Genomic DNA, 218,912 nt, shown 5'->3' with positions numbered 1-218,912 from the left:
GGGGCATTGCTTCAATCCAGTGACATCAGGACTTGCTGGGGCTGATCTGTGTGAGCCAAACAGCCCTCTGCAAGGTAAGGCCTTTCCCTGCTCTGGCTTTGCACTGGGCTTGTTTAAACTGGAGTGAACTCTTAAAGGAGCACTTTCTGCTTTGGCTTTTGGGGACTGGGTCCTCTGCTGGCCTTGGCTCGTTTCCTTAGCCTGCCTCATCCCTGAGATAATTCAGGAGCTTTCTCCAGCAATTCAGAAGCTCTTCTGCCTGTGTGAGCACCCAGCATTGCACCCTACAGTCCAAACCAGCATCCAGCCAGGGGACAGAGCTGACCTTGCTACTTTGAGTAGACATGGAAAAGAAATGCCTGATTGCTTTCAGTCTGGGGACTCTTTGCTGGTCATCCAGGGACCTTGACGATGGATGGCCGAGTGCAGGTGAGAAAATTCACCTGCGCAGAGCTGGCATCACAAATGCTACAGTGATTTGTTCTATGCTGGTTTTCTACTAGGAAGGAGACCTCATCTATGAGTACCAATCATCCCTACAGCAGCAACCAAGAATTTATCTTCCACAGGAAATACTAGCCATGAAAGTAATAGTTCTAGCTTAACTGAAAATGGGAGCGAGGCATGGCTTTGGTGCCTCCTTTGCAAGGCCTTTGAAAGAAGGCTGCTTTAGAGTTTGGGGAAGGCAGCCTACCATGAAAATTGGAACACCATGGCCCGCACTAAATTTGTAGCTGATGCGGATTTTCAGAAATGCCTTGATTTTAAAGAGGTTAAAGTAGCAGAAGAAACTGGCAGTGAAAGAAGAAAAACAAGGAAGCTCTTCGCCAAGAATCTAACCTGCATGCCTCTTTCTTTCCAAACAGGCAATTTCACTTGCCAGAACTATTGATCCAGGGCACTTGTTTGCAGCATCAAGCATGGATAGCATTTTTAGAGGAAAATCGTTAGACTGTGACTGATTGGGAAAGTTGCCCTCAGCTTAGTTTTAGCTGAGCTCAGTTCCTCCAAGCAAACAAAACACAGACCGGTGATTAGCCATCAGTTAAGAATCTCCTCGGATCTCCGTGTGACCCTTAAAGCATCACACAGCAGGTGATGCTGCAGGCAGGGAGTCTGTGATTAAAAAAGAAACCCACACACAATGGGGAAATGCTGTGTGATGAGCTGTCAGCCTCCCTACCTATCAGCCTCTGGGACATGCTGTTCTTGGAAAAGCATCTTACTGTTTGAATTCAAGGCTGGATTTTGATACTCCTTTCTCAGGCTGATTCCTGTTGCAGGTCAGGAGGAAGGATATCCAAATGCAGATTGTGATGCTTCTCATTGGCATGTTTGGGTAGAAAGTGTTCTCCTTGTGCTGTTAGCTATTGTTTGTACCTATTTTACAACAGCACAGACTTCACCCCCCTTGAAGGTATTTCATGGAAGATTCATTCCTGATGCTCCCTTTCTTGATTTGTTTGCTTTAAGATTTTTTTAGAAACATGGGCCTCATGCTTGTGGCATGCTGGTGAATTTGTCTTGCCCTATTTATTCCATGCTTCAGATTCCTGGTCGGCAAAGCCAGTGGTGGTTTCCTCCTCTCTGCAAATCACACTGAGATTAAGCAAAGCAAGGTGATCCAAAGGAGATAGCAATTTGAAACAAAAACATATTTCCTTTCTAATGAATACTAATGCTTGGGTGTCCCTCCAGTTTGTGCCTCAAAAGTTGAAGTGCTTTATTTGATTTCTCGTTTTCTTGCTGTTGCCTCCTTGTGGGCTTCAAATGGTCCCTAGGAATGATTTCTTTAAGTTTTCATTGTTGAATTAATCTTACGCTGTATTTGCATGAATTCTATTACACTGCTATAAAATTACTATTTTGTGTGTCTCTAGTAAGGAGGAAATTACAAATTCTGGCCCATACTTTTGCTGTGGGACAGCTGAGGGAAAATAACCACTGTAGAGTAAGCTCATGACTGTTGGGTTGTCTCAGTTTCCCTGTCTAAAGAAATGCTTAGGTTCTGGTTAGCCCTCTTTTTTAAGCCCCTTTGGTAAAAACCTGTGTTTGATCTGCTCCGCTGAGGTGGGGCCCTCCTCGCTGAGCCTCAACATCCCTCAGTTTCTCAATGGATGAGCAGTGCTCTACTAGACCTTCAAATGTTGACCAAAAGGGAATGTTTTTGTGGGTGGATCCAATCTGTCAACATTGGATCTGGAAAGGGAAGCCGGCCACCTTATGTCACATTTAAAAAAAAGATTTACAATTGAAGGAGATGCAAATACAGGCATACACATGTCTATGTGTGTAAATATATTTTTATATGTTTTGTTTGTTTTTCCTGAAAGTTGAATGTTGGGGGTTGACCTGGGGATGAATTTTGCATGAACTTAGGGAATATGGAACATTTAAAGTAGACTGACTTCTCACTGGCTAGCCTGGCACACTGAACAAGTAAGGTTGCCTCACCCTTTTCTTCCCAATCCCCTTTTTCATATATCCATCTCTTTTCTATTAAAAAAAGAATTTTCAGTCCTTCCCGCTCTGAATAAAAACTTACTGCAGTGCGCACAGTCTGTGCACACTGGAGTGTTCAAAATGGGATTTAACAGGCATGTGAGTAATGGAATAAACCTTCCCTTGGCTTTACTCCAAAAGGCTGAAATCCCTCCTTTCGCTGCATTTCCTCCTTCATTCCCACCATCCACCCTGCTATTCATGGCATGCAGTATGGTGAGAAGTTTCCACCCAGGAAAAAGAGCTCCCCACCTGCTGAACCTTGTCAGCTCTCCCAGATAAGCAGGGGGGGGCACACGGAGTGATGCAAGGTGCTCCATTTAACCTGACAGCGCTTAAGAGATGAGAACCCAGATCTGGGAATTCAGATCTTTGTTAGCATGATTATCCCGGATAGTGGCAAAACCTGCTAAAAATCTATTTTTGTGCTCATCCTTTCCCTCCTGGCCCAGTGGTATGTCTGCAGCCACACCTTGGAGCAAATGTGATGCTCCTACAAAGTTTCTGCTGTTGCTGCCTTGCTGTATGCACAGGGATTGACAGCTACACCACAGGTGTAATTGTGTGAGCAGGGCTTTCCTTCACGAACCTCAGACTCATAATTGCTCATATTCAGAAAAAGGCAAAGGAAGTCAATTTAGCTCTTCATGTTGCAAATGAGTCATTCAAATTGCAGCAGTGAGAGGAAAAATAGGTAATCCCGGAGCAGAGTGTAAATTTGGTCATGTGGATAAAAGGGTTATTGACAAGCAGGAGCTTCAGGAGGGCTCATGCTGGAGGAGGAGGTAGCTCAGTTGCATGGATGTCCACTGGAGAGGGGGTAGGAAATCCTGATTAGTTGTTAGGCTTTGCTCCAGATGCTCTGGGGGAGGTGGAGCCATTAGCTGGGGCACAGGCCACAGAGCTGTTCTCATGTGGTCCAAAGTCTGAGAGAATAAAGCTGTGAGATGATGCAGAGTGTTCTGCTCTCCGAGTGCAAAATTAATTTGCAGTTACAGGTTTTTTAGCACATGTCATTGGCATCTCCTCATAGCAACAGGCCACACGGTTTTCACCAATGACAGAACCTCAAAAATAGCACTGATAAGAGAGGGACTTACAGTGCCACTCCCCATCCTTGAAGCTGGCTTTTGGGCTGCCTCTGAACTGTTTTTTGACAGGTCCACCCCAAGATGGTTTAGTTTGGTTCTGCTAAAAATATTTGTCACATGCTTTTAAACTAAATTCTTCCACAAGCAACACTGGGTGCTGATTTCCCTGGAAGTTCAACCGGAGACTTCCCAGCTGAGGTCCCAGCTCTCAATGGAAAAGGCACTAATGGTTCCTGTAGAGCTCCATGCTGGTTTGTAGAACTCTCTGCACACAGCTTAGAGGAGGATCTGGACCTTCCTTTTACAGTTCTGCATAAGAACTTTAGTTTTGCTTCTAATAAGCAAGGGTTCTACGTTGCTTAATTATGCTTTATTCTGTGTGCTTCACTCGTAATTAAAAGTACTCTGAGGCTTGGGGGAGAAAAAATATATTGGGCTAAGCACATGTGCATGCAGGGAAGGTATGTGTTGGTTATGCATAGGGGTAGGACATTCCTTTGAAGGTCGGTTCAGCTTTTAAATACTCATGCTCTAGTGAAAAGACCCACTTTTCATCACCCAACACGCTGCTGGTGGCTACTGCCAGCAAGGGGCGGGAAGATGTTAATTGGCTGGCTTGGAGGGCCTGTCAGTGCTGAAGTTGAGGTGAAAGATGTGTACACAATACGTGCTACACGTGGAGAAGCTGAATCTGTAAATGGGATTGGGAAGGAGTGAGGGTCAGGTGTCAGGGGTCTGTTGACTGTCATAAACCTGATTGGTGCTCAAGATGTTGCAGCATTTTCATGCTGGTGCACATGGGCAGCAGGGCAATGCTGTTACATGTTTGATTTCCAATCAGCCACTGGCTGTGCTGTGGCACAAAGTTCACAAAGAAGAGGCGAGGCTGCGTGGGGAAGTTATCTGTGGAGCACGGGAGGTTGTGAAATCTGTTCCTGTAGGGTTTGCCTTCTCTGTAGAGCACCATTGTTCATGCTTCTCTTTTTTTTTTTTTTTTTTTTTTTTTTTTTAATGTCTTTCTATTTTGGATCGCATTACCTTGGAGAACTTTTGGATTCAGAAAACAAAGCTCTGGCTGTGTGTAATTCCTGCAATAATTTCTGTATAGCCACAGACCTCGACCTTTTCTGTACTTTTTAATCTTATTGTCACTGCCAGCTGAAACATGCTGATGCTTTCCTCTGAACTTTTCCGTAGTGTCCCCTAGTGAAGAAAATGGAGAAGCAGGAAACAAGGTGGGAGTACAATTAACTTTACGAAGGGGCACCGTGATGCTGTATCAGAAGATGTCTCTGCTATTGGGTGCTTTGCTTCTGAGTGCACCAAATTGAGCTCACCTGGGGAACAACCTGGACTCAATCGGTAGACGAGCAAGCGCAGGTGTAGGAAGACGAGGGCGCCGCTGGGTGCTCCGGGGCACCTGGGCTCACCCTCGAAGGTGTTCGCAGTGCGAAGCCGGGCGGGAGCGGGGCGCGGCTGAGGCCGGGGGCGGCCGCGGAGCGCCGGGGCGGGGCCGCGGGGCGGGGCGCGGCCGGGCGTGGCCGCGGGGGCGCGGCGGGGGCGCGGCGCGGCCATTGGCCGGCGGCCGGAGGGGCGTGGCGGCGGGCGTGGCCGGCCAGGAGTTTCCCACAATGCCCCGCTGCAGTGCGGCCGCCGATGGATGCTGCGCGGTCGCGCTGCCATTTGCAGCCGCCGCGGCTCGCAGCGCGCCCCGCGGCCCCGGGAGCTGCGGTCCCCCGGCCGCCGCCGCCCCCCAGCGCCTGCAGCCGCCGGCCGGCCCTCCCCTGCCCCCGCCTCCTCCTCCTTCTCGGCCCCACTGCCCCGCCGCAATGAACCCCCCCGCCGCGGCCGGCGGGGAGGAGACGGGGGCGGCGGGCGGCGGCGGCTGCCGGGGGGCCGAGGGTGGCGGGGAGGCGGCGGGCGCCGCCGGGGTCCCGGAGGAGCCGGGGCTGTCAGCGGCGGACGAGTCGCTGGAGGAGAAGCTGCGGAGCCTCACCTTCAGGAAGCAGGTGTCCTACAGGTGGGTGCCGGCCGGGCGGGCGCCTCTCGCTGGGTGGGGAGGCGGCAGGTGGGTCCGGCGGCGGCGCGGCCGGCAGCGGTGTGAGGGCAGCACCCTGGAGCCTGAGGGGCTTTTCCTTCATCCCGAAGCCTGAAAGAGCTCTCCCAGATCGGCTTTCCCTTAAGCCAGCGAGCGACCTGCTCTCAGCCCCGCTGCTGCTGTCAGGTTTAGGGTGCTCCTCCGGCGCGGCAGCGCCAGGGGAGATGGGGGAGCGTGACGGGGAATGTGGGTGAACTTCAGAGTTACTCCGAGCCAGAGTCGGAGATCTTGCCCGGGGAATAGGGCTGCCTGTACGCTTTGCCCTTTTCAGTAAAAGCACAGCCGCCCGTGACCCCGGCGCCTCCGAACGCTCGTTAAGGGGATCGGAAAAACCTTTCTGGCGGCCCCGCTGCTCCCGGGAGGGGTTTCTCTGCGGGAATTCTCCAGGAGTGCGGTGTCCCTCTCCCTGCCTGCTCCCCACCCGCTCCGGCCGCCGTTGCATAAGCCCCAGCGGCTGATAAGATAGGGGGGCTGCTGTGCCCAGCACCCCACGCGTGGCTGCGGGCCACCAGCGGGCAGCTGCCCGGTGCCACATGACCTGCTATGGCCAGAGCAGGACGTTGCTTTCATAATCAGGGTCTTCCGTTTTTATGGCCGTGCATTTACCTCACTGGTCTGATGTCAAATAAATGGGTTTGTTCCTCCTGTAAATACACCTGCGTGAAGGACCCGTCGGTGGGGCTTGTCTGCTCTTCTGTTACCAGCTAGGAGCTGTTAATTACCAGCATCTGCTGAAACGAATTGCTGTCTGAGATGCTTCATGCCAAAAAGTTTTTGAGCCTTACCTAATTCTAGTTGTAGAGCCCCTGTGGAGGCAGCACACCATCAGTAACTAGTGTTCTAGTGTGCTTAGGGATGAGCCCTCTGAGCTGGGAGGACAGAAAACACAGAGCTGTTACTTGTCTCTGCAGGAAAAGGGTGTCTCTAGCCCCAGATAAATTAGCTGAAGAATTTCCCCTGCCATGAGGATACTTAACGTGCTGTCAATTTACAGCTGGGATAACTTAGGAGCCAGTCTGAGTCTAAGCTCTGCAGGTGGCAGGGCTTAAAAATGATGTAATTAAACACTCTTCGTAGCTGAAGTTTTATATAATACTTGATGTGTGCAGAGAGACTTTCCCCAGCAGTGAGTGTGAAGTTTGGGATGATTCATTCTAGACTAAGTAAGGTGAGCGACAGGAAAATGAAAACTTACTGGACACCTCTGAAACAAACATTACATCAGTCAGCTCTTGGTACTTTTGCCCCTCTACCCTGACAATTTCTTTAGCTTCTACCATTTAGGGGTAACTCCACTGCAGATAATGGCAGAGTCTGAAGTGAGCTTTTGAGATAAAGTGGCTGCTAACGAGACAGATTTGCTCATGTGTCTGTTCTTGGGACAGTAGGTAAGGGTTTGCAATAAGTCTTCTACTTTTTTTTTTTTTTTTTTTTTTTTTTTTTTTTTTGAGGGGAAAAGGAAGAGGAGATACTAAAATCTGTTTTTAATGTTCTGCTCTCTAGATTGTCTTAGAAGTGTGTTAAAGGTGTTGGTATTCTTGAAGTTTTCTGCATGGTCATTATTTGTAAGGGCTTCATAATAAATGCTTTTAGGAGGAAATGTGGGTTTTTTTTTCCTCTTCTTTCTCCTCTCCTTCATCTATGCAAGTCCTGAACCTTCAGATACAAAAGCCTTTTCTTAAGCATCTCTTGATGCATATCACTCGTTCTACTTGACTTAAGATATGTGCAAGAAAGTACATTTTCTTTGTATCCTTGGATTTCCACACCTTTTCCTCATTCAGAGCTGGTTTCCTACAGATAATATGCACTTTATCATTTATCCATAATGAGAACAATCTGGATAGACACTAGAGTAAATAACTTCCACAGAGGACCTCCACTGAGTTCTCCACACCCTGCAACCCCAAGCTTTTTAAATTGCTACCATTTCTCTCAGGAAATTAAGGTTGCTGAAATACACTTGCAAATGTAAATGGCTATATCGGGTCCAGAAAAACCTATTTACATTGGCACTTGGACTCCCTTATCCACTGGTACAATAGAAATTATTCAAGGCTTCATACAGCCTTTTAAAGAGCTCATTTAGGGCTCTTTATGCAGGTGCATTACATTGCTGTACACAGCCACAGAGCTGTATTTACACATTCAGGAAAAAAACCCCAATAGTTGGAACTTGCTTAAAATAATAAAGATGCATGAAAATTCATGTAAAAAGATAACTCTATTGGTGGCAGTTGAAGGAATGAAATGGGAGGTCAGGGTATTGTTACAAGGGAAAAGAAAGGAAGGAAAAACTTCTGCTGTACCAACGTTATTAAACTGTAGTTTGCCTGAGACTGGGCCTAATATACTACCTTCCTCTCTCTCCTTTTTTTTTTGTTTTGTTGTTAAACAGCAAATGTCTTCAATGTAACACATGTCTAATTAGCTGACATTGTTGTTGCATGCAAATAATCTGTTTGTTTCTCTAGAATTGTACCAAAACTATGAGTAACATATTTAGAAATTAATGTTTTGTACCGGTGGGGCCAGTAGCTTGAAAAGCAGAAACTGCTGTATTAAATATGCCACGATTTTGTGTAGCAAATACCAACGTAGGCGTGTTTGTCCCCCAGTCAAACCGGTAGGAGGAAAAACTTGCTTTGAATAACACAGATATGCCTCGTGGAGAGCTTGAAAATTCCCGTGCCCTTGCCATGTTGCCAGCCTTATCCCCCCGTGCCCCTGGCGCTCCCCAAAGCTCGGTGTCCGCACCCGAAGCTCTGTTAAGAGCGGAGCTGTGCTCGCTGTGCTCTCCCCGGCACTCTGCTCTAATCACGGCTACATGCGCTGGGGATGTGCCGCTTTCCCGTGCCGCTTGTGCGGGAGCTGCCGGCTGCCGCTGCGCCTGTCCGTGCGCTGCCAACACGCGGCCTTCGGGCGCATCTCCCTGGCAGCGGAGCGCCGGCCCTGCCCGCTGGGACCGGGGCGCTGCCGCCGGCATCGCTCAGGGGAGCCGCCGGGGCACAGGGAGGGGACAGGAGGCTGCCAGCAGGACCCTCCATCCCTTACCGAGGGGTCTCCTGCAGAGCCTGTCCCTGTGCGGAGCGAGTGACAGCCAGAGAAATCATCTCCCTTCTCAGCCTCACGCTGCTGAACGAGGCCAGCCGACCCAGGGGCTGGGTGCTGACATCAGAATGCCAACAGCCAAGCAGCGATTCTTGCCCCTTCATTATTTTACCCCCAAGCAGCGATTCTTGCCCCTTCATTATTTTACCCCCAAGCAGCGATTCTTACCCCTTCATTATTTTACCCCCAAGCAGCGATTCTTACCCCTTCATTATTTTACCCCCAAGCAGCGATTCTTACCCCTTCATTATTTTACCCCCAAGCAGCGATTCTTACCCCTTCATTATTTTACCCCCAAGCAGCGATTCTTACCCCTTCATTATTTTACCCTCAAGCAGCGATTCTTACCCCTTAATTATTTCACCCTTCAAATATGGGGTTAAGTGTCTCCTTCTGAAAATCTGAAATATTGGCTCACGAAATGAAAACTTTTTTTTTTTTTTTTTTTTTAATAAACTGATAGAACCAAAAGTTCAGTTTCCCGCCCCACTGTGAAAAGATTGGCAGATGAAAACAGAAAAGTGAATTAAATATGTACATCTGCCAGAGAGAAATGCTTTCTACATTTGGTTCTTGGAGTAGTATTTGCCCCATACGTTTCTAGACCCAGCAGAATATTTACAAGATACTGGAACAGAAAGCAGTGAGGTATTTTTTTTCCCCCTTAATTTGTATTATTTTGTCATTGCAGAGTTTGTGAGGAACCTCATGGTGTCTTTTAGATTAAGCAGAGATTAAAGTTGCTTTCCTGAAGTAATTCTTGATATAAAGAGAAATTCAGATTATAGCAAAGATGGATGCTCTGTAAGAATATTTCCACAATAAAAAGCTAAGGTAAGAGGAAACCTTGGAAATAAAGCATTATGTGGTAGTTTCCTGCAGGTATTTGCAGGTCTAAAATCTAATCTGAAATGCAGTCTTGTAATTTAATTGTTTATGCTTACAGAAATAGTAAAAGTAACAAATAAATGAATAAAAACTCCAACCAAACAAGAAATCATCCTTTAAAAATCAAAACAAACAACACAATCTAAAAGGAAGAAATCAATAAGGCAAATGGTTTTTAATTTCTTAACTAAATGTTATTTAGAAATCCAGGGAATCTTGATTAGTGGCATTGGAAATAAAAATAAAGTTGTAATTTTTAATGGCCCTCTTGTGAGAGCTCAAGTGGTGTTTGGCATACACTTGTCACTAGAGAACAGTTTTTCTAGAGAATGTAATTTCATTTTGACCAACCAGAAATCCTGACTGAGGCAGTGGGTGGCAGGCTTTAGAAGTGTTGCTCGTACGTGAGTCAGGAATTTCCAGATGCGGGGCCATAATGAGCCATCTCGGCGTCCTGTGCCGCTAATTGGCAGCGTCTTGGCAGCTCAGTGGCCGTGCCTTGTCTTTGGCAGAGGTGTCTTGCTCCAGCAGGGAACCATGCACTGCCCTTTTGGTAATGGAAGAGGCTGGAGGCACTGGTTTCCTTAGCTCACTGTGCTCCTGGCCACCCAGTTCCACTTGTGGTGGAATGAGTCACCGTGAACGGTCACCATCTCAAATAGGTGGCTTGAGGTTCCTTGGCTGAATTTTCTCCCCCAGTTGCCAAATGAATCTGTTTGGGATGTGCCCTGTGTGCTTTCCCACCCCTTCCTCTGCAAGCAGAAGCCAAGAATCGAGCTGGCCTCTCCCCCTGCGCCATCAGCAAGAACTACTCCTCTGCCGTGGCAATAAGTAACAGGAGTTATAATTAGAGTTGGTTTTGTCACTGCATTTGAAGGGGAAAAAGTTATGGCAAGGAAATTCTGGGAAATCCTTATTACACAAGCCCTGTCACTGTTGATGAGCATATAAGTACCTGAGACTACAGATGGGGACCAAAATAGAAATGTAAACAAAGGTAACATCCTTATTTTTTTGGTTCTTTTATTTTCAGACATGATAGCGATCATAAAACGCACATCACTTCTCAGTAAATATTAGACAGGATAGTAGAGGTGCCTCCTATTACTAAGACTTAATTGTTTTATGAAATGTGACAACATTTACTAGTGTACTGTGAAGTATTATAAATAATTAAAGCTGAATGACATTTGTAAAAATGAAAACACCCAACACAAGTTTTTGATCTTTTGATTGTGTTGTTTTATTTTACTTAAGTTTCCTTAAATCTTAACACATTCTAATGCTGTAAATGTGTGTGGTTGTTCTGCATGAAAATGATGGATAGATTTTTATCTTCTACCAAATGTCAAGGAAATAATTCTCACTCTCTGGCCTAATCTCAGAGGATCTGTGTGCAACTGTCTTTGTTAGAAGTGGTGGGTAGGTACTGTGCAGTCCTGTTACCACCCACTCGTGTAACAGGAACTCGATTTACTTTGTCACCTAAGGCTTTCATCACCATTTTGTTTCCTCCCAAAGCAGATTACTGGATGTTTTTGGTACATGAGGGGGCTTTCATGAAGCTATTTGATTTATAAAGCTTTGAGGTGGAAACTCTGTGCTGCAGCAAAATGCAGAAAAATGCTAGGATAGTCAGAAAGAAGAATTCTGCCATGGGAAAATCAAGTTGACATTTAAGGGTCCCTCCTGACATTGAGATGTGGCTGCCAGTGTGGCCATCAATGTCTCTATGTAGCACAAAGTAAAGGGGACAATCTTTGAATTTAGAGTGTGTCTCACATTCTCCCTTCTGTATCTGGGCTTAGCAGCACCTCACAAAAGAGGTGTTGTGAGTGGTAACTCTGACTAAAATTACACATGAGCTGCAATGGAATTATGCACATAGTCAGAAAGAGATAAGTGCATCACTGATCTGAATGGGTGAGCCTCTGTGAGCACATAATGAAGCTGTTGTGTAGCACAGGCACGGACCTGTACACTCAGATTGCCCTGCAGGTGGAAAATTTCATCGTGTAAAAAGTGCTGAATCAGGTGCCACATAACTTTGATGAAGTGGAAAATCACTTTTGTTCTTTCTAGTCCTTTAGAATAAATGAGCAGGTAATCAGTTCTGCTCTCCCGGGTCACTCATGGGGCTGATGAAATTATTTTCTTGAAGCCTCACCAGACTTTTGACAGATTTGTTTGTTTGAGTTGTTTTGTTTTGTTTTTTAATTTAAAATAATATTTTTTATTTGGCAACTTGGCTGAGTTTTTGGGAAGGAGATGTGTATAGGCAACAATCTTCTGTGCTCTTCCTGTTCCTTTACTGGAACGTGCAGCAGAGCCTGGGCATGAGATACACACGTGACAGTCAGACAAAGGATTTCACTGATGTTAAGGAAAAAGAGGAACAGGGGAAAGAATAATAATAAAAAAATGTTCAGGAATGGCAGCCTCACATCTTTGTATCCCCTTCTAGTTACAGAACCATCAGTGAAAAACTTTGCCTTGGAAAAGAAAGGATGTAGAATGTTGGAGCTCTTTTTTTATCTCACTTTACAAAGTTGTTGTTTTGCTTTTTTAAAAGCTCCTTTTAAGTGGAAGTGATGCATGATCTCAAGTGTATTTGACATGTTCACCCACATGTCCCAGTGTTGGTTTGGGGAGGGTTTATTTTCACCTTCCTTCTTTTAGTGTTTGGATGATTCTATGGTTTGTTGCTCTCAGCAGAGAAAAGCCATGTGGGACTGGGTATATTTGGAAAAAAAGTGTTGAGTACCTCTAGAGAGAGCCTCTGTGTGTGTGTGTGTGTAGGGAGACTGTAGAGGCCTCCATATGGGTTAGTGCTGGGTATTTGGTGTCTGTGTGGTTAAGGTGATGGCCTTTCAGGGTGGAGAAGGTGTATGGTGGGACATGGGCACGAAGGACTTTGCTGTGTGTTTTGAAAGGTGCAGCCTTGTGGGAAAACCATCTGTGCTTTCATCAAATAACTGCTGGGCCTTCTGTGGGCTGAGAAATGTATACCAGGGTGTGTTGTGTGTTTGTGGGCCTTGGTGCATGCTCTGTGTAAACATCCAGGGACAAAGAGGAAGGGATGTCATTATGTTGCTAATTCCAGTGTATGGTGTGTGGGTTTTCAGCACTTTTCTGTCCTTTCCTCTGAGGTAGTACATGTTTATGCATATAAAACCTTAATGTGCTTGCTCATGGCGGAGGCGATAGGTCCGATGCAAAGTGCAGGGCCCAGAGCCGTGTCCCAGGCTTCCAGGCACGTTTCTCTCTCTTTCAAAGCCCCCAGGTCTCTCTGGTTTCACTTCTAATTTCTGTCTGTACTGTGTTTTTCCCTTCTGTTTTCCTGTATCTCTTGGTGTGGATGTGCTGGGTACCGTTGCTTCCCTGGTGCCATGTTGTGCCAGCCCCTGGATCCTCCCGTTACCCTTTCTCTTGGGATGTTAAGCTCCTGGTGTGGCTGTTTCTGATGCACGTGCAGCTCACTTCATGCTGCCAGCAGGGAAATTGGTTGCCTTTCAGCCAGCTCATAAAGGCTTATTTTTTTTTCCTACCTAGAAACTTGTCTTTTGTGTTTTGCCCATAAAGGAATTCCAGGAGGATTTTGTTGGTGAAGATTAAGAGGTGTGCAGTCCTCACACCAGCACCACCTTGTCTAATGTGTTGGCTGCTGTGGGCCACAGATTGGCACAGACTGTCCAGTCTGTGCTCAAATCTGTCTCTGAGTAAAACATTAAGCTTGGGATGACTGTGGTTAGGAAAAAAAAAGGTTTTTCTGCCTTAAATTTCACTAGAAATTTTTTGATTATAAAAGACCACAGTCACCTATCTTAGTCTGCAGAAGAGATCCACAAATGAAGTAGGAGACTGTGTAGTGTCAAGGAAGAGGCTGTTTGCTTTTTGACTCCAAAAAAATCGATTGTGCTGGTTAGAGCAGGACAATAGAGCGTTAGGAAAAGAGCACTTTTCCTAATGGGAAAGTGCTACTTCATAATTTGGTTCATCCAACTTTCTTTTTTTTTTATGAGAGGTCGTAGCATTAAATTCTACCTACAAAGTTTTCCAGCTCACCCTACCTCAAACTACAAAGTGTAATTCTTGCCCATTGTCTCAGCTTTTTCCACCTGTAGGGCTGCAATCTGTGACAATACAGAACACAGGCAGTGTAGGGGCTGAGCCTTTGTAGATAGGCTCTGAGAAACAGAGGAAAAGGAACATAAAGTGACTTATTTTAGAGTGCAGATGGAGTCCGTGGGAAAAAGTGGGAACAGATCTTCAACTCTAGCACTTAGAGTAAGACCTCTCATCCAGGCCAAAACGAGACTGGAAGAGAAATCGATTGAAACCACAACTTTTGGTAAAAACCTGAAAGTTGGGGGAGAGGCAGAGGACAACTGTGCATGAATATTATAATTTGATCTTGCTTAGAGTATAATATACCCAAATATACCTAAAGGGGGCCTACAGGAAATCTGGAGAGGAGCTCCTTGAAAGGGTGGGTAGTGACAGGACCAGGGATAATGGCTTTAAAATGAAAAAGGATGGGATTAGATTAGATTCCTATTAGGAAGAAATTCTTTCCTGTGAGGGTGGGGAGGCCCTGGAACAGGTTGCCCAGAGAAGCTGTGGATGCCCCATCTCTGTAAGTGTTCAAGGCCAGGTCGGGTGGGGTTATGAGCAACCTGGGATAGTGGAAGTTGTCTCAGCCTGAGGAAGGGGTGTTGGATCAAGATGATCCACAAGGTCCTTTTCAAACCAAAGCATTCTTTGAGTCTAGGAAGTTTTGCTTCTGACTTCTTTCACTGAGCATGTGGGAGGGTTCATTTTTAAAGAGCTTCAGTAGCCTGAGGCTGCCACAGGGCACTAAGTGGTTCTTCTGAATGTCTCAACACCTTCAGCTAACTTAGTGAAATGGCTCAGCATAAAGGTGGGGAAGAGGCTGAGGGAAAAGGGAAAGATTTGTTAGGTGGTTCTGAGGAATGAATGATCACTAACTGCTATGCTTGTGACAAAGGAAGCTGGTGCAGGGCTGACCTTGTCTATGCTCTGGGATTGAGCATGATATTCCCCAGTACCTGTTTATGCTGCATTTTTGAGGAAGTTTAGTGGTTTGGAGTGCTTGTGCTAGAAAAACGTTGGTAATCAGGTCCCAAACCTTTCAGTCCTGGATTTCCATTCCACTGCAGCTCTGAATGGCACTGCCAGAATCCCTTTCCATTTAACAGCTGTTTGAAAGCTTAGCTAGATTCAAAACTTACAGTTCCTAATGGGAAAGTGCTATTTCATAATTTGATTCATCCAATTTTTTTTTTTTTTGAGGGGTTATAGCATTAAATTCTACCTACCAAGCTTTCCAGCTCACCGGCCCTACAGACTACTTAACACTAATCCCTGCTGTTGTAGACAAATGGCCATGCAGTCAGAGAGAAGGGAGGTGTGTAATTGTGCTTGGGATTGAGGCATAATTGAACATATCGTTGCTCCTCCTGTGGCTAAGCATGAGAGATGAGAAGATGTAGAATTCTCTTCCCCCAGGCTGCCAATAAGGTGTGTACCATCAGCAATGAGGTCACTCACTGGCAGTGGGGAATGGTGCTGCAGGCAGCCCTATAACCTCAGCTGGGCTATAGATGCATTGCAGAGATAAATGATATTGATGCTTTTGGTTGTCTGACTCTGTGCAAGAGCTCTTGGAGGAGAGATGTGGGCTCCTTTTCAATGTCCAGGGACTTGGAGGAAGGTGCTTAGTGGTCAGAGGTGTGGGTAGTGGGAATGTGGTGGGTGAATACTTTGTCTTGCTTTTTAATATCCTTTTCAGATTTATTCAAAATTATCCATTCCTCCCTCGCTGTTACTAAGGAGCTTGTGTTTAATATGTACATCTAAAGTATGTATATATTAAGGCTATATGATACAGAAGTGTTTGGGGGTATGAGCTGGTGCTTTTTAGAGAAGGAGAAGAAAATTATCATGTTTAATAGAGACATAATTGTTAGAACAACTATGGTTATGTGAAACTCGCTTCAATATTTGTAATTTCACCAACTTCAAAGTATTTCAAAATTGTAAAATTTGTTTCAATATTTCTAATTTCTTTCAAATGTTCATGAGTTTTGCTTGTCATAAAAACAAACAGCAAAGTTCTTAGTAGTCAGGTTGTATTTCTTCTAAATTGTGTGACTCATCAGGAAGCTTGACCCACTGGGGAGCATTTTCCAAGTGGGGCAGGGATTAAGCTTCAATTGCACAGATTCATCAAAGATGATGAGTCGAACACCTTAGAATCCCTCTGTGCTCTGAAACTGCTCCCTGATGTGTAATATGCAGGAGGGAGGACTGCCTGTGATGCTCTGAGAGGTGCCATGGGGTTTCTGGGCACCGTAGGAGAGGGTGAGGAAGCAAAATAGCTTTAAAGCCTGTTAGCATTAAAAGATGATGAGAAAATACCTTCCTGTCATCACTTTATTTCATTAGGTTGCTAACGAGTTTCCTCTAGGGATGGTAATGGGGTAGTTCTGATGCTTTTATCCAATTAGTGAGTGATCCCAGGAGTAGATCCTTTTGTTGTGAAAACGCATCGAGGTTCATTCCTCCTGGAGCATTGCATCCTGCAGGTGCTCTGAAGGCAATGAAATGCCATGTGAAGGTGCATGCTAGGCCAGGTCCTTTGTTATTAATTGCTGATATTAGCCTGATCCATGGTTTTGAGATGGAGCCCTAGAGGGCAATGGACTCTCCTGTGAAAGTAAGTGAAATGGCAAAGATGTGAATAAAGTTTCACTCTCGGTATTGAGGTTATTTGTAAGTTGAGACACTGAGAGAATTCACATTTTAAAAACCCTCATGTAGATAGGAAACAGAAGATAAGTGCCTTTGATGCTACTGCCTTTAGGGATATCCAGCACCAGTGCCTTGCCAGCTGCTTGTGCTCGTAGGAGCCTTTGCTTCTGGCACTACGGCCACCTCCAGGTTTTAGCTTGATTTGAAATGACATTGAAGAAGGAATTAGCAACAGTACTGATGCAGCTGACATGTTTGATTGTGGGTGGCCTTCCATTAGTGAAAAGAACTTGAGCTATTCCTTGGTTTTAATTTTTGTCTCTGCAGGTAGCCAGCAGTTGAAACTTCTCTTGTAGGGTGGTATATCTGGCTTTGTGGCAGGTAGTTTTGTCCCTGGCCAGTGTCTACCATGAGAGAATTTATGTCTTTCTATATCTTTTGGTTGCTCTCTGCCCTTTTAATTCTGTAATTTTCCTCTGTTGCCCTGCCTTCACTGAGACACCAGTGCTCTGTGTTATTTATGTACCTGGGGCTGTGCAGTGCATGGTACAATGGACGAAGAACACAGAATTATAGGAACACTGGGATTCACATTCTACACGGTTAGATTTAAGTTACTGACGTTGCTCAAACAGTTTTTTCCTGCCTCCAAGGTTAGTGTGAGCTTTTTAGTGCAGAGTTTTATCTCTGATTCTTTACCATCAAGATGCCCATAAGCTGCCTCCCTTCCCCTTTAGAGTTGCAATATAGGGAGTTTCCATGCCCTGCAGTGGTAGGCTGTGTTGCAGAGGGGTTACATGCTCTTACAAAGTGTAATTGGATTAGAGACTGTTTTTTGACTCCTTCCTGTCTGTACAATGCAAACTTATGGCAAAAAGAAAGAGGCACTACTCACCCTCTCTAGCTTTTCAGCTTTTATTTTTTTTCCAGCTTTTTCAGGTATTAAAGGAATGCTGAGAGGTGTCTGCCAAACCCCACTGATGCATAATGAACAGTGCTGGAGCAGGCTCACAGTGGGTTGGGTACAAGGTAGTGCTGTGATGCTTGCCTGGGCTCTCTTTAGGCTTTGTGAATCTTGATTCAGCCTGGACAGCAAACAGCAAAACAGTGCTTTTCATTTCCTTGAGTGTGATATGGACCATATCATCGTTTGATAAATGTGCTGTGTTCCAGAGTGAACAGCAAAATTACCGAGTGTCAGGTTGTTTGGCCTCTGTCTTGGCAGCATTTTGCTTCTCTTTTTTCAGCAGAGAGGAGAAGGATGAGTAATGTTGGCTGTGATGCTGGGGCAGCTACAAGTTGGATTGAGACCAATGAAGCAGTTAAGATGCTCCCTCACAGATTTTACATATGGTGTTTAGAAACTGCTGCCCTGATGGTCGTCAGTCTAGTGGCCTAGGATTGGCAGCTCTTTCCCCAAAAATTCCCTTACCAATCAAACCTTAATCCATTTGAGAGGGAGAAAAACCATAACCTTCAGCAGGGATGGCTGCTGGCAGCCTGGCTGGCTCTGGTGCCCTCCAAAGGGAGGGCTGGCAGAAACACAGCTTTTCTGCTTTCCAGAGGAGATACTACATGTCATTTCCTCTGGGAATAGCCTGGGCTTTCCCAGTGCACAGCAAACTGCTGTCCAGACCCCAGACTCTTGGGGATGTGATGGACATGAACAACGTAAGCCAAGCATTATGTAGGCTTATCCAAGCCCGTGGGCAGTCTCAAGCCAGAAGCACTCTAAGAAATGCTGTCCAGGGCAGGACAAACCCAGAGAAAGTGTTGTGTGACCTCCCCTCTTAAAGAATGTGTTTAGACAAACCTCATCTATGATAATCTTTTTGGTGGTTTTTTTTTTTTTTTTTTTTTTTTTTTTTTGAGTGGAATAAATTCAGCTAATTTTAATTTTTTTTTTTAATGAAGGGCACAGGGCTGAGCTATCTCTGGCTGCAACTGGAAGAGGTGTTTAATATGTCACACAAGTAAATTTATTTCCTCATATGTAATCTTCTAGAGTCACCTATTCAAGAGGAAGGAATGTATTCTTTACAATTTTTGCCTCATGTCTGGTGAAAATGTGAGGGATCAGATAGCAGGGAATTTAAAAGAAAAACCTAACCTAATCCCTTGGTTGGGCAATATGATATTTTGTCCCTAATCCCTGGATTGCTCAGTACACTCTTCTCTCCTTACCCCCACCTCCTTTGTACAGAAAGGAAAGCACGGAAATGTAATTCTGCCCTCAGCAGATGATGAGTTGAGGCTGTCTTTTTCCTGCCCTACAATAGCTGCTTACATTTCCCATTTCCCTTCTTTCTGAAGAAAGGCTTTGCTTTTGGTGTTTATATTAGTACCTGGTCCAGTAAGCCACAGCTGCTGAACCCGAGTGCAGGGGCTCCTCTCCTTTCACAGCTCATGCTATTTTTCTGTGGGAAGAGGAGATAAGATGACTAATTTGGGGAGAGAGATAGAAGGAAGAAGGGAGCTGACCTGTGGCTTTGAAAGTGCTGGGTTCATTCCTCCTCATTTCCTAATTGTTAGGGGCTGTTGTCTGCTCAGGGAGAGGTGCAGTGCAGATAGAGGCAGTGAGAGCTTCCATCACACGCTGATTATACCCCTCTTCTGACTTAGCAGAAAAAGAAGGTAATTCACTTTCTTTTCAGCCTTTGGCCCTAGTCCTAGGATTGCTCAAGTCTTTTGCTTCACAAAAACTGGAGATCATCCCATTCTACATGTGAAGTGCCAAGATACCAAATGGCCTTGCCTTTCTGCCACCAGTGATGTTATTTTGCTATCCTTTGCAGCTGTGCATCTTATCAGTTATAAAGCTGAACGTTACTGTCCCCTGAAGGGTATGGATGTGGGCCTGCTCCATGTGTCTGCTTCTCCCATCTGCTTGTGCTGGGAGCTGTAGGTGACAAAAAAGAGATTTGATCATTTCAGCCCAGTCAGAGTTTTGGACTCTTCAGCTGACCAAAGATTGGCTTCTCCAGTGGGTCACCAGCAATTATGAGGCAAGGAGAGGAAGGAAGGGTGGTGCATGCTTAAAGTGCACTAGGTAATGCTTTGTAACAGTAATTTTTCCAAGCTTGAAAGAAGCCATTAGGTATGTGAAATACAGAGAGGAAAAAAAAGGGGGAGGAAATAAGCTGGGAGAGCAAAATCCACACTCAACTTCACCTGATTCGATGCAATGGCTGAAAAAGAGAAAGATGTGGATTTCTCTCCTGTAGGAGATGCAGCTTGCTGTCTCATGAGGCTGTTCCCTGGCAAGCCAGCTCTCCTGCCCACTTTGCATCATGAGGATCATGTGCAGAAAACATGGTGTTCTCCTGGGTTTTGCTGTGTCTGAGCTGTGCCTGCACAGCAGCCCCTGATTCTGCATGGTAGCCCCTTTCCCAGCCATCCCTACCCAAACATAGAGTGGGAGCTTTTTGTTTCTGATTCAGTCACTTTGCAAACAGTGTCACAATTTGTCAGGTGCTGAGCATGATATTTGCTTGATGGAAATGTTGGCCCTATTGTGAATCAACCCTAACAGCTTCTCGCAGCGAGGTTGTAAGACAATGAGACAAATTTACTACAGAGGCAGACAAAGCAGCTTCTATTATGTGTGGAACCACAAATAATAGGAGCAGAAATGAAAACCAGTGAGAATATCTTTGTGTTGGGTGGTTGCAGGCACAACAGTGCGTGTCAGCGGCTGACTCGAGTGACGAAGGTGTTGGGGACAGCCAGGTGAGCCCGGAGGGCTCATGCCTGGTGTGGCTGAGCTGGGGGTGTGTGCTGAAACACAAGGAAGATTTCAAAGCCATTCTGTGAAGAGTCTGCTCAAACAGGGAGGCAGTGGGAAAACACGTTTGTTTCTTAGAACAGTGACCTTTCACTCATCCTAAGAAAGCTGGGTGTGAGGTAATACTTGTGAAGGTACCACAATACATGCATTTGCTTGTAATTCCAGTCTTCTCTAGTGGAGAAGGGTAACTTAAAATCTCCCAGGGGAATAGTCTCATTTTAACATTTTAATTTTGACATAATATTTTCCAACTGAAGTCTTCTGGGGAAGATGTTGATTTGTTTAAAAAAGCCTCCCAACATGACCAATACATTTATATCTTCATCTTGTAAGTGAAATATAGAATGGTTGATGTTATGGCTCCTTTTCTTCATGCTGAGTTCTTTTTTTCACTCTGATTCAGAAGAGAAAAGTGATTTTGTTTTGATTTGAAACATGAGAATTTTCCAATGAATGCGAGTGCTGCATTCTGGCAAGCCAAAGTTGTTATTTGGAGTGTTTGTGAAACTGTCTTGGTCACGATTCATTTTTTCATGATAGAAATGTGTTGTAATAACCACATCTAGTGCTGGTCAGCCCTACCACACTTAGCCTCTTCTGAGCTACCAGAGACTGAGCGAACATGGAAGATGAATTGGCCTCTGATTGCTAGCAGGAGCTTCTTGATGTCATGATTAAAATATGTTATCAGAGTAATATTGAGTGGTGGATGGCCATCTGAATTTTTACAGCTAAAGAGGGAGGTCGTTCTCCAGGGATGTCTGAAAGCTGAATGTACATCAGGTGTACGGTTAATGGCTTTTTCCTTCTCTTTCTGAGAACGTTCTGTATCTGGGAGTCTTTCTCTGCAGCTGCTCATGGAATGTAACTGGTTAGTAGAAAGCCAAGTAGTCACTTACTGGCAACAACTCCTGTCTTACAGAGAGAATGAAAGTGATGTCTGGTGTCAGAGCTGAAAAGTCTTCTTCCCTCAGGAAGTGCTGACCTGCTTTTTAGCCATTTCTGCTGCTCCTTTCTGAGCAGGGAGCAGTTGGACCAGCATTTACCCTGTCTCAGGGAGGGGGTACTAGGGTGCTGGATCTTGGCAGGATGATGGTCTCTCCCACTATGCTCTGGTTGCTGAGCACCACAGTGTGCTTTCCTCAACAGGGCAAGAATTTTGTACAAGTCAAATTTCCGTGAGATTTGGCTCTCTGGACTGAGGAGCCCCTATCCAACTGGTCTGGGCAGCAGAAAAGGAGGGAACATTCTGAATGACTGCATGGGGAGGGTTAATGACAATCTTCTGTTCAAGACCGAAGGGTTTTGGTAACTGCAGCCTGGCAACAAATATAAGAGATAGGCAAAATAGCAAGGCAGGGTTTGTGATAGTAAATTATGTCTGGCCAAGGGATTGCTGAATTGTCAGCCACAGAACAGTGTCTACTTGTACTGCTTTTGCTGTTCCAGACATATATCTCCCACAGGATTTAAGAACTTTCTTGGGAAGAGACCATGTGAATGTGCAGTTCTTGCCATTAAGACTAATGCATTTCCTTCTAATGGCTCTGCTGTGATGAATCAGTCCCCACATGCATGCCTTGGTGGTTGGTGTCACGCCCTGCTGGCTCTGGAAAAATTGTGAGCACTGGTATGTGTGAAGAAGTCAGTATGAGGAGAGGAGGAATTATTCCAGAAGGATAATTTCAGGCTGGGGAGACTACCTACCCCTACTCAATGGTCGTTAGCACGTGAGAGAGTCTTCTCCAGAGGACCATTTTGCCAACATAATTCTGGCTCCAAATTGTCCTCTGGAAGAGCCCATTTCTATTGACTGCAGGCAGTCCATGGAAAGCAGTCTCACAAAGCTAAAATTAGTTTTTATGTGGACCTTTCCTAGAAACACAATGAATAGATGTATATGCTTGTTAGTGTTCCACAAATGTTTCCAAACAAACAAACAAAAAAAGGCAATATAGAGAATTTTTCTTGCAAAAAGTTTTTCTTTAAGTGGTTTTTTTTTGGTGCTGTTGTTGGGTTTTTTGGGTTTTTTTGGCAAGATATAAATCTGCCTTGAAGTGGAAGTGGTGACTTCTTTTAGTGGATGCTGGCAAGTATGTCAATTTTATAAAGTGCTGCAATATCTCTACAGCCAAATAGAGACGTTGCCATTTTGCCTGCTGTGAACTGCATCTTGAAAATGAACTGCTTTGCCAGCTGCAAGGGCAGCTGGGAGCCACTTGTTCTGTGATTTGGTCCTAGTGCAGGACATGAAAGTAAATCTCTTCCCTCTCTGGGGTGTATATATATCTAGGGGTGCACATTTGTTGTGTTTTTTTGTGAGCTACAATAGATTGCCTGGAAAGTAAAATGCATGGATTGCCCATGACTGCTGGTCTCTCAGGATTGTTCTTTAATGGTTCAAAGACAGCCCTGGCTGCTGAAAGAAGCATGTGTTAGAGGTGGGTTGGGCAGGTGCCTCTGTGCAAGTCCTGATGTTATTCTGTGGGACAGCCCCTTTTTTGGTGAGCTTTGCTCTTAGCGTAACATTTGCTGTTACTCTAATTCATTTACCTTGCCAGAATGGCACAAACAAAACCTGCAGTGGGGAAGGAATGGGGACAAATCATCTTTATTGTGAATATGTGACACCTCCAGCTGTTGATGATGTGCTGAATGGTACCTGGGTGGCTGATATTTGACCTCTTTATTCGTTCTACATTTTTCTTTCTTTGGTTTGTTGGGAGCCTGAAAAGCTATAGATGAAATGAAAAAGGACTAAAGAAGGGTAAATCACTTCAGGCATTCAAGTGTGTTTGTGATTATTCTGCAGGAAGAGAGATGACAGACTGTGGTTATTTGGCTTATAAGTAGAAGAAAATATGATGAAATAAGTGAGCTCAGGGGCTTTTTCTTTACTTGCCATACATGATTGTTTTGTGTGTGTTTAATAGGGACTTCAGTGCTGCAGCAAATCATTGAAGGGAAGTATTCAGTAGAATCCAAAGAAGGATTAGGTTTTTATAGGAAAATGAATTGCATTTGTAGCAAGTCTGACTACTGAGTACCCACAATGTCACTGGAGCTGCCAATGGTTTCTTGCTTCAGGAGGTGAGAACATGACCTGGAGGGGCAGGAAAGGGAGTGTCTGTGCACTGCAACTTTCCATCCTTCACTGAGTACATGCCACTGCCTCTGTTTCTGTCTGCCTTGTCCTAAAATACCAGGATTTGGTGGGATATTGAGCAGAGTTCTTGAACTCATGGGGCAGTGATTTGATCGGGTGTGACAGCCGCTAAGGACCTAAACAAACAGCAAAGAAGCTGATTCTGTTCCCCTATCTAAAATTCTAATCTTGTTTGTGACATCATAATTGGTTGCCATAGGGACAATTATGGTGTCATAAAAAAAGGATTAATGAGGAGTTTAAGTGAGGATTAAGCAGCTGGAACAGATGAACTTTTTAATAACTCCTGCCTTCTCTGAAAGCTACTGTTTTGTGCATAAAAATATAGCTCCAAATAAAGAATGATGGGCTGGATGAAAGTAAACATGCACTGAAGGAGCTGTTATGCATCTGAAAGAATATTGCTCTAAGCTTCTGGGGTCTATCAGGATGCTGCACTGTCAAGGAAGTCTCATCCATGTAGAGAAATGCTAGAATGAGCAACAGATCTCCTGTCTCATGTGGACTTTTCCAGGTGTGAAGCTCCACAGTTTTTCATTCCTGTCCATCTTTTTTTCATGTATTTAAACATTAAAAGCTATGTGTACTTGGGGTTAATGTTCCACTGTAGTTTGTTTAGAAAATAAATATGAGGGAAGTGATAGGTAAAAGATAAATGAATTTTGATGCAACTTAATTTATTCATTTGTGAGGGTGCGTCAAATTTAGTAGCTTGTCTGTTTGGAATTGGTTTTGTCAAGAAAATCAGGATTCCTGGAGCTAGCATACTTCAGTATAGATCATCTGATGCTTTAGTTTTGCCTGTGCTATAAAAGCTAGGAGGGCTACTTAACGGAGAGCTAATTAGGCAAACAGGATTCTTGTGCCCAAGCTGACAGGATCTGAGCTATTTTATTAAATGACTGGCTCACACAAATTTTCCATGCTGCTGATTGAATGCGATTTGTAAAACAAAGTTTTGAAAAAATGTGAATTGTTTCTGCAGCATGAATGTCTGTGCTGGCTGCTTTGTCCTCTCGAGGGCTCTTGCATGTTCCCTCAAAGCCAGGCAGGCTCTGCGTGGCTCTGCAGCTCTCGCTGCTGTTTGCGCTCTGACCTGACCCGCTCTGGCGGCAGTGTTTTAGCAGAAGGGCCATCAACAAGGATTATTAATATATGACAGGGGGTGGAAAAGTCGTGTGAACGGCACTGGGGATGGACTCCGTGGCAAGAAACAACCTGAGGGCTCGTGTGTGGGTGTCAGTGCTTTGTTTTTTCTCTTGCTCTTGTGACATTTGCTTATCTCTTTCTGTCTCCCTTCTCCTGGTTCTTCTTGGTGCCTCTGTTATAAGCTGGAGAGGAATGGCTGTTTCTGCCTGCATGGGAGGGGAAGCACAGGGCTCCTGTGAAGGGAATCACAGTTTTCTGGGCATCCAGCTCTCTTTCTTATTGCCATGATGGTGGTCTTTGTTGTGGCTGTGGAGGGAGAACAGCTCTGTTTGGTTGTTGGTGCTGAGCGTTGGAGCAGAGCTGCTCTTGCATCCATTACTGAAGTGCATGGGAATCCTTACCAGAATGCACAGGCTGGCAGGCACTGACTTGTGCTCCTGTGATGTACTCCTGCTGGGATTGCCTTCTGCCTTGGGATGGCAGATGAGGTGGGGCCTCTGTGGCCCTGGCTCTGCTCTTGGCTGCTGCATGCTGAGAACAAGCCTCTCTCTGAAGCATTTTCGGGGAACAATGACAAACTCTGGGGACTTGTAAAGTGGTTTTCAAAACCCTGTACATACATTAATCTCTGCAGCATCACTGGGATGGCAGAGGACAGGCTGTTCTCTTACTGCAGGAGATGAAATTCAAGAGTAAAGGTTAAACTATGAATTTTCCAGATGTTTGTAGAGGTGGAACAGTCCTTTCAGAGTACCTGCTCAGGGGCACATGAGCTTGGGGGTACCTAAGAGGCTTTCTCTGATTTTTTTAGGCAGGCTGAAGGTTTTACCACCATTACAAGGATTTCTGTGGGTATAATGCCAATAGGTTTGGATGCTCTTTCATTGACTGCTGCCTCCTTAATACAGTCTTTCAGTTATCTCTTCTCTCCCAAAGTCTTTGACCTTCATTCCTCCTGGATGAAGCAGCCCAGTGTACAGCATTTCACCTCAATCTGCCCTTGTGCCCCCAGGCAAAGGATTTGCTGGCCAAGGATACAACCCTGCTGTTTTGTAATACTTTGGGAAGAGGAGTTTATAACTGGCATGAGCTGTGCTCTGGCTAGTCCTGCCCTCTAAGGCAGTGATACTGAAATCAGCTAGAGAACAAGATTTTTAACAAAAATGGAAGTATTAGAAAGCAGGCATTTTTTATTACAGCACTGGACACATCCAGGGGATTTTTCCTCTAACTGAGTATGTGTTGTGAAATTTTACAAGAGGGTATTTATTCCATCATGATTAAACATATTCATTATAACATATTTGCTAGCTAATACACAAGCACCACTTTTCCTATAATTAATTTATTACATGCCTCTGCCTCTTACTGGAAGTCCTCTTATGGTCCTAGAGGGTCATCTAAAGGGGTCTCTGGTGGTCATATTCATTGAGAGCCCCCAATACTGTGATGACCTTGTCTCATACTTCTCTTAGGGCATGTGCTGTTAGTTCTTGGTGCACAACTTTGCCACAAAAGCCACTATGTTCTCCATTGTCTATTGATCCACAGGTTCCAGCTACACTTATCATCCAGTGTGCCTACTTGTACATGCTTTTATTTAGTTTGCTAGTTGGTTTTTAAGCTCTATTTTGCAACTTCATGGGAACTGAAAATTTCTATTGTGTTGTCTGTCAGTAGGAATATTACAGAGTAGGCATGCTGCTGCTCTGAGCTGTGCAGGCAGGTTGGGGAGTTCTGTGCTGCCAAGTCCTGGAGCAATAACTGCAGGGCAGAGTGGCATGATGAGCCCAGAGCAGGGCAGATGGCTTGTGCCAACACAGACCTCTACAACTGGGGTTGTCAGGGAGAGCTAAAACCTACTGCTGTCTAGACCTTGGTGGTTCTCTTCTGAAATAGATTATTTAGTTGAGTCTCTTAGTAGATCACAACAGTAAGTCCTTGAGGAATGGCTCAGAGGGCACAAACAATTGTATCATCTGCTCCAGACTGAGAAGGTGTGCCCAACATTGGGTGTGCAGCTCCAGGCAATTGAAGAATGTAATGCCCAAGGAACTACTTTGTTATTTTTTTCCATCTATGCTTATCCAGTGGTCTGCAAGCTCCTCCCTTCCCATATAGAGATGTGGGGCTCTGCCCTGGGAACACCTCATCTCAGTGCCAGGCTTCCTCAAGGTTTTTCCAGGGACCTGGTGCCACCAGTGTAGCGATGGGGACCTACTGGTAGCTCAGAGGGGTGAACCTGGGAGAAGGCACTGCCCCAGCTTCCTCTCAGATGTGGTTTTCCCCCTTAAATCCTAAGCACTCCTTTGTAAAATCAGGGGCATTGTTTGTTTTCAACAGGCTGCACCAGATTCCTTCCTTCTCAGTAACAGCAAAGGCAAGGTGTACAGCTGGAAGGAAGAGTGTTCTGTTCTAACTCCTGTGCTATAAAGTGCTGGAATAAGCATATCTCAGTCATGTCTTGGACTGTCTGTGTATGACATGTGGTCAGCGAGAAGGCACGACTATGTGCCTCTGAGCTGAGCAGGAGAACATTATTCATGGGTGATCACATGCAGCTGACAAATGGTGGAGGCATATGATAAACTGGACCTTTGGCTGCCTCATACTTGAGAAAAAACTGAGCCTGGCTCTCCACTGAGTGCCTGCTGCGCTGCTGGGGCTGGTGATGGAGGTGTCCCTTGTGACAGGAGAGCTTATGATCTGCCTCTCTGTGGGTGAGGAACAGGATAGGGCTGTCCCCCCTTTCAAACAGGGTGTGAAGTACATCTCTGGACTAGCACAACTGTTCTCAAAGTCACCTTGCCCTTGCAGAGTTCAGATGCTGCAGGGATGGACACCAGCAGCACTTTCTGCCCCCAGGCTGAGTGTTTTCTAGAGACTGGTCCTGCCTGCCTGGCCTGCAAAAGTGTTCCCTGAAAGTGCAGGTCTTGTTCTCTCAGGAGGCATTAAACACAGACTGAACCAAAAAGCGTGTGGGAGCAGTGGGTCTGGGTGCTAACACCTGCCAGAGCACAGAGGAAGTATGTGAAGCAAGGGGAATTTCTCTGTCTGTTGATACCTAGGTAAGAATCGTGGGCCAGGATGCTTCAATTATGTGTTTATATAGATGTCTCGAGTTCCCTGCTGCTTTCCAAAATGCAGCCGTAAACCAAGCCTGCTTCACCTTCTGACATTTAAAACCTATTTCCATTTGCTGTGTCAAAATCTCTCCCCTCTTCTCCCTCAGTATTTTATCTTCATCCTATTTAATCAGAAGATTATTAAAAGCCCCTACCCAAACCTCGTAAACAACTTCTTAAATTCTAGACTGTGAGTTTATTTCACTTTAGCTGGGATTGAAGGCTTCTACCACTTGCAAGTTACTGAAAAGCCTTTGCATAGGATATATTAGTTTGCTCCCAAATGGGTAAAGACACTGTTTTGGTTTTATTAGTGATCTCCATATGAAAGAGAAGACCAGGTTCTGAGGCTGACCTGGAGATCTTTGGAAGAAAGCTAGAGGCAACCAGATCCCATTAATTTCCATAAGATCTGCTCCCCAGCTTCTTAGATTCCTCTGGAAAATTGCTGCAGGTGGTTTAACTGAATCCACCTCACAGGAGCATTCTCTGGATCAGGGTTTTGTGGCTCTAACCAGGATATTGATGCTGTCCTTGTTGTTTGAAATGGGGACTTCCCATGGGTGAAGGAGTAACACCTAAACTTAGGCCTCACTTTTTAGGGCTCCCCTTTTAAGACATTTTAGAAGTATTAAGTAATAAATTTCACTGCAAGATATGTGTAAATGGGAAATTATTTCTGTGTTGTTATTTCCTTTCTGAAGAGGTGCTGTTCAGTCTTATGAGGTTTTTGATGATGCTAAATGAGAAAAAGAAAACCCTCTAGCCAAATATATCTTGAACAGAGCCCCCTTTTAATCTGACTCTGGGAACATGAAAGTAAAAATCTGTCTCTTGCTGAAAAATTTCATTTCTGTTCTAATTTGTAATAAGTCTCTAGGTGCTCAAACAATTTTCCTTTCTCTGCAGATTTATCTTGAGCATTTGTCAATGGTTTGGAACTGAATGGATGTTTAAAGTACATTATTCTCTTTTCTTTCCCCTTACATGTAGTATAAGGAAAAGTCTAAGCCAGTTGCTGACCAAAACAAGCCATGGAGACAAAAGTGTTAAATATGAGTCAGACTATCTTGCTTAAGAGGATGAGTCAGCTTCGGTTTTAAGAAAAACATTTAAAAGTTGATCGGAAAAAATGCTGAATGGAAATATTTCAGAAGAGTCTCTCTCTGTCCCTGAGAGAGCAGATGGGGGATTTACTTATCTCCCTGCAGAAATGATAGCAAGTGTTAAAGTAGAAGTGATAAGATCATACTAAATTGAAGGTGCTTCTTTGGGAGTATCGGGCCCAGTGTCCTGAGCTGGCCACTTACAGCAGAGGAAACAGCTATTCAAGGTGAAGATCAGGGATGCAAACCCAGTTCAGTCAGTCCCTTGATTCACTAGGCACACAGGAACATGTGGGTGATGGGATTCCCAGGAAGGAGAGAGACTCAGCTGCTGGCTGTCTGAGCTGGCTTGGAGGCCTTTGGAGCTGGACTTGAGCTGGGGCATTGGAGGATTTTATTGCCCTTGGCTGGTGAAGCCAGGGGAGCTGCAGAAGGTGGGATGCTGTGACCACTTTTTGGGGAGGAGACTTGTTAGTGTGGGCACTGAAGCTCAGCCATTTTGGTAGGAGGGTAGCAGGTGTTAATGGGAAGGGAGCTTCTAGAGAATGGAAGGATTGAAGAGATGGCAGACATCTATGGAAGGTTTTTCCTCTCCAGACTTGTTATACCTGCTTCCTCTATTTCACAGGATTACCTTTTTGAAAAAAAGGATGATCAGCCCAAAGGGATAATCTTCAGCTGTAAAGCTGGAAAACACCAGCAGAGAAGAGCAGGTGATGTGTGACACAAAATAGCAAATGAACCAGCTAAAAAGCCATCCAAAATCCCAATAAAAAGAACATATTGAAAAAGAGCATGAGAGTTGCTATTAGCATGGAAGGACTATTGCCATGCACCGTAAATGAAGTAAATTTATTCTGGAATCCACTCTGACTTGAGGAGCTTTCCTTATAGCCAGACAAAATGTTTCTACAAAGAGCACAGTAGCTTCTTCTCACTCATGTATAAAGATGTACTGGCAAACTGTGGTAATGTGTTATTATTATACTGCATCACAAGGTAAGGGTTATTATGTGCTCTGCCTGGCTTTGTTACTTGTTATGAAAGGCTACAGCACTCAGAGCTTTTAGCAAGCCTGAGTACTTGAAGCAAAAGCAAGGGATTCTTTATTTACTGCTCTAACTCTTGATGCTCATCCTTGGATTTGAAGTAAAATTTCAGGAGGATCTGGAAATTGCATGGGTTTTGCTTACTCTGCTTTTACTTGCTGTCCTGATGTTCAAACATTGTCAGGTCCTCCATGGAAAAATATAAGCAAAGGAGGTTGTTTTTTTTTTTTTTTTTTTCTCCCTGGTTTATAAGTAACTACTCATGTTTTCACCTAAATATAAAAAATGGGAAGGGAACTGAAGCCTACTCATATGACAATTGTTCCAGTGGTCTCTCAGGAACCACCTCTTCCCTCCTTCTCCCCCTCATCTTTTTTTCACTTGGCTACCCTGGGGCAGTCACAGGGTACTCCTCAAGCCTCCCTGGATCTACAGCTTTCTTGTCTTCATGCTGGGCAGCTCCTGAAGTTGACAAGAAAGTCAGACACTGGGTGCTGGTTGCAGGAGCCAGCAGAAATTTTCGGGAATGTGGGACCGGTGGAAAGACAAGCATCCTTGGAATACACGAAGGTTGGAAGTTTATATGTGCTGGTGCATACAGATCTATGTGGTCTGGGTTGTCATGTGTGTATGTATGTCTGTGTGGGCCACCTACACGATCCAAGTTAGCTGCAATGTGTGGGTCAGCATGTTTGTGTGTGTACAATAACCAGCTCATGTAGTAGAGAGACAAAGGTGCTCTTTAAAGGGCTCACCCTTTTTGCTTTCTGTCGTGGCAATTTGAGTGGAGAGCTAAAGAGGAATTTTCTCCTTAAATGTCACCAAGAACTAAGTGGCTTTAGATGTATGGTGTGGAACACTTGAAGTACTGGGGTGTGACAGAGGACTTTGCAGACTCTAAATGATGTTATGCTTTTAATAACTTCTTGTGAATTCAGGCCTGGAAGTGCAAGAATTTTAGAGGGGTTTTGTGAAGGGTAAGAGGACTGAAATTTGACCTGCCCTCAGAACAAAGTTTGCTTAATGCTTCTGATCTGTGCAGTTTTTATTCCTTCTGCAGGCAGGGTGTGATGTTCTGGATGTGGCAGGCACTCCCTGCTGCCAACCCACTGGCAGCAGGCACAGAAAGCTGGGCCACCTTCAGGATGCCAGGGCACTCAAGCAACCTTTCCTTTATGCCTGCCCCTTTGGTTACCTGGGTGGATCGACTGAGAACTCAACTCTACTGGTTATTTCCCCCATGGTTTCCAGTGAGTGGAATTCTTATGGGATCCCCAAGAGTTGGCTTTCCTATTATCTGCTTTCTTTTGTTGAAATTAACCTGGTTTTGAGAGCTGTAAAATTACTAGTTTCAGAACCCCTCAATTGTATTTGTAACTCTTGGTGGTCAAGATGTTTCTCAGTGTGAATGCACACAAATCACAGTGATTTGGAAGACAGGATGATGTGTTTGCAACAGCCTCTGTACAGAGTGTATTAAATACAGAATAATTTGGGACGAGGGAACCTCAATTATTAGTTCCTAGATTTCACTAATGAATCATAATATTGTGTGTAGCTCTTAATAAATCTTACTTAGTTTATAGCTTCATCATCTTCTCTCACTTGCTCCTTTGAAAGATGCAGCCCTACAGAAGGCACTGAACATTGCAAACCCCTCTGCACTGTTTTCTCAGCTGTTGAGCCCTCATGTTGTGCAGTGGTTTTCTAACCCATCAGCTCTCTAGTTTCTACTTCTCTTATTCTAACTCTTAGACTTCATTCAACAGGCCTTTATCAGAGTATTTTCCTGACTCTGTCTCAGCAGCATCCCTCACTGAAAACAAAGATGGACTCAGTATTAAAGCCTGTAGGATTAATTTGTTCAGTTTTCTGCTCATCTCATGTCTAATTTGGTATCCATTGGATCAGACAGAATGACTCCCTGTGATTCTTCTCTGGCTGCACTGGACTTCACTATCCAAATGTGGTTTTGAAGCATATTTTCTTGATTATTGAATAGGTGTAGATGACTGTATGAGTTGTTGCAGCTGTGGTCCAAGACTCTGCACTTTAATTTTGTGTCTCTTGTACCTATTTCTCAAGTTTCACTGATTTTTTTTTTTTTTGGTCTTTTTTGTCATTTTTGGCAAGAGATGGCATTGGAGAACCTAAAGAGGTACTATGTTTTATTTCAGTTTAATTGAATGTAATACAATTTCTCTTAGTCATAGTGATTTGCCCAGATAAGTATGTAAGCATTCAGTGTTTACATTTTGGAAGTTGGGGAGGGTCTAATACTATCTAGCAGGATATCAGATTTTATATAACTGAATATAATACAGCAAAAGTAGTCTGGTTTTCTTTTACAATATTAAAAATTCTCTTATTTCATGGTTATGAATTTGAGCCCTAAAATTTAGCCTTCTGATGGTATTCACTGTGAATATATTTTTAAAATTTAATGGCTATCTAGCAGTGAAATTTTTGGTAAATCTTTGCTGTTTATGGGTGCTTTCCTCCCAGTTGTTTACAGTGCTATAAAGTGAGTGCATCTAATGTTCAGATTTCTTGTTGTTGTACAAAATGAGGAACATTTTGGTGGCTAGGCTTATATGCTTTTCTTTAAGTGTGCCAGAAATAGAAAACCTGTTTTCCTTCATCCCTGAAAGGATGTATGACAGAAATACTAATTTGCCCTCTTCCTGTGAGTTGGGTTATGGCAGGGCTGCTGCTGGAAGTACTGGGTGTTTCAGATGCAGTGTGGTCCAGAGCAAGATCAGCAAGATGTTTTTGTTTTGTTTTCTCCTTTGGCATCTATTCACATTACCTCAGCTCTCTGAGGAGCTGCAGTAGGGGGGGGACTGATGGAGTGACAGAGTCCCAGGAAGTGAAAATTGATGAATTTGTGTTTCGAAGGAGGGGAAGAGGAAAGGTGTGTTCTCTGGCTGCATTAATTGTTTCAGAAGAGGATGTTTGTGTCTTCAGGCTTTTGTGTCTCAGACTCTTCTCTACAGCTGAACCAGAAGAACTGGGGCAAGGAAATGGATGTGTCACCTACTCTGACTCTAAATACTGGTGATGATGATAACAGCTTTCTTGGAAATTATACATATAGGGATGGAAGGTTGAAACGCTGCTGAAGACATCAACCAGCTGATTTTGAAATTGTGGTGTACTTAACCCTCCTGACCCCAAACATAGAACTCCTCCCCCTTCTCTGAATCCCAGATCTCCAGCTCTATTTCAGGACTTGATTGATCACAAACTTCCTGAAATAAGGGAGAAGGCTCAAGGAGGATGTTAAATTTGGATATTCAAAGATGTTAATTGCAATAGAACCAATTTCCTGATGAGAGCTCTTCTCCACAGAGAAGTCATCTCATCATTGTAGAAACACCACCATAATTATCAGGAGCTGGAGCACTTATTGGCAGCTCATCCCAGAGGCCTAGGTTAGTATGTGTCCAGATATTATATCTCCTTCTCTCACAGGAGTGGTACCTTCAGGCTCAAAGATGAGGAATCTTGGATCATATGCTACTTCTCTGTTACTGCTGATGTCTCAACTGTTCTCTGAATAGCTAATGTGTGGTTCTTCTCTCCAGTTATCCAGACTCAGAATTATGGTGACTAAATATCTCTTTGGGTAAAATAATCCAGCAGCTTTCCAAAGTGTGTAAAATTCCAGCCAATAAAAAACCCCTGGAAAAGTGAAGAGGGCAACCTTTCTCTTATGTCTCTTCTCCCTAGCTCTGTTTCCCTCTGGTGTTTTTTGTGTGAGGCTTATGCTGCAAATTTGGACACTGAGAAGATAAATGCTGTGTGCCTGCCTCTGAGTGAAAAACAAAATGAATCCAACTCCTGTTATCCAGAAAGCAAATCAGAAACCTGTTCTCTGGGAGGAGGTGTTTGGAAGGGTTGCAGTGAAATTACAGAAGGGTATTTTACCTGAGATGAGGCACAGTTTAATTTTTCTCCTAGGTCTCCAGCAGGGTCACTTGGTTAACTACATCCCAAACAGGTTAGACTTGGAAGTCTTTTGTCAGGGAAGACTGTAATGTTTGAGTAGAAGTAGTGCACATGAACTACAGTTGTATGGATCAGGGCAACAGCAAAAGACTGCTGCAGAGAAAGCAAAGCCATTTGCCTAGCCCCAGGGGTTTCCAGCATTTTGCCAGGGGATATGAAATGAAGACACACAGAAGTATGCTTCAGAAATGGGCACTGTTTCTTAATCAGTACACAAGTGTGACAGAAGACTATTTTAAGAGCATCTACATTTGGTACAAAGGACGCAGATTCCCTCATTTAATCTGATCTGTGCACTCCTTCTGCTTCAGCCTTCTCCTCAGCCATTTTCCTTACTCCCACCTGATGCTGCCAGAATTAGAAGTCTGTCCCTGTTCCTACCTTAGCGACCCACAGCTCAGCAGGCCCCTTGCCTTTCCCAGTCCCTTTCTGATCGAGGCAGACAGCTTTCCCTACACATATCCTTGAATGTCAGGAACATGTTCTCTGCTCCCACCACGCATCCTCCTTCTGCATGTACATCCCACTCCTCCCCACCTGTTGCTGGTTATGAAAAGGGAACAAAAGCGAGCACGAGTGAATGTGCAGAGCTCTGTACAGCAGCAGAGGTGTCAGTCTGACCACATCCCCAGCTTTAGCAAAAGCCTTCTTTCCCCTGCAGCGCCAGTGGTGCTTTGCAGCTCATGGTCCTTCCTCTGCTGGCACAGGCACTAGGACCTGGGGGCTGGAAGGGCTCTTTCTTGTCCTGCCTCAGCCTCCTGCTTTGTGCCCAGTGGCCACTCAAGCACCACATCCATAGGCTGGTGGGATATTAGGGTACCTGCTGGTCCTAAAACCTGATGAGAAGCTTTTGTTGCCCCAAACCTCTTAAAGCAGGGGTAAATAGTGATCTACAAATCCCTCTTCTTGCATGGGACAAAACTTCACCATTCAAAGGAGCCAGTAGGTTCCTAAACCAGCCCATGGCACACCATGGCTGTGGTCTGCACGCAGCATATGGCTCAGAGCCAGACCCCTGTGCAGCAAATGCACTGAGCTGCAGTGCAGCACTAAGGCCTCTCCCCACCACATGTCTGGTCATGGCTGATCTTCTGTACATGGCAAACCTTGCCTTTGCCAAAGGCTGCGCTGCAGGAAGAAGAGAGCTACTTTAGACCTTCTTGTCCTGGTGTCTTCAAGCACCAGCTCAAAATAAGCTTGAGAGAAGCCACAAGTGTAAGTAAAAGTTGAACTCATTTGGGTGGGTTTTGACTGGCTCTGTCATCCCAGGATGGGGGAGTGCAAGAACTGTAGGAGGAAAGTTGGATGAAAGAGGGTGGTTGGGTGAGGATTTCAAATATGTGCAGGAGTATGTGCCTTAATGCACTGAGTGTGTTGGAGGTGAGGAACTAGAAAAAGAGAAGTTATCTTAATAAGTCTGAGTCACTGAGTGAGTGGGGGTGGTGGCAGGGATTCATAAACTGAGGAGGACACTGGAAATTTTGCATGGGCTGAACTGTGGAGGGGAAAGGAATGAAAACTGCTGTGCCAAGTTCTTGTGAAGAAGCCTTTGAGCTCTTTGTAGTGCCCTCCTATTCCTTTACAGTGTTTACCTTGTGAAGTTTGTGAAAATAGAGCATGCAAACCTTCTGAGTGACTGGCAGTCTAATCTCATGTAAATAGCAAATGGTTAACACTTAGTGAATAAATCTTAGACAGTTTTCTCCTTGGCCCCTAGACTACCTCTTCCTAGTTCAGGTACCAACTCAGAGGAGGCTTCAGCCGAAATAGTTTCAACTGAATTTCATTCTAAGTTTGTTCAGCTGTGAATCTCTGAGCAAAACTGGAGGTAGGAGACTCATGGGGATTGAAGAAGAAGAAATAACCCCCACAATGCTCTACTGCTGATCTGTGCACTCTGACAGCCTGGAATATACTTTACATATGATGGGGCGGGGTAGCAAAGCCGCTTGGGATTCCCATGTGCACCTCTTCAAAAAAAGCAGCCCCCGCAGAGAAATGAAAAAAGCAAAGTAGAGGGAGAGAGGAAACTTAGGTTGAATTTAAAAATGGCTTTCCTGAAGAACAAGGACCACGTTTATCACAGAAAAGAGACTTCTAACAGGGGGCAGATTCATTTAAAGTAGGAATTTGCAACACCTTCATCCAGAACATGAACGAAACTTAGCTTAACTCAATGTTATTTTATTCACTTGTCTCTTCTTTCTAGTTGTGGGCCTGACCACACATGGATAAATATTCCCAGAGATGGCTGCTTGAGTGCTGTTTCCAACACTCCTGTAAAGAGTAAGAAGTAGTGGGAATGTCAGAGGGATCCAAATCATAAGAGATTATAGTTTGGCAGAGTATAGACTAGTGGGGGTAAAGTTAGCCAAGTTGCATATTTGAAGCTTCATCTGAATTATGCCTGAACTCTGCACTTAAAATTTAGGGCTGCTAATTTAAGAAGGGATATTTCTGAAAGAGTCTGGGGGGAAGCCTAGCTACATTCCTGAGAAATAGAGGTGTAAGAGCATCCATGTGTGTGGGCAAGTAGGGGACCTCTGTCCAAAGCACAGCTATAGGACAGCTAATTGTAAACCACACTTTAAGAGCAGCTGTTTCTCTGGCAGTTATTTACCATAGCTGTTGGATCTTTCAGCTAAACTCAGACCAGCCCAAGCCTTGAATTAGCTAGAAATCAGCATTCCAACTGCTTTCAGAATTGTGCTTTTATTCACTGGAGGCAGGCTGAGCAATGAAAAGTCTTCCATGGGGACCATGATTCATATGCCAGTGAGCAGCTGTTGCACATCCCTGGGTATGTCCAAATGATCCTGAAACTGATGCTTCTGCTATGGTGTGAGGTTATTTTGTTGTAGTGTGGATGAAGGATTAACTAGTTATTAATTTCAGGTAGATAGGATCCTTGTTTGCTAACCTGCTTTGGTGTTGCATGCAGTGGGAATTCAGCCTCTTGAAAATCCCCTTCTGCCTGTTCTTTTCCATCTTGACGCTATTAATTTTCTAGGTATATACTTCCATGCAAATGAGTGACATAGCATTGCTCTTTCTCTGAATATTTGTTTGTACTAAAAATTATGAGGGGAAAACCAACTTTGGAATCTCTGCATTTAGTCCATATATATATATATATATATATATATATATATTCCTCTGGAGATGGAAAGCACAGTTAGACAGTTACACATGCACACAAAGCCATGTGGCTTTATTCCTTCACCCAGCATCTCTTGCCACTTCAGTTTTTGTCTCTCTTTCAAGAAAATACATGAAGAAAAAAAATGGTGTCTCTGAGTGGGAGTTATCACCTTCTGAGTATTGGCTTAAGACCAGCTGAAACAAGGTTTGCTTGTGACCTACATAATTCTGGCCTAGATCTCTGGTCCATAGAAAGAAAAAAACTTACTTCATGTTAAAAAGCTCTAGGCCACTGCAAACGTTTTGTCTTCTTGGTGTTTCTTGTATGTTTAGTCTCCTTTGCTTTCTGTTTTCAGTTTTCATCTCTGAAACATCTTTTCGGGGCTGTCCCCTCACTAATGGCATTAAAATTGCATTGCTGATGTATAGTGAGGTAGGACAAGGCTGGTAATGGGGACTGTAGGAAAAGGGAGTTGTCATGGGAAGTGTTGGAAAGCTTCATCTAAAGTAGCTGGGATTAGGTGTCTCTGTTACTGTGGCGTTTGGGTCTCAAGCTGCATTATCCGACCTGGTGCTCTCTGCTGTGCCTCTAATTCCTCTCTTGACAAAGCCAGGGAACACTCAGACCTAAGGCACCCCTCTGCATTACAGTGGCTATTTCTGCCAAATTATGGATATTGGACTTGGAAAGCTCATAGGAGCTGTGGAGAAAGGAAGAGAGGAGAAAAGGATGATTATCAGATCTATTATCTTTTTGATCTCTTCTTCAGAGAGGGAGGGAGTTGTAAAGGGAGGAGAAGGACAGAGCAGCCCATAAAGGAGAGTTCTGATGCTAGTTTATTTAACAAGCAAAACACATAAAGATTAAGGTTCCTATGGCAACTAGCTAGTAGCAGAAGCACCTCAAGGATTTGGGGAGGAGTTGGGGGAATGATGGAATGGTTAAGCATGAGGTTCTAACATTTTGGATTAAAAGATCTTTACCCAGCTGCAGCAGCGTTCTCAGCTTATTTGCTGAAGAACAACTTTTATGTGTGAAAATGTCCTCAGCACCAGAGGCAGAGGACATGTTCTCCATGTTAGTTGAGTGAGGCCCTAAAGTCAACAGGAATTGTTTTATTGACAGTCCTGTCATGTTCCTTCTCTGAGGAGTCTGAAGGAGAAGAGTGGGAGATGGCAGATGATGAGGGGAAGATGGAGGGACCTTAGAAACTGAGTGGCAAGGGCAGAAGGGACACAAGTTAAGGTTTGTGGATATGATATCTTGTTCTCTCCCCTGTTCTGCAAGGCCGTAGGCACCACATCCCTTCTCCTAGATGTGGGAAAGGTTGCAGAGCAACTTTCTTCTCTGGCCTTCAGACAATGCCATCTCAACAAAACCAGAGGGGATAAGTGTATGTACAAGCAGCAGAAATCTTTAAAATGTCAGTTTTGTTTGGCTTTTTAGAAAAAGTAGTATTTTCCCCAGTGTTGTAGTAGCTCCAAGAGCCTGGGTGCTTGTATTTGTTCTCTGCTTGATGCCAGACCTCCTGCTGAGAACAACGTCTCTCAGCAGGTAGTGGGGTTTTTTCATTTGGATTTAAAATGCCAAATCATGTAGTCATTTGAATCTGGGAGTAAGAGGACGATGAAGGAGGTTAAGTAGAGATTCTGTTTTACTTTGGCACAGCATGGAAAAGAAATGTCTTTATATGACCTCAGTTCTTTGTATTGAAGGTCCTACTGACTGGTTCCTGGATCAAACCCGATCCTGGGAGGTTGATTGAGTGATTTTCTTAATTGAGTTTTGTCTGTTGATCTCACTTTCTTGATTTTTTTTTTTTTTTTTTAAATAACTTATTATAATCATACCTTTCTGTCTAAAAAAAAATCCCCTACATCTCACATTGAGAAAGAATTGTACTTGTCCTTTGGCATCTGGTGGTTGGCATAGTTTCCATTAGAGCTTGTGTTACTGCCGAGCAGTGGACACGGGGAAGTGCTCCCTGCTCATCCTGGGCTGTGCACACACAGACATGCACAAGCACAGCTTGTGCTGGCAAGGGTGAGAGAGAGTCTGTCAATCAATCTGCAGGTGAAATCAGAAATCAGGCTAATTTTGGTGTTCATGGAGTAAATAGCAGGTTGTGAACTTGTCCCACCAGAAAGAGCTGCTATTTGAGTGGTGTGATACAGTTCCATGAACACTGGATATCCTAGGTTAAATCATTCCATGTTAGGAGAGAATTTGCCCTACTTGTGACAGAGGACTGCATATAGCAGGAAAGACACGTGTGTGGGGCTTATAGACAGATAAATAGCACAGGAGGATGAAGGGGCTTTAGTTCTGATCAGAAAAACTTATGTCCAAAATTTCATTAGGTCATAGCTGTTAATAAGAGGACCAATCCCATGACTGTTGTGGATGAGGAAGGAGAAAGTTTAGGACATGGGAAATATGCAGTGACAAGATGAGGGGAGATAAGCTGATGTAAGAACCTGAGTAGAATTCAGGAAAATGAAATATAATGAGGAGGTTTGAAACTGGGGCGGGAGGAGAAAGGCACAATGGATGCTGTGTGGGTAGGAATGAAGTGGGGGAGTAGGAACTGAGTAGGATAAAAGGGGAAGGAAGGAATGGTTAGTGGAGATAATGAACGGGGCAAGGAAGGTAGAGATTTGTAAGTCAATGGGAGGGAGGAGATTTAATGGAGAAGGTGGAAGAAGGAAGGTAAGCAAAGAGCATAAGTGCAATGAGGCTCTGAATTAGAGAGGTGTGGGGGAAGGATACTAAAAGGTGAGAGCAGAGAAAGGAGGAGAAAATGTTCTTTTACCTAGGGAAAGCAAAGGGTTTGAGAGAGAGAGAGCATTAATTTTAAAGGGGAGGGGTGCAGGGAATGGAGAGAGCAGTAGACACTAAAAACCTCAGGAAAAAACCCCATAGAGCTATAAAACAAAAAAAGGAAAAGGTGAGAAAATAAAAGGAGAAAGGCAAAAAAGAAAGAACCCCCAAGGGTGACAGTGTGTTACTTTGCAGACACGGCACCTTCAGCAGCCCCTCAGACACACAGGTTCCTGTGAGCTCCCATATAAGCTTATCTTTGTGTTTCCCCTGATCTCCCACTGATGGAAGTGGGCAGCCAGGGCACAAATGCCTTTGCCAAAGGAAATGAAATCTCCACAGCTACAGGGTATGACTGTCTAGATGAGCTAACAAAAATGCCCTCCACACTGCCTCTGCCTGTATATTTGCTACATAAATTTAGAGTGAGGATGCACTTTAATTCCAGTTTCTAATACCTTCCTGCTGTTCAGAGAATGCCCTTAATGTATGTAGCACTGGGTAGCATGCCTGTTTTTGAGTAACTTGTATAATAAAGATTTTATTTTAGTGGTAGGAGCAAATGCTGTCCTCAAGAAGCAGATGTGTATCTTGAGTGTCTGACAGACGAAACTGTTCAGTGCAAATAATGCTCAAAACTGTCCTGTGATCAATGCCTGAACTGTCTTTAAAAGGAGTCTCCTGTCATTCTCTTGCATATCTGCCCTGTCCTGGAACAGCCACAACCAGTTGTGACAGGCAGAGCTATAGGGAAATTCCTGTTAGCTTGAGCTGCCCAGCCAGGAATGGCAAAAACCAGGAAGGATGCATGGGATTTTCCTGCAAATCCACAAGATTTGTTCTTGCAGCAAGAGATGTGCCTAGAATGCTACCTCTTCTAAGCCAGATTTCCAAGTATCTTGTGCTCTGAATGAATTCATGAGCACAGCCTGCGGCACACTATTTCTCCCTTGTTCTGGTCTGCCTGCAAAACAGCATTTTAAGGGAAGCTGGGATGCCTACCCCAGGCACTCATTTGTGGCTGAACTCTGTCAGAGAGAGGGAAGTGCCAAACACATGCTCTGATTTGTAAGCACCGCGAAGGAATTCTTCTAGAGGGGATTGCAGCCATTCAACCACTCTCCCTACCAGGCCTTTTATACATTTTTCATTTACAGTAATAGATTGAATCAACAGAGAAAGTTGTGGATGGAGTGAGGCCTCAGGGATCTTCAGTAAGACGGAGTCTGTCAGGCTGAGCCCTTTGTGTGGAGTTTAATACTGGCATGATGATGTTTCTAAGCAAGGCTTCACTTTCCCAGGCTTAGTTTCAGCCTACCTGATAGCTCACCTTGCCTCTCTTGATCTCCAATTAGATTTCCTTCTGCAGTTGTCACCCTTATAAGCATCACTCCTTTGACTTAGGTTTTCATTGGGAAATTACTTTTTCATTTCATGTGGGGACTTTCCACTCCTGTTTCCTCTGTATACACTACTCTAGAATTCTCCATTAGTAGGAACTTCTGGGTGTTAAGCCCAATTTGAAGTAAAATAGGTTGTTATATTAAAGTTGCATCTGAAATGCAGAATTTCAGTGGTGGGCTGAACATAGGTGGAAATCAATCACATCTTTGGTTAATCTACAGAAAAATGCTTTTCTGCCTGTGTGAAGGGGTGCAGGCTCGCGTGCCTGTCAAAGAAACCCAACTCTTATATAATTTTTGAAAGCATAGGGGGAAAAACATTAGATATGTAAAACCAAAAATAAGTGGGGTTCAATAAAGAATTGGATGGGACTGTGCTGATCACTGGGTCTTGTTCCTGTAATTGCAGGTAACCATAACTGGAAAGTCTGGCTTTTTGGGGAACAAAAAAGTCTGAATTTTCTTGTATCTAAATTTTTAAGGAACTCTCATATCCCTGTAATAAAATCAAGCCCTCTAGCAAAGTGCTTGAAAAACTTTCCTGTGCTGCAAGGAACCATCAAGTGAGATGTCAGACATCGCCAAGTTCCTGGGTCCCTGCTGGAGTGGGAATTTGGTAGTGAAAATGTCCAGGTGATCTTGGGGAAATACACAGGGCCATCTGCTAAAAGGAAAGGTGGGAAAATCTCCAAGGTTTCTGCTAATCTGAGCTTGTAGGAAAGGCACTGCTGATCTCAGGGTGGTGCTTGCTTTAGTCACAAGTGTGTGAGCAAGACACCAGTCATGTAGCTGAGGGTTTGACCGTGTGCTTTAATAGTGCCAGTACTCAAATAGTGGATATTCATTGTAAGGAGGTCAATCAGCAGAGAAATTAAAGGAATGCAAGAGATGTTATTTCTAGTCTGACATCCACTAAATCTATTAAAGTAAGCCAAGATTTATAAAGAAGGTTAATTTGTTCTCTTACACAATCTCAAAATAACAGCATAATCTATTGAGACTAAGACTGATCCCTGCTAAACTATCTCCCACTGTCTTTGGTGATGTTAACTGCTTTGTGCACGTGTAACAAAGATGGGGAAGGTCAGCTGTTCTCCATCTGATCCATGTCTTTCTGCTACCATAAAGGGAACCTGCATCTTTTCTTCTGTGAGTGGGTTTTATTTGTCCCCAACTGGTATTAATGCAGCTACATGTAAAACCTCTATCATCTTTATTGTGAGTGCTTCTGGTTGAACCAGCAGTCTTGTTTTGGGTAAATTCTCTTGTTTGTTTTGGACATTAAATATTTAAAGCTTCCATTTTAGTGGGTACTCTTTTGGCTGGTGAAAGGAAAAACTGTTTGAATGCTTTTATTCTTTGTTTCAACCATAGAGTGTTTGCCCTCCTGCACTGAGTAGGTAAGCAATTTTATAAAAGGGAGGTTTTTTCCCTTTGCTCCTGATGCAACTTTTCTTGGTAGCTCGAAGCTACAAGTTTCTTAAAACGAGGCCTCTACCTTGTGCAGATCTCTGGAGCTTTTTTAAGAAAAAATCCTCCTCCCACTCCTCAAAGTTGTGTGGCATTGTACCACTGTTCTTGCTGTGTGCCTCCTGTCTGTCACAGAGCTGTGTGGAGGCTTGGCTTAGGTTCTCTCCTTTTTCCCTTCCTGAGGTCTGAGATACTGCTCTTGCATTGTGACTGGACACTGTCTGTGGGTGAGAACACACGGTGCCAGATTTTCTGTTTTTCGGTGTTTGATTGAGGATTAGGACAAACAGTTGTTTATTTTCATGCTGCTGTACTCCTGCAGTCTTGAATGGCTTTCAGAAAGAAAATGAGAAAGTCCTGAGGGCATCTATGAGATCATCAGCTCTGAAATGGGAGGTGGCTACTGCAAGGACAAAATCTGTGCAGATACCTTGGCATATTCTGGGGCAAATACTTTCCTGCAGCTGCTTTCCTCAGCAGGAGAAATTTTAAACTGCTCCTTGTCTTATTTGTACTGATGAAGCTTAGTCGTCTCTCAGTGAGTGAGAACTGAGCCTATATTAGTGTTTGTAGATGGAAGGCACTAAGAATTTTCTGAAATAAAAATGTTATGTTAGGAGGAAAAAAATATTGACTTGATCTGCAAAGTCCACCTGAATACAATGACTAAGACAAAAAGAGATAAACATCTGCTCCAATTTGGGAGCAGGTGATTTTGGAGCCTACACCATGTTGGGGTAGCTTTTTGTCACAGGAGGACAAAATGCACTGAGAGGCAGGGTCAGGAAGTGGGGTAAGATGGGCAGGGGGGTGAATCTGCTGGGAGTCTGGGTGAATTATGCAAAGGTAATTTCTGTACTGCAGCACTGGAAAGGATTCTGGGGAGGGTCAACAGCAAGCAGGTGTTGACCAAAGGGGAACTGCATGGAGTATCATACCTCCTTTGGTGATGGGTCAAGCTAGACTAAGGGTTTTCCAGCTGGAAGCCTACCTCTGGCATGTTTGGTGAAGGATAGGTCAGCAGGTTGCCCTAGAAGTGTCCAGAACCAACCAGAGATGAGGCTTGAGGCTTTGCTGCTGAGTCAGTGCCTGAGGCAACCTGAGCCTCCTGCCAGCCATGCAGAGGCAGCTGTGATTCCCCTGCACTCAGGACTGACAGCCTTCACCCTCGGAGCTCGCAGCATGAGCACTTGGGATTTGCAGAGCTACCTGGGGCTTAGTGCAGCTGGGAGGTTTGTGTTATCCTGCCTTGCTCCCACATGCTGTGCTCAGCAGAGATCTTCTGACTCTTTTCAGTCCTATTGACCAAGACCCCACCACCAGCTAAATATTTAGAGCTTCATAAAAATATGGGAAAAGGCTTTTAAACTCCAGTTTGCAAACTATGCAGAAGGTTTCATAAAGTGGGTATTTTTAGCATGTCATAAAAATATAAAGCCCCACTCTTATTTTTATCCCTTCAATCTCTGCAAAATTAATTGAAGGCATTTTACCTTGCTTTCTTTTGCTTCCCTGACTTTGAGAAACTAGCTAACTTTAGGACCCAGGAGGGAAGGCATCCTCAGATGTTGGCAAACGCTGGCCATGTTGTGTGTCTATTTATAGTAAGTGTGTGTTGAACCACCTTGTCGTTCTTTTCTTAGCATCAGCTGGGCGAGCACAGCTATCAATTATCCATGAAGCTAATGATAATACAAGGAAAGCTATGTAAAGCAGGTGCTCAGAGGCAAGAGGAAAAGGGGGAGGTAGGTGACAGGACAGGGAGAATGAGGTTTTAGGAACTGAAAAAAACCCCTTTGCTCAGCCTGAAAACCCTTATTATCTGTAATAATTAGTAGTAACAGGGGTGCCTGCACAAAGTCATTATGACTGCTGGTATGCCCCTCCCAAGCATTATTTCCCTCATTTATTATCATTGTGTTGGCAATCAAGGGCAGTGGGTTTTTTCTTCCTTATTTTTTTGTTTTCTTTTTTTCTTTTTCTTTCTCCCCTACTCACTTTGCTTTTAATAGATCTTAAGCTGAGCATTCTGCTTCCCCTGACTCTGTCCTGGGTTCTGATAATTGAGTTGGTAATAGCAGGTTCTAGTTTCCCTGTGAAAAAACTGAGCCTCTGGTATTTCTCACACTGGGAGATTGCACACACACGTTTTTTTCCTCTTTTGTCTCCATTTCAGAGAGAATTTTGCCTGTAAGGGCTCTGGAGGGAGAAGGGAGGAAGTGAAGGGATGTCGTTCCACTCGCTGCCAATGACAAAGCTGATTGTCAGCTATTTATCAGCCTTTTTTAAAATGGCTTGTCTTTGCTGCTTTCATCTCTAAGCACAGGAGAGCAGGACAGTGTGAACTCTGCTCTTGACAGCAGCTCAGGTTCTGACACCATCTGCCACCTAATCCACTTCCAAGGAAGGGGCTGACGTTTGTGTGCATGTGTGTGCACACATGCCCTCCCCACCTAGCCATACATCATTTCAGCAGACTCACACTGATCAGCTCACGAGCAACATTTCTCTTCTAGGAGTTGGCCTTTGGTGATATTACCTCTTTTCTTCCTCCTGCTTTAGATTTCCCTGATTCAGTTTGACACACTGGTGGGAGGCACTTCTTTCTTTTCTACCCAGCCTGGTTATCTGGGGTGCCGGACTTGGAGATTTTTTTTGACTTCTCCTGGAAGTTATGAGTGTGAGATACATGGATTTCTTTTGCAAAAGCAGCAGGAAACAGAACAGGTGTAAAATGTCTGTGTCAGGCTCCTTGGATAGCTGGTAAGTGCTTCTTGCAGGAACTGTTGAATTTTAAGCTTGAAAACCTTCATGACATAATGCTTAGTGACATAATGGCCAATCTTGTCCACAAGCACTGAAGGTGTTTCAAGATTTCTGGACTGCTTTCTCTAACCCATGAGGAATGACAGTTCTCACGACACGTGATGCTGTGGTGTATCTGCTGGTGTTTTTAGATGAACTGTACTCAGCACAGTTCACTGACTGTACTGGATCACGTTTGCTCGTGGCGTTCAGTACTGTGCACATTCATTTCTGTGGAAAACTGCTTGAGAACTGAGATGGGAAGAGGGGCTTTGGGAATGATGGTGAGGGAGGGAGAAGTATGCATTCAGAAAAGCCAGTTGTTTTACTTGAAATGATCTGTTATGCCATTTTTCTGGACTATGGTAATGGGTGTGCCTGAATTAACTTCTGGCAAACTGTCTCTCTTTCTACTGCTGAGTGGTTATTCCACCTGAGTGTTGGGACTTCTACCTCCTGAGTGCTCATGCATAACCCTTTCCTCCCCCTTTGAAAGAGTCTCCATTGTCTCCATTTATCATGGCTGAGGAGGAAGGAATAGTGCTGCCTTCAAAAGTTAACACAGTCTTGGGAAAGGGGTCTCTACCTCTGCCAAACAAGGGATGAGGAATTCAGCTTCCCTGCAAAGCTGAGCAGAGCTCTCCCATGTAATGCAGAGGCTTTGATGCAGGGCTGCCATCATCTGTAGGGGACTTTAGATGAGGCTCAAAGCTCTAACTGATTCCAGTGAAGATCTGCTTTACTTTGTGGTTGTATTTTTTTTCGCCCCTCCACTTGCCTTTGTAGACCCTCTGCCTCATTTTCCAGGCACACACTAATTGCAGGATGTTATCTCCCCCTGTGAGCATCACACTGAGTTTGGACCAGAGGAATCCTCCTGTTCAGTTTTCCTTCATTTCATCAAACATACTCAAAGCAAAATTAAAAAAAAAAAGGAAAAACAGTTTTATACTGAATAAAGATAATCAATTAAGAAAGCAAAATAACTTTATTCAATTAATTTGAGGTAGATTTTGATGCAAATCTAGTTTATCAGCAATCTTTACTAAGTGCATTTTATTTTTCTAACAGAAAAAAAGATGTTTTTGATTGTGAGATTACTTGTGGAGGTATTCAAAGAAAGGGTTAAACTGAGACTGTAGTGATGTCTATTGATGAAGCCTGAAAACTTCTCTCCCTTTCTCATTGACAAATTAAAGCAATTTTCTGCACTTCCAAAAGAGGTAATGGAATAATTCTCTACCTCTAACTAGCAATTTAATATTGATCTGACTAAGACAGAATACTTCAAGCAATTGATTAAAGAACTTATCTTCTAACCCAAGTTTCAGCTTTTGTGTGGGATCATTTCCTGTTCACAAGACAGTTGCAAGCTTTTGGTTAATTTTGAAAGTGGGTTCTCCAGAACAAACTAATAGTGGAACTGGCAGAGGTGTGATGCTCTGGTTTCGTTTAGAGGATGTTGTTCTTCACATTTTGCACTTGTCTGTGTAGTGAAAATAGCAGTGTGCCCATGGAGGAACTGGGCTTCTGAAGTCACACTCTTTTGTTAGAACATTGTAATTTTTCAGTGAAATATGTATCTCCAAGGCAATGGAAAAAAATAGTAATGAGAGTTGTGTGTGTGAGAATTGTGCTTAATCTTGAATTCAAAGAATTCAGAAGGTCCTATTTTTCCTAGTTGGTTTATTTTTCATTGGAAAATATCTTCTGATGACTGCTAATTAATCCTGATGTGTATTGGTCATCTAAGATAGAAACAAAAGCTCTTTTCACTGCTGAAACATCTCTAAGGAATTAGAAAACTCTCGCTCCCTTCAGTACTAGAAAGTTTAGTGATTTGTTGTTTTTCAGCTCTATTTCTCTGCTTCTGTGCCTCTACCATTCTGTCTCAGTATGGCAACTGTGTCTCATAAGCATAGACCTTTTCCAGCCTTCCCTTGAGGTTTTGACAGACCTACTGCAGGGAGGGATGGGGAATTCCCTTGGGCATGGGTACTCCCCTTGTGCCTCCAGCCAAGCTGCAAGGAGCCCAGCTGGTCCTCATGGGAGGTGCAGACTGATCTTGCAGTTGAAAGCTTGGAAAATTCCAAATGAATCCCTGGAAAAACATGAATGTTTGAACTAAATCCAGACATTTTGGAGTTCAGTTTCCAGAAAAATTAATGCATGTAAGAAGAGCAGTGGTGTTCAGAAGAGTCTTTAGTCAGCTCCTTGCAGTCAAGCTTATCCAGCACTATTGATGAATTGAAACCCTAAAAAAAAAAGTGCAAACAAATAAAAAAGGAGCCAAGATCCTGTCTCCTCTAATAACACTGGGACTAAGTGTTGAAAAAAATGGATGAAGGAGGATGCTGAATGTGCTCCTGGATCTGGCAGTTCGGAATATTTTTGATTGTGTTACCTGTATCACCTGTTTGGAAGACTCTAGCTAGATGTGTTATTCTCTGTGGAGAGAAATGCCTTTCTACATTTATTAACTTTGTTATTGGAAAAATAATGTAATTTATGAATGTGCAGAAAACTTAAAATGTGGTAGATTGCTTTTTTCCTTTACTTAAAAAAAAAAAAAATAGAATCACGTTGGATGCCCATGCTGAGACCAATAAACTAATTTGCTGAGCCTGGGTGCAAGGCCATTTTTGAAAATATCATTTTCATGTTTGTTTATTTTTTCAACTATTTACTTCAAATTAACTTTGAAAATGTAAATAATAGGGAGTTACATTTTCATTCCCCTTACTTTGGAAATGGCAGACATAATGTATGCTTGCTTGTTTCCTCATCTCTAATATGCATATATATATGTTAAATCTGCCCAATATTTCATGAACTGTTTTTAGGCTGAATAGCTTTGACAAGTTTAGTCTCCTCTGATCAAAGGTAAAATCACAGGTCAAATTATTAACTGCACCTATATAGGCAATTGATAGGCATTTTTCTCCACTTGGTCCATAACTGAATGTCTAATCTGCCACAGCTCCTTGAATGTAAGAGCAGCAATTGCTGAGATAGTATTTGGTTGCCTAAAATGTGGATTTGTGCCACTGTTTGTAGTGATCAGAAATACCAGTGAAGAAGCTGGAAGACTGATGTGAATCTTTAATCTCTGAAAATGGCAGTTTAACTCTCTTTCAGAATTTTCAGACAGCAGTAAGCTATGGTCAGATTCAGGGTGGCAAGCTCCCATTTGTGTGTTTGTGGTGATCTAGAGGCAAACATCTGTTTGGCAATGTGATTAAACTTAAAATCAAGTTAACCTCATATGGAAATATTTATTGCAAGCGAATTTGAGATTTTTACATCAGGAACAAAAGATTATTCCATACTGCTTACCCTCAGTACTCTGGATTTCTGGTCTGCTAGTGTCTATTTTATATAAAGCAAGAGAAGAATGAGAGGTTAGATCACCTAGACCGGATGACACTCATCTTGGATTACTGCAGGGAATAAAGTGTGAAATAACAGTGGTACTGATGAGGACACGTGATATATCCTGAAAAATCAACAGCTGTTTGTGACAATTGACAAAGTACCAGTGTGGGATCTGCCTCCAGACTGGAGCAGCACGGTCCCGGAAATCAGGGAATGGGCAAGCTGCCTGCTCACTGCAGGGGAACTGAATGAGAATCTCGGGATAGCGCAGGGCAGCGCGTGAGTCTGGGGTCAAATAACCATTTCACTCCTCTGGTGGAATCTTACATCTGTTAGACTTTGCAGATATGAAGTTGCACAGATGTAGGACTACATGTGAACACAGAATAGGGGCAGTCCAGCTTAGTTGACCTGAGTAACTTGTTTTTTCAGAAGACTTTTTAACTAAGTTCTGTCAGAATTTGGAATATGTATCATGAAATGCTGACAATAATAATTAAGAAGTGAGTCTAGCTTCTGCCAGCTCTCATCTCTGTTCTATAATTTTAGTCAGTGGGTTCTTAAATTCCTGTTTGTTTTGGTCTGAAGCAGTTCATATATTTTATATCTCACCCTGGAGGTGGATAAACACAGCTCATCAGTGTATCTTTATTCTTTCCTTTCTGGGATATCTGCATGCAGTAGGCTGCTTCATCAAATATTCCTAATACTTCAATAGCCTTGAAAAACCCCTGATGCAACCAAATCTTCAAAGACAAATACAGCTAGGATATGTTCTCTTAAAACTCCAGTTGAGTATTGGTGCCTATTCTGAATGTTGCAAACACTTGTAGGCATATATGTGTGTTTGGAAGCATCTCTGTAGTTCACAGCTGCAACCTCCTGCTCTCATCACTGATGTTAAATGGCAATTCAAGGGGCATCTGAACAAGGGAGATTAAGAACTCGGAGATTAAGAACTCCGTGTGCTTTAGACCCTAAGCATCCACTAACTTTAGGGTGGGTGATCCCTTTATATGATGGTATCGACACATTGAAATAAAGCTGAATGTATAAATTTCCATCTGATGGTGAACCTATATGCTCTTTGGAGAGGCAAAGTATTTCACAGGCCTGTCAACAGTCAAATTTTCATTTGCAGAAAATTCATGTTCGGAAAAAAAGGAGAGGAGAAAACGTTTGGTAGAGACTGTAAAGGACGACAAAAATCTCCAAGTAGATTTTGGTGTGCCAGGAGCTTTGTATCATGGTGACACTTTAAATGTCAAGTAATGCATGCTGGCAAAAATGGCCTAAATTCACAGAGAGTGATGTGCTCTGGAGCCGTGGAGTTCTCTAAGGAGTAAAAGTCACTGTGGATATTTCAGTGAGCATGTCTAAACAGAACATTATTGCGTCTGGAAAAGAAAGAGGGGAAAAAAAGAAGAGGGGTCTTCTGAGAAATACAGTGGAGGCTAAGTAGAAATTTAAGTGGGTAACTGGGTTCATCCATGTCTTCTGTATTTTCTCAGGGATCAGTCTCTCCTGTAATAACCTTATTCTGCTTTCAGTAGTTGATAAAAGAGTGCAATTTCACTGTAATTAATCAAAAGCAGCACTGAGGTAAGAAATCTTTGCCCAACTCCTACTCTTGCCTTGCCTGCACAGATCTTAAATGAAACTCACCAGGTGTTTCCATATTTACTGAAATTCCCTTAATTCAAGGTTTTCCCTCAGCTTCAAGGTAGAAAATGTTGGTATAATCATTGTGAATTGTGAAGGAATCACTGGAGTCCGTTGGTTGGAGAGGAGCTCCTACGAGGAGCAAAGTGCTCTTACTGCCGAAGGTCTTTATTTGTTATGTTGTTCTAAAGAAAGTATTTGAATTGCCATATATTGTTACTTCTCTCTTTTCTGGTGAGCATGTGGGCAATTGTGAGGAACAGAGAGCAGCTCACACAGCTCTGTGTTCAAGTGGGAAACTGCTGTTTTAGATCAGGTTTGAAAAGATTATTTTGAAACTGAAGACTGCCCTTAGAAAAAACATCAGAGGTGTGGGGACTTGGAAAGACTTCAGGGACTGGTAAATTTAACCCTTTAAAGAGTTTTAGGTTGGGATTTATGCCCCTTCATGGGAAGGAAATAGCCAGTCACCTGGATGTTTTGGAAAAACTGGGATGCAGAGTTAGAGCTGTTATTCTCCATCAAGGTCTGAGATTTTGCTTTCAACAGGGACCCATCTCACATCATTGTATTCAGCAAGTGGTGTTGGAATGAGTGTGGCTACTACAAATTAGAGCTAAAAGCACTCAGCAGTTCCTGATGGCAAAAATCTCTGCCCAAAGAGAAAATGGTTATGGAACTGTTCTATCTCTCTTGCCTTCCCTGAAATGAGGCTGGGAATTAACTCCCATGGGCCGAGCTGGAATGAGTTAAGGCAGGGAGATGAGCAACATGAGGAGCTGTGGAAGCTCTTGATATTCAAAAGGATGGGTTTGGTGTCTCACTAGAAACATTGGCAATTCACTCCTCTGTCTCAGGGAGCCTGTTGGACCCAGGCATGTAACTGCAGCCCCCTGAGGTTCCTCTTCTCTTGACAGACAAGGAGGCTGACTCAGACCAGTATATAAGGGCTTCCTGATGGTTCCCTTTGCTGTACGTGCCTGTGTATGTTTTCAGGTGAATCTTATTTCCTTCAAAGCAAAATAAGCAGATGACCTTTCTTCACAGTTGCTTTAGCTAATATGGACATCTCTGCAGGATGTTTTAAGTGAGAAAATTGCCATGTAAAAAGTTTAGCATAGTGGTATTATTCAAGAGTTGCTTTTTTTTTTCCTCTTCAGGTCTTCATTTAAATTACCCCGTGCCAACAGACTTTTTGCTGGGATGCCTCTTCCATGAAAGAGGTCTACTATTAGTAAGAAACAAATTGATCCTTTCCTAATTCCTGTTTAGGTGGTCATCTATGTTAGGGGTCAGTTCCTATTTTGGTGAACCTGTAAAAACATGGCTTTATCCTGTACAGTGTATAAAGAGCATTACACAAACAGTTGGAAGCTTGAGCAGTTTATGGGAAAAGACGTCCTATGGGAAAAGACAAAACTGCTGTCATTATAAGGTCAATAAACCCTTGAATTGATCTATACTGACATTTTTCTGGGTTGCATCCTCTTCTGCCATTCCTTATGTGGGAAGGAAATGGTTTTCTGAAAATGTTTCTGCTGATGTCAGCACTGGTATTCCTGAACACAAAACAAATTCAAATGGTCTGGGCTTCAGTGACAGCTCAGCACTTCTTGGTCCTGGTCAATATGAGGCTTAGTTCTCCTATAATTTATTTGGCATGTATTTGGACCTCTTTCTGAATTTTACTTGTTTAATGTCTGTGTTGCTTGCACTAGAAAAACATGTGCTAACAAAGATTTTTGCCTTTGATCCATAGGAGAGGCACCTCTTCCTTTGTTTTCTAGCTATTTGGCATTGCTGTTTAAGTATTTTTCTATGAAAAACAAATTTAAGTCTGCGTTGTCCATTCTATTAACAAAATTATTGACACACAACCGTAATTATACTCTTCCTCTTAGGTCAGGGTTCTTGATACTTTTAAGGGGAAAGTGTAAGAAAGGCTTCAGAAGGGCACTTTAATTTAGAGATGCATGTGAATTTGAAGAGATTTACAATGCTTCTCTTAAAACAATGCAGAGCTGAAGTCTACAGGGCTTGAAATTGGAAGAAGTCTGAGAAAACAAATGGAGCTATTGGACTGTATAGAAAATGATTGTCTGCATAGCCCAGTGAACTGAAGGGAATTGCAGGAATAAAAAAATACATGCAGCTGAATTCCCAGATTTTTTTCTCCATTGTGAGTGCTTCTCATGGAAGATCAGTAATGGCAAAAAAAATTTAAGTCTCTACAGTGTGTCTATCCACCTTAGCAACCCAGTCTTATGCTGTAGAGGCTCTAAGCACCTTCACTTCTCATTTGTGATGCTATTCACAGTTTCCTGGGGACACCTGGGGCATGTTGGCCTTACTGGGGAAGAGTAAGGGGGAGTAAGAGTACTGGGGAAGTACTGGTGTGGAATAGTTATTGTGCAGAGTTATCTGACAGCTGAAAGACAACCCAAGTGTTTTACCAGTCTGGTGGAAGCAACTATTGAGGCACACTTTGATTGCATTTAATCTAAAAATACTTCAATCTGTTTAACCTAAATAGACACAGCAAAAAATTTGGGCAGTGCCTGGTACTTCCATGTTTTATACAGAATTTGAGCTGTATCAGTAAGAAAGGAAGGTATTTACTTTTTATATGGTGAAGGCATGTCATTCCCACCCACCTTGACCTCCAGAAAGGCTCAGGGAGTGATCAAACTACTGCCCTTTAACAGTTGCTTTCTTAGCACCATCAATAACCATCCAGTGAGCGTGAGCTGTGGGATGTTCCGGCTTTAGGGATGAGTGGCTAGTGCTTTATTTCCCATACATGTGAGCTTTGAGATAACTGTGAATCCTTGAGGGATTTGGATTTAGTATTGATATGCAGACAAATCCCTAAGCCTGACTGGGATTTGCTTGCATTGAGTTTGGATTGCTCAAGGCTGAAGATGGGCTGAAGTGGCAGTATTTAGTCACACTGCTTCTGGTTCCTCTGCCAAAGCTGTGTTTGTTTTATGATCTAATTGACACAATGTCTCTGTATTTGCTACTTTCTTATTTTTCTGAACAGCATTTTTCTTAGTCTAGAAGAAACAGAACTGCATTCTGTGAAGATTCTTGGTCTAAAAACTGATTAAAAAGGACTGGACACAAGTGGTTTTTAGTCTAGAGGGGTGTTATCAGAGATTTATGCAGAGCTAGAACAGTTGTTGCTAAATACGCTCCTGGAAATTGTTTGGAAAGAGAAAATAAACTATGGGGTGCTGAGACTTGTCTCTAAGCTATTTAAAATGAGAATTAACTGTGGAGTAGAAGGAGGATCAATTGTAGTGAATGAATGGACTATAAAATGGGGGCTGCAATTCTGTGTTGATAGGGCTACTTTTCTCCATCTGCACTACAATGCAGTTAACTCAGGCAAGGATGGACTGTGCATTAGTTATTACCCATTTGAAGAGAGATTTAGTAGTCACTGTAGATAAGTCTGTGAATATTTCTGCTTACTGCTCAAATAGAGCAATAGTAATTCGATCAGTGAAATAGAACAGTTTATGGCTGGGAAAAGACTGAGTAGAAAAAGTTTTACCAGCTTGAATGGCTTGGACAGCAAACAGAAAGCAGGTAGGGAACACTAAGTTAGTCTTTCCTGTGATGTAAGAGCCAAGGAGCACCAAATAAATTTGTCAAACAGGTTTAAAAGGAGAGGAATAATTGCTTCCAATTCAATATTATGTGGTGGTTTCCATTGCCAAGCAATGTCATGGAGACAAACATACCTGTGTTAACTGTCCAAATAAATGAACACTGAGAATCCGCTGGTGAACAGGAAGTGGGAGGATTGGATGCAGCCCATTCCAAGGAGACCAAAGCTTTGCTTTGCTGAAGGTAAGATGGATATGTGGAAGGCAACATACCTTTGGACATTCTCAAGCTCTCTCTATTAACACCCATCACTAATTTGCTGTGAGCAAAAGCTGCTGGCTTAGGTAAACATTTGGTCTGTCTCAATAAGGTTGTTCTCTTAGTCTTCGTGCCTGTCTACAGTAGACAGAGGGGAGATTATACTGCCTTTTGTGTAGTGCAGGCTGGGAGATTGAGTCTGAAGAACAGCTCATCTTGTTGATGTGATACTGAGACTGATCCAAAAACCCCTACTAGCAGGATGGCTGGATCCTGCTGTCTTCGAGTGGCTCCATGTGAGATCCATTCACACAAGGTGGTACAGACATGGAGGCACTTACTGTCACTGAGGTGTCAGGACTGCATGTGAATTTTAAGCAGATATAGAGACCACCCGTGCTGCACTCTCCTAGCACCTCTCTACTAGCCAACTTAGTTGCTATGTTACTTGGAAGAACCTAATTCCTTTCCTCTCAATAAATTATTATGTAGGGAGCCTACATTTCTTTGTGGGGCCAGTTATCTAAAAATGTATCTACAAGACTCCACATTAAAATACATGAATCTGCTTCTGCCTCAAGCTGTTGTTCTGGAGCCTATTTTTTTACAGATGGTTCCTGTTATGTTTAATTGTTTTAATTTGTGCTGAAAGCTGAAATTGTAGCTGTCCTCATGTGTGTTTTAATGGTCTAAAACCAGTTAGGAACTGGTGAGAAAGTCCACTAAGATTGAAATAATCCATGTTACCCACATGCTTCTAGTTTTGCTGTTGGAGGCTTGTAAAATCCTTCAAACTTCATAAAGCTCAGTCTGAAATAAGCAATTTTGCTGAGCTGCCAGACAGGGAAATTGTTGCATTTGTCAGACCTCTGATGTGTATGCAAGGTCAAAAGAACAGGAATGGAAGCTGGGTTTGCTGTCTTTTTTTTTCCACTTCCTTGATGCTCTAGTCTCATTGCAGAGTTGCACAGAATGGTGCTACCCACTGCACACTGATGTGGCTCTGTTGTGCCATTGCAGTTTTATACTGGATAAAAGCTGATTTGTGACACATTCAGCACTCGCTTTTTTTTTTTTGGCCAAAACTGCAAGGCAGTATCATTGATTTTAGCAAGCTCAGTATATATCCACTTGTCCTTCAGCATGTGGCATCATAGAGATCCATGCCAAAAAGAGATTCTCTACAGAAGCTGGTGCATAGTTTCCAGGAAAAACAATTAAGAATACTTTCTAGTTCTTATATATGTGTACACAGTGCCCTCCATGAGTCCTCTGAGGTTTGCCTTTTACATTAAGGAAGAGTAACGTGGTTTAAAGAAAAAAAAAACCAAAAAACTTCTTGTAAGACCTCACCTCTTTGCTGGAGTTTCCAGTTCAAAAGTATTTTTGTTTTTTCCTTCCTTTTAAAATTATTTTTCTGTTTGAGCATCTTCTCTGACTGGCTGGAGCAGGGGTTAAAGTAGAAGTCAAGCTGGTGCCCTCAGTGCTAGCACAAGATGTATAGAGCTTCCCTGAAGAAAACAAAAATGTTGAGCCAAATGATTTTTTTTTCAGGTAGCTTAGCCTACCTTTGATCTCAAAGATCTCACTGTCTTGCAAATTAGAAAGAAAAAAAGCTTTGTTTTCCTCATGAAAAAACCAACCAACAAAGCCCCCAAACCCCTCCAGAAAAAAAACCCCTCCAACCCAAAAATGTAGGCAAAACAGACCTTACGAGAAGAAATGTGGGAGAGAGAAGAAAACAAGATATCAGAAGAACAGCATTAATTCTTAGCTGTGTATTAAGCACCAACATTAAGGTGCATAGGATCAGACTGTATTGTCTCTGTTTTTTTGCTGATTTAATTAGGTCTTCTGCACCCTTGGGCTGATCTTTTGAGAATTGTCTTTGGTCATAGAAAACATAATTTTCTGGGACTAGTGTGTTGAGGGAAAAGTGCTGTCTCCACTCTCTGTGAGATCCAAGGCTGACCTTTCTACAGTGGAACAAGTGGTTTCCCACCATCTGTGCAGACCAGGATTGTTGGACTTGGAACATCCCCCCTTCACTTAGTGACCCCTGCCTAATATAGACCTCCAGGGGTATGAGTAACGTGGTATGAAGTCAGGAGTGTTGGGTCACTGGAGGCTGGTGCTACACGAGCTGTCTCCATCCTCTTCTGCGAGCAGCTGAGGATTGGTGTGGGTGGCACCCACTTAGGAGAACACGTTTGACACATTCTTGGGTGCAAATATCAGCCAAAGGAGCATCCAGTGTCCTTTGTCTTCTCTCTTGTATCTTGTACACGTTTGGCACCTCTCACCTTTCTACTCCAGCAGCAAGGGCTTGGAGAATGGAGGTCTTATTGCTTTAGAAGTGTCTGGAGAGATGTTTTCCTGCCAGCTACCTTAGCTTAGATAAAGAAAAAGCTGTAGGTCTTGTTAAATATCACTCTCTTTTAAGATATAGAAAAATAAACTTTTGGGGGAGTTTACTGCTTTTCTTCACAGTGGGAGTGCCAGATGAGTGGGATTTGTTAGTCATTAGCACAAGTAACAAGGATATTCAGATTTCCCTGAAATGAACAACCTGGGAAAATCACATGACAGATTGATTACATGGAGTGCCCTGTTTTCTTTGTTTAAAGTCTGTAAGTTCACACAAGGACCTGCCCTTCTGCCTGCTCATTTCCAGAACACTTCTGAGGTGTACCCAGTGCATAGAGCTGCCTCCAAGCACATTATGTATCATAAGGTAATGCGTCAAACTGAGAGAAAATAGATGCTTTGACAGAGAGTTCTGCACTTAAAAAAGCAACATTCCTCCTAGCTTCCAATCTTTTTATTTAGCTATTTTTAAAAAGTATTTTCCCACAAAAGCAATTTATTGCCAAGTCTATACCAGCAAAAGTTGAAAGTGCAATCACTGTTTCGAATTTGAAAGGTCTGGGGAGGGACGATAGGTGGTACAAGCAGTGTGGTTTGTTAGCAATGACTGCAAGTGATTGCATTGTTTGATTTATTTTTGTTAAAGTTCTCAGTTCTGCTTCTTCAAACACTTCTTCAGCTCTGTCTTTTCCCTGTTTTGACTCTTGAAAATTAGGGAAAAAGAAGAAAAGCTATGCTTACCTACCTCTTTTTTTTTTTTTTTTTTTTTTTTTTTTTTTTTTTTTTTTAATAAGTAATGCAGCAGAAGTAGGCTTTCACAGAGGATTTGAAAGGGAAGAAGATAATGGTTTAAACTGGTGCAGGAAGTAAACTTAAGAGGATACAGAATCTAATCTGTGTTGGCTAACAAGGAGAGTAAAGTAACAAAAGTAAGAATAATATTTCAGTTGCTTATGATTTTGGAGGGAGAAATGATCAAGAGGCCTATGAGGAAACTAAATCATGCTTTGGAATGCATCACTCTAGAATCATGGAAGATTGCATCACATACTAGAAAGACTCTATTGTTGATAAAGCATTTAATTTTAATTTGAAGGAACAGGAAAGACTGTATTTTCTGTATGTGTCTCTATTAAAAATGAGAAGCCTATCTTTGGGGAGGAAAAGACACTTTGTACCTTTTATGTGATATCTGTATTTGGTACTGTTTAGTATATTTAAAAAATCATTAGAGCCCCAAGTGGAAAATCAAGACTTTTCATCCCAAGCCTCTTCAATGAGAATATCCTTCCCCCTCTCCAACCAAACCTGTATGGAATTAACTTCTTTTGTCTGAAATGACCCAAGGGAACCATTTAGGACTCCAACAGATGTTATATATTTTAAAGGCATTAGGTATTTTTGAAAACTGTAGTGTACACCTCTTTTCAAATAGTACCTTTTATTTTAAAATGAACCAAATGGTTCACCAGTGCTCTGCTTTGGTAGAACCACACTTTCCTCACCAAAACCAACTGATAACAGATTATGTATTGCTGAAAGGGATTTTTTAACAGTGACTGCCAGGTTCACTTGTATGTTGAGTCCAACTCTTAGCATGAGCTGTTAGTGCCAGGCAGTGGCTGTATAAATAAATACAACTGAGGACATTGCTCAAAAGCACTTAACTGCAGCAGGTTGAATTAATGCTGAAGGAATGGAAATCTCAGCAATATTAGCTAGGGGATGGAACTGGGGTGGGAATTTTCTCATTGTGCTGGGATTTTTCTATAGCTGTAACTGCAGTCCCAGAGAATCAGATCCACTATTGCTGCTCATTTGTGTTTGCTCTGAAGTAGTCTACATGGACCAACAACAGACAGGGAGACTCAGCCAAACTGCAGCTTTGCAACCGATGTCCCGATGTGAATTGATAGCTCCTGTGGCAAAGGAAAAAATACATACTCCTTAAGATAATCTCAGACAAAATTGTCTTTCAGCATGGAGACATTCTTGCTGAAAGTATTTTGTCATTTCTTAATCTGTTGCTCATTGTATTTGTTATTATTCTGTGGAGGCTTGATTAGCTTCTGCAACAAGAGAGATGGGGATCAGACATGCTACCTGAGTAAGACTGGTCAGAGAGATGAGAAGATGTGGAGTGAGAGCAGAAATACCTATCAGCTATTCCTAAGGATGGTGTTCCATTTATTGATATCTCCTTTCTATTCTCCCTGGTTTTCTTGCACACGTTTGCTGCATAGGCAGAGGAGGTGAAAGCAGTGAAACTTGCTACATAGTAAGTTAATTGTTCACTTGTTATTAAATAATGCTTAATATAATATCAAATTACTGGAAGAATTGCAAGGTTTTATATAGGTAATCCAACTGTAAAATGTGACCTTCCTTCTTTCTTTCTTTTGGAAGTGAATATAATAGAGTCAGTCCCTGGAATCCTTAAGTTGTTGGCTTTGAGGCAGAATAATTTAACCCAAAAGCTTATCTCTGCAAGAGGAGGAAACAACACACATCAGCAGCTTCTGAACTACTCATGTAGTGCTTCAAATGGCAAAGCCCAGACTACTGGAGTCCAATTATTCATTGTCACATGTTTTATTGGCAGGCAGGAGTTATGAAGAGAAGGTGGAGAACTTGCCTGAACTGGATGGAGTGTAGCTTGTGAACAGAGTTAGTTGATGCAGCCAGTTTAAGTCCTTTGAAAAGAGGTCCTGTTCAGATTTTTCCTTTATTCTTCCTCCTCCCCTGCACTGATGCTGCAACAAGCCTTGGCAGCTTGTTGTTGAAATACATTCCCTTAGTGGTGGATTTCTCCTCTGGATTCCCTTCTTCTGAGTTACCGCAAGTTGCTCATGAGTGCTAGTCTTAGTGTGTTAGCTGCATTTTTCTTTCAAATGCTCTTTTTGCTCTATCTACAGTTTTGATGGTGTTTATGACCTGTCTTGTTAGTCCTTCACTTGTAGAAATGGACCTGAATTCAATTTCAGGATATTTTTATAAAACGAGAATAACACTGGTTTGGGTTTGGGCACCCTCCCCAGTCGCAGTACTGCAAGGTGAGTCCAAACCTTGCTTTGATGTGGGGCACCAGCTGGTGGCTGTGCCTTCAATGAAGTGGTTGAGTGCAGCCCTTCAGTTTGGAGAGCACAGTGCTGAATTACAGCCTGGAGTGCTTGTTTATATACTGGGCATGTGTTCATGGCATATGGAAAAGGAGTGCTCATGTGACTGCAAAATCAAACATGCAAAAGTTAGGAAATGCCAGGATGTGAATTTTCCCACCCGCTTGCACATATGCCTTATGACTCACTCTTTAATTACACAGTTGCACACTGCTTTTTCCACAGAATTCCTGCATCCCTCTGTGCATGGGATGCCCGCTGCTGTGAAGCCATTCAATGTTTTGTTTTCTCCTCATTGCTCCTCATGGCATTATTCAGGCTGCACAGTGAAGGAGGGATTATGAATGCCCTTATGGTTTAGTTTTGGTTTTTTGCTCATCTTCACCACAGCATAAGGGCCCAGGGTTTCATGAGCACCCTTTGCAGTGGTCCTGTCTGATGCTGGATGCTGTCCTGACCCCATTCACAAACCATGGGAATGCAAGAACATTGAGGATGTGCTTTGAACAAACAGCCTCACCAAGTGTTTCTGATTTTGTTATCTCTATTATTCTCCTCATTTCCAGTGTCCCATTTCAAATCCTAGTCCAAATTTTTTCCTCCTCTTACCTGGCTTTAAAAAATAAATTGATATCGTAATTTTTTTGTTACCTATGTGTGATTTTACAATCCTTTTTAGAGATATCCTGTACCAGAATAGGACACCAAGCCTTTTGTAAATATAATGCTTAGAGAACCACAGGGGAGAGAAAAAACTAAAGAATAGGGAAGGTAACGTTGTTTTTACACCCACACTCCATCTTTTTTCATATTACTCTTGGTCTTGTCTGTTTCAGTGAAATTTCTCTTTTTTTTCCCTTTAAGCAGTGCTTTGAGAAGATGCAAACATCACCCATCAGCTTTCTTTTAGTTGGTAGGTTCGCACAGCATTCTGTTACCAATAAGCATTAGTAGATGTAGAAAAGAATGTGTGGGGCTGCTGGCTTCAGGTAAGGATCTGAAAGCCTAGCTTTGATATCCTTCAGTGCTCTTGAGTTTTTGTAGGAAGCTGAGCAAGCCACCAGTGCAATCTTGTTTCCTTTTTAATTTCTAATAGCCAAAATATTGTTTCTCTACCTTGGTGGTACCATTAGAAAAATCAATGAATGTCAGAGGATGCTGGAATATTTGTTGTGGCAAAAGCCAAATAAGCTGATTGTTTTTAACTCAGCTGGTTATATTTGAATTGATTTACCAGTATATTAGCTTCAAAAGCAATCCCAGTATAAAATACATTGACATGTAGCTGCCTCACAATGATTCATACATTTGCTGTAGTCAATATCACAGATTGTGTTTAGTGTTTACATTTTGTACGTTCACTGAGTTTACCCAAAACATGGAGTTATTTCTAGTCCTGGTCTTTATGTAAAGCTGAGTTTTGGAGTCCGAGCTGGCAAAGCACTGCTGTATTTGATTAGTAAAACCTAAACCAAAACAAAGCAACTGACTGTTCTTTTCATCTGCATTAGGCACTCCAGTTCAGCAAAGTTTCTTGAGAGTCTCATTTCAATGCCATATAATTAATTTACTGTCATTATGACTGGGCTTCAGGCTGACCCACTTCCGTGGTGGTCAATCCTCAATCAGAGGGGTGAGTAGACCTCTTTTGACTTGACCCTATTTAAACTAAAAAGAAGGGAAACACCAAAGCTGTAAACAAGTCACTCAAATTTCAGTTTTTCACTAGAACCTCTGTTTCAGGTAGTATCGTATGCATATATAATATATATTACTCTGAAAGTTGTTCTTTGAATTCCATCTCTTTATACAAGATACTGTCAATATGTGGTTTTGAAAAATGATAATTGTTTCTGGATTAATGTGTAGGATCACTGCAGCACTGGGGAAATTCTGGGTTTTTTTGTGTGTGTTTCTTTTAAAAAATATTTTCTCTGTTTCTGATCCACACTTAAATCTACTGAGAATTTCATGATCAAATAAACCTAAAACTCTTGAATGTTTGCTCATCTGTTATTCTAATTTGCACAAAAGGATCACCTTTGTCATTCCTTCTACCTTCTGGTGCCCTGAGCTCATGTGAGGTAGGGCATGCACCTTTGTACAGAATATATGGGGAAAAAAAATTCCACATAGATCTATTGCCCCCTACCTTCAGCATGTGGCTTTGGGGTTGTCATTGCGAAAAGGACCACAGGCTGCTCTGCTTTCTAGACTAAGAGCCACTTTCTTTTATGGATCTAAATTTGGGATAAAGAAGGGAATATATTTTTTTTCCTGTATGCAGTCTTTTTAAGGCTTTGCATGCCTAGAAGAGCATATTAATAAATCAGGCCTGATTTTTATTTCCACAGTGTGACTCTGTTTGGCAAGCCTACTTACAGATCCAATCTTAATTTCACTTTATTAGTATTAATTCTGTGTTAAAAATCAAAGTTCAGCAGCAGCTCCCAATGGGTTGGTCCCAGTGCCACTTCAGGAGATTCATGTTCTGAGCAGCATTGAACAGCAGAATCCAAAGTGGAAACAATTATGTAGTAGTAGTCAGAAAATATTGGGGTTTGGCACCCTTTTTTGGTGTCCCAAAAACTAGTAATTTATCTGATATTTTGTCTGCCAAATGTACATTTTTGTTTGTGATCTGTAGGCTTTTTTTGTTCTGTGTATGGATCTCAAGGTGGACTGGAATTTCTCTGGTCAAAGCATGGGGGAAAGTTCCTTGACACTTCAGCACGTGTGTAGTGAATGATGTCTCTTTGCCCACGTCCTCTCCTTTGGGTGGGCACTGTGGAAACTGATCTGGCACATTCTTCACTGAATCCTTTTCAAGGCTCTAGCTCTGCTCAGTGAAAATATGATGGTATTGCAGTTAGGACAAATGGAGAGTCAGGACACTTCGGCACAAATGGATGAAGAAACAGATATGGCTTAAGTCATTTGTGGCTCCGATATGCCAGGTTGAAAGTCTCCTCAGCACAGTACAGAGTTAGTGCTATCCAGTCACTACTGGATGCAATGAGTATCTTGAGGAAACCTGACTACTCTTGTCTTGGCCATTGAAAAGATGGAACCTGGATGAGTCATTTCACACCTCTGCTTCCTTTCCACTCACCATTAGAGCAGTAGCTCATAACAGCATGGTCTGTCGCTCATGGCATACATTCCTAGCTCAGGAAAGCTTTGGTGTTTGCTGTCAGCTCATGCTGTAATGGTGATAGTCTCCAACACAGCAATCCAGAGTGATCCTTTCCAGTCCTCAGCATATAGCCATGGGTGGCAGGGCTAGATAAAACTGAGATACAGACACATTGCGAGGGGGCTGGAGCATGACAACACATTTAGAGTGTTACTTTTGTTAAAGCAGCCCTTTCTTTCTCCTACTCCTCCTCTTCTTCCCTCAGATGATGATGACATTGATTTATTTGTTTTACTTCTATAGTTAGCAAACATGGTTACTGAGCGAAATTAAAAATAAAGCAGCAACCCTTCTCTGTTTTAACACTGTGAGAGCTGCTTCTCTTGAAGCTTTGCATTGCAGAAAGGGCATCAAGTCCTACCCCCAACTGGGGAGGCTGTGCTCCAGATCGACACACTGGAGTAGCTGGCAATTTCTGTCCTCTTTCTCTCTTTTGTGTGACTTCAGGCATATGAGCATTAAAGTCATCTTGGTTAAAGAGTGAGGTCCCATTTCCATGGTAACATGGGGAAATGTCTTTGGAGTTTTAAAGGTCCTATATTTATTGTGTAGGATTTTCATCTCCTGTTTAAGCATTTAAAATAAAGAAGTCTGCAGTGCTGGAATCTTTTAAGAGAGATTGAGTTAAATGAGGGGGGCAATTATAAAAATGACATTTAACTTTGTTCTGCTCTGTACTCCTGTAAAAATACATCAGCTGGTGAAAAAGCAACCTAGTAAGCCTGAAGCCAATGGAATGAGACTATTTTACTATAGCCAGGACTTTGTCCCAGAGGTCTGGCAGCTTGTGGATTTGATTCCTAAAGGAAGCTATGGGATTTTCATCATCTGAAATTAATATCTAGAAAATATAAACAATATAAACTACTGAACAGGTATGGGGAATTTTAGTTCTTCCTCAGCCCTAGATGAACAAAGCAATTGAAAAATTTCTTTAGAATTTATTATTATGCTCATGGATTTCCTGATGCAAGGTTTATTTATGTCTAAATGACTTAATATTTTTTCATTGTTTAGTGTCAAAGGAAGCCAGTAACTGTGCAGACATTTTTTGTTTTAATGTGGGTACATATTGTTTCCTATTTAGTATGAGATGCATGATATTGAAATGACTATTTAAACAGAATTCAAATACTGTGAATTCTCCACCTTCATCTTTGTTTTATTATAAGTTATTTGCAGTATATTACTATAAAGACTAATAAAATACTTTAGAAGGTACTTGGTGCCATGAAGAGTGCATGGAAAGATGGAATGTGCAAAAGGCAAAGTAAAGAATATGTTTAAAAAGGCTCAACTAGTGGCATGGGAAATTACAGTCTTTAACACAGTTACTGAAGCTGAGGGATAAAATACTGGTCCAGTCAATGTTGATGTTAGGGTTATTGTATTAGATGAAAACCTGGTTCAACTGAAGATTTTTAACCTTACACATCCCTTTGTTTCACCTTACAAATCACCAATTTTTTTTCCCACATATGAATCAAGTCCCTGTTCTGATTTAAAAAAGTTTTCTTTCTTTCACCAGTTGAATAGGAGCTGTTCCTGTTTATTCTGCATCTGAACTTTGTTCTTTTCTGATAACCTTCAGAAAATTCTGCAATTGCAAATGTTAAAACCTGCTTGGAATAACAACTACTACATACATGTGTCTTTTGACAGAGTACCAAAGGAGCAGTGCAGATAATCAAACTTAAAATGTGACAAGACCCCTGGATGATATATTATCTATAAGTAGTAAAATGAGAACATAGGGGGGCTTTGGATTCAGCAATGGCCCTAATTTTTGTTGCCATCTGATTCCTTCTCTTTTGCTGCAACCCTGGAAGAGTTATGCTTTTCCTTTCTGAACCTTGCTGGTGAAGGGAGGTAACTTAATTTCACTTTGAGCTTCCTGAATGTAGGACATCACATATGGAGCTGAACCAGAGATGTCAAGTGTATTTGCATTTACTTCAGCATCAGGCAGCTCTTAAGAATTATGAGGAGATATAGGGGTGTGTAGGTGTCTGGGGGGACTATTCCATCCGGGGGGACTAGCACCAGACTTGTTGCTTGGTCTTCAGTGCAACAGAGGAAATTCCTAAATGTGGGGATTTCAGGGAGAGGCTCAGGGCACCTGAAATTGATTTCTTACTTCTGGGCAACCTACTTTTTCTGCAAGTTTCTAGTTCTCTGGTTCCTTCTGTATAGACTCTGGCCTCATTTTCTTTAGTGTGTTTCCCTGTCAGATGAAATTAAGGGGAAAGATGAGGTTGGTGAGCTGTACAATTAGGCATGATAAATTCAACAGTAAGTTAATTTTCAGGGGGCTTTTTGAAGACTGGAATATTAGTGAGACAGATTATGTGCACGAGTGTTGAATAAGTCTCCTCCCTTCTCCAAAGAAGTTTTTTCTCAGTAAACAATTGTTAGTGCTTTCCCTTCTGATCTGAATTTCAAACCAGTGACGATGTACACACTAAAGTGAACATGATCTCAGAACAAGGTCTTGTACAGATTAGAAGATTAAAATACTGCTCTAAATTTAGGATGCAGTCATTTGGGTGAGATATGATGGCAAATGCCTTTTATTTGTTTTAAAAGAAGAAAATCCTATCCTCAGCATCTGTTAAAAATATTAGCTGCTCTGATCAAAGCTGAGATCCAGAGGTCTGTGGGAAAAAATTGTGTCTGAGGAAGATGTATCTTTTGTTTTATATCTACATGATTCTGGCTTGCTCCCTGTTTTATAATGCATTTCAAAATCTGCAGCATGAACAACTCTACAGAAATGAAATAACACAATTTATAGTGCTGCAAAGATTTTTTTTTTTTTTTTTTTTTACTTATGAGCTTAAAATGAAGTTACAAATAAACTGTTATTTTAGTCAATGGTATATTTTGGCATTACAAATTAACTCATAAAATAGAACAAATAGCTTCTCTCAAGTTTCAATTGCTCTTTGTTTTTCTGCTGCTGCTTCTGTAAAAGCTCCTGAAACATTTTATTGATGAGGTAATGCACTCTTGTCTGCATGTAGTACTTCTGTAACTCCAGCAAAGGTTTCTGGTGACATGCTAGACCACAAGAACAAAGCTCAAATTTATTGTGTTCCCCCAGATGGAATTACAGTCTTCATCAGTTAATGCAGCATCTCTCAAGTTTGGAAAGCTGAATCCTGAGTTGTCAAGAAAATTGAGCTTACACTATTGCTGCTACCAGCAGTGTTGTTTTAAAAGGCTGCCCAAAATGAGCAGTCACTCAAATCGACTGTGTAGGTATTCATCCTCATCTCTTGTACACTTTGATTAGCTGTGCATTGTCAACAGTGTTGAAGTAATGTCATTGGCATTTGAATCATGACCCTTTTATAACCAAAATTACTGCATCAGTTTCTCTGCAAATTCAGACAGGCTTTTCTGCATTATGGATGGGCTGTGGTTTCAGTATTGCCTTTTGCAATCAGCTGTCTTAAAAAAAAAAAAAAAAAGCAATCACAATAACAAAATAAGTGGAGCTTCTGGAGAACCTGTAAGAGTCTGAGTTAGTATTCGTTGCCCTGTAGATTTTGCAATTTTTGTTATTGTACACAATTTACTGTTACTTAGTTTTTCTTAGAACGCTGCTAAGTGGAAAGTTTGCACTTGATTTATGTACCAGTGTGAATGAGTGGCTTCAGAGCACTGTGTCTCCTGTAGACACTCCCTTAGCAGTTTTTTCAGTTTATTATAGTCTGAGGGGCACAAACTTGGCCTCAATTGCAGTAAGATGTTATTAAGTGAAAGTAATTTTCGCACTCTTATTTGGACTAGTAAGAATCGAGTAGTTTAAAAATTTAAGTTGAAGTATTGCAATTTTCTTAGGTAAACAGTGTTTGTGTTCTGCTTTTTGGTGTGGGTTGTAATGTTTTATTAGCCCCCACCATACACAGAAATTATCTGCTTCTGTGCCTCCTGACAGCAATGGGAATTGGAGTGTTTTTCTCATTCTTTTTAATTTTTCCTGACAATGCCTAATTTAGTTTTTTTTTCACTTAGTTCTTACTTGGTGCTACTTATAAATAATTGATTTAATATAATACTGCTAGTCTGTTAAGAACAAATTTGTGGATAATGGATCCAAAGTGGTATTACTTCACTGGAGTCGGAGTTGCACCATGTTTGCCAATTGCAGATCAGGACTCTTGATCCCAGCATGGCAGCTACTGGTCTCTCTCCATGTTCAGAAGTGGCCATCCTTATTCAGTTCAAGGAACAGACAATATATTGAAGAAAATCTGGGGCAAAAGAATGGCAAGAGTACTTCACTTAATTTTTTTATTTCTGTCTGTTTTGCTTTTCCACAGAAGAGATTTATTTTTCTTTCTTTTTTGTTGCCTAGAACTTTATCTGTGCAAGAGTTTTAGTGCACTATTTGCTTTAAGAGAAGTTACCTGCCTGTATCTGGAAGGATCTTACTGGGTAGCTGCAACTGCCTCCCTGGTGGATCTTTCTCAGTAGGAAGTTTTCATAACCTTTCAGTATCACTTCATGGCTTGAAAGCCTGAATGTGCCTGTGGGGAAGAAGGATCACCTGTGGAGTCGTCAAGATAATCTGCTGCAAGGGCAGCCAGCAAGGATGGGTTTTGTGGTCATATTAACTTCACCAGTTAGGTGGGTTTTGTGGTCATAGTAACTTCACCAGTTAGGTACTTTTTGCAAGATTTGGAAGCAGTGCATTACCCCTCTCTTCCCTGTTGCTCATGTAGATGTGCCAGGATGTCAGCTCTGTCCTACCACCAGCATGGGCTGATTACACTCGCTTTTAGAGCAGCAAAAATCAATGCTAAAAAGTACATTTTAATCCTAGGTTGAACAGATATTGGTCATGCTCCCCTCAATATTTCAAGATTTCTCTATCTTTTGCCCATGTGCCTTTTATTCCTGCTCTCTCTCCTTCTTAACCATGTTCTTCTTAACTGTGTTTTGTCCTTTTGCCCTGGTAAAGGTAGCTGGAAGAATGAAGCTGGAACAGGTTGATGCAGTAGCATGCAGGGGTGGTGGGGCTGTGTAGCTTCCCTCATGTCCTTCTCCTCAGTGACTGGTATGCTGTGGGCAAGGCCCCAAGCAAGCTGGTTGGTTTGGTCAAGCTGTGCTGTCACTCCCACTAAGGAATACCACTAGAAAGAGGGCAATGATACTATTTCAGTGGCACCCTATGCAAAATATTTATTCTCTCCCTTCACTGCCCATTAGTATTTTGTTGAAGCCTTTGTTGAAGGGATATACAGGATGGAGTTTCAGGGGAGAATTTATTTCTCCCTCTAAAGTGGATGTAGTGCCAAAATCAGCACAACACCCAGTGATTCGGTCCTTTTTTGAGTGCTGGGAAAGTGACATAGTGACACCAGTAACCTAGTCCTGTCCTTGGGTGTTTTTTACATCTATGTTGTGATCCCATCAGATCAGATGATCCAAGGTAGTTTGGATTCCATGCTAAGAAAAGGTCAGGTTTCATCTCATATGTGTGCAATGAGTTTCCAAAGGGTATCCTGGCCTGGCTGCTTCTGTATTTGCCAATATGTTGGCAAATACAGAAGCAAAAGGCAGCTGGGATATTTTTGCTCCTGTTTGATAGAACAGTAGTCATTTTGTGGTCAAGGTGTGATTTCATCCAACAGATGGTTGCTATCTAAAGAAATGGTTTCTGTGTGCATGTCTTTTTGAATAGGTGCAGTAAAATATGTGGGGAGAAAAATAAATTACTGCATTTCTGTACCTTACTGTGCTTGGTGGGGCTGATGTAATGGAACAAGGAAAGTGCTACTTAATTTTAATTCACAGGAGTTGGATTTTCTTTCTTTTAATAATGCTGTATTTGGAGACAGTGCCAGTTCAAGGCACGATGACCAGTTCACTTTAGCTGATTTTTAATCCAGATTTAACTCTACCTGAAATCAGCATGATTTAATGACTATTTAGTCATGTGCCAATGTAAAATGATTCAGCATTCCCACACGGGTCAAATTTTAGGAGACATGTAGTTTTATCCTGTGCAAGAGGAATAAGACACTTGGATCCATTGCTCCCTTCTTGAAAAATCCCAAGAAAATATGATGTAAAAGTTGGATTGAATCTGGTGATTGATCTGCCTTCTCAGTGCTACAAGTGTTATTCCAGGGTAAAAGTGGGTGGGATGGATGTAGAGTTGATACCTTTTGCTCTGGTAATTTTGTGATAAAGGATTTTAATCTCCCATGCTGTCAGCTATCTTCACATGTTAATGCTCAATGATAGAAAAAGGCCTCAAATACTGGTCTTAGTCTTTAATGATAAAACCAGTGCCTAAACAGGTAATATTTTCTTTCTATTGTGGTCTTATCAGTGACTTAATTTCAAATCAGTATTTTGACCCCAGTGACTAAATAATACACCAACACAAGAGTTAAGAGTGTGGCATTACAAATCTGTTTTACACTCAAAATCTCTTTCAGATTAAAATAGTGTCCAAGTAATAGGGCATGTCCTGTCATAAGGTTAATATCCAGATCTCTTGCAGTTCAAGGTGGGCTTTCAGGTCATTCTGTCTGAGCATTTATCCAACCCTGAAGGAGCACCAGCAATTTACTGTGCTTTTCTGAAGCTGTATAGGCACAAGAGAAGCAGCACAACCAGTATTACTGTAGCCAAAAAGAAATTAGAAAAAAAATAAGTCTCCTTCCTCCCTGCTGTTTGCTTGTTGTATGCATTTGACAGTGCTTTGTATTGTGGAGGTTATTTTAGCCTGCTTGTATACAACTGGTGAGTCAACAGGGAGGAAGCAAAACCACATATGTATAATTTAACAGAATTTAGATGAAAAAAAGAAAAGGGCAGATTATGAGAAAAATGAGCATTTCTTAAATTGGTTCTAAATGAAAAAAAAAAACATAACCCAAACTCCAGTTATACCATTTGTTTACCTAGATCAACACAGCTGCTAATGAAAGCAAAAGATCTCCACTTTAATCTCAGCCATGAAGATCACTGCTCTAGTTGATACTGCCTGCACTTTTCTGCCTCAATGGCTCCCTGAAAGTTTCCCTATTTCAAGGCTGAGACCTAGGCTCAAGCCTGTGACAGCTGTCCCTTGGGGTCAGGTGAGAATGCAGTAATCTCTCTCTTGTCTGAGAGTGCCTTGGCGTCTCCCTGCAGCACAATTCAGTGTCTGCTGCAAGGTGAAGGCAGCAGGCCCTCACTGTGATTCTGGTGAGATTTGTAATGTTGCATGACATAGGTGATGTCATCTTAATCTGATGTGAAACCTGGTGTGATTTCTCCTCCAGACAGAAATGTTAAAGTTTGCTACAGAAAGTCTGATTTTTTTTTAAAAAATGTGTATGTGTAACTCCCAACATTTATTACCAAGAATAAGCTTCAATCATAAGTATTTTTGGTAGGTAATTAATGTTTTATTCAGTGCTAAACAGCTGGAAAAATACATCATGCAGTGGGTGATAACTGGCTCACAAGTTGAACACAAAGGGTTGCTGTGAATGGGGTGACATCAGACTGGGGACCTGTCACCAGTGGGGCTCTGCAGGGCTCTGTCTTAGGCCCTGTGCTCTTCAACATCTTCATTAATGGCTTGGATGCAGGACTGGAAGGCATCTAAGCAAGTCTGCAGACAATACAAAACTGGGAGGGGCTGTTGACTCTCTTAAAGACAGGAAGGCCCTGCAGAGAGACCTTGACAAATTTGGGGGCTCGGCGATCGCCCCAGTGGGTGATCATGTGAAGTTCAACAAGGGAAAGTGCTGGATTCTGCACCTGGGACAGGGCAACCCTGGATGTACAGACAGACTGGGGAAGGAGGTTCTGGAAAGCAGTGCCACAGAAAGGGACCTGTGGGTCCTGGTCAGTGGCAAGTTGAACATGAGTCAGCAGTGCCCTGGTAGCCAGGAGGGCCAACCCTGTCCTGGGGGGGCATCAGGCACAGCATCACCAGCTGGGCAAGGGAGGGGATTGTCCCCTCTGCTCTGCACTAGGGCGGCCTCACCTCCACTGCTGGGGGCAGTTTTGGGTGCCACAATATGGAAAAGACAATAAACTATGAGAGAATGTCCAAAGGAAGGCAATGAAAATGGTGAAAGGGCCTCGAGGGGAAGCCGTATGAGGAGCAGCTGAGGGCACTTGGTCTGTTCAGCCTGGAGTAGAGTGAGGGGAGACCTCACTGCAGTTACAACTTCCTTGTGAGGGGAAGAGGAGAGGCAGACACTGTGGTCACCAGGGACAGGACACAAGGGAATGCCCTGAAGTTGCATCAGGGGACGTGCAGGTTAGATAGGAGGAAAAAGTTCTTCACCCAGAGGGTGGTTGGGCACTGGAACAGGGTCCCCAGAGCAGTGGTCACAGCACCAAGCCTGACAGAGTTCAAGAAGCATTTGGACAGTGCTCTCAGGCACATGGGGTGATTCTCAGGGTGTCCTGTGCAGGGCCAGGAGCTGGACTTGATCCTGATGGGTCCCTTCCAACTCAGCATATTCTGTGATTCTGTGAGTGGGAATTCATTTTTTATAAACACGCTGGGTATTCTGAGGCTAACACCTCAGAGCAGGGCTTGAGTCAGATTCTCTTCCAGTTTTGGAAGTTAGTTTTAAGGCTGTTTCTTAAGTTTTCTGCTTTCTGTGGATTGAAGGGAGAGGGGGAATCTTGTCATGAAGTGCACTTTCCCTCATTTCTGTATTTCCATATAGTTGTTGCTGATGAGGAAAGGGGAAGGTGCTGATTTATTATATTTTATACACACATCCTTCATTCCTGGTTTAATTCTTTTGGATGAAATGTTATCCCTAAGCCTCTGTTCTTTGATCCTAAATCTTGTTAAAAGTAATCAAACCCTTTTGATTAGCATCTGAGCTTTGGATGGGGTCCTGCACGAGTAGGTTGCTACACAGACTTGCTGGGGAACTGACACTTGCTCTCTGTTTTCATCTGCCATTCACTTACTGCAGTAAATCCTCTTTCTCCACCCTCTGCTGAGCTCTTTTGGTTTGTCTCAGAGGGAATTGAAAGCAGTGGACATGCATCTGCTCCCTTGGGATGGGTGCATAAAAACCATGCCAGAGGGAAAAGAAGAAATTTGGGAATAGTATGGAGAGGATGAAGGTACAGGTGCTTGGGGCATGGTGGTGCTTGTCTCACCTGGCAGCTACCAGCCCCCTGAGGCATTAGGGCTTCTTGTCCCAGGTGCTCAAAACAAGATTTTTTAAGCACAGCAGTAGATACCATCTAATGGTGTAGTCTTTGTGGTGAGGAATGAAAAGAAAAAGACACTTGTTGAATTTTTTTTTCATCAGTGTTTCTATCTCATAGGATCCTGGGGAGGGAAGGTGGGGGACAAAACCTTTGTTTTATCTCCGTTACTGGACTTCCTTCCTTAGAGAGAAAATAGAATTTATTTGGTTAGTGAATGGTAGTTTTATAATTTTATCTGTCTTTCTCGAGTGTCACTCTAATGAAAAGTAAATGTAGGCTTTTTTCTTCTCGCACTCTTTTTTTTTTTTCTTCCCCATGACCTGTGTAGGCCATGCCTGAACTCCCTTCCCTGCTCTGCTCTCTAGACTGTGGTTGGAATTTGAACGTCTAACTTGTTTTTCAGAAGAGAGGGTATTTCTCTGTCCTGCGTACTTTCAAAATCTTTTGTTAGAAAAAAAAGGGTTTTTTAGATTATTTTAAAGCTTGCTGTTGTTCTGGGTCTTCCTTGAGTCCTATGTATTTATATATCTGGAAAGAAGAAAATTTGATTCTTATATCAATACTTGGTAATAAACTTATTCTGGCATCCCCTATAGTATTTCATTTTTTTTCTTTAATCCACAGTCTAAAAACTGTGGAATTATTTTTCTTTTGTCTAGTAAGTATGAATCTCCATTACATTTTCAATTTTTGTTTGCATACTCAGAAATGGAAGATTTTTATTTTTAGCCCCTCTGAGACCCTTGCATGCTAAATGAAAGCTTATCATGGGGAAAAATGTGGAAATGGACAATCACAATTTTTGATGTTTTCCACTGTCAAGGAGAAGATACTACACAAAGAAAGTAAAGGACACTTAGGGATTCAGGGGCATGGAAAGGTTCCCAAAAATCCAGATTTGAAACAACTGTCTGAAGCTTACAGTGCAAAACTGCAAGGCACACATTGGATTTGTAGAAAAGAAGAAAAACATAGTAGTTTTATTATATAGTTTGTGTGAGGCTATACTGTTCTTGAGTCATAATGGCATTTCAGCATGTGTAAATAGCTTATGCCAATGGAGGATCCTGGTCTGATATAGAAATTACCTTAAATTAAGTTATTTTAGAAAGCATGTGCTAGCATCTGAGTGGCAAGAAAACATTTCCAAGACTAATGTTAAAATGCTGCTCTAAATTCCTCCTTTCCTCCCTGTCTTGTTTTATTTTCCTTCTCTTTATCTTCCCGATCAAATGAAGATTAATTGATGCCACCAAGAAGTACCCTGAAAGAAAAGCTTAATATTTTTTTTTATCTGTTTGGCAGAGTGATAACAAAGAATATCTGCACTCTTTTTTTATTTTGGAATATTATATAAAAAAAAAAAGTCACAATGATACCACAGTCATGTCAATCCAATTTGCTGTCACCACTGTTTGTCTATGCTTGAACTACAGAACACAGGTCCTGCAATATCCCATGATTTTTGTCTGGATGAAATGCATGAATATATGTAATGAAAATGATTCCCATTCAGACTTCCTTTGCTTTCTGAAATAGTAAAAACACATCAATCTTCTGTAATACTGATGTCCAGTCTGTGATGCAGCTGGAAATCATTTATGCTCAGAGTTCCCTAGAGCATTTCTTGTTGTTTGCTTGGAAAGACAGTGATTAAATTTTATCATCTTGGTTACTCGATTGATTCCAGAATCTTTGAAATGTGAGCTTCTAACTCCCTATGCACATCTCTGCCCTACATAAACTCACTCAAAGGATTTTGATCCAAAGATTTAAAGATTTCTGGATCAAAACCTTCAGATACCTTATATTCTGTAGAAGGATCATATAAAATCATTGGTTGTCAGTTCAACTTTAACTCTTTGGATGAAATGTGAAAATCCTAATAATAGGAATTTAAAGATGATGGTGCAGAGGCATGCATATTGAATGCAAATTACAAAAAAAAGGATTTTAATGATGGAAAGAGTGGAGATCTAGCATTGCTTCTCAGTAGGAACAAGAGAGAAGGAACAACTGGGCTAGATTTGAAATGGGTCTTTAACTTTGTGAATTCAAACATATGATAAGTTTGTCTGAAACAGAGTTGACTGGATTTCATGACCTAAAAGGTCTTTCCCAGATCTGATATTCATGGCTTTAAAAGCTAAAGGCTACCAAAAAAAAAAAAAAAAAATTGAAACCCTTTTCTGAAACAAATTGGTTTTGACTGCAGCAAAAATAAAAATAAATCAGTTTGAGAAAGCTTTTGTATCTTTTTTTATCCCCAACTTTCCTAGACTCCTTTGTTAGTCCCTTTCTTTGTAAATTACAAGGGATAGAGGACACTCTTCATCTTTATTGCATCACAACTGTATCACTTTTTTTCTTTCCTCCTCATGAAAATTAACACCGACATTTCTGTTACTGCAAGGAGTCCTCCAAGGTCTGTCACTTTTTGTGGCAAGAGTAATCACCACATTTGTCCATATCTTTTCAGAATTTTTAAGTGAAATATTGGGAGGAATCCCATTGGTCCTAAAATTTAGCTGCCTTGTATCATAAGTCCCCTTCATGTTTTATCCTATTTGCTAAGAAATCTAGAGGATGAATGAAGAGTAAAGGCAAAAAATCCCTATGGTGAGCAGAAGGAAGAAATGGGTGCTACCCACTGATATATGGAAATCCGAGCTCTGATAGGAGCTCAGAGAGAATTCCACATGACTTTGACTTTTTCTTATAATTATCTGATTAATTATCCAAGTCTTGGATCGAAGCCATTTTCAGTTCCCACATTGCAGATGAGGATTGTTACAGAGTTTCCAGGGGAATAAGCTGGATCCAGGGCCTGGCCAATGAAAGCATGCAGGAACAAAGTCACCCTGATTTTAATGCAATAGAGACTCTGAAGTGACTTATAGATCTGGGACAAGATATATTGGTCACCTTGATAGGAGCTGACACAAAACTGTGTACTTTCTCTGGCTTCTGAGAAGATGAACTCTTGATGGAAGATAAGAATTAAGGGACTGAATAATTTAGCACAGTTCAGGATCAAATTGAAGCCATAAATTACTTTCCAAAAGGTAAAATTTGGTGCTTAATGTATGCCTACTGGTCAAGTGAAGGAGAGCAGAGAAAAAAATATGTAGTAGAGATCTTTGGCATTTGGGCTTGCACTGTTTTGACACTAAATCAAGCTCCAAGTATAACCATAGAGCAGTGAGAATTTGCATGTCTACATTAAAGAAACTGCAAACATACTCATGCCACAACTTGTGAATGCCTCCTGTAACACACAACCTGTTTCATGAATCTATTTTATTCTTTTGGGATAGGAGAAGTAACCTGCCATTCTTGTACCCAGAATTTGAAGGGCAAAAATACCAAAATGTTTCCTTTTAAAGAATATCCCTTCATGTGCATAACACAAAAATGTCTGTGAACTGCAGCATTGACGCAGAAAAGACAACATCATGTGGTAGAGGTACTTCCTCTGTTAACCTGATCCAGCTTTCTGCAGTTCTTTTCTGCTCCTTTTGCTTTGCCTCGTAATTCCTTTTGTAGGAGGGCTTGTTGGCTCTGTTTGGTCTTGCACCTGCTCAATACAAGCTGAATAAAGTGTTTGATGTGATAGATCCAAATGTTGTTACCAGGACTTACTAGGGAGTCGATGGGTATGTTACAGCTCTGCAGTTGCTGTTTGAGGTACTTGGGAAGATTGTCATAGCAGGAATTTGTTTCGCTCTCTTCAGGTCAGTCTCTAGTGGACATGAGCTTGCTCCAGGTACAGGTGGGCTGGGCTTGAGGCTGAAAGTAAAGCTGCCCAGAGCTGCATGAAGCTGCAGTGTTTCATGGAGATGCACCAGTTTCCATGCACTTTTTATCAAATAGCTCTGTGTGGTGAGGGGTGGAGAGAGAGGCAGGAAAGGTTTCTTTGAGGTACTGGTGATGTGGATGTTGACTGGCTGGGAAATTACCCAAATCTTTGCTTTTCCATACGCTGGTTCCCTGGGCAGCAGGGAGTGACAGATGCTTAGGAAAGCATTTCATGAGGAGTTTTGAAAGGTCTGTTTCTTTTAGTGCTGATTGAATTTCTTGCATCACTGTTCCCTGCTGAGGGTGCTTGAGAGTGTCCTAGGCTGAGCTGCTACTTGTGTGGATGATCCTGAGGAAAATGAGAAGGTTAATATAGGAGGCTAAAGACCATATTGAGAAAAGGGCCATTAACTAATCACTAAGATTTGATTTTGCTAAGTATTCTGGTGGAATTCAAATAAGAAACTGCTGAGAGGGCTTTATAAATCCTCTGTTAAGTGAGCTCTACTCTTAAAGGAGTGGGTTGGTCACATGGGTTCACAGAGTGCTGATGGGGTAACCCAGAAGCAAGTTTTAATCTGAGAAACTGGTAAAGCTGCTGATAAAGGTGCAGGATTAGTAAATGCATGGCTGAACGTGATGTGCTGGAGGAGAGCCAGCACAGCTTTCTCGATACCAGGACTGGTGAATCTTGCAGAGGTTGCTGACAGAGGCATGAGGCCTGTGAACTGGGGTGCTCTGGCCAAGAGGGGCCCATGTGGGCTTCCAGAAAGCTTCGATGGGGTAAGAAAAAAAGCTTTTGGTACCGAAACCAGGGGTGATAGGCATGGTGTCCTCATGGTTAAACAACTGTTTAAGTGTAGCAAGCAATGGGGTTGGTGTTCAGAGTTTACCTAGGTGTTTACTGTTGAAGACCACTGGGGATCTGTGATGGGAGCAGGGCTGCTCACTGGAAGCAAAATGAAAGGGGGTAAAATTTGCTGTTGCTTTGCACAATTAGAGTGGGCATGGTCGGATTGCAGAAAATTTTCAGAAGGCTCTCATGATGCTGAGTGACTCTGCAGCAGATTGCAGCTGAAATGTGAGATCGGTGAAGGCAAAATAATGCACGTGCAGGACTAAAAAGCTATCAGGTTTGGACTTCATATTAACATTTAACACTCAGGAAAGAGATCTTTGGATAATTAAAGAGAACAGTGCAAAAAGTGTGATGTCACCACTGATAAACCTCTGGTGCTGGCAGATGTTGAATATTTTTTCTAGTTCTGGCAATTGTACCTCAAAAAAGACATACTTGAGCTAGAGAACATTGATAGAGCCGATTCAGGATTAGCAGAAGTCAAAGTAGTCTAGGATGCTTCCACTTGGGGTTGTGTGTGATTTAAGGGGTATAACAACAGATTCATAAAATCACAGAAGGTGTAGAGAGGCAAGTGATTACTCGCTGTTACTTACAGTATGATACAGAAATTGAATTATCCAGCAGAATTTTAAAACCAGACAGAAGGAAGTACTTTACATTACTCATAATTAAATATTGGAGCTTATTACACAGCCTGCTGTGGAGACCAAGACTATAAATGGGTTCAAGGAAGGACCAACACATTCCTAGAGTAAAGAGCCATTACAGGCTATTAAGCGCAAAGGTCTGGAAGCAGCCGCCAGCTCAGGAAGTCCTTAAACTACTGATTACTGGAAATTGGGACTGGAGTATGTCAGGGAAAGGATCACCCAATTTGTGCCAGTGCTTCTCTAAACACCTGCTACTGGCTCCTGTCAGGAATGGGTTGGTGCACCAGACAGATTATTTAATTTGGCTGAAGTTGGCTCCTTTCATAGCAAATGCAAAAAATCTGGGAGTTGATGTGGCAGTGAAATAATCACTGCCCAGTGGTCAGCTAAAAAGGAGAGCAATATATGCCCAGGAGTCAAGCTGGGAACAGTGGGTTTCAGGGTCATGATGCAGTCAGCAGAGATGCATGGGGAAAACTTAAATAATGCCAGATTAGCCAGTACATTTTCTTCATTACATTCATAAGCACCAAACTGCAAGAATGAAAACTGCCTCCAAACAAACTCAGGCACATATAATTTGTTCATACAGCATACAGGTGCTGTCTGGCCTTGTACAGGGCTTTTCAAGCTCTGGTTGGGAAAGCTGAGGGCTGGCAGGCGTAGTCTTTGAATATTCAAAGAAATTCAGAGCTACTGTAACTTAAACATCATTATACAAACGACTGTCCCTTTCTCTGTAAATATCTAGGTTAACTTTGAGAAAAGACTCCCAAAAACGTCTCTCCTGGCAGATGTCGTAGCCATGGGATCTGTGAAAGCCAGTCTCTCTGCATTTTTATATTCTCTCAACCTTGCAGCTGAGAGACTACCCCAGTGGTAATGCTCATATGCAAAGGAGGATAATAACCCCAGCCATGGAAAGGCAGCAACTCCAACACCAGTGGCAACTAAATTGACAGTCAAAGCTGTTAAGCACATGCAACAGTAATTTACTCTTTCTATTCCAAATAGATTTTTTTTCTAGAGCTTAAATGTATTGCATACTATTGACTAATTGTTGTGGTCTTTGAGGGTTCAGGTAAAACTATTCAGTCTCAAGAACTCATTGGAGGATATTTTTATGCCTTCAGTGGAGGAAAAGGCTCAATAAAGCCAAAGGCTGGGATATAAGCTCAAATCTCCCTGATCAAATATGTATCCTTTGATCTAATAAGTAGGTTGAGTCTCGCCTGACTTTTTTGCAAAATGCAAATTTAATGCTTTAAAAAAGTAAAAAAAAATCAGTTAGTGTACTTGAACAGCTTGAATGTCTGATTGCTTTTGATTTTCAAAATAGTTGACTGCTCTGTTAGAAAATTTTCCTAGTGGTATCAACTACGGAATTAGTATCAGATATTTTTGATAGTTGTATATTTTTATGTGTACCCATGTATGTTCACAATGGTGATGTGTTAGCTAAGTCAATAATAACATCTACTACAAATGACTGATTACTGGATATGAAAAAGTAATTATCAAAATACAGTTTATTATTTATGATGAAATATTTCCTAGCTGTCGGTTACTACATCAGCAAGCTGGGCTGGCTGTGCCCATTTTAACAAAGTTGTTCTCTTCATAGTCTGAAGAATGGAATATATGAAGAAACCACAGATTCATTTTTTCTGTCTGTCTCTTATCAGGGGAACAGTGATTACTTCTCTGGGAAAGGCTGACTGTCAAGCCTGTGTTTTCATTCATGCACTCAGCACAGTGGAGATGAAATTTCTGGGAAAGATAACTAAAAGCCAATCGTGTTACCTTGCTGTTGGAAAAGTGCCAGGTGGTGTAATTTGTCAAAGTAATATGAGATATGATCACCTGGATACTCAGCATCTGCTCTGTTACCAGATCTGCGCTACCTTCCCTTTCCCCCCATTTTCCCCTCTCTTGTCTGTCTTACATTTATTAGAAGGCCATGTGTTTGCTCTTTAGCTTGGCCTTCTTTTTTAATGGGAAAGGCTTCTGCAGTGCATAGGGTCTGTTTTGACACTTTGTGTCCCTCTTTGCTCTGACACAAAATTCTGATAAGAAGCTGTGCAAAAGTAGACTTTTTAAAGCTTGTTCCTGGACCTAAGGGTCACTTCTGACTGGCTCATGCAAATGTGCAATCCCTGAGATCATTTTAAGTCTTTTATATTAAAACAGACCAGAAAAAAAAGGCATTATTGTCATGCCTGTGTTTTGTGTACTCTCCAGACAAAGCCATAAATCCAGCTTGGCACGCAGAGGAAGGGCAGGCTTTTGGCACAAAACTGTGCCAGGTCTCCCCCAAAAAGGATCATCAGCCTCGGCTCACTCTTAAGGAAATGTGGGCCAAGTCTCAGGTTCTCCTGTGGGAGGCTTGCACATCTTTAATTCTGACTTGAAATAGTATCTGAGGCTTGATGCTGAGATGTCTGTAACCACTCATTACACATATTTACCTTCCTCTGTTGTGAGGACAGCCTAAGTAGGTTTGCTTTACCCCATCAGTGATGCAGAGTGGAAAAAGTGATAGTGCCCTGTTTCCACCCAAATAAACTAACACATTATAAACCACAAATAGATACAAGAATATGCTCTGGTGTTTAGGAAGCCCGAATAACTACATTGATACTGAAAACAGCATAAAAGTAGACTGCCAAATATTGGGAAGTTTTCTTGAAAAATACATTTAAAAACATTTTTGTAGTTTCTTGTAGCTTATTTCTCTAAGGCTTTAATACAGTCATTGAGATGTGTAGCTTATGTTGTACTTATATATTTGGCATAAAATCTTTCTTGCTAAATTGTTCCCTCCTGATACATTGCCAGATGGTAAGAGTATTTTCCTTGGGCTTCTTCCCTTTTTTTGTCAAATGCAAAATATTTTGGAAAAAAACGCCTTAATGTCAAAGTCTTGCCCACATTAAGTAGAAAGAGGGTATTGGAAGATCAGAGGCTGATGTTAATGTTCTGAATTGTTCATGCTGACCACAAGTGAGGGGATTTAAGACATTCTAGTTCAGTTCACTCTATTTTTCCAGACATGCACTGTGAGCAGCGAGGCTTCCAAGCTCCTTTACTGCAGATATATATTGAACTGTATATTTTCAGGACAATGAAAAGATTTATTTAGCATATGGCTGACCTGGATTGTCTCTACTGGCTCAATTGACCTTTATTGCCTTGGGACAGTGGTAAGATTAAGAGATGCTATAAATAGCTGTAGCACTGTGGGAGCAGTATCACAAAAATGCACTTTACACAAACAGTCTGTCATTTTACTTTGTGGGGGATGTGTGTATTTGGCTTACAAAGGGAGCTATCTCTCTGAGATGATTTTTGTCCTCTTTTGAATCACTGCAGCTGAAGCTGTGAGATTATTTTGGCCAGTACCATTAGGTTCTAATATATACAATGCAATAATGTTGGGAAGCTCTAGGAACAGACTGTTCAGGTGCAGCTGAGCTTCGAATTGGCAGTGTACTGTGCTTCCACCTGAGGGCTCTCTGGTGGAGGCAGCTCTGTCAGGGCTGGATGTCTCTGGAGAGACAGACAGTGGGGATATCCCCTCAGCACTGTGGAGACAGCTTCAGGAGGGTTTCTGGCTACCACCTATGACTTTTGAAGAAGGCCACATCTGTGCCTCAAGAGCTGTAAATACGATTTTGGGCCAGAAAGATGGAAATGAAATATAAGTGGAAAGAAGCTGTAATTCCTTGAGGGATTCTTATAGGATCAAAGAAGGTGGTGGTTTATGACTTTCCTTCCCAATGGCATCCCCATGCCTTGTTTTATGTAGTTGTATGCTGAATGGATGACTTTTTCCAGCCTATTAACTAAGAAAAAGCAACAGGTGTTTGATTCTTTGTATAAACTCATATTTTGTCTCTCCTATAAATAGTATTTTGAATTATGCATAAATTGATTTAACAGGCCTAGTTGGTGTGTAAGGAATAAGTGTAATGCATGAGGACTCCACTGGCAAACATAACCACAGATAGTACACTGGATTTGATATTTCAGCTTAGTGCCAGATGAGTAACTGATCTCCATTAAACAGTAATTTCCAGTGATCAGGTTGCTTTATTCTTTCCCTAAACTGCTTTAACAGGAGATGGCATTCAAGCACCATTTCACTGAAGCTGAAATGAGATGCAGTGCTGCCTCTTCTGATTTCTGGAGAAGGCTGGGGAGGTTATTGGGTAATTATGTTTGAGATACATATTTGTTATATATACACTCTGTATATACACTCCATTTATTTGTGTTTTTCTTCTTCTTTTCAATTTGCAGGAAAGCAATCTCCAGGTCAGGCCTCCAGCACTTGGCTCCTGTGCATTCCCTCAACATTGCAGTCACCAATGGACCTGTGAAGGAACCAAGAGCGGCCTTAGAGTGGACTGTAGGTGTTTGGTTTTTTGGCAGTTAATTTGAGCAGTATCTCTAGTTAGTGCTCTCTCCATCCTTAAGTCAACATAAGACATTGTGTTTCTATCAGAATTAGTGCTAGTCATTAGGAACATGTTTCTATTATGAAGCATAAGGCAGAGACTTGAAAACTTGGTGGGAACTTGAGCAAAACATGACAGATTTTCCAGCTTGGAAGCTGTCTGGCTACATTTGCCATCCTCCTTCTTGACAAAGTCTGCCAACAAAGGTTGATCTAATTTTAGCACAGCAGGGTTTTGTGCCTCTGCTCGATGGGCGAAATTTAAGGCTGAAGACACGTCAAGTTGTCTGGGTCTGTAGAGTAGTAATTGCAATCTTTGGTCACAATTCTTTGCAGGTGTGATTAGATTTCTTCTGGGCCCAAGCTGGCATATAGACATGGATAATATGTTTCTGCCTCTCCTATCTTGCTTCTTTTAGGTTTCTGGGCTGGACCACATCAGGGCTGGCCAAAAGTTAAAGCTGATTGTTAAGGGCATTGTCCAAATGTCTTTTAAACACTGGCAAGAATGGGGCACCAACCACCTCTCTAGGAAGACTGTTCCAGGGTTTGGCCACCCTCTCTGTGTGTAATAATAGCAAGTCTATACCTCCTCATAACCATCCCTACACACCTCCCATGTGCTTATGCACAGGTACGAGCTAAGATGAGCCATAAGCCAGCAGGTCATACAAATGTCTCAATTAAAGCAAAGCATGCAGTAAATTTTACACTTGGCTGTTGGTAAAGAGCTTGATACATTACAGTATCAAGGCACCAGCCACCCAAGCAGGTTTTAGTTGGAGATCACTTCTGTTTTGATGAATATGGCTTATATTTATCTTTGTTCTTTATATCAAAACAGAATTGCTTTTTAGATTGCCTGCTCTTCTTGAACCCCAGCTGTTGCACTCAAAGTTTAAGAGGATGAAAATTTGCAGGCTGTGTAGCATGAAGTTGGATTAGATTCACTATGAAGGTCTGCAGTTTGAAAGCTTGCATAGAATCCTCTTGGAAGTGCTTTGGAGAATAGCTTGTTCTTTCATTCCAGCAAACCCAGGTACTGATTCAACAAGGTAGTAAAGATGCCTGTTTTGAGCCAGCACTGCTGTTCAGTAGAAATCTGAAGGATCAGTCACATAAGTGAAGGGTTAAGCACATTAGCTAAATTTAACACCTTTGAAAACGGTATTTAGGAAAAACCAACGGCAACAATTCCTGCAAAAAAACCCCAAAAACAACCCTGAACCCCAAGACGACAACCACAGCTTGCCCTTACTCAGTCAATTGTCTGCTACTCCTTTACCAGGATGATCCATGATCCTGTGATCATTCCTCCTTTTACCTCATATGATTCATATACAGCAGGACTCGCTATAGGTTGGTAAATATTGATTAAATATTGCGAGTTTTAATTGTGTGTGGTGTTTTTGCAGTTTACTTCCTTGCTTATGGTTTAGATTTTTGATCAGTTCAATTTCTTAGCTGTTTACAGTCTCTCAGACTGATGTTGCTGCTTTACTTCACACTTTGATTGGAAAAGGGGGGCAGCCTGTGTCATGTGGGGAGAGGGACAGGATAGTGAGTGGAAGATATCTGTGGGTGGGAGGAGAACTGACCAGCTGTAGTAACAGGTAAAAAGGAGAAAGGTATTTCTCAAATCTGAGGTATGATGGAAGTAAGGTTTGGAGACTTGGAGAGGTTGAAATGGACCAAAGTTTTTTAAAATGTAGTAAACTTCAAAAAAGAAAAAACCCTAAATTTTAAATTAAGTCCAGAGGTATTACCGCAGGCCTGGGCCCTAGGGTATATCACCGTGTCCCGCAGCCATAGGGAGGAGGAGGAGAGAAGATCCAGCAGGCAGGAATTGTGCAGCAAGATTGATTTATTTAATTATTTTACAAACTCTTTTATAGACTTTTTTCTTCATAGTCTAATTGGACAAAGGATCAGCCACCCCTTGGGGTGATTGGCTAAAATCCTAAAACATCCATTGTCAAAATATTTTTCTACTGTACCATAAACAAGACTTTTCAAGGCTGCAGGTATTTGGTTGTTTACAGAACTCTGCTACCTCTTCTGTGAGAGAGAAAAGTCTCTCACGGACTTAGAAAATAGCAAGAAAATCCTTGCTAGCAGCATTTTTGTATCTACACAGAGGTGTATTTGGTAGAGTGAAAAGATATTTCAATTGATGTGTCGGAGCCAGGGAAGAAGGTTTTGTATGTAATCACTGGAAGGCAGCATTGATCGGTGTGTGTTGCATCCCCATATACATCATCCTGCTCTTCAGTAGTTCTGAGGATGATTCTCCAAGGACCCATGATAGGAGATCTTTTCAAAGTCTAAGTGACACAAACATAAATTGTCGCTTGACTTAGCAGGAAGGAAATGTTTTCTACCACAGTCTTCACAGTAATAACTGGAAAGAATTCCCTGGCCATCGCCTCCATTTTTGAGAACTCCTTGCAGGTGATTTGCCATTATCAGATGGTCTTGTGAACAGGGCACTGAGTCAGAGAGTGGGATTCCATTCTCTGCTCTGTCACTTACCTTGTGAGTGAGCTCAGATGAGCTGTTTTGCCTCTCAGTACATCAGCCTTTCTAGCTGTAAAACAGAGGTGACGATTCTCATGACCCCCAAGACATTTTACAGAAAAAAACAGAATTCATTATTATTGTTGTTGCTACTGCCTCTCTTCCCTGAGGTTTCTTTTCCCTAACATACTTACAAGTGTCCAGTTTCATCACATTTGTTACACCTAATTCAAGTTAACTTGTAGCGTTACTGTATAATTTAAGGTTTTCTTTTCACACCAGGGCCATACAGAATACAGTGTCTGGAGTAAGTGTTATAATAACCAGAGGGGAGTGCTGAGGATGCCTTACCAAAAAGGAATTGACCTAGATGGCTGCCCCTGTGATATGTTTATGCATATCCCTTTCTCCCACACTCCTCCATTTTAGACATCACTTCTAAGTGTTAAATAATAAAGTAAGTAAGTAATTCTAGCCCAGATTCTCAAGTAAGTACAGAGTGAGCCACCCAATACACTGCCTGTGTGCCTCTGAGGATCTAGGTCTTTGTGTATTTTTCTACTGCCATTTGTTACCAAGGATTATAACCACAAGCTTGTACACAAAGTCCTCCTGTAATTTTAAGTACTGCCTTCTAGCTCTTTTTTCTATGGTGCCTACAAAAATATTGACAGCCACTAGAATAGTAGAGAATAGTAGAGTGTTGAACATCCCCAAATATGTCATTTTTTTTTTTCATAGTGCATTTTTTCTGTTGATGCCCATTTCTTTCCTTCTCCCATGACAAAGAGATTTAGAATCTTTCCCCCATATCTTAAGAAGCATTTGAAGATACTCAGTTTCCATTTTTGGAGGTCAATGAAAAAACTTGACTGATCCGTGCTTTGTGTTCTGTGAATGAATAGCTGGAGTTCTCTGGGTACACATTGAATGTATTTTAGAAGAGAAATATTATGACTTATACCATAAATTATGTGTGTAAAGGACAAAGCCAGAAATCTTACAGACTTAACAAGAACAGAAAATTATGTGTCAGAATAGAAGTTGAAAAGTGGTATTTGGCAATATGTGGAAGCAGGCTTAGGTCAGGAGCATTGTACAAGGCATTACCTGATTTCACACAGATGGAGTAAGGAAAGCCAGACCTCATCTAGAGTAGGATCTAACAGGAACAGGAAGGGTTACAAGGATGGTTTCTGTAGGCAAATCAACAGTGATAGGAACAGCAGGAAAAAGGTTGGGTTGCCACTGAATAGGTCAGAGAACATGGTGATAAAGGACATGGAAAACCTGAATTGCTCAGTTCCCCCCCCCCCCCCCCTTTTTTTTTTTTACCTCAATTTTTTGCTGGTAAGAGCTGCCTTCAGGAATCCCAGGTCACTGATGCCAGTGTCTGAAAGAAGGAAAACTTACTTCTGTGGATAATGATCAAGTTAGGGAATACTTAGACTGAACACACAGAAGTCCATGGGACCTGATGACATGCACAGAAAAGTGCTGAGGGCTGATACCACTGCTAGGACAGTCTGTTGTCTTTGAGTGGTCATGATGGTCAGAGGATGATCCTGAGGACTGCAACAAAACAAATGTCAATTCTGTCTTCAAGAACGATAAGGAGGATCCAGGGAAGACCAGGCTGATCAGCCTTACCCTGATTCCTGGAAAGGTTATGGAGCAAATCCTTCTGGAAGTAATTTCCAAAAATATTAGGAATAAGAAATAATTGAGAATATTCAGCATTGATTTATGGAGGCGACATGATCCCTGACCAGTCTTACAGACATCTGTAATTAAATGACTGGCTGGGAGATGAGGGGAGAGCAACGGCTGTTGTGTTGACTTTTGCAAGGTTTTTGACACCATCTTCCATAATATCCATGCAGATAAAAAGCCCATCTGGGGGGATGGGCTAGACAAATAAGACAGTGAGGAGACCTATACCAGTGAGGTATTCATAATTAGTGAGTGTGACTTTGAAATGAGTCTGTTGCATCATATTCTGTGCCTTTTTGGCAACAGTCAGTACTTCTGTCTGCTTACTCTCATGGACAGTAAGTGCTTGGAAGTGCCTAATGCTATGCTAAAGCTTGGCTAATTAGCATATGTGTTAATACAGTAGTACAAGTTTTACATATGATGAAACATTTCCCTCAATATAGATAACTTTATTTCTTTTCCCCATGAATGGTTTGGCTGCTGAATCATAAGTGCCTAAAAGCTATACTAAATTTTGCACCAAAGGATGGGCTTTCCTTCCATTAGACGGTCTTCAAGGCTAAGTTTTGTGAATTGGGAATTGGGTATTCAGTTGAAAAGAGTTTTACATTATTAGATGCTCTCATGATAAAAGGAGAATGTCAGGGTATGGGTATTCCATTAGTCACATAAAAACATGAAGAAGTGATGGGAATTCTAGTTCAAATTAAGTAAGTTGTTGTCGTGGTTTGACGCTGGTTTAGCGCCAAGCCTCACAAAAATCTATTTCTTTTTTCTTCTACAATAGTTGAGCGGAGAAGGGGAAATTAAAACTCCATTTTTCATAAGGTGAAATAAGGATTATTGGGGACAACGAAAAGAAACTTCATGGCAAAACAGGTCCACACTTAAACAGTTACAGTATAAATAAAATTTGTTGCTAACAGAATTAAAAGCAAAAAGAAATAATAAGAAATTAAAGCAAACTTCCAGAACACTTTTCCCTTCCATTACCGTCCCTCTTTCCACCAACCCATGCAAGGGAAACAGAACATGGGTTTGACCAGTGTTTTATTTCTTAAGAGTCTTTCTTTATGTTTAAGGAAAAGAGTTTCTTCTCTTCAGGAGCCTTCCCATGGGAGATAGTTCTCTACAAACTTCTTTAGCGTGGTTCAAACTTTCACAAACCAACAGTCTGCCTGGAAAATCTGCTGCAGTGAAAAAATATGTCTTCCCACACTGCCAATCATGGGCCAAATTAGCCATTGGGTTTAGTCTTTTAAGGATGAGCTACTCCAGCCTGAAAGCAAAGGCTCTCTTCTTCAGTCTCTAGAAGCCTTTCACAACATCTATGGGCTCTGGAGTTGAGTAATTTTTCATGAGCTGTGCGTGGATTTTTGCATCCCCCCATGTACTTGAATGAATTATAGAGGAACAGTTTGAAATATTGCAGTCCTCACCATGGCTTGCAAGGAGAATTTAAGTTCCAGTGCTGGAAGTGCCTTCGCCCTCTTCCCCTTCCTTCACAACTGACCTTGGAGTCGCCATGTTAGCTTCTTTCACACAACTCTAACTTTCCCTTCTTTCTGACTTGGAAGAAAAGTTGGCATCTGCAAGCCTTCAGCTGAGAAGCTGATCTCAGTCGGGCCTGGCACCGGGGAAAGACCCGTCCAGTCTCGCACCGTTGGCCGCATGTGGTGTTTTTCTGTCGGGTGTGGGCCGTGCTGGCTGTGTGGAAGGCTCCTGTGTGTGATGAGTGCAAGACCCATGTGTATTTAGAAATTGCTGAAATTTTGTGTGCAGCTGACACTTGAAGTGCAGTGTTCTGGATCAGCAGTTCTACTCTGCTGCTTCTTTTTCATGAAGGTTTGAGAACTGAGATTCTTTCCAGAGAGATCTAAAGAGGAAAGAGGTCTGTCATATTTCAAAATGGTGGCCAAAAATACCCTTGTATTTTTCCAGTGGTGTAGAGGATGCAGTGATTTTGCAGACGGTGCCCTTCTTGAAAACATGTATTTTTTCACATTGCTGAAATGAAACTGTTATCAGCCAAAGCAGTGGTTCATGAGAACATAGGGAATTATCAACTCGATTGATAGCATCTGAACATTGCTGCTCCATGAAGACAAATGTTGTCATTCTGCTTCTCTATACAGGTGATCTCTTAGCTGAAGGTTATGGGGATCTCAAAATGCAATTGATGCAGAGATGTTGGAAAGCATGATGGGGGAAAGGAGAACCATATCTCTGTGCTGTTTTATTTTGTTCTATGTCCATGTATTACATTTGCAATCATTAAAAAATAGGTGACCTCTACAAGAAAAATATTCCTAAATTAAAATGTCCTAAGATGGAGTTAAAATTGAGAATATATATCAACAGAAAAATATCTGAGGCATTGCTCCTATTTGCAGCATGAGTATTGCAAACTCTGCAATTTCAGAGTTAAGGGTAAAACATAAACCAAACAAGACAGAAAGACATTTGGGAAAGAGACATCAAAATAAATTTGTTTCTGCTCAATAATCAGCTCATAAATAAAAGGGCCAAAACTAATAATTTTTCTTACAAATGTATTTAATTAAGTTTAGATTGATGAGCACTAATTTTACACTAATCATAAGTATTGCCCAAATGCAGATTTGCAAGAAGATTCTTTTCTCTTGCTGGAGTGTTAACAAAGGGAAATCTTTCTTACTGACTTATTTTAGATATCTTTCTTAAATAAGTTTTTGTGGAATGTCAGTCATAGTGGGAGTGGAGGAGAGTTCCATTCCTCCTGTTACAATTAGAGATACAACTCTTTTGAACTAGAACTTTGGGCTGACTGGTTCATTTGTTTGGCTGAATAAGTACAGCTGCTTGATATAGCAAATTAAAAGAGTCAGGTTTATCTGCACTGCTTTTGAAACCATGCTGACTGTAGTCTGAGGAGCAGTGAGGTATGGAGATACTGGAGGGCTTTAGAAAAATGGTAATTCTTGCTCTGTCATTTACTGTGCTGGAGCACTTGAAGAAATCTAGTTAAATTAGTGAAATGTGCACAGCAAGTTATGAACACATGCATGTAATTACATTGTTCCCAAACTCCTAGTCCTTGAATTCTCATTTCACTTCCACTTCAGGGGAGATTGTGTGTGGTATTTGTTTCATAGGCAAGGAACGTTTGCTATACTGAAATTATTTTTGTTTGCTATTAAGGTGGTAATGGATCAGGAGCAATCAAATGGGAGGTCTCCATCTAGGGGAGCACATTGAGTTCGTGTGTCCCCTGTGAGCCAGGCTGCATCTGCCAGGAAAGCACTGCTGCCTCCGCTTCACTGAGCAGTGGCTCTTTTTCTTCCCAGACACTGAGTTCACACACTTGTGAAGGCTGGGAAGCTGGTGAGGAGAGAGTGTTCCTGGTTTTCTTTATTAGGCCACAGTCATTGCTGCTTTATCCATAATGATGGACAGTATTCATTTTCCACATAGTGAACCATGCCAGCCCAAAAGCATGATTTGATGGGTCAGCTGAGGTGGCCCAACACTGAGCTGGCACCAAAAACATTAGTCCCGCTGAAGCCATCTTTAACCCACCACTCTTTGTGTCAGATCCAGCAGTTGTGTGGTCACAGGGTGAGTCATTTTGTCTAGCTGATTTGGGAGATAAGATATCTGGTTTTTTTCCATTAGCTGAACTGATTTTATGTGTAGCTCTACAGCCACAGATTCGGCATGAGGAAAATGGCAAGAGCATGAGACTGGCGTCTGTGGCTTCAGGGACAGGAGGAGAACAACTGCTTCTTTAAAAGCCATTAAATCCTAAAGCCAAAGTAAAGACATCAAGTACAAAATAAACCAAACTGGAAAGCTTTTTATGGAAAAAAAAAAAAAAAAAAAAAGTCTGTCTCAAAATATACAAGTGATGACAGAACGTGTACTGTGGTTTATCTTTGTGTTAAACAAGATGTCATCCTAGAGGTGATCCCAGGGACCTCTTCCTGTTGGCTTCTGTGTTGGTAGGTGGAAATGAGTGCCCTTTTGTCCAGCATGTTGTGGAATATTGCCTGTAAATTCTGGAGTAGAAAGTACTGTTTTATTGAAGTAAAATTCTTTATAGAAATGTATTGATTTTTGTAAAAAATTTTTGTCAGAAGTGAATAAAAATTTGGCTTATGAAATGTCACAGCACTTCTTTTGACTATATCATCTTGGTTTTCATAGGTGGCAAGAGAATGTCTCATCATATGAATGACAGAGCCCTGTAAAATTTAAAACAGTAATTCCCTTTGATCTTATTGAGACAAATTAACTGACAAGGAAAGATTTTTGAGGGAGGGCATTTCATCTTGGGCAGCCTCAGCTCTTTGCTCTGATTCAGGATGAAAGATTTTTCAAAAGTCAATTTGCTGGAATTGAAATTGTGAGTTTTCACACACAGTGAGGTGAAATTAATTGTGGCAGTAGGTATCTGGAGGTGTGCCACTTATACCGGATCAGGTTATTTACATTTTTATTACTTAGTTGTGTTAGAACTCTATAATAACATGAACTACGAAGGTGATCCTTGTAGACTACTGACTAATTTTATTTACATGGTGATGTAAATTTAGACATGTAAATCTATGATACAATCTGGAACAATACAGAACAAACAGTCTGAACTAGGTTATGGAAATAGGCCACTTTATCTTTAGAAATCCTGATGGCAAGTTGTGTGGACCTGGTCTGAATGAAGCAGCAGTTAATCTATTTTTTAATGTAATTTTTATTCCTTGTTAAAAATTCTGTCCCAGGAGCTGTGTGCTTTCTTACTTTGCTTTCAGAATTCGTCTTTCATCAGAATCTTTTATTACCTATGAAATATACCTCTGGATTATAATGTTGAGTTTGCACTGTTTTGTCAGCAGAGAACCTGCTCAGGTCAAGCATGCTTTGGTGAGCTCATATCCTGCTGCTGAGGAGAAAATAGCTGCAATATAAGGACACATCTGAGGGACAGAGTTTAAAATCTGAATAATGTACCCTCTAAGAAGGGCTTGAAGAACTTCTTAGGTTAGTGCAAGTTCTTAGAAATTATTTTGCATTATAAAAGTGTTGAAAATCCTCACCTAAACTATTGTGCTCTGGGAATTGGAACATTACTGATGAAGTTAAAGATCTTCAGGCAGGTAGACCTCTCACCAGAAAACAGCCAGTGTTATTCTTGTCCTCTTGTTTTACTTGAAGTGAATGCCATACTTTTGGTAGGCACCGTGTGAAGCCTTGCATAGGTCCTGGCTGTTGTGGATGCACTCTAGAAAGCAAAGGGTTTTGCTATTTCTACTTTTCTGCATTATCTAAGAAATCAGCGTGGCAAGAGAAGCTATCTCATTTTATCACTTTGAAACTGACAGTGGTATTTTAAATAAATAATTTTATCCAAGATGGCTATTTCAGAGCATCCTGCTGTCGGACGCCATCTGTTTGGTGAGCGTCATCATTTGTGACTTCTGCTGTGTGGGAACCAAATGTCAGACTGTCAAAGCGTTTTCTATCATGCTCTAATTCTAGCTGAAGAGAATTCCTATTTATTCCCTTTGCTCAAGTAGTGTGCAGAGACTTTTAGGCTTTTTAGTCACACCAGGATTACAGGCAAGTGAAACCCATAGTCTATCTACAACCAAGTTTCCCTAGAACAAGAATTTGCATAGAATCAAGGTACAAATTTGGTCAAATGAGGCTGTTAAGACAAAGTTAGATGTTAGCCTGTTGATCACTCCTAAATATCTGTGTGCTAGGTAGATTCTTTTTTGAGAATGTTCTCAGATGAATGTGCTGTTCTTTCATATATAATGTCTGGTCTCTCCTGGCTGCGTAATGTTTTGTTGATGTATTTGCAAACAGAGTGTTGACCCAGCCACTTCAAAGAAAGCATTTTCCCTTGTCTAGTTTATCCCATCATCCTAAAGCTACAGTCAGCATGTTGCTTTTCACTCCTGTGCCCAGTTCTCAAATTTTTTGATCTCTCCAGTTGAAAGTTCATTAGTTGTGTTTTTCTTTCATCTCTCTGGATTTTCTGTTTCTTTAAAATTCTGTGTACACCTCATGCTTATGAAATCTGAATTCCCAGTTAAACTATGCAGCATGTGGGAAGAAGATCAGCAGAGTTTAACTGAAGTGTGCTCAAAAATACTTTGGTTTTGATTGGAGTATTGTATTGTCAGCATCCTTTAAGCTGGGATGGTCAGCCAGGGTAATAGTGTTATCTGCTATGGCTTTGTGTTGTAGAAAACCAAAGGAACACCAGTGGTATGGTGGTTTTTATTTTTTTTTTTTTTTTGGTGTTTTTTGTTTGTTTGTTTGTTTTTTAGTTTATTTTAGTTTTCTGAATTGATGTTGAAAATCAAAAAAATTTTTTTTCCTCTATACTCACATGGCTGATATTCACAAAACAGATTAACAAGTATTTTTTTTTTTCAGGAAAATGCTGTGAATGGAGAGCATCTGTGGCTAGAGACAAATGTTTCTGGGGACCTCTGCTACCTGGGGGAGGAAAGCTGCCAAGTCAAATTCTCAGTGAGTTATTTTCGGATTTCTTTTTCTCTTTCTGAGGTAACAAGTCTGGCTTCAGACTGATGCAGTGCTCAGTCACTTGAGAGCTTGAATTGTTTGCCCGTGTTCCAGAAGGAGAGCAAAAAGGGCAAAAGGCTGCTGGTAAAGACTTTATTGCTTCAGGAAAAAAGCCCAAACCAGTTTTGATTGACCCAGATTATTTACACAGTGAGAATGTATGTAATGAACAGTTTTACTAACATGGTAAGGGGAAAAAAGGGTATAATACTGAGATGTTTCAGGAATATTAAAAGACACTAGTCTATTTTACATAAAAATATATGCAAATATATCACTTGTTGCAGCCTCTGAGAGGAGGGCCTGATCAAATTTCTGCAATTTTAGTCACTGCAACTGTTTGAGCTGAATTTTCCAAACTCTTGAATGCACTCACTGGCAATGAGTGCACTCATATTTGAGTGTTTACCTTCTCCTCTTTGGGAATATTCAAGGTTAGCTTTGTATTGAAGCTTTTCTGCTGTGTATGAAAAAGTTTCACTGGACTGATCTCATACCCATGTGTCTGTTCTTTGACTGTTACAATGCCAGTCTACTTCAGGAGCTCTTTTTGCCCAGTGTATCAGTTAAATTGCTTCAGCCAAAGAGAAGAAAATACCCAACCCCTTCTTGTTTTGATATTTCGGAAGCTTGGGGAGAGAGTGGGGATCCTGTGTTCAAGTCCTTGATTTGAAACAATGCTCAAGGGGGTATCCTAGACCTTGGACTGTGAAGGTTAAAGGGAATTCCTCTTCTCTGGGATGTTTGTGGGTGCTGTCTGAGACTCTTCATGATACTGTCTTTCTGCTTTTATTACCATGCTCCCCAACCCTCCCCCCTCCACCTTCAGAGCATTTAATTCAAATCAAAGCATTTTGATTCACTAATCACCCCCAGTTTTCAGGGCAATGGGATCCAAAATACTAGTGCTTTCCATAGCACAAATTTAATATCCATCTCCCAAATTTTCTCAAGCAAATTTGTGGATACAAATATGCTGCTAGCAAGAATTTTTCTTGTTTCTTTCCAGTCCCGTGAGATATTTTTCTCTCTCACGGAAGATATTAGCAGAGTTCTATAAATTGTGAACACCTGCGACCTTGCAGAGCTTTGTTTATAGTACAGTAGAAAAATATTTTGACAATGGATGTTTTAGGATTTTAGCCAATCACCCCAAGGGGTGGCTGATCCTCGGACCAATTAGACTATGAAGAAAAAAGTCTATAAAAGAGTTTGTAAAATAATTAAATAAATCAATCTTGCTGCACAATTCCTGCCTGCTGGATCTCTCTTCTCCTCCCTACCGCTGTGGGATACTGTGATACAAATTGATTACCAAATTGGTTACATTATGGAATAGAACATTAAGGCCAAGCCTGAGAAGCCTATGGCTCCTTAAGAGTGCTGAAGCAAAGTCCCAACAACTGCTGATTGTGTGGTGATACTCAAGGAAAGAGTTACTGTGTGCTTGCTGTGTGCTTACATTGGTCCTGAGGCACTGAGCTTTGGCAAAAGCTGGACACAGGATTTGTTTCACTGAGTGGACCTTTGGTCTCAGCCAGTGTGATGGTTCTTGGGTTCTCAGCAGAAGTTTGCCTTTCTAAGACTGAGAAAATTCTTCCTCGTGATTTAGCACACTGAAAGTAACATGGAAATTTAATAATATGTTGCATATGGTGTTCACAGAGATTAAAAACATGAACTTACTAAGTAGCAAAACATGTGAAAGCTTAGTCTGCTATACGATGCCATGATTCTTCAGGTGAAACATTAGAACACCACATACATGTGTACATATACAGTTAGGGTGTATCTAGATAATGATGAGAATTAATAAAATTATTAGAATTATTCCATAATGTGAGCTGAAGCTGTGTTTCTTGTTTCTTCATGAGCTTATTTAAACTATGCTGAAAACTATAAAGAATTAATTTATTAGCGATTTAAATGGACATGAATAAATTGAGTGTAAAAATCCAAAGCAAAGGAATATCAACTTAGCATGTATTTATAAATCTTCTGTCCCCCCAGCACAAGTCTGTAAGTTAAATTTCTATGAAAATTAATTCCATCTGGTTAATTAAATTGAGTTTATGGAAGTAAAGTAAGTAAATGCATTCTCTGTTCTGGATGTATTCTCTTGCCTTTGATATGCTTTGGCCCAGGGGATTCGATGGAAATTATTTCAAAAGCCCTACTGAAATTAATAAAGCTAACCAGCATCATTGAGAATTTTGTCCCTGCTGTAACATTTCATAAGCATTTAACAGCATTCTCTGAGAACTTCATCATTCTCTGCTAAAATGACCCAAGTATTTTTCTGCAAGGCAGTGGTCAGGCCAATCAAATGAAATATTGTATGATAAGCATGAAATGACCTCTTGTGAACTGATCCAAGTTCACCGATTTGCATGTACAATTTTTCTCCTCTTTGCACTGCCTTGACTCATCATCTTCATGGGATGCTTGCTTTTAGAGTGATGCTCTGCAGTGTTAGCAACCTGATCCTCTACCTAAAGGGAGGCATTCGCTTCTAGTTCCCAAGCTGGAGTGCTGTGGCTGTGTTTCTCACAAAAAAAGCCAGAAGAGCTTCAAATCTTTTCATTTATTTATTTGTTTTGTACTCAGTTCAGAGCACCAAAAGACGAAAAAAAAAAAGGGATGTTGCATAGGGAGTGAAAGATCTGTTTTTCAGCTGACTTTGTTTTCCTGAGGGAATAGCTCACCTCCATGCACACACGTGTCCCTTACCTGTTGCAGAAGTCTGCCCTGCGGAGGAAGTGTGCTGCCTGCAAGATCGTGGTCCACAACGCGTGCATGGAGCAGTTAGAGAAGGTAAGACATTGCCATCTTCTGGAGCCTGATGTAGCCAACACGCTTTTAATTCTTTTAGTGAGGTTTCAGCCTGTTAAAAACTATATATGCCACATTAAGTTTTCACAGCTGTTTTAACAATGTACTTGTTAACAAAAGCTGGCTTAAAATTCCACTTTTTTTTTTTTTAAGTATATTTCTTTGAACCTTGTGAACCATAAAAAAACCCAAACCCAACAAAGTTCAAAACCAAAGACCAAAAATTACAGAATGCTTTCACAGTTTTAAAATTTAAAAAATAAATTGCCTCTACTTCTAGATTAAAAATTGAAGCTAGAAAATGGAGTGTCCTGTCATGTATGAAATTGGCCTTTTAGAATTCCCCAGCTAAAGCCAGCATAATTCATTATATGACAGCTATACTTATGATGAGCAGTACAGCATAAGATGCTAGTGTGAACCTCTCCCCCTGTATTTACTAGACTATACTGTTTTCTCCTCAAAACTTCAGAAATCAACTTTTTGTCTGTAAAATAGAAAACATCGAACCTTTCCTGTATACTACCATTATTTCTGTGAGCATCTGTCCTGCTTTGCATTTCCTTCAAGGATCCTTGATCATACCCAAGCACCTACAGAATATCTATCACTGACTTCAATTTTCCCCTCAGTGATTTGTCTTCATTATGCCTAACTGGAAATGTGCTAGAGAAATCTCCCCCCACCCTTTTCATTCCTGGTGGGATATGTGAAAAGAAATATGTGTGGGAATTTCCCCACTGCTGTCATTAGCGCTTCATTTTCACTCCTATATGTTTAGCAATGTTGTCCTTCATAAAAGAAGCTGATGCATAACGAATTTATAGCAGCAACCCTATAAGGAGAGGGCTTTTTCCTTTCCAAGGAGTCGGACTCCTGTTGACAAATCCCACAGTGATTGCCATAATACCAACTTGGAGAGGTACCATTTCCACCCCCGATGCTTTTATCCACAGTGAAATTAACATTAGCGCATGCTTTCAGCACAAAATGTTACCAGTGAATTTTTCATGACTTCCTTCATCACCAGCAGTGCTGACTTTCCATAGCCCAGCGAGCTGGTGGCACTGCCAGCCAGAGGAAATGAGCACTTAGATAAAACCCAGCTTGCCTGTGCCATTATGGAGACTGTGAAATCTGCCTCTTGGCAGAGGGTTGTTATAAAGTCTATAAAGTTTAAAGCTGGTGGGTAAGTCTTCTGCTTGGCCCTCTCTGCAAAGGTGCACGTTTTAAGCAAAATAAATGTAAGCTGGGTCTTTCCAGCCTGCCATGAGTGAGCAGTGAAGCAACAAATTGCCATTCCAGGTGAAGAGCAAGGGAAGAAGACTAATATTACAATGCCTTTCATTTCTTTATAAGCACTAGGTATTTAAGTTACTTCTTTTTTTTTTTGTGCGCTGTTTTTTATTATTGTTTTATTTTTCTCCCTAGACCTATTATTTTGAAGGCAATTATTAAATGAGGGAAGAACTTATTTATTTGGGGAGGGTTGTATTTGAATTTGGAGAAACTTGGTCCTTCTACCTTCATAACTGAAGCATAGCTTGCAGTATCTTTAAATTTAATTCTTTGAAGGCTAGTCAACTCAAACTTGAATTTATTTCATTTAGTGCAGCCTTACTTCACATATCCTTTGGGCTTTTTCCAGGCCTCTATCTTCAGTGTATTTTTAAAATTTCTACATCCCTCTATTCTTATTTCTGTGGATTTTCTTTTCTCAAATTTTTTTTTCCCTTTCTCTAGGAAAGACTACCTTTTTTAAAATTAAATACTTTTTTCTCTTCACCTTCCTAAAAATTTTTTCCATTCGTGGAAACTCCTGTTGTCCTCTTTGTCTTTCCTCTCCCATCTGAATTAGCAATACTACTGCATGAGACAGTACAATGCTCCCCAAATGATTTGTGGCTGGGAGGTGGATGAAAACATCCTAATTTAAGGAAAGGGTAGAAATTTATGGTGATTTGCATGGTTCTTTATGTAAATGACAATTACTCTACAGATTTTTTTCTGAAGACATAAAGATGGGATGTGCAAAAAGGTCTTACAGAGTGAGATTTCCAGCACCTACTAACTTTTGAGACCTAAGCTGAAGTGTGCACTTGTTTGCAAATGATCTTCAGAAAAATAAAACAGATGAAGATGTTTCCTCCGAGAAGGAGGAGGCAGTTTAAATATTTGAACTGAGTAGGCAGCAATAGCATTAGTGCAGATGGGGGCTGTGTAGAGATCTAGCAAGGAGAATTAATATGGCATATGAAAAGAGATTTTTCTGACATCCAGGTAAGTTACTTTTTTCTACCTAGTGAAGTTAATATTTTAACAGATAATAAATGCTTTGGAAGTCTGGCCTAGATAAAAAATATTGGAATAAATTTTCTTTCAGCTCACTTTAAGTTCTAACAGTTTTATTTCAATGCCAGATTAATTTTCGCTGCAAACCGACTTTCCGAGAAGGAGGCTCCAGATCTCCCAGAGAAGTAAGTAAGGGACAAATGACGATAGCTTTTCATTTGACATGTGTCTTGATCCCCCTGGTGTGCAGCTGCAGAAGTGCTTTTAGATTGAGAGGAGTCTTAGACAGAGAATTTGTTCCCAGTGGAACATGCTCTCCTCTCCAGAATAAACGTAAAATGAATTCTAGCCGAAGCACTCTATTACTTACACTGGCAGAAACCATTTCACCTTTCTGTTGTCTTTCACCCATTTGTTCAGTTATTCTGTCTTTTTCCTTTTTTTGTGGTAGCATTTTTTTTTTCTTCCTGGGCTTTGAGCTAGTATTTTTATTATTTTAAAAGTCTGTTTCCCTCTCCTTTCACTTGTACTCTCTTCATATTTTTTTTTTTCTCCTCTAGAAGTATCTCAAAGATAAAATCAAACATTTAAAAACCTGAATACTGAGGAAGTAGTTCTGGCTTCATTTCAATGTAGATAAAGAAAACACCACCTTGTCCTTATTCCTCCTACAGTTTTGTTGATTTTTGAGGTTTCCTGCAGTGCCTGCTGTGCATTTTGCTCCAGTAATTACTCCATTGGCTGAAGGGACTTTTTGTTTGGTGTCTGTTAACAAATTTCACATAGATGGTACCACTGACTGCAAGGTGCCAATGCTTCCTAAACCACATCTTTTTGTCCTTGTTTGCAGAACTTTGTGAGGCATCACTGGGTGCACCGGCGGAGGCAGGAGGGCAAATGTAAGCAGTGTGGAAAGGTAAGATTTCCAGCACAGCACAAGCACGACACAGGGCACTCAGAAATTCTGGGTAGCCTGTAGATCCTTCTAGTCACTGCCTTTTTTCCTATCACAAACACTTGGCCTCTTTTAATGGCTAATGACAAGCCTGAGACGTTGAGCATAAAAGTCCTGATTCCCACGTGGGAAGAGAAAGGCAGCTGCATCTGCAGGAAGGAGCACATCATTTGTCCTGGGAGGTTGTGTTGTACTGGCTGCTGAAAATGAGGAGGAGGAAAGCTGTGACTCCTTGAGCCTTTTTAATTGCTAAGCTAACCCTGTACTAATACAATGTTCTTGTAGTGCTGTCCTCTGTGCCAAAATTGTGATGGCCTATTTTTCAGGCTCCTGGAAAAGAAATGCTGTTGCTTTCCTTCTGCCCTAGCAGACTCTAAGATTTGTGAGACTGCTTCATGTTTCCTCTGCTTCATAGATTGTAAAAGTTTATTTTTAAAAACCTATAAAAATGGGGAAGAAGTATTTTAGCTACTGAAGGTCTTTCTTCTGAAATATTATGAACCTCTGAAATGTATTTAGATATATTTAAAAATTAAATTAACAGGGATTTAGTTTCCTTTCTCTACCACTATGTTATACTTTTACCTCTCTCTTTACAACTAGTAAGAAAGTCCATGTCTCATCTCCACGGCACAGCACTTCAGTCAGAGGAAAATGAGATTTGTATCTGGATACTCATGCAGATTTTCAGCTACCAGCTGCAATAGGACATGCAATAAAAATGTGATGCCCTTGTAGAGCAAGTACCATAGGAACAGTGCAGCAAGGCAGTTTGCATACAGCATTCTTAGGGTATGACTTTGCCATCCTTCTCTGTGTTCTTGGCCTGGATCTCCCCTAGAAGCATTTGGAGTTGATTTTGCAATGAGAGTGCTTACTGGCTGTCATATCAAAACCTGTGCTGGGTATGGGCAGCCTTGGTCAATATAGGTGTTCAAGTCCAGCCATCAGAGAATATGGAGAAGTTCAGAGAAAATCTCAGTTTTCTCCTTAAATAGGGAACATTCAGTTAAGACTAACATGAGTATACTGTAGTAGAGTTGTTCTTTGCCAGGAAACAAAGAATAAGAGAAAATTTTATCCAAAAAAATCAGTTATACTTACTGGCCAAGCAGTCTCCTATTACAGCAAAATACATGTGCTCTGCTATAACATTTCAAAAACATCCAAGTAAGAACCACCTTTATTATTCTCTCATCTTGCAAGAAAAGGGGAACTATAATAGAAATGGAATGACAGTAAATTTAAAGCAAACCCCCCCCATTATTCATGGAATACCTAAGGATTCCTGTAGATTTCACTGTGTTGTAATAATCCTATCCCATGCCTGGAATGGGATGGGTAAATATGATCATTAATAACAGTTCAAATAAAGAATGTTTTTAGGAGATACCCATCTCATGCTTCAAATCATAAGTAAGTGGATAGGAATGAATGCACCCCATTATCCTTAACATAGCCCTGTGGCTTTATATTCTGTGTGCCATTATGTGCCATGGCTGACACTTCCTGAAAAGTTGAGTACACAGGTGCATGTCAGTGCTCCACCTTAGATCAGAAATGCAGTTTGAAAGAAATTTCCCTTATTATCACAATGGTTTCCTTATTATTACAATGGTTCACATGTGGGACAGTCTTGTCACAAATGAACTTTTAGATTAAACTTAATTGAAAGCTTACTCTGCAGTTATGAGTGGGCATTCAGTCCACTGGACCAGACTACAGCTAATCCAGAGTAAAATTATCTGAAAATCCTTGTGTGTGGTGTCCTGAGTACTGACAGAGCCTGTGCTACCCTGTCACACATTACTTGCTAGTGCAAATACAGCTTATATGAACTCATCTAGGCTTTAGGTTTTTACTCTTCCCAAGGGTGATTTCCCTGATTTACTGCTGAAGTACTATATAGAGAAATTGATACCAGGGAAAGGGGACCTGGAATGTGCAGTGTAACCAAGCAATCTATTTCTGTCTTTGTCTCATGAATTCCCAGAAATTGTGGCTTTATATTTAACAACCTATCATAATTTCTTCCCTGTGGTCTTGCCTTGTTGAGCCTTGAGTTCTTGTAAAGTTGTAGCATTTACATCATCCTTTAGCAGAAATTCCTGAACTTAACTACATGCTGTGAGAAGAACTACCTTTGGCTGTTTCAAACCTGTCATGCATTAATGCTTCATCGCTGTTTTGTTGGAAGAGATGGTAATTAAGTGTTCCCAAGCCATGGTATCAACAACATTCATGATGTATAAGAATTCTTTTCTTTCTCTTGAAAATGTGGAAAAAAAAAGACAGTTTCATAGCTGTTAGCTTTTTGTTACCTGGGATCATCAGAGAAATCTGGATACATTTTTTATCTTTATATAATATGAAATAAAAATGCTCAGACCATGTGGCCCAGCATCCATTTCATAACTATGTGCAGTAGTAGAAGCTTAAGGAAGAATGAAAAGGAAATGGAAAGGAGGAATGGAAAAGAAATCTGTTTCTCATATACTTCCAGTTAGCAGTGGCTGAGGGGCTTTCTGAAACTGAGAGCACATTTTGGACCATAATGCTAAACAAAAATTATTTCTTCAACCTTCTGTGGTGTCCAAAGCAGGGTGTCCTCTATACACCTGCATTATGTGTCTGCAGTGTCTCTCTGTCACTGGTCCCTTTAGAGGCCTGTGGATTGATGCAGAGCTGCATGTAAAGTTAGGACTGACATTTCTAGTATTTGAAAGACTGTTCTAGTTCTTCATTGTTTTAACAGAGATCACCATCCAAGTGCTTCTGCTGCAGTCTGTATTTGAGTTGTAATAATACCTGGCTCTCCTACAGTAATGTTGCATTAGGGTATCTCTAAGAGCACTAAAAAGAGAAAATCTATTGTAGGAAAATACCAGCAAAAATATTATAAGTAGCCCTAACACTGGTGTGAAAATAGTCCTTAATGATAAATACTTCTGAGACTATAAATAAAACTTATCAGAACTGGTAATCCCTATGTGCTCTGCTTGGTGCATGGGTGTTTATATTAATTTGTACTTTGATTCAGTCTATTCAGACAGGTTGAATTACCAACACAAGCTGGTTTTATGGACATTCAGGTGTTTTTTCCTAAGAGTCCATATTTTCTGGCATGCACTACTGTTTATTTCTACAGGAGCAGCTCACAACATGGGGTTTCATATGTTGTGGAGGGATTGGTTGCTGGAGAATCAGTGCTAATCATAGACTGTTAGACTGATGTTCTCAAAGAGTTGAAATTCATTTTATGTCTCAAAATTTCTCATTTGGTGCAGACCTTCTTGCATGATCGAGGACATCTAAAATTCAATTTTCCTTCTCACTCAGAGAAGGCAGAAAATATGATTTCTAGTGAAATATGGCGGGTTCCTGTGTTTCAGTCCAATAGTCCCTATCAAATCTCACTGTGACTTATTTTATCAATTATTTTATTAAATATTTTATTTAATTATTTTATCAATTGCTTTATTCATAAAGCCAGCTTTCAAATAAATGCTATCTTACCCGAAACTTCCTTAGGAAGAATTAGCTCACATTTTTAAAGCAATTTGAGGAAGGAAAGTGATGGTTTATTGTTACTTATCATTAATATGTTTTTATTGCTGTATCATTTTCTCTAATGACTCCCTAAAAGCTAAATGCCTTACTAAATAAATGAAAAACAGTCCATCCAGAACCAAACAAGCTGCTCAGTCCATATGTTTAAAATGCACAGCGGATGGGCTGTGGAATTAATATACTGAATTTAGTTTTAATTAGTGGAGATTTTGAGAGAGAAGAGTTTTCCCCCGGCTGTTACAAAGCAGAAAAAAACCAAAACACTTCATGCCCACAAGGGACTGAAATAATTCTTTTTATTTTAATGCACTTTGGAACAAGGAGAAGTGAGATTTGTGAGAAACATTTCGAAGCACTAGAGTAAGTAAATGAGAAATAGTGTTTTGTCCAGTGTCAGACCTCTGTTCCACCACTTGTATCACAGTTACTGTCACTCTGTTTTTATGCCCACACTGAATGGCAGACAAGACGTGCCCAGCCAGAAGTATCTGGCCAGCTTGTCTTTGTTAAGCCACTTCACTACACTCCATTGCTAAGCCTGAATTTGCCAAATCACCCTCATTATGAAGAATCTACTCTTTGAATTTCTCTGAATGTAAACCCTGAGGCATTAGGGGAAGGACTGAAACAAAACGCCAAAAATCTAGCCAGAGGTGACACAAGCCTTTTCAGGAGCTGGTCTTGGCAGTGAGGTCTGTGTGGCAAACTGGTTTGAGTGCATGCTGGGGACATCTGTAGAAGAATCTGCAAGGTGGTCAGGCAGGTAGAGCCTCCTCCCCTTCTGAGTATCAATAGGGTTGTCCTCAGCTGCCCTGTATAGAGAGATTGTAACTCAATCTCTCACCTAACAAGACCAGGGCACCTCTGCATGTTTTTTATGGTTGTTTATTTAATTCTTCTTCTTGGTATGCTTGACCTTGTCATTTCACTGAGCACTAATAGGCTCATTTTTCCTGCAGGATAAGAAGGACTTTAATAACAGAAGCAGTGAGGCAATGTCCTGTTAGGTGTTACTAAATCAGTTTATAGCGTTTTTGCACTGGGTCTTGGGCATTGCTCACCGTGTGGGAGGTTCAGGTGTTACTCAGCTTGTTGAAAAGAAAACTGGCTAGCAAATTCATCACTTGGTAGAGAGATCAAATTAGAAAATTCTGGGTGGTGATGGGCTACTTGCAGAGGTAGAGAGGCTTGATGGAAGCCCATGAATAAAGGATCCAGCCAACTGCAAATCTGAAATCTAAGTAGTGAAGGTGATCATGACAAACTCCTCAATGGAATTCTGAACTTTCCATCTCTCCAGCCATCAACCCAAATATTTTTCTCTGACTGAAATAAGCTTTAACTCAACTCAAAATTACAGACTGTATCTTATTGTTGCCTGTGTCAGATGCAGAAGGTTCTATATGACCCAATTGTCTTTTCCAGCCTTAGAATTTACAGCAAAGTCATATTACATTCTATAGAAAGAAGCTCCTCTCTAGGAGAATAAAATCTCATTTTCTGGTTGGGGTGGGCTTTTTATCTTTAAAAACGTAAAGAATTTTTTTTTTTTGTGTGATCTGAATCAGACCATATTGGTTTTTTGGGAACTTACTGGAAAGATTTTAATCGGAGTTGGTTCAATAAAACTATAAATTTAATTACTTAATTTCTCTTTTAGAACATTCCCAGAGAAACATTGTAGTTAATTTTGTTCTGTAGTTAAAAAAAAAAAAAAAAGGAAAATTCAAGTTTTTATAGTTAGAGCAAACAAGGCTGCAATGACAGAACACTTTGTTCAACAGAAAATCTGAAACCTTCAGGTCTGTAGAAATCCATTAAAAATTAAAATAGACATTCCATCTCTATTTCTTCCTTTGTTTTTAACTACAAAAAAAATTAAGGAAAAGCATAACATTTTGCAGAAACCCTTTTAAAAGGATTGTGTGAATATACCCCAGTGGCAGAACCTTCTTTGTTACCTCCTGTAATTATTTTATCCCCCAGAAGTCTGCTTCCCTAGCACAGTCACCTGGCTAGAGCTAGAGGTATATATATTCTTATAGTCAAGAGGAATTAAATCCTTTTTCCCCCTGGTTATTCTAGGGCTTCCAGCAGAAATTCTCCTTCCATAGTAAAGAGATTGTGGCCATCAGTTGTTCCTGGTGCAAGCTGGCGGTAAGTGGATCATGCTTCAGGAGACTGTGATCTGGGTTTAACTGGGAGTGATTATGGAGTTTTTTTGTTTTGTTGGTTTGGTGCTTTTGTTTGGCTTGGTTTGTCTGTGTCTTTTTTTTTTTTTTTTTTTTTTTTTTTTTTTTTTTTTTTTGGTAAGAAGGCATGGCTTAGCAAGATAATCTTTAGTTATATGTTCCTAAATCTCCATGGTTTGAAGGACTTGAAGATGGTGGAGTTGGGAATATTGCTCCAGTTTTTGTACCATCACCCTCTTCTTCTTCTCCAGGCTTCCCCTTGGTCTTTCTTTCCCTCCTTCTTGACTCTTTCCTTCTCTTCCAGTTCCATAACAAAGTCACCTGTTTCATGCTACATCACATTGAGGAGCCATGTTCCCTGGGGGCTCATGCTGCTGTCATTGTGCCTCCCACCTGGATCATTAAGGTGAAGAAACCTCAGGTAACTGCATGCTGATGTCTGTTTCTGAAGCTGTCTGGCTGTGCAGGGCCTGTCTGGCTGTGCAGGGCCTGTCTGGCTGTGCAGGGCCAGCCTGGCTTCTCTGCTTGGTCCTCCTTCACAAAGGCATGCTTGTTCAACCTTGTCTCTATCCCTGAAACCCAGCATACATCCATGGTGGTTATGAACCTGTATCCTCCTGCCCCTCCATTGAGTCCTTCAGTAAATTTCCCTGTTTGGGATGATTAGCAACAAACATGACTTGTTCTGAGCTAATTCAGCTCAGAGTTGTTCCTGTAACTGTGAGTTCAGCAAGCATACTGCAAGAAATCCCGTGTGGTAGGCAGTCAAGCACGTTTCATTAAATAGAGCTGAGCAAATACAGGGAAAAACTTCACAAACATTCACTTGAACTGCAGTAAGATTTGGCTGTGTCTGGACTGGCATCCCTCTGAATTTGCCTTTAATGGACCTGTAAAGAATCAGGTCTTACTTACCACCAGTGCAGTCAGCAGTAAGCCCACATGCTCCTTTAGTTGCACGTAACAGGCATTGGACTTCAAAGCTTTTGTGATGGATGTGGTAGGTCTTGGAGAGGGTAGTTCACTGGTGAACACAACAGGGAGAAAAGATATCCAAAAGAGAGCTGGCCAAAAATTAAAAGCGGGTTCACATCATGCAAGAAGTATTTTTTCTTTGAAAGTCTGTTTTCAGTCCAAGTTGAACTGAAAGAAACAAACACTGAACATACCAGGGAGTCGGAAATAGTGGCTAAATTTTTATTTCAGAATAATATTCTTTATTTCAGTCCATCCTTGGGAAGTGACCTGGGCTTTTTGACTCTGCCTCCTGGCTGTCAAGAAGAAGTTAAGAAGTTCAGGCTGTAGCCAAGGCACTAAGGCAAAACTAGTCCACAAAAGGAGAAAAAGGCCTGAAGCCTAAATTGTGACACTGTCTTTAGTTCCACTTTAGGGATATGGCCAGCAGATTTGGGCATGAGTAGGATTTCTAGCAAGCTAGTTATTAAAGACAAGAAGCAGATGAAAGAGGAGATAGATGTATAGAGTAACCAAAAAGTCAACCAAAGAGGCCTCTGTTTTTCCTTTAGGTCAAGAGAGAGCATAGCAAGACTCCTAACCACCACCGCTCTGAGAAAAAAGGGGTTTTTGCCATTTGTAGATTTCCCCCACACTCTTCTTTCTCTGTTTTACTCAGTCTCCTCCAGAGAAATACCTTTTTTCCTTTTGTTGAGGAATGTTCGAGGCCTTGGCAGGGACTTAATATCCTTGGCTAATTTTCAGCAACTGTCTGGTATTTGACAGATGTATGCATGTTTGACCTATTAAAAGAAGCTTTTCTTCAATCTTTTTGATTTTTATTTTATTTAATTTTTAGTAAAAAAGAAGAGAAAAAACCAAAACCAAACCAACAAACCCTGATGTGTCATTTTCTTTTGATTTGGCTTTTGCCTAAACCAGGCTACCTTCCTTATAACATTTGTAGAGAATTTGCTTTCTTATCCATTTTTTTTTATAACTTCAGAATAAAAAATAAATCTAATCTAGGTAACTATAATTTATAGAAAAAATATTTTGAAAAAAAAGGCTTAAAATATTAAACTAAAAGAAAGTATCTGTTAGCTTGTGTGCCTGAGTCATGAGCACAGAGAAAGTACTTCGTTATTAACTTGCCATCACATATCTAGTCCTTGAAATTCCTGGTCTGTAGCATGGAAAACCTTATCTTGAGTAGCTGAAGCATTAAATAGATCAAAATTATGTCAATGGGTGCATTTCCATGAAGCTTCTTAATAGCACCCATTGGAGTTATGAGAAATGCATCTTTATTACTTTAGAAAATAGTGATGCATCTTTTGGATGTGTTTTCAGATTTTTGGCAGAAGTCTTGTTTTCTTATTTACTGTTTTCTTAGGAAATATTTTTCCTCTCCTGCTGTTTCTGGCCAGCTCTACTTCTATGTATTATGACCCTCTCTCTTCACCCTATAGAAATATTTGGTAAACACTATGAAATATTTAGTTCATTCGATCCAGAGAGTACAAACACAATATTTGCAAATTTTTGTAATTTCACATAAAAAAAATGAATGTGTAATCAACAATCTGTTTTTCACATATTCCACAGTCAGAATAAATTTGGCTAGAAGCTTTTTGGGTTTAAAATATTTCCTCAGCTCTGATTACCTACTTACACTGGTCACAGACAACTCCTGAACTGAATTCCCTGCTCATATAAAATTGATTTTAGTGGTGCCTGCATCCTGTTTGTTTGTGGTTTCCTTTAAGTAAATAAGATGGCTTTTTGTAGCAAACCCTTATCCTGTTTTATAATTTTTATTTTTTGATTGCCACAAAAATAGTTTTCCATGCTTATTTTGTACAACATGGGTCACCACCTTTCAAATATTAGGCTTGCACAAAGACCACACTCTGTGTCTTGTTACCAACAATGTTGTGCTAGTGAAGCATCGTGTTGTAATTGGTTAAGAACAAATTTATGCTGACAACCTATGTTCTAAATGGGGAGCTTTTGCTTCTTGTAAGAAACTGATTGCAAGATGAAGAATATTCAGAATGGTTCAAGCAGCTTTGGAATTGGTGGTAGCCCTCTGTGTAATGACCCACTTACATGAATGGAAAACTCCCAATACCTCTTCCATGTTATCTGTAATGTGAGCCACTTCTGTAATTTTCTGCTGATTTTCTGTATTGTTAGCAGTGCTTTGATACCAGCTCTGTTTCCCTGGGGTTCAATACAATTCCATCTCCTAGTTTGTGAAGCAGGTCACCCCTGTTGACTGGTGGTATTTTGTTATAAGGGAGGTTTGGTAGCCAAAGTGGTGTTAGCTCTGGCAGTGGACTTGCTATGTGCTTGTGTTGTGGGAGAAAAGTAGATGATAAGGAGGATATGGCTGATGGATTTACTGATTCTGTCTTCTGTTTGGGAAGACAAAGGCAGTAACTGTAAAATTCCAAGGTTTTTCTGTTCAAGGTGAGTAAACTTGGTGTTTTCTTCACCTCCTTTGAGGGCTAGTTCTAGTGAATACTTGTATTTTTGGGTTTATTTCTGTATTTCCTCAATTGCTGAGTGCAGTTGGCTTGTCTGGTAGTGGTTTGTGAACAACCAGGAGATGGTCAAGATTGACCTTCCCAGATGCTGTTCATTGTTTAAGCAATTTGAAAATCAGTGTGCTAAAAGCCTTTGAAAACCGAGGCTGAAATATTGTTAAGGAAAAGGTTGAAAGGTTTCACTGGATTTGTCTGAGGTAGTCCATGGCCTTTGCACCATCCAACACCATACAAGAAGGACTCCAATTCTTCTGTTCATCTACCTAACCTTGCTGAGGGTTACACTGACCATTCAATAACATGAAACATCTCTTTTTGAAGATGGACAAACTGACATCCACAAAGGAGAGGTTTCCTCTCTAGAGGCAAGTTAGGATTTACTTATGGTGCCCATTTAAAGGTATGCTTTGCTATCAGGTACCTTGCTGAATAACATTATATGTTTACAAAATACTCATTACCTTGTTCTCTGAACAAGGTATTACTTATCCATTTCTTCACTTCAGTGTGCAAAGACTGCTGATACTCTTTGGCTGTTACTCTTCTGCATGTTTGCAAAAAAACCTGCATATGTTTAAGCAGCTTTTTTGCTGTTCATCTGCTATGGACATGTGGTTGCAATTACTGTAGCAAAGCTTTCGGTTCTGTTAACACTATAGATGTAGGCAGGTTTAAAAATTTTTTAAAAAAGAGGTCGAATAACATTGTTTAGTGCCTTTTTGAGTATGGAAATGAAAATGGTTATAATCATGGATGGACTCTCAGACTTAACCCTTTCCTTTAATACAGCTGTATGCCTTTTCCCACCCCACTGTTAGGTACATTATAGTGGGATTTAATGGCAACTACATTTAAACATTCTTCAAATTATTCTTTTATAATTAGCAGGGTTTTACTGAACTGTCTTTACCCTTGGTATGCGTGTGAGTGTCCAGCAGACTGCTAACAAGGCTGTGGATAGACTAGATCTCCTCTCTCTGTCCTGTGCTTTGCTCCAATCCAGGGAGAATCCTTCATCAGAGAATGCCTGAGGAACTAGGCTAAGGCTCCCATGGGAGACAGCTTTGAATGTGATGCCCCCCTAACTTTCTATTGACATCAAGACTTTTGCCTACAGTCAATGTGACTGCTGAGGTAGGGCAATGCAAGACCATGCAGATGGGATTGCTGATGTATTTGTGTAGCCAGTGCAGTCTTTATGGTTTACCATGCTTTCAGGATCACGGTGTATCAGAGTAGGGAAGAGTATGAGCACTTCTTTATGTGGTTTCTCAAAATATGTTCTAAAAGGACAAATTCCTGTAATTGCTCTGCAGAGCTGTCTTGTCTTCAGTATTTTCAGTAAGCAATATGGCATGATTATTTCCTTCTCCAGGAATGATGAGAGCTTGGGACCTTGTGCTCTACAGCAGGCTTCTCTTGGTCTAAGTGATAAAGGATAATACCTTCAGGTATTTCAGTTAGATAGCTGTTAGTTTTTGTTCTTAGGAATGTGGAGGCATTATCCTGTGTACCTGGTGTGTCATAATCAAGTCTTTAAATTCTGAAAGTGGTTGATGTGTATTAAACAAAACCTAGTAGCTATTTCTGTTGATGTTGGATAACAAGCATGATTAAGAATAGACATTGGTTTTTAAAGATTTGATGATCTCTGCTTGTTGACTTTCATTAGAGGTACACTTCTGATCAAGGTCAGGACAGAAATGAACTTTCAGATTAGCTGAGTGAATCTTGGTTTCCATCTTATAGCTAGGGAAAAAAAAAAAATCAATGAACTTTCTTACCTCATGCTACTTTATTTCCTGGTGCTGGTTAGACTAGAAGTTGAAATACTGCAAAAATATTTGGAGTATTTCCCATAAGACAAAATTTCAATTGTGGAAATGATTAGGGTTTCCTGCAGGTATAACTTCAATTGCTGAATTAAAATAAATAAAAAAGTATAATAAAATTCCCCTTTTTGGACTGTTATCCCACCAGAACACCGTTTTGCTCAGTGTCACTGAGCAGACTGTCGCCTGCCTGGAGAAAAGCCTTGACATAAGTTCTATTTTAATAGGTTCTGCAAAAATACAAGCAGTTCTACTTTATTTTCTATGTAGTTAAGTGATGTTGTTATTAAAAAACACAACAAACAATCACCCCAGAAACACCTTCTTTACTTAAATCCTTAAAAATTAACAATTCAGTTTGTTCCTTAGCAGATGATTACACAAGTTTCTTGATAGGCCTGAACTGACTCTACAGTGCCAGCATCATATGCCATGGTGGCCTACGTTATGTTGAGTCATAATGGTTGCCAGAGCTAAAACTTGTTGTTTTCTTTCCTTAAAAAAAAAAAAAAAAAAAAACTAAGCAAACAAAAAAACATGAAAAATATCTTATTTATCATGTTTTTTTATTACATCTTTATGCAGGTGGTCTCCATACCAGGAGACGAGCCTGATTGGGCAGGAGACTGGAGCCCCGAAGGGGAAACGGGCGTCTCCTACCCCTATTGGGAGGGTTGGCAGGTACAACATGTGGTGTTATGTGAGTCTATGGGAGCATCTGATCTTTTTTCCCCCCCTCACAGCGTGGGAAAGTTTCCAGTTCCAAAGCACCAGTCTGGTCTCCGTGTGTGGCTTTCTCCATAAACGGTGGTGTGGAAGTGTAAAGCATGCAGCGCATGTAATTTAAATCTCGAGCATGTGCCAGATACTCTTATCATTCTCCAAGTGGACATGCATGGAAGAGCTTCGTAAAGGGGCTCTGTCTGGGCCTGTCTTCTAAATTTTGTTTTGCTTTTCATGTATTCTTTTTTCTTTTGATGTAGAACTCCTTAAAGACTTCAACACGGCGAAAGAAGAGAACGTCCTTTAAAAGAAAAGCCAGCAAAAGAGGAAATGAAGTGGGTATTCAAGTGCTTTGGAAATCATGCTCCTTTTGTTTAAATGTCTAAACACAGACTTAAAAGTTTTTAGGCTTTTTTTTTTTCTTCTTTTTTTTTCACGGAAGTGTTTAATATATTTTTCCCCTGGAAAATTCCATGCTATTGAATGTGTTGTTAGAAGAGATAAAACTTGTATAAGAAGTTTTATTTTCAAGCAACAACGTACCAGACTCCAAAAGGACCATCACCTAATGAAAGAGTGTTCCCTTGGGATGTAAGAAACTCACCTCACACCCTTTTTTTCCCACTAAGCAGAACAGGGGTGTGAAACTGAGGTTGTGAAATCCATGGTGAGTGCACTGATGCAAGGCTGTGGTCTGGTTTGAGGATATCTTCTTCAGGAGATCTCGTAATAAAATTTGGCCACAGAGAGAGAAAACAGATTGTTGATCTATTGGTTTGATTTACCATGTGTCTTATAGAAGACCGTGCTTCCAGATATTTCCTGGTGGATTAGTTATATAGACAAACAGCCTCGTGGGAGAGGTGGAGGGAGACTCACCCTTGCATAGCCAGGGCTTTCTGGTTCAAGTCCTTTCTTGCATGGCAGGAGAGCTGCAGAGCAGAAACTGGAATCTGTGTCTGTAAGAGCCCAGGACAGTGCCCTCTTACTGGGCTCTTTGGTGTCCTGCAATGGTAGGGAGTAGGGAGGTAAATAGTTTTCTCAGTGATATGTCATGTTGGATCTGTGGCATTTGTTCAAAGGTGGGAAGGCAGCAAGGCCAAGAATTTGAGAGCAGATTATCTGTAAATAAGTGCTTATGCAACTTGGCTGTTGGAATTAATGGAAGTAGTCCATCTCACTCTATTTTCCTTTGGAAAAACTGTTTGTGTTAGAAATAACACTGTATCTGACACATAATTACTGTTGTGTGAATAACTGCAGGAAATAGGGTCAGAAATAATCTTGAAAGACTTTTGAAATAGTTGTGTGCTACCTGAAATTATATTTTCCCCCTCTTGTTTTATTCTGTTGTCTCAGCTGGATAAATTATTCTCAGCTGAGCACCACATTGACATGGCTGTACTGTTTCCAGTACCTGAAGTAGTTTTGTCAGAGCTAGGTTGGGTCTTCTGTGTGTGCTATGCCAAGGAAACATACATCTCTTGTGCTAAAGCTGTTTCTTGCTTCTGTTTCTCAGGATAACAAAGGTCGGCCTTTTGTGATAAAGCCTATCTCCTCTCCACTCATGAAGCCTCTGCTGGTTTTTGTCAATCCAAAAAGTGGAGGGAATCAGGTAAGAGTATCAGTTGGGTCTGAATCACAAAGCTTAACAGCAAGGTTTCTGCAAATGAGACTAGTTCTTGGCCAGTCAGATAGGAAGGACTCTATGCCTGAACTGCAGGCCTCAGAAGGGGTCCTTGCTGTGGAATGGCCTTTCTGCTCCAGTGGAGTTGGATGACTGGAATGGGTACTTGAGTATTTGAGTGGTTGTACTCCTCTCTTCAGATTCTTGAGAGGAGTCTAATATGATAGTTTGGAGGTTTTCAGAAGATTTCATCTTTCCACAGAAAATCTAGGTTTCCAGTGAAGTTTTAGACTTACCTTTATCCAAAAAGTGGTTTCCTAGCTTTGCTAGGAAAGGCTGTTGAAATTACTGAATGTGAAATGACATAATTCCTATGGCATCTAAAAAAATCATTAGTGGTCTTGTACTGCACCATAGAGACCAAGTTTCAGTGACTAAAATGCAGCAGACTTCTTCCTTAGGATTCTTGGAATGAATACTTACCCAAGTGAATATTTTCCAGGTTCTGCCACTTTTTGAATATCAAAGAATCTGAGTGCCTTTTGGTAAGCAGGGCCTTGTAATAGAAAAGACTGATGTAAGATACAACAGAGGCCTATAGAGCATGGAGAGTAGCATAGGCACTGCTCCTTTTCTTCACTGTCAGAATTAGGGAGGATATCAAATGAAAATGTTTAGACTGATTCAAAACAAAGGAAAAAGCTGGTCCTCCTCACAGTCTGTAGTTCAGCTGACAAAGTCCTTGCAGTAGGATGTTGTGGATGCTAAACATTTAGACAGGCTGAAGGAGATACTTGGAAGTGAAAACCCTGAAGATTACTGAAGTCCAGTACCTCCCTCTGGTTCAAGAGTTCTATGAATTGCACACAGCTGAGACTGGAAGAATACTTATGGCAAACATCACACTTATTTTCTCTCTTCTTATACCTTTTCCTAGGTACTGTGACTGCTATTCTTGGTTCTTCACTTCAGGGAAGGTGTCAGGCAGAAGAGCCGTCCCTCAGAAGGGAGAGCTATGGAAAATATGATGTGTACCCTCAGGCCATGTCTGAAAGGCATTCTTGAATTAGAGTACAAGCTCACCCCATACAGTTCTTAGCTCTCTGCTGCTAGTAGGAGATCCTGCCACTTTGTGTCTGGGCAGAACGTGAAGGAAGGAAATTGAGTGGAAATATGAACCCCAGAGATTGAGAAAACAGAAATTATACCTTTTGGTGGTGGGCTGGCCACACTGCACTGAGAGACGGGGGCAGCTGTACCCCACAAAGTCCTTAACTCCAGCTGCTTTAGATGGTAGAGGTTACAATTATGAATGATCATTGTGGTGATGGCGGAGGCCCAAGCACTGTCATTGCTTGGATATTGGGCAGGACACTTTTCAGCATGATGGAGACTTTGGTTACAATCTTGTTCAACTTCTTGCTGTCATGGATGGCTGAGGGTGAGGTGGGATAACAGAGGTTTCTTCTTGTTGCAGGTGGTGAGAGGCAGGAGAACAGGTTGCTGTGGGAGATGAACCTTTGGTCTGACCCCAAATGCCTGTTCTTATGAACCATTAGTGATCTGTGTTGTTGAAATTAGTCTATATGCCTGCATGTGCACCTTGTCCAATTTGGTGGGTTGCTATTCTACAGAGCAGTCATTTGCTATGCCACTTTCTAGTTTGTCTTCTTGTTTTGTGTTTGCTTTATAAAGCACAGAAAAAAAGAAAAGCAGTTCAAATGTAGTGAATAATGCACACTTATTTGCAGTAATCATTAAGCTACTCATAATTTCCCTTCCTTTGATTTTTCTTTCTTGCCAGGGCACTAAGGTTCTCCAAATGTTTATGTGGTATTTGAATCCACGCCAGGTCTTTGATCTCTCTCAGGAAGGGCCAAGAGATGCGTAAGTACTCGAGCCTTCATCACTGAGCACCCTATTTCTTGTCTGGTCAGGAAAGCAGGAAAAGATCTGCCTTGGCTAGATTAGTGACTGTGTGAGGTTTACATATCCAGGTTTTGGTAGAATGGGAAGGGCTGCTGTGGTGGCTTTTGTGACAAGAGGTCAGGAGCTGCCCCTTTGTCCAGACAGAGTCAGGTCCAGGTGGCTCCAAGGCTTGCTGCAGATCCCAGTGCCTGACTATTCCCTAATGAATGAGCATTCCAGTGGGGTGAGGCTGCCTCCAGACTGCCACACATGGTAGCACTGTATGATTGTCCCTGCTTGCTGAGTAACTAACTCAGCTTATCCGGACAATAGTTGAAGAGTAAGCCTCTTCCAAGGGAGAGAGGACTCTCTTAAAGGGCTGATTCTTGCTGCCAAGGGTTAAGAAACCATCCTTCTGTGGTATTGGACATGGGGGATATTGGCCTTACTTAACCATCTGTTCAGAACTACTTTCACAATTCGTAAGTATGTTTTGTATGTTTTTGTAAATATTGTTTCTATAAATATTTTACAGTAATAATGTAAAATCAAATATTTGCCTGTAGAAGAACAGTCCAAGTGTTTCCTATTCAAGGAACCCAACCTTTTTATTTTCCTGCAGAAACACCTGCAATGCTGTTCTCTCATGATGTTTGGAAGCTTTAAGTTAGACATACATTTTTCAGAGTTGTATAATGAGGCAAAGGAGGGTTAGATCCTCTGGTTACTTGGCTCTCTAGATGTGAATGTGTCCCCCCCTTCATTAGAAAATATTTCATTATTCCTTTTTGAAGGATACAACTGAAGGAGCAGGACTTCAAAGGGTACATTTTCTGGTCTCTCCTGTTGGTATTTAGATCACATATCCAGAGAAAGAACTTTATTACATATTCTTGCCTTCTGTGGTGTTAAAATACAGTCACTAGTTGAAGAAGCTGTCACATTATACGAGACTGAGGAGTGGTAGCTCAACAAGTCATGATGAAGAACACTAAATATTGTTTTAAAACCTCAATATTTAAATTTGTTTGCTTTAGGATAAGAGAAAAATGAAAGATTTTGACCTCTATAGAAGGAATGTGAAAATCTGGCAAGGTGCTAAACTGATCAAACACTTGTCAGGAGGTGCTGCCTAAGATGGAGGAAGGCCCCATTTCATATCCTAGTGGTTTTGCATTTCCACCTCCACTCAAATTCTTAGTAATGAATATTTGAAAGTGCACTAAGTGGTGGGTTACACTGTCACTCAGCAAAATGCATAAAAAGTGTCTGCATTACTGTTCTTACCTTTTTTTCCTCTTTTCCCCCTTTCCCTCCCTGGGCAGGCTGGAGCTGTACAGAAAAGTGCCAAACCTGAGGATCCTGGCATGTGGTGGGGATGGGACGGTAGGTGGCAGGGACCTGGCAGTCCCATGGTCTTGGATCAAGTGATTAAACTCCTCACAGTGGCAGGTTTCCCACCTCACACTGCCTGCTGAGGCATAGAGAGATAGCATACCTTACACTTGTAAAATCTAATATTTGTTTTTCAATTTTCTCTGTGGCCTGGCCTGTGTAGCAATGGGGCCAGATTCTCATGTCCAGAGCCATCTTTCCTTTATGCACGAAGATTTTATACAGCTTAAAAAAGATAAAGACTAACTTTGCTGGTCTCCTCTCAACATTTACATTAGATCTAGAAGGATCTAGAGAGTTAAGTTAGTGTCTGGGAGCCATTAAATCTTAATTTCTTCTCCTTCCTGCTAGATTCTGGTAGATCCAGGCTCAGTATTTTTCTTTACAACAGAATTTCTGTGTTCTTAGATAAGTGACTGGGGTCAGATCTTTAAAGGATTTGGGCACCTTCATTTGGAGAAAAACTCTGCAGGTCAGGGTCTGAAGGGCATGAGTGGTAATGGAGTTAATATAACTGCATTCTGTTTCCAGTACTTAAAGATATTTTAAATCTCAGTCTGTGCCACTGAGTGCTAAATACTGTTGAAAAACTGACCTTAATCTCTAGGGGGCTCAGTTCCCCAACCTGTGTTTGATGGCAATGGAGAGGTGGTTGCTTTACTTTGTAGAGAGCTGAATCCCCTCTCTTAATTAATCTCAGCTTGAATTTCTGGGGGAATTTTTTCAGCTTCTGTGTATTCTTTTAAAACCCCAGTGGTAGGGTTACTAATATCAATGCTTCCCCTGCAAGAGGGAAGAAAAAAATCAGTGATAAGACTGCTGTCTTTCTGGTACATGGGAAAGTAAGACATAACTCTTACTGCATGATGAACTTTCCTTAAGAAGCATGCAAGGCATTGCTTTAGCAGGAGACACAAGCTGAGAAAAAATGTTTTGATCTGTTTTCTTTCCCATGTGAGGAAGCCAGTGTTTTCATAGGGGGGAAAAATTAATCATGAAGATATTAAAAGAGAAAAGAATGCAGCTACATTGAGTCAGACCATCCTATTTCACTTTGCTGAAATTTGCAAGCGAGAGGTGGCAGCACCTTCTCATTAGTATGAGCAGCGCTCCACTATTACATTTGCTGCTGCTCACTTTGAAGCAAATTAATATCTAGTTATTTCTAAAGCCATTACATCTAGAAATGAAAAATATGGCTCAAATGGACTCAATGAATATGCAATGAGACCAGATGTTACCTCACATTACTGAGGTGAATCAGAACTTATTGTAACTTTTCCATTGTCACTGCTTGCTGTTACTTCCCGGGGCAGAAGTGGAAAGCTTTGCTTTCAAAGCAGTCAGGAGCTTTCTGTTTACAGGGAAATGATAGTCTGAATCATCCTGGATTGTGCAACTAATGTACAAGGTTTAGAAGTGACCTCAAGTTAAATAGCAGTGTTGTGCTTATAAATTAGTAATTTGAAGTTTCTGTTCAGCTGTTAAAAGCATCTACAAAAGTGGTGGATGTTTTAATGTTACCTGTAGCAGTGGGAGGCTGAAACACAGATGTGTGGATTAAGTCAGTGGCAATGACAACGGACTCTTTAAGAAGTCCTGGCCCTACGGATGTTATCTTGACTTTTTATTCTGTCTCCTGTTATCAGTGCAGAAGTATAGATATTTTGAAAGAGAGAGGATTGCTTACCTCTGAAAATCCCTTTAAAAGACCTCAGTATTTTTGGAGACACCCAAGGTCATGAGAGCTGTAAGTAGTTGAGATGGCTGTTGTCAGACAATGAACTCAAACAGGGGATCACATCCCAGATGAGTGCTTTAATAATTGGACAATTGGTTATGATAAGTAGCTGTCTGATAAATGTCATTTGTGCAAAATTAAATTTATTTTCTAAGAGACTTGGAGAAAGGAATACCCTAGAATACTAAATAGCATGGTGGTTTCTGTATTTATCAGGCCACCCCCTCTGCAGTCCTTCAAACTGCAGCTATTTTTCCCCATGCCCATGTGGGTGCCTTTTGTGAAGCTCCAGTGTTATCCTGGTTTGGGTTGAGAATCTATTTGAAACCACAGTAACATTGGTTGGGGGAAGAAAAATTCAGTCCAGCTGTAGTCAGGATTTTGATTTTCTGTCCTGTTTAAAAGCTCACATTTCCAGTAGAAAGTGAATCTTTGAAAACTGGCAACAGGAAAAAATATCTCCTGTTGATTTTTTATTAATTCTTTATCTAAAAATGCAGCACAGGTTCTTCACAATCTTTGTTTTAAAGAGAGAAGTAGTTTAAGCAAGAGTCCTTTGTTTTTGTAGCAGGAATTTCAGTCACCAAAATTTGATAACATCTTTAGCAACAATTCTTTCTCCCCTTTGAAAATTTCTATTTAATGAGAACAAAATAACTTACAGTAATTTGTTCCTTCTGGCTAGGTTTCTATTTGAAAGTTTTATGTAGTCCAGAAGAAAGGAGAAATAGTTCTCTGGAATAACTAATAGCTTAGGATACAAAAGAGACAGTTTCATTGTTCCAATCCCAAACCTTCAACCCTGAGCCTTAGTCTGTCTTTTAGTCTAGTTTTTTATTATTTTATTAGATGTGTGTGTGTGTGTGTGTGTGTGTATCTATATATTGTATATATATAGATATAATGTGTTGTACTGAGTGAAATAATTCAGCACTAAGGTCTGTTCTCTGGGAAAAAGAGACTTGTGAGCAAATTCATGCTTGGCAGGACAAGTTCTGAGACACCATGCTGTTTTAATATGTCTCTCATTTTCTTTCATAACTGTTGTCAAAAGTTTAGTTCTTTTTACATAATGGTAATTAAAAAAATTATCTTGAATTGTCCATATTATTCTTCATTCATTTTAAAATTTATTTTACTTGATCCTCTCTGTGAAAGAGAATATGATATTATCAAAATATGTCTTTGTCCTTTTAATATTCCTGACAGTTCTCTTTAATTTTCCTTTTTATAGGTGGGCTGGATCCTATCCATCCTCGATGAGCTGCAACTCAGCCCCCCACCTCCTGTGGCTGTCCTTCCTCTTGGCACTGGGAATGACCTTGCTCGCACCCTCAACTGGGGTGGGGTAAGGACTGGCTGGGGTACCCTTATGTGGGGGTTCTCAACTTGCTGCTCAGATTTAGTTGCGTGGGGTGGAACTTCTTTTTGGCTAAAATAGCAGGCAGGGCTGTGTCCAAGGTCTGCTTCACTCTGGCAGAATGGTTTGCTTCAATTTGCAGTCTGGGATTTTGAATTATTAATGATGTTGTTGCAGTAAAAGTGTACATAGATGTACCTGGTATTTCAGGCCAAGTAACAAGAACAGTAATCAGGCTTCTAATTTAAACAAAGTTTAAACTTTCTTTTTGTTTATCCTTTACTACCGCACTGGACTTATTCCAGGAAAGGCAAATATACCTTGAATTCCTCTCCCTATGGCCTTACTTTGCCTGCTCTAGATTTGTGCACCCAAATAGTAGCTTGTTAAAATGCACGATCAAAAATTTATCGAGGGTCTTAGGTGTGTGTGAAAGGAGGGAAATCTGTCAGGTAATTGGTGAGTAACTCAATTTGTTGTCACCATCTGTGGCTGATACTCTGGTCACTCTGCTGTCAGGGTTACACAGATGAGCCAGTGTCTAAGATCCTGTGCCATGTGGAAGATGGGACCATTGTCCAGCTGGACCGCTGGAACCTTCAGGTGGAGCGCAACCCTGATTTGCCCCAGGATGAGCTGGAGGATGGGGCACGTAAGGTTAGAGCCTGCTTTTTCCCATGGAAAATATAGAATGCTTATGAACATCTTTGGGTTACATTTTAAGCAGCATGGGTGGGGAGTTCTGCAACTTTTAAATTTTCTATTTGCATCTCTGCCTGTGACTCTTTTCATGTGTCAGTGGTTCCAGAGTTGTGTGAAATGCATTTATTTGTTGTTTGAAACTCCCTGGCATTGAACATTTATGTCAAGGATTAAATCCTGGATAAAAATCCCTAGCGCTTCATCAGAAAGGTCATTGTTGTTTTTCTCTAGTTGCAGGGGAAGTAATCCTGTGACTACCATCCATTCCTCAATTAGACAAAACTAAAAAGAGGATGTAAAATTTTATTCCTTAGGATTTTGCTAATGGATACCAGATGTTTCCTACTTTACAGTAAGGTGTAGTGTATCTTTGTGTTTAACTTCTTTGTGTGTGGGTCTCCACATAATCTCCACTAGTGTACCTTGGTAGTTGAAGAATGGGAGAATTTTAGTGAGGAAATCACAAAGTAATTTATCATTTGACTGGTGATGTTGAAAATACTACAAAAATAAAAACCCTCCTGATTCTGTGAACCATTTTCCTCTTCTCAGTTATAATTTCCAGCTTATCTATTGGATGCTACAGTTGCCTCTCTACAGCCCTGCTGGGTGTGTGTAACAATAAAAAGGCCAGATGTGTGCTTGCCTGCCTCATGCATCCTCAATAGGATTAGAGCTTCTTCTCTGGGACTTGGATTGCTCCTGCTTATATATGAAGCGAGAAGAACACAGCTGGAGTTTCATTTGCCATGCTGAGCTTGAAGAGCTTGCAAAACCTTTGAAAACCTTTGTGTTGGTGATATCTTAAGTGGTGCAGCCTTATGGGAAATCTAAATGACAACATAAGGAACCCTTTGATGTGTTAACAAAGATACATATATGATCATAAAGCACTGTAGGTCTATTCGTGTTCTTTGGGCTCTTGTATCTGATCATTTTCCACAAGCCATCGCTAACCTTCAGAGCAACCTTCTGCTTACATTTCTCTGATATTTTCCAGTTTGTTCTTAGTAGGTTTTCATGATGAGCCAAGTCTTAATACTTAAACCCTGGTGTGTTGAGAAGTGTTCCATTCATGTTGTTTTTATGTCTCTTTTTATTATCTAATTACAGCTTCCCCTCAATGTCTTCAATAATTACTTCAGTCTTGGGTTTGATGCACATGTTACGCTGGAGTTCCATGAATCCAGAGGTAATAGGAACTTTTTATTTCCTTAGCCTTGTGGGTGGGCAGTGATTTTATTAATTAGAAATAGAGTTGGATTTAACATCCTGTTCTTATAATTCAGAAGTAAAGCTGGAACATAAAACCTTAAGATACATACAAGAAGAAAAAGTGATTGTATCATGAGTTTCCAAGGGACTTCATGATTAAAAAATGAAAAAAGTACAAGGAAGATTGTAATTTACTGGAGGAAAAGGGCTAAAAGGAAAGATTTCCAAAGTTTTAGATCTTGTAAAGGAGATGATATATAAGTCAGGTGCGAGTGTGGAAGTGGAGGGAAGAGAAGAGCCACAAGACTGGAAATAGCAGGAATATAATTGTGTTCTCAGACTAGACAGCTGTTACCTATGGATCAGTATAGCATAACATCCCTGGACTTGGTACAGACCCAGAGTGTCTCTATACAAGTTAAAGGGTTTAATGTCTGCAGAAGTGCCAGGAATTTGAGCAGTTGTAGCACCTTGTCTGTCCCCTTGCCAGTGGCAGTTATGCCACCCTGTACATATTGACGTGTGGCTTAAGGACTGACGTGAACGGCTTTGCACTGATATGAATTGCTCTGTTTATATGGTTTAGGCAGTGCTTGTAGGAACAAACCCTGTTCAGGTGTCTGCCTTCAGCTTTTGGTCATTCCAGGTTCATATGCAGGTATTTTTTCTGAAACACAGCCTTCCTTATATTTGCTGTCAGGCTATCAGAGTGTCATTTCAAGATGAAAAGATAGCACACTAACGACAGGCTAAATAAAGAGCAGGATACATGATGGAATGAGCTAATGCATATTTTATGATGTTTAAGACTGCTTCAAGCTTTAGGAATAATAATGAGGGGCCACAAAAGGGCACAGGAATGAAATTATGACAGCTGTATGCGGTTTTTTTTATGAGTGCATATCACTCTGCATTGCTAATGTGACTGTGAATATACTGTATAGATTAAATGCATGGCTACTTTCTCATTTAATGGAGGCATTATTAAATAATGAAGTTATGGAGCCCTATAAAGAATGAATGTTATTTCAGACATGCCAGTGTTTTAAAAATTTACATGGGTGAAAAAGCACTTGGCAGAGCAAGCTGTGTGTCTGAGTACGTATGGCCAGGAGACCTTTTTGTAGCACAAGTCTTCACTGCTGGTGTCATCCATATTTTCTCAAATGCAAAAATATATGAAATGAATTCTATGTATTTTAGGAGATGAAAGCTTATAGCCTTGGAGGTGTTGCTGGTGTGTGGGTTGTATTGTTTTTCATGTGGAATTGGGATTGTGCTGCTTGGGGAAGAAAAGCTTCCTGGGAGCACTTATAGCCTTTCGATACTTGAAGGGGATTTATAAGAAAAATGGGCCCTGTTTCAATAGGACAAGGGATAATGGTTTTAGGCAAAAAGAGTATTAATTTGGACTAGATATAAGGCAGAAGTTTTTAACAATGAGGGTGGTTAAACGCTGGCACAAGTTGCCCAGAGAGGTGGTGGATGCTGCATCCCTGGAAACATTTAAGGTTGGGTTGAATGAGGCTCTGAGCAACCTGATCTAGATGAAGATGTCCCTGCCCATTGCAGAGGGCTTGGACTAGATGGACTTTAAAGGCCCCTTCCAGCCCAAAGTATCCTGTGGCTCAGTGAATTAAGCAATGCAAAGCAGATTATGATCTCATTTACCATTGATGACAATCCAGAGAAATTCTTAGAAACAGTAGCAAAATGTAAAGTACTTTAACAGCTATAGCATTTATGCTCTTGAGATAAGTGGCTGTATGCAGTTGCTTATGTGGAGCTATTGTAATCACACATAGTATTAAAACAAATGAATACCCTGCCTGCAAACCAAAATAAGATAAATTGATATGAACTCTCAGCCTAGCAGAACACTTTATGCAGTAGAGATTGGTCAGCTGTTATATTTAGAATAAGCAGTGATTGCAACGTCTCAGAGGAACCTATATATTAATGTGGCCTTTTCCATGGCAACCTCTACACTTTTCTTGTGACTAATCAGATTGAGACTTGAGGGTTGGATCCAAGTCTAATGTATTTAGCTCTGCCTCTTCAGGAAGTGTTCTGGGTGGCAGCTCTTTCCAACTTCCTCCATTGTTATCCTTATGCTTTGGTAGAGCATGGAAGATGCAATTTACTTTATCCCCGCTGACGTGCTGTTTGATCCCTCAGCTCTGCAGGACTGTTCATTTGCAGGAAACTCCCCCACTGTACACAGAGTCTAACATATTCAATTTTCCACTTCCTTGATGGTTTAGGAATGGTGAGGATGGAGTGAGCCTTGGATATGCATTCAGTAATTTACTTCTACAATCAAAGTTACACTCGAATCAACTTAAGGCTCTATTTTACATCACAGAGTCCTTACTCCCTACCCATGCTCATCTGTGATGGCAGAAGTAGGAGCAGTAGGTTGAGAGACTGCTTAGTCCCTGACCTCCGAAGAGCTCCTTTCCTGTTCTAAACTGGGGCTTTTGTTGTGGGGAGTGTTTGTCATAAGATCCATGTATGATCCAGTGCTGTGGTGTCTGCTGTCTGGAACCATTGGGGATGGTCACATGAGAGAACGTGCAGCACAGGCACTAAGCCTTCAGAAGCCTTCTGCTGCTTAGCATGGGGTGTCAGGACTCTGCAAGGAGCTGTGAGCTCAGTAAGTGAGATGAGATTGACTTATGCAATTAAATTCATTTTTTGAGGTAGAAGTGGCCCTGTCTGAGTTTGAGTCACCTGTGTCACAGCAACAGGTACAGTAACTGACCCAGCAAGCAAATCAGAAACCTCAAGCAGCTCATTTTTATGAAATGGAGCCATATATTGTGAGATGTAGTGGCTTCCAAGAGAACTAGAAGTATTGTTTTAAGTGGTCATTTGAGGGGTAATTTGGATGTGTCCTCACTGAAGTGATGCTTTATCCAGAAGGACTGCTTTGGTAGTTTGATGTTTTCACCAGAGAATCGATGAGCAAGGGTGAATAGTTGGTAGTAACACTGAATTCAGTGCCAGAAGGGCTGCTTCTGGAATCTTTAGATGCCACAAACAAGGAAAGCAGTTTCCAAGGAGGCCCAAGAATGAACTGTATTCTGGGAAATGTGCCTTATATTGGGAGATTAAGGGAACTCCATTTAGCTTATTGGAAAGAGGGTTAAGAGGCAATTTAATTACTGCCTGTAAGTATTTACTCAAGGAGAAGATATCTGATAGTTGAAGGCTCTTTAATCCGACACAGAAGCATAACAAGATTTAGCAGTCGGCAGTTGAAGTCTGAAAAGTTCAAGATTGGAAACCTCCACATTTACATTAACAGCGAGAATAATTAACCATTAGATGTGTATTGGTACTAGACTCAAATTTCTCCATCACTTGGAGTCTAATCAAAATGAAACGGCTTTCTAAATAGGTTTTAGAGTAGCCAATTCTTTTTTTCCTTTTTTTTTTTTTTTTTGCTGCAGGAATCTTTGGGTAGAAATGTCTATTCCTTAGTAACTCTTTAACACTTTCTTAAATGCTGATTAAATTCTTCAATTTAATCAGAATTTAAGGGTCTTTTCCATCTTGTAATTTACTAATACTTTACTCCTTGTTCAAAGCATGGGTTAGTGTTTCATTAATTTCTAATAATTCTTAGAGAGTTGTTCTGTATTGCTAGAAAACAGCAGTCTCACAAATTGTCATGAGGGGTCATAAGATTAATAGTCTGAGAGGTGTTAAATTAACTGATTAAATTCCTGTTACCTCTTTGCTCATGTTTCCCTCTATTTCCACTCTCTACTAGAAAGGGGAAGGATTCAGTATCAATGTTCAAAATCTGATAGCAGATAAAGGCACAGATGGGGGACTCATACATGGAAAACCTATTTATGTTAATATTTTCACTGAGGGATACACTGAAAGCACTGTAGTGCTAGCAGGGAATGTGAAGGTATAATGAAGTCTACTTGTTTCATTAGGGTGTTCATACCTTTATTTTTTATCCTTTCACAGAAGCAAATCCAGAGAAATTCAACAGCCGATTTAGAAATAAAATGTTTTATGCAGGGGTAAGTACAGATTTGTCTTATGGAATGATGTTAACTTAGTTTGAATGTTTTCTTAGTTACCTTCCCCCTCACTTTCTCACATCAGGAGGTCATGCCAGTCCATTCTGCCTGTTACAATTTCAAGTGCACACATGCTGTTTCTGGCAGTGCCACACACACGTGTCTGTAGAAAAGAACCTGAGGTACTGTTATTATACAGAGCTGAGCAGGTGTGAAAAGAGCCACTCCTTTGGACACAGTCATGGTTGTATCTTGGTCCCTCTGCTTCTGGCTCATAAGCTGCTCAAGACACTGCTCTGCTTCTTTCAGGGTTTGGGAAGTGCATTGATAGTGACTTTCCTAGAGGAATTCCCAAAGTTTTGGCCTTTGTAGCTTTGAGGAGTAGTCTTGGATGTAGGGCCAAGGGGAGTGCAGGGCACAAATCAGGTATTTGGAGTGATTAATAATGTTTGAATATGCAAATATAATTACCCACTTGTGCATTCAGGAGGCAAATGGACAACACTTTATTCTAAAGCTATTAAGAGCAAACACCATTTTGATAACGAGTGGCATATAATGTATTTCTGGATGGTGACACCCACTGTACCCATGTACCTTAAACATGGAAACAAGTAAGTGAGCAAGAATTTGCACTTAACAGTCCAGGATATCTTGCACTGGGGTATCCAAGGACTGTTTTTCAGTGACGCTCTCAAAAGGAGAAGTATCACAGTTTAAAACAATAAAATCATATCTTCTGAGAGAGTAAGTTTGACAAAAGGATGACATTTTGGTAATTAGCTCTGTGGGGAGATAAGAACTGAGAAAAAAAAAAAAAGGAAGTGTTGGCAATTCCTGCGTTTATTTCTGTTGCAGGCAGCCTTTACAGACTTTCTGCAAAGAAGCTCAAGAGATTTATCCAAGCATGTTAAAGTTGTGGTAAGTATAAGAAATTGTGTCATAGTATTGTGGGAAGGGGGTGGAGGTGGAGGTTTGGCGAGAGAGTGAGGTGAGAGTTTAATGGCTCTGTTACTTTTCAGTTTTGAGCATGACATTTGCAACACATTCCAAGGAAAGTCTTGGGAAAGTTGTTACAAAGCAGCAACACTTCTCTTGTCTGTGGCTCCATTCAGCAATTTCTCTGTGCTCTGTCACTTTGGCTTTGTAGTGTGATGGTACAGACCTGACTCCAAAGATCCAGGAGCTGAAGTTCCAGTGTATAGTGTTTTTAAACATACCCAGGTAAGTGCAAGACAGATTCTTGAAGTTCTACAAGAAAACTAAAAATAGTTTTCAAAAGACACTTACCAGCTGTCCTAGACTTGGTGAATGTGCAGGGAGCATTTTGCCTCTGGGCTACCTTGTTGAGAGCTGGCAGCTTATAATGCTATTAATGAGCAACCCAGAATGGCATCAGAGTTCAGAGTGCAGCAAAACCATCCTTTAAAAAGTTGAATATCCTGATACAGTAGAAATGCTTAACAAACACACTTTGAAAAGTTGTTCATATAACCTGCAAATAAGTTAGTAAAGAGATAGATGCCTGGTGTTTTGCTTAATTAGAATCAGAGTGTGAAAAAAAGGAAAGGGGGAGGAGGGGACAGAAATGGAGAGAGGGGAAGGATAAATATTTTACCAGTTAAGGAATACCAAACTGCAGAAAGAAGTTAAAAGGTGTCCTTAATAAAAATATAGCTGAATTATTAAGAGTTGTCAATCTCCTGCTCTCTAGAACAGTAGTCTCCAGGCTTAATTTGATTGTGCATCCCTATCAGTAAAAATCTTTCAAGCACCACCCCAATATTTGTATATTTATAAGCTATATACATGTACCTCTATACCAGTATTACAAACAATATAGAGCATGCACAAATATAAATTAAGAAAAAATGTCATAAAAATGAAACAAACACTTATTTTAATGTTTGTTTTAAAATTTTGCTTTCTTATTTATTAAAAGTAAAAGCAATATTTTTCTTCGCATACTCTAATTGTCTTGTCAGTTGTGGATTTTTCTTGCATGCACCCCACTTTGGAGACCACTGCTTTAGACAGCCTCCTACTTTGCAGTCCCAAGCACTTGCTCTTTTGAGTTCTGCACTGCAAGCTTCTCCTTGGTGTCACCTCTCTAAAGTTCCCCCCTTCTATCACTTTTAGATCACTTTCACATCTATTCTTTGATAGTAGAAAAGAGAGATGCCACAGCTGTATCTGTTCCTGCTTCTTATGTCTCCCTGCCTCCTCAAGCTATGCAGTGTTTTGCGTTCCTTGTGCTGTTAGAACTGCTGAGCTAGCAGGGAGAGAGGAAACGGGGGCAAAACAGCTTTATGGCTTAATAGCTCACCAGCAGGAATCAAAGCAAATAGGGAGACAAGAGCGCTGCTGCTCTGTTACCTATTTCCTGGTGTTTCACCATTTTCCTCTCAAAGAGGAACCTGATAAAGTTTATGGTGGATACATTTGCAGGTGTTGTATCAGCTTGGAAACAAGCAGAACAGGCTGATAGGCTACTAGTCAGGCCCCATCAGGGCAAGGTGCTGTCTCAAAGTCGCTCTCCAAACTTCTCTCTGTAGGTACTGTGCTGGCACAATGCCCTGGGGAAACCCTGGCGATCACAGAGACTTTGAGCCTCAGCGTCATGACGATGGCTACATCGAAGTCATTGGGTTCACCATGGCCTCACTGGTGAGTCCATGGGGGTGCTGCCAGGCTGGGTGCACTCTGTGGGCAACACTGCAGAGGGCAAAATTGTCCTTGTTACTGAAGAACAAGTGGGTTTCTCTGTAGTCAGTGAAGGCCAAAGCATTTCTCTGCTGTTAAATGGCAGAGTCAAATTGTTCTTTTCTAATAAGAGATGTGTTATTTAATAATAAAAAGTATTCTTTGTAAAATATGGCTAATTTGCATCTGCAGTGCTTCCAAGTTAAATGGCAAGATTATTACAGTAAGAACAGTATGATAAGTCATGATTTTACTGTGGGAGTGTTTTATGATCAAATAAATACTGCTTTTCCTTTTTAACTTTCGTCTATTTCAATCTATTTCAATAAAAGTCTATTTTTAGGTATAGCTAGCGTATAAATATGAAATATTATATTAAATTGTATGCACATTCAGTTTCCATATGCTCACCAAAAATCTTGTGAAACCTTAGTAATAGCTGTGGAAAACTTTAATAAGTATTTCTTGCATGAATTTTATGTCTCCTTTTTATTCTGCTAGGAAAAGGAAATTCAGCCAATAATTTAATTTGTCAGTGCTCTTTCTGTCAATGCTGTCCTTAAAGCGAACTAAAACTGAGTTACCATAAAAGCAATCTCTGTAAATACCCTGGTGTCCTGCTGTGGCAGTGGTCAAACACAGTGACAGTGTCTGCAGGGAGTGGTTAAAAGCAGCCAGAGCTGGTAGTTATCTCTGTGCTAGCACTAACCTACCTAAGGCACTGCATCTTGGACTTAGTGTGGCCAACAGAAGGCCCATAACTGGGCTTCCTGGCAAGTTTTTATAGCTCACACTTAGCTCCATGCCTGTAGGCCTTTGTTGCTGCTGTCTCATGTAAGCTAGTTTAAAACTAAGATGGATAAGCCTGTTTTAGCTAAATTCACTTTTTGTGTGACCTGCCCTCAGTCCATAACACTTTCACTAAATATCCATGATAATGGTGTTTGTTTCCTCAAAGAGAAATTCAGGCAAATCTAAGCTTCAAAGTAAGCAAAAGGCAGTCTTGGTCAATCTTTACTTTAAAAAGTTTGTCTGGGTTAAGGATAATTTTGTGGCATTTCTTCCTTTTTTTTTTTTTTTTGATGAGTCTAGTGGATTAGGAAAGAAAAATTTTGTTTATTAGCATAGTAGATCTCATGGAATAAATGTTAAGAGTTTAGGGCATGTTTTCGAAAATGCTGTCAAAATTCTCTTTAGCATGTACCAACTGACAGTTTTCAGTCAGAAGAGTTTTTGGGTTTGCCACTAACACTGCTCCAGCCAATGGAAGTGGCTAAAATGATCTCAAAAGCTACCAACAATTTCAGCTGGGGCTGAGTTCAAGACTTTGGGTCCTTTGAGCTGCTGTTTCTCTTTAAAGGAAGCCTACTTGAGAACAGAGGGTCTACAGGTGTACATTGGTTGTGATGCTGAAGAACAATTGTAACCCTAGACTGTCTTGATATAACCCTAACTTGATTTGTATGTCTCTCAGATTTGCTTGTTCATACCTAAGTGGGTCTGTGAAACCAAGGGAAAGAAATACTTTATAAGAAGTATTAATTATTATATTATTGATCGGATTATCAATTGATCCATAATATTAAGTGCACAGAGCAGGATTAAGGCCTTGACTTGTGTTTAGGCTGTTCTCTGTCAGAATTGCATTAATACAAGATTTTTTTTTTCTGCGTCTGAGAGGTGAAAGCCAACAGTCACGTAACAGTCGTATTCATTAAAAAAATACATTTCTGTCCAAAAATGTCTGTCTAGAACTTGAAGGATCTGCTCATTGTCTTCCTTGCTTAATTTCTTTGAAATGAATTCTTAAACATGGTATTTAATTATTTTTAACAAGGTCCTTCTGCTTGCTCTTTTCAGCCTGTCTAATGTTGAGGTTGACTTGCTGTGTAGACTTTCATGATAAAAAATTTAAATTTATCTTAATTCTCATTAAGGACTATTCTGTTCAGGAAGGGGAAATAATTTTTCTGTCTCGCAGATGTATCTAATTAGGGATGTTGCTTTAAAGAGCAAATAATTATTAACATTACTGTTATTGTAAAAACAAACCAACCAAAACCATTTGAAAGCTTGAAGAATGAACATAGGCATTTATTTATGCGTGCACATGTAGGTGATGAGTCCTATAATGCACGTGGTTAGATATCTGCTTGTTGCCCACCACTTTTCTTTATGAAATTTTAAGTATTGCTTTGCAGTTTCAGGGTGAAAACACTTTCATTGTGCTCTTTTAGAAAAAAGCTTAGGTGTGGAGTACTGTGTAATGGATGCTGGCAGCAAAGTGGCATTTTGGATTTGTTAACTGCCCCAGCTGTCTCTGTTCTGAGGTATCTTTTCTTTTCCCTGCTTGGTGTTTTGTTTGTTTGTGTTTTTTGTTTGCTTGTTTTTTGCAGGCTGCTCTCCAGGTGGGTGGTCATGGAGAGAGGTTGCACCAGTGCCGGGAGGTGACGCTTTTGACGTACAAGTCTATTCCCATGCAAGTGGATGGTGAACCCTGTCGATTGGCTCCCTCACTCATCCGGATCTCCCTAAGGAACCAAGCCAACATGGTGCAGAAAAGCAAGAGGAGAACATCTATGCCTTTGTTGAATGAGTGAGTTGCATATGTGCATGTCCTAGTGGCAGGAGGCCCGTGTGGGGCAGCATTTTTGGTCATGGATTTTGCATGTACTGGACTTGCAGCGCATTTGAAAAATAAATTTAAAAAAAATCACATCTTCTGAAGTCCCTTTTCACTCTATTGTAAATACTTATCTGACTTTCTTTTACTCTTTATCTTCTGAGTTACCCCTGTCTTGCTTTTAGACTGGTGTTGTATCTTTCTGTCATGTATTTATTTATTTAGAGAGGTTTCTGCAGGCTTGGCAGTGTACCCCTTGGCTTCTGACAGTTCTGCATATGTATGCCATTTGCCCTTGAAGTTTTTTTTGATTTAGTTTCTCAGCTTTATTGATCTGCTTTTTAAGCTGCATTGAAGACCCTGTAAGAAATTGCCACAATCAAGAACTAATCAGGACATATTTCAGTCTCTGTTGTGAGCACATGCTGCCTGGAAGAGTTTATGGAGAAAGACTTGAATGTTCTGAAAGAACCCTTTGTACTTTGTAGGAAATCCTTCTCCAGTATAGAAACCCAAATGAGTAATGTGTTTTGTTAATATGACTAGAGAAAAGCTAAGAAGATTGGAAACTAGTAGCTTGTGAAGAGGAATACTTAGGACTAACATTCCTTTCCATGATTAAACCTTCTTTACAAGCACTTCAGGGATATTTTAATTAGAAGACACATAAATGGTCAAATTTTGACCTATGAAAATGTCCATCTAATAGAATAATTTAGATTATTTTGTAGAGGGTATTACTGTAATCCTTGTATAGGTCTTTATTGCTGCTAAAATGAGTGATGAAAGGGACTTGGCTGTTTTTCATCAAGTATTCTAAACGTGAGGCAAAACAGTCTCTCCCTTATCCAAAGATACTGAACTAACAACCTAAAGTTATTAAGATTCATTTAATTCAAACACTCATGCACCAAGGCTTTAATATTTCTCGGGAAATGGGTGGGGAATTTTGCTGTTGCAATTGTAACGGTGAGGCAAGTTCTGTGAAGAGATGTAAAACCTTTCACTAGACTAACTCATATAAATGGGAAAAAAAGGACAAGGTCTTAGGCACATCTTTTCTTTTAGCTATTTGAAAAGTTGTCTCCCATACAGCTGTGTATCTAGTGAAAGATATTGCTTTACTTCAAACTTTGACTCCAGCCCTTAAGAGTTTTTTGTCATCCCCTGGCTGTCAATCTATTCATGTAATCAAAGCCACCCTGGTTACTTTCAACATGTTCCTGTTCACTTTAGCACTCTGTTCTCTTACTGAGACTAATGCTTTTATTTTCAGTAGAAACCCATTTCTCTGATGTGCAATTTCTATTTGTCTGGAAAATACATAAAGTATGTTCACCTTTCTGGAGCAGAGAATGGCAGACTCTTGACTGCGGGCAGCAGTGCCCAATTTCACCCAACCACTACTCTTCAGTCATTTGTGAAAGCTAGAGTAAAGCAAAAGGCAGTCCTGGGACATCTTTTCTTGCACTGAAGGAGATTTATGCAAATGTAAGAAGAAAATTCATGGTATTTCAAACTGATAATTAGCATGGTTAGGTTTGGACTTTTAGATCAGAATTTAAACTATGGTAGGGAAATACAGATTTGTAGTATATGTGAATTGTCAGGGGGATATTCTTTGTGGTTTAACTTTATTTAAATGTGCCATGGTACACTAAATTACTGTCACAGTCCTTTGATTTGGCTGAGGCATTTTTCTGCAGATCTGTGTCTTGGGAAAATGCAAATGATCTGTCAGGAACTGGAGTCTCAGCTTCACATATCAGAAACTGTGTGTGTATATATTTACATCTATTTCTATATCTATCTGTGTATGTACTTCACTCTGAAGCGCTGAAAGCGAAGGTCAGAGGAGTTGAATCTTGTGGTGTGTTAAAAAGTAAATGGCATGTTAAAGGTTAAAATCTAAGATATTAGTATTGTAAGAAGTTCATTCATTGTCATGCTGACTGGTAGTATTGCGCAAGTGAAGAAATTTGTAATTAAATATGTTTATCTATTTTTCTTAACGTGATATCTAGGATATAACTCCTTGTTCTGTTGGAATCTCTCAGAAAGCCTTGTATGGGATTGAACATGATAGATTAAGGGGTTTTTTATGACTATAATTTGAACGTTAGATGTGTGAGATAAGTAAGTGAGTCTGAAGCTATCCTTAGTTACTAGGCAGCTCTTCTTGAGCTCCTTCCCAGGAAAGCAATTAGAAAATTATCTTGGTCACAGAAATGCAGAGTTGTTATTATTGTCAGCTTTGATATTGCTGCCAGATAAGAAGTGGGAGTGATTAGAAAAAGACCTAATTTGAAGGAGATTTACATTGTTTCTGTATTTTTTTGTCCCAAACATCTTTGTTCTGGGGGGTAGGGTTTTTTCTCCTTGAAACCCTTGTTGCCTAAGTTCTCATTCCTGTTCCCCACTATTGATCATGGTAGCATGTGAAAGAGACAACGTATGGCTCAGTTTTCTGTGATCGAGCCAAGAAAGTGGTTGTTGTGAGCTATACCAAAAATTATGGGGAATAAGAAGAGAAACTCTGGTTCAGCTTTTCCAGGAATAATTTTCTGATTAGAAACTCCTGTGTAGTATATCCCCCAGTAAATTTCAGTTAATGAACACTTTATGAATTACAAAACGTAATTGGCTCTCACTGACTTTTAGTTTGGGTTGAGGAAGAGCGTCCTGCAAAATGGAAGAGGAAAAAGAGGGAAGGGCTTTTAGATGAAAAAAATTCTATACACCTGAGAAAAAGAAAGGCACCATTTGGATATTAACACTAAAGGCGAATTAATATTGGGAGTCACTATATATAAAATGCAAGTTTACCTAAAGTATGAGAAAAAAGAATGGAAAAAACAATTTGTCATTGTGGATACATAATCTCCAGTAAGGGTATTTTTTCTTAAATGGTAATTAGAGATGGTCAACCCTTGGAGCCAATTCTATCCATCTGGATCTTAGCTTTCATGTTTGTTTGCCTTTTTGGACCTGCTTCCAAAGTCTGTTTTGCTTTGAAATTTTTCAGTGCCTGTGGAAGAAATTCTGGGGTCCCTTGTCCTCCTTGTATACTTATATGCTGAGCTTGTCACTGGTCCTCACTTGTGTCTTTGGAAAACTCCTGTGTGCCACATAGCAGTGATTTTCTCCATTTGCATGTCTTCAGTTGCTCTTGGCTTCCTAGTGTGAGCTCAGAGCTCTGCATGTCCCTTCATTCAACTTTTATGTGACACATTCCTTTTGTTTCTGTTTAAATGTTGTGTGTCTTTTTCTTTCTTCTCCTCCACTCCTTCTCTCTTTCTCTCACCATTTTTTCTTGTCTGTCCTCACTGTGTGCTGTTTTTCTCCTGGCCACTCATTTCCTGCTGCCTTATAGTATCCATAAAGTGCAGTCTGCTGACCTGAGGAGAGTCTCGGCTCCCCCTGATTCCTTCACTGTGTGAGTATCTGGCTTTTTTCTATCCTATAAGTTCCACAGCCTTTTGTTATTACCCTGTGTCATTCAGCCAAGAGATGAGGCAGTAAAATCCAGTGACAAATGGGAAGAGGGAGATCAGGTGACAGCATGACTGATGGGTGCAGGCTCTTGCCAGGAAGGGCACGGTTCTGTAGTAGCCAAGTAGTGTGAGCAGGACATATCTGGTGATGGTGACCAGGTTCAGCCATGAGCCAGCTCCCCAGACATCCATAGCAACAGGCAGATCTGAAGTTAAATGCCAGGCACCATTCCTGGAAAGAACTGAGATGAGATCTTTTCAATCCAACACAGGAGGTTTCCTCTGAAGATGAGGAAAAAATACTTTTTATTATAAGGTTGACAGAGCACTCACACAGATTGCCAAGAGAGGTTTCGGAATATCTGTCTTTAGTGATATTCAAAACCTGCCTGGACCTGGTCCTGGACAGCCTGTGCTAGGTGGGCCTGCTTGAGCAGGGGTTTACACCAGATGACCTCCAGAGGTCTCTTCCAACTTCAGCCATTCTGTGATTCTGTGAAATTTCAGAAAGATGCAATACTTCATTGTTGTTTTGCAAACAAGGTAAGATTTCCAGTTTGGTGTGCCTTATTCCTGGGTCCTATTTGGGTACACTAAATTACTGTCACAGTCCTTTATGCTCCTTTATGAGGAGCATAAAGTAATGAAACCAACTTGTCTCACCAATTCAACATCTAAACCAGCCTCTAGAAAAAAGTTGGGGTAACCCTTATTTCTTACACAGAACATTGAACTGGTGTGTCTGGGAGAATAAGTACTATTTCCAAGCTCAGGGGTATCCCTTGGAAAATGACCTCCGAGTTTTGATGCAGTTCATTTTAATGTCCCGTTTGATAATCAACAGTCAGGATAAAGCAGGGAGAGGAAGACTTGCAATCCCCAAACTAATTTGAAAGTCAAAGATGTTTTGTATCTTAAAATCTGTAAAAATAGATTAAATATGCTGCTGCACTGAGGCTGCCAATTATTATGCCTGGCAAATTAAAATAAGAACCCATGAGGTAACAGGGAAATTTGATTTGGGTTATGATGGCTTTGAGATTCAAACATTCCCTTGTTCTGTTGTTGAACAACATAGAAGCAGACCGAGTTCCAGTTAGTACTGAACAGCAGGGCAGATCCTACTGAAACCTGGATGGATATAGCCTATCTTAGGTAAATGTCAGGATTTCTGCAGCAAGAGATGCATGGGAATTTGGGGCAGACAATTTATTAGGATCATATGGTCTTTTTTGCAGGGACAGTAGAACTGTAGTGTGATCCATTGCAAATGTTTGTACAAGGTGTGTAATTAAATACAAGTGTTGTATTTTTGAGGCTCTTTTAAAAGGAAGGTAAAGACTTACATTTTCCAGCTCTATGTTCAGAGATGAAAAAATGCACATGTGAGAGTACGTCTTATGTGGTTGATGCAAAGGAATGCTGAAAAAATTACCATTGAAAAATAAAATATAATTTACTTGTGTAGCTCCTACAGCCCTTCTACAAGTGGAATAAACACTGTGGGTAGGCTGTAATTATTTTTTCAATTACAAAATCTGCATAAATGAAAATACAAATATCACTGTATTGGTAAATCCTATTCCTTTATGGAGTTTATGTGGCAATGATTGCAGCAGAATATGTGTATAAAACCTGTGAGAATAACAAAAGGGTAATAGAAAATAATATTTTTGCTTATAGAGACAGAATCAACTTTCTCAGGCTGAATATGATTACTGTCTACAAGAGGAGAGTCTAATAAAAAACAGCAGGAGACAAGGTGTAAGGGAGAAAGTGGTAGAAAGTGAACTGTTTTCCAAAGGCAAAGTTAAGGATGAAAATGCTTATAGATATCTTCTCATTTTTTTATGAAACATGATTTATAGGGAATTGAGTCTCATCCTTTCTTTATCAGTTTTTCCTGTTTAGTATGTGGGTTTCTGAACATGAGCTGTCCCATGTGCTCTGGCAGCCCAGAAAGCCAACCATATCCTGGGCTGCATCAAAAGGAGCATGGCCAGCAGGTCAAGGGAGGTGATTCTGCCCCTCTGTTCTGCTCTTGTGAGACCCCACTGGAGTGCTGCATCCAGCTCCAGGTCCCCAGTCCCCACCATGGGAAGGACATCAACCTATTGGGTGAGTTCAGGCAATTAGAGAAATGGAGCACATCTCCTATGAGGAAAGGCTGAGGGAATTGGGATTGTTCAGCCTGGAGAAGAGAAGGCTTTGGGGTGACCTCATTGTGGCCTTCTGGTGCCTAACGGGAGCCTACAAGAAATATGGAAAGGGACCATTTACAAGAGCATGTAATAAAAAGTGGAATCAGTTCAGCCTGAAAGAGAGTAGGTTTAGATCAGATATTAGGAAGAAATTCTTTACAGTCAGGTACTGGAACAGGTTTCCCAGAGGGGTTGTGGGTGCCCCATCCCCGGAGGTGTTCAAAGCCAGGTTGGATGGGGCTTTGAACAACCTGGTCTTGTGAAAAGTGTCCCTGCTTATGGCAGAGGAGTTGGAACTGGGTGATCCTTAAGGTCCCTTCCAGCCCAAAAAATTCTGTAATTCTGTTTAGTGGGATTATTACTATTGGAGAATCCACTGTGCTTGTAAAGGTAAAGTGTGAGAGAATCACAGTTAGCATGAAGGAGAAGAAAAGCAAGTACCAGGATTCTACTGGGAACTTCAGTATGTGTTTGCACTTTAAGTGTCTGTATTTTAAATGTCTGTGTGGGTCTGGCCTCTACAAAGCAAAGTGTGTTTGCTGCAGCAATTGAGAGATAAGAAAGTGCCAAAGAACTTACTACAGTTGGGTTAACCTGGCTTATCAGGGATAACACTTATGTCCTGGTTTTGGCTGGGTCATGGCTAATTTTCTCCCTAGTAGCTGGTACAGAGCTGTTTTTTGGATTTATGGAAAAAATAATGTTTTGGCTGTTGCTAATCAGTGTTTATCCCAAGTAAAGGACTTTTCAGTGTCTCATACTCTGCTGCTGAGGAGCTGCACTCAAAGCTGGGAGGGAGTGGGGCCAGGTCAGCTGACACAAACTGGCCAAAGGGATATTTCACACCAGAGAAGGTCATGCCCAGTATGTGAACTGGAGGAGTTACGTGGGAGGGGTCTGACCACTCTTTGGGAATGAGCTGGGTGTTAAGCAATTGCATTGTGCATCACTTTTTTCTTTCAGGTTTGTTACTCTCTCTACCCCCCCACTTACCATTACAATTATTATTATTACTACCATATTTATTATTATTACATAATTTTGTTCCCTTATGAAATTCTTATCTCAACTATGAGGTTTACCTTTTCTTTCCAGTGCTTCTCCCAGCCAAGGGGACTGCCCTTTTGCCCAGCATTCCATGACATGGCTGATTATCTAGCTCAGATTCTCAAATGAAAGGAAAAAAAAAATGTGGTAGGGCTTATAATTTTAAGGTTTTTTTTTTTTTTAGATAAAGAGCTTAGCAAGAGCTTTACCTTAAAATAATAGTGAACTTTCGTGAAGCACTGAAATTCATCCATTGAAGAGACTGGATGAGTCTGCTCTGTTGTGGCAGTTCTTATGTTTTAAGTAGATAGATGCTGTCAGAAACATATTTTTAATGTATCATTTCCAAGCTCTGTCAATATGATCTTGAGAGGAAGGTGAATTTCTTTTTGTCTTCTGACTACAGCTTTCCTCTTTCCAATTGTTCTAAACACTGGAACATTTAATTAATTTTTCATGTTTATTTCTTCTCTAGGAGACAGGTAATTCATTAATCATTTATTGTCACTGCAAACATTCCCTAAAAGACTGATTTTTTTACTCGAGTATTTGTTGTATGGGGGGAAGTAGATTTCCTTTTCTGTTTACTGAATCATGTTAAAATCTGTTTGTGTGTAGGATGGTGGAGGCTGTATTATTGAAGATCTATCAGAAATTTGTCACTGGATTCTGTAGACTTGTTGGACTGTTTGTTCTTATTATTCCTTTCTCTATGGAGACATGAAGCATAAGAAGTGGTTCACTGGGTTCATAAATAACTGATATAGGGATTGGGGTATTTATAATTTACAGGTCTGTCTTCCCAGCTGAATCAGCCTGGTGGCATGGCAGAAGTGTAACCAGTTGCTGTGCAGGAGTGCCAGACTTGGGCAGGACCCAAGCTGGCTCTGCCCTTGTTGTTCTCTGGGTGACTGGAGGCAGGAGCATGTTTCCTAGGAAAACCAGCTGTGCTCCAAGGGAGCTGTCTGGCATCCTCTCACTTGTTGCTGGATGATCAATAGGGGTGAGAGGAGGAAGTCACAACTTCAGCAAAAGCTGAGTGTATTTTCTAGGTGAAAGATCTTGGAGAAGATTCATATTTAGGGTTTATGTTTAAATGAAATCCTTATAAATAATAACATGAACAAACAGAATGGTTTAGTTGACCCAAATCTTTATTTACATTCTCATGAGGCAAATGACATTTAGGATTTAATTCTGTGGATTGATGTGTTTGTGGAATGAGGATCTTAATTAGATTCTTTAGGAGGTAATGGAATTCATTCATCCATACTTTCAAATACATTTTGTTGACTGTGTAAATACACCATTCAAAAAAATAGTAGACAAGTAATTTAAATATTTTAGGTTGAATTAAAGCACAGAAATCTCCCCAAATTATTTATAAATTGTTACTATATGTGAAAAGCTTTTCTTCCTCTCCTTGTGGCTGAGTAAGTTGTTTTACACAGTATTCAGAGACATCGATTTCTATTAATACTGTACTAGTGTTTGTTTTCGGTGACATTCATCACCCTGTTATTTGCTTTTACATGGTCATGCTTATGTATTTAATCTTTCTGGTTTCTGGAGATACTGAGTATGTCTGAATAAAGACAAACTGATTGATTTGTATAATAATATGGATTATTATGCAGTGTCTATGAAGACTACAGAAGCGTTGATAGTAGAAGTATTTTGCTCAGCTGCATTAAATAGAGTTCTGTGAATGAATGAGTTAATTAGTTTGACTGATGTGGACAATATACCCTGGTGTCAATTGCTAGTCTGATAGCACAAGAAATGAATACTCAAATAGTGAGTTTTAGAATCAAATTTATTTTGAATAGGTAATAAAATTTAGTGACAAAATGTGTCAGCCAATGTCTATGCTAAGAGAAAAAGGGTGTTTGCAAAGAACTGATAAACAAAACAAGCTTCAGTTACTGAATAAATGTCTCTTTTGTGTATGTGTCAATATACACACATTTTTAGGAATGTCTATATATGCTTACTTGTATAAGGAATATGCTACTTGTGACTGGACCTGGCTGAGTGTATAAATCCTATCCTGTAGAAAGGACCTCTTGGCATTGTTATTTTTGATAATAGTTTATTTTCTATAGAAAGCTACTGTTTCCAAGGCTATGTTTTTTTTGACTAGGACAGCTAAAATTTTCAAGTGGACAAGAGGCCAAGTTCTGTTTCTTTCCAGTTGTATGTTTTAGCACACAACCTGTTTATGTAGTAGTTTTAGCCTGTCTTTATAAAAATGGTGTGAGAGGAGGGCGGAACAGAATATCAAACTCTGGTACTTGCCAGCTGATTGCCCTCCTACACTGGACCTGCTCCTATTTCTCCTCAGAAAATACATCACACTTTATATGGCATGCATGTTGCTCCTGCAGAAGCAAAGTCAGAGACATACAATGCGCCCATATACCAAAAATTATACTTTTTGCAAAAGCATGGGAAGTATCCTCTTAAACATTTTCTAATTAAAAGATAATTTTTGAGAGTGTGTGTGTGGCTCCTGGAAAAACACATATATTCTAGATTTGCTCTTCATTTTGGATATTCTTCTCCCTTCAGCTCCCAGCAAACAAAAAGGGCTTGCTCACTTCTTTTCAGGTGAAAGGACTAATTTGACTCAGAAGGTGATACTGCGTATACAATAGGTTACCATCAGCTTCAAGCTAGGAAATAACATTTGTTTTTCTTCCTTACATGGCAATAGGTAGTGAGTCAGCATATCTACAGAAGTCAGTGTTGTCTTTCTCTCCCCTTGGTGTCCAAACACTATCCTCAGGTTCTCACAGGTAGGTTGAGGGGAGGCAGTTAGCCAAGGTTTGGCAGTTGTTGGCATGAGGTCATCCTGTTTCTCTGTCTTTCCTCTCCTGCTTTCATGAGATATTCAGGTTATTCACTGAGATAATGAGTTTGAAATGAGGCCTGTTGTGGTAAGTCTACCACTGATTAACTGATGACATTTGTGAAGAAAATTCACATTTGAACCAGTGCTTAGAAATGAGGTAACACAGGTAATGTTTGTGAGATGTGCCTTGTCCTGCACTAGCAGTGCAAATGCTGTAGGTCGAATAGTTTAAAATTAAGGTGAAGAAAGAAGCAAACCTGTGTATTTATGATAGTACACAGCATTATGAGTTTCAAAAGGCAGTGTGTATTAGTCAATATTACTGTAGGCAGAGTCCTGTTACTAACAAGATTAAAACAGAAAATATAGACAGTCTTTTGGCGAAAGCACAGAATGAGTAATCATTGCTTGTAACTGACCTGGGGCTGAGTTCCTCTAGGACAGGCATTTGCTATGTGCATTATAATACACAGATTGTCTATCTTTCTTCAGAAGTGGAAAATGCAAATGTGGCTAAGTTAATTTGCATAGCACCCAGCTAAACTTAAAAGAAATCATATAATAGCTTATATTAAGGTAAGAATTAGTGTGAAATGAAAAAAAAAAAGCTTTTCTGGACAAATTTCTAGAAATATATGAACACTTAAATTTCTAGATGCAGACCTATTGAGTCTTTCAAAATTATCACTAGTTGAGGTATCTAAATCAGATCAAAATCTGTAAAAATTATGTTAGCATACAGCTACTTGCTTTTAAAAGTCCTCCTGGGTTCTGAGTACTAGACTTACAATATTAGAAATCCGGTTGTTAGCCACATTTTTGTTGACTGTTTCTAAGACAAGACATGCTGGATCAGGATCCTTCAGTAATGTGGTGTGGATGCTCTGATGGGCAGAGGAATGGTTGTCCTGAGATACTTCCCAAGAAGTATCTTTCCATGTCTTGAAATTCAAGGTGGCAGATCTGCTGGCTGTGGTAGGGCTCTAAGAATGTACACAAAGTCTAACTGGAGAAGAGGGGGTAGCTACATAGGGGTGTAAGAACTCAGAAAAACCTTTACACACAAGCAACAAAAGGGAGTCTTGATCTTGCTTATTATTTAAGGTGTAATGTCTATGCTTTTGTGCAGTAGAAAGTCATAATTTTAAATGCAGGAATAGGCCTGTGGGGAATTGGCCCAGTTTTGAAGAGGCTTGTTCTTTTTCTTCTTTCAGAGAAGATTGAAATCCCTTCACATCCTGTTTTCCTTTGCTCTTCTAGGGAACACTTTATCTAAGAAACTTTCTTCTTTTCTTGCAGCCCTCATTCCATCCCAGATCGCCTGCGGATCAGAGTGAACAAGATCAATTTACAGGAATACGAGGGGCTACATTATGACAAGGAAAAACTCCGTGAAGCTTGTAAGTTGGAAGAATCCAGATTGTAGCAGCTTTTGGTAGAACATTCTGTACAAATCTTACCTTGACCAAAACAACTCCTACCCCAAAAATAACAACAAAAAAACCCCAAGCACAGAGGCAAACATACATTTTTGGATGAGTAATATAGAGAGTACACTCATCTGTATGTGCATATGTACAAATGTGTTCTGTCTATATAAAGAACCCCTATAAAGATCATGTATAGAGATTCCACCTGCTTTCTTATTTAACTATGTCTCTGACCTCTGATTTTATTTACTGTAAAATAAGTGGTTTTCACACAGGGTATTTTTTGTTCTTGTTTTTCTGTTGGTTCTGCTGGCTTTCTAGTATATAAAACTGTACCAGATTTTATGATTAACATCATATTTCAAACTGAGTGGGAGACCATGATACATTTGAAATTGAGAATGTGCACTGACCTGGAGCATGGTTCTTGCACAGGTACATTTATCTCGGGGAACAAATCTGGCTTCCCCACACTTATTTTTTACCAGCCTTCAATCTTCCATTTCAGAGAATAATTGCTGTTTTTTTTTCCTCGTGTAATGGTTTAATTGCCGTGTTCAGGAGTAAGTCAAAAGCAGACAGTGGTTGCTTTGGCAACATTGATGATGACAATCTGCACTTAAAAATGGAGTTCCTTTTCTTGGTGACACACAGAGTCATTAATCAATGTGGGACAGGGCTGCTTGTGATAACAATTTAATAGTCTTGTTATGCATCTGGCTCATTATTCATATTAAATTACAAGCATGACTGTTGTGCAACAAAGCTTTGGTTCCTTCTGCAATACAGAGTGCTCTGGTAATTATAGGATGGCAATCCTTTTAATTGGTTTGCTTATCTTATTGTTGGAAGATACTTAAACTTTCCATTTCACTCTTCTAGTTCCACCCCTCCTCATTCTACCATCTCTCCTTACAACAAAAGAATTGAAACAGCTTAAATTTTAATATAGGTTTTGACAGCCTTAACTGAAGTTCCTGTTAGTGGATTTTGGTCATATTTAAAGCAATCAGTCTTCTTCACTGGACTAAAAAAAATTTTAACAGGATCAGGATTATTCCTCACTGGATGAGAATTTGCTTCAAGTTTAAATTGAGGGTTTGAAATTGAGTAGATTTCAGGCCACATTCAACACACAACTCTCCAACACTGTCAGAAACAACTTGGTTCATTTGAGAAATTCACATCTGAGGAGAACTATCCTCATCCATCCTTACTACGGATGTAAATTTTCTGTGTCTGTAGTTAGCATATATTATGTCCTTAGGAGCCATTGCATATTCTGACACAAATTATACAATTTCTTACACTATTGTCACTGCAGTGGTAATTGTGTATCTATGTTATTTGTCACTTGCCAAGATACATAATGATAACATTATAAGAAAATGCCAGTGACTAATCTAACATCTTAGTTTTAGATTTTATACGTATTTGATCACTTACTAGGAGTGTCCTTAAGAGGTTATAATTCAAAAACAGATGCTTGTTCATCAAGAGTTAAAATAATTGCTTTTGGACATTGGTGGGTCATTCACAATAAAAGCCTTCTGTCTCTTTGTAGTTAATGCATGGCCAGCTTGATAATGTAACGTAGCTGTACTGGACTATTCTCCCCAGATATTTTTCATTGTGTTGTTTTTCCTACCAGTCCTCTTTGAACTGTCTCACTAATGCTTGTGCATTACTGTTTTTACATAAGAATATGAGAAAGCAAATATCCCCATCATCCTAAAATTTAGAAACCAGGAAAGATACTTCACCTTAGCCTTCGCAGTTACTAGGAATGCCCTGTGAGAGGACATGTAACTTGCACTATACACTGGTGGTCATAAGTATACTTCTCTGGTTATATAACTTAAAATGTCTCCTTTACTGAGGAGTTGTTACTGAAGAGGTGCAGGTTTCCTCCAGCAGGACTGTAGCTCTTGTGTGTATGGATGTCACACTAGATGCTTGCAGGAGACCAAGTTTACATACTTGTTCAGGCTTTGGCAGAATACTTACAACTGAATTCCAGAATGCTATGTTTAATATCCATTCTCCATCCACAAGGATTAAAAGCACTTCTACCTCCCTAAATAATTTGAGAACAAAGCAGAATCTCTCGCAATCTGAACAGGAAAAGGAAGCTGGTTAATAAGGAGTTATCCCTGAAGGAAAAATAGCAAAGAAGCTATTATGGTTTTTGCCTGTTACATGTCTCCATAATACAGTTTTGAAAGCTCTGACCTCAGTGTAATAACCTGGATCATTTTAACTCACAGTAAATACATTTAACTCCCCCTATTTGCTTGAAACACTGATTTGAATCTATCAACTATTTCACCTAAGATAGCACTTCCCGACATAGAGGAGCTCATGGTACAAACTGTTCCATGAAGATTAATCTTCACTCTGCTGGAGGTAGACATCTCATTTTGAAAGCTTCCAGAACAATTAAAGAATGTCATTTTGTCCTTTGAAGAGCATGGTTGTCCTTAGCTCATTCTCCTTCTGTTTTCTACTTTTCTTGTCAATGCAGCTGGCATTTAACCAAGATGCTGTTTCTGAATTGTCCCTTTCTTCCCTCCCCTTGCTCCTTCTTTTCTCCTGTCAGCCTCTCAGTATTGTGCAGGGATGATTAATGGTGGTACAGAGGATGCTTATTGATCCTTCAGTGAGGAGGGATGAATGCTTCCAATGCAGCATTTTAAGAAAGGGATATATGTTGGCATTTTATTTAAGTTGTAATGCTCTTCACTGCAAATTTAGTTGTCTTTTCTAACACCTCCTTATTCATGTACTAAGCACTTGTCACCTTAGTCACAAGCTTCACCATCTCTGGCCAATATGACAGTTACTATGACCATAACTAAGATTGTCTTACATAGCAAGCTGGACTGATGTTTTTAGATGGACAGAATTTAATTCTGTCTCTTGCCTGCTTATGTTGTGTGCACGCTCTCTGGCTTCCTGTTATAGCAGGAAAGTGTGAGACAATGCAGAACTGTGGGTGAACAACTGAATTATTTTTAAAACAGCAAAATCTTTCTGTGTGACACCGTATTTTCTTCTTTCCAATATAACTAAGAATTTCCTGACAATGGAGGCATATGCAGAAACTAATTATGTTAAAAAAAAAAATTAGCAACAAATAAACCAAACATAATCTAGCTAGTGACCTAGTGATCTTCAATACTTCTTAGTCCTTCCCAGCAACACCATTTCAGATTTGCACCATAAAAATGTATCAGTGAAGTAACTCACCCTAAGCAGTAACTGAACAGTTGTAGGATTCTTTAATAGAGTACATCAGCCCATACTGCCCTCAACTTGTGTGTGCCCTAGCCATGGAGAATAATCTTAGCTTGCTCAATACTACTAAGGTTAAGGAGGAATCATACCTGACTGCAGTGATGACAGTATCAGAAATAACTCTCAGCCCTGTATCAGCTCTGGTTTCTCACACTTTTACACAGAAGCAACTGTTCCTTATGTTCTCTAGAATAAAATAGCACACTAGATTCTGAAGGAATTTTAAAAGAAAATTTAGTTCAATTTGTATAACAATTGGACTGTCTGTAACCTAACAATCCTTTCCTGTGCAGCCTCCTTGCTCTGTGTGTGTGCATGATGCTTTAACATGATGGGATCTTAACCTTGAATTCTTGTCTCCTTGAGTAGCTAAATGTCTATAACGCACATGTCTCTAATATCTGTGGATTACTTGAGGGTTTTGGGGTCATCCTAGGAGTTCTTATCAGATGCATGGGGGTACATGGAGTGACAAGCTTGTGAATTATTGTGATGTGTATGTATACAGTGATACTGTAGCTTCCTCATACCAGAAATGCACTTAGGATCCTTGATCTCTCAAAGGCATTCTGACTCTCTAAAACTTAAGGATGTGACAGGTGAAGGTAATTTGGAGACTAGTTCATCTGATTTTGAACTAGCTAAGTAAGAAAAGGTCAGCACTTAGGACTTGGTATTTATATCCTGAATATATAATGTAAAAGGCAGCAGGGAGCAGAAGGCTTCCTGATGAGCCACAACAGAAATGAGCTCATATTGGGGAGCAACTTTGAGCTGGATGGATTTAGATGAGACAGGTTGGGCAGCTCTAAACCTTTTCTTTCATCCTGTAAAGGAAACACCAATGGGCATTTATTTGTCAGGAGATCTCTTAGGGGACATGGTAGAAGCTCCATAAAAGACAACATTGCCTTCACTCTGCTTAGAAGTCAGTGCCTTGCTCTAAAAACTTTGTTTTGTCAATATGTGTTGACTACACATTAGCTAATTTAGGCATTTCTTCATTACACTGGTTTAGTAAGACCTGAAGCTGAGAGGGGCTGGATAGATTGCTTAAAACCACACAGCAAAATGAAAGCAAGAGGATTAGAAATCAGTAGTGAGTTAAATATTGGAAATTGTTATTGCCTGAGGCTGGGGGAAGGAGTAAACCCAAACCATTGAAATTCCTTTCATAGAATCATAAAATGATAGAATCATACAATGATTTGAGTGGGAAGGGATCCTTAAAAATCTTCTGGTTCCAACCCACTGTCATGGGCAGGGACGCCTTCCACTAGACCAGGCTGCCCAAAGCCCCTGACCTTGAACTCTCCCAGGGATGGGACATCTACCACTTCTCTGGGCAACCCATTCCAGTGTCTTGCCACTCTCACTGTAAAGAACTTCTTCCCAATATCTAATCTAAATCTGCCTTGTCCTGACACCTCACAGGGCATATTCAGTACAGTCCTCTGCCTTTTGAGCTAGTGGGAAATTGTCATGTGTAAGTTTGACATCTTCTTTAAACTAGAAGAGATGGGCAGTATTCCAAATAGATACAAATTTATATTTACCTTAGAGGAGTGGGGAGAAGCAAGAATATTAAGTTCCTTTTCAAACTTTCCAGGAAATCATACTGTAGTTTATCTTTCTTGGATAGGCTTTTCTGTGAGGCTCTTCTGTCTGTATTCTACTTGCATGTTTCCTTGGTGCTTTTCTGATTTGATTTCCTCTTACTATTTCAGTCCTGGTTGTCCCCTTTAGATAACTCATCCCACGCACATCCTTCCTGCCTGTCTTAGTCTATCTCTGCAGACCTCACAGCTCAGGTTCCTGTTCTTCTTCTTAACCATAAATACTTATTCCTTGTTTATCCAGATCTCTGCTGTCGGCTCTTAGTCCCAATATGCATTCCCAGCTCTTCAAAATTTTTTTTCTGTAGTCTGTTCCTTTTTGTGTGGTGTTTGGCACAGGTTCTCTCTTCCTTTGACTTGGGCAGCTTCTTCCCTTTTGTGGCAAGGTACTGGAGAAGTGACTGAGACTTGAGGGGATGACTGCCTTTTCAAACATGGTCTGGTTTAATCCAATAACCTGCCCTGTGTTTTGCCTCCTTATGTGTAAGGATTTTGCAAGTGGACTAAAAAAACTGGTAACAAATGAACCTAGGAAGAATTGGGTTTTCTCAGTATAACAAGCAGAAGGGATCTGAAGAGGTACATGGCTTAGATTTGTGTGGCAAGAAAATCCTTTGTCACAAACTCAATGTTATTAAAACCATACTGGGGAAAGCCAAACCTCGTAATATAAATGTCTGAATATTTTATAATTCTCTACCAAGAATATACTTGCTCCTTCATATTCGTAATACTGGTGGAGGCCCCCTCAGGAAAATGGCATTCTTATGACATATTCAGTAGTGAGGATCCTTTATTTGTTACATTAAACATTTGCAGTCCAATGTCTAATCTCCCCAGTCCCCTGAGGTATGTCAGAATCAGAACGAGTTTTCCTGGCATTTGCATCTACTGTAATGATTTGTCTCGAGGCTGCTTTGTTTGGGATTTGAGTGGGTTAGTCATGGTATTAAGATCACAAATTGAATCCTTTCATAACAATAAACAGGGAAGTTAATTGAATTTTATAATATAGATATTTGGACTTCCTTCATTTGTGTCCCCAAAACTATTATAGAGTTCACTAGCTCTAGGTATTTAGCATGATGGGCACTTAATAGGTGGAAGATTTGTTTGTTGCTTATAAATTCCATAGCTAATTTCAGGGGGATGTAGGAAATCACTCCCAATCTTGCAGTTAATTAGAACACCACGCAAGCCATACTGCTGCATCTACCCAACCTTCCTCCTGCTGATACTTGGTTTTGGTTAGTGTTGCTAGGAACAAAAACCTTTCTGCAGTACTGGTTCAGATTATGAAGCAATTGTCTGCCTGTCTCATTTCCCAGCGTTCTTGCACTGCTGCTCCTCGCAGCTGCCTGGACAAAGTCCTTTGTAATCATTCAGGGAGCACAAAGGAACTGGGAGCTGGATGCAAGTGGCCAGAAGAGCAGGCGCCTCAGGAGAAAAATATCTGGCACTTGAATGCTGTGGCTTGGCTCATGATCTGAGACTATTCCTTATTTTTGGCATGTTCACATGTGTGGGTTTATTCATGTGTTCACAGGAGTGGACAGTGCGTGGGTACGTGGAAAGTCGCTTTGTAGCGCCCATGCTCTTAATGTAAATATTTGCCCTCCCACCTCTCACCTGGCATATCCAGTAATCCTGAGCCCCTCAGCACAGCTCTGTGCTGTCCACATCCTCATCCACACAGCAAATGCAGAGGCTCCTTTAGTCCTGGATGAAAGTGTCCACAATGTTTACTGACTGCTACGACGTTGGCTTGGTCTTTAACTGATTTATCATAAATTAACTCATTTTGCCTCTATTGCATGGTATTGCACTATTTGTAAAATGAACAGCAACCCCATAGTTTTTATCCCGTTATCAATCACTAAGCATTTGCTTTTGTTTTAGAACAGAAACTATTGTGAAGCACTTTTCAAGTCGTGACTGTGCCATGCATTTTGATTGCTTATTGTGGTTAATGATAAAAATGAGGGCTCTGAACATTTTCCTAGCTGAAAGCCAAATGCATCTTGCAAAAGGAACCAACCAAGCCACAAACAAACAACAACAACAACAAAAATTGGAAAACAACATTTTAGCATACACTGTAGTGTTATCCAGTAATGACTTCAAAGGTTTTTCAAAGGGCATGAACTATATGGAATGGAACCACTTGAGACCCACCTCACACATAATCCCTTAGCTAGCCATTGACCCCAAAAGCCATAGATCATTCTAATTCACGATTTCCAAACAGTTAAGGCAGCACCATTTTTTAAAGAGCAAAGTCACACAGCCCAGTTTCAGAACTGTTTTTTGACCACTATGAACCAGTATGACATAATTTAATTAAAGCTGTGAATCACTACTTCTTCAATCATTAGATGAGACCTATAAAGTATCACCACAAAGATATCTATTGCATGCTAGTTTTTTCTTTTTAGACATTTTGGTGGATTTCCCTAGAATGACAAATGTTTTAAGGTCCTTCTCCTTTGGACTGTCAGGAATGGTGATAGTTAAGGATTCCAATTCTGTTGTCTGTGTTGTCTTGTCAGCTCAAAGCTTTAGTCCCCATTAAGTGTACAGAAGAGAGACAAAATCTGTGATAATAGTCTGTGAGCCTGTGCTGTAACTCCCTAGTGCTCTGTAGCTATTGGAGGTGTAGCCATGTCTGCTGCAATTCAGTTTTTAGTGCTATAAATGAACTTAGCAAACACTTTTTTCAGAAAGGGCTGCAAAGGGATCTGCTCAGTTGAAACTAGATAGCCATTAAGAGCTCTCTGCAAAGAGCTTAAGGGGCTCCTGCCAAAGCAGGTTAAGCAATAATAAATGCTAAGCAAAGAGAATCAGTCTGTAACCCAGAGCACTAGAGCACGTGAAGGAAACCCTGTTTCTGACCCTCCTTCCACTCTCTTGTCTCTCAGTCTCTGTTCTGTAATGAAAGAATCTGGGAGGTCTCCATAAGACCTGTTTCCACCTTGCCCTTCTGAAAACGTGCAGGGGGATTGTCATCACTTTTGGATGTCAGTGTTATTTCGGATGTGTGAGCTCTTCCTTCCCGCCTATTCCTTCTTTATGTTACTGTTTCTTGCTCCAGCACTTTTTCCCCTGCTTCCTGTTTTCCTGGGTCCATAGCTCTTCTGCTGTTCAATTTGCTTTCCAAACACAGTTCTGGCAGCATTGCTGAGCCCTGTGCTGGCCTCTGAGGTCCACAGTGACCTTGACTGCAGTAGGTGCTCCCCAGGTCTTCTCCCTGGAAGCCGCTGAGCTCCTCTTTGTGCTTCAAGCCCCGGTGGTCCAGAAAAACAGAGCTCTGTTCCCCAACATCTTTTAGCACTGTCCTGTTCTCTTGTCAGAATGAAGAGCTTGTCAGTATTTAAATATCTCTCCCTCTTAACCAACTTCTTTTCAGCAGCAGGAAGGGTTGCAGTACAGGTGTTTTTTCTCTTTATCTCAGAAACCTTGGTGATTTTATGTTGCTGTTAATTATCCAGTTATCAAAATTGTTTATGAATTGATATTTTGTTCTCCTTCTGGAATATTTCATGTGAGGATTTAAATATTTTTCCCGCTGCTCCCATAAATCTTTTGGCCAATATTTGATTAAAGACCCTTCAGGGGGAAAAAAAGAACTTAATTCGGTGATTCAGTTTTATAAAATCTGGTACTCAAGAGTTTTCACTTGTTTTCTTTCTATTTAATGAGGTCTTAGTAGGTAGCTCTCTTGGTGCCTTTCTTGTGGAGTAATTTTTTTCCCTTTTATTGGATTCTTCATTATTTATTTTTCTTTTTGTGAATTTGTTTTGCACTCTTTTTGGCAGCAAGAACAGAATGACTGTAGAAACCTCAATCTCCCATTATTAAAAAATTTGCCCTAACCTGGAGGGAATTTTTTTCTGTATTTTCACAAGTTATCTCTTTTTTCTGTCTGACTAAATATGGAGATGTGTCAATTCTCTGTGTAGATGGAATAATGCCTGTTTTGATTTTAGAGCAGCCTTGCATCCAAATAACCTGGTGTTGGATAGTTTTCCCTGAAATCAGGCTGTAACTATCATTGCTTTAAATCTGTAGAATTTGAGTTCTGAGAATGAAATATCACTCTTATTTCAATGTATAAGGGTGCCTCCCCAAACTCTTGTTCTGGGGTGTGTTCCTTTGTTTTGCAGATAATACTTGATGTTCAGATGTGAAAATGAAGTACACAATTTAACTGAATATGTTTTAGCTTCTTTCAAGAAACCATGGAAGACGGTTGGAAATGAAATATTTGATAATTATAAATGGGTGAAACTAATGATGGATAATATGCTCCTGCTTTTAAATAACTGTTAGGATTTAGATAATAGAAAACTTTCATGAGGTTATTAAAAAACAAAATTGGAGCCCATCACAAGTCTGTTACAGTCCAAGAGACTTCAGTTAAAGAGGTTTTTCTTTGTTTTTGATTTTCTCAGCCATTCCCCTAGGAATCATAGTTGTACGAGGAGACTGTGACTTGGAGACTTGTCGTATGTACATTGACCGTCTGCAAGAGGTGAGGCTTTTGTGATTTCAGATATAATTTACTAATCTATTTTATGCTTCTTTCAGTTCTGAGTCTAATAATTGCTACAACCATGTATCAAGAGTATTGCAATTTGCCTACCATTGAAACCAAATTTCTAGAATTAAGATATGGTAATAAAAAAGTACTGAAAAATGTTCCCTAAACAGAAAATTAAAAATCATACTGATTCCTTTTAAATGATAACTGAATTGAAGTGGGTGGGTGTGTTTACTCTTTGATTCATAATGGAATACTAGGACTTTCCATATCCCTTATTGAAATTACATAAATTATGGATTAGAAAGTGTGTTATGCAAGGATAAACATTGTGGTATTTGAGTGGGTCTAATTATGCAAATGTCATTCTTTAATTCTGTCATGGAGCAATCTGAGACATCACTAAACACAGCAAATATCAACTAGATATTTTCAATGACACACAAATGGGTGTTCATGCAGCTAACAATAGTGTTGCTCTTATTCTCGAACACCTTGCCTCATGAGAGTTCATTCTACAATACAGTCTGGCAAATGCAGACTCCAAGTGGCTCATTGCCCAAATCATTTTAAGTGTGAATGCCTTTAGTGATAAAACTATTGGTTTTCATTAATGTATTGTCTCTGATTTTTTTAATCTCTTAGTGATAGCTTTCAAGAACATTTACAAGCCTGAGGACATTGGATTTACAAACAATTTATATATTTACATTTATAACAATTTATAAATTGTTGGTCTAGTTTATGTAGGAACTAGGAATCTCATCCCTTCAATTGAACTCTTTGGGAGCCTTTGACTTCCCATAGATTTTGGAACTCTGCACTTGCAGTCTGAATATGAGCATCTCACTTCAGGCTTTCACTTCTTTCCATTTCAGCCAGAATTCCCTTCATCAAATGCATTTCTGGACAATTCAGACCATGGGTGTGACTAGTATTGTCAGACATAAAACCATATTGTAAGGTGGGGCATATTTGACGTATCCAGTACAGAATATTACAGTGAAATAATCACGATGATGATCTCATCAGATTAGAAATGTGATTTCACACAGAGTTCAGGAAGTTTTAGGTATAACCCTGAAGGGTTATACCTAAACTATATCACAGCTAGATGTTCTGGTTGAATTACCCATAGTGGGTGTGGAGGAACCCTGTTTCTCCAACCTTTTGCAGAGTTTGTACTACTTTTTTGAGTGTGTGCTTGATTTGGCTCAGTCCTATTTGCTGGGAATAGAGATGCCAAGGTTTACTGGACTCTGTCAACTTGCATGGTGCCAAAGAGCAATGGTCTGCAGGCCAGGCTCTTTGGTAGACTATGTCATGAGCTATAATTATTTGACAAAATCTCTATTAAAATAAATTAGTTTCTCAAACCCTGTTAAATGTCAGGATCATTCTGATATGACCTTCTTGGAGTGAGGTTGTCTTCAAATAGAGAGAACTGTCAGTGGTTTTCTTTAGTGCATTAATCACTCAGAAATATTTGTAAAAATGTCTTCCAGATTTTTGACATATTTTCATTAATTTTGTTGCTGATGTTGTAAGTTTAGATTTGTTCTCTTGGAACAAATTGAGTTTGTAACACAGTAAATATACATTAGTGTAATCTCTATATTTTTTAAACTATTTTTTGGACCAAATGCATACAAATCTTAACTTTAAGTGTACTTTCCTTGACTTTTCTGTGGTGTTTGTTTCATATGCTTAAAACCAGTGAAAAATACTTGCAAAATGATTTGTGTTTGCCCAACCACTTCAGATAGTAGAACTGCAAACAGCTCTTGTCGTTGCTTTAATCTTTTTCATCACTGCTGTGTTCTTCATCCTCCTGCTAGGACCTACAGTCAGTAACTTCTACTACACAGAGAGTTCATTACCAGGTAAGATAAGCTTTCCTTTTAGTATCAGAACAAATAGAGGCTTAAAAATGGCAATGGTGTTCTTTGCATTCGAACTCACATGTTCTTGGGTGAAAGACCCATATGTTAGATGAGTTTCTGATCATCTGATTATCTTATTTACCCTTAAATATTGGAAGCTCGTTCTGCTTTCTCTTGGACAGGCCTTATGGAATCACCTTTAAAACTAGCACAGCATGATGATGTGAGTGATACTGCGATAGCAGTATTTTGCACACTGAAGTGAATGAGAAAATGTGTCCTGTAGGACAAATGACAAAAGTAAAATTGTTTCTCTGTTTGAGAAACTGAACAATAACATGTTTTATTTCATACCTGTTGTAATAAAATCTATCACTGAGAAAAAAAAAAAGGTGTTTTAGCAGGCCCAACCTCTTAATAATTCTGTACAGGACAGACATCTACCTTTAATGTAATATTCGGGGTAATTTTTTAATCCATCCTAAGCACATTTGTGTTTTCTGCATGAGATAAATAGATTTTAGTTTAGGTGGATAGTTCTTAAAATTGGTCTCTTTGTGTTTTACAACTTTATTCTACAGTTTATGTAATACAGAACTTGCCTTTTCAGTTGGAAGTATGATTCAAGAGCACATATTTCTCTCATTAAAGTAATTCATTGTAGAGCATGTAAATTGGAAGTAAACTAACTGAGACTAACTCTACTGACTCCTGAAATTATTTGATATTAGCACAGAAACTTGCCACAAATCATGGTCAGTTGACACAGTGCTTAGGATCACAGGACAGGTTTGCATGGTGTTGATAGCATTTTCCCAGAAATAACAATGCAAGTCTTGTTGGATCAGCAGGAATGAGTTCACTGAGAAAGCACACAGGGATCCAGCTGACAGGAATGAATTGTGGTGAAATTGTAGATAATTTCTTTGGGGTTAATGATGACCTGGGTGATACAGAATTCCAGTTTCACGAGAATGCCAGTAGATGCACTGACTGCAGACACTGTAAGAAAATGCAATTTGGCATGTTTTCCTGGAGTTGCCTTCTCTATATCAGTTCATGGTTCATTTCTTTGTTTCCCTATCCAATGCTAACTTCATATTCTTGACATTTCCATCAATCATTGCCCTGGAACTGAGTTTTAGAGAAGTGTTAGTGTCTAGCAAATTGACTAATGAACCAGCATGTATGATTCTGTTCCACTCATTATAAATTAACCTAAGTGGCTGCTGACTGCTCCATGTGTAGGAAACTGCCTGAGGTAAAATGAAGAACTAAATCTACATATATGGGGAGAGCTACAAGAGAGTATGAAATGTCAGAAATCAGCTCCATACTTGGCTCTAACCTCTGCAGTTACAGCAGTATATAAATTAGTTTCCTACCCATCTTTTGTAGTGCACAGCAGTGTGAAATCCCTAACATACCATTCATTTTTTATGATGCTGCATTTTAAATTCACCTCTCTCTGTGTTTTGTCTTCAATACTTGTTTGTCTAGGAATCTTCATTGTTTGTTTTTTTTTCTCAGTGGGTCATTTCTGCAAATTGTCCTCTTAGGTTAATTTGAGGTTTGCTCTGTATTTGTTGGTATCCCTCTACATATTGCAGAAATGAGAAAAAGCAGGGGATAAAGAGCATGAGTAGGGTGCTTGAGTTGATGGAACTGTCTTCATACTTCACTAATAAGGTGTCATGGGTACTTTTAAGTCTCATAAATGCAGTTCTCTTGTGTGATTCCTCTGCAGTTCAAAACATAGGCAGTCAGCAGAAATATTAACAAACCCAGGTGCAAATGAGAAAAAATATACCAGAGTTCTTTCTCATTCTGTTTTGTTTCTCCAGTAAGTTTAATGCTCACAAAATATCATTCCCATGGGCCTGAGAATTTGCAAGCTAGTTCTGTAGCTGAACTGTAATGAAGTCTTGGAGGGAGTATGTTGCAATATGCAATTTGTGACTTGAGCTGATATTTACCAGCAGTATTCCAATCTTCATTTTCTCAACATTTTGTACTCCATGAATTTTACTCATTTCTCCTGTTTTTATAAACTCCATTTTAGTACACACTGTTGGATGTTTTCTTGCTTTTGTCCTTTGTGTTGCAGTCCCTCCCTTTCCACACATAGTGGACTAAATATTAAGATACATAAAGCTTTGTGCATGTAGATACATCAATCTTAGCAAGCCTAGTAGAGTTCAAAGATTCTTGATTCTTTCACAAACACTCCAGTGGCAATACAATGTAACCTAAAAATCCCACAAGTCCATTAGCCTGTATTAGACAAAGTTGTATTTTAAATCTGAGTCTGTGAAATCACTGAGATGTGTTATTTTCTCCCCATGCATGGTTACAGTTCACTTTATGGGATGTTTTGCTCTCATTGTCTCCATCTCTGTAATGCACAGGGGCTGGAGACCATAAGCTGTATATGAGAACAAGGTTTATGGGATCAAGTAAAATCCTCCCTGTTGCTTCTACTCTTTCTTTTCTTGCCACATGACTTGGTACACTGGTCTGTAGTCTTTTGAAAGAGGAGTAAAGTTAAATCTTGAGGCAACGTGTACCTGAATTTACATTTACAGATGTGCTGACTGTACTGCTTAAGATGTGAATGATAGGATCTGTGTCTATACAAACTGTGTGTGCCAAATATCCATGCTACTGTGTTTTGCCCTGTGCAAATATATTTGTGTTTAAATGTTATATGCAGCAGATTTTGGAAGTTGTCTGACCATTCACTGGCAGCATGGAGCAGAACCATGATCAGCCTCTGCTCTCTTAGATCTCTTTTGATCCTTTTTGCCTCTGCAGTAAGAGATAAAACACATGGGGTTCAATGTTTGAGTCCTTGATGAGTCTGGGTCAGGAAGAAGATCTTAATTCCTCCCCAGTCATTTCATTTGGTTCCTGGGTTATATAGAGTTTGCACATTGTGCAATGTCAGTAGAGCAAAATAAAAAAATCAAAGTCTAGAAAATAGTCCCTTTTAGAGAAGAAACAGCTTGTTGGGGTTTTTTTATAATGGAATTTCCCTGCCCTATCCAGGACCAGGAAAGCTCTTTCCCCAGAGTACTTTCTGTTCAGAGGCTCTCTCCTAGATGGTGCTTCCTAGACGGTAAGTTCGTCTCCCTTCTCTTTTGCCTGGTTGCTTGCTTCTGGTGTGCTCATGGAGGGTAGATCTGAGTGTATTACTAGAGAGGGGTAATTGCTCCTTCTTGTTACCCTGAGCAGGTAAAAAAGGAGCTGAGTGTCCCCCTTTCCCTTCTCAAAAAATGAAACAGGCCCTTCATCTAGCAATCAAAATATCTGCTGTAGCTTTTTCACCCCAAAGAGAGGTGATCCCCTGAGGGAGGTTGGAAGTTTGGTTTATCAGTGTCTCTGCTGTGGTGAGCAGACTTGATTGCATGCACTGCCTGTGCTCAGAGTGCAGCCAGTTGTGGCCATTCACTGCTGCTGGTAAGGCTGAGTTCTTCACCCTGGTTTCTCTGCAAGTGCTGTAATCTTTAGGCACTACAGTGTTTAGGTGACAGAAAGGTACCTCCCTCTCCTTGTAATGCTGCACTTCATGTAACTCCCTTGTATTTGACCCAGACTTTGTCAAAGCAGATGACTTATCTGGGCTTTACACCAGGCTCCAGAGCACAGGAATTAGCAGCTGAAATGGATGGCATCTGCTTTTACAAAAGCTTCAGCATGGGGAGACTTAAATTTTTAATGCTCTAAACAAAAACAAATTCTCCTTGGCAATTTCTAATCACCCTTCCTTGTCTCTCATGAGGGACATTGATAAAAGACATAGTGAGAATCTGTTTGGTTTTTGGAGAAAGCTGGATGGGTAGATGTGTTCGGTTTTGTCTTTAGTATTTGATATTCCTGTGCAGTGCCAAAACCTACAATGCTCCATCACTGTGCCCTTGTGTCAAAACTGCAGAGTGAATGAACCTGATTTCACTCACCCAAATAAATGCAAAGTGGATACAAAAAAAAATCACATCTGATGAAGCACATTGTAGATGATAAATACTTTTGGGGTTTGTAATATGAATTATTTTGCAGTGAAAAGATTCATAATACATGCTTTATTTAGTGAATCCCCATATTTTCATGTGTTTTTCATGAGTAGCATAAATTTTCCTTGAACATATTGCTAATTCAGAGTCAATATCTGTGGCCATGCATTTGATTTATAAAGAGCTCCCAAGCATATTCTTGTTCTTTAGATTCAGAATTTAAATTAATCCCATTAGACCCATCAAATTCAGTATATGCTTGCTATACTCTCATCAGAACAAAGTAGCTTTATCTGTCACATATTTTAATGTAATCAATTCTTCTTATAAGACTGAAATCCATTTTATAAATTTTAAAAATGTTTATTTCAAGTTAATATTTTCAGTGACTGCTGTTTCATTAAGCCTTATCTTTAAATACAGCATTTAATGGGATAGGAATATCACAGAATCGTAGGAGATTAAGGGTTAGAAGGGACCTTAAAGATCATCTAGTCCAAACTCCCCCTGCCATGGGCAGGGCCACCTCTCACTAGACCAGGCTGCTCAAGGCCTTACCCAACCTGACCTTGAACACTGCCAGGGTTGGGGCATTCACAGCTCCCCTGGACAACCTGTTCAACTATCTCACCACTCTCACAGTAAAGAATTTCTTCCTAATATTTAGCCTAAATTTCCCCTTTTTTCAGTATGTACCCACTACTCCTTGTCCTGTCACCACAGTTCCTGATTAAGAGTCCCTCTTCAGCCTCCCTGTAGGCCTCTTCAGATGCTGGAAGGTTGCTTTGAGTTCTCCATGCAACCTTATCTTCTCCAGGCTGAACAGCCCCAACTTTCTCAGCCTATCTTTGTCAGGGAGGTGCTCCAGTCCTCTTATCAGCTTCAGGGCCCTCCTCTGGACTTGCTTCAACAGTTCCAGGTCCTTCTCGTGTTGGGGGCAGCAGAACTGTACACAGCAGTCCAGGTGGGGTCTCACAAGAGCAGAGGGGGAGAATCCCTTTCCTTGACCTGGTGGCCATGTTCCTTTTTACTGCAGCCCAGGACATGGTTGGCTTTCTGGGCTAAAAGCATACCCAGCAGGTTCTGCTGAGTTTTTCACCAGCCATCACCCCCAAGTCCTTCTCTGTAGGGCTGCTCTCAATCACTTCTCCACCCAGCCTGTACGTGTGCCTGGTATTACCACGGCTCCTGTGAGGACCTTGCACTTTGCTTTGTTGAACTCCACGAGGGTTGCACTGGCCAACCTCTCAAGCATGTCAAGGTTCCCCTGGCTGGTATCCCTTTGCTTCTGTGCATTGACTGCACCACCCAGGCTGGTGTGAGCAGGGAACTCACCAAGGGCACACTTGATCCCACTGTCGCTGTCTCTGACAAAGATGTTGGTCACAGCACTGACCTAAGGGACACCACTCATATGGACATAAGGAGTCAGCTTATGTTCTTGTGGAGCCACTGTGACTTCTCTGACACAGAGCTTGCCCATCTTGTCCATGCAGTTTTGCTCAGACTATTTTCTGCTGTTGTTTCTCTGTGTTGCAGCAACTTCTGCTGATCGTTTTTACCGCATTGACAGATCTCAGGTAAATCCTTATTTGGTTTTTGTTTCTACAGATTTTTTTTTAAAGCTATGTTATATGCAGCTTAAAATGAATTATCTGCCATTCTTCCTGTGTATTGCAAAATGTTACTCATGATGTCTCATGAGAAGTAGAGAAAAAAATTCTGGGCTGTTTTTTAGTTGATCTAATTCACTTTGTTTCACTGAAGGTCTGGTATCTGCTGACCATCTGCCATTCTGTTCACTACCAATCTGATGTACAGATCAGAATTTCCTTATCAAGTCTTACTAGGGGCATCTGTGTGGTACCAGTGTATTTGTATTTATCATTTCACTGATGTTTTTATGCACCAGAAGTCTTGATCCTGTGTGTGTGTGCCATGAAATAGATATGGAAGTTATGGTGCTGCTACAATTTGAGAATTATGAAAAGAGATTCATAAAATATTCCCAAGGAACTCCAAAACAATGCGTATCTCTGCTGTATTCAAACCTGTGGCATAGATCTGACAATCTGAATATATTTTCTAAAAGAACTGAAAATTTTACAAGGTTTTTGGTGTTTCTGATTTGTAGCCAGAACAGACCAATTAGTGGCTCAGCATTAAGTGCAAATTGTTGATTTCACACAGTGATTGTTTGTATCTGGTCCCCCTGAGAGCTGTGTAAACTGTTTCTGAATCACATGAACAAATTATTGTTTCTTAGCAAAAGCAGCTGGTGCTTTAGTTCAAGCAGAAGGAGCTGTGACTTTAGTTTAGAGTTCCCAGGTTCAGTGTCTGCATGTTGCCACCATGGGACTTCTTTGCACACAGTCAAATAAATGCTTTGGTGTTGTAATCTAACATTTGGAAGACGGGGGTGAAGAAGATGCTGCTACAGATTAAACTAGGCAATGTGACTCTGTTTGGCTCATTCTGCATTTCTCTAATACTGTACTAATGGTCATCTTTAACTCCTACTCCTTCATCCTGTGTTTCTGTGGAGAAAAAATCAGTACTGTGTTGGTCCCAGCACACAAACAGTGGCAAATTTCCTGCCCATTTGCCGACATAGACAGGCACACTCACACTCAGTGTTTTTTTTTTTTTTTTGAAAGACAATGAACCTTCATTGTCAATAATAAAAATAAAGGACTGAGAAATACAACTGTGGTAAAGAAGATGTAAAAAACAGAATGTACAAGTGGTAGAGATCTGGAAGAGTACCCCCAACCGATGAAAAGTTCTGTCAACCATCATTGAAGAAGAGACCTCAGGTGTTGGTCCTCATTTCGAATGCAAACCTCAGCTTTTTGGGTAGATGTCCAGGTGTCATCAGAATGGTATAATCATTGAGTAACAGCCTTTAAAGTGTTGCTGTGAGTGTGCAGCTTGGTCATTGGGAGTCTTGTTTGGCTTGAAATCAATGACATATTAATAGGTGACTTCTGTGGCATTGATTTAAATATGTGTGTGTGTATGAGTACACATTTAAATAAAAACACAGAGTCCCTTGAATATTCTTCAGAGACCCTGACGTGCACTCAGCTCACTCTAGGGCAGCTGGGTACTCCGAGAGACCAGTGATGCTGCAGGTTCATTATTTGTTGCTTCTGTCACTCCAACAGGAACATTTGCACTTTGTGACGGAAATTTCGCAGGACGAGATTTTTATTCTGGACCCAGAGATGGTAATGTCTCAGCAGGTGGGGACGCCACCAGGAATGCCTGATCTGGTAGTGGAGCAGGCATCTGGGTGAGTGCTGCTGGGATCTGATTTTCAGCAGTTGTATTAGAGATGGGCATCTCTTTCCGGTCCCCTTTTCTGAAGGATTAGGAGATATGGGAGGGCAGGTATTAGGTAGGAACAAATCCAGCCATGGTAATGACAGGCAGACAGTAGTGTAACATCTACTCTATTAAGCTTCCTGGAACACAAAGCAGGAATAGTGGACTTCAGCACCTTTTAACCCCCTCACACCAGCTAACCCTAAATCCTGCCTTAAATCTCTAACAATTGAGTTACAAACTTCTTCTCTGAATGGTCAGATTTCACTGTGTAAGGCCCTGAAGCCCTTTGTGTCTAAGAACGATCATGAAGTGTCTCTGTTTCTTATCATCCTCTTGACAGATCAGAAATACATCTATTCATCTTTAGGAACAGTTCTGTACTCATAGTGAATTAATTTTAACTTGCCGTGGGCTGAAAAATGCTGGGACCCAATAAGCATAAGACAGCTTCAAAGTGGAGCTCACAAGGGGTGTGAATGCCTTTCTCTTCCTTCTTCTCTCCTTAGAATATCGGATCGGTGGAACCCTGCGGTTCGGAAGAGGATGCTGAGCGACAGCGGCCTTGGCAAGATTTCTCCCCACTACGAGGTACCTGACAAACAGAAGGACGCCAGCCAGACACATATGCTGCAGTAAGAGCCCTCTGCCTTTCTCTGCTTGATGATGCACTGTCACTGTCACCACAGACAGCTCCTAATGTGTCCTTTAAGCTTAATGAGTTGTCCCGACATTACAAATTGTGCTGAAATTACAAATACCTTTTGCTAATTCTCTTTGCTTCTCCCTTCTGTTCTTCTTCTTTATCCATTATTTTATGTTCTTGCCTTTGTTTCGTTCTCTGTGGCACCCTGCCCTCTTAATAAACCTAAACCCAAGTATTTGAAAGAAAATAACTTATTTTGGATGTCTGAACTTCCAGCTAAGAAAATCTTGGCAACTGGTTAGGTGAAAAGTCAAAACATTCACCCTCAAGGCAGCTCTGATGCAATGTGACAAAGCAGAAACCTCTAGAACGGCTGCTTGTTGTCAAAGGTGTAGGTAATGGTTTTCATATAATCTTGAACCTTGTAGGATGGCTGTACAGTGGTTTTCTTTCTGATTATTCCTCCATGAAAGAAACTTTTACTGCTATCTACTATGTTCAGATCTATTTAAAAATATCTCTTATTCCGCTTACCTATAGAAGTGGTTCTCACCTTTTTGGTTATTTCACTTTAGATTTTCAAAACCATCAGTAGATCACTACCAAAGATTAGATGGGAAACACCTGTCAGAACTCTGTGGCTGGCTTTGAAAGTTATTTGTATTTTGGTGTTGTATTCTCCCCACCCCCCCAAGTATATAATGTATAATTATGTTTCTAGTTCTACTGTATCAAGAACCCTATGGGTAGGTTTTAAGACCCGTCTAGTATAGTATAGCATAGTAGGTTTTAAAACCCATTTTTAGCATAGAAAAATTGGGAATAGTGACAATGTGGTCCTTTTTCAGATTTTTTTTTTCTGTCAGGATGTGTGTCGGGGGGGGCTGCAAGGTATAGGGCAGGCAGAGCCTACAGCTCCAGGACAGGTGCAGGGTGGATGGCAGGCTGTATGGCCATGGGGCTACCAACTGGGAACTTTTCAGCTAGCTGAAAACTGCAGTCAGGAGGAGGTGTCATGGCAAGAAAGGGTGATCAAGGTAGCACTGCCAGGAGACAATCACCTGGTTTTCCCCCTGAGGGATTCTGGATCAGTTCTTGATACTTTTTGCAAAGTGAAGAATGGTGAATTCAGGTTAATTTTTCCACAGACTGGAATGGCAGGGCCCAAAATCTGGACCTGGCAAAGCTGTGAGAAAAATGATACTTGGACAGATTTAGGCAGAGTGGAGAGACGGTGAGAACATGTGGACTAATTTCTAATTGATAAGAAGAATGATTTTGTTTACATCAGCATGACTGGAAATGTTTGCTTAGCTGTAGCAATTACATTTGCTAGATTTATTAAGTACAAGGTAAGCCAGTAGCATTGCTCAGAGTAAAGTGTCCCTGTCACTGCCTACTATAAGGAATTGTTTTCTTTACAGCTTCTCTAAACTTTAATTGATTTGGCTGAAATTTTTCATGCTAAGATTCAGTCTATGATTGATTTTTTTCCTTTTAGTAAAAACTTTAACAAAAAATCCAATTCTTTCTGGACAAGATTTGTGGGAAATGTGCTTCTTCAAATGACCTTCTTTCAAATAAATAAATCCAGTGGTTCTTTCCTGAGATGTGTTAGTGCTGGTAGTGGAATGAACTTCATTGGAATGAAATTTTGGAAGCTTGACATTTAGTAAAATGTCATCATAATACCAGGGAGATGCCTTCTGCTGTCTTGAAAATTACCCCTGAATTTGCCCTGCTGATGAGGTTGTTTGTGCACTTTGGAGACACCTCATTCAAGAGCTTTGCTTTCAAAAGTTTTTGTCTGTACATGCTCACAGAAGAGTTATACTCCTCTGTGCTTAATTTGGATTGCAGACCTGCCCACAGAGCTGAGGGAAGTGGGGCTGTGCTGCTCATTAGCTGATCTCCAGTAGCAAGGAGAAAAGGGATGCAGCAGTCGTGGTCAAATGGAGATGGGTAAGGAGAAGGTCTATGAAGGAACAAGGAAAAGAGGTTGCAAGAGTCAAAGGAGTAGAAGCAAAAAGGGAGGATGTGCAGGAACTCGGGGAACAGGGTTAAAGGATGGGAGCTGTTAAGGGCACAGAGGATAACCAGGTGTCTGGAGAGTCAGAATGGGAATAATGAAAAGGAGGAGGGCATGGGGCACTGATAGGTAAGAGAGGAGTGAGGCAGGCTAGGGGCATGGGGGAAGGGTCTGTGGCTGATTCTCTCCAGAATACAGAATTCTGGGTTTATGCAGGTTATTACACAAGTGGGAAAGCTCTGAAATATGTTTAGACACTTCCTTATTTGCTACCAAGGCGGAAGGTGTATGGTAAATGAGTCAGAGGACTGCAGTGGAGGCAGCAAGGTATTATTACAGTTAAGACAGTTGAATGATGCTCTGTGGGACTGGCTTTTCTTTTCAGAATCTGTGACAGAATTTCTGAATGGTGAAGATTTACAACAAACTTTTCTCAAGTGGCTGTTTAACCATGGGCTCCTCATTCTATCCATGTCCACTGTGAAGTGGGTTTGGTTACTGGGAGGCCATTACAAGGAGATTTTGAAAGTGTGTGGAGGGCTGGAAACTGAGCAATAGGCTTTCCATTGCCTCAGGTTATACTACTAAAATGAATGGAAAGCTTGTGCCTGCTTTCCCAGCTGCAGAATACAGATAATATTGCAACCTCACCTTAAAGGAGCACAGTGAGGGTAAATGTCATGGTCATGAGAAACCTGGATACTATGGGGAGACTCTGTCAGAGATGCTGAGCAGGATATTAATCATTTTGCCTTTTGTGCACAGTTTTGGCAGTGTGGAAGAAATAAATCTTGAGGCTGTGTACTACCTATACAGGAGGATATCAAGCAGGTTTCTACTTAAACACTGAGGAAAGAGTCTAGTAGAAGAAAATAGAGACTGGCAACGTGACTAAAAGTTGTTGTAACATTTGAGTGCAACAGGGATGCAGTACGATGCTCAGTGATGTGAGATCCCAAATTTCCAAGCTTCTGGATGTTTGAATTTGCAATCTAAAAAATCTCTCTAACATGGCACTTCAAAGAAAAAAACAAGTACTTTAGAAAGCATTATTATATTTTGGCTGCTGAAGTTGCTCACAGGTTCTTTGCAGAGATTTGTCCCTTCAGAAATTATTTTTCAATTAGAAGTTGAGAAAAGGATTTCAGCAAAATTCCTAAACAGGAATATGGCAGAGAACAGAGGAGACAATTCCTCCTATAAATAGAGCTCTCATGGATCTTCTAAGAGTCATCAGCATCCAATGCTTTATATCCAGTCAGAAATATTGCACAGCTCAAAATGCATTATCCTGTAGCCTAGGGTGAGTGACAGGAGACTTGGTGTGAGACAAAGTGTCATAGCTGACTCACTGAGAGTGCTAGCTCAGTGGCCACTTTTCTCCTAAACAGGGGTTGTGAGTGAACCTCTTCAGGTGTTAGGAACAGATTAAACCACAGCTGGTCATCATATTGCTTCAGGATGCTTAGAGTGCATCTGTCATCACTCTATAAACACATATAAATATGTGTATATGCATATATATATATACACATATAAAACTTCTTTAAGATGAAGTAATTATTTCTGATGTGAATAATGTAGCTAAAAAACCAAAGTATGCAGGTAGAATGATCCCTTATAGTGTTTCAATAAATGAAAGCAGAGAACAGAATATGTGATCTAAAAATAATTATAATGTTAGGTGTTGCTTTTGATCACAAGCTATTTGGTTAAAGCATAATGTGAATATAATGGTTCTGAGGCAGGGGTCTTTCTGAGAGAAAAATTATGCTTTTGTTTTCAATTAACTGAGTTTCACATTATTTTCAGGTAGCTGTTGATTAATGGTATTTCATGTTTTGTTCCTTTTTTGATAGCTCTTTGATCTGTGATGAATTGGACAGGATGTGAAATAGTGTCTTGATGCAGTAACCAGGAGCTGGGGCAGATTGTAGTTGATTATAGGAACATCAGTTAGTGTGAACAGTGCGGAAAAAGTAAAGAAAAACATAATGGGAAAACAATTTACTAGGACTAGAGGTGCTTGATCTTGAAAAAAATTAAATATTCTGGTCTGACTCCACTGAAACAGGTAACTGGACTCTTCCTTTGTATCTGAGTGGGTTCATCCTATGATTAAATGGTGCAGTGAGATGCAGAAGACCTCACAGCCTGCTGTAAATGTTTGTTGTTGGCCTTATATTTCTCTTCTTAGTCATGTTTGTCACCCTGTTATGTGATGGGGCTGGAAAATTAGATAAAATAAAAACCCCAACAGCATACAAAGATGAAAAGGTGCCTATACCTTGGTAGAAGTTTAATCTACATCATTTAATTGAAGTCATTAATTTTCCCACTATTTGGGGGAGTAACAAGCACTTTTCTAGCATCTGTCCAGCTGTGATGGTAATGTGTTTCCCAAGCTGCTAGCTGCAGATTCTGAATCGAGTGCATGGCTCATGAAGGGTGGGTGAAGGTTGGCCAGGATGCCATCTGGTCTTGTCAGGGGGAGGAATAAAAAACGCCTCTAGGTGCTGGAAGATGGCTGCAGCCCTTTCCACTAAATAGACATTAATTAGCTAGTTTTACCATCCAGGCATTGCTTTATGAAGCAGTAATAGCCTAGTTTCTCAGAGGGAAGAAGAAAAAGGCTAAATGCCAAGTGTTTAACAGCCACAAGAATCTGATCGTTGCCCAGGAAATCAGTGTGACACTGCAGATGTTATGAGGTGGTTTAGGGTATTTTTTAAAGAGAAATCTTTGTGTATTACAAGATGAGAAGAGCATCAGGGATACAAGTTTGCATGCAGAAAGGAGAAAGAATGCTCATTAAGTGAAAGTTTAGAAAATATAATCAGAACAAGAACTGCCTAGTGACAGTGAACCTTTAAAATTTCAAAGGTTGGTAAGGACTTGAGAAATCCAAGGGTTTTCCCAAAAAATATTGCATTGGAAAACTCAACATCAGCTCCTAAATAGGTGGAGTACTCTGCCCTACTGTTTTTGATAGCAAAATCCGAATTAATTTTCAGGTTTAGATTTAGTTCAAGCTGCATTTATAAAATTACACTGCAAGAGTGACGTGCATGTGTCTTAACCAGGTATTTGTACACCTGTAAGAATTACTTTCCATTTTGCAGATGAAGCTCCATGGGTACTGATTGCTTTCAAACAAATCTTATTTTAGTGAAGGCATAAATCACCATCACCTTTACTGTACACTCCAGTGTAGTCCTTATATTAGGACTAGAATATAACAGAGTGCAAGTGTCTGTTTTTTGCTCAACTCTCCCTTTTCTTTGTCTTCTATTGTCTTGGATACTTTTACAAATAGCTTGTAATTAATCTCTCTCACTACCTGACAGTGGAGCATGAGAGATTTGCCTAAAGCAACTCTCTGCTCGCTAGGGAAGTGATGTCAAAAAGGAGGGGTTGTCAGTGGAAGGGAAGATGTAGACTCAAAGAAGATGGAAAGTATTGTAAAGAGGATTTAGAATTATTCAGAAGAAGGTAAACATGGGTTAAATAGGGAAAGAACTTCAAAGAAAGCAAAGAAAAAAAAATTATAAGAATACAGCAAATGAATAAGAAATGGTTTGGAGTGAAAGGAAGTTCCCTAAGTGAGACTGAGTGTGAAAAAAGTGATGCTTTTTGGTGTGGGATCTGATCCTGTATTTTTAAAGCTTTTACTATTTGTCAGCATGATGCAGCCACAATACTTAAAATTGTATACACATCCCAGATAGAGGCTACAATTTATCCACCATTAGGTAAACCTTTCTTCAGTTGCTGCTGTAAGTCTTCCCTCACCCCCATGTATGAAGAATTCTTTGACAAGGATGGCACCTGTTAATTTTGTTCCTCTAGTGCACAGGTGTGGTAAACAATGTCATGTGTTTTAAGTTTCTCTGGCGAATATAATTTCTCTCTATATACATCAAGTTCTTAGCCATGTTCATTGTTTTGGGAGATTTTCAGTGGGGAAAAATGCAATAATTATTTAGGGACTCCTGGCCATGTCTGATTAGTAGAAACACCTTGACTCAACTGTAGAAGAAAGGCAGAGTTGGGAGAGGAAATCAACGTTAAAATAAGAGAGGATGGAGAGGAATGCTCATACTAAAATATCTTTGCAAGTCTGGCCTGCATGAAATATGCTCTTGGTTTATCCTGAGTGGGTTAAACATGAGAACAGCTGCTCTTAGCTCAGGATTCAAGAGGCTTTGTGCTACTTCAGCTGGAATGGTACCATCTCAGGGATGCTTCTGGGCATGGAAAGATCCTGGCATTTAGTTCTGATGTCTGAAGGCACAAAAGCAGGATGAGGGAAAGTGTTGCCACATACAAGCCCTGCTAGGCCAGGGGATGAGCCATGGCGTTGTGGTAATTGCACCCACTGGACCTGAGGGACCTTTGCAAACAACAAGAATCAAATGGTTCTGGAACTATTCAAGACAAACTTTCAGCAGCTTCTGGTGTCACCTTTAAGTGACTGCAAACAGGCAAAACCTTATTTAATCATCTCTTCCTCTGTTTTGATTAGTAGAATTTTTATGTCACTACTGTCAAGTCTGGCCTTATCTACCGAGAACTGGGCTGTAGAAAAGTCGTGGGTTTTACTTAAAATTTTCTGCAACAGTTATTAGTAATTGGTACTTACACATCATCCTGTCAACCCCAGCCCAGTAATACTGAGCTTTAAGATACAGCTTTTGCTTCCGCTCTTGTTAACCACAATTGGGAAAAGAAGAAATCAGAATTTGGTTTAGATTTGCATGTCTATGACCATATTGGTGTATGTGAATACAATGCAAAGAGTGAAGAATGAAGTCTCCAGCCTTTGCTGCTGAGGCACCCAGTTACTAAGGGGTTTTAGTAACAGTAGGCACATCTGAAGTGGGTTTGGGCATCTGCCCCTTCAATAGATGGCAGAAATAGAGCACATCCTGTACTGTATCCTGTACAGTGTTTTTGTTTCTCATCGGTACTTATTACCAATACATTTTATCATTCTGCATTTAGCTTCCCAGAGTGGATTGGGTGGGATTTAACTTACTCTTTTCTCACCAGCCTGCTGCCTCTTAATGGCTTTTGTGGCATCTCAACACCTGATGCACAGCTGAGGAAATTCACCCTGCTGACAAATTATTTTGACAGACAGTGACATGCAAAACACTCCCACACACGATGAGACTATAAATCAGCTTCTTTAGAGAGATCTTGCTTCTTGACTGGCATCCCACTTTCCAAAAGGGAAATGCAAGCAGCCCAGCTCTCCTCTACTCCTTGGGGCAACTTCAAGCAACAGAATGCACATGCATTTGACAAAGGAACCATATTACTTGAATGTTAAAAAGTCAATTACCCCTATCTCAAAAATGCTTCTGAGTATTTCCAGTAGATAAAGGGGCAAAGCCAAGTTTTCCTCATGGAATGTAAGTTTTTATTTTGGAGTGCATTTGAAGGATAAAAAATGATGTTGTCAGAGAACAGATAGCTGGGTACCTTGGTTTTCTTTAAATGATTTACCTTAACAGCTATTAATCTGCTTTTCACTCTCTGGCTGATAGCCAAGACTGAAGCAGTAGAGTCTCTTTTCTCTTTTTTTTTTTAACAACTGTGCTCTTTTTTCCACCTTTGCTTCCATCCTTGTTTACCTACTTTTAGTCCTGGGTTTGCAAAGCAGAATCTTCACTGAGAAGTAAAACAGCTTTACAGCAAAGAAGACAGGAATGTATCAAGAGAATAACTTCTCATAATCTTGTTTTCTTTTTGCCTGGGTAAAAGCAAATGACATTTGATAATTTAATTTTTAGGGCCTACTGCTTTCCGTGCAAGCATTGGACATGTGGTAACTGTACCTGGCAGGAGAAGGGTAGCAAGAGTAGATCTGACAATGCCACTGTAGAATGTGCATTATCCCTCTCTCCAGCTTTGTGGAGTGGAAACAGCAGACCTATGGTCTCCAGTGACATTAAAGGCACTGGAAAAGGGGATGAATAGGTTTACTATGGTGATAAAGGATGATTGACAGAAAGAGATATTCTTCTGGGTATACTTTAAGCACTGTTATAAATATAGGTTGAATATTCTCCAGCATGGCAGACTTACAATCCAATCAAGGTCAGAAAAGTAGTGTACCTTGTAGTTTTAGATATGTGTGTCTGCATTTGTGTGTGCTTCTTACTCATTTATAAGAGTTGAAGTAAGAAAAAAAACCAACTACAACAACAAAAACCAAACCCTAATCCTGCCAGTCCTAATTTTCTTAGCACTGCACAGGAATAGCAAGCCTGTGTCCATGTGCTCTGTCCCTGCCATAAGGAGCTGCCATCTGCTTGGAGAGGAGACTGGTTCTTAATGTGTTCTCACTCAGTACCAAGCTGTCTTATCAAAGCCAAAACTAGCAAGCTTCAGAGCCTGGGTAAGAAACACAGTCTTGCACATGTGTTACACACACATTGGGCTACATACTGTGTTCGAGCTTTCACACTTGGACATGTCATAATATGCATTCAGACTGTGTTTATATTCCTGTTCATATCCCTACATTCTGGTTTAACAGGCTTTCAAAGAGAATAGAAATATAGTTTGGTAAAATAGCTGCTCTAAACTATCACACGGAAGTACTACTTTGCCCAAATTGACTGTGTTAGACACAAAAAAGCCAAACCTTTCCATAATTCATCAAACTCTTCATGTTTATATTTCTACTGTGGCTGAAGACTGGGAAATGTCAAAAATACCATGCAACAAAAAGCTAAAGACAAAGGATAGTTGTGTGAAAATAGGTCATCTTTTGAGGTTTGCAATGGAGTATTTTAGACCTGCAAAGTTGAGTGTTTGGGTGAGGCTGGGAATGACATTCTGATGTGAGCATTCACTTAACTCATGGAACAAAAAGTGAGATTTTTTCACTGGGCCTGCTTGGAAAATTCATTGTTTCCCAGGTTGTGTGTCTTGGCATGGCTGCTCTGCAGGGAGCTGCCCTTTCCCTTCCGTGTCTAGGGTGAGTGTCCGAGTCCCCTGGCTCTGGGCTTGTGTGTCAGGGTGTAGGAGGTACAGTGCCTCTTTATCATGCCTGCCAAAGGACTTGGGTGAGCAGAGAAACTTCTGAAAGCTTAAAAACATTCAAATTGTCCCTGCTTGCCTGCTGCTCCTCTGCACTAGGGAAGGAGCACTAAAACCCACAGCTTTGTCTTGGTAGCTGAGACAGAGAGTGTTTAGCAGTGCTGGCCCAGAGGTGTGTGCATGGGAGGGAAGTACATGGGAAGCAGGGCCATAACAGAGCCTTGCTGAGGTTCCTGGCAGTGCTGATGCCCATGGGCAAGCAGGGACAGATGGACCCGGCTAAATTATGCCAAGAGCTGAAATCAGAGAGCCAGAGGTGGCTTGGAGCCAGTGTAACCCTGACTCCTAGATTCCTGTTTCTGTGCCAGGCATCTAAAAGTGCAGCACAAAACCAAATCTGAAATTCCCATTAGAAGTTTTGCTCTCCATCAGTCTATAGCAGGAGTCTAAATGGCTCAGCAGTTCTGCTCTGCCTAGGATCTGTGTGTTATGCATATTAACTAAGGTGATTTTTAAATTTTTAGATTATTTTTTAAAAGATGGCAGCAAAGTGAGGGTTTCTCAGTGCTTAGCACTTGTTAAAAATCAGGCCACTTATTTTTTAACATAATTGCAAGAAACTTTTTCTGAGGGATTCATGTGTTTTAGGAGCAAAATGCTGTTTCTCAAAAGTGACTGGTTTGCATTGTCGTAACAAACACACCATTTAGGGTAGTTTCTGGATTGTTTAGAAACTCAAAGTGGCCTAAGATTATTTGGGTAGTACCTCAAGACACTAAGCAGCTTATGTGCTTCACCTGCATCTAGCCTGAGGGCCAAGTGGAGATGTGTCTTCTGAACTAGGTTATACCTGAGATGCTTAAAATGAGGCTGTCATGGCATTGTGCTTAGCAAAACAATTTCTTTCTCTGGGTTAAATAAAAGTTAAAGTCATAACAAAGTGACCTCAGCTTTAATCTTTTCCTGGAAAAAGTAGAAGTGCACTCATTTGTTGTTGAGGAAAAGCCAGATGTTTTGATATCGAATACATATACTTTTATTTTCATGTAGAATGCTAAGGAAGTACATAAATGTAGCCACTTCAGCTCCTGTTCCAGGTCTTCTTAACAATCAGACAACATCCAATCCCTTGACATTCAGTTTGTTGTTTCACTAAGGCATTGCATGGTGTACCTAGATCTCACTTTCTTTTAGGGTTAGAGCCACATCAGCTACCGCCTTTCCTTTGCCTTTTGACTCCCAAATGCATCAGCAAATTGTCAGGTAGGTCAGTGAGGATTTGGAAGATTTAATTAGAATCTGGAAATGGAAGAATAACATTTCAAAGAAGCTGGGATAAGGCCCTCTTCAAAATAATTTTCTTGAATTCTACTGAGATATTTTGGTGCTATGTGATGATAATAAAAAGAAAGGCTAAGTATTTAAAAAAAAGACAAAACAAAAAACCAAATCCAAACAAACTGTGATCATCCTACAGTGATCCTGCTGCTCATTTGGAAATACCTTATTTTTCAAGTAAATACCAAGCCAGCTTGCTCAGGTCATGTTTTGAGGTAGAACTATCTTATTCAAGATGAATTCATAGAACATTTCTCTATCCTTCTTCTCCTTTTTAAAAATTAATACTAGGCATGTTTGGGTTTATATCTGATTTTGTAATAAAATCTTCGATTTGCTTTTTAAGCAGCAATTCCCAGACAAGTCCTCTGGGTGTCAGTACAGCTTCAGGTATAGCTGCATTGTGGCATTGCAAGTTTTCCTTAAACCATTCCACAGTGGGCAGAGGAGTGGTAAGAGATAAAAAGTTAGACAGGAGTGAAAAAAGATATGTGACAATAAAAAGGGACACTGACATGCCTGAGACCCAGCAAGGAACACATCTGAGCTGCCCTGGTTTCCCTAAGAAGCACCAATTACATTCCTGTATGTTGGACTGCATGTGAACAGCCTGATTGCTCTGCAGGTAGAGACTGAGACTGCTGGAGGAAGTCACAGAGATGCTAGAAGGAATACTGATCTTTTCCTTTAGCAGAATTAGGAAAGAATATTCTCTCTAGGTTGTTGCTGCAGGCTACAGGACATGTCCAAACAGATTTCTGCAATCTAATAAATAACTTGAATGGAATTAGATTCAGGGAGCATTGCTGGCCAGCATTTCCCCATGCGTGTGAGACAGTATGGACATTGGCTGTGAGGAATATTTGAGAGGAAAGAATGACAGGAAAAATGGGGTAGTAAACCCAGAAAGCTTTGTAGAGAGATTTAAAGAACTGCAGAAAAACATGGGTTGGGAAGGACCTCTGAAGTTCATCTTATACAAATCTTCAGAACAGATCCAGCTAGATGAAGTTCAGAGACTTTTCCAGGTGAGTTTTGAATATCTGCAAAACTGGAGATTCAACAGTCTCTTTACACAGCCTGTTCTTCTCTTTGATCATCCGCATGGTAAATTTTTTTCCCTATCATCCCGTCTGAATTTCCCATGTGCCAGCTTGCGACTGTTGCTTCTCCTTTCTTCATGCAGACTCTGTCTTCTCTATACTTTCCTGTTAAGTAGTTGAAGGCAGCAATTAGATTTTTCCCAAACCTCCTCTTCTTACTGAACGAATTCAGCTTCCGTAGCCTCTCCTCCTATGCCCACACCATCTCTGCAGGCCTTTCTGGAACTCAGTTCCCTTTGTCAATGTCTGTCTTGTTCTGAAGTCTCCCAAGTACTGAGAAGAGGGTCAAAAATCACTTCCATCTACTTTATGGCTCTGCTCTAGCAAATACAGCTCAGCATGTCATCAGCCCTTGCTGTCTCAGGGAGCTCTGCTGACAGATGTTCAACTTGTACTCTGCTAACATCAGGCACCCTTTCAGAAAAGCTGTTTTCAGCTGTTAGACAACCCAGCCTGTCTTGTTGCATGGATTTACTCCTCCTGAAGTGCAGGACTTTGAATTTGCCTTTGCTGAACTTGCTAACTTGCTGTACTTCTCCAGCCTCTGATGGTCACTCTGATCTGGGAATGTATAGGGCCAAAGTGAAAGTATGGGGAAGGTCTCAATAATTCTTCGACTTTTATTTTTCATCAAGTGCCATGGCAGAAAATGGTGATGCCCAGACTGAGCATTATCTGGTCAGGGACCAGGAAAGCAAGCAGTTCTGCCTTTCTACCAGTAAAATGATGCACTGTCTGCAGCTGGGACTGCAGGGGACTCACAGTCCCAGAGGTATTGATATAAATTGCTGAATGAGAGGGTTTCCTCACCTATATTTAAAAAATACTTGATGTGCTAAAAATTTTCTTCATTTGCAATCAGGATATGTGAATAAATCCTAACAGGGATGCCACTTTTGATTCTGAAGAGATGTACATTTAAAATGAGAAGGAATGGGTTTAATTTGACAGCTCTTCCTCTCCCCTCATCACAGGCAGCTGTTGTCAGACTGAATTAGAAAGTGTGAAGAAATACATTCCTTAAGCAGGAAAAAAGTGGAATGGTCATAAACCCCAGCAGAATTGCTGCATAGAGATTGTTATTTGGCCTTTAAATATTAAATGGCTTGTTTTAAATAGGCCTGGTGCAGATGGTTTCTGCTGCAGGTTTATTGATTAAAATAGCTGCTTTACATTAGCTCCAAGTTTGTTTCTCCAGAGGCTTTTGTCTTCATGAATAATATACCCATTGGCTGAAATTTTGTTAGAATTCATCTCCTGGAGGCTGGCTGTATATCTCTAGGTTCCGAAGCCTCAGTTGACTAGGCTCAAAATTGTGCCAGTCCCTGCACTTCCCTCCTTAGAAATGAATATTCCTTCTTCCACCCATCTAGTGCTGAACAAATCTAGTGCTTGCACATTGGAGAGTGCACTTGGAAATAGTCTATTTGGCTGTTTGAGGGAGGCTTGTATGATACTGAAGGTTGCCTTGGCTATATTGAGGATTAGATTTTTGCAGCAGTTCATCCAAACCCTGTGAGTGGAAAAATTCCAGTGAGCTTTGGAGCAGACTGTGAACTTGGAGGCCTGTCATGGTTTTGCGTGGGCAGGTTTCATGCCTTCAATATTTTAAGTATTCCAATTTGCTGGATGCCTCTAGTGCATCTATGATCAGGCTTTTTTTACACCATTTTTATGGCCTTTTTATGCATTTCTAAATATGTGTACCTTGATTTCTGGAAGATGCTAGTGGATTTTCTGTTAAGCCTAAAGGTTATTGCTTTGCTTGCATAAGGGGTGCTGGAACAGACATTGCACAGCTTCCCCTTGCAGGCTGAGGCTTGCAAGTTCTGCTATCCCTCTGAGCTGAGTTTGCCACTCTGCAACAGGAGAGCACTGCTGCTGGACCTATGAGAAAGGAGGGCTATGAACAGCATGGAAAGCAAACAGAGGTGATAAGACCTTTCTTGATAACACTCTTCTCCTCCTCCTCCCTTCTGATCCTCTTCCCTATCACAGAAATATTTTGTCTTTCCTTTAACTATCTGCTACAACAATAGCTGTCTGTAAAACCAGAGCAGGAGGAAAGTCAGATTAAAGCCTTTGGTGAAAATATGTGAAATCAGGCTCCCCTGTCTCATTTGTGCTTGGGAAAATAAATATCATTGTTGGTAGAAGAGCTAATTGAATCTTGTGACTCTGGAAATGTAGCCAGTCACAGACAATCTGGCATGCCTTTACTCTCTTGGGGAGATGGTTATGCTTTCTTTCTACAAGTTAATTTTACACCAAGATAAAACCAGAAGAAAAACCCAGTTGATAAGTGTGTGTATGTGTGTATATATATATATGTAAAGAAAAAAGTTATTCCATTCTGAAATGGCCAAGAACAGGATATTGCAGTGCCTGAGTCTTTTCCTGAAGATTTCTTCTGTTTTGTTTAACCAAATGAAAATCTCTTCAAGATGTCATTTGGCAAAGTGTTTTGACCCAGGTGAGACCACAGATCTTGACAGTATATTAGTTTTCCTGAAATATCTCTGACTTGTGTCTAATTTTTTTTTAAGGCATGGAGGCTGTGAAGATGATAACTTGCTTCTTTATGACAGTAAAACACATAGCAAAGATCATACTGGGAGGGTAGCTGACAGGCACTAGACAGATGGTTCCTGTGTGGATGTTAGCAGATGAGAATCCTCCCTTCTTGGGACACCTGTCTGGTGACCAGTGCTGCCACAACATATCTCTCACACTTCTTACAGACCTGAGAGAAAGATGTGTGACCGGAAATATGAGCATCTACTGGATTATTTCCTGTCAGGAATGCCCCCTGTGGCTGTGGAGTGAGTGTGTGTGGCTGAGAGCAGGTCATTAGGCTTTCTCTCTTTCCTCTCTTAGAGCCTGTCAAAGGCACGGGGTGGACGAGTCAGTGCACAAAATGCCCAGCACTGCTTAGTGTGGAGGTTTCTGCACCCTCACTTCCTTCCACCATAGCTACGAGGAAAACTCCCCTTGGTGTAGTTAGGACAGGACCTGAGCAGTTAGGAAAGCCTCCCCCTTGCTAAAATTGCATGGCCTGGAATTGTAGGAGGATGCTGAAAGTCCTCTCTACTCTTTGCCAAAATACTTCATGTCAGTAGTGGAACAAAGAAAGCCCAGTTTATTGCAGCTGATCCTTTGGTATCTCCAATGGTGGAAGCTCTCGTTGAGGCTTTTCCTGTGGCTGGGATATTCAAACCCTTTCTTTGTGCCTTTGCTGCTACATCAGAAAAGTTAAGCTTATGCTATTGTTTTTCCTTGTGAAAGCAGGAATTGACTCTCTAACTCCTCTGTTAACAGCACATGAAGTGAGCCAACAAGCTCAGAGTTTATCAGGGTGAGACAGAGGTGCATATATACACATCAAGATACTGATATAAACCTGATGAAACTGATATAAATAAGGTTATATAAACCTTATTTTCTCAGGATATCAGGCTACACAGTTACCTGATGGATCCTTTCAAATAAAAACACTGATAGTAGCATCAGTAGTAATGTTAAATTTCTTACAGGCACTGTATTCAAGGCATACAACAAAGCAAAAAGACAGTAATATTTTGAAAAATAGATATTAATTTTAGGCACACAAAATATGCATAAACATATTTTTCATCCTTTCCTTCAATCAATGCTTTAATTGAGAAGGCATTGGTATTGTAATAGTGTCTCTTCTGTTGTTGATGCTTTAAGGAACTAATGACATCTGTTTTCCCAAGCATAAAGAAGTGCCAAATTGTAGGATAATCTGTAATGTTTATTTTACTGTTTCAAATAAAGAACTGAAAGGTGATGAGACTGGGCAATTAAGAAACAAAACGAAGGAATAAGCTCTGCTGATGCAGTGGAATACTGCATTAGCAATGTGGGGGCAGTCAGCATACGTGAGCTAAGGAACCTGGCATGACACTTGTGTGTGAAAATATTTTCAAGTATGTAAAAATTTGCACCACTTTTTATGACCCATTCTGCACTGTTTAACCTTGTAGGAAATGCAGTATGTTGAATTTTGATCTTCAGAAGGGTTTCTGCTAGGAGTTAAGGACAAAAGTCTGTAACTAAATGGTCAAAGCAGCAGGACAGTTCTAGAGTTGCCTGCTAAATCCTCTGGGTTACCTGCATTCCTGTTGTATTTCCACACACATGGCTGAATGGTCAGGGCAGAGCTGGCCTGGCTGGCAGCAGAGCAGGATACATGCTTAGGATGTACAGCAGCAATCAGAGCCTTTAATGGGAGTAGAGGATTAATTAATTCTGATCCATACAGACACATTGGCTTCTTGTGCAGTCAGAATCCTAATTAGGCAATCAAATTTTTTCCTTTCACAGTGACCATTGCTCCAGCTGTGCTCTAACTCTTTCCTCTCTTTATTTGCAAATCTCTCTCTTTTTTACAGCAAAAAAAAAAATTACATACTTTGGCAGGAAAACTTCCTTCTTTTCTTTCAATTTTTCCTGTTTGCATCTACATATTTGCATATCTGCTTCTGTTGTTCTATAATCCCTCAACCTTCATTTTCAAACTCTTGTTATGAAATGAGATCATGGCTCCTTCCTCAGCTCCTTTATTCCTCTAACCCAGGGTTCCTTCCCTTCTTTTCCCCCCTCCAGCCCTCAGCCCCTGCTGACTCAGTTAAATATACAAGTGCTCTTTTCCCCTTTGTTCCTTCTTTTCCCTTCACCCCTCTGCGGCTGCTTTTCTTATGTTGGCTTTGATCTGTTGGCTGGCAACACTAACATTTTAAAATCTTTTCTAATTTGTTATTTTTGTACATTTTTTTGAAATTATATATCTTGGAAAGGAAACATGGGTTGCCCCATTCACTGCAGGGACAAACTCATTGTTACTTGGGTGGGAAGGCTGTATATGCAATTGAAATCTGTGCTGGGAAGTGCTGAGGAATAGTCCAGTCCACTGGACTGTGTGCTGTCAGTCTGGTCTAAATAATGAAGGTACACCTCAGATTCAGCTGTACAGTTAGCCTCAGTTTTGCTAAGCCACGATTCTGCATAAAAGGGAAAAATGGAGGGCCAGTACTTCAGTATCTTTATGTTCCTTTGTTCTGGGTGGTGACCAAAACCATAAGGAGTGTGATCCTTAGTGATGGGAAGTGTGACACAAATCCCTGGAATCACTGGGGTTCTTCTCTTTATCAACAGGGACACTGAGAGCTCACCTGTGTTTTATAACCCTTCACTCTCTTGGGGTGTTATCAGAGTCCTAACCCACTGGTTAGGGTATCCTATAACTCTTGTGTTGCTGCTAGTATGTTGCCTTTTTCTGTACCTACATCTGTCCAGATGTTTGTTTTTTTTTTATCTGTTGTATAACTTCTGTGAAGATGGTGTGAATTGTTATTAATTGCAACTACTGTTTTATGCTAACCACTACACTGACTTGTGGCAAAAAAAATGGCCACTGTAATGACTCTGAGTTCCTGCCAAGATGTAATTTCCTTGACCACCTCTAGTTGTGAGGTTTTCTCCTGGCAGTGACAGGAGCAGATGAGTTTCTGCCAAGTATCGACAGACAGTCTTGGCATCGATCCTCATGAACATGGCTCCATATGGTCACTCTGGCCTGCAGAACCTGCTGCTAGATCGCCTGTTCGGCTATATTTCTTTTTTTTTTTTTCTTTTGGTCAGGTGCCTTTCAGTCCTCTCTTCTAAGGAATAAGGAAAAAAACTTCAAATTACTCCATATCCCATTCCCCACACTGAGACTGAACTTTATTTGTGACCTCTTTTTACCAAAGATTGACTGCATTTTGTTTTATTCCAGGTCACCGGTTTCTTCAGAAGATCAAGGTAAGATCTGTTTCATAGATACTAACAGCATATTAAAAATGAGACCAAAGACTAGCGAGTAAGCTCTGTTTTAACCCAGTTGTGGTGGAGAAAAATGTTTTTATAAAAATGAAACTTTGATGTTGATGAAACTTTGTTCACCCCTTGACATGAAGTGCTTGATCATTGAGTTAGTTTAATTGGGACTGACGGAAGTTGTTGAGTCATTTGTAAAATGAATCTTGCTTAATCAAATGGAACTATTGCAAGAATTTACAGTTTATTCATCCAACTGTATTGAGCTTCACCTGTGGAAAATTGTGTGGCTGAAAGGATCATGCATGTTTTTTGTAAAGATGAGCACATCTTTCATGACTCTCATAGTACAGCATCTTTATTTCTGAGAGGTGAGTGTATTGTGCTTTAAAAGCTTGAACACACTTAATCTTGGGTTACCAGTGGAGTCATTTTGGTAGGACAGTATGGAATTTAGTGCAGCTGGGCTCTTCTACATGGAAAAATCTCATGGCTTGAGTAGCAGGACTTGCAGGTTATGCCAACATGGTTGCTCTGAAGGAGACTTGAAGGATCTGATCTTTCCCTATGGACTAAAGAGGGAGTTTGTGGTGACCAGCTGCTTAATAACATGGTAAACTTAAGTCCATCTTAAGTTTAATCACACTGTGAAGGGGTGGTAATGACACTGCCAGAGTTGCATAAGGAATGAGGAACAAAAAAAAAGGGACTGACTGAGAGGAGGAAGTCCATCATGTGGCTCAGAAGTGGGAATACTATTTTGGTCCAAAAGAGAAATATCTATTTTCTTCTGGCATCCAGTTTGTATGCAGTCACACAATCAGCAAATACCATAAGTATTACTCAAGAAAGGTCCACATGGGAATAGTAAGGACCGTTGCAAATGGAGCTGTAAGGGGGTCTGAGTCTGGAAGTGTGTCACTGAACTATGTTCACTTGGAGTGTGGAGTGACGAGTTAGGTATCAACCTACATTGTCCTTGGCTCCAGCCAAGAGCTTTTTAGTCTAGAGTATAGTGGATGTCTATTGTATTGTCATCAACAAATTCTCTTCCATCTCCCTGACAAGTCCTTTCTCAGTAAAGAAAGTTGTAAAGAAAGCCATAAAAATGGACAGACACGCAAGACCAAAGATCTATCTGGCCTATCTAGTCCATTCCTAGTGTCTGGCAGCAGCAGATCCCATGACAAATAAAAGTATGAGACTGGCAGAAGTATACAGGTTTAATTTCCTGGTGTACCCTATTAGATTTGTGATTTACAGCTCATTGATTTTGTGAACCAGATGGAGTTTTCCTGTTTAATAGTTCCTCTGCTTTTTACCATGACCATAGCTTCCAGCATGCAGTACAGGACACTTGTGAGAAGTTAACAGTATACCTCATGTCTCCATCTCTCAGAAGAGATTTGAAATCATTATGGTCTAATATACTATTTCAGGACCTGGATTCAAGCTGCATCTCAGTTCATAAACTTGTTAGTGATAGACTGCTCTTGCTTTTTCATTTCCCTTGCATTTATTCTATTGCTTTATCTATTAATGGAGCAACAGACGGTGTGTATGCATTTCCTTGTGTATCTTTAAAGGTTCATATTTCATGCTGTCAGAATGCTTTCCTTCTTTCAACTATTTTTATACTATTCTAGTTTTTCACAAAACCTTCCTGTTTGCCATCTACCATCTGCTTCCATGGTTTGGCTTTTCAGGTTTGATCCACATCTCTGAATAGCCTCTTCTTCCTTGCCTCTCTTCCCTTTCTCTCACAAGCAAGCTCTTCTGAAATGCAGAATGAAAGGCCTTGACCAATTAGTGACATGATAGTGGCAGTTATTAGAAGTTTCATGACCATGGAGTATCCAACTAGGTTTGTCATCCATGTAAATAAGTAGGAGCTTCTCTCAAGCACAAAAGATTTCCCATTCCCCAGTGACTTTTCAGAAAGAGGGGTCCAATACTTGGATTTCCTCTATCCCACCATGCCAGCTACAGAGCATGGTAAATGGGCACAGTACTAAGAAGAAAATATGATAAAAGTGCTGCAGCATAAGCTCTTTAGAGCCTAGAAGGTTCTCAGTCCACTGAGACTGCATGTGTGGAGGCATCTCAAATTAGCCTTAGATCTCAAATCCCTTATCTAAACAAAAAAGAGAGGCTCCAGGAGAGAGCTGAAAACTTATCTCTGAATTGCTTTTTATAGTGTTTATGCAGATGTCTCCTGGCATATTGTTCTTGGAGTATGTATCTTGGAATCAGTTTTGAGACTTAACATGTTCATTAATAGTCAGCGCTCAACTGCGTACCTATTCAATATGTTAAACACGCTTTTTTTTTTAGTAAGGTAATAATGCTTTGGGCTACACAGTGAGGAAAGATCTAACTGTAGAATACTGTACCTCCACTGTACCTGCATTCTGTCCTGTATTACAGCTGCTCTTCCCTATTATGGACACCATTCTAGTGCTGATTTTCTGATGATGTGATATATTGATCATTACTGAGAAAAAGCTCTTCCTCTGTTGTGCTGGATCTTTTGTTTTAACCTCCCACTTGATTCCTGATCTTTTTGTCTGCTTTAATATTCAGTCATCACTTTTTCTTCTACTGTTCCTCTGTGGTTTTTTTTTTAAATCATCCTCTTCTTGCTTTTTAAATGACTCTTTCCCATGGACCACAAGGTTGAATTCTGCATAGATTTTCGCGTTGTGCTCCTCACCTTGGTTTCTGAATGTCCTGCTTCTCCTCCAGTGTGGACTGACTGCTTTGAGCACTGGTTGCAAACAGTAGCTGTAGCATCTGTAGTGTTCTAACAGACTTGTACCAGAATTAGCATCTAATGTGAGTGGCAATTCCATTAATCTCTGACAGGACAATGCATTATGCTGTCTTGACAAGTGGGTGAAGATAAAGCACCATCTGTCTCGGACTGGGCATCTATTGAACAATTGCAACTGCACACAATGCTCCTTGTTGTGGACACATGTTAAAGGCACCTTTATCAGTTACAAAACAGAGCCATTTTAATTGGCACAGAAAGGAAAAGAGCACTGCTAGAAAATCCCAGACTTCAAAAGAAAAAATACTCAAAGCCTCTAGAGATTTTAAAAGGTTGGTGTCTTTGTTCTTGGTACAGGTAGTTAGGAAATAGATAACTAAAGAGTGAAATCCATCTTTTTCCTTTTTTTTTTTTTTCTTTTTTTTTTTTTTTTTTTTTTTTTTGATTAACAGAAGGAGTAGACAAAACCCCTAACCCTCAAATGCTCTAACTGACTGACAAAATGATACAAGCCAAGTAAATCCTAAAGCATACTAGTTTAGACAGGGGAGTGATGACTCTGAAGAATGACCTTTTCGGTGAGGTAGGCCCTAGTGCAGTTACCTGCCCTGCAGCCTGGGAAGTCAATGGTCTTCTTTGGGTTTTGGGGTTAAATGAGACTCAACAACGGGCAAGTGTCAGGCCCACAGAAGACTTGGTGGATGTCATGAGGGATGGCCAGGCAAGTAATCTCTTAGGGAAGGTACCACCTGCTGTATTTGGACTGCATAAAAAGTCCTGGTCATATGCTCAGGAGGTCTGACACTGTTGGAGGTTATTGCATCCCTTGTTTCTGGAACAGGTAGGGTACTGTGATGGGAATGCAGATTTCTAATACCATTGCATTGCCACTACACAGTCATTGTCTGGTTATCATTAGGTGAATAGTTGAGGTTTACCAAACTCTTCATTCACCCAGCACCCTTCAGAGCTGCACTGTACTTTGTGTGCACACTGGGTCATGCCCTGCTCCCTCCTATTTACAGCCACCCTGCAGAAATCTGCATTAAATACTCATATATTTAGCTTCATCTGGCCAAAGCTGAGTTCTCTCTACTGTTCTTTGTTTACCTTGTATGTTTGCGGTGGTTCTCCATCATCATGTGAGCAGTTGAGGGAAATGGCCTTAAAAAGAGTACAACGAGTTCTATTTCCATTTCAAGTATTCTGAAAAGACCCCAGAAAACTCTTGTGTTGCTATTAATGGTGTAGGGATATTGATGTGTTATTCATGTCATGGCAACTTGAAGCTGATGCTGTTCAATACTTGTGTGTCTAACTTGAAACAGAGGAAACTTGCCTTTGATGGATTTACTCAGTTTTAAGTAGCTGTACTAATGCACCTCAAGTAGCAGTCAACCAGAGCTTAATCCTTATGCATCTGAGTTGCATTCTGATCGGGAAACAGGAGCTTTCAAATATTTATGCCACTGCTCTCTTACTCATTTCTCTATAAACTAATGAAACTGGGCTTTTTGCCTTGTTTTCTTCCAGCAGACATGTGTTTTTGCTGCATAAGCATAATTTCTGTAATTTGAGGTTAGTGGTTTTGGTGGGTTTTTTGTGTGATGGATTCAAAATTCATGAGGGAATAGGGGACAACTGAGAAATTAATACAAAAGGGAGATATATTCAATGGAACAATTTTGAAGATGGTTAGTTATTACAAAGTAATAATATTATGCAAGAGATTAAGATAAAGGATGGGTTTTCTGTTTGAAAAGACGAATATCGACACTCAAAGGTCTTTCAGATTCTTCCAGATGCTGGCTTCATGCCATGGAATCACTCCATGACTTGGAATCATCCAGCCTGGATATCCTACACCTCAGAGGGATTTGTGTAGAGCCAGGAGTGCATTAGAAGTGAAGAGAGTTTATAATGGTGACTTCTACATTAGTCTCTATTAGGAAAAAAGTTTCCACAGGGATTGCTTGGCATGGGTGCAAACTGGAAGTTTTAGATGGGATGTGTAATTCTGTCTCTGGATATCCCTCTGGAAAGAGAGAGCTGCTATTGGAATTATAAGGAAGGGATGGATCAAGTGTGTGCATGGAAGGCAGTGGTGGCTCCATGCCATACAGGAAAATGCTTTGCTACGCAGTATCCACTCCTGCCTTGGAGGCAGAATGTCCTGTACACTGTGGTATTTGCTCTGGTGCCGTCCGCTCCATTAAAGAGAGGAAATCTAAACATATGCAAGGAGGAAGAGGGTTGCAGGAGTCCCAGAAAATAGTACAAGAAGCAATAACACTTCCTGGAACCTCCAATAGATGAGATTTCCTGTTGCACATGGTGGCCTGTGGAAACGCAGACTTCACTCTCTCAGCCTCCTTTTGTCATTCTGAAGCCACTCTCCACTAATCTTGATAGTCAGAGTCTGCAAAGGGATGTTCTTCTCTAGAGTTTTGAAGCAATCTACCATACTGATTAATAGGATGAGCAGGGTGCTGCAGATGTATCCAACCATCTCAGTGCTGGTAGAATTAAAAAAATAAAGATAAAATATGAATGGCTATTTTGTACACCACATGCTTTCAAAAGAGAGAGAGGGGATGCTGTGTTCTTCATGGTGATGTTGCAGCTGTTTACCCAGCAACAAATTGAGATGTCTTGGAATGCTTCCTCTGTACAAATTAAAGAGTGTATGGGAGGGGTTGGAGGGAGGCTCCCGACTACAGGTATTTATTTTGATTAATTATCCCCTTTGGGAAGAAAGCCCTCCTGGATAGTGTTTTGAAAGTGACTGTGGCCAGCTGAGCCAATGATGCCTGGGGGATCTGCTCTGGGTTTGTTCATTTCCTTCTCAGATCAGCAGAGGCTGGTATTGATGCAGACCCAGGGTACCCCATGTTATGATCCAGTTTCAAGGTTCTTAGAAATGCTTCTGCCCAGATTAAGGTGCAAACAAGATCATATGCCAGAGACAATAGTAAGGGTTTTATTTGATGGTCAATATGAGAGAGAAAGAAAGAAGTAGAAAATAGGTGGGTGGGGTGGGGGGGGGGGAGAGGGGACAGAAAGAGTTACAGGGACAGAATAAGGAAAAATCACCACTCCATGGACTCAACGATGTTTGTTGATCCTCTCCAGCTGGTCTCTTGGTAGTGAAGGTCCCCCCAGAAGGCACAGAGTCCCATGGGTGTACATGCTCAGGCTGGGTGGGCACGTCCAGCCATGGTGGGGGGTCAGTCCCTCACAGCAGACTCTGGGTCTGTTGCCCCACGTGCAGCCCTGTGGGGCCAAGCCTCTCACATGAAGGTCCCGTGGATGTGGCCTGTGGGGTTGGGGGTTCCACAGCTGGGCCAGTTTGTGTAATCGGGGGATGGGTGTTTATTGCCTCTCACCAAAGGTTACACCATGCACCCAAAACCTCCTCCTCCCTCCTCGGTTGGGCGGAGTCTGTGTAAACCTGGCTTCTGTGAGCTGTGCTCTCCCCCCACCCCAAACTCAGTTGGAGGCTTTGGCCTATTGTGGATGCATACCTTTCCCTCAGCCTGAGGTGATTGAACAATGGGTTTCCCTTAATCTAATCAGCAGTTCGACTTACAGTCCAAAGTTCTTCAAGGAGGTTTCTGTGGCTGCAGCTTCTTTAAAACTTTGTATCAATGTTTGAGGCATGAACTGTTTCAGTCTCTGACACCCTGGCAAGAGAAAGCACTCTGTGAAAGCACATGTCTGGGGCTGAGGGAGGTCCTTTCTGGACAAAACCCTTAAAAGATGCCTACACCCCACCTCTTATCATATCCAAGCAGCCTGAGGGGTCAGTAGACAGCTGAGAGGGAGATGTCTGGCAGATGTGGGCATCTGAATCAGTAATAGATAAAGCAGAAAAACATTTATTTCAAGATGGCTATTGCCATTATCCTTTTTCCCCTCTGGAGGAAGTACGAGTAAGGAATATGTTGTCTCAATCTGAGCATTTGTTTTCAAGCAGAAGCTCTGGGTAACCTTGCAACCTACTTTGCTTCTTGGTTTTTTTCTGATGGGATTGTTCATGGTCAGATAAGAGTGGCAATCACTTCACCCACTGAAGAACCTGCATAGAAAAAATATTCTTGAATTGACTTTTGGATGATTTAGTCTTCCTGTGAAGCCCCAGCTTGTTGAGGAAGAGTAACTTAGCTATTGCCAGGCAAAGGCACTGCAGCCAGTGTTGCAGTGGCAAAAACCTTAAGGGAGTGTGCTAAGAGTGCCTGTGATGGGAATGGTCTGCAAAGTCGGGGAAGAGGGAGGAACAGTGTGGCCCACAATGCTTCTTTTTTGCTGTCCTATTTATTTTTAAATTAAAAATAAACCACTGCTTAACTATTTTACCTAGAATTCTCCTTCTGCCAAGGTAGTGCCACTCTATTGATAAAATTGCTGCACTAGTCAGCCAAAGTCTTCCCTGTCTTGTGTTCTCACTTCATCATTTTCTTCCACTGCATCACTCCTGAGAATGACATTAATTGTTGTCTTGGCTGAAAAACAAAAATGGTGGAAGGGAAAACGAAGGCAAAAAAGAGATGATGTGAGCCAGATGGTGCTTAGTTTATCTGTGACGGTTCTTTGGGGTTCTGAACTATTTACAAAGGCAGTCCTTTTTTTTTTTTACAATCCTTTCCTTTTGTAAGTCTGAGTTAAACGATCTTGTAGCAAAAGTTCAATACTAGGGTCTGAATACTTCCACTCCTAACTATCAACTACACTCTCAGCTCTGCACTAGTGCCACATAAACAATTCAGGTTGGACTCTAATTGGCATCAAAGTAGCTTTAAACTAGTCTGAGTGAAAATGGGGCTTTAAAGGCAGCTTGAGTGTAATTTACATCCGCTTGAAAGCCTCTTTATCCTTCCAGAGTTATATGAAGGGACTTCTGTGTAAGTGAGAATTTAGCCTTTCTTTCCCTTCAGTAAGCATGTGTAGCTAATTTTACTTCCCCCCCCCCCCCCCCCTTCTCTCCTACCACTGTTTTGGTGCTGTTGTTTGAATTCAAAATTCTTAAAATGTAAACGCTCATAATACAAATTTATAGCCACCTGAGTAATGATTGATTTTTTTAGATGTTAATATTTTTTCTTAGTCACAAGTTAGGCCAACAGGTGCAACCAAAACTGTGTCAGTTCTCCAAATCTGCATGGGATGCAGTGCTTTTGTAACTAAAGGACAACCCTCAAATATTTAGAAGGGTTTTCTACCTCCTTGTGCAATCCTAGAAATAGATGTTATTGAGACTTATTCAGAGGGCCAGCAGACTTCAAAAGTGTCTCTCTCAAACCACAAGAGAATGTGTGCTTATGCACATTTTCCTGTACAGATGAAATAGTTCAAGATACTGTGTAAAGGCCTTTGCAATATCCCCCTTGTTGAACAGCCATCAGATGTGTGTGTCTGGCTGCTGCTCAGCTGATGTGCTTCTGAGCTCTTGGTTGCAGCAGGTTGCTGACCTGTCAGTTTTCTTGGTCTTTTGGGAGCATTTTGAACTCTCAGGCTCTTTATTCATTTGTCTTTCATGGAAATAGTGCCTGCAGCAGAGTTGTTGTGAGTTACCGAGACTGGTGCCATTGCCTTCAGGTTCCATAAGAAGCCCAAGACTTCTACAAATCTGAAAGCCTGTGGAGAACCCTTGTTTAACACCTGTTTCTTTAGGGCAGTGGCAGCAAACAGATACATTTTGGAAAAAAATTAAAAATTAATGAGTCTCTGCTTTATTTAGCACAAGAGATACTATGATCTAGGCAGGAAACCTCTAAACTGCATGTATTTTTTGTTGTCATATTTCCACCATGCTTCTTATGCAGTCTTTGGGATGAGGTGGAGCTCCTCTACCAAGTTCAGGAACCTTTTTCCATTCCCATACAGCTGCTTCAGGTGTAGACCACCAGATGCTTTCTTATGGTTGATTTTGGATTACAAAGATATGACATATAGGGATAGACTTCCTAAAATGGCTAATGAGAGACTTTTGCTTCTTTAGAAGTTATAATTACATTTATAAGTTCAGGCCTTTTCAGGCTTATGGGCAATTAATCCTCATCAAAATCCCCCTTGTTTGGTTATAATGCAGCCTCTTCCTGAGCACCGAAACCTGTGGCTGATTCTCATGGTCTGTTAGCTGTCTGTTGCTGAAGATGTTTCATTTTGATTGCTCAGCACCAAACTTTAAAAACTGTGCAAGAATATTCTTCTGTCAGATTCCTCCTCAGTACATGGGCTGTGTTTGCAGGATGCTCTCATGAAAAAGGAAATTTTGTTCAGCCTGAAGAAGAGACAAGGCTCCAGGGAGACCTTATTGTGACACTTCAGTACTTGGAAGGGGCTTACAAAACAGGTGGGGACGGATGTTTTAGCAGGGCCTGATGTGCTAGGACAAAGGCTAGTGGCTTTAAACTAAAAGAGGGTTGATATAAGAAATAAGTTTTTTTCAGTGAGGGTGGTAAAACACTGGCACAGGTTGCCCAGAGAGGTGGTGGATGCCCCATCCATGGATACATTTAAGGTCAGGTTGGATAGGGCTCTGAGCACTCTGATGTAGTTGAAAATGTCCCTGCTTATTGCAGGGTGGTTGGACTAGATATCCTTTAAATGTCCTTTCCAACTTGAACAATTCTATGATTCTGTGATTTTTTTCTTCTTTCCTGAATACTGCTTACTCTATGCACAAGTATAAGAAAAAAGTCAGTCCTTAAAGATGTGTGATAGGACCAAATGCTTGTGTCCTTTTCTTGGCTTAAGGAGTGCACTGTTAAAATAATAAGCTCGAAAGAGGGCGAGTATCCCATAATAGGGGCTTGGTGCAGCTTTTTGCCCAAGCAGTTAGCTTATATTTGGGGAACTTTGTCTCATTCTATCAGGAGAAAAATTTGGTTCTAACAGTCAGACAATTGTTTGATGTAAAGTACTTTTTCAGTGAATACAGAAGAAGTGATTTAACCATTTATTTCTGGATTTTTTTTTTTTTTTTTGCCAGCATCTATAAGATCCCTTAACCTGCAAGGCTTAATTTCTGTTTACTTTTTTCTTAGTCTTCGGCAGTCACTTCCACTACTTGCAGGTGCATAAAATATGTGAAGAAGAATTTAATTGCTCCTTTCACTCAGCTTATCTTCAAAGGGAAATATTTAAGCATCATCAGCTTTGGTGAGACTTGAGATTGTCTGTAGATCAAAGACCTGTGAGCTCACAGTCATTCCAAAAAAGTGTTATTAATTTTGTAATTTAACTTCTCAGTTATGTAGACAGTTTGGCATGTGCATGTTATAGGTGGTTTCGGGTTTTTTTCTGTAACTTTAAAAGCAGATAAAATGTTGGAAAGAGGTAAAGTTTTTGTAAAAGCTCAAGTGCAGAGATTTGCAACTTCTCTTCATGGATCCCTAAAATTGTTCTATGGGACTGGCAGGCCTCTCAGAAATGCCAAGTGAATTCACTGCTCTGTATCTTAGGTGCCTGTTTCTCATAGTCCCCTCAGAAGGGAAGTAATCCACAAACCAAATCCCTGGGGTCCCCCCCACCCCTTTTATCTACAGGTCAAGGCTGGAGATCATAGCTAGAGTAGAAAAAAGTCAGTTCTGTACATTTCTGGGTAAGTTATATTACTGTCAGTTTGTCATAAAGCTTTTATGAGCAAATTGTTTTTTACAGAGAAAAGAGTGCATTTCTGAATGATAATCTGTATGGACTTCAGTCATTTGAAAGCACAGCTTTTTGAGTGATTGATATAGAAGTTATTATTGATTTCTGTAAAACTAGTGAAAAATAAACCCCAAGGGCTTCTTTTATTATCACTTCTGTAATGCTGATCTTTAACAGCTCAGAAGACTCCAACTGTGTAAAAGCACTCTTCTAACAGGGTCAGCTTTTAACTTCTCAATGTGTAAAGCACTAATTACTTTAAATTTATGACTCTATGAATTACACAAGGTCTAAAACAGCAATAAAGGGTTGGAAATGTTCTGGAAGTTAAGGATAGTCCAAGTTTAGTAACTGTCAAAAATCTGATGAAGTCACCTTCTCCTATAGTTTCTTCTTCATCATCAGCTCTACAAGATTTAAACAAGGCAGCATTTTATGTGGTATTCCTTAAGAGTTCCCCTGAGCACTCTAGTAGGAGATGGTGGTGAACACTATGAATCAAATTCTGGAAGCCCCACACCAAAGCTCTTATATTTTTTATTAGCTGCCTCCAACCAGTAAGAAGCATCCAGCACTGAAATGCTGATGGCATATCAACTCTCAGTGCTGAATCAGTGTCTTAGAAAGGGCTGGACAGATGCAGGCATTGTCTGTTAAATGAGGTTTCCACAAGGAGCTGATCACTTCAGATTATCAACTGTCATACTGTGCCTTTCGAAAGAGCTAAAGGTTTTATGAGCCTCAATTGTGCTTGAGATTAGAGAATCACAGAATGGTTTGGGTTGGAAGAAACCGTAAAGAACACCTAGTTCCAGCTCCCCTGCCATGGGCAGGAATGCCACACCCACTAGATCAGGCTGGTCAAAGCACCCTGCTCCAACCAGGTCTTGAGTTATGGTAGCTGAATTTTGTGATACTTTCCTATGTGCTTAAATATTCTCATACTCTGATTAGATGCATTGATACCCTGGTATTTTTTTAACTCATGTTAGGATGCATTATTGCAAATAATACTCTGTTCCCACACCGCATTTCATTCATAGGTTTATAATTGCCTGCATTTTAATCATGAATGTGACAACTCCTTGGTGTGGTATATATACTTTATAACATAGTTTTAAGTAATTCCGATCCCTTCAGTCACAATTTTTAGAACTTTACTGAAGAATTGCTTGTAAGTGTTGAAAACTTCAAAATTGCTGTACATTTTAATCAGCATTCCCTGTGGCTTAGTTGGTACAGAATTAGTGGGTTCAAATGTGGCATTGAAAGGGTCAGATCAGGTGTGCAATCTGACTGATAAAATCTGGAGGATATTTATGCTTTACGAATCACTTTTACTCAAGTAAAAAGACACATTACCCCTGTACTGCTGACAGTGGCAGGCTGTAGAACTCCCCTGTTCTTTGAGATTCTTTCCAGTGCAGACCAACACCTCTTACTGACTCACTGATCATTATTCAACTAACTTACTAAATATCTTCTGTGTCAACCTGTTGGAGAATGGAATTATTGGGATCAATAAAAGAACTGTGCAAGCTATTGGGCTGGAGGTTTTTAGGCTTGTGTGTGTGAGAGACATTTTCCGTGGGAAAGTCCCTGTGTGAAAGTAAACAGTCGGCCTGAGAACATACAGGGAGTAAAGAACCTGCAGGTGTGCTATCTGGGAGTGATACAGAGGAGTTGAGCACAAAATTCTTTCGATCATAACAAGACTGTGGAAAACTGCCAATGTAGTCCAATTATGTAGAAATAGAAATGTGTCTTGATAAGCTTTAAGCCACTTAGGAGCTAACAAGCTGGTATACTATATAAGTGCCTTTAGACTGCTAATAAATCAGAGTGCATTTATTCAACCATATTGGTTTGGCTTCTGTTTTTCTCGCTCCCCCCGCGAGGGATCTGGACTCCCCGTCCCGCACGGCTTCCAATATCAACCTACTTTAAGCAAAGAACCTTGTGATCCTGAGATGTTACTTACATGGGTTTACAAGAATCTTTTTCTTCATGTTCTTTCTGAAAGTGTTTTAGCAGCAAAGTTTCTGGTGTGATAGTAACCTGGCGATGAGCCCTGCGTCTGTCCTTGGTGTTAAGCTGATCAGCAGCTTTATGATTAGGAGAAAATTTTTCTGCAGGGCATACCAGGAAGGGGGTAGTTGTTTGAGGTTTTTCCTTGCTTGTGATGCTTCTGAGGATTTTCATGGCTTTTGAAGTGAGTGAGGTGATAGTGATGACTTCTGATTCTCTCCTGCTCTATTCTTCTGATGTGCTGCAGCCATTTGTTAGCCCTCACATTTATGAGACGTTCTCATTCTGCACCTGTATGGTATATGAAGAACTAAAATTTCCAATACCATGAGCATTGTCTGGTGCTAGGAGTATCGCACCTTGGAAAACCTTAAAAGAAGACCTCCTGTTTTGCCCTTGTTTGGTTGTCATTCCTGGAGGTGATCAGACTTGTCTCCTGGAATCATGCCATTCTGAAGGATCCCCTCTCTGTCTTAGTTTGACTCTTAATTTAGGTGCTGCAAGTTGGAGGTCATTTTCTCTCTAGAGCTCCTTTAGTCTGTGGAGCACAACGTGAACTGATGCAGGGCAAACCAGGTTATTGTCTATGGAGAGTTATTTTCTCTTCTGACCATCCAAGCAACCCTGTGAGACCTCTCAGGCATCCTGCAGCCTCTGGAGTTACTGAGTGTGAATACTTCACTCCTTCTTTATCTGATGCCTAGTGTTTAATGACTGATTTTGCAGCACTGTTTTAATGGTGCTGGCTTCACATGCAGAGCCAGAAAGCAATTGTTATTTCATAAGTTAATTTTGTCTGGGAAACAAAAATGTTTGTTGTAACTCAGTGACATTAACATATATTTTTAGAATATGAAATAAAACTAGTTGTTTCCAATGGAAGCAATGGATACCAAAATAGAAATTAGATGAGTGATATATGCCCTAGGAAAAGTAATGTTTTCAGCATGAGTGTGTACTAGTAGTTGTTTATCCTGTGTCTCAAGCTGCATTAGTTTGCAGCATTACCACAATTCAATTAGCAGCCTTTTCAACATGGTTTTTTTTCTGTCGGTTCATTATCCACTTGTATCTGCTCAATAATAATTTATAAGTCAGGTATGTGTGTGAGGGGGGTTGTTTTGGAGGGAGTGTTTTTTTGGTGTTTGTTTTGGTAGTCATTTTTTTGTGTTTGCTGGCAGGCCTGGGTGGGGTTTTTGGTGGTTTTTTGATTTGGTTGGTTGGTTGGCTTTTTGTTTTGCTTTGTTTGTTTTTGTTTTATGAAGATTATTTTCTAAGTTGGGTAGTTAGTCTCATCATCTCATCTCAAAATCCATCCAGTGGAAATCAGAAGTTGCTAGTCCCTCGCAGCTCTTCCACAGATGGCCTGCATTTGTGGCTGTCCACATCCTACCAGGTAACTGGGTAACTGGTTTTGTCAAGATCCATCATTCTGGGCAGGGACTGACACATTTGCAGGCAGTTTCAGCTGAGATCTCAGTGATGCAGCAGGGACTCTCTGCAGGGGGGTACCAGTGGAGAGGGTTGAACTTTGCTTAGGAGGCAGCCTGGGGACCAAGTGCTTCCTCAAAATATGGACAGAGAACTCCAGTCACCAGTTTTGCCAAACTGTCACCTTACACCAGCAATAAAGCTACTTGCTAAATAAATATAAAAGGTAATAAACCACTTTTATTCGTAATGAGAAATGCTTTTCTTAGGAGAAATTGAGAAAATAATGACTTCATTAAAATGTTAATTGAATCAAGTAATTTTTGAGACTTCTTTAAGACCTGAATGTATATTATATATGACAGAACAGTGGCATAGTTTGTTTTATGTATTACACCATCAGTGCAGTGTTGCTTAGAAGAAATAAAACAATTCTCACTTTAATGTTTCTAATTTTAAGCTAGCCTGGCATTACATGTTAACAGAACTTTTCTCCAACTTCTCAGTCTGCTCTCTCTTGTCAATGCCATCTGCTTGCTTGCTTCACCACCTCTTTAACAACCAGGTGATTTTTGCCATCTTCACCCTCCTCCTCAATATGCCCAGCAGTCCCATTTGGGTTTATGGGGTTAGTGTGCTAAGCAATATTCGTATATTTATGTAAACATGTTCCCGATTCTAAAGAACCTTTCTCCATTTCTAGCTCAACAGCTTCTAAATCTTCCTGCATTGGGACATACATCTCTGAATTATTTTACTGTAGTCTAATCTCTTGTTATGCCAGCTGGTTTTGTTGATCTGTAATGTATTCATTTATCCAATAGGTTCTACTGTAACAAAGCACTTAATTTAAAGAGTGCAGGTAGATTTGGTGTGAAAAGAATGTAATTAGCTCAAAGCTAAGCACTTGCCTAAATGCTTTGCTGGATTTGAGGCTTAGGAAAGAGATGAAAAGATTGGTCTAATTATGTTGAATTTGTTTTAGAGCTGCTTTATCCTAATAGCCTTATCACCAGACCAGCTTCTGGTTATGGATATTCAGCATAGAAGATTTTTCACATCTTGTCAGGCTTTTCGTAGAATCATAGCTGTCTCTCCTGTTTTTTTTGAACTGTAATCTTAAGTGTGGCCTGCATAAGAAAATGCATCACTGCCACTTAGGAAAGTGACTTCAGGGAATCCATGTCTTAAAAAATTGGATGTAGAAGGCAATGAAAAACTTATGTCACCAGTTCATTTGATTTTCATGTGCAAGGAGTGCAAAATATTTATACAAGTTCGGACTGCGGTAGACTAAAGGAGTCAGTGAGACCAGATTGATGAAAAAAAGAGGGAAATAGATAAAGCAAATTACATGAGTTAAATTTCTGCTCTGCTATTTGGGCTGAGCAATTGTTTGAACTCTTGGGAGAAAAAGAAGGATGTAAGCCACTGAAAATAAAAACTGAAGATTGTTCTAGCTCTTACCTGCTGGTGTTTGCCTTCTTCCATTCCTAAAATCTATGTGTCCTCGCTCTCACAGATGCCAGAGGGATTTTTAGGATTTAGTTTAACTCATGGGCACTGAAAAACTGCCCTAAATCTAAAGTTGCAAGAATTGCTGCTACTACTTCCTGAAGACAGGACTTAGCTGGACTGGGTTTCTGCTTTTCCTGCTGCTGCGTGGCCAGGGCATCAGGCATTACTGAGACCAGAAAACCACATAGCCACAGGTGTTTTCAAAGAAAGGGACACTTGTTGAGTTGCCTTTGAACATCCTTCCTCTTCTGCAGTGTTTAGCTTGGATGTCTTGTCATTTCTGAAGGCGTAACAAGATCATCATGGAATTCCCACTATGCAGTTTCCTGTGTGTTATTTTTCAGAGGCAAGGCCATACTGTGGTTCTCTTTCCTCCCTTGTTCCTGCTTATGTGAGCTTTTGGCATCTTTATCAAGGATAGCACTTGAGCAAATGCTTAATTTGATTGCACTGCCTAGATGCAAAGGTAGAAATGGGCTTAGACACTCTTGAAAAAGTATGAGTTGAGGCAGGTGTTTAATGCTTTCTAAGATGCTGTAGTGGTTTGGTCTAAAATACTCATTACTGTTTATCTTCTGTGAGATGAGAATTAGGAGAAATGCAAAGCAGGCACCAAACTTGAAAGAATATAAAGAAGTTTATTAACAGACCTAAAAGAAGGAAAAAAAAAAAATTATACCACCTTCAGAACTCTCCTCCTCCCCCCACCTTCCTCCCTTCTCCCACTGACAATGTAAAAAGACAAACCTTAAGATGTTCAGTCTGTTTACCACTTCCATAATAACCTTGTTCAGTCCATTTAGAAAGAGAAGTCTCTTCTTGCTCGTGCTATGAAAACAGTATCACACCGAGACAGCCACCCACTTCCAAATATTGTTCAGTCCATTTAGGAAGAGGAGTCTCTCTGCTTGCGATGTGAGTCCCTTCCCCCGACTTGCAGCTTTTCCCACAACTGCTTTCAAGGGTCCACTCTTGAAGTTTTTTGGGGTACAATTTTAAGGTTGAGCCGTTCAGAAACAAAATAAACAGAGGCCCTTCTCCTTCCCTGGGAGCAAAGGGTCTTCTTCATCGTTAGGACTATCTCTGGGAGCATCTCTAGGAACTGAGGTTTTCTCCTTTCCCATTTGGAGCAAAAGTCCTCATCTGGTTCATCTCTCCCTGTCCAAACTTCTCATGAAATTACAGCTGCGTCAGCATCTGCTTATTGCTTACGAGTTGAACACTCCACCCCCCATATCTTCATGAAATTACAACGGGATACTCTGATACATCATAGCTTCACAACAGAATTTCAGCCTTAAGCATCTCCTCTCTCTCTTCCCTCAGGTTTTCAGCTCTTCACAGCAATAAAAGGGTTAATCTCACCTCGGCCTTGCAGCTTTGCAGCTGGAATGTTGAATTTTTCTTATGGAAGTGGAGAGGGGGGGGAGAGCCGAGCTGCTCCGGCTGCCAACAGCAGGGCTGTGGGGGGGGGGGTTCTGCAGGTGGAACAGGGCCCATCGGCTCCAGGATGGCCATGGCCCGGCCCGCTGGCCCCCGCACGGGGCCCGCGGCCACCTGTCCCAGCGCTGGAAACGAGAGAGAGCTTGGGGTGGAGTTTGTCTATTCTTAAGTGTGGGTCACAGAGGCGGTCACAACTTTAAGTGGCTTAAAGAATTGTCCATATTCAAACTGGCCAGCTGAAAGGTTCTATCAGGTCCCAGAGGAAGCTGTAAGCACCCCTTAGCAAGGACATCCCTTCCGGGACTATGCTTGCTAACCTATGACAGATGCAAACCATATACGTGCTGTCTCAGAAAGATTATTCATAATTGTTTTTTACAATATATATCATGATAGGGAGAAGGAGGAGAAAAGGAGATAGCCACATAGTGGTAGGTTTGTAACAGCTTCTCTGGGCAATAGAGAGTACCAGGCTTTTGCCTTCTGTTTTTTAACAGGCTCAGGGCAGACAGAAGTGGGTGGGGAGAAGCTCTCAGCTGTTTGCAGCTCTGTCCTGCCTTGTTGTGAGCCCTTATCCTCTTTGTTGCCTTTTCCTTCTATGTCTGTTTAAAATACAAAGGCTGACAAGGTGAGGGCTGGCTCTTGCTCTGTGTTTGACCCTGCCTGCCAAACCCAGGGGACTTGCTCCCCGCTGGCATCTAATAATGTTTTTGTAATACAAGTAATTGTGAAGAAATTTCTCTCTTGTCACTTAATCATCTACAATTTGGGGTTCTAGTGTATTGGGGACTGACTGACCACTCCACCATTGGTATGGCAGAGTCTGACAGGTCTGAAGACACTTTCAGGTTCTCTGTGTAGATAACACTGATATCTTCAGTGCTGGTTCAGGTGCTGGAGACTCGACCTTGTCCATCTTGTGGACACTGTTGAAAGGTCTCAGAAGTATCTCAAGTGAAAAATTCAGACAGAAGCCTGCAGTTCCAGGTCAGCATTGGAAATGATGGCTTGATGTCCATACAGCTTTCATCACCATGGATTGTGTTCTGCCTTTCCAATATGTGTCAGTGCAGGGTTTGCACTGGTTTTAGTAGCACATGAGAGTGCAAGTGGACTGGGGGATGTCAGTCTTAACTTGCACGTGCTGTGAGCTATGTCCTCAGCTGTGAGGCTGTATGCATAATGCTTTCTGCCTGACATCAGTTTTCTTTTTGCCTTTTGCAGCACTTTTACAGGCAGTCATATCTGGTGATCTACTGAAGGTAAGTACAGAGCACTGAGTGTCCACTTATTCACAGTTTTTTGCTGGTCAGATATACTGTAAATTTTATCACACCTCTGCTCAAAACATAAATAGGCGGCTGTAGGGACTGCTGGCAAGGGCCATTTTACAGCCTTTCCAGGAAATCCTGAATACTAGGGGAACACATCATTTAGGTGAGGTGTGAAATTTGTGTGAATAGGATCTGGTGTTAGACAGCACCTTTTGCCCAGGATTCAGAGCCCACTGCACAGAGCAATGTGCCAGTTGCTAACAGGGAAATTACTACACTGGCAGCATTGAACAGCAGGGTAGTTCTGACACAGCCTTACACACAAAAGGATATTTTACACCAGTGAGGTTGGTGGCCAAGCCCCCGAGTGCTAGCTTTTTCAAAGTCTACCTAGGCAACCACCAGACCAGGTAGAACAAACCTCAGCTGGTTGTTCTATTACCTGATGGATGTCTCAAAACATGAAGTGCCTTGGTATAGTTAGTTTGGGAGAAAAAAACACTCATGCAAAATTTTTTGTGCCCAATGACTGAAGTCCCACATCAGACAGCTATTCAGGCTGCATGTCTCAGTAGCCAAGTCAGGATATGAGAACATGCCCTCAAATTTGGATGAGGACTGTGATTAATGTTTGCAATTTTATCTGTGAGAAGCCAGCTTGGAGCCATTTGTAAAAATTACAGTGCTGTTAGGCCAACTTTTTGCCTGCAGGTGCCCCTTCTATACCACTGCCTCAGCACTTGTGCCTGCAGCATCTAGGGAGCAGTCCTTCAACCAGTCATAAAAATATTGTCTTCTTTCCACTTCTTGAAAACCTTTTGCCTGAGGTGGCTTTGATGGGGAAACTCCTTGCCCTTCCTCAGATGTGCTGCATCATAAATGAGTCCTCACTGTTGCAATTCTCTCCTTTTTCTGCACTGATCTGCACTGCAAATCCCACTCTCCCTCCCCCAAAGTTTGCAGCGTTTCTGAGACCTGGCTGGTTGTTGTTCCCCTCTCATTCTTACCCCTCCTCTGCTTCCTCCTTGGCCAGCCCTGAACAGGGGGCACAGTGAGAAGGGAGGTCCATGACAGTCACCTCACCTCCTTGTGGAATTTTGAGTTGGAATTTTCTGATTTAATCAGAAAATCTTCAGCTCCTGAGCTAAGGAAAAATTTGAGTCTTCAGTAAAGAAGCCAGAATTTAGTATCAAGTACATATATTTTAATATATCCCAACAGTTTCACCAGATGTGGTTTGCAAGCATTGCTAGCAAACAATAAATCATCACCAGTCGAGTAGCAATGTCTCATTGTTTAGGAAATACAGACTGTTCTCTTTAACCCATATAATTGTCAATACTTCTGGTTTCAGATGTTTTATATTAGGGCCTGAAAGCTGGTTTTAAATTTATATTTTATTTTCTTTTGTTCCAATTTGGTACTGACTTAAAATTGGAACCAGTAAAGAATTTACTGACATATTTGTTTTTCTGCTCCTTCCCTCTTACCTTTCTGTATGATTTTTTTCTCTCTCTTTTTTTTTTTTTTCCCATCCAGTTCATAGAATGTTGTAAAAAAGGAGCCAATTTGTTAATCCAAGGACCTGATCACTGCTCCTTGTTGCACCATGCTGCCAAGACTGGGAATGGAGAGATTGTGAAATACATCCTGGAGCATGGTGAGTCACAGTGGGCAAATCCACAGGGAGCTATACTTCAGCCAAGTGTCAGTCGGGCAAAACCTCACCGGGCAGCTGAAAGTGGCCTCACTCATCTGTGGTCTCCCTCAGTGAAATGTCCACCTGCAGTATGTGTGAGCAGGAGGCTGGGAATGGGGTAGCAGTGATAGTGATGGCTCCAGATAAAGTGTGAAAGGAAGAATTAGAATGGCTTTTGAGGAGTATGATGTTTTCATGTTTGCATCAGCTGGGGGGCTGTGCAGACACAGTGTGAAGCTCTAGTTAGAACCGCTGGAACAGAAATCTTCTGAACTGCTTTTCAACTAGAGCATATGTTGTAGAAAGCATCTAATCTCCATTAAAACATTTACAGCAACAAAGAGCCCATACAACCACTGCTATTATTTCAGCATTTAGTAACACACTGGTCAGGAATCTGCTTATTTATTTCTAGATGAATTCACCTAGCTTCCATACCGACCTTAGAATATTAAATCTGTTAGATTCAAGACCACCCAATAGCAAAAACTTAAGATCTGCATTTTGTATTTATAGACTGTGATCATGCCATTGCCCTTTTTTCCTTTTGACTCATCTTTGTCAGTAGCAGAGATTGCAGGCTATGCAGCAATTTGTTTGTGTCTGAGGCAGTCACATTTAGGAATTTCTGCCAGTTGCACCACTGTAACTTTGTTCTCTCACTGCTGGAAAGTGGCACAGTTATATAGTCACTGCTCTGCACATAGAGCTGAAGTCACAGTTATCAGCCACCTTGACTGTAGGAAAAGTTTTCTAGTTGTAACTCTTCTCTGACCTCACTTCAAAATATAAGTGGCTGTTTTGGCTTCTGAATGTCAAAATATCAGCTACATTATTTCAGCAGCAGTGTTAGCACTGAACACAGAGGCTGCCCCTGGCAACTATGATGAGTGTTAGCTAATGCTCCAAGGCATTGCACAAATTGTGCAGAGGGAAGAAAAAAGCACAACTCGTAGGAAAGGAAGAAATAACAATGCATCTCTTTGAGCTTGACTCCTAAGTTAGGTGTTAACACCTAAGTGTCAGGTATTATATAGGTCCAAGTTCCTGTACTGTCAGCAGCAATCTGTGTCTTAGTTCATTTGTTCTTGTATGACAGAGGCACTTGCAGTGGCAGATGGAAGTGAGGAGGGCATCCTTAATAGCAGCAGACTTCTGGCACGACTAACTCAAAGGAGATCCTAGTCAAGGTAGTCATTGGAGCCCAGAAAGTGATTTGGGCATCAGTTACCTGTGTTCATTTAGATAAACATAAATGTCTAATGCCATTTGCCCTTGGATAGCCAGGACATTTTGTTGGGTCTACAAGATAACCCACAAGGCCCAGAGGAGGTCCAACCTGCACAGACAGCCAAAGCCCAGACAAGCATCTCTATCATTCCAAATGCATCCCAAGGCTGGCCTGTAGGTATATCAAATGGCACAAAATATCTGTGTGTGGGCAACTGAACTGTGCCCCAAAATCTCACTGAGAGGGGCTGAATTGTTCTTTTACTTCTCTACGTATAGGTACGTACCCATGGATAGGTCAGTGCAGTTGGCCTTATACCCAAATAATGGTTGGTTTTCTCACCAGTTCTAGCAAGCTTTACCAGTGCTGACTCTACCTCCTATTTAACTGCTCTGGATTATCTCATTAGTCACAGTGCACATATGTGCCACTGAATTCTGTAGACAGGCACAATTTTGTTTTATTTTCTTACTGCCCCGGTCTCTTTTCACACTGCACATGAACTGTGCCAATTCACTGTCATAGAGGCTTCTCCAGGATTTTTATTAGACACATATACTTTAACTTAGTCACAGTCTGACCTAGTTACTGTTCTTTTGGTGAAGGTTTAAAGTGAGATAATTTAAACTGGTAAGAATGTAAGCAGGGAATCTATGGGAATTTTTGAAGTAGGCAGAGAAATGTGAGGGATTATGGACTGTTAGACAAAGACAAATCAGAAGCTTGAGCAAATGTCAGCTCAGTTCATCTCTCCCTTCTTTATCCCCAAGGATGGCAGGAAGCTTTTGCAGCTTTCCAGACATATGTCCTCTGGGCTTCTCCAAATGCATTGTTTGTTTAACATTCTCTGGGGATCAGGGAGTGCATGGGACAATGCTCTAATAGAGGCCTCCCCTCTTCTCCCACCAAGCAATTAATGAAACTAATTTCTACCCTGGGCACTTCTCAGCCACAAATGAGCTCTCTTGCTGAATCATCATCATCATAATGTCCTTGTTTTTCTTTGCATTCTCTGGCATTTGGCATCTTCTCAGCAATTATTACTGTATACAACCTGATCCAATGCTACTAATGTCTAAGGGTTTCCCTGTGTGAAACTTCTTATTTCTGCCGATATACACCCATAAAAAATTCATAAAAATGAGTCTTACTTACGTTCTGGCAATTACCTTTGCCCAATCACACTTCCTCTGTAGTTTATCAGCTTCCCATACATGGCTGGAGATAGTCAATGCTAACAGGAATTCCACCCTCAAGCACACAGCACAGAAAATCTATTATTAACCACACAGGGAAAAATTTTCTGAATATCTCTAAAAAACAATGGCAACAAAAGAAGACAAAACCCACTGCCCTGGGAACTTTAACTGTCTAGTTTGAAAAACAGTGGGGTGAATCCAATGCAGTACAGGAGTGGCGCCCAGAAAACTAGAATAACAGAGGAAGGAAAATGATGTAGTGATGCTAAAGCTGTCCTTTGTGGAGATGGCTTTCTGCAAATATGCAGGGCACATTGATATGAAAGCTTATTCTGTGATCATGATCAAAATGATTTCAGATGTTAAGGGGAGGAAAATAACCTATCTTAAATTAGAAATAGCAGAGATGAGTCACACAGGGGGACTGCTGTGCAGTTCCACCTGATAATTCACAGTGGTCCAGCACAAGCCTGGAATAGTAGCTGAAGCACCAATGTAGTAGGTGTCAGGATGACAGCTGTTTGCTGCTGCAGGAAGAGTTGTGCTGGCTGCTGCTCCAATGAAACAGTTTGTCTCTATCCCCTGTGCCTGAAGGGCAGATACACAGAGCTATCACTCGTTCAAGATTGCCCACCTAAATCAGGAGTCTTTTCCTTTTAGTAGAAGGGTCAGCTTTAAAAACTTGTTTGTAGCTGAGGTAAGAAATGCTTAGCAAGAAACTGAAGGCCAAACTCAGTAGGTATCAGAATCACAGCTTTTTAGTGCTGCAGTCAGCAACTGCATCACGTCCTCATGCGTGTACATTCGAGAAGAGTTAACTGTCTGCTTGCTTAACACAGGCAGAATTGAGGAAGGCTTAAGAACCTCTGTTAGAAAAAGGGCCTCCTAAATCGTCTTTATTTGGTATCAAACTTGGATTGGAGTCTTTATCTGGCAGCTGTGAAAAATTGATAATTTATAAACATTATGCAAATAATTCCATTTGCTTTGTCTTGTCTTCTGTAGACATTCAAAAGACAAGCAAGAACTGTATAGTTCATCTAGGGTATTTTAATTTTAAACAGAAGAGAGGAAAGATGCTTACCCCTGCCTTAGGAGTTTGTGGTGGGAACTTCTGATATAACGTGTAGGGCATCCCATCCTAAACATTTCTGTGTCCTCAAACATCAATTTCCTTGCTTCACTAGAAAGCATCCTCTGGTAAAAAAAAGATGATGCTTTCATTAATCTTAGCACTGCAAAGTCCAGAGTTAAGAGCCATCAGCGAATCTGGATTTGCATCCTGACCAGATTCAGAAGTTTCTAAGAAGGCTTTTGGAAAGCAAATTTTGTTGTGACAGAGATGTGTGTTGGGGACAAATTTGAAAGCAGAAAGCAACACTGAATGAGAGTGAGTTTGTATGACATTTGTTATTATGCCTAGATTTGCAGAGTGTTTTAGGGTAGTGGTCATTTGTGAGGGGCCTAAGCAGAAAACAATTTAGTTTTTCTAGAAGACACAAGGTATAACATAGTCTATTTTAATTTCAAGTTTACCAAATTTTACAGCAACATGACAGACAGGTAGGAAGGAATGCTCCCATAACCTGACTAGCCTCTATACTACAGTGGAAATTCTGAGCTAAAAGATACTAGCAGAAAAAAAACACTGTTAATTTTCACATCAGGTAAAAAAGAAGAGTGTGGAGTTGGGGAAAGGCTAGAAATAGTTCTGAATTTCCAGGTTACTGTTATTTTAAAAATACTCCCACTTCGAAGGTAAGTTTTGTTCCCCAGATAACAAGCTCAATCAGGTTATTAAACAAAGAGGATTTTGACAGATAAGCATCCAGAAATGTTGATAATATCTGATGGTACTGCTTAGAGTAAATACCCTTCTTCCCCAGTTCTGTGAAGGACTGACAGGACACGGGACTGGCAGGGGCTAATATCTGTGGGTCTCCTGTGGGTAGCTGTAACCACATCCATTGGAGAGGGCTATGCTGTGGGCCCAGAGGCCTTCCAAGAATGTGTAGTGCTGTATATTTTGGAAATGCCTCTGAAATATGGTCACTTAAAGTCTTTTTTTTTTTTTGTTGTAGCGAGCTCAGTGAAGGAGCAGCTGCTTTTGAGCGTCTCCTTCCCTTCCTTCCTCCCATACCCAGCTCAGGCTGCTTTGCCTTCTGAGAAACTGGAGAAGGGCTTTGGTGAAGCAAAAGAGGGCAAAAGGAGAGAAGGAAAAAAGTTAATAATTCTACACAGACAGTCTATGGGCAATGTTAAGGAAAGGGAGTGATCTCAGCTGGGCTTCCCCTCAGTGCGTCATGCTTTTCAGCTCTTTTCATGCGAACTTCTCCCCCCACCCCGTCCCCCGTCCCCATCCTGCCATTCTTCAGCCCCCCAGTCTCTTTCTCCCTTTCTCTCTCTTTTTTTTTCCTCCCTGCACCTCTCCACACATTTCTATCTTTTGTTTTTATTTCCCCCCCTGCTGTTTTCCTTGATAGAAATCTCACTCATGCATTTCCCTTCCGGATTTCTATTGGGTTATTTTGTCCTCTTTCTCTCTGTGCCTTGGTCCCCTTTTCTTTCTCTGCCTCTTGTCCCAGAGTAAAACAGCCGCCTCCCCGCTGGGTCAGGATGACAGTGCCGTTAGCTTTCCCAGTGCCAGCCCTTCCCACATCTGTGCAGCTTTTGTCCCTGGGCAGAGGGGGATTTGGAATGGTCGGTTGGCAGCGCCAGGGAGACTGATATAAAAATGAGGTCCAAAAAAGAGGGGAAAGGGAATTAGGAGGAGGGCGTGAGATGGTTTAAGAGAAGCACAAGTGAAAATAAAATAAAGAAGTAAAGGGCACAGCTCAGGCTGTGAGTTGGGACATTTCAGCTTTAAAGATAGGCCAGAGAGAATGAAATTAATCAATCCTGGTACCACGTTGTGCAGCTAATTATTAACTCCAGTATCTGGCCCTTATGTATGACTCAGATGGAGTCAGGGCTCTCCCATGAAATGCTTAATTTGGGACAGTATCCAGGAGAGCACCTTTCACACTTAGGTGGGATGTACTTGTCATCTCCTCAGGTCTGTACTCACAGGCTGCCCTCACAGTCCTCAGCACTGAGCTCTTCTGTCCTAGCCCTGCTATTCCTGCCTCCTTCAGACCAGTTTTCCTTCACCCTTGGCTTCTCTCCAGACCTACTCTGCCCCAGCTTTCTTCTCCCCCTCAGGTTATATTCTTCCAACTACTCTCCATTTTACTACCTTTACTTAAATTTTAACATTTTTTTCTGCTTACCTGGGCAAGTAACTCTATGTCCCATAAAGCCAGACCTGTCACCCTGTTCCACCTTGGCAATACAACCTTCCTTGCTCCATCCATGAACAGAAGTAACAGGTGGCAGTGTCTTCTCTAACACACTGCAAGCAATTCCTGCTTACCTATCAATGGGATGTGGCATTGCAGGAAGCTATGGGGAATTACCTTTATTTTTGAGAGAACATGATTTTCTCCTAGGAAATGTAAAGGACTCCTTTTCTTCATATGTGTTTTTTTAATTGTGTTTTTAGTCTCTCAGGCATTATCTTTTTTTCACCTCAACAAGAAGCTCTGCTTATCACCCTTTATCCTCTTCACGCTTCTGGGAGCTTGAGGGTAATGACTGACTCTTCTTTCAGACAGGCAGGACAGAACACACCACTGCCAAGTGTGGAGATGAGGATGTGTGGTGGTAGAGCCAGGGTGCATTAAATAACTGGCAGTGGCTACTGAGTTTGGGGATCTGTCATGACAGGTATGCAGTGGCACACAATGCCCTGTGCACTAAGGACTAAGCAACACCCTTTCTCGTGATGACAAAAGATGAAGTGAAGGAGCTGCCTGCAGTGATGCTCCATGTGTATATTGTAAAAGCAGGGAGGTAAAGACAGGCTGCTCTGATCTGTTTTGACACACACTCAGAGTGAAATGACTGCAGAGAGGTTGTGTGTAGGCCTTTGTAAGCAAGTAGTGTGAAATTCCTCAGTTCCAGGTGAGATTTGCTGTAAGCTCTTGAGGACTCTTGAATTTCAAAGTCACAGTGTGCTGAAGAGAAATATTCATGTGCAGGAAGGAAAAGTCTTGTAAAGTTTCCCTGTTCCCCTTGCTGACTGCCCTATACCATCTAACACTACACTCCAGAGCAGTGAAGAGAAGAATAATATTACAGACTGCAAAGGAAAAGTAGTTGTATTTTTTCAAATGCTACCCAGATCCTAGCCTCTCCCATATCACTGTAATTCAGTGATGGAATTTGATGCTATAAATATCTGCCTGTAGTGAATATCAAGGACAAAAGGACATTAACATAAATGCATTATTTTTTTCCCCACTTAACAAAAATCTCTTCTGTTTTTCTTAATGTTACTTTCCTGATCATTGCTAACCAGTAGAGTACAGGATTTGCATATCAATATAAAGACTGCTGGGAATATTCCACCCTGATCTACATTTTGTATAACGCTATTAAATGGACTAGCACAGGGATGTCATTCAGGATGGAATTTGGCTAATTTCAACTTCCTAATGACATTTTCCCTCTAATGCCAACAATAGATGTTAACTTGCAATATATCAGGGTTTCCAGTATATCAGAATTTTCAGTGTACTGTACTTATGTGAACCACTTAATTGAGCAAGGTGAAGAGTGAGAAAATAAACTCCATGAATATTCATTCCCAGTATAATTTAGAGGCTGCTACTCCCTGTTGCTGACACTCCAGCAGTGACTCTGCATTCAGAATTTTATTAGTGCAAGGGCTCACACAAGCAAATATTACACTGAAGTCTGACATATTGTTGCAGGTTGAGCTTTCACTTGGCTTCTTTTATGTATTTGTGCTGGGAATCTTCTCCTGGTAGACATACTCTTTTAGTCATGCAGGCAAATGCAATATGACATACCTGACTATCTTTTGCAGGTCCATCTGAATTACTGGACATGGCAGACAGTGAAACGTAAGTACAACCTACTCTGTCCTTCACATTATGTGTGTTAGACTAGCAGACTCCTCTTGGCTTTCAAGTGCAAACTTTTAAATAGGAAAAAGCTTTTAAAATGGCACAGCTCTTCAAAAACAAACAAACAGAAGTCCCCCTAAAAACCACATATCAACTACCTCATATGTGGCTTTCTTTCCTAAACCAAACATTTCTTGGATTTCACAGAGGACTTTCTCCCTATTGCTTCCCATGATTCCTCAGTCCTTCTAGAGGAATAGAAGCTTTGCTTTGTGTTTTGATGTTTCTGGCCTCCATCAGGCCTCCTCCTTGATGTTTCAGGGACCAACCTGAAGAGTAAATTCCAGAAGTCAGGAAATTACTTTTCTTGATCTATACCTTTTTTCAGTCCCTTCTTGATTCATCCAGGGTGCTCTGCCTTAGCTCTCCCAAGTGACCAGGACCTGTGCAGTTGAAGTAGTTAAAACATCCATCAGCTCTGTTCTGATATTAAAAAAACCCAACCCAAGCAACAAAAAAATTACCTTCCTTTCCAATTCCCAACTTTTTTGCATCTTGTATAATCAAAGTTTCACAAAAGTATGTAAGGGAAGCATGACTAATCCTGGAAAATATGTGTAATACATGCGAAATAAAAGCAGTCTTTCTCACAAGGATCAAGTCTGCCATTTCTCATCCCACAGTGCCCTCCTCTGCTAACAGAGAAGACCTTTTGCAGAAGGTGCATGTGGGAAGTCCAGAGATGACAGGGGCTGGATGGACCGCCCGGTTCTTTTCATCTAGGAGTGTAGCACAACCACATAAAGTGTTAGTGAGCACGGCTATGAGCTATGAGCTTCCTTTTACAAAGGTTCCTCTGCCTCTAACCCTTGGAAAGGGAAGGTTCAAGCTGTAACTGGCAGTATGAATTTGTCTTTTGGTCCTCATGGGGAAATAGGATAATATCCCATTCTGATACTAGTTCTCATGCAGCAAGGGCATACTTATTACAAGGTTGCCTCTTAACATTTCAACTTCCCCTGTCGTGGATGAGGGCTGAAATTCCTCTATGCACTCTGTGTAGGTAGGCGCAAGATTTGTCCTACTACACATATTTCTTGTCATTTGTTATTTCACAGGTTATGTAATGGCCCTGCTTGTTGGATATTTGTATTGAGGACTCCTTTGCAACCCACTTAAAGCATATTGAAAACATCCTCTTCTTCCTAGGCAAATCTAGATAGATTTCTTTACTCTCAGTACTACAGCCAGTTTCAGAATCCTGCCAGACTTAGCTCCAGTGTGAGAAGCTTTGCAACAAATGCACTCCCACTATAGTCTTCCCTTCTGAAAAGCTTGTGTTTAATCTTCCCCAGTAGCTCAGCAGTCCAGTGGTAGAAAACAAACACATAGCTCTTGCTCTCGTACATCCAAGAGAGCAGGGTATCAGAACCAGGGCAGCAAGTGCAGCAGTCATAGCTTTGATGGGCAGGATTTTTGTAGGATGACTGCAAGAATGAGGCTGAGGAAAAAAGTTGCAGGAAGAAACAAACCCTGTTGCTGTTTTGCCTCCTGTGAAATAAGAAAGTGTCTGGTTTGCCTTTTCAGCAGTTAACAGAGCTGGTGGTTGGATGGGAATGTGACATTCAGTCCTCTGAATACATTAAATCTGTGCATGTTTCTTTCCCATCCCTCAGAAGTTCTTCGTCTGCTATTTGTGCATTGCAGGCTTTCCTACTGAGTCAAAGGATGTAGATGCTAAGGGAGAGAGTGCACAAGTCCACCTCTGCCAGCAAGAGGGAACCTCGCAGAAATGCAGCATCCTTCTGTGTCTATCCTCTGCACCTCATACTTCGTAAATGTACATTGGTGTGATGTGTCTCACTGCTGGTTTCTGTACTTTGGTCTAGGGGTGAGACAGCATTACATAAGGCAGCCTGCCAGCGCCACCGCGCCGTCTGCCAGCTCCTGGTGGATGCGGGAGCCTCTCTGAGAAAGACAGACTCCAAGGTAATGCAGCTCCATCAACTGCTGTAAACCCCTGCAGCCAAGCGAGACCCATCAGTGTCCGTCCCTGCTGTTTGCATGACTGAGGCTTCCTTGTGTGTGCCAAGGGCAGCTCCTTTTAAGCAAGCTATTTTTATAGGGAAAACTGTATTGATTTAAACAAGTACAAGAGACTTCAGTTCACTCCCCAACATGGCTCACTATCATCATAGTGAGAGCCTGGCCTCCAGCTATTTGGTGCATTGGGTGTGAATGAGACATCTCCATGGCACAGCAGTATCCTCCTCCTGTGTGGTCAAAAGAGAGGCCTGTGGGCAAGGGCCACCTGCAGGAGCCTTGGTTTCTGATTGCACAGCATCAGTGAGGCTTGATTATTGTGGCTTACTTGCTTTGTGAGGATGGCTAACTATCTTCTTTTGCCCTGGCTTGCCCCTATGGTCACTGATGTGACACTAACCACAGCACTCTCTTGGTGCAAGCTTTACTGAGAAAGAAGTCTGGGAAAAATTAAATCCAATGAATATTCTGTCATTGCAACAGTCTGATTGCTTAGGAACATGATCCAGAAGCTGCCTCTCTGGAATTTCTGAGCACAAGCACCCTGTGGTCAGCAGCTGAGAGTGGGTTGGTTCTCTGGGCTCCAGATTCAGAAGCACCCTTGCTGCAGCCAGGCAATCAAAACTAATTCCTACCTTCTGGGGCTCTATGAGGTAGCCTATAGTGGGAAGAGAAATCATCTATGATTCTATGATTTGTTCAGATGATAGAATTGTATGTTGCAAAAAGCTTTCAAAAACAGATGAAATCCAGACAAGTGACTTCTGACCTGTTAATTGTCTTCTGCCTAGAAATCATCTGTTGCTCTAAACATGTTAGCGCAAGACCTTCTCTTCATGTTTCTTATTATAGGGTAAGACCCCTCGTGACAGGGCTCAGCAGGCTGGTGATCCGGATCTGGCCTCCTACCTGGAGAGTCGACAAAACTATCAAATGGTTTCCCACGAGGATCTAGAGACAGCAGTCTGATGTCTGAAAATGTCCAAGAGGATTCCTGGAAATCTCGAGACTGCACCTGAGGCACTCAGGCATCATGTGAGGAAGAAACTGATGCAATCACCGTGTCTCTCACTCTCGAGGAAAATACCTGAGGACATGCCACCAGTTTCTAAGGGCTACTGAGTCTTGCCACGGAACAGTTATGTTCCATAAGTTAGCCCATGATGGACGAGGTGGGACACTCAAAGGTCTGTGGAATCCATAGGCCACAAAAATTTACCTTTATTGCTTCCAGCAAGTAGCATGAACTTCTCCCATGTTCATCTGTACAATTTGTTTAAAAAAAAAAAAAAAGAAAGAGTAAAGAGGGTGTGGGGGAACAAAACTCCAAACTAACTGGGACATTAAGCCACCCAACCAGGCCCTCCTCCATCCTTACAGTTTCCTGAAATGCTTTTATTCTCCTGTTCCCCTCACTTCTCATCAGTTAAATATTACCTGTTATCTCTGTATTGTCTTCACCAATGGTCAGGCAGTAGCAAAATATTTGAGGAGCTCTGGATGCCCTTAAGAAATATCCAGTGTTTTTACCAGCTACATTCCCTCCCTTGCCATCCTCTCGGAAGCTGTGTTGTCAGTACTCAGCACCACGGAGTTTCCTTGCTTTTGGAGAGGATGCTGCATATTGCCTTGTTTCCAGGGTGTGGGGCAGAGTTAGAGTCACAGCAGTGACAAAACCCAACCTCATTGTTGCTGGGCATATGGTTATGGTATCCTTGTGAGACAGGCATTTGTATGGAAAGGAGGTATATGGGATATACCATGCTGAATGGCAGAGCAGAAAGTCACCGGGAAGGTTTCTCATATCACTTTTGTGCCCGTAATGACTGACCCAGTTCTGCTCAGGTTTTAGGCCTCCCTAGAAGTTGATAGCTGTTCTTTACCTCCGAAAAGATGGGTTTTCCACTGGGGAGAGATTTGTGCAAGACTCTGGGAATTCTGATGGGCTGACTTACAGACCTAGTCCCCTTTGCAGTACAGCCAGAGGGATGAAGGAGACCTGGACTAACAGCAGCCAGCCTGGGCTTGCTGCTGCCGCCAGCAAACAAATGGGCACTGGCCTGGTGGCATTGGGAATGGGAAAACCTTTTTGACTGAACCTGTAAACGATCTGATTTTTCAAGGGAACAAAGTTTTGGGGAGTCTGTCCCCCTGGAGAAGGACAAGCAGCAGCTCTTTGCCTTGTAACCCACAATAGGTTTGAAATGTAAAGCTTAGCTGCTGTAAAGGCCAGCTGTGTCTTCTGTACTCATCTGTTCTCTGTCTTATAACCATAAAAGAAGAGAAAGCAAACAAATACCCAGGCATAAACAAAATGTTTTACCTTTTGGTTTCCAATTCCTACAGATATCTCAGCTGACAAAATAGCAGAGCTTCCACTCCTACTTTGTCAGACCAGTTCCCATGAAGATGCTCATGGCTGACTTTTGGCATAATTCTTGCAATACATTTTTGAATTTTGCTTTGTTGTTTGATTCGAAAGATCTATCAGTGTTTCTTTTCACATGCCTTGCTAGAGGTAGCTCTCTGATAGATGGTGATCATCGGGGTTACATACATTTGGAAACCATGAAAATAACTCAGGTCATTATCCAGATAAGTTTTTCTTCTTTGGTAGAAGTGGAGGAAATCAAATGAATGCAATTTTTCTTTCTTTCTTTTTTTTTTTAACCACATGTGATTGTTATGGTAGGGAGGGGGGAGCTAAAAAATATATTTTAAATTGTTTTCTCCTCTTTTCAAAAGTTCATTTGATATGGGCAAAATATTTCTTTAGTATTTCTTCCTCTGGAAGGAAACTATATATATTTGTAATCTATAGATCAATGGCGACATGAAATGTATTTTGTCTTATTTTCTGTCTTTACCTTTCTCATTTAAAAAAATAAAATATGAAAGCCAAATTACGTCCCTTGGTAATTATCCAGGGGCTTGTGGAGAAAATAAGTATGTGTATATATTAGAACAGAATTTGGCAACTGCTAAAATAAAAAATAAGAATATAGTTTTGGTTTATGTGATATTTCCACAAGGAAAGATCCTCACACTGTGGTTTCATGGTAGGCCTTGCTTCATCTCCCAGCTGTGAGAAAAGACATTACTGTAATGTTTCTATATATTTGATGAAAATAAGAACTGTGTTACTATCACTTTAACCTTTTGGTTTGTTTTACTGATGTGAGAAATGGAGGAAGTTTCAATGACACAGGAGCTTGGCTCTGTCCTGTGCTGAGGCCAAGCTGAGTATGGTCACTGAGCCCGTGACAGCTTCCTGATCATTTAGTCCCACGAAGCAAGTGGAGCAGTAAAGGCTTGCTTTAACCACAGGTAGCCTCCAGAGGCCACATGTGGATTAGGATAAGGGAGCTGGGTCTGGTCCCTCTGTCCCCAGTTGTCCTCGCCTTGTCAGCCCCTCCCTGGTACACAGGAGGTGCCTGCAGCTGTGGCTGGATCTGGAGCAGCTTGTCAGGATGGGCAGATTTCCCGAGCAATTTTGTGCCATTTGGACTGCTCAGAGGAACTCAGAGCACACGAGAGAGCGTGGCCTGCCTTTTCCCCTGGAAGCTGGATGATATGATCAGAGTGAGCCTATTGTGTCTCTGGAAAGCTGCCCATGCTGTGTGCTCAGTAGGAGACAGCTACTGTATGATAAAAATAGCCCTCAGCACAGGGGGAGCGGGAACTGGCTGGATGTAGTGCCTTTGATGTTCAAGGTGTCCCAAAGCACTGCACACATGATGCACTAGATACTGATGACATTTTGTATTTGTAGGTGACAGAGCATGTCTATTGTTTTCTGCAATGTCTCAGGCATGGAAAGGAATATCAGGTTCACTGAGGGCAGCTCGGGACCAGGATGCTGCAGGACTGTTCCTTATCCTTTTTCAAGTGTGATGGGATTACCAGAGGCAGGCAGACTCTGCAGCAGTTAAAGGTGACACATAGGTATTGAATCTCTGGAGCACCCGGAGTCTAGATTAGTACAGTACAATTGTGCCTGCACTGGGCAGGGCCCAAATTCCAGTGTGCAGCTGGGAGTCCACTTAAATTACACGTAAAGCATTTTGATTACTGAAAGTGTCTGTTCAGTGGCTGTGTCTGTTAATGTGTGTATATTACTATATATATGTATATTTATAAATAGCAGTATGCATGTATATAGGTGCACACATACATATGCGAACACACTTAAAATTGTGCCATTTGAATGACAAAGTACCTGAGGATGCTCAGCTACTGAGATTGTTGGACTGACAAAACGTCATTTTCCATTTTAATTTGTTATTAAAGGGAAACTTTTTCAGTAGAACTGAGGAGCTCCTGAATTGTTCCATTGTACTGGTTTTACTATCTCATTTTGGAGTTAAATGGAGGGAAAGAAAGTATTTATAATGTTGATAAAATAAACTTAATTTTGTAATTTAATAGCATCAATTACTCTTATTATTTCATATTTCAATGCTAGAGGTATCTTTTATGTGTTATTCAGGGCATGATGATGTCATATATTTTACACTTCTTATAGCATAGAATGGCAATGGACAGGGACACCTTGCACTAGACCAGGCTGCTCAGGGCTCCATCTAAGCTGACCTTGAACACTTCCAGGGATAGGCCATCCACAACTTCTCTGGGCATCCCTCAATACTGTGTGATGTGAGTTTTGCTTATGTAAAACCGGGGTTGAAGGTAAATTTTGCCTGTTACAAAACAGGTGTCAGACTCCAGTGGCTCTTTCACCATTTCATGTGGTGGCTTGCTTGTCTGTGTTTCAGCACTTTAAGTTGTCTGTAGGTGTTTTTACTGAGACCTGTCATTTTTGCTTTTCCCCAGCAGCAGTAGAATTGCTCAGTTTCAACTCATGATGCTGTAGCCTGGATTCAGTCTACATGAGATGTCCCCTTCAACGTGAGGACTGTCATACAGAAGAACCCTAGACAAAGAGAATAGTACAAAATTGATGCTTTGTTGCCACTGATCTTCCCAGGTGTATTGGCTGAGCTGGTGCTGTTGTGTAAGAATAGATGGGGCACATGGTTTTTCTGGAGGTGTGGCTGTAGGAGGTTTGTTTCAGTAATATTTCATGGCCTCTTTGGCTCATTTTTGTCTTTGCTGTGACAATGAAATGCATGGTAGTGAAAGTTTCTAACAGAAATTCATCTAGAAGGTGGCTATTTTCCTTTCAGCCATCCCAGATGCCTTCTATGGGACATGTATATGTGTTGACCCTTCCAGGATGACAAAAGCATGTTGACGTGATCTGTGTCTGGGGTATGAAATGGGCAAGATACATCAGTAGCCTCAAGTTTTCTTGGAGTTTAATGGTACTCAACAAAGGTATGAGCATGCTGGAAATTTAAATGCCTTGAAAAATCTCCAAGGAAATTCCCTCCTTGCGCTCTATGTACTCTGAGAAAAAAGCAGTTCCTTGTGCTGATCCATTTGAGGTGGGTCATTTTCCTTGCCCCACTTTCTTCTTCTTTTGCACCAAATTAACATCTATAGAGAAGTAGTCTATAAGACTTGTTTATGAGCTTGCAAAAAGTAACATTTTGACCTCCATTTTACCTATTCTTTTCCATTCATAAGACACTGTTTCCTCTCTTTCTTTTCCTCCATGAATCTGAGCCAGAGTGACATTAGGTTATTAGCTTCCTAATTAATCTAAAGCATCAAATGTGAGTATCTTTGGACATTTCAGCAGTCCTGGAAACAGCTTATATTCCTGTGCCTTTCTGGATGCATGTGAAGCTATAAGACAGTATTACAGTGCTCACTGTGTACTCATCTTCTCATCTTGCTTTCTTAAAAAAAAAAGAAAGCTGCTATTTTTCTTAGCAACGGATTGCTACAGCCTTAAATTCCATGATCTGCCTGCCAAAATCTGTTGATTGCAATGGCAACTCAGTAATGTGCTGAAAGTTACTTGCTGGCATACTGATGAATACCAGAATTTAGTGTGGAGGATGTGTCTCGAGCTTCAGTGTTTTCACTCCCTTTGTAAGGGCAGGATGCAGCTCATGACTGCATCCCTGGAAATACCTTGAGAGGAGCTGTAACCCAACCCTGCACCCATCTGTTGGGGTGAACAGAATCTATAGAGGAGTTGGGATGTCTCAGCCTTTGCCAAGAGGTACCAATAGAAACAAATTGCAGCAGCTCAGCACTTGGCTTGGGCTGCCCAAAGCCAAGAGCTTGGGCACTTTCTCACTTCTAACTCTACGTAAAAGCTTGGGAGGAGTGGATAACCCAGTAGTCAAAGTGACCATGGCTGCTTTTACTCCAGGTTCTGCCATGGCACTGGAGTTCTCTGGACTGCCTGCCTGAGATTCCCTGCAGGTACCAGAGCTCAGGGGCTTCCCCTCCCCGGTGTGTTTCCAGCACCACTGCCTGTGGTGGTGCCCACAGAGAGTGCTGTTCTCTCATCCCCTGTACATGTGCACTGGAGCAACACCCCCTACCTTGGCCAAGGAATTTCCTGGCCCACGTATGGTGCCATTTGTGCAAAAGGGGAAAATTCCCTCCCTTGGGCCTTGATCACACCAGTAAATTCATTACATTTGACTTCAGTGATTAGGCAGGCTTAGAGCTGAATAACCTTACTGTATTCAGCCATCAGAGTGCATCTTGTCTCCTGCCTTATTTATAAGGTGCCACATTCCAGTCTCAGCTGCAGTTTCTTGTTTCCCTGACTGATTTTATGAAAAAAAAGAACCAAAAAGACAAAAAACCAATCTCTCCTATGCAGTACACATGTATCTAGTTACCCAGAGAGTCGGGAAGACAGGCAGCTCATTTTAAAATCCCCTCATTCTGATGTAGCACATCGTGGCTTCTAAAGTCTGAGCAGGGGGATGCCTTGCAACAAAAACATTTGTTTCAATATTAACACATCTATATTTCAGGAAATAACTTGAGGCTAAGCCCTGTTAAAACAGTCAGCTTATGCTCTTAGATCTCCTACATGTCAGAGATTTGGGGAATCTAAGAAAGCAGCAATTCTCTTGACAGGCACATGAAGGTAGGTGAATGCCCCAAAAAGCGAAAAACCTGCTTTCTCAAAAAATTTGTTTCTATTTTGCTGCCCTCATCCACTAGAATCGGAACCCTGATTTGGGAATGCTATTTCAGAGTTGACCAATATTTTAACAGCCTCAGCATTCATATGCAAAATTTATAGAAGCCGCAGCATTTTGACATGCAAGAAATAAAGCACTATTTCTTTGAGCAATATAATACTACGTATGTAATTGCTTCATCTCGAGCCAGCCTCCTTTTGCTGGTGAAGTGCCACACCTGGCTCTTCAATTAGTCCCTGTCTGGGAGGCTGCTTGATGTGTAAGGCAGCACTCAGTGAAGGGTGCAGGTAGCAATCCAAAGCTCTGGTGTGGCAAGGGCTGCTGCAATTAACGAACCGCTAACGCACGAACCCCGTGCAATTCATTTCTTAGTGTGCACTTCATTTTGATGAGAAAAATGGCCCTCTGATTCCAGCTGCCTTAGTGATCTTCAATCTCCACTCTTTTCCTCAACCTGTGGTCAAGAAGTAGAAGGTAATCTCTGTTCCTATACGTATTCAGGACTCCAAATCCTGTCTAGGAACTGTACAAATCAGGTTTGTAGGTATGGAGAAGAACTCAAGAAGCTCTTGAGTCTGATGCAGCAGACCTGAGTGATTTATACTTGGCTAATTAGGCTTTAATAAGTAGTCCCACTTTTCTAGGGCTGTTTTTCCTGTGTGACATTCACATAAAAAATGAAAGATGACAAAATTAGAAAAGCAAAGTTAAGCTGGCCCCTGGGAATGGGGAATCCTACAGAATGGTTTCCACATGCACTGCTCTTTTCTAGATAGGGAGTTGCAGTGCTACTTCTTGAATAACACTGTAATGAGTAATTATGTATCATAATTGGATATATCTAATTGTAATAGTGAGGTGGGTGCTCACTGTGTTCAACATTTGTCACCCAGGTGCAGAGGTATTCCTGCCCCTATAGAGATCACCACACAGTCTGGTGGGGGACACCCTTCTTTTGAAGTGAGACACGAGCCCTAAGGTGTGCAAGGACATCCCTCCCTGCTCCTCAGCCGTGCTGGAGGTTTTCCTTCCAAATGAATGGAAGCAATGCCACATCAAGATAAATGATTGTTGTAGGTCACAAAGTGAATAGTTGTATTTCCTCTCCTGTCCCCTGCTTCAGCCCTTTTCCAGGACGATTTTTTTTTCCCTTCATCAGAACGAGAAGTCTGCTGATGTGCCTATTTAATAGAAGATAGGTGCAGTTGTGGTTGTTTGTGATCTTGCATTTATTGTAATACTCTCGTTATCTGCATGGTATATGGGAGGAGTACATTCCTGTCAAAGCTAAGAAAAAAAGTGATCTTGCTGCAGCTAATGGCAGGAAGGAAATAGAACATAATATGATTTAAATTTGATTTTAAATATTCTTCAGTTCTCTTTGCTTTTCCTCCCTCCCCCCCCTTCTTTAGAGTTTCTGTACTGAAGTCTTTAATCTTTAATCACCTCTTTTTTCTTTAGCTCATCCTACCTTCATTTTTTTGACTGGAAAGATCAAAATCCTGCTCATGTGCTTACCCCTTGGGATGCTTCTGCTTGACCAGTCACAGATGGTTGGATCTCCTCTGACCATGTACAGACATGGGTAGGGAATGTTGAAATTCTCTGTACTAGGAATGAGTTGGATGTGCAGTACTAAAGGCTCCTCTGAGGGCAGTTGTAATGCCCGAGTTGTAATCTCAGGATTAAACAGACGGGAAGTATGATGGACTTGGGTTTTTCATACCTGCAGGCTTGATTTCAGCCTTTCCAGACTTAGTCTTAATATGAATAGGAAAATTCTTATGTATATCTTTTTCTGCCTACTCTCATATTTCTTCCCTTTGTGATTTTCCTGTTAAATAATCTTTGTCTGGGCAAATGTAGTTGTGTTGCTCCATGATGTGCTTGCAGGAGGAGGCAGCTCCTTCCAACTGGCAAGCGAGTGTGCTGGTCTCTCCTGCAAAATGGCTGGCTTTGCTACTGTACAGTTTTCTGCTCAGCATGTATCTCACAAAAATCACAGGGAGATGGCAGGGGCTTATCAGGATTTTTTGTTCCGTTTACATGTCACTGCAGAGAGATTCTCTTCCATCTGCCTCCTTTGATCACACAACAGCTTTGGGAGAAAAGAAAAGAAGTGACTGAGCCTTCAAAGCACTAAGCAGCTCTTGGGAGCTTTGTCTCTTCCCTAGCTTGCTGTTGCACCTCACAGAGCTGGGCAAAGGGAAAGCAGGGGATGCCTTATGTGCAGAAAGATCCATCTCTCACCCTCCTGGCAAAAGTAACGACTCTTTCAGGTACCTATTCCAGACACCCCACCAGTGCCAGGTAGAGTGTAAAATACGTAAGGACATCAGCAAGCCTGCAGGAGCTCACTTCCTTTCTAAGGGCTCTTCCAAGCTCTTTTTGATTCTGTTCCTGGTGCCTCAGGACAGAGATTCCTGTCTGTGTCTTCCTACAGCAATCATCCTGAGAATGCCCTTTGTAATGGGTGCCATCTAGCTGCCTTCACACCATGTGTTACATGTGCTCTGTGTCCTGTAACTCTGCTGGAAAGTGAAACAATCAAGAGTTAAAATCCCTTTCAAAATGGACTTAGGAGCTGCCAGCTTTGGCCACTGACCCACCAGGGTGCAGTGCACTGGGGAGGGGAATATGGAATATGACTGCCAACATTTCTCTGTAGAAATGTCCTCAAGGTGAAATGTGCTTTCACAGTGGGAAATGAAGGTTATTTTTCTTCTGCCCATATTATTTTCTGTTGCAAGCCCTGTGCCAGTCATTTTGGATGCAGACAGCTTTTTGGAAGCAGGAGGCTTTTGAAAGATTTTTGAAAGTCTAGCCAGTGATCAAGCTGAGGACTTGTGTTCTGCAGCTCCCACACAAACCTTCTGGCAGTCCGTGGAGGTTTCAGTGTCCTCTCCGAGTCAGTGAGCAGAATATTTTGCTACAAACTACAGGCCTACCTTTGTGCCACTGCTATTGCTACTTTGCTTCTGCACAGCTTTTAGAACAGGTATGCTTTTGCAGCCTTGCACTGGGAAAAACCAAGGTGTTATAGGGGAAAACATGATCTTCCCATGGACAGAAACACTCCTCAAGCTGCAGTTTTGTGCTAATGAAAATGCAATTTTACGTAAAGACTGAGCTTGGTTTATGAGACTGTCACAGCTAGCTCGGTGAGGTTTTATTTCCAGCAAGACTGGACCTGTTGTTTCACTGCAAAACAAAGAAGATTATGCAAAAAATAATCACTTGGTTTAATGTATGCTTCTGTCTTATGATAGTTTACAAATCTAACTGTGCCACATGGTTGTGTCACAGAAAAGGGAAGTATTTGCTTTCAGAATTTATCAGAATTCTCTCTGGTCGTACTGTGGTCAAAGAAATAGGGCCAAAAGTAGCAAATCAAGGGTTTGAGGTTGTATTCCTGCCACTTCCATTGAGTCATTTTGGGTAAGTCATTTAGCCTTACTGTGCCTCAGTTTTCTTATCTGTAAAATGGGGATAATGTCACCTCCCCATACACAGACAGGTAAGGTGCTTTGTGTTATGGCCCAAAATCTGCTGTATATTAACGTATATTAACTATTTTTGAATTGTTTGGTTTTTATTTTGGTTTGTTGTTGTTGTTTGGGTTTTTTTTGTGGTTTTGTTTTTTGTTTTGTTTTTTTCTTTTTTTGGCGTGCCTTGCAATGTTACTCCTCTATGGCATCCTGCTTCTTCTGGAGCCTTTTCTTGAGAGACAGTGAGAGTAGCCCTGTCCCATGCTTTTTGGTTTAACTGGTTTAAGTCAAGATAGTAAAGGGTGCTGGAGAATGACAATTTTCTAACGAGCTATTTTGCACTTCTCATGCTTGATTTCCATGTTTGTGCTATCTTGCATTAAAAGTTGTAACTCAGGTGATATTTCAAGTCAATGAAAGCATTCAGGTGGTTTTTCTCTCTTCAGAGAAGAGTATTTTGCTGAATTTTAGAGCAGCTTTATTCCATCATATTGAGTTGATTGAGCACAGAATTTTTCCTTTGGGAGTGCCCATCTCAGAAGTAACTTTCTGTCACCTCTCCATTCTGTTGGTACGACAGAATACTGCCTAAGAGTCCAGAAATCACCACGTCAGTTTGTTGATGCAAAAAGTTTTTGGGGAATGAAGAGAAACATTTGAGGGAACAGATTCTCTGGCCTTCATATTAACATCTCTGGCCACCTGGCAAATGGGAGATGAAAACTGGTAAAGAACAAGGACAAGAGTTAGCAAAGATTTAGAGAACTGGAAGTTTCTCGTGCAAAAAGGAAGAAGGTTAGGAAGGAGTGGGATGGTGATGAACACACTCTTGATGGAAAGGCTGAGTTCCATCAGGCTAGGTATATATCTATATCTATATCTATATATCTATATATATCTATAGTGGTGCTTCCTGAAGATGGTGGAGAAAGGACAATGGACAGATTCTGATCTCCTCTGCACTAATTTCACTCCTGGTCAACCAAGATGGGACCGAGGCCAGAATCTGGACCACTCCGTAATGTGTTTGGCCCCCCAAACAGAGCAGTAAATTCAAATAACAAATGTGCATTTTTAGCCAACATTTCATAGGCATCCAGAGTTCCAGTATCTGTACATACCCTATTATCTGAACCCACATCTGTTCCAGGAGTTGTAATAACATCTCAAAGGGCTCTTTTATGCTACCTGACCCCATGCATAATGTGCTGGAACATCTTGAGGCTGCCACCTGGCAAAGGAATCCGAGGCACGCAGCAGTACCCATGAACTGAGGATATATGTTTAACA

The 218,912-nt window shown here is 41.0% G+C and overlaps 1 protein-coding gene across 4 annotated transcripts; it reads left to right on the top strand.

The window, feature by feature from the left end:
* Window positions 1-5,224: 5,224 nt before the first annotated feature.
* Window positions 5,225-210,341, top strand: DGKI (diacylglycerol kinase iota). Of its 4 annotated transcripts, XM_069003139.1 has the most exons (34): window positions 5,225-5,613; window positions 81,900-82,008; window positions 92,713-92,808; window positions 95,602-95,676; window positions 98,115-98,171; window positions 98,837-98,902; window positions 104,597-104,668; window positions 105,008-105,124; window positions 110,627-110,722; window positions 111,025-111,099; window positions 112,284-112,379; window positions 114,196-114,278; window positions 115,625-115,685; window positions 118,670-118,783; window positions 119,315-119,452; window positions 120,611-120,689; window positions 124,700-124,755; window positions 125,614-125,676; window positions 125,906-125,979; window positions 127,311-127,422; window positions 129,855-130,054; window positions 140,977-141,077; window positions 150,472-150,551; window positions 152,399-152,443; window positions 155,492-155,561; window positions 157,996-158,036; window positions 159,624-159,751; window positions 160,293-160,418; window positions 177,753-177,778; window positions 195,864-195,901; window positions 197,453-197,573; window positions 204,973-205,009; window positions 206,902-207,001; window positions 207,908-210,341. In XM_069003139.1, exons 1-34 carry the CDS (start codon window positions 5,225-5,227, stop codon window positions 208,022-208,024), a joined length of 3,258 nt encoding a protein of 1,085 aa, XP_068859240.1. In that variant the 3' UTR covers window positions 208,025-210,341. The 4 variants fall into 4 exon arrangements, with proteins under 4 accessions (XP_068859240.1, XP_068859241.1, XP_068859243.1 ...); XM_069003142.1 differs by lacking the exon at window positions 110,627-110,722 and having other exon boundaries at window positions 5,457-5,613; XM_069003140.1 differs by lacking the exons at window positions 155,492-155,561; window positions 157,996-158,036 and having other exon boundaries at window positions 5,423-5,613.
* Window positions 210,342-218,912: the final 8,571 nt, after the last annotated feature.

This window comes from Aphelocoma coerulescens, chromosome 1A (assembly GCF_041296385.1).
Source record: "Aphelocoma coerulescens isolate FSJ_1873_10779 chromosome 1A, UR_Acoe_1.0, whole genome shotgun sequence".
NCBI lineage: Eukaryota > Metazoa > Chordata > Aves > Passeriformes > Corvidae > Aphelocoma > Aphelocoma coerulescens.
Note: the sequence above shows the minus strand (reverse complement) of the source record. Positions and strands in the feature narration are given on the sequence as shown.

Coding starts and splice junctions, on each gene's coding strand:
- DGKI (XM_069003139.1), top strand. CDS start 5,225: ATGCCCCGCTGCAGTGCGGCCGCCGATGGATGCTGCGCGGTCGCGCTG. Junction 98,172..98,836: donor GCTCCAGATCTCCCAGAGAA/GTAAGTAAGGGA, acceptor CCTTGTTTGCAG/AACTTTGTGAGGCATCACTG. Junction 119,453..120,610: donor TGGAGGATGGGGCACGTAAG/GTTAGAGCCTGC, acceptor ATCTAATTACAG/CTTCCCCTCAATGTCTTCAA.